Here is a 235,000-nt window from a genome sequence, read left to right on the forward strand (position 1 = left end):
TATGTGTTCAAAAGAGTGATATATTTGCAGCACAAAACCGCTGTCTATGGAGAGGTCAGACCTCGTAATGGCTTGGCACTATTTTCTTCCCCGTCATATCACTGCGCGCTGCCGCTACCTACAGCCAGCTGGGAGCCGCGCACGTGTCACTTTGTTTACAGCTCGTAAAGAGAACGATAACATGTCTGACTACAGCAGCGACGATGACAACATTGACTTCGACACACAGCCAAAAGGATATCTTTACGAACCTGAATACACAGATGACGAGTTACGCCAGATGGAGTTAGAAAGGACAGAAAGAGAGAGGATGGACAGAGAAGTTGAACAAGTTGAAGCTGGAGCTTGTACAAACTGATCGCTCTTGGTGAGTAGCTATGTTAGCTCGTTCGTGTAGCTGTTCTGAGCACGTAAACACTGCTGTAAACACTGCCGAACAACTGAAAAAGTGGTGTGCGCCTGCGCAGCTCCCAGCTGGCTGTAGGTAGCGGCAGCGCGCAGTGATATGACAGGGGAGAAAATAGTGCCAAGCCATTACGAGGTCTGACCTCTCCATAGACAACGTTTTAGTGACGCAAATATATCACTCTTTTGAACACATATTGATTTGAGAAGAAAAAAGCTTTATTGCCGTGACCCCAGCAAACTTGCCGGACTAATTTCATCTTGACCAAAACTGGACCGGAGCTCGGCTCACAGGACGCTGTCGGGGGTAAGTCATGGTCAATGCACCACACTGCTTATGGGGAAGCTATAGAGATTCATGTCTAAAATCCTGAACTATCCCTTTAACAATGAGCTGAACAAAGAGCTGCTTTACAGCAAAATTGCTCAAAGGCATCTCTCTGCAGTTCCAGAAGGACTACAGAGATATCTCAGGTGGGGATGAGGTGTGGCCTGGGAGGGTTTAGCCTCCTGGCGCCTCTCAGAAACCTCATGATCAGGTTTTGCTTTCCGAGGGACCTGCTATCCACTGCAACTTGGTTATAACTTGCTGAAAGGAAAGCACAGAGCTGAGAGCTCCAAAGGCTTTCCTAACCCTAACCCTTAACCCTAAACCCTAACCCTAAACCTAACCCTAACCCTAACCCTAACCCACACTAGAGTAGGAGGATGGAGAGTTGCGATGTCACAAAGGTCATATTCTCACAATGAGGATGTCATGAACCACGGACGCCGTCTAAGCATGCTCGTGGCCCAGCCATGTATGACAGCGATCGACAGTGATAATAAGTAATAAAAACAATATATTAAGTGAAAATGATTATATTTATTATAATCGTAATGGTTGCTGCCTTATTTGGACGTTACTTGTCCCTGTCCCTAAAGCCCTCACCTACACCATCCCCTAAGCCTACCTGATCAACACTTAATTCCCACTATTAAACACTCTGGACTTGATCCGTTGTGGAGCAACTATGCTCGAACCAGAGCTGTTCGGACCAATCCAATTGTCAGGGCGGGCTTTATACGATGATGGACAGATGATCAACAGTAACGTAATCATCCACGTCACCAAAGAGCGCTTGGGTTGAATTCAATTTGTTTGCTGTATTGTCGAGTTCTAATCCTAAACAGAGAACTTGTTCGTATAGTCATCCACCTTTACTATTTCTCTCAAAAATGATGATCGTGTTGGTAAGTACCGTAAAACTTCAAACAATAGCCCGGGCTTCTATTTACCCAAATCGCCGAACTGTACCGGCTTGTATTTGAGACAGGCGTCTATAAGAGACAGGCCTTTAATTTAGTGTTGAGATGTTCAAGCATGACAGTATGAGGTTACCACATTATATTATGTTTTATTTATAATTAATTCGAATGTGTTTAACAAATCATTTAATGTAAGAAATGTCTTTGGCTATTGGCAGCATAAAAAAATACATAAAAAACGAAACGATATGACAGCAATGGGCAGAACACAAGTTACCGCTAAAATCCATCGAGAATATGAACTTGTTGCCCGAAACACATCAACAAGAAAGAATGAAGGCTACCCTGTAAACAACTGCAATCATGTGATAGAAAATTACTCTATTCATCACTATCATCATCCCCGCGATCCTCAATTACAAGTTCATTGGCGAATTCCTCCTCCACGTCGCTCTCCTCCACTTCTCCCTCTCCAACCTCCGCTAATTCTGCCAGCCTTGCTTGCACTACAGCTCCCGCCCCGATGCACACGGCTCTCCCTCTTCAAAACAATGGATAAGGTGATCCTCGCTTCCATCAGAAGCTACTGTTGTCAGGCCACATACCTAAGGATAACATCCCGAAGTTAATGAAATATATTATCTCCTCTTTCTCCCTCTGAGTCCCTCACACACACACACACACACACGCGCGCGCGCGCGCGCGAATAGTGATGAGTCGTTCATGAACGGTTGCGTCTGTCACGTGAAATCTAATCAAAACATAGACCAGACGATCTGACGGGTATTAGAAGATCAAATACAACCCGATACTAAAAAACAGACCAGGCCTCTATTTGAGACCGGCCTTTATTTACCCAAACCTGTCGTCACACCAGGCGTTTAAAAGAGACAGGCGTCTATTTGGGACTCGGCTATTATTTGAAGTTTTACGGTACTCCGTGTATCTTTAAATTATTTTACAACACTGGCAAAGATCGTTTACACTCATCTTCTTCTTCTACTTCTTCCAGCGTGTGTGCAGTTGAGTTCTGGAGACAGCAATGCTCTGATTGGTTGTAGGTCTATCCAATTGAGTGCAGAGGCATTCTCATTCCTGGTTCGGTTGAAACACGCCCCATAATTACAGCCCAATGGAGCAGATCAGACTCACATCTGACTAGAATCTGAGTATGACGACGTCAGGCTACCTGTTAGGCACTTCATTTCTTTATTACTTTTCAAATATTTTAGTTAAAATAAACTTCTCTTCGATCTGAAATGTCATGGGAAAGAGAGAATGAGTTTAGAAAAAGGCATATTCAAACTCACATTAAAACTAACGGCACCCATCTTCCTCTCCACACCACTGATCCTGCTAACAGGTTTTCTTGTGGTTCTGTCTGCCTCGATCAGCCAGTGGTGGACGGAGTTAATGTATCAGCCAGTGGTGGACGGAGTTAATGTATCAGCCAGTGGTGGGCGGAGTTAATGTATCAGCCAGTGGTGGGCGGAGTTAATGTATCAGCCAGTGGTGGACGGAGTTAATGTATCAGCCAGTGGTGGGCGGAGTTAATGTATCAGCCAGTGGTGGGCGGAGTTAATGTATCAGCCAGTGGTGGACGGAGTTAATGTATCAGCCAGTGGTGGGCGGAGTTAATGTATCAGCCAGTGGTGGACGGAGTTAATGTATCAGCCAGTGGTGGACGGAGTTAATGTATCAGCCAGTGGTGGGCGGAGTTAATGTATCAGCCAGTGGTGGGCGGAGTTAATGTATCAGCCAGTGGTGGGCGGAGTTAATGTATCAGCCAGTGGTGGACGGAGTTAATGTATCAGCCAGTGGTGGACGGAGTTAATGTATCAGCCAGTGGTGGGCGGAGTTAATGTATCAGCCAGTGGTGGGCGGAGTTAATGTATCAGCCAGTGGTGGGCGGAGTTAATGTATCAGCCAGTGGTGGGCGGAGTTAATGTATCAGCCAGTGGTGGGCGGAGTTAATGTATCAGCCAGTGGTGGGCGGAGTTAATGTATCAGCCAGTGGTGGGCGGAGTTAATGTATCAGCCAGTGGTGGGCGGAGTTAATGTATCAGCCAGTGGTGGGCGGAGTTAATGTATCAGCCAGTGGTGGGCGGAGTTAATGTATCAGCCAGTGGTGGGCGGAGTTAATGTATCAGCCAGTGGTGGACGGAGTTAATGTATCAGCCAGTGGTGGGTGGAGTTAATGTATCAGCCAGTGGTGGGCGGAGTTAATGTATCAGCCAGTGGTGGGCGGAGTTAGCGTAAACAGCCTCTGCTAACAAGGCGGCCGATTTGCACTGGTATAAATTAAGTTTATCAGCGCATTTTGAGGGATTTGCTTTTCTATTTTTCTATGTGGAAAAATGTGTTTCTCAACATTTCTCCAGAGAAACATATCCTTCAAAGTGCAAAAGTATCTAAATTCATGTTTATTTTAGGGCATAAAGTGACCATCTTGTATTCTCTTTTTTTTTTTGTTGGATGATATCACTTTCTGGATGTTGTTTGTGCTGGTAATGTTTATCTCATGTTTTTTCTCTGTCCTTCAGATCGATGTACTTTCATGTGCATGTCATCAGTATTCTGGCTGTGATCCTCTTACCCAGCAAACCCAGGGGCTTCAAGCCTGAAAGACTTGACCGGCATTCGAACAATAATGTGAAGGAGTACTGAACCCTTCTGGTGTGTGTGTGTGTGTGTGTGTGGACTGAGAGAGCAGAGGCACTGACAGACAAAGGCTACTTTGTGTGAACAAAATTAAAAAAGAGCTGGTCTGGGTATTCATTTGCTCACACACTCACACACACACACGCACTCACACACACACACACACACACACACACACACACACACACACACACACCACACAACAGAGACGCACTCTATTCAAACTACAGCCAGCTGGAGAACGAGTAAGGGAACACAGTTTGAGTAGTGCTGTACTCACTATGAGGCAAATATGTGACACCTTTACTAAGTAAATAAATGCTGCCCATTTTAATGGTCTTTTAAAATAGTTTAACACAATTTTTCCTAATTTATTTTGGATATAACTGCATGATCACTTTATACTGATGCCGAGAGAGAACTGTTTGATTTGTTTTTCTTTTTTTATAAAAATGAAGTGAATTGATATTTTATACTAATGTATAAATAATAATGTCTTTAATAATATCTTAGTTATTATGTGGTGTTAAGATGTCCATTTTCAGTAAAATTACTGTGTAGTAAATGTATAATGGCTATGAATAATAAATAATAAATACTCCTGCAAATATGAACTGAAGAATAGTCAAATTAGAATGACATGTTGTGGAAGGTGAGGCCTAAATAAAGAGGTTTGTGAATGAAGAAATGAGCATTGAATGTGTACTCTGCCTAGATTTACTAACTAGAATTTCTGGCAACTAGAATATATTCAGCCTCTAAGCAAGGTCCCGGTTAGGCAGGTTTTCACTGCACAACACCAGGAGGATCAGGCCTGTGCAGAACCACTTCAACACCAGGAGGATCAGGCCTGTGCAGAACCACTTCAGCACCAGGAGGATAAGGCCTGTGCAGAACCACTTCAGCACCAGGAGGATAAGGCCTGTGCAGAACCACTTCAGCACCAGGAGGATCAGGCCTGTGCAGAACCACTTCAGCACCAGGAGGATCAGGCCTGTGCAGAACCACTTCAGCACCAGGAGGATCAAGCCTGTGCAGAACCACTTCAGCACCAGGAGAATCAGGCCTGTGCAGAACAGCCTCTCGTCCAGGAGGATCAGGCTTGTGCAGAATCACTTCAACACCAGGAGGATCAGGCTTGTGCAGAACCACTTCAGCACCAGGAGGATAAGGCCTGTGCAGAACCACTTCAGCACCAGGAGGATCAGGCCTGTGCAGAAACACTTCAGCACCAGGAGGATCAGGCCTGTGCAGAACCACTTCAGCACCAGGAGGATCAGGCCTGTGCAGAACCACTTCAACACCAGGAGGATCAGGCTTGTGCAGAACACCCTCTCGTCCAGGAGGATCAGGCCTGTGCAGAACCACTTCAACACCAGGAGGATCAGGCCTGTGCAGAACCACTTCAACACCAGGAGGATCAGGCCTGTGCAGAACCACTTCAGCACCAGGAGGATCAGGCTTGTGCAGAACAGCCTCTCGTCCAGGAGGATCAGGCCTGTGCAGAACCACTTCAACACCAGGAGGATCAGGCCTGTGCAGAACCACTTCAACACCAGGAGGATCAGGCCTGTGCAGAACCACTTCAGCACCAGGAGGATCAGGCCTGTGCAGAACCACTTCAGCACCAGGAGGATCAGGCTTGTGCAGAACAGCCTCTCGTCCAGGAGGATCAGGCTTGTGCAGAACCACTTCAACACCAGGAGGATCAGGCCTGTGCAGAACCACTTCAACACCAGGAGGATCAGGCCTGTGCAGAACCACTTCAGCACCAGGAGGATCAGGCCTGTGCAGAACCACTTCAGCACCAGGAGGATCAGGCCTGTGCAGAACCACTTCAACACCAGGAGGATCAGGCTTGTGCAGAACAGCCTCTCGTCCAGGAGGATCAGGCCTGTGCAGAACCACTTCAACACCAGGAGGATCAGGCCTGTGCAGAACCACTTCAACACCAGGAGGATCAGGCCTGTGCAGAACCACTTCAGCACCAGGAGGATCAGGCCTGTGCAGAACCACTTCAGCACCAGGAGGATCAGGCTTGTGCAGAACAGCCTCTCGTCCAGGAGGATCAGGCCTGTGCAGAACCACTTCAACACCAGGAGGATCAGGCCTGTGCAGAACCACTTCAGCACCAGGAGGATCAGGCCTGTGCAGAACCACTTCAGCACCAGGAGGATCAGGCTTGTGCAGAACAGCCTCTCGTCCAGGAGGATCAGGCCTGTGCAGAACCACTTCAACACCAGGAGGATCAGGCCTGTGCAGAACCACTTCAGCACCAGGAGGATCAGGCTTGTGCAGAACCACTTCAACACCAGGAGGATAAGGCCTGTGCAGAACCACTTCAGCACCAGGAGGATAAGGCCTGTGCAGAACCACTTCAGCACCAGGAGGATAAGGCCTGTGCAGAACCACTTCAGCACCAGGAGGATCAGGCTTGTGCAGAACAGCCTCTCGTCCAGGAGGATCAGGCCTGTGCAGAACCACTTCAGCACCAGGAGGATAAGGCCTGTGCAGAACCACTTCAGCACCAGGAGGATCAGGCTTGTGCAGAACAGCCTCTCGTCCAGGAGGATCAGGCCTGTGCAGAACCACTTCAGCACCAGGAGGATCAGGCTTGTGCAGAACAGCCTCTCGTCCAGGAGGATCAGGCCTGTGCAGAACCACTTCAGCACCAGGAGGATCAGGCTTGTGCAGAACCACTTCAGCACCAGGAGGATAAGGCCTGTGCAGAACCACTTCAACACCAGGAGGATCAGGCCTGTGCAGAACCACTTCAGCACCAGGAGGATCAGGCTTGTGCAGAACAGCCTCTCGTCCAGGAGGATCAGGCCTGTGCAGAACCACTTCAACACCAGGAGGATCAGGCTTGTGCAGAACAGCCTCTCGTCCAGGAGGATCAGGCCTGTGCAGAACCACTTCAACACCAGGAGGATCAGGCTTGTGCAGAACAGCCTCTCGTCCAGGAGGATCAGGCTTGTGCAGAACCACTTCAGCACCAGGAGGATCAGGCTTGTGCAGAACCACTTCAACACCAGGAGGATCAGGCCTGTGCAGAACCACTTCAGCACCAGGAGGATCAGGCTTGTGCAGAACAGCCTCTCGTCCAGGAGGATCAGGCCTGTGCAGAACCACTTCAGCACCAGGAGGATAAGGCCTGTGCAGAACCACTTCAGCACCAGGAGGATCAGGCCTGTGCAGAACCACTTCAGCACCAGGAGGATCAGGCCTGTGCAGAACCACTTCAGCACCAGGAGGATCAGGCCTGTGCAGAACAGCCTCTCGTCCAGGAGGATCAGGCCTGTGCAGAACCACTTCAGCACCAGGAGGATAAGGCCTGTGCAGAACCACTTCAGCACCAGGAGGATCAGGCCTGTGCAGAACCACTTCAGCACCAGGAGGATCAGGCCTGTGCAGAACAGCCTCTCGTCCAGGAGGATCAGGCCTGTGCAGAACCACTTCAGCACCAGGAGGATAAGGCCTGTGCAGAACCACTTCAGCACCAGGAGGATCAGGCTTGTGCAGAACCACTTCAGCACCAGGAGGATCAGGCTTGTGCAGAACCACTTCAGCACCAGGAGGATAAGGCCTGTGCAGAACCACTTCAGCACCAGGAGGATCAGGCCTGTGCAGAACCACTTCAGCACTAGGAGGATCAGGCCTGTGCAGAACAGCCTCTCGTCCAGGAGGATCAGGCCTGTGCAGAACCACTTCAGCACCAGGAGGATAAGGCCTGTGCAGAACCACTTCAGCACCAGGAGGATCAGGCTTGTGCAGAACCACTTCAGCACCAGGAGGATCAGGCCTGTGCAGAACCACTTCAGCACCAGGAGGATCAGGCTTGTGCAGAACCACTTCAGCACCAGGAGGATCAGGCCTGTGAAGAACCACTTCAGCACCAGGAGGATTAGGCCTGTGCAGAACAGCCTCTCATCCAGGAGGATCAGGCTTGTGCAGAACCACTTCAACACCAGGAGGATCAGGCCTGTGCAGAACCACTTCAGCACCAGGAGGATCAGGCCTGTGCAGAACCACTTCAGCACCAGGAGGATCAGGCCTGTGCAGAACAGCCTCTCGTCCAGGAGGATCAGACCTGTGCAGAACCACTTCAGCACCAGGAGGATCAGGCTTGTGCAGAACCACTTCAGCACCAGGAGGATCAGGCCTGTGCAGAACAGCCTCTCGTCCAGGAGGATCAGGCCTGTGCAGAACCACTTCAACACCAGGAGGATCAGGCCTGTGCAGAACAGCCTCTCGTCCAGGAGGATCAGGCTTGTGCAGAACCACTTCAACACCAGGAGGATCAGGCCTGTGCAGAACAGCCTCTCGTCCAGGAGGATCAGGCTTGTGCAGAACCACTTCAACACCAGGAGGATCAGGCCTGTGCAGAACCACTTCAGCACCAGGAGGATCAGGCTTGTGCAGAACAGCCTCTCGTCCAGGAGGATCAGGCCTGTGCAGAACCACTTCAGCACCAGGAGGATAAGGCCTGTGCAGAACCACTTCAGCACCAGGAGGATCAGGCCTGTGCAGAACCACTTCAGCACCAGGAGGATCAGGCCTGTGCAGAACAGCCTCTCGTCCAGGAGGATCAGGCCTGTGCAGAACCACTTCAGCACCAGGAGGATAAGGCCTGTGCAGAACCACTTCAGCACCAGGAGGATCAGGCTTGTGCAGAACAGCCTCTCGTCCAGGAGGATCAGGCCTGTGCAGAACCACTTCAGCACCAGGAGGATAAGGCCTGTGCAGAACCACTTCAGCACCAGGAGGATCAGGCTTGTGCAGAACCACTTCAGCACCAGGAGGATCAGGCCTGTGCAGAACCACTTCAGCACCAGGAGGATCAGGCTTGTGCAGAACCACTTCAGCACCAGGAGGATCAGGCCTGTGCAGAACAGCCTCTCATCCAGGAGGATCAGGCTTGTGCAGAACCACTTCAACACCAGGAGGATCAGGCCTGTGCAGAACCACTTCAGCACCAGGAGGATCAGGCCTGTGCAGAACCACTTCAGCACCAGGAGGATAAGGCCTGTGCAGAACCACTTCAACACCAGGAGGATCAGGCCTGTGCAGAACCACTTCAGCACCAGGAGGATCAGGCCTGTGCAGAACCACTTCAGCACCAGGAGGATCAGGCCTGTGCAGAACCACTTCAGCACCAGGAGGATAAGGCCTGTGCAGAACCACTTCAGCACCAGGAGGATCAGGCCTGTGCAGAACCACTTCAACACCAGGAGGATAAGGCCTGTGCAGAACCACTTCAGCACCAGGAGGATCAGGCCTGTGCAGAACAGCCTCTCATCCAGGAGGATCAGGCTTGTGCAGAACCACTTCAACACCAGGAGGATCAGGCCTGTGCAGAACCACTTCAGCACCAGGAGGATCAGGCCTGTGCAGAACCACTTCAGCACCAGGAGGATAAGGCCTGTGCAGAACCACTTCAACACCAGGAGGATCAGGCCTGTGCAGAACCACTTCAGCACCAGGAGGATAAGGCCTGTGCAGAACCACTTCAGCACCAGGAGGATCAGGCCTGTGCAGAACCACTTCAGCACCAGGAGGATAAGGCCTGTGCAGAACCACTTCAGCACCAGGAGGATCAGGCCTGTGCAGAACCACTTCAACACCAGGAGGATAAGGCCTGTGCAGAACCACTTCAGCACCAGGAGGATCAGGCCTGTGCAGAACAGCCTCTCGTCCAGGAGGATCAGGCTTGTGCAGAACCACTTCAGCACCAGGAGGATCAGGCTTGTGCAGAACCACTTCAGTACCAGGAGGATCAGGCCTGTGCAGAACCACTTCAGCACCAGGAGGATCAGGCCTGTGCAGAACAGCCTCTCTTCCAGGAGGATCAGGCCTGTGCAGAACCACTTCAGCACCAGGAGGATCAGGCCTGTGCAGAACAGCCTCTCGTCCAGGAGGATCAGGCTTGTGCAGAACCACTTCAGCACCAGGAGGATCAGGCTTGTGCAGAACCACTTCAGCACCAGGAGGATCAGGCCTGTGCAGAACCACTTCAGCACCAGGAGGATCAGGCCTGTGCAGAACAGCCTCTCGTCCAGGAGGATCAGGCTTGTGCAGAACCACTTCAGCACCAGGAGGATCAGGCTTGTGCAGAACCACTTCAGCACCAGGAGGATCAGGCCTGTGCAGAACCACTTCAACACCAGGAGGATCAGGCCTGTGCAGAACCACTTCAACACCAGGAGGATCAGGCCTGTGCAGAACAGCCTCTCGTCCAGGAGGATCAGGCTTGTGCAGAACCACTTCAGCACCAGGAGGATCAGGCTTGTGCAGAACCACTTCAACACCAGGAGGATCAGGCCTGTGCAGAACCACTTCAACACCAGGAGGATCAGGCCTGTGCAGAACAGCCTCTCGTCCAGGAGGATCAGGCCTGTGCAGAACCACTTCAGCACCAGGAGGATCAGGCCTGTGCAGAACCACTTCAACACCAGGAGGATCAGGCCTGTGCAGAACCACTTCAACACCAGGAGGATCAGGCCTGTGCAGAACAGCCTCTCGTCCAGGACCTGGTCATTTCTAGGCTGGACTTCCATCATGTGTGATCAGATGATCTGGTCTTCAATGAGCCCGAGAGTGTTCGAGAAACAGCTGAAACTCATCTCTTCTGTGAGCACTGAGTCCTGCTGACTCAAGTCTTCTATGTAAAGCAATTAGCTCAAAATGATATCAGCTGCTGCAACTAGCAGAATTAAAGTGATAGTTCACACAAAACCCAAAATTCTGTCATCATTTACTCAAGTTTTTCCAAACCTGTATGAGTTTCTTTCTTCTGCTGAACAGAAAAGAAGATTGACTTCCACTGTATTTTTTCTCCACTCCATACGATGGAAATCACCGGGGCTCATCAACTCTTTGGTTACCCATATTCTACGAAATATCTTCTTTTCTGTAATAAAGACATTCATACAGGTTTGGAATAACTTGAGGGAGAGTAAATGATTGGGTTAACTATCCCTTCTATCCCTTTAATATTACAATCAGCTAATCTGTCCAGCATATATTCAGTGCCCTGCTTGCCACGGTCATCTAAAGATTCTTGACTAATTACATTTTTCCAGCCACAGAAAATATCTTTCTTACAGTACTATAAACATTAGAGGATCGGCTCATCATGGGAATGTGTCTGAACACAAGATCAGCTTGAGTGAATCTACAGAACGCACAATACCTTAACACAACACACAGTCACACACACATGCGCTGGTAACCAACAGTGGGTCTCTAGCTTACATACACACTTCTGTTCAGTGCAGGTTAGGAGTCTTATTCTTGCATTGGCTTCTTCAGGGAGTCTGTGTCCCGAGACCGTTTCCCGATAGGTTTCTATCAGCGGTGTGGTGGTAAAAGTTGTCAGATTCTTCTGGAGGTAAATGAAGAAAGAAGAGCTTCAACCATATTGTGCCTGCTACAAACTGTGTGGTTTTGAAAATCCTATAAGATCATTACAGATCACACTGTACGACACGGATCTCATAAACTTGAGTTCGACATGTGTGTAGACTGTATGATGATGACACCCATGGGATCGTAGGCTACGACGCAAGTTAGTATAGAAGAATAAAACATCATTAGCATCTGCTAGTGGTGAACAAATAGAGCAAGATGAATCTGTGGTGTTTATGTGTGCTGAGAAAAAGAGGAAGAAGCGAAAGAGGAGAACATGGATGATTATGGACCAACTTGGCACGCATTTTGCAAATGGAGCTTGAGGTGAGTCTTTGAGTTTTAGTGCCATGACGCCTTTTAAAAGTAAAGGTTCCAAAAGAGGGTTTTCGCAGTGGTGCCATAGAAGAACCATGTTGAGGATTAGGCCTTGGTTCAAGCAGGACATTTAAGTAGCTTTTATAAACGGGCCTTATAAAAGATGACTGGTGTGCATCTTGATACAGAACAATGACACTGGCATGTTGTAAGATATGCTTTCAGGTAAAACAGCTCAAACATGTGTTTAGTCTGGGACTAGACTTAAACCTGTGAATCCGGGGAATATTTCTCAACATTGTCTCTTAAATCACTGCTAATTAACATGTTGAGATCACATCAGGCTCTTTGACAACTGCCTATTTGAGAATCATTTACTTTTGCTTAGAACTGGCCATTATCTTAATACATGAATTACTTGTGAACGTTTGTGAGTTTGGCTGAGCATCAGACTTATCAAACTTTTCCTGTGACAACCAATCATATCTTCAATAACCCTTTTTGAGAATCGCTTACTCTCGATCAGAACAAAACTGACCAGCATATAATTCTCTAAATAGAAGAAAACCGATGAATATTTACATCTCCTTATTGTCTTGATCACTCATTCTTGTAGCAGAGTCACTGCAGCACTGATATATATATATATATATATATATATATATATATATATATATATATATATAAAACACTATAAATACAATATATCTATAGATCTAAATCACCCATATCATTGTTATATATCATACTGTCATCCAGCCCTAATACTTGCTCTTTGGTAAAACAGTAAGGCATTATAGACATAATCGTAAGTCTTCAGTGAACTTACATCTGAGAGAACTTGTGAGCGGATCTAAACTCACCCTGCCGGTTCAGCGAGGCTTCGTGTGAATGAATAAGAAAACGCCCACATGTCTGGCTATGAACCTGAAAGTTAACACTCCTACTTGTGTACTGTATCTAAGAATACATTTAACTTAGCAACGAGTGGCTTCAGTTTGATTTAGCATGATAAAGCCGTGGTTGTACGTCACTGCACGTCAAGCCGTCACTCGAGTTCCACAGCATGTCCACAGAAGACAAACCTGATCTGATCCACTGCCGGTTTTCCCTCATTCCAGCTCCCCTTCAGCATCCGGAGGAAACACAAAACGCTTCTCACATACATCTGCATTCCTCATTTAAAAGGAATGTATTCTTTCAGAGAATCTAATAATGAAACCGGTGTCAAAAAATGTGTTTGATTACATCTGCTGTTTAAATTGCTGTTTTATTCTTTATGTAAAATTTGTTCATAAAATGAGTTTTTTATTAATAAATTTGTTTTTTTATGTTAAATTAATGTTTTTTGTTTGTTTGTTTGTTATTGTTGGTGAAAGATAAAACTGTTGTTAATACTGTTGGAACTAAAGATATACAGTAACAGTTAATTATGGTCAATAAATCTGATTTGGACCATCTTTGATCACTGGACCACAACCATCCAATCACCTCCCAGTGACAGAATCAAGCCCCGCCCACATGAGTTCTTGTTCCAGAAGCGTTTCACTCAGATATACGACACTATAGAGGAGAAAAGATGAGCACAACTTCACTCTCATGACGAGCTTAATAATGCATAAAGTGATGGGATCCCGACAAGCTATTCTGACGTAAGACGATGAATATTAGTTCCTTTATGCCATGATTTAAAATTTTAACCAACAAAATATCATTATCAGCTGTCAGCACTGCGTCATATTGAGGTTGGTGATAGACACTGTCCTGATAATGACTCTTGGTCTCCTGTGTTCAGCCATTCAGCGTCTCATGGCAGTGGTGGACTTCTTGGGTGTGGAATGGCCATACAGAAAGACAAGTACTTTTTTGCTATTTTTTATTTTGTGGACATTCATATTCATTTTAGTGACATTTTTGACACAATCCCTTGTTTTTTGATAACAAAAGAAATCAAATTAAAAATATTTGATTGATAGCAGTGGAAGCAGGAAGTTTTACACCCAATCACATTATATGTTATCAAATAAATACATTTTCGTGAAGTCCTGGTATTGTGTTCTTGAATGATCTAGAGATAAAATCCAGAGTCATCTTTGTCTGAGTCCGAGATAAGACTGAGAACAAATGTGTTCTGGAGTGTGTGTGTGTGTGTGTGTGTGTGTGTGTGTGTGCGTTTGTGTGTGTGTGTGTGTGTGTCCGGACTCCGGAGGACATGGCCGTCGCCTGGTGTGTGTGTGTGTGTGTCCGGACTCCGGCGCACATGGCCGTCGCGTGGTGTGTATGTATGTGTGTGTGTGTTTGTGCGCATGTGTGTGTGTGTGTGTCCGGACTCCGGAGCACATGGCCGTCGCCTGGTGTGTGTGTGTGTGTGTGTGTGTGTGTGTGTGCGCATGTGTGTGTGTCCGGACTCCAGAGCACATGGCCGTCGCGTGGTGTGTGTACTCAGCTGTCACATGTTACCCCGTCCCTCTTGTTACCTCATTATCTCATTATTCCTTCCTCTTCTTTATCCTGGCTCTCGTCTGAGGACGGAGTTAACCCTGATATAAGCTGTGTCCCAATGTGAAGGCTGCATCCTCTGAAGGCCGTATTCGCAGGCCGGTTGTGTCACCGCAATTCGACAAAGGCTTCCCTGATTCAAAAGCGACGCCAAATGCACCCTTCATTTCCCCGTGAAAGAAAGGAGTGGCCTATCCTACCCCATAAGTCATTGCACGGCGGTGACGACAGCATTTTTATTTAAAAAAATTGCGGCCGAGAGTGGACGGCAAATTTACATTTAAATGTAAGATTTATGTTTTCATTTACTCAAATAGCTAGCGAAACCAGAGTTAAAAGCCACAAGTTTTTCTTTCTTATAAACTTCATCATAACTCCTTCGTCACCATTGCATGGTTTCATTTATCAGGTGGTTTGAGGCAAAACTTGTGCTAATATTAGTTTAATAAATGTTTCAGGGAGCAAGGAGCAGACCGCTCAGTTTATTAAATTGCGGTCTGAAAATGACCATTTCTTTACTGGGGAGAAAAACTCCGCCAGCGTGGCTTTGAAGAAAGACAATGACCTATTTGTAATATTTGCACTAGTCTGTCTCACTTGTGTATTATAAGAAATATCACTTATATATAAATCACTTATAAGATATATAATCTCCTCCCTCCATCATCGACACCCTGGCTCCTCCCTCCATCATATCTGCTGTGGGCCTTCTTCCTGGCTGTGCTTTGGGTCACCTGGCTCCTCCCTCCATCATCTCCTCCCTCCATCATCTCCTCCCTCCATCATTGCCTCCCTGGCTCCTCCCTCCATCATCTCCACCCTGGCTCCTCCCTCCATCATCTCCACCCTGGCTCCTCCCTCCATCATCTCCTCCCTCCATCATCGCTTCACTGACTCCTCCCTCCATCATCACCACCCTGGCTCCTCCCTCCATCATCTCCTCCCTCCATCATCACCACCCTGGCTCCTCCCTCCATCATCACCACCCTGGCTCCTCCCTCCATCATCTCCTCCCTCCATCATCACCACCCTGGCTCCTCCCTCCATCATCTCCTCCCTCCATCATCGCCTCCCTGGCTCCGCCCTCCATCATCACCACCCTGGCTCCTCCCTCCATCATCTCCTCCCTCCATCATCGCCTCCCTGGCTCCTCCCTCCATCATCTCCTCCCTCCATCATCGCCTCCCTGGCTCCTCCCTCCATCATCGCCTCCCTGGCTGCTCCCTCCATCATCTCCTCCCTCCATCATCGCCTCCCTAGCTCCTCCCTCCATCATCACCACCCTGGCTCCTCCCTCCATCATCTCCTCCCTCCATCATCGCCTCCCTGGCTCCTCCCTCCATCATCACCACCCTGGCTCCTCCCTCCATCATCTCCTCCCTCCATCATCACCACCCTGGCTCCTCCCTCCATCATCTCCTCCCTCCATCATCGCCTCCCTGGCTCCTCCCTCCATCATCACCACCCTGGCTCCTCCCTCCATCATCTCCTCCCTCCATCATCGCCTCCCTGGCTCCTCCCTCCATCATCACCACCCTGGCTCCTCCCTCCATCATCTCCTCCCTCCATCATCGCCACCCTGGCTGCTCCCTCCATCATCGCCACCCTGGCTCCTCCCTCCATCATCGCCTCCCTGGCTCCTCCCTCCATCATCACCAACCTGGCTCCTCCCTCCATCATCTCCTCCCTCCATCATCGCCTCCCTCTCTCCTCCCTCCATCATCACCCCCCTGGCTGCTCCCTCCATCATCTCCACCCTGGCTCCTCCCTCCATCATCGCCACCCTGGCACCTCCCTCCATCATCTCCTCCCTCCATCATCGCCACCCTGACTCCTCCCTCCATCATCGCCTCCCTGGCTCCTCCCTCCATCATCGCCACCCTGGCTGCTCCCTCCATCATTGCCACCCTGGCTCCTCCCTCTATCATCGCCACCCTGGCTCCTCCCTCCATCATCGCCACCCTGGCTGCTCCCTCCATCATCTCCACCCTGGCTCCTCCCTCCATCATCGCCACCATGGCTCCTCCCTCCATCATCTCCTCCCTCCATCATCGCCTCCCTGGCTCCTCTCTCCATCATCACCACCCTGGCTCCTCCCTCCATCATCGCCTCCCTCCATCATTTCCTCCCTGGCTCCTCCCTCCATCATCACCTCCCTGGCTCCTCCCTCCATCTTTGCCACCCTGGCTCCTCCCTCCATCATCTCCACCCTGGCTGCTCCCTCCATCATCGCCACCCTGGCTGCTCCCTCCATCATCGCCACCCTGGCTGCTCCCTCCATCATCACCACCCTGGCTCCTCCCTCCATCATCTCCTCCCTCCATCATCACCACCCTGGCTCCTCCCTCCATCATCTCCTCCCTCCATCATCGCCTCCCTGGCTCCTCCCTCCATCATCACCACCCTGGCTCCTCCCTCCATCATCTCCTCCCTCCATCATCGCCTCCCTGGCTGCTCCCTCCATCATCTCCTACCTCCATAATCACCTCCCTGCTCCTCCCTCCATCATCACCACCCTGGCTCCTCCCTCCACCATTGCCTCCCTGGCTCCTCCCTCCATCATCACTACCCTGCTCATCCCTCCATCATCGCCTCCCTGGCTCCTCCCTCCATCATCGCCTCTCTGGCTCCTCCCTCCATCATCACCACCCTGGCTCCTCCCTCCATCATCTCCTCCCTCCATCATCACCTCCCTGGCTCCTCCCTCCATCATCACCACCCTGGCTCCTCCCTCCATCATCTCCACCCTGGCACCTCCCTCCATCATCTCCTTCCTCCATAATCGCCACCCTGGCTGCTCCCTCCATCATCACCCCCCTGGCTCCTCCCTCCATCACCTCCTCCCTCCATCATCACCACCCTGGCTCCTCCCTCCATCATCTCCTCCCTCCATCATCGCCTCCCTTGCTCCTCCCTCCATCATCACCACCCTGGCTCCTCCCTCCATCATCACCACCCTGGCTCCTCCCTCCATCATCGCCTCCCTGCTCCTTCCTCCATCATCGCCACCCTGGCTGCTCCCTCCATCATTGTCTCCCGGGCTGCTCCCTCCATCATCGCCTCCCTGGCTGCTCCCTCCATCATTGTCTCCCTGGCTGCTCCCTCCATCATCGCCTCCCTGGCTCCTCCCTCCATCATCGCCTCCCTGGCTCCTCCCTCCATCATCGCCACCCTGGCACCTCCCTCCATCATCTCCTCCCTCCATCATCGCCACCCTGGTTCCTCCCTCCATCATCGCCACCCTGCTCCTTCCTCCATCATCGCCACCCTGGCTGCTCCCTCCATCATTGTCTACCTGGCTGCTCCCTCCATCATCGCCTCCTTGGCTGCTCCCTCCATCATTGTCTCCCTGGCTGCTCCCTCCATCATCGCCTCCCTGGCTCCTCCCTCCATCATCGCCTCCCTGGCTCCACCCTCCATCATCGCCACCCTTGCTCCTCCCTCCATCATCACCACCCTGGCTCCTCCCTCCATCATCACCACCCTGGCTCCTCCCTCCATCATCGCCTCCCTGCTCCTTCCTCCATCATCGCCACCCTGGCTGCTCCCTCCATCATTGTCTCCCGGGCTGCTCCCTCCATCATCGCCTCCCTGGCTGCTCCCTCCATCATTGTCTCCTGGGCTCCTCCCTCCATCATCGCCACCCTGGCACCTCCCTCCATCATCTCCTCCCTCCATCATCGCCACCCTGGTTCCTCCCTCCATCATCGCCACCCTGCTCCTTCCTCCATCATCGCCACCCTGGCTGCTCCCTCCATCATTGTCTCCCGGGCTGCTCCCTCCATCATCGCCTCCCTGGCTGCTCCCTCCATCATCGCCTCCCTGGCTCCTCCCTCCATCATCGCCTCCCTGGCTCCTCCCTCCATCATCGCCACCCTGGCACCTCCCTCCATCATCTCCTCCCTCCATCATCGCCACCCTGGTTCCTCCCTCCATCATCGCCACCCTGCTCCTTCCTCCATCATCGCCACCCTGGCTGCTCCCTCCATCATTGTCTACCTGGCTGCTCCCTCCATCATCGCCTCCTTGGCTGCTCCCTCCATCATCGCCTCGCTGGCTCCTCCCTCCATCATCGCCTCCCTGGCTCCACCCTCCATCATCGCCACCCTGGCACCTCCCTCCATCATCTCCTCCCTCCATCATCGCCACCCTGGTTCCTCCCTCCATCATCGCCACCCTGGCTCCTCCCTCCATCATCGCCACCCTGGCTGCTCCCTCCATCATCTCCTCCCTGCTCCTTCCTCCATCATCGCCACCCTGGCTGCTCCCTCCATCATCGCCACCCTGGCTCCTCCCTCCATCATCGCCACCCTGGCTCCTCCCTCCATCATCGCCACCCTGGCTCCTCCCTCCATCATCGCCACCCTGGCTCCTCCCTCCATCATCGCCTCCCTGGCTCCTCCCTCCATCATTGTCTCCATGGCTCCTCCCTCCATCATCGCCACCCTGGCTCCTCCCTCCATCATTGTCTCCCTGGCTCCTCCCTCCATCATCACCACCCTGGCTCCTCCCTCCATCATCACCACCCTGGCTCCTCCCTCCATCATTGTCTCCCTGGCTCCTCCCTCCATCATCGCCACCCTGGCTCCTCCCTCCATCATCGTCTCCCTGGCTCCTCCCTCCATCATCACCACCCTGGCTCCTCCCTCCATCATCACCACCCTGGCTCCTCCCTCCATCATTGTCTCCCTGGCTCCTCCCTCCATCATCGCCACCCTGGCTCCTCCCTCCATCATCACCACCCTGGCTCCTCCCTCCATCATTGTCTCCCTGGCTCCTCCCTCCATCATCGCCACCCTGGCTCCTCCCTCCATCATATCCGGCGTGGGGCTTCATCCTGGCTGTCCTTTGGTATATAAAAAGAACAGTATATATTTTGAAATATTTCACCGTATGTTAGTCTGATTACTTTCATGTGTGAGATTTTTTCATTCTCATGTTGAGAATGAAAAGAGGACAGAGTATTTTTTTGTTTTTATTTATTAGAACAAAACTGTGTGGTCCAAACTAGGCATTGCAAAGATTTTTGAAATCGTGCTTTATATTTTCCCATGGCCACCCCATTTATTTAGAGACTAGTTATATTAGATTTGAATTTATTTTTGTACATTTATGTGTGACTGCATGAATGTGAATGTCTTTTCTATATTTGGTTTTTCATTGCAGTTTAGTTTTAAGATTTGTACTGCAGAAAGTTTACTCTAAAGATTCTAACTGTTTAATTGTATAAATAAAATGAATGACAACTGAATGTTATGTGTGTTTAATAAATTATCTTAGATAATTGTTTAAGTGTTTAAGATAGATAGTTTATCTATTTATGGGATTTTAAAGGCAATAGAAAATGTGTTTAAAAAAATCAACATAATTTCAGCGTAAGAAAAGTTTGCTATAAAGACCTATAGAACGGTGTATAAAACAATTCATAAGGAAGTAAAGAGGTAAGGGTGTAAAACATCGAACTGGAAACAGTGAAGGTGACTTTAGTGGAAGAAGCGAGGCTTCGAATCATTTGAACCGATTACTTTTCAAAATGATTCACTGTGCGCTGAGGACATCTGCTGGCCAGTGACGTCATTAGCATCTGCTGGTCAAAGCGTGAAAATGCAGCATTAAACCAGGCTTTAGTTTAGGGTGACCACCATCAAACAAACCAAATGTGGGACGATTATAAGTTTGTGTGGGACATGTTACTAACACTAAAACATAACCTGTAATTGGTACAACACAAAGCGGGACGGGTGGTCACTGGTCACACTATTGCAAGTGTTTCCATTAAAGTGTAATGTCGCCTTTAATCTCAGTAAATTCCATTAAAGATAAATGATCTGTATAATGCGCAGTCTTTTATTAATTTGTAGCACTTATTTTGTGTAACATCAAGTTTGTAACAACATTGTTTTAAAAACTTTAAAGAAAATTATACTCAACATTTCTTAAGTTGAACTATAAAACTGGCTCAGTGTTACCCAGCAAACACATTTACGTTGTGGCAACGTCTGTGGCACGTTGCATTTCTGCTATGGCAACGTCGCTGTCTACGTGCTCGCAACATTGTAACAGTAGAATTGTAAGATGCACAGGGCTGTAGCAACGCTGTTGCGCGACATTCAGCAACTGAGAGATGACCTTCTGACAACATTTTTATATGGTGCATTTTGTTAGATAATTATATACTTTTTATCGTTTATTGTTTATCTATAATATTATTTAATGGGGCTATCAACACCTGCAAGTGTAGCCTACACTTTGAAGAGTAAAAATGACAGAAGGTTTCGTTAATTCAACTTTATTAAAACTACATACATATAATCAAATTACACTTCCAAAAGTAATACATTTGTGAAAAAAAAAAAAAAAAAAAAAAAAAAGAAATACACGAATATACAAATTTATTTTAAGTATAATGAATAAAACATAAAAAGCAAAGGCAGATCAGAACATTTAATGAACGAAACCGGGTCTGTATGGCGGACAGTAGCCGAAAGCCGGTGTCACCGGGGAAACATCCACAAATCCAGAGGAGCAAAGAAACGAATGAGACTAAATAGCGGAAAAATCAAATGACAAACTTAACAGTGCAGACGGGGCTACATTAATCACAATAGAAATTAAAGTTGTAGGTTGTGTTTGGTAGCTGAGGTAGGCTAAACGCAATACTCACGTACCCTTGCTCGATGATGAATGAGAACGTACTCGGTTACCTAATGTAACCTCGGTTCTCTCTAGAAGAGGGAACGAGTATTGCGTAAGTTGCTTACGCATCGGAAAGTCTTCTTTCTTCGAGATCTGAAGCCAAAAATTATCCTTAATTTTGTATTCATTGTCAACGCAGTGCGGCAGCCGGCAGACCATGGCAGGCTGTATGAGCGTGCTCATTGGCTGCCCGGCAGCAACTACTTAAGCCTACCAGTGAGCCCTGCGTGACGTCACATCCAATGAGGGCTTCGCGCCCTCCACACCCTTCTAACCGTCAAGATGGGTGTGGCCAGTGTGTATATACGCAGGGCTCACAGGCTGAAAATCTGGTTTTCATAGTCTGAAGCGCAAAAGCTCGTGGCGCGTCACGGCAGGTTACGCAATACTCGTTCCCTCTTCTAGAGAGAACCGAGGTTACATTAGGTAACCGAGTACGTTCTCTTACGAGAGGTTCTCTCGTATTGCGTAAGTATAGCTTACGCTACGGGAACCCCTTGCCGTGCGCGCCGAGCATCCAGCACATGAATCCCAGGGAGACCGGGGAAAACATAACGCTGAAAACAGGTGGCCGGTCGGAGAAACGAGGCCAACACATGTACAAAGCACTTCACTTCGTAGATAGATAGAGCGGCACAGCCGGTCTATACATATCTGTGTAAACCGTGCGGCCGGCAGCGCGGGCCCACACAGTACATAAGCACATATCAGGGAAAGAAATTTACCAGTCTATTTGTGGGGAGAATAATCCCAGCGCGACAGAGTGTAAGACGGGCGGCCAGCAGCGCGGGCCAGCACCAGTACACAAGCACATAACGGGGAATAAAGGAACAGAGCGGCACAGCCGGTCTAAACACAAAATACTCCTTCCCTTGGTGCCATACCAGAAATATCACCAGTATATGAACGTAGTCTGCGCATGAGCGATTGGGCAGAGCGTACATGCCACTTATACTGATAACAGTTTAGCCTGCAAGGCAGGAACTTCCAGGTTATAAAACCTCACGAATGTCGATGGGGAGGCCCAGCCCGCCGCCATACAAATATCGTGAATAGAAATTCCGCTGGACCAGGCCCATGAAGAGGCCATGCCTCTAGTGGAGTGGGCTCTGATACCCAAAGGGCACTGCAGGTGTTTGGAGGCGTAAGCTGCTGCAATCGCGTCCACTATCCACCTGGACAGGCTCTGTTTCGAGGCGGCAAGACCTATGGTGCGTCTGCCGAAAGAAACGAAGAGCTGCTCGGAACACCTGAAAGCGGCGGAGCGCGTGATGTAAACTCTCAGCGCCCTAACAGGGCATAGGAGGTTATCACTGTCCCCATTATCGGATGCTGGCAGAGCCAAAAGGGAAATGATTTGTGCCCTAAAGGGGGTTCCAATCGCTTTGGGGATGTAACCGTGTCTCGGTCTGAGAATGACTTTTGAGTCATTTGGTCCGAACTCAAGACATGCAGTGCTAACAGATAGCGCATGCAGATCCCCCACGCGTTTTACTGAAGACAGAGCTATCAGAAAAACGGTTTTGAGCGAAAGGTACTTTGGATCCACGGATTCAAGCGGTTCAAAGGGAAAAGCCTTCAGGGCCTCCAGGACCAAGGACAGATCCCAGATAGGAACCGAGGGGGGCCGCGGGGGATTCATCCGTCTGGCTCCTCTGAGGAAACAGATAATAAGCTCGTTCCTTCCTATTGCCCGGCTGCGCGTCGTCACAGCGAACGCTGCAATAACCGCCACATACACTTTGAGCGTGGAAGGGGACCTGCCCTTATCCAACAGCTCCTGTAGGAAGGAGAGCACTCGCGGGACCCCACATGTACGTGGATCCAGGCTCTTAGTAGCGCACCATTTAGAAAACAGACCATTTAGACGCATAGAGCCTTCTCGTGGAGGGAGCTCTAGACTGTGTGATCGTGTTCACAACCCCTTCTGGCAGGTCAACGGGTATCCGTTGATTATCCATGCATGCAGAGACCATCGCTCCGGATGGGGATGCCAGATCGATCCACCGGCTTGAGAGAGGAGATCCCTTCTCACCGGGATCGGCCATGGGGGTGAGTGCGACAGCCTCACTAGCTCTGGGTACCAGACTTGGTTCTCCCAACGCGGGGCTATAAGAAGCACTGGGTGGTGCGTTTCCCTGATCCCCGCAGCTAATAGGAGATCGGAGGGAAAGCGTACGGCCGGAGGCTGGGCCAGGTTTGGGACAGCGCGTCCTCGCTTTTCGAGAAAAATATCGGGCCGTGAGCGTTGTCTTTCGACGCAAAGAGGTCGACCTCTGCTCTGCCGAATAGGCGCCAGAGGAACTGGTCTGTCTGAGGGTGCAGGGACCATTCTCCCGGGGGAATGAAGTCTCTGGACAGTCTGTCTGGGCCGACATTCAGGTGGCCCGGCACGTGTGCGGCTCTCAGCGAGCGCAACGAGCGGTGAGCCCACACGAGAAGGCGTTCTGTCAGTTTGCACAAGTTCCTGGACCTGACACCGCCCTGTCGGTTCACAGAGGACACCACGGACATGTTGTCCGAGTGGACTAGCACATGGTGATCCCGTATGAATGGGAGAAAGCGCTTGAGCACGTTCTCGACCGCTATCATCTCCAAACAGTTTATGTGGAGGTATTTCTCCTGGTCTGACCACAGGCCAAAGACCGGTTTGCCCTCGAAAAGAGCGCCCCAACCTGAGGTGAAAGCGTCCGTCGAGATAACCTTGCGGTGTGAGATGGCTCCCATTGTCACTCCCCACTGGTACCAGTCGGCCGCTAACCAGGGCTTCAGTGCTGAAACGCAGCTCTGAGTCACTCTGATTCGATTGCCGCCGGAAGCCCAGGCTCTGTGAGGCACTCGGGCATTCAGCCAGCGTTGTAGCGGGCGCATACGCAATAGACCCAGCTGAAGCACTGCTGCAGCTGAAGCCATACAACCCAGCATCCTCTGAAAAGTCTTGAGAGGTGCGGTGCTGCCCGGCTGGAAGGACGCGGCCAGGCGTCGAATGCAGCGCGCGCGCCGTGTCGACAGGCGGGCCGTCATTGCCACAGTGTCCAGATCCAAACCCAGAAAAGAGGTTGATTGACTGGGCACTAACGAGCTCTTGGTCCAGTTGACCGTGAGCTCCAGGCTTTCCAGGGGGCTGAGAAGCACTGTTCTGTGGGCGATGAGCTCGGCCTCTGACTGTGCTAGAATCAGCCAATCGTCCAAATAGTTCAAAATTCGCATTCCCCGACCTCTCAGGGGAGCGAGAGCCGTGTCCATGCACTTCATGAATGTACTAAAGTGCTAAGGTGCTAAAGACAGGCCGAATGGCAGGACGGTGTATTGATATACCTGACCGTCGAAGGCGAATCTCAAGAATGGCCTGTGACGGGGTATTATCTGGATCTGAAAGTACGCATCTTTTAGATCGAGAGAGATAAACCAGTCCCTCGGGCGAATTTGCACGAGGATCTGCCTGGTTGTGAGCATTTTGAACGGTCTTCTCATAAGAGCTTTGTTCAAATATCTCAGATCCAAAATCGGTCTGAGAGCTCCGTCCTTCTTGGGAACGAGGAAATAACGGCTGTAAAAGCCCGACTCGCTCATGGAAGGGGGAACCGGTTCTATAGCCCCTTTGCACAGAAGTGTCGCTATTTCTGCCCGAAGTAGATGTGCTACTTCTCCATTCACTCTCGTCTCGGTACGCGCCTGAAAGCGCCGGGGGCGGCGAGCGAACTGCAGAGTATAGCCCTGTTTTACTGTGCTTAGCACCCGTTCTGATGCGCCTGGAATAGCTTCCCACGCTTTTGCGTGTGCAGCCAGGGGCAGAATGGCCTCCGGGCTCCGATCGCCGCGCATCGCGGGCTCGAGAGCTCGAAACGGAGGGGCGGGCGCAGCGCGCGCGCTCTCGGTGCTTAGATACGGCGGATCGCACGCAGCGATAGCTGGCCGTTTTACACACAGTGTCCCGGTGGCTTTAGACGGGGAACATATAGTGTGAGGCGCGGTGTCGGGGGCGAAATGTTCGTTAGTATGTGTGAGCGCTCGAGGGCGGGCACAGGACTTACATTTAAAACATGACCGGTCGTGAGAGGCCGTGTGACAGAGCGGGCAGTGAGTAGGTGTGGGCACGGTGAGGTGGACACGTGACCTACTTTTAACACTCGAGCGGCTTCTGCCTGCTTCATGAGAGTGGGCTCTGTGAGAGACACGGGATTTATAGTGCTTGTGTGCAGGGGTGAACACGGAAACGTGGGCACATTCACTGCATTTGAAACACATACGGCGTGAACCATGCAACCAGACATTATGCTCATTTGAGATCTCTATGGGTCGCCGTGAGAACGGTGGTTGCGCGCAGGCGAGCGGGTAGATATACCGGTTCGTTGGCTGCGAGGTAAACATCTGCAGTAGCCGTGGCAACGGGGACTGACAGAGCGTGAAGCTTTGACGGTGCTCCAGCCGCAGCGGGACTTAACCGTCTTTCTTCCCTCGTGTATAGACGCTCATAAATAATCGAGCACCATGTGGTGCGAGAGGCGGGTTCGATTTTTGTATGTAAGAAAAGCTGGCCGCGAGCTCGGAGAAGCGAACAGTAAAAAAATTTATCTGCCGCGAGAGCTGGGCTTGAAACACAGGTCTCTGATGTTACAGCCTATGATTCTGCCACTGGGCTACAGGGGAGAACACATTAGCTTTTGGTTAGCGCGAGCATATAAGAGTACGACCTCATGTTTGTTTGCAGTCGTGCGTGTATTAAAAACAGGCTCGTTTACTGCAATAGTAATATTTCCAGCCGCCTGAACTTAAGAGGGGACTGAGAAATGTGTGAGAATTGGCGTTTGTCCGGCCACAGTGGGACTAACACACTCTCTCTTCTCTTTTCGCCGGTGAGTGAGGCGCGCGCTGAACGTTGCTCGTGACCGTCCGCTCTGTCATCCCTTGTGAACGGCACAATCTGCGCGGCCCAACAAGGGGAAGTGCGGGTTCGCTTTCTGTAACAAAAACTGGCCGCGAGCTTGGAGAAGCGAACAGCATAAATTTTTATCTGCCGCGAGAGCCGGGATCGAACCCGGGTCTCTGGCGCAAAAACCTAAGATTCTGCCACTGAGCCACAGGGGTGAATACATTAGCTTTCGGTTAGCGTCATCATGTCTTGTGACGGCGTTTGCTTGCAGGCGAGCGTGTATTTATAACAGGCTCGTATACTGCAATAGTAACAATTCCAGTCGCCTGAACTTAAGAGGGGACTGAGAAATGTGTGAAAAATTGAGGTAGGTCCGCGCGAGGACGGAGTAGCTTTCTTGTAACGTAAAGAGAGCTCCAGGACCGTCCACTTCTGCCATCCCTTGTGAGCGGCGCAGTAGCGCGGCTCGAACAGAGGGAGGGTGTCTATCTCATTCGCCTCATCCCCTGACGCGGCGGCGCGGGCGAGAGCCGGTGGTTGAGCGGCCGGGAGGGGGGGCAGAGAGGGCGAGAGAGAAGCTCGAGGGAGAGGTTCCGGCGAGCTCCTCAGTCACATCAGTCTCCGGTGGTCTCTGCGAGCGGCTTCTTCTTGCGCGGCCCGGCAGGGACAGGCGGAGCTTGGTCGAAAACTTCAAGTCGAGCCCGCAGGGTCGACATTGAAAGTTCTTCGCACTCGGGGCAGCTTTTTTGACAAAAACGGCTCGTGCTCTTTTAGAACAGTGAGAGAAAGTGTGTGTCGCAGGGCGAGCACACACAGCAGTAATAAAAGGATATGTCGCCGGATAGTGTAGCAGGCACGGATGGCTGAAGGCGGCGAAGGCGGCCGGCTTCCTCAGGCGCTGTCCTAAGCTTGCTGGTCGCTAGTTTCAACGGCGGCGGCTCTCAAGATCCAGCGATGCGAAGAGCTTCGCTGAAGACAAGAAAATCAGAATTTCAGCCTGTGAGCCCTCCTTACATACACACTGGCCACACCCATCTTGACGGTTAGAGGGGTGTGGAGGGCGCGAAGCGCCCTCATTGGGTGTGACGTCACTCAGGGCTCACTGGTAGGCTTAAGCAGTTGCCGCCGGGCAGCCAATGAGCACGCTTATACAGCTTGCCATGGTCTGCCGGCTGCCGCACTGCGTTGACAATGAATACAAAATTAAGGATAATTTTTGGCTTCAGATCTCGAAGAAAGAAGACTTTCCGATGCGTAAGCAACTTACGCAATACGAGAGAACCTCTCGTAAGAGAACACAATGAGCCCAACAGGTGGTTGGAATTTAAAAGGCTGATTTTCGCGCTTCAGGGCAGTGACGAGTACATGTGTAGTCCAGGGGTTGTCCAGACACCCTCGGCACAACCTTCAGCAATGGCCCTGATCGGTGGTTCAATGTCAACATTGTGACAACGCTGTAACAACCTTCACCATACAACGTAGTTATAGCAACCTTTTGGCCATGTTGTTAAAACGTTGTTAGAAGGTTGGGTACGTTGTGCCAGCGTTCTGTGTTTGCTGGGTAGTTACACTGGAAAACATTTCGCCTACATTTAAAACATATAGGGGGCATTCCACCGAATGGGTGACATTTGCTTGTTGTAACTCTTCAAAATTAAACTTAATTTTTATTTATTTTTCAACACTGAATCTAATACTCAAATATTTATCTATTCAAAATGTGTATTGGTCAACCTCAGGCAACTTTATTTAATTTTTTACTAGGTTTCTAAGCAGAAGATGGACGTATGTTTTCTCAGTCCTGTTACCGAAACTCATGTGACATTTAAAAAGCATGTTTAAAAGCATGTCAATTAATTCCTTTGTTTTCCCCACAAGAAAGTGTTTATTTTAAAGAAATTGTTGGTTATATGTTCAAATAACTGATATTTGTGACAAAAAAAATCACTATATATTAAGGCAAGGTGTATTTTAGTAAAAAAACACAAAGCCATTTTTTCATTTTAAAGAAGACCGAAGCCTCAAGTTTATATGTATTTTTTATAATTTAATTTATTAAACAATTGTATAAATGATGGACCAAACAAAACTGATAAAAACAGTGGTTTAACTTTATTTTTTTAGAAAATAAATAAATTAATGTAACAGGAATGAACACTTGGTAACAGGAATGAACTATTTGATAACAGGAATGAGGAACAGGAAACAGGAATGAGTGTCCATATGTGTGTGCACGAGAGAGAGTGTACATGATTGTGTGTGCATATATTTCTATGTTGAAGTGATGTACTATATGCTAGTAGTACTTCACAGCAAAGGAGGTGGAAAGAGAAATAAGGAGAGAGAGAAGAAGAGAGATGGAGGGAGAAAGAGGGAAGGTAAGACAAAAAAGGGAGAAAAGAGAGGGTTGCGGATGTGTTTTGCTCCTTCCATTGCAATATGCCATTAGTGGGTGTTTCTGGCTCCTGCAGAGTATGGGTTTTCTCCGTCTTCTACAAAATATAAGGAAGACAAAGACAAAACGTTCAAGTCACTTTGTGGTGGACTGGCTTCCTGGAAGTACGGTGTTCACATTGTAAAACTAATGCTAATGTCTACAATACAAGTAATTGCAACCTTAAAACTCAAAATTCAGGTGAATAGTATTATATCAACTAATATTTACAGTATTAAATCAACAAAACAGAGGACTCTACTCACTCCTGTTACTTTAACTCACTCCTGTTATTTTTCATATAAGTAACAGGACTGAAAGTAACAGGATTTAGTTTTTAAGCAAAAAGTTATCAAATACATGACATATGGCCACATAGCATGCATGCTAATAGCATGAGGACACTGAGCAAATTGTAGTAACTTAACAAAAGTTAATATTTTTAAAATAAACAAATAAATTCTAAGAAATCATTTAGGTAACAGGACAGTATGTTGAGATTGACCTTCTCAGTCATAGTTACAATTTCATCAAATATACAGAAATTAAAATGAGAGGACTTACTTATGGTCTTCCCATTGCCTTCAGAAGATCAAGATGATGCAACTTCCTGTTGAAAATGTGTCTTGTGGAATATTCCAAGTTTTTCAGAGAGGGGAATGTGTTAGGGTAACAGGACTGAGTGAAAACCCGGGGACATGACTAAAATGTGTATTTTATCTAAAATATTAGATACAATATTTTTTTCTCATAAAAACAAACTTCAAATTTTAAATAGATTGCATATAAAGTCACACAACAATCCCCAAAACTTAAGGTTTCTGAAGGATTTTAATCATTATATTTCATGGCAAAGTTTAGAGATAGAGAGTGGGGACATGCAGAAAATGCTATTTTTTGTGTTCTATGTAGTTTTTATTAATGTTTTTAATTATAAATTTTAAAATTTGTAGTTAGCTTAATATGCAGGACATTTTGCTTAATAATAAAATGTATTTTAGAGTTAATTTTCATGCAATTTTATCCATATGATGTTCTGGGGACAGAAATGTCACCCACTGTACTAAGACAGTGATATTAAATGACCAAACTCTGCACACATCATATTTATATACCATACTATGTTATAGTACATATTCGGTGGTATATGGCTCATAGATATTGCATACAATTGCCATTCAGGGTTACAGATTTAACATAAACTAATAAAACTTAATGTGGTGCATATTCGTCAGTAACAGTTAAAACAGGGACGATTTCTGGAAATGTATTGATAAACTAAATGTTTTAAATTCAGAATAACCAGTAGCGGTTCTGAGTTCACCACAGGTTCAATCCACCCGATTCCCAAAGCACTGATTCGAAACTAAAGATTCGGATCTTTAGGGCTGTTTCTCAGGCGCATGCGCAGTGCCGCAGCGACTCAGCGCAACATGGCGGCCGCCTATCTGACCCACCAGCAGAAGGTCCTGCGACTCTACAAGAAATCCCTGAGACACCTCGAGTCCTGGTGCATCTTCAGGTGAGGGTTAGCTTTATGAATGATAGGTACAGGTGTATATATTTGAATCCGTGTTTATCGGCCGATCTGAGAACATAAACACTGCGGTAACTCCTGTGTTTGGTTAGATATGAACTACATGACCTTTCCTGCACATTTGCATCGATGTAAAGTGACATTGAAATATGCTAGGATGCATTTACGTGATGGCGATCGCTTTGATCAAACTGTAAGTTAATCCATTTCAGTTTCTCGTGTTCAGAACAGGCGTTGGCTTGCGTCTTTTGTCGTTCTAACTTCTAGTTGTGTTGATATTGAGTCCTCTCTGTCTGGGGTCTCAGATGGTGTTTCTCACTTTGCTGACCCCGGGCTGACCTCTTCTAAAGCCGGGTCTAACCCGGGCAGAGTGTGTGAAAGGGCCTATCTATAGCATTCATTTTATTTCTCGTGCCACGTCAAAAATAGTTTTTGCGTGTAAATGATACAAGAAATATAATTCGTGCTATAGTTACGCACTTTGTGGGCGAAAACACATATTAAACGGGTAACACTTATTCTCTCTCTCTATCTATCTCTCTCTCTCTCACTCTCACACACTCTCTCACACACACACACACACACACACACACACAACACCAGTTTTGTACTAATTTCTATAGAGCTGGTAAGTCCCGCCCCTTCCGCTAACCCCACTGTATAGAGCTGGTAAGTCCCGCCCCTTCCGCTAACCCCACTGTATAGAGCTGGTAAGTCCCGCCCCTTCCGCTAACCCCACTGTATAGAGCTGGTAAGTCCCGCCCCTTCCGCTAACCCCACTGTATAGAGCTGGTAAGAGCTGGTAAGTCCCGCCCCTTCCGCGAACCCCACTGTATAGAGCTGGTAAGTCCCGCCCCTTCCGCTAACCCCACTGTATAGAGCTGGTAAGTCCCGCCCCTTCTGCTAACCCCACTGTATAGAGTTGGTAAGTCCCGCCCACACGGCAGGATAATTAGGCCGATTTTAGCCCCGATTCACCCCTTCCGACAATCTTAAGGATGCTCCGATATCGTAAAATAATCTGATCAGATATTCCTGCCGTGTGTGGTGTGTTAAGACTGCTCTCGTCTAGTGATCGACCGATGTATCGGTTTACCGATATTTTTCCCGCTATTTAAGCATTTTCCCATAATCGGGTATCGGTTTTGTAATATCGGATTCGCCGATAAACGGCGCCATCTTGTGGCCGTTTTGAGAATTCCGCCATTGCAGCCGGCGTCTGAGGAGATCAGTCAACAACAACTCTGTGCACAGGTAAAACATATGTTCTGCTTGCTTTGCTTTAATTATTCTACTTTATTTAACATAACAGACATGCAGAAATGAGATCTGAGACATGAATGCCTGATATAGTTTATGCAGCTTGGTTCTTAAAAATTGAGACGAACTCATGAGTCACGTAGCGAAATCAGTCATGTCCTGCCCCAATAAAGACGTAACTTTACATGAATTAAATAAAACAGACATGAATGAGTGCATGTTGAAAATAAAAGCGCTGAATTTAATTCTCTATCTGTTGTATTTGATCACCATTAGTCTCGGAAAAAAAGTTCGTTCATATTGCTGCGCACTCACTGGGTTGATGACCAGGAATGCTCAAGCACGGCCACTGAATGAAACTTTTGACAAGATTATCTTGTTTAAACATCCTAGATTATATTATCATTTACTACATAGCAATTATTTCGCTAATACAAAGTAAATATACTGCTTTGTGGAAATTAATTATTTATTATCTCCACGCATGATCGCGGTTGAGTAGGCTAAGTTATAGTTCTGTGTAAATGCATAGATAAACAGCTCTTTGTCAGAAAGCATTTCATTATCTAGACCGACAAAACCATTATTAATAATTATTAACATACTAGTTGGAAAATGCAAATATGCTGTTTTGTTTGTTACTTTCCTGACAATATTATATTCCAGCTAATATTATTCAGTGAATTAATATTACCCAGTGAATTATTCCTCACTCTTTAAACCTATTAAACGGCACATAAACCTTCTAAAACTGTTTAAAATAAATTACATTTCAATACAAAATACAATACAAAAAATACCTCCAACATGTGGAACCACTTAAAGATACATCACTCAACTATCTTTGAATATAGCCTATGTTAGAATAATTTTTGTGCTTTATTTTTTACCTCATCAAAGCTTTTATTTTTAAACAAAGACACTTAGTAACAGTGCACTTTATTTTTTGGACTCAGACCCCTCTATTTATTTGTGTATAAATATAAAGTTTTTTTTGTATGCAAGGAGGGAGTGATTGTTATAAATAAAATGGTTTGTTCAGTTCATTTGTGTTGTAATAATTGTGTCAAAAACAGAAGTATAACAGTAAATAAATATCGGTTCTGCATATCGGTAATCGGCACATAAACATGCAAATAATCGGTATCGGTTGTAAAAAATCAATATCGGTCGATCACTACTCTCGTCTGCTCGGAAGGACTTCGGGACCGCTCCGATCTCAAATCGGGGATATCCAACATGTTGGATTGTTTTGGCCCGATTTCTCCTCGTGTGTGGTGTCCCCGGGACAAACGAGCACGCAGCCTGCGGACTGTGGCGTGTAGATTTTTCTTTCATCCTTTGGCTGCTCTATACTATAGCATTTTATCACGCTATCATTCATTCAAGTGCTGAGAAACAATTCAAGCGTGATAAAACGCAAAAAAGAACTTAAATCTGTCCTGGCGGCGCGCTGTCTGTAAATCTCCTCTCTGTGTGATGAACACACACACACACCAGGGCTCGAAATTAACTTTTTTACTTGGTAGCACTGGTGCTCCCAACTTCAAAAATTTAGGAGCACCCACCAAAAATTTAGGAGCACCCACCAAAAATTTAGGAGCACCCACCAAAAATTAAGGCACCACAACTACAAATTATATATTAACAGATTTTATTTCATCCTGTGGCCAAGATATGAAATTTGGTCTTCTGGCTCTATATCATCTCACCCCGATGATATTGGCACATGATTTGTCATTTGACATAAATTTAGTGAAGGCAAGCTCTTCTTTGGCGATGGTGTATGTGGTGTTATATTCATAGACAGTATGGTTATATTTGACGTATCCTGCCGATTAAAAGCCTTAATAATTGAACCTTATTTGTTTGCCACACACCTGTCCCTGCATTTTTTGCTTGGCACTTGGCACTCTATTGCTATTAATATGCTGTATTAATCTTTGTTAATCTTAGTTAATAAAAATACAGCTGTTCATTTTTCATTAATGTTACTTCACAGTGCATTAACTATGTTAACAAATAAAAAATTTTTTTTTAATAATGTAGGCTATTAGTAGCCCAAATGTTGAAATTAACATTAACAATGGTTAACAAATTAACAAAGTGCAGTTTATTAATAGTACATGTTAACTGTGTTAACTAGAATTTAATAAGTGGAACATTATTGTAAAGTGTTACCGATTTGTTATACACCGATTCAGACGTCTCGTGAGTGTGTTGGACAGATCAGTTGTTTTAACCATTCATTAAAGTGAATCGGTTCAAATGAGTCATTAGTTCGCGAATCGGACGTGTCATTAGTGGACGTGTAGCATACGGGAAGCGTTGTGTGATTATCCCGGTAGTTTATTTTTTAGCACAATTCACACTCCACGGTAATTTAGGAGAAAAAAAATCTCCGAATGCTCCACGTGAAACTTCGATCTTCCGCCCTTTTTCTATCGTGTCAAATGATTTTGATTAATATGCGCGAGGGAGAGAGAGCAAGACAGCGCTCGTGTTGTTTGAAGACGTGAGAGTGCGCGCGCGGCCGGGGCTTTCTCTCGTCAAGCGCAGCAGTCACTCACGCACCGATCAAAAGGCTTTGGCGGCCGCCAAAAAAAATCAATGCAGGAAAAACCCCGAGATTGGTTATATAACGTTGGATAGAATGACGGTCCGGCCATCGCGTATCAGCGCACATACACACTGTGAAGTAATTTGCAAACGTTTTTTAGAGAAATGAAAACAGGTCGCACCACAACCATTATTTGCACTCGCACAAATGCTCCCAAATATATTTTTAGGTCGCACAGATTAAATTTCAGGAGCATATGCGACCAAAATGGTCGCAATTTCGAGCCTTGCACACACACACACACAGGACTCATGCGCTCAGAATGCCGCTTCAGACAGCGCGCTGCCGCATTGAGTTCTCTTTCACGCTTGAACGGACAAAAACACACAAAAGTATGCCAAAATGTTCACTTTGTCAAGTATCCTCGTAAGCACAGTATTAAATTACGTTTGATCTCGAGGGATTTTGCGAGATTTCCCGTCTGACCTGGGAATGCTCGGGAGTCAAATCGGTTCGTGTGTGATGTGTTGATTTTGCCGTGTGGCTGCGCACCACACACTGCACGACCAAAACTGTTAGACCCGTGATTTGTTATCGCCGTGTGTGGGGTCTCTCAGGTTTGGAAAATCGGCCGACAATTTTAAAATCGTCCCGTGTGAACCAGGCTTGACCGAGCTGCTCTGATGCTCTTATCCATAGCTCTTATCTTATACTAACTAGCATGGGAACAGGCTATGAATAAAAGACTAACACAATGATGAGCAAGTAAAAATAACAATCACAATAACGTGGTTTTACTGAATAATTAAGTAAATATAATTTAATATAAAATATAATATAAAGAAACCTCACTGCTTGACTTGCTACTCTCTGCTGACTCATCTTCGTCGGCCACCGCAGCTTCTCCTTCGAGTTTGCAATTTGAGGGATAGGCCGTGAGTGACGGACTGTTTGCAATTCGCAAATCTCACCACTAGATGCCGCTAAAAATCACACACTGCATCTTGAAACTATTCTCCTAGTATTGTTTATTTATATTTTTCATTTAATATGCCTATTATGATCAGAACTTTTGCCAGATTTCAAAGCATACTTGAAGTGAAGATAATAGGTAGACGCTCAGTCTAGGTGCTAATTCTGGGTTTATCACCAGGTTCACTCAGGAGTGTCGGCCAGAACACCACTTAAGGCCAAATATTCCAGAGTATGAAATGACGAGCTGAGAGATAGTTCTTATTATTCTGTTTATTCTTTCCTCTTTCTTGTGTAATTTTCAGTGTGTAATTTAAGTGTGGTTTCTATACAGAGAGAAATAAAATACAAATGAATAAAGGAAACATATGCATACACACAATTTCTCCTTAAGCACTAATATACATTACAATAAACAATAGTCAGAATATGACTATATATATCTTAAACTCTAAAATGTAGGCAGAGGAAGATTCAAACACTTACATAGGATTCTCAGATTTCCTATGCATTAAGTCACCAATAACGAACTTTCTGTCATCTATGATATAGCTACTCAATAGCCTAGATAGCCTATAATGGTCCAGATAATAATATTTAACACAACTTACTTCAGATTTTACTCAACCACAAAGTACTGATAAGTAGTAAAGTATAAATCAGGAGGACCGAAGCTAGAAAGTAACTTCCGAACGCGAATATAATTATAATTAACACAACACTCGCGTAGCGACCCTCAAACTCCCAACTCTCATCCATATCAAATAACAGAAATAACAGCTAACAAAGAAATGCAATATCACGAGTAATACAGCAGAAATACTTACTTTTCTCATTGACGCACACTCCGAGGAAAATGTCGCTCACAATGAGAATCCAACTGACTGACGATCTCTATCGTATTGCGTACTAACTTTGACAACCGACCGACTATCTTTCATACTGCATACCAGAGTTTCCGCTAGAAAAAAATGGTGGTATCAACATATCTCCAGGCATGCCCGTCAGTCAGCTCCTGTATCTCGGCCACGCGGGTGCCCACAAAGACCTTAAACCGGCAGGATTCAGACCTCAGCCATGTCAGCACCGTTGTGGAATCTGACCAAAGGGTTGTCCGATCAATGTGGATGGTAAGCTCCCTCTTCAACACCTGTGAGAGCTGTGCACTAGTAAGGGCAGCACAGAGCTCTAATCGGGGCATAGAGTGAAATCGCTTAGGCGCGACTCTGGAACGGGCCATCAGGAATGACAGATACACTTCACCGTGTCTGTCAGTGGTCCGGAGGTACGCCACTGAACCATAAGCCTCTTCTGAGGCATCGCAAAATACATGCACCTCTCTCTGGAGACCGGAGATGTCCACGGACTTTGACAAGTACGGTCGGGGCAGAGTGATTTGAGGTAAGACTTGAAGTTCTTCTTCCCAGTCTTTCCACTGCTGCAGAAGCTTCTCCGGTAGTAGTGGATCATCCCATCCCCTGTGTTTGTCCCAAAGGTGTCGGACAATTATCTTAGCCCTGGTGGTGTAGGGTAAGATGAAGCCCAAGGGGTCGTACTGACTCGCCAGCACCTTGTAGATATTACGCATCGTGGGGACACCGTACTCCACATGACGATGCTTGTAACCAAGTACATCAGTGTGGAAGAGCCAGCTTAGCCCTAGAGTAGATTCTGGGGTATCTGTCTTGTTCTGAGCCAGCCATAGCTCAACACTAGCCGAGCAGCTCTCTTCTGGTAGGTGACTTATTACACCTGGTTCGTTGCTGGCCCACTGACGTAGATCGAAGCCTGCAGACGCAAGAAGGGCTCGTAGTTTGTCGACTAGATGCCTCGCCTCAGCAATTGTGGGGACACTCTGGAGGCAGTTATCCACATAAAAACATTTCAGAACGGATATCCTCACATCTTCATCTGGCTGGCTATTATCCGAGACATGGCGTTGTAAGGCGAATGTGGCACAGCAAGGGCTACATGTTGTACCAAACGGTATCACTTGCCACTCATACACTGCAGGAGGTCCTTCTTGACTGATGTCACGCCAAAGAAATCTGAGCAGAGCACGATCTTCTGGGAGGAGGCGAACTTGGTGGAACATGCCTCTAATGTCGCCGCTAACTGCAACTGCATGCTCTCGGAATCTTAGCAGAACTCCCAGTAGTGATGCTCCTAAGGTCGGACCAGGTAGTAGATGATCTTTGAGGTTCTGCCCTCGATACTGATAGGAGCAGTTGAAAACCAGCCTATTCTTGCCATTATGGCTCACCATATGGTGAGGGATATACCATTCCTCACAACCTTCCTCGTCTGAAACTTTCGGTTCACACTTGATGACAGAGCCCGCCTTTATAAGTTTCTCCATCTCCACTCTGTAGGCTTCAGCCCGTGCAGGATCTCTGGCAAGTTGCCTCTCTACACTCCGTAAACGGCATGACGGCTTCTTTAGTAGCCTGAAAGAGCGGCATGTCTTTCCGGCGGAGCAGTGGGGTGGCGTAACGGAGAATGCCATCAACCTCCACCCTGATGGTTTTGGTCTCCAGGATGCTGATGGCCTCTTGGTCCTGCCTTGAACGAGTAACTAGTTTCTCGCTTCTGAATGGGACAGTGTCGACCTGCCATAATCTCTCAACATGTTTCATCAGCTCGCTCACCTGGGGTGTTACTGTTGTAAATAGACACTGCTGTGGTTGGGCGAGGTGACAGACTACACTCGCTGGGCCCTGTAGAGTCCAGCCCAGCCTTGTGCGAATGGCAACAGGCCCACCTGGAGGTCCCGATCTGACAGGTTCAATGGGAGTGACGAGATGGGGATGGTCACTCCCAATGAGAAGCAGAGGCTTGATATTTATAAGAGTCCGTATGGGAAGGCCAGTGAGGTGCTTGTAGGTTTTCCGGAGTTGATCCATGGGGTAAGTATGGGCAGCTAGTCCAATACGACCACTGGTGAAGGCACCTACAATCTTGAACTTGGTCTTTGGCTTTGACGGCGAAGAAATGGAGAACGACACTGATGCACCACGGAGGGTCTGCACTTCATCTCTAATTGTGCATAGTGGTAGATCCTCCTGAATCCCCTGCACACCTAGCTTCTCTGCAGCATCTGACAACAGCATAGTTCTCTCCGAACCGTCATCAAGTATGGCATAGTTGATTGATTGGTCACCATAGTGAATGCGGACTTTGACAACTTTCAGAAGGACCCGACTGCTTTCAGTGGGTCTGTCCAGATACAGAACCTCTGTTGGGCCTTGGCTTTCCGCTGCCGGTGTTGACACTGCCTCCTTGGGTGACCTCACATTCACCTCATGCAGAACCTGAAGGTGTTTCCCTTGGCAGAGGCTACATGTCTTCTTTAAGTTGCACTGGGCCGCCTGGTGTGGCCGTGCACATCGCCAACACCTCTTGTTGCTCCTTATCCATTCAGTCAGCTGATCCTTTGTTAGCCTGGATACCTCTGTACACTGGCTAAGGTAGTGTTCCTCATTATTGCAGAATGGACAATATGGCTTGCTCTTGTTCCCTTTAAAGGAGCGGCTTGGCACTGGAACCTCAGGTTTCTTAGCTGTATCTTTCGCACCATCAGGGCTCGCAAAATTTCAAAATCGCTGGTAGCCCTTCGGGCAGGCACTCTTCAGATTTTGGTAGCCCGAAATGAATTTTACTAGCCCATATAAAAAGACTACAATTTTTAATGTAGAATATTTATGAGTCAAAACAATGAATCAAAAACTTTTTCAAAACACAAATATCAACAAATATGCATCTGGTAATAACTGAACTGAAATTTGTGTGACCAGTATGGAACATGAATCAGTCTGTGTCTGTGGCTCAGCCCCCAATGAGGGTATGATAAAATAAAATAAAAGTAACTCTTTAGTTTAGGGTCTAATACTCACTATTAACTAGTTTCATTAACATGGAGATGGCAGGGCTTTTTCATCACTGAGGTCCTGAATGTGAGATATGCTAGTTAGGGGGGTTCGGGGGCTCCCCCGAGAAAATTTTGATTCCTCTGATCTACATATGTGCATTTTAAGATGTTTTGAAGGGCAAAAAAAATTGGATAACAATAGCTTTAAAACCATGTAAGTGGGCAGCTGATTATTTTTCTCTCCTTATTTTTCGCATCACACTCCTATTCTCTTTGTTTTTCTCTTGCTCTGTCTCTTCCCCTCCTAAAGCTGAGCTTTGACTGATATAGGCTTTTCATTTTTGTCTGTCAGTGAAGAAAGTTAACAAAGGGTCAACTGATAGATTGATTTATGAATCATTTTCTCAGACACGTTAATTTACTGAAAGCTTCTAGGAAAGCTAGGTAGCCTAACTAAGTTTATTAAATTCATTCACAATATGTACACATTCATTATTGATCTTATTCTTAATACAGGGCCGTAGACAGGCAAAGAGGTCCTACATTTAAAGTTATTAGGGGGTTCAAATTTTTTATTTCTCTGATATGTCCATTTCAAGATGTTTGAAGGCCCAAAAAGGATAAGAAATAGCTTTAAAACCATGTCAGCGGGCAGTAGATGATACCTGCTCTCACTTCTTATCCATCACTCTTTCTTTTTCTCTCAGTCTCCTCATCTTGCCCTGGTTCTTCCCCACCTAAAGCTGAACTTTTTTAATTTACTGAAGGCTACAAATTGTATATTAATTCTCAACATGTACACATTCATTATTATTCTTGTGCCTATGATGAAAATGGCTTTGTTAATGCTAATGTCCCCTCACAATGACAGTAAACTAATTATTAGTCACATTACAGGCCTATTTTCAGTTCAAAATGGCGAAATTAGACAAAAGTATATTCATTTGCCTGATTATTTTTGTCATTTGTTTCACATTTATGACCTAAAAAAGCTGTTAAATATGAAATGTTTAGTTTAGCTACTTACATCTTATCTCGCACTTGACCGTAAACTGAAGCGAGTCGCTCTGCTCAAATTCGCGCTCACCAGCTTCTTGTGAACATAAAGCCCGCCTACTTTGATTTGATTGGTCATCTCAAATATTCTGACATTGACGAGCACCACCGACCAATGAGTGACAGACCAATGAGACTCAGATGAACACACGCACACCCTGTTCTCTCTCTTTCTGACGTGCGCGCCGCTGCGGATTGAAGATGAAGAACGCGCTGAATCTGATTATAACAAGACTGAAGCGAACACTATTTCAGATAGCCCGTCGGGCAGGCCGGTTATGCATTTTGGTAGCCCGACTGGAAAACACAACGCCCCGGGACGTCGGGCAGGCGATTTTGCGAGCGCTGACCATGGAGGACAGTGGTAGGTTGCTTACCCTTCCTACCCTCATATCTGGACACCGGCTTCTCTCGAGCTCCTCTCACAGCTAACTGTCCTTCAGAATCATGGCACCAAGACTCGTATTTCAACCAATCTGAAAGATTAGTGTGGGTTTGTGTGCTCTGATGGTACATGCAGCGGCGAAACTCCGCTCTCTGCTCAGGCGGCAACTTGCTCAGCAGACGAGCAACATGTGAACCACACTGTAGTTCTACTTCACCCTCGTGGCCTAGTGTCTTCAGCATCCCCACCAGTGACTGTATCTGGAGTGCAAACTTCTCAAATGCAGCAAAGTCTCCCCGCCTTATGTCTGGTGAGTCCATCACAGCAGCAATACGCCTCAGCGCTATCTGATGTGGTTGGCCAAACTTGTCATTCAGGGCAACCATTGTGTCTGAGAAGGGTGTTGGGGAGTTAAGGTAAGCATCTGCTATTAACCTGGCTTCTTCTAGTTGTAGGTGATCAACTAACACTTGGTATTTAAACAACTCAGATGCATCATGTGGTAAGAGGTTACGAACTCACTTGGGTCCCGACTTGAGAAGTTGCGGATCGTTGGGCGTAGCCCCCGGTAATTTGGCTCTGAGACGTAGTTATGACCCTGAGGTGAGCTAAAGGGCAGGGGCTGTGTCCATGCCATGCCTGGATGTCGCTGTTGGGGCGTTAGGTTGCAGCCAAGCTCACTCCGTTGACCACCATAAGCCGTAGGGTACTTGGGCTCAGCTGGAGGTAATCTGTGTGGCTGCGGAGGAAACTGAACGGGCTTGAGCCAGGGCGATAGATGACGGACAGTGTCATCCCATGGCTTTGCAGTAGGAAGGGCCCCGAGTGCTAAGTGATTAACTTGTGGCTGACCCACATACATGTCAGGAGCTGGGGCTGGCAGTGCTTCTTCCTTAATTCTTGGAACCTCATCTATTCTCCTAATAAGAGATGGTGCCATAGGTGGATCTGGCGGAAGCTCGTCCATTACTGGGTCTGGCCGTGGTGGTGCAGGCCAATCATCCTCTTCCTCAGCTCTAGATTCACTTTCAACAGATGGCCGTGGCGACATCACCGTTAACTCTGGCTTTCTGGTATGAATAGAGGTAGGACTCTGCATGTTGCGAACAGCATCTACTAACTGTCTCATGTCTGCTCGCAATGCTCTAAGCTCGACTAAGTCTGATGCCATGTGCCGCTGTGTCTGCTGCAGGAGGTGTCTTTCATGACGAATGTCATCTAACTCATCTCGGCACTCCTCCTGTGGATGTATGGGGTGCAGCGCTGAAGGTAGGGGAGTAGAGTAATCTCGTAGCTGTTCCCTAAACTCTCTCTCTGGAAACTGCTGGGGGGCTAGCTGATTCTTCTGGCTGTGCTGTTGGTTCTCCGCCCTATAGCCCAGGTCCATCTCCTGAAGAATAGCATCCCGCCTCTGCAGGCGAAGGGGAGAGTCATAAAGGGGAGGTGAGGGGTGTCATCCTGGCATTTCCCTCCTGGTGAGTACTCTAATTCCTCTCTGTACCTCTCACCGATGTAGCCTCGATAATCGACCTCATAATCTGCATAGCGCACAGGTGGGCGAATGTGCCGCTTGGGACGTGTACCACAAGCATCATACTCTGGATGTAATTCCATCTCTGACGTAAACCCAGTGATCCGGCTCGAAGGACCATCAATGAAGTGAAGATAATAGGTAGACGCTCAGTCTAGGTGCTAATTCTGGGTTTATCACCAGGTTCACTCAGGAGTGTCGGCCAGAACACCACTTAAGGCCAAATATTCCAGAGTATGAAATGACGAGCTGAGAGATAGTTCTTATTATTCTGTTTATTCTTTCCTCTTTCTTGTGTAATTTTCAGTGTGTAATTTAAGTGTGGTTTCTATACAGAGAGAAATAAAATACAAATGAATAAAGGAAACATATGCATACACATAATTTCTCCTTAAGCACTAGTATACATTACAATAAACAATAGTCAGAATGTAGGCAGAGAAAGATTCAAACACTTACATAGGATTCTCAGATTTCCTATGCATTAAGTCACCAATAACGAACTTTCTGTCATCTATGATATAGCTACTCAATAGCCTAGATAGCCTATAATGGTCCAGATAATAATATTTAACACAACTTACTTCAAAATCAGGAGGACCGAAGCTAGAAAGTAACGTCCGAACGCGAATATAATTAACACAACACTCGCGTAGCGACCCTCAAACTCCCAACTCTCATCCATATCAAATAACAGAAATAATAGCTAACAAAGAAATGCAATATCACGAGTAATACAGCAGAAATACTTACTTTTCTCATTCACGCACACTCCGAGGAAAATGTCGCTCACAATGAGAATCCAACTGACTGACGATCTCTATCGTACTGCGTACTAACTTTGACAACCGACCGACTATCTTTCATACTGCATACCAGAGTTTCCGCTAGAAAAGGGCTAACTCTATCATACTGCATACTAACTGCGTGACGTCACATACAATATACAAACCAGCGCGCGCGTCCGCTATCCTATTACAAGCACTGAATAAACGGCAGTAAACGTCAAAACATAGCTCACAATATGGTCAACTGTATTAAATAATAGCAACACTAATATAACTTTGGGCCTTTTCTACAATAGTTATAAATACTTTATTTGCGATTTCCTCAGATATAACGTTTGATCTGTACATCGGCATCGGGGAATAGCATTATGATCTCGTTCACGGTAGAGAAATCTGCTTACATGTGCTAAACTAACTTTGACTTAAATGTAAACCCAGCTTTTGTGTCTTTATCAGCTTTTCCATATTCTAGGGGTGTCACTTTTGTGAACAAATCCTGTTAGATTTTTGAGTTAAGTGTTCATTGAATCGATTGTAAAAATTTATTTTCCATGTCTAAAGACGTTTCCATTTTAAGCGGCTAATATGGGGAAATCCACGGACGACTAACAGGCATTCGGGCGAGCGTAGAGGGCGCTGGAGACGCGCACAAGTCAGCAAATATTCCTGATGAGACAAACAGGAGTGCAACATTCTCCAAACACATAGGCCTATAAGCAGAGTGGCCTGCCATAACATCACTGACACTAGGGCTGCACGATTAATCGGAAAAAAATCACGATCTCGATTCCAACATAAATGCGATCTCATTTCTTAATGATGGCGATTCACTTCCGTGTATTTCCCTGCATTCAGATCTCTGCAGAAAAAGCAGCCAATTACAATTCCCTTGTTGTACAGCCTACCGAAGTTAATGAAAAGTGTATGATAATAATAATATTCAAGTTGTACCGGCAAAAGTGCGTGTTCAGTGCTGTTAGCGAGTGTCACGAGTCACCACAGCAATCAGCTAACCGCTTACGTTTCTGTGGTAATCTAATAGTTACAGCTCCTGCACTGGAGTCAAGCAGCTGCAGCTTGTTTAAGGTAATGGCGAAAACCATGTTAGAACAGCAGCGAAAATGTAAAAGTAGGCTATATAAACTTTAATATATCCTTTTATTGAAACGGTGCTTTGCTGTCCTTTTACTTACACTTTTGCGCAGAGACAATTTTATGTCCTATAATGTGTCGTATTTTTGATAATCCGCGCAGATTTCAGTTGATGATTCTGTTTAAAGTTATTAATAACAAATCATGGATGAAAGAGAAAGAAAAGAGCAGAATGTGCTTTATATCGAAAATAAATATTAAAAGCGCGATAAGTCACGAAAGAGAACTGAATTATACTGACAGGAAGCTGTGCGCGCTCCGAGCGCAACACGGACAAGCAGTCTTTGTCTCCGGTTGCGCGTCTAAACGGCCAAATAAACACAGAAATATTTCAAAACGCCAAGTCGAGTATTCCCGTAAACACAGTAGATGCAAGTACTATGTACATTCTGTGCCAATTGGAGCAAAAAGCACAGGGTCTATTTAGTTATTTTTATTTAGGCTATTATTGTATATGTTAATGTTCTCTTATGTTCAACAACATAAAGCTTTAAAATTATTCACTTTAAGGGGTCTAAAATAAAGAAAAGAGACTATTTTTGTTACTCCTGCACTTTATTATACTGAATGTCATTAGTTTTTTTTTGTTGTTGTTTTTTTTGTACTTGAGTGCAATAAATATTGGTTGAAAAAATGAGAATCGTGTAAGAGAATCGTGATCTCAATTCCCATGGAGAAAAATCGTGATTCACATTTTAGCAAGAATCGTGCAGCCCTAACTGACACACATCACTGCATTCTTCAACATGGCTGTGTTTACCATTAGAAATGTCAAACTAACTTCGCCTGCGTATGCGAATGTAGACCGTAGCCCTAATCGGTCTCTGTATGCCTGAGACTGTCTGACTCTGAATACCGGCAGAGTTCACAGTTTTATAGTAAAAAGAGACAGAAGTATAGTCTGCTGTTATGTGTGTGACGCAAATCTTCACATGATCAGTAATATCACGACATTCTCTTATACACCTGAAACACTGACGGCGGCCGGCGCCGCTGCTAATGCGGCGGCTCTGAACCCGTTGACTAGAGGAGGAAAGAGCCTCATATGGAAATATTTTCGATTAGGCTAATGTCACGCTGCCATCAGCGGCCATTCACAGCGTGTTTTTTGCGCGTGCAAATTCGATATTGCAAATGTAGGCGCGCGGCTAGCACACTCATAATAGAAGCGACGCGGCCGCTAGTTTTTCCAGGCGCGCCTCTGTTCATGGCTGCATAGCATCGGCAGACGCCGCGGGAGAGCTAGCGCTAGTGGAAAGGAGAAAGCGGTACGAACTGTGAAATTGGTACCGAGAACCGTGGATTTGCACTGGTATTGGTACCGAATACTGAAATTTCGGTTCCTTGACCACACTATTAGGTAGTTATAAATAGGCTAATCACAAACAGACCTTTTCTACGTTTAAGGCGTTTAACATACTGTAGGCTACATTCTCTTTCACTCAGTACACAGACGAGTTCTGATCACTTCCACAGTCTCTGACGAACGGCTTCAATAAAGTAGGTCAGCTAATATTGAGGAAGGTCTAGTTGAAATAAGGTTAGGATTAGGGCTGGGTATTGACACAAATTTCACAATTCGATTCGATTTCGATTACGATTCGATTCAATATTGATTATTTTGGATATCAGGTACAATACATTGCATATTTTCTCAAGGAAAACAAATCTCTTAACTATTAGCTATTGTAAACTATGGGAGTCAGTGGTAGCCTATAGGCTTCATTAGCCTACTGTAATATTGAAGGTAAAAATTAACTGATTTGTATACAAACACTTAAATTACACTTATGTATTTTTATAATAATAAAGTTCTATGAAATTATATAAACATTTAAATGGTGGCTGTCATAAAAAACTTTCCAAATTTATTCAAACATGCATTAAATAGCCTATTGAAGAACATTAAAAATTATAATGAATATGTAATATGGTGCATATAATAAAGGCACAATATGTACCTTTTTTGCTTTAAAAATAGCAAAAATCACTAAATCTGTTATATATATATTTTTTTTTAGTTGTGTACTTACATTATCCCGACTGTTTCCAACAACTTTCAAACCAGGAGAAATTTGTAATTTAATTCGAGAAACGTCCCGTTTCTTTATTTCCGTTTTGTCGCAGTCAGTGGCGTCATATCCACGTGTCCCTGGTTTCCGCTCGTGCTGCCATAGCAACCAGAGCCCTCTGATAGTAACCAAGGCGACAGACGCAGACAACTGTGGAGTTCGTAATGTCTATCTGCACGCTGTTGTTGCTTCGTTCAAACATTATGGACCATGGCAAGCAGACTTTGGATAAAAAATGAGAACTAAAACGAGAATCAATATCAGCGCGGTGTTTTCGAGATGCCGAGAGCTCCCATAGACAGCATATAAACGAGAGCTCCACGTCCGAGACTTCGACCGCTCCTACATGTACTTTATTAAACAGGTGAGCACATTTACATAAAACTAATCAATGTTATATAACGTTAGTTCAACAATGATAAAATGTTAGAATATGATCTGTATGTTATTCTAATGTTGATCTAGCTCACTGCTAGTCTCATACAGACAAACTAACACATACATTTCAACACATTCAGATGCAGTTTAGTGTGATAGTGTAATGTTGGACCAGGTGAAACAGCGCTTCGTTACCTTACAAGTTTAATTTGTCTAATAAACTGACCTGTGAGTTGTAATTCTGCACGTGTAGTTCGGTAGAATGAAATGTCCATATTCTTTTATATCCGCGGGACTCGCGTCGCGTGTGGAGCTGATAGCTGTCTCTTAGCAAATCCCGACCGGCTTCATATCACAGTCACGATAAAAGCATCGATGTATTCAGTCATCCATAAACATTATTAGATCGGTCGGCTTGACGTTGACGACAAGATCCATAATTCTTAGCAAATGTTGCGGCGGAAGAGAAGATCACGTGCTTCTCTAGAGCTGAGCCAGAGCGATCTCACGCCACAGCGATCCAAAACGGCATTTGTTTTTGAATTTCGTAAGAAAATGGACGTAATTTGAAATCTGAGACTTTGTTTCATATCAATAGTAACAAAGCACAAAGATTATTGCGATTTATCGGATGGGATGCGCTACAATGTTCCATTCATTCGTCAACTGAGAACAGGATGACTAATCGACTCTTGGGATTTAAGAAGCGATATCGGTTCATAAAAATGAGAATCGATTTAAATCGAGAAATCAATATTTTTTTACCCAGCCCTAGTTAGGATAGCTACGTTAATATTCTTTATCGGGTGAGTTGCGAGTGAGATGTGTGTGGTAACTGAGGGAGTGACAGAAGAATAGGTCTGTTGTTTTGGGACACCTACACTGCAAAACATGCCTTTCTTACATAGTATTTCTGTCTGGTTTCCAGTCCAAACATCTAAAAATTCTTAAATCAAGATGCATTTACTAGATAAGTAAAATTAGATAAGATATTATGTCTTGTTTTCCAGAGGAATTAATCAAAATTAAGTGAGTTTTTGCTTAAAGGAACACTTCGACTTTTTGGGACTTTAGCTTATTCACTGTATCCCCCAGAGTTAGATAAGTCCATACATACCTTTTTCATCTCCGTGCGTGCTGTAACTCTGTCTGACGCTCCCACCGCTAGCCTAGCTTAGCACAAAGACTGGATGTAAATGGCTACAGCTAGCATACTAATCCCAATAAGTGACAAAATAACGCCAACATTTTCCTATTTACATGTTGTGATTTGTATAGTCACAGTGTGTACAAATAACAAGGTCATATGAGACACAGCCATTTTTTAAACGTTTAAATACTAGGGGTGCAACGGTACAGATAGCCCACGGTACGGTCCGTACCTCGGTTTTTGGGCCACGGTCTCGGTACATGTTTTGTGCAGAAAGAGACTGCTATTTCATCCCAAAAATATGTTTTATTTTTCTTATGAGCATAAACAGAATGTCACAGTAGGAAGAACATCAATGTATGGAATAAATTAACACTCTAGTCTGTACTGAACAACACTAAGTAATACAACCTCTTCAACTATCACTTATATGAAATACAAAATGTAAACAAACACACTTCAAAATATTCAAGTGGATCCCAATTCCAAACCTTGATAACTGGTATATGAAGTGATCAATGTGAAAGAAAAAGTGCACTTTTACCTTTAACAGACATAAATTAGCTTGTGCTTTGAATAAAAAAAAGCAGAGCAAAATAATATAAAAACACTGCATTCAGGATACAAAGTGCAATGTTATTTACTCATCCACTATTGAGACATTCTTGTGCAAAAAGATGAGTCTATCAACACAGTCTGGTGCAAGGCGAGACCGGTTGGCACTAACGATGTCCCCAGCAGAAAATTCTCAACTTTTCAGAACGCCGCAAGCGCACCGTAGGTCACGTGACAAGAACCAAACAGAGCGCAGCTGATGGTTGCTTTAGCAACGACAGACGCCTCCGGAGCGCAACCGCCCTAGCGCTTTGGAAAAAGGAGAACGCGGCGCGCCTAGCGTTTTCTACGCGTTTTTAGGCGCGATATGTGAACGGCGCCTAAAGCAAAAACTAAAAGGATCAGCGCGAACTCAATGGCAAAACCGAAGTCCCGCGGGACACGAGGGTAGATTGTACCGTGCAGGGCTGACCGAACGGTCCGGGATTTTACCGTGTACCGTTGCATCCCTATTAAATACTGAGAACTATTTTCTCAGAAGGCGAAGCACTGCTACTTGGGCGGAGTGATTAGCACAGCACCCGAGAAGCGCCGTGGTGAGGAGCAGAGAGTTCGCTCAGAGTTGGAGTAATAGAGTCAGCAATTACTAGATAATAAATGTATAGTTTACAATCATGGGTGTTCGCTGCATTGTAAAGAGCTACGACAATAAACAGGGGAGACCAGGTAATACCATGATGTTTCATAGACTTCCAACCAAAAACGCTGACCTGATGAATCAATGGCTACTTGCTCTGGATATAGATCCAAACACACCTGTAGACATCATCAAGGACTATCGCGTTTGCTCAGAACATTTCACTGAGGACGACTATTTTGAAAAAATGGAATTTGCCACACGGACCATGAAACGTGTGCTGAAGGATACGGCCATCCCATCGATAGTAAAGACAGGACAAAGTGGATCACCTGCGGCTGCGGTAAGTGTTCTGTTATGTGTTTAGATGACTAGCCTACTGTTACAGTGCCATTAGCTAGATGTAATGTAACCTTAGTGACACTATTACATGAATAGGGTGCTCACTACTATTACTGTACGTTCACATCGCCGCCGACTTGAGCTGCAAAGAAGCTCTGGCCGCCCTGTCAAGGACGCTTGTCAAAAAGTACGGGGAAGCTTGTTGACGCTTTGGCCGCTCTGAAGTCTGTGTCACACCATGAAATGTAAACAGAAAAAAACAAGCAATATATTGACACTAGAAACCTTTTATAATGACAGCATTTTTATAACCGTTTTGGTCACATTTGGTCGGGAAAACAAATATTTTGATTATATGCGCGAGGGAGAGAGAGCAAGACGTGTTGTAACGGTGAAGGTAAGTGCGCGCGCGGCCGGGGCTCTCTCTCTTTTGTAACTGGTCCCTGTATGAAAATAACGTCATATCATAAATGATAGGAAACCCAGCAACAGCGATTATCAGTTTCTCCTCCATTACAGTTGTTCCCGGGCTCCATGGATCCCCTGTAATGTTAGTATTGTGTTGTCACAAACGCGCTCTATCGCTCCAGTAACAAATAAGCGGCGCTAAAGCTAACTTTCAGGACTGTAGCCTTCGACTTGCTAATGAATTGGAGGAAGGGAGGGCAGTTTTCATTTTTGAGAAACAGTGACCTTGTTTGTGAAATAGTAGGCTATTCCCGTTCTGATTCTCCCCTCGACCTCAGTCTGTTCGGCATCTTGTCTATCAGCTTCCAAAGTTTGTAACTCCTCGTCTGTGTATTCTGGCTCTAAACGATATGGTTCTGGATCTTGGTTTGATACCAAATAAAAATCCTCTTACAATTCCTCAAAGTCAGCCATGATCACGAATCACATTCGCTACTAGCTAGTTAGTCACGTTGGTTTTGTTGACGGAACGGCGCTTCTCGGGTGCTGTGCTAATCACTCTGCCCAAGTAGCAGTGCTTCGCCTTCTGAGAAAATAGTTCCCAGTATTTAAACGTTTAAAAAATGGCTGTGTCTCATATGACCTTGTTATTTGTACACACTGTGACTATACAAATCACAACATGTAAATAGGAAAATGTTGGCGTTATTTTGTCACTTATTGGGATTAGTATGCTAGCTGTAGCCATTTACATCCAGTCTTTGTGCTAAGCTAGGCTAGCGGTGGGAGCGTCAGACAGAGTTACAGCACGCACGGAGATGAAAAAGGTATGTATGGACTTATCTAACTTTGGGGATACGGTGAATAAGCTAAAGTCCCAAAAAGACGAAGTGTTCCTTTAAAACAAGCTAAATGATCTGTCCGTGGGGTGAGAAAAATAATCCTAATTCAAACAGAAACAAGATTACTTTTCTTACCCCATGGACAGATAATTATTGATATAATCATATACATTTATATAATTTAACTTTTATGGCACTTTGTATATGAACACACAAAAGAGTTGAGGGCATGATTTGAGAGGTTTAAGTGCTGGTAAAGAAGTCCCACTCATGGTCTTCACGGTCAGAGATGACCAGCACAGGAGATGAACGGGAAAATACAGAGAATGTTTTGTGTACAATCTAAACATCATCAGTTTCTGTTCTCTTCCAGGGATAAATACCGGTTCTACGCGTGTCTGCTGCGAGCGCGCTTCGACGAGAACAAGCATGAGAAGGACCTGGTGAAGGCCACGCTGATGCTGAAGGCCGGAGAAGAGGAGTTCTGGAGCAGCCAGCACCCGCAGCCCTACCTGTTCCCCGACTCGCCCGGAGGCACGTCCTACGAGCGCTACGAGTGCTACAAGGTGGGGATCGCGCAGACGCTTCGCTACGAGCACTGCAGGGTTTGCTGTGTAGAGGAATGTGTGCTGGTCTAATTACCAGTGCGAGACTAATGTCCTGCAAGTACTCGAGTTTTAGAAATCCCCGATCGCAGTGTACTTGTGTCGAGTAACCGGCAAAATACGGGAAGTGGCGCGCTCCATCGACGAGAGTCCATGAACCGCATTATTAGACTGCACAGTGTATTAAAACCATTTAATATATGTCCTGCATGTGTAATATACGTGCGCTGTTATCGTGTGTGTGTGTGTGTGTGTGTAGACCACGTGTGTCTCAGAGCGGCTGCGTTCAGTCAACGCTGATGCACATGCACTGGTACCACATCTCTGAGCATGGGTTTGGGTTGCTTACCATTTCATCAGATCTGTAAATCAACACAGGAGGATACACCAACATGTATCCCGACTTAATGTTCATCCGTTTTATATTTCATCTGCAATAACAATGTGGACTTTTATAAAGATCTGATTGGCCATTAGCTTTAAATGCATTCAGGGAACTACACTAACCTTTTCCACTGGTGGCACTTGCGCTACTAACTTTTTCAGTTACTGGCGCAAAACATGATTTGGTCGCACAAATTGTTTATAGTAAGCCGCTCTGGATAATAATGAACAATAATGAAACTGTATTGCATACAGATGTGCTTTTTATTTTACTTGCCATCTTTTAAACCACATGCCTTCTTGTTTTTGTTTTCTTTAACATTGGTTGGGATAGATTTACTGCAATAGAAAATACCATACACAATAAAGTGCAAAATGGATTTCAACATGCTATGGTTGGCACAGATGGGCAGACTCCTGAACTCTTAAGTAGTGATGCACCGATGTGAAAATTGTGGCCGATACCGATAACCGATATTAATATTGCTGTTATGGCCGATACCGATATTTACCAATGTCGATATCTCTGTATAGAAAGCAAATTTACTGATAATCAAATAAAGAGATTTTTTTTTTTTACTTTAGAAATGACTGATATTGGGCACCTTTACCTGTGTGCAAAATGTGTCACACATAGGACACACATGCATTATATTGCATTGCATTGCATATAATGTGTGCTGGTCAACTTGTCAAAAATTAAGAAACCCCTAGAAAACAGTAAAAAAAAAAAAAAAACAGGAACATTGTGTACAATTAAGATAGGCTACTTAATTTATTATTCCAATATCCAAATATGATACTAAATAGCACAGGGAAACGGGCTTCTGTTTGTGACGTGCTGTCTTTGCGTTTGAACACTGCACATTTTAAACAGGACACGCATTAGCTGAATAAATGTTAGCCAATACAAACATATTTATAGAAAACAGTTGACAATGAATAGACAGGAGTCCAATAATAGCATAACGAATCACTTATTCTAAAAATAATATCAAGTATAAGTTAGACGAATCCGACATATGAGGGCTGTGTTAACAGTAAAACGTCCGTCATTTAACGAATTTTAAAAACACGGATGGATAATACAGAATGCTTTCTGACATTTTGACAGAAAAAAAAACAAGCAAGAACAAAATTTTAACTATAGCCTGTCAATTTTCATTTTACAATTATCTTCTCTCTCTGTGTGCGCGCGCGTCCGTATTAGAGAGAGAGAGCTTGCACAGCACTGATACAATGGTACGTTTTAATCTAAGTAACGGTCGCGGGGCTGAAGCCAACTTGATGTGTAGAATGCTCAGAGCACGTTATAAAACGTATTCTTAAAATACACATTTCTGTTTTAATAAATGCTCATAGTAAATCATAGCATATTGCCTAAAACATAGGTACAAAAATAATCAGTGATACATTTGCGACCCATTAAAAATTAGGGTTGCAATGGCATTTCAAAAGGTCGCATATGCAACCATTTTGGTCGCAGTGTAGATCCCTGGCATTATTATACATTAATATGAGGAGAGTCTCTGCTTGAAAGACCCGCGACTGCAGATCAACGAGCTTCTGCATTTCTCTCCGATGATTTACATGCCAGTTTACCGTTACACATGCCAGTTTGCTGTTACACATGCCAGTTTACTGTTACACATGCCAGTTTGCTGTTACACATGCCAGTTTGCTGTTACACATGCCAGTTTACTTTTACACATGCCAGTTTACTGTTACATGCCAGTTTACTGTTACATGCCAGTTTACCGTTACATGCCAGTTTGCTGTTACATGCCAGTTTACTGTTACATGCCAGTTTGCTGTTACACATGCCAGTTTGCTGTTACACATGCCAGTACACATGCCAGTTTACTGTTACACATGCCAGTTTACTGTTACATGCCAGTTTACTGTTACATGCCAGTTTGCTGTTACACATGCCAGTTTACTGTTACACATGCCAGTTTACTGTTACACATGCCAGTTTGCTGTTACACATGCCAGTTACACATGCCAGTTTGCTGTTACACATGCCAGTTTACTGTTACACATGCCAGTACACATGCCAGTTTACTGTTACACATGCCAGTTTACTGTTACACATGCCATTTTGCTGTTACACATGCCAGTTACACATGCCAGTTTACTGTTACACATGCCAGTTTACTGTTACACATGCCAGTTTGCTGTTACACATGCCAGTTACACATGCCAGTTTACTGTTACACATGCCAGTTTACTGTTACACATGCCAGTACACATGCCAGTTTACTGTTACACATGCCAGTTTACTGTTACACATGCCAGTTTACTGTTACATGCCAGTTTACTGTTACATGCCAGTTTACTGTTACACATGCCAGTTTGCTGTTACACATGCCATTTTGCTGTTACACATGCCAGTTACACATGCCAGTTTACTGTTACACATGCCAGTTTACTGTTACACATGCCAGTTTGCTGTTACACATGCCAGTTACACATGCCAGTTTACTGTTACACATGCCAGTTTACTGTTACACATGCCAGTACACATGCCAGTTTACTGTTACACATGCCAGTTTACTGTTACACATGCCAGTTTACTGTTACATGCCAGTTTACTGTTACACATGCCAGTTTACTGTTACACATGCCAGTACACATGCCAGTTTACTGTTACACATGCCAGTTTACTGTTACACATGCCAGTACACATGCCAGTTTACTGTTACACATGCCAGTTTACTGTTACACATGCCAGTTTACTGTTACATGCCAGTTTACTGTTACATGCCAGTTTACTGTTACACATGCCAGTACACATGCCAGTTTGCTGTTACACATGCCAGTTTACTGTTACACATGCCAGTTTACTGTTGCACATGCCAGTTTACTGTTACATGCCAGTTTACTGTTACACATACTAGTACACATGCCAGTTTGCTGTTACACATGCCAGTTTACTGTTACACATGCCAGTTTACTGTTACACATGCCAGTTTACTGTTACTTGCCAGTTTGCTGTTACATGCCAGTTTGCTGTTACACATGCCAGTTTACTGTTACACATGCCAGTACACATGCCAGTTTACTGTTACACATGCCAGTTTACTGTTACATGCCAGTTTGCTGTTACACATGCCAGTTTGCTGTTACACATGCCAGTTTGCTGTTACACATGCCAGTTTACTGTTACACATGCCAGTTTACTGTTACATGCCAGTTTACTGTTACATGCCAGTTTACTGTTACATGCCAGTTTACTGTTACACATGCCAGTTTACTGTTACACATGCCAGTACACATGCCAGTTTGCTGTTACACATGCCAGTTTACTGTTACACATGCCAGTTTACTGTTACACATGCCAGTACACATGCCAGTTTGCTGTTACACATGCCAGTTTACTGTTACACATGCCAGTACACATGCCAGTTTACTGTTACACATGCCAGTTTACTGTTACACATGCCAGTTTACTGTTACATGCCAGTTTACTGTTACACATGCCAGTTTACTGTTACACATGCCAGTACACATGCCAGTTTACTGTTACATGCCAGTTTGCTGTTACACATGCCAGTTTGCTGTTACACATGCCAGTTTACTGTTACACATGCCAGTTTGCTGTTACACATGCCAGTTTACTGTTACACATGCCAGTTTGCCGTTACACATGCCAGTTTGCCGTTACACATGCCAGTTTGCCGTTACACATGCCAGTTTACTGGTTTTTTTATTTTGTTATTTATTTAACCTTTATTTAACCAGGAAAAGTCCCATTGAGTTACAGTAACTCTTCTCCCAGGGAGTCCTGGCCAAGATAGCGGCCAAGAAAGTTGCAAAGAAAAACAAAAAAGACAGGACAAAAAATTACATACTACACAACAAAGCTCTATACATAAACTATACATGTACAAATGTATATGTACAAACAAGACATTGTTTAACTTAGGTAAATACAAACATATAATTTAAAGGGTACCTAGTTAAAAACAATTACACCGTTCAGTCAGAGTTGACTTTGCATTTAATACCAACTTTAATCCTACCAGAAAGGCAGACTGTACACATGCCAGTTTACTGTTACACATGCCAGGTTGTGTGTCAGGGTGCGACAGAGAGCAACTGTTAAAGACGCAGTTGTATGATGTGATAGTGTTTCCCAAAGCTTGTCTACTCTTCTACTACACACTCAAAAGTATCTACTTTTTCTTCACAAAAAGAGTTTATACTTGTAGGGCGTAGTATAGGTAGGCAAACTGAGACACAGCGAGAGAGTAAATCATAGATGTAGAACCTTCTTAAAGGGCCCAATTATGCTCATTTACAGGTTTATGATTATGTTTACGGGGTCTACTAGAATAGATGTACATGATTTAATGTTCACTGTTTGAGACGTATTAAAGCTCTGTTCCCGGTTTGGCATCTTCAGTGTGTGGGCATGAAGTGGACCCGATCTGCTGAGCGTGGGTTGGGAGGAGCTGATGAACTGCTCAACTCGTTCTTGCTGTCATTGATTCCCTGTTCTCCTCCAGGTCCCTGAGTGGTGTCTGGATCACTGGCACCCGTCGGAGAAAGCCATGTATCCGGATTACTTTGCTAAGAGGGAGCAGTGGAAGAAGCTTCGGGCTCAGAGCTGGGATCGAGAGGTGCTTCTCCTTACACACATCATCACACCACATGCTTTACACCTTCGCCACTTCATCACTAACATCTATATGTCCTTAAAGTCAACATATCAGAATTTAAAACAAGTTTTTTTTTGTGAAATATTGCAGTTAGTATAAATGATTTATCCATTCACAACATTATTTTAAAGCAATCCCTCATAAGCAAAGACAAAACCAACACGACACGGACTTTTACATGCACATTCTTAAAGGGACAGTTCACCCACAAATGAAACATCTGTTATCATTTACATCCAGTTGCTCCAACCCTGTTTGAGTTTCTTTCTTCTGCTGAACACAGAAGATGAGATTTTGAAGAATGTTGGTAATCAAGCAGTGGATGAGCCCCATTTACTTCTTTAGTACTACTTTTCCCAACATGCACTTGTCCAAGGCTCTTTTAGTGTCTTTGGGACCGATTCGATTGATCGTCAAATAGTTTATGAAATAAAGAAACTCAAGTTATGGTGTCTGTGAACACTGTCGTCTCCCTCCACATGTGTGCACATCCTGAAACCCCCACCAGGTGGTGCTCTTTATTAAAATCAATATCTGAGACAATATATAGGAAAAATGTATTATTGATCTCTACATGCAAACCTTTAACTCAGCAACGCAAGTTAACCGGGTTAACAAGACCGTCTGAACTGTCGGCTTTAGAATAGTGGTTGACTGATGTCTTTTTTTCATTTATTTTTTATGGCAATTGCGATATTTATAATTAAAAAAAAAAGTTTTAAAACACTGTCTTTATTGATTTTTGGGGGAAAAAATTAAACAGGAGGAAAAAACGAGAAAAACAAACACTACGAACAGCTATACTGTACAGTGCTGGTCAGAATTATTGGCACCCCTGGTAAATATGATCAAAGATGGCTGTAAGAAATGCATTGCATTGTTTATCCTTTTTGAACTTTCATTAAAAAATTGAGCTTTTCATTGAAGTAAAAGAATTGAAAGAAATTATGAAATAAATGCTTTTCTCCAAAACGTGTTGGGAACAATTATTGGCTCCCTGTTATTAAATACTTTTTGCAACCTTCTTTTGCCAAGATACCAGCTCTGAGTCTTCTCCTATAATGCCTGATGAGTTTGGAGAACACCTGACCAGAGATCATTCCTCCATACAGAATCTCTCCAGATCCTGCAGATTCCCAGATCCATGTTGCGGGTGCTTCTCAGTTCAGCACACTCCTCTTCTACAGGGTTCTGGGGCCTCCTTTATAAACGTTGCGTACGCACAAAAGAAGGCGTACGCCGCTCTCTACGCAATAATTGGTATTTATAAAAAGCAAACTTGACGGGAAAATGTGCGGTCCTTCACGCAAACTCTGACCCAGGCGTACGCACAAAAACGGGTGAAATGAGAAGATGGAAGAAACACGTGAAAGTGTGTGAAACTGTAGACCGTTGTGTAAAAGAAATGGCAATACTGCCTCTCATAAATAACATGAAGACTTCACAAAGCAAGTCTTACCATTAACAGCCTACACGAACACCCGTTTGATCGATCTGCAGTGTGAAACAAACAAAATCAAACGAAGATTACAACAGAAATGCAAATTAACACATATTTGCAAAAAGAAAAGTGAAATATGTTCTACAATAATATTGGCATGTTGTGCAATTCATCCTCATAACACATCTGTAGCTTGTCAGATGCAATCAAATGATTGCTTGTCAGATTGTAATAAAATGCCATGATGCCATCACAATGTGTAATGGCGTGAGTGAAGTTACGTTTCTTGGTTTTCCTCTCTGTGTTTGCCATGATTTCGCAATCGATGAATATTAACTTGTGGGCGTTTCACGGACTATTTATGGGCAACTATGGGCGTGACATGAAGCCGCAAAAGCTGCGCTACATTTAGAATTGATTGTGATTTATTAAGGGAAGACAGCGTAGGATGTGCGTGCGCACGGTTTTATAAATCCGAATATTTCTGTGCGTACGCACGTCCTATGTTTCATCCGTACGCCACTTCTGACGCAAATCCTACGCAAAGTTTTATAAATGAGGCCCCAGGTCATGAAGCCGAGATGGTCCTGGCAGAAGCTTACTTTTGTGCTCAGTGACCCATTTGTGTGTTGATTTTGATGTTTGTTTTGGACCGTTGTCCTGATGGAAGATCCAACCACGGCCCATTATAAGATTTCTAGCAGAGGCAGACAGGTTTAGATTTTTTATCTGTTGGTATTTGCAAAAATGGCGTGCGCCAAAAAATATTCAGACTTATAAAACCGTTCGTACGCCAGAACCTGCGCAGAATTCACTTTATAAATCCCAGTCAGAGGAAGATTGTGCGCACATGCGTCTCCACCCGAAATAACCATATATGGAGCTTACAACGCCTAGTTTTACTATGCAGATCCTCATCTGCATATCATTTGCATATGATTATTCATCCAGGTGATAACGTTTAACGGTACAAGACACATTACATTAATAAAAATCATGTAGTTGTCTATCCTTGCCTTGTTTTTGAATACATAAATCAAATAGTGTATAAAATACATTTCAGAGAAAGTTTTTCTCAATCTTTTCCACTTGCCGAATTGTATTTTTAATTGGTTTATATTTTTAATGGAGATAGGACTTGGGCATTATTTGCACAAAACTATTTTCTCAGACAATATTATCATGATAAGCGATTCTCTCTGTGGTTAAAACATTAAAGCACAGCACGCCAGAGGAAAAGTGTTCAAAAACATCGCATCCACAACAAATATTTCTATTGATTGAATATAAAAAATGTTGTAACTTCTCAGTAATGATTTCATGTTCAAGTGTTTAACTCCATTAATTTGAATGGCATATTTAATCTAAATGTTTATATCAGAAGTAAAACATAGTTTAAATCATTATTTTATTTATTTAAACTGTTATTTGCGTCAGTTTCACTAAACGGCCCAACTCGCTCGCTGGCGCGGACATTTAAGAAGGGATGGATATTTGCTTCAAGTGACAGGCTTGGTGAGTGAAATTATATTTGTATTATCTTTCTGTAGATGTTTAATTTTCTTTAGATTTTCTGTCTAAAAGTGACCAAAAAGACACTTAACTCCAGCTCACCATCGGTGTCGCCAAACTGCTCCATCTCCAAAACGTTCGTACGCATGGGTCACAGTTTGCGTGCAGGTGCGCACATTTTCCCGTCAAGTTTGTTTTTATAAATCACAACTTATGCGTCGGAAGTGGCGTACGCCTCTTTCAGGGCCTGTTTTGTGCGTACGCAACGGTTATATATGAGGCCCCTGGACCTCCAGCAAAAAAATAGGCCCACAACATATAAGATCCAGCAGTGTATTTAACCGTAGGCACTGGGTACTCTTCATCCCTGTTTGCTCCAAACTCATCTGGTGGGTTTGCTGCCAAAAAGCTCTTTTTTCTTTCATCTGACCACAGAATCCGGTCCCTTTTGAAGATACAGTCGTGTCTGACAAATGAATATGCTGGATTTTAGTTTTGGAGGAGCGAGGAGGATTTTTCTTGAAACCCTCCTAAACAACATGTGGTGATGTAGGGGTTGTTTGATAGTTTTTAGGGTTTCTGACCACCAAGACTCCAGTAAACTCTGCAGTTCTCCATCTGTGATCCTTGGAGAGTCTTTGGCCACTCAAACTCTCCTCCTCGCCATGCATTAAGACAATATAGACGCGTCTATAGGTGGTAAACTCTGGAGTTAGGCGGTAAACTGTGGAATAGCTTGCCCCTCCCAATAAGAGAGTGTCCCACATTCAATACCTTCAAAACTCACTGAAAACAGTGGCTCCTAGAAAACCAGAGATGTACTCACTTTTAACTGTCACATATGTATTACCCATGCACTTTCACTGTTAAATTAAATGCAGTATAGAGGTGGATGAACAGTGTCTTTGCCTGCCTGCCTCTCCTTTGAGGCCACTGTCTGTCAGCTCTCTGGACCTACTCCCACTGTTATTGCGACTCTCTATAGACCACCAAAACCAAACAAGGATTTCATCTCTGACTTTTCTGCATTTCTGTCTCATCTGGCTACACTTTCATCTAATGTCATACTACTGGGAGATTTCAATATCCACATGGACAACTTCAATCACACTTTCACTAAAGATTTTACCTCATGTATCGATAGCCTTGGATTTCAACAGTTTGTCAACTTTCCCACACACAATAAAGGACATATTCTGGACTTAATCTGCTGCTCAGGAATAACACCTACGGACTGCAAAACTGACCACCTCCCTTATACTGATCATCTGCTTCTTTCATTTAATCTCAATCTGTCTTTCAGTAAATCCAACCCACCACGTACTATTCATTTCCGTAAAGTCAAGGACATCAACCTGGACAATCTCATAACTCATATCAATAACCTTCCCAGTGCAGATAGCCTTTCTACAACAGATGAGTTTCTCACACATTACAACACACACCTCCAAAACATTCTCAACACTCTGGCTCCACTCAAAACAGTGATGCGCGGGTCAATGTATAAACAAACCGCACCCGACCGACGTTTTCAACTAACCCGCCCGCAACTCGGACCGCAAAAAAAGCAAAAGAAAATATTGTACCCGACCCGCTTCCTGACCCGCATTTTTTAAAAGTAGTAAATGCTCATCGTAGCGTCTTAATATAACTTAAAGGGGTCATATAATGTCATTTTTATACAAGCTAATATGATTCTTTAGGGTCTAAATTAAAAGTTTGTAATATACTTTAATTAAAAATTCTCATTAGTATTGTAAGAAAACACTCATTTCACCTGGTCAAAAACAGCTCTGTTTTCAGCACGCCGTTTAAGTGCATGTGTCTTTAAATGATAATGAGCTTTGCTGGCCCCGCCCCTCTGTTCTGTGCGTACACCGTTTCTAACACAATAACACAAAAACCATTACACGTTGTTCATTATAAACGTGGGATTATGAATTATATCGCGAACGTCATACATAGAAAACATGCCGTAATGTACCCTGAGTGTAAACAGCCGCATTCATCGTGAAGCGTGCAGCAAGCGATTTGCAAAGATTAATATAAAGGTCAATAACACGTTACACTCACTTCTTCTTCTGGAGGTGCAGCAGGAACACGAATAGTTGGTACCGATCCTTTTTTCAGGAGCAGCTTCTTAGCAAAACCAGCTTTATACTGACCCTCGTTTGTAAAGCAGTCTGGTGTGTGAAATGATTCGCGCAAACATGACAGCATTGACGTTGATCGTGGGGAATATATACCCTTCGAAAACAAACTCAGCCACTGCGTCTTCAGCGGTTCGGATTTAGGAACATCAACATGATGCTGTGTTCGTTATTACACCCAAGAACAGAACACCACAATCGCTTAGACGCCATTCTACTCAGTGCTCCAGCTATCAACAATGAACGTGCCGGTCGGCGCAGGCTATGATTGACAGCTCGCTCACGAGCGAGGGCGGGGCTGTGTTGAAACGCTCCTGTCAATCAACCATCGTGGGAGGGGTGTCGATTTTGTGACGTCACAAAATCGACACCAGCTTGATTTGAGATGGGAGGAAACATATAAGAAGATTTTTTTTTTAAAAACACTGGATGGATTTTTATATATTTATTTTTATTTTTATTTTTTATTTTTTTTATAATTTTATGATGGTTGTGTACAGGCACTGCCAACACGCATTTCAGTACAATCAGCTTGTAAAAGTGCATGTACCATTATATGACCCCTTTAATATATTCTAATTTTGTCAAGAATTATAAAAAATCGTCAATAAGCTCATAATGTGTACTAAAATAGTCTAAATGTTTAGTTTTAAAAACAATTTTAAAAAGCTGGCTATGTCTATTTTGATGTTTCTGCGCAAGTTCAGCAGACAGTGGTTCGGGATTGTTCCGATCAGAGCTCGTGAGCGGAGAGCGCATTTCTGAATATTCCGCTCCGCTCACGGTCGCTCGCCCAACCCAGATGGCCTGCTGGTTCGAAAATATGTGGAATAAGGGCTGCCTCCGACCAATTTTTTTTCTAGTCGACTAGTAGTTGTTCATTTAAGCCATTTGTGGACAAATCGCCCCTTTATATTAATTTAATTACTTAAATAGGCTATAGCCTACAGGATAATAAGCGTTATGACCGCACGCATAAAGCTTGCCACAAAGAACCGGTTAAAGTAATGATTATGAATGTGTCTAAATTAGCAAGGAGACATTTAATTGTTTAGTAATAAACTGGTGTTTTCTGTGTCGCTGCAAAGATGAAGTTGACGATGCGGAGATTGGGGACTCGCCATGAACGCCAGAGAGAAATGCACATTTCATATGGATTACATAATCAGAGAGTAGCCTATTTATTTTGGTTTGAATATTTTAGTTTAAAAGTAGACACGTCAAGCTTTCTGTAATATATAGCCTATATTTCTCAAATCTGTGAGGCACAAGCTGAGTTTCGGCGCCCTCCAGTTCACGTGCAATGCAAGTGATCGTGCCGGCGCCTTATTTCATTGTCTGCTATATATTTTCTTCTTATTTATTAAATACGGGCAATTGATTGATAAAACATTGATCAAAATTATGATACAATTTATACAAAACGAAAATCTTTTAAAAAGAGTTTTCTATAAAACAAAACTTAATGAAGTCGTCAAAATCATGTTTTACCAAAAACAGCGCCGTTGCTAGGAGGGCGTCAGCGCCTCTGCCTCTCAGCGCCTCTGCCTCACGAGTGGATGATAGCCCTGAAGACGCCTAGCAATGATATACCTTTAGTGGTAGTATACCTTTAGTTAAGTTATACCTTAAGGGTCTTCGTAGCGCGCTAAGAGACAATGTTATCGGAAAATGCAGCCCAGGTATGATGCGTAATGGAGATTCCAAAGCGCTCTTCTTTGGTCAGAACCATGGAGAACGATCGCAGATTTACTATTAACAATGCAACAAAATATTTAAAGAGCATCAAGCTATTAAAATCTATATTATGTATACGCACAGATAATATAACAGTAGGCTATATTAGTCAATATTTTTTTATTAGGTGAAGCAGTGATTGGATAACGGTTTTTTTTATTTATTTTTTACGTTTTTAATTTAAAGGTGCCGTAGAATGGTTTATTTTATTATTTTATAATGTTTCCTGGGGTGCCCTTATAATGTTAGTATGTTTTTTAGATCAAAATTTGTTATAATTTAGAAATAAAAGGCATATTTCCAAGCCTGATTTCCTCCTTTGATTTGAACACTCTGTTTGAAGGGGCGTGTCTGCTGTGAGACTTCAGTGTTGTTGCCCACTGCTGTGATTGGCTGACATGCTTGCATATTAAATATCTGGCATTACATGTAGAGCTATCTGGAAAACTTTTACTATTACAGCTTTTATACGTTTTTACTATTACAGCTATCGAGATAAACGAATCGTGAGAAGTTTAAGTATTTAGATCTATTCCCATCACATAAAAGGTTGCAATGATGAGCATTGAGCAGATGACAGCCTATTGATCGCGTGAATGAAGATCTTATCACTGCAACGCGATTTACTGATGCATAAACAGTGTTGAACGACTTTGAGAGAAAGATTATCTGTCTGAACTTGAACAATTACACATCAGAAATTCACATAACCCACTGGTTCTCCAGAGGCTCGGATGAAGGAGCTAAAAAAATATTTTTGTGTTCATTTGTACATCCAAACACTGAGCAAGTGCCATGCTTCGTTCGCTCGTTTGCAAGCCACGATGTCTCTCGAGGAAAAAACAATATCGCGCTGGATCTAGATAACACAGTGTAAATTATCGTTAATAAAATCACTACTTACCGCTTGCGGGAATATAACGTTAGTTGAAATCGCCCCCTTCGTCCGTTTGAGACGCCGAGAGAAGCCTGGCTGCTTGATATTGTTCCAGGTTAGAAAAACAGTCCGTGGTGAAATGGACAGAGCAACTAACAACTTCGAATTAAACTGTAGCGGTATCAGATTATAGATAGATTATAGATAGATCTGCCATTTTCCCTATGATCCTCCTCCTGCTTGTTTCTTCAGCTGCAGAACTTCTGATGATTCGGCTGCGCAGTTTCGCCTGGCACTGAGCATGGGCTGGCATATGCAAATTTTTAGAGGCGTACATATTAATGATCCCGACTGTTGCGTCACAGTCGGTGTTATGTGGAGATTCGCCTGTTTTTCAGGGGTGTTTTTCAAAAATGAGATTTAAATAAGAAGGAGAAAACTATGGTGTTTGAGACTCACTGTATGTCATGTCCATGTACTGAACTCTTGTTATTTAACTATGCCAAGATAAATTCAATTTCACATTCTAGGGCACCTTTAAGGCCCACCCACAATTGGTCTGGCCCATCCAAAACTGGAATCCTGGCGCCATGCCTGGTTGGTCGTGCCAGTTTTGTGGTTATCAAATGTGTAAATAGCATCGCAAGAAGTAGCCTACACATGACAAAGCCAGCACTTTGGTCATCATCTTTCATTATTTCGGCAAATGTCTCCCACACTTTGCTCTTTCTATTTGTGTATTTGCGGAGCTTCCACTCCTCAGTCTTCACCTTTTCTCTTGCCGCCTCCATCTCTACCTGCAGACTGAGCTCGTGCGTCATCTTCGCGCCAGTTATTCAGCCAATAAAGTGTAGGCCTATGTATTTCATAGAAAATTGTGTCTAGTACTAAAAAAATTACAAAGGTTTAATTGGCATCTTTATTTCAAACGACCCGACCGACCGCGACCCGAATATCATTAAAAATATTTTTGGATGACTCGTAACCGCGGGTGACCACGGGTGACCGCAGGCACCTGCTCATTTTGGATCAACCCGCGCATCACTGACTCAAAACTCGATCTGTCACCTTCACTAACACAGCACCCTGGTTTACTCCCACCCTCAGAAAACAAAAAGCATTAGGCCGCCGGCTGGAAAGACTCCACAGGAAAACTGGACTCACCATACACAAAGACATGTACACAACTCACATCCTCCAATACAAAGACTCCATCTCCAAAGCCAAATCCACCTACTACTCCCGGTTAATCAGCTCCAATGAAGGCAATTCCAAGGCTCTTTTCTCCCTCATTTCTAATATCACAAAACCCCCTCATTCACTTCCATCCCATCGCTATTCTTCTTTTGACTTTTGCAATAAACTGTCATCTTTTTTCACCACAAACATCCAACACATTCACCAGCAACTTACTCCGTCAGTCATAAACCCATCCATTCCACCCTCATTCACTCCAACCCATCCATTTTCAACATTTACCCTTCCCTCTGTTAATCAAATTTCCACTCTTATCCAGAAATCAAATAACTCCTCCTGTCAACTAGACCATCTCCCCACTTCTCTTGTCAAAGCTTCCACTCCTGCTCTTTCCCCCCTCATCACTAATATTATTCATGCCTCCCTCACTTCTGGTACTGTACCCCCCTCTCTGAAAACTGCTGCTGTCACTCCCATACTTAAGAAACCCGGTTCCGATCCCACTGACCTCAATAACTTCCGCCCCATCTCAAACCTTCCATTCATCTCCAAACTTCTTGAAAAAAATGTCGCTGCTCAACTCCAAACCCACCTTTCCTCCAATAACCTTTATGAACAATTTCAATCTGGCTTTCGCTCCCTCCATAGTACTGAAACGGCCCTTCTCAAAATCACCAATGACCTCCTCCTTTCTGCTGACTCCGGTTCACTATCCATCCTCCTTCTGCTTGATCTCAGTGCATCCTTAGACACCAAGTCGCATTTCAATCCTTCTGGACAGACTCTCCTCCATCGGCATCACTGGTATTCCCCTCACCTGGTTCCGCTCCTACCTTTCCGACCGCTCCCAGTTTATCCAGCTAAAGTCCTTCACCTCTCATCCCTTCCCTGTCACTTCTGGTGTTCCTCAGGGTTCTGTCCTTGACCCCTTGCTTTTTCTGATCTATCTTCTCCCCCTTGGTCACATCTTCAGGAAACACAACATTCATTTTCATTGCTATGCGGATGACACCCAGCTCTACATCTCCAGTAAACCCAACAGCACACTCCCACCCTCCTCCCTAACCAACTGCCTTCATGAAATAAAGTCCTGGTTCACCTCAAACTTCCTCAAACTTAACAGCAGTAAAACTGAACTTCTACTCACTGGCACAAAATCCACCTTAAGTAAAATAAACAATTTCTCAATTTTCATCGACGGCTCCTCCATCTCCCCCTCCCCTCAGGTAAAGAGTCTGGGTGTCATCCTAGACAGCACCCTCAGCTTCACTGCACACATCAATAACATCACCCGCTCAGCCTACTTCCACCTTAGGAACATTCACCGCCTCCGCCCTTCTCTCACTCCTCTTTCCACTGCCGTTCTTGTCCATAGCCTTGTCACTTCCCGAATCGACTACTGCAACTCCCCCTCCTGTTTGGTCTCCCTCAAAAAACCCTCCATAAACTCCAACTTGTTCAGAATTCTGCTGCACGCATCATCACTCACACACCCTCCATCAAGCACATCACCCCAGTCCTCCAACAGCTCCACTGGCTCCCCATCACACACCGCATCCACTACAAAATCCTGCTCCTCACTTTCAAAGCCATCCATAACCTCGCCCCTCCATACCTGACTGACCTCATTCATATTGCCACACCTGCCCGCTCTCTCCGCTCCTCCTCCTCTCTCCATCTCATTGTCCCGCCAGCCCACCTCGTCACCATGGGGAGTAGGGCCTTCAGCCGCTCTGCTCCCCAGCTCTGGAACACTCTCCCCCCTGACCTCCGCAACTCTGACTCACTCCCACACTTCAAATCCACACTCAAAACTCATCTGTTTAGACAAGCCTACTTACTCTGACCACTACTGTATTATTGACCTGTACTGCTTTTAACTGATGTATTTTTACCTGTTTTTATTCTAGTTTTTACCCTAGTTAGTTTTTAGTTTGTTCTAATGCACCTTCTTGTAAGGCGACCTTGAGTGTCCAGAAAGGCACCAAATAAATAACATTTATTATTATTATTATTATTATTATTATTATTATCATGCATTTTTATTTTGTTTGTGTTGTCCATGTATATTGTCGTCCATGTATATTGTTTTGTTATAGTGAATGAATGCTGTATGATTGTTGGCTGTCTTTATGTTAGTTTTATGTTACCGGCCTAGGGACTGCAGATGAAAAGTATTTTTACTAATTCTGGCATATTTACTTGGTGTATTTTCATACATCAATGTGCATGAATATGCATTGACCCTATCAAATAAACCAATAAATAAAATAAAAAATAAACGTCCTCTTCCAGGAAGATTCGTAACATCTTTAGTTGATTGGAACTTCTTAATTATTGCCCTGATGGTCAGAATGGGGATTTTCAATTCTTTAGCTGTTTTCTTACAGCCACTTTCTATGTTGTGATGCTCAACAATCTTTTGCTGCACATCAGAACTATATTCTTTGGTTTTACTCCGTGTGATGAATTATTTAGGGAATTTGGCCTTTGTGTTTCCTTATATTTAAACTCCTGTGGAACAAGAAGTCATAGCTAGGCAATTTCATGTTCCTAGTCACCCTGGTGTGATACATTTTTTTATATACTTCAGAGATATTTTACTCATACAAAATGATTGGGGTGCCAACAATTATGGCCAATGAAAGTCTAGATTTTTGTGCAATTTTTGAATTAAAGTTCAATAGGATAAACAATGCAGATCTATATTTTACAGCCATCTTTGATCATATTTACCAGGGGTGCTGGTAAACTGTACATACACACAATGTCAAAACATTGGTACTTTAATATCAGAATTGGTCCATTATCAGCCAGGTTACACAGACAATAAAATATTTGGGATTTGGGAAATATAAGGGATTCCATGCTTTGAAAAACTTTTCAGGTTTTCCCATAATAATATATGTGAGTTTTTCCAAAGCCAAACATAAGACAATTCCTGTAACCATTGTTTAAAATTAGGGCTTTCTGTGTTTTTCCAATTGCGAGAGACTACAAGTTTTGCTTGTAATAAGCAGAAGATCAACATTTACTTAGCTAGTTAAAGTGCAAGTTACAGGGAAAATATTAAATATGCAAAGTTTAGGACATTTGGGGACATTGTTTCACCACCAGTGATGCAAAACCCTTTCCCAGAAAAGTTGAAAAGTTCTCCCCCGACTTTCCCAACAAAAATCCCGCCCCCTGACATAAGGGAAGTGACATTACTGAGCTATATGCATTTAAAAATAGCCTATTAAAATGGTACAATGGCATTGCTCAGTTCAACGTGTTGGGAAATCGGGCATTTTGTCCCGCATCAGCATTTATTCAAAAGTTAATAACGTTCGACATTCAAAAGGTAAATAAAGATTTCCCACTTCTCCAACACGTCACTCGCGAGCTATGTGAGCGCTTTTGCGCGCTCAAGTTCGTTATTTCAAATAATTGAAGCTCATTTTTTCCAGGCGCAGCGAGTCAACATGACGGATGGGGGTGCACCCGAACTACGGGTGTTTTTTTCTTCTCCGTAAATAAATCTAGTAGCAGAGCTACAGCAAGCGTTTTTCGATGGTGGAAATCCATTAGCTATTAAAACTTCTTTGTCGTTGTGGAGAGCGCAGTGCATGGTTTCATCAACGACAGACGCCACGGGAAAATCGGACCGAATTCTACTATTAATAATAAAAGATAAGCTAATGTGCATTGTAAATGTCAGTAATTTATCTTTTTTGACTCATTCTTTTTATAAAAATGATTTAAAGGCTGAAATATGCAAGGTTTATGTTTTTATAAAAACTCTTTTGTCAATTTTATTTGAACGTGTACATGTTAGTAGTAGATAACATGTTGCAAGACACTCCTTTAAAATTTGACCCGACCGTCCGCGACCCGAATATCATTAAAAATATTTTTGGATGACTCGTTACCGCGGGTAACCGCAGGCACCCGCTCATTTTGGATCAACCCGCGCATCACTGCTCAGCACAGGTCGAGTTACCATATGAAGTGTGATGTGAATCGTGAATCGGCTCAGTTTACTCCGGTTAATCGGGTCGTTTGTTACCCCAATGAACCCATAAATGATGAAATCTCGAATTGGGTTGTTTCAGTAATGCTGAATCCCCCCAGTGACCCCAGTAATGCTGAATCCCCCCAGTGACCCCACTAATGCTGAATCCCCCCAGTGACCCCAGTAATGCTGAATCCCCCCAGTGACCCCACTGATGCTGAATCCCCCCAGTGACCCCACTGATGCTGAATCCCCCCAGTGACCCCACTAATGCTGAATCCCCCCAGTGACCCCACTAATGCTGGATCCCCCCAGTGACCCCACTAATGCTGAATCCCCCAGTGAGCCCAGTAATGCTGGATCCCCCAGTGCCCCCAGTAATGCTGAATCCCCCCAGTGCCCCCACTAATGCTGTATCCCCCCAGTGACCCCAGTAATGCTGAATCCCCCCAGTGACCCCACTAATGCTGAATCCCCCCAGTGACCCCAGTAATGCTGAATCCCCCCAGTGACCCCACTAATGCTGAATCCCCCCAGTGACCCCAGTAATGCTGAATCCCCCAGTGACCCCAGTAATGCTGAATCCCCCCAGTGACCCCACTAATGCTGAATCCCCCCAGTGACCCCAGTAATGCTGAATCCCCCCAGTGACCCCACTAATGCTGAATCCCCCCAGTGACCCCAGTAATGCTGAATCCCCCAGTGACCCCAGTAATGCTGAATCCCCCCAGTGACCCCACTAATGCTGAATCCCCCCAGTGCCCCCAGTAATGCTGAATCCCCCCAGTGACCCCAGTAATGCTGAATCCTCTTGTTCTGCAGGTCCAGCAGCTCCAGGCTGAAACCCCTGCCGAGGGCCCCAAGTCTGAGGCTCTTCCTCCGGCCCGCAGGGAAGGGGATCTTCCTCCACTGTGGTGGCAGTTCGTCACTCGACCCCGAGAGCGGCCCATGTGAGGAGGACCTGTGGAAAACACCTCTATCTGCTCAATCCTTATCAATCTAATAAAGTATTATGTGAATCAGTTCCCTTGCATTCATTTGATTTCAGCTGTTTTCATCTAGAGGTCCTTTACACATCTTCACCTCATGGCACAAGCTGATTGGCCTCTGCTGATCCTACAGCCAATCAGATCGCTGGCTAGTCCTCTAGCACTTCAGTCTTTTATTAATCCAAATCACTAAACAATCTTCTGTTGACTGCATTTATCAGTTCATAAATGCAAATATATTAGGGCTGTCAACATTAAAACATTAATTTTGTGATTGTTTTTTCTCGATACTGCTAACACACTATAACTGATTCAGTTGGCCCTTTTTCCCAAACCATTAAAGTCTAAAACAAATCAGTAACCTAAAAATAGGGCACAATATCCATTTTGAGGAATTTCCCAGCTTTCAGACACATGCCAACTTTACAAAAAATACCCTCATTTTACACCGGTTTAACCATTATATCATTCAGAAAACACAAACATTTAATATAATTACCTCAAGTGTCAAACTGTGAACTCAAATAGCTCATCATCAGGATCTTCTGTGGTTTTTAACCCTTAACTGGGAAAATCGATCCTCATGAACTTAAAGCAGTGCTTTCCAGTATGAGAGAAGTTAGATTCCCAACAGGTGTGTTAAGACTTATAGCAGAACTTACAGGTGTAAACAGAGGTTTGTGTGAGGAAACATTTCGGGCCGGTTTCACAAAGCTATTTTAGACCGGTCTATAGTGTTAGACAAGTCTAAAATTGGCTCATAGACAGTCTAATGCAAGTTAGACTGTTTCACAAAAATAAAGACTGACTTAATTTAGACCAAAAAAATTAGACACCTTACCCCCAGGCTAACTTAGGTCTAAGACTCTGTTACCTTGGCAACCAGCAGTAACAATGAGTTACATTACAAACTGCCAAAAGAAAAGGGAAAATGGCTCATAATTTAAACATTTCTTCTTGTTACTACATTCCCAAGTAAAATGTCCTTGTAACTGTTAGAGCCGTTACATAGTCAACGCGAGCAACGATCGACGCGCTCCCTTTCATACGCAGTCACGGGCGATGCGTGAAATGCAATACACCGTGACTGTTCAACCGTCTATTTCGCTTCAAACGCTCGCTTTATACGCGCGTCCTATTCGCCTTGGACGCGCGAATGGATTCAAAATGTTCAAGCGTCGAACTAGACGCGATAGACGCGAATTTGACGCTCTATTCGCGTTTGGTGTGAATGCTGCATAATAACAGGCTGCGATGTCAAGATTGCAATGAAATGTGTGTGTGTATGTCAGAGAGAGAGATGGCACGGGCGCGATCGAACAGTGGAAACATAAAAACATACTCCGTCATTTATACTCCTCCAACAAACACATATTCTCCGCTGGGGTAAACTGCACTGAGCGGTTGAATGCGCTTACTCGATCCGCCATGTTTTTTGTTTTGAAAAGTGTCTTATTTTACCCAGAATGCATTGCAGTGTAGTCCTACTTAAGATAGTCAGAGTCTTAAGTGCTTTGTGCAACGGTCTGATTTAGATGTCTATCTGAAGTCTGACTATCTACTATATCTAAGCCATAGTCAAAGTCTATCTTTGTGAAACCGGCCCTTCATCTTAAAGTGCAGTAAACATACAAATGAAAGTGGATCGATTGATTTCTTATCCTAGAGCTGAGAACATTAATATTACAGCCGTCATCTATCATTCCCACTGATATAACGGCTGGTGTTTTAACACTGAAGCTCAGCAAACATCAGTCCTCAGAATGTCCTGCTGTGTACTTTTGTGAAGTTCAGAGTCGACTAGTGATGGGAGAAACTGAGCTTTATAAAGCTTTGAATCAACTGAACAAACTGATTCAGTGTTTCGAATCGTTGGAATCGCCACACGCTGGCGACTCCTGCTGGTCAGAACAGGGAATGCAATAACTCAGGCCAAACTTGCACTAAAACAGCTGTTAAAAACACATGCAAATGTTTTATTGAAAGTATAATCCATCAGATGCAGTGAACTAAACATCTAATAAGATTAAACATCAGGTGTCTGTATAATATCTGTTCTTTTATCAATTTTCAGTGCTTGTGTTTCGAAGCTTCACTAGGAATCAGAGAGTTATTAGCAAACGTAATGTTGCTTATAGCGCCACCATGTGGATGAATCTCACAAGATTTGATACACAGCCTCATTTTGACACGTATACGTTAATTATCATAAGAGTCAGACATTATGAATTGACCTTATTAGGTGCTGTGATTTGATTGGCTGCTGACGGCCATGTTTGCTGAATTGTGTGAGTGATATTTGAAGAGTGTGTTATCATGTGACCCAGAGAAGATGAACATCAGGATTCGTTGGGTTTGATCGTGACGTTCAGCAGATGCAGATCAACACATACAAATTATCATTTAATATCTTCACAGTGTTTTGATGTGTCAGGGTTTTTTTTTAGGACTTTTTGTCCTGAGTTTCGAGTGAATTGGATCAAACGGTCGAGGAGAAGTTTCTTTTATTTCCAAGCTTGAGATCTTTATGACTTACAGTCTCTGACGCCCAGACATGTTTAGAGCAGGACAATAATAACTGATAAAACACTGCAAATATAATAATGTTGCAGCGGCTTCAGTGCTTGAACACATTAAATACACCTGGATTAGAATACGTTTAACAAATCCCACTTCTGCATGATTTATAGATGATTGATGTGAATCTACTGTGAAACTAAATGAAGCTGATCTTCATCAACACAAACAGAGCTTGAGAAAAGCACAGACACACACCGTCACACACACTGATGTCTATATGAGGATTTATTACACAGTTATTCTGACATATTTCAGTGACAGAAGTTCAGCTGTTATTAATGTAATGAAGATAAAGTAAGAGACTCTGTAACATCTCACTGAACTGATTTATCATGAAGCTCAAAGCATTATGGGTAGAATCTCTCTACAGTCTATTCTCATTCATCAACAGTTTCACTGATGATCCAGTATAAACCAAAAACCCCGGATAGAGCGGTTCAGTGAATGTGGTGTTCTCTGTGTGGAGGAGGATCATTGTGTCTCTGTTGATGTTGTAGAAGGACAGAGTTCCTGCACTGGGATCCACATACACTCCTACTCTATTACTGGGCACTGCAGGGAGTTTAGTCGCCATGTTATTGTGCCAGAATGAGTATCTGGAGGAAGAGCAGAACAAACTCCAGGACTGATCATTATATCCAAACGCACTCTCTAAACCCCCTCCCTTCCTGCTGATGCTCTTATATGACACTGATACATACACACCATCACCACCACTCCACTCAATCTCCCAGTAAGCGCGTCCTCTCACACTCTCTCTACACAACACCTGAGGATACACATCAAATCTGTCTGGATGATCAGGATACGACTGAAGCTCGTAAGTGCTAGTAATCACTCTGTTCCCCTCAGACAGAAGGAGGAGTGTATTCGCTGTGTTCGGATCCAGAGTGAGCTGACGGGAATCTGATGGAGATAAAACACATCAGAATCAGGAATTATGAATCTGATCTTTTAATGTATCTGAACTCTTCATGTTCAGTATATCAGCAGTGTCTCAGTGCAGTTTAATCATCATTCACATGATCAACTCTAAAACTCTTCTGTCATGTTTTCTTTCTGCTTCTACAGGAAGAACATGAACACACTCAGTGAGTTTCTCTGCTTGTTTTCGGCCAGTTGATAATACCTAGAATATCAAAATCGACTGCTGGCGGAAGATCCTTCTCCTATTTAGCACCAAAACTTTGGAACAGCCTTCCTACCATTGTCCGGGAAGCAGACACACTCTGTCAGTTCAAAGCTAGACTAAAGACACATCTCTTTGACCTAGCATTCACATAATACATTATAGACTTCTATAATTCAATGTTAGGCTGCATAGATTAGGTCAGCTGGAACCGGGAACACTTCCCATAAATCCTGATGTACTCGTTACATCATAAGAAGAATGGCATCTATCACTCCATCACAGCATCACACACTCACAGCATCACACCCTCACTCTATCACTCCATCACATCATCACACCCTCACTCCATCACACCCTCACTCTATCACACACTCACACCATCACACCCTCACTCTATCACTCCATCACATCATCACACCCTCACTCCATCACACCCTCACTCTATCACACCCTCACTCCATCACACCCTCACTCTATCACTCCATCACAGCATCACACACTCACAGCATCACACCCTCACTCTATCACTCCATCACAACATCACACACTCACAGCATCACACCCTCACTCTATCACTCCATCACAGCATCACACACTCACAGCATCACACACTCACAGCATCACACCCTCACTCTATCACTCCATCACAGCATCACACACTCACAGCATCACACCCTCACAGCATCACACCATCACACACACAGCATCACACACTCACACCATCACACACTCACTCCATCACACCCTCACTCTATCACTCCATCACAGCATCACACACTCACACCATCACACCCTCACTCTATCACTCCATCACATCATCACACCCTCACTCCATCACACCCTCACTCTATCACACACTCACACCATCACACCCTCACTCTATCACTCCATCACATCATCACACCCTCACACCATCACACCCTCACTCTATCACACCCTCACTCCATCACACCCTCACTCTATCACACCCTCACTCCATCACACCCTCACTCTATCACTCCATCACAGCATCACACCCTCACTCTATCACTCCATCACATCATCACACCCTCACACCATCACACCCTCACTCTATCACTCCATCACAGCATCACACACTCACAGCATCACACCCTCACAGCATCACTCCATCACATCATCACACCCTCACTCCATCACACCCTCACTCTATCACACACTCACACCATCACACCCTCACTCCATCACATCATCACACCCTCACACCATCACACCCTCACTCTATCACTCCATCACAGCATCACACACTCACAGCATCACACCCTCACAGCATCACTCCATCACATCATCACACCCTCACTCCATCACACCCTCACTCTATCACACCCTCACTCCATCACACCCTCACTCTATCACTCCATCACAGCATCACACCCTCACTCTATCACTCCATCACAGCATCACACCCTCACTCTATCACTCCATCACATCATCACACCCTCACACCATCACACCCTCACTCTATCACTCCATCACAGCATCACACACTCACAGCATCACACCCTCACTCTATCACTCCATCACAGCATCACACACTCACAGCATCACACCCTCACAGCATCACACCATCACACACACAGCATCACACACTCACACCATCACACACTCACTCCATCACACCCTCACTCTATCACTCCATCACAGCATCACACACTCACACCATCACACCCTCACTCTATCACTCCATCACATCATCACACCCTCACTCCATCACACCCTCACTCTATCACACACTCACACCATCACACCCTCACTCTATCACTCCATCACATCATCACACCCTCACTCCATCACACCCTCACTCTATCACACCCTCACTCCATCACACCCTCACTCTATCACTCCATCACAGCATCACACCCTCACTCTATCACTCCATCACATCATCACACCCTCACTCCATCACACCCTCACTCTATCACTCCATCACACCATCACACCCTCACTCTATCACTCCATCACATCATCACACCATTACACCATCATACCCTCACTCTATCACTCCATCACAGCATCACACCCTCACTCTATCACTCCATCACACCATCACACCCTCACTCTATCACTCCATCACATCATCACACCCTCACTCCATCACACCCTCACTCTATCACTCCATCACAGCATCACACACTCACACCCTCACTCCATTACACCCTCACTCTATCACTCCATCACAGCATCACACACTCACTCCATCACACCCTCACTCTATCACTCCATCACAGCATCACACCATCACACCATCACACCATTACACCATCACACCCTCACTCTATCACTCCATCACAGCATCACACACTCACTCCATTACACCCTCACTCTATCACTCCATCACAGCATCACACACTCACTCCATCACACCCTCACTCTATCACTCCATCACACCATTACACCATCACACCCTCACTCTATCACTCCAGCACAGCATCACACCCTCACCCCATCACACCCTCACACCATTACACACTCACACCCTCACTCCATTACACCCTCACTCTATCACTCCATCACAGCATCACACACTCACACCATCACACACTCACACTATCACTCCATCACAGCATCACACCCTCACTCCATCACACCCTCACTCTATCACACCCTCACTCTATCACTCCCTCACCCCATCACACCCTCACTCTATCACTCCATCACAGCATCACACCATTACACCATCACACCCTCACTCTATCACTCCATCACAGCATCACACCCTCACTCTATCACTCCATCACATCATCACACCCTCACACCATCACACCCTCACTCTATCACTCCATCACATCATCACACCCTCACTCCATCACACCCTCACTCTATCACTCCATCACAGCATCACACACTCACACCCTAACTCCATTACACCCTCACTCTATCACTCCATCACAGCATCACACACTCACTCCATCACACCCTCACTCTATCACTCCATCACATCATCACACCCTCACTCCATCACACCCTCACTCTATCACTCCATCACAGCATCACACACTCACACCCTAACTCCATCACACCCTCACTCTATCACTCCATCACAACATCACAGCATCACACCATCACACCATTACACCCTCACTCTATCACTCCATCACATCATCACACCCTCACACCATCACACCCTCACTCTATCACTCCATCACATCATCACACCCTCACTCCATCACACCCTCACTCTATCACTCCATCACATCATCACACCCTCACAGCATCACACCATCACACACACAGCATCACACACTCACACCATCACACACTCACTCCATCACACCCTCACTCTATCACTCCATCACAGCATCACACACTCACACCATCACACCCTCACTCTATCACTCCATCACATCATCACACCCTCACTCTATCACACCCTCACTCTATCACACCCTCACTCTATCACTCCATCACACCATCACACCCTCACTCTATCACTCCATCACATCATCACACCCTCACTCTATCACACCCTCACTCCATCACACCCTCACTCTATCACTCCATCACAGCATCACACCCTCACTCTATCACTCCATCACATCATCACACCCTCACTCCATCACACCCTCACTCTATCACTCCATCACACCATCACACCCTCACTCTATCACTCCATCACATCATCACACCATTACACCATCACACCCTCACTCTATCACTCCATCACAGCATCACACCCTCACTCTATCACTCCATCACACCATCACACCCTCACTCTATCACTCCATCACATCATCACACCCTCACTCCATCACACCCTCACTCTATCACAGCATCACACACTCACACCCTCACTCCATTACACCCTCACTCTATCACTCCATCACAGCATCACACACTCACTCCATCACACCCTCACTCTATCACTCCATCACAGCATCACACCATCACACCATCACACCATTACACCATCACACCCTCACTCTATCACTCCATCACAGCATCACACACTCACTCCATTACACCCTCACTCTATCACTCCATCACAGCATCACACACTCACTCCATCACACCCTCACTCTATCACTCCATCACACCATTACACCATCACACCCTCACTCTATCACTCCAGCACAGCATCACACCCTCACCCCATCACACCCTCACACCATTACACACTCACACCCTCACTCCATTACACCCTCACTCTATCACTCCATCACAGCATCACACACTCACACCATCACACACTCACACTATCACTCCATCACAGCATCACACCATCACTCCATCACACCCTCACTCTATCACACCCTCACTCTATCACTCCCTCACCCCATCACACCCTCACTCTATCACTCCATCACAGCATCACACCATTACACCATCACACCCTCACTCTATCACTCCATCACAGCATCACACCCTCACTCTATCACTCCATCACATCATCACACCCTCACACCATCACACCCTCACTCTATCACTCCATCACATCATCACACCCTCACTCCATCACACCCTCACTCTATCACTCCATCACAGCATCACACACTCACACCCTAACTCCATTACACCCTCACTCTATCACTCCATCACAGCATCACACACTCACTCCATCACACCCTCACTCTATCACTCCATCACATCATCACACCCTCACTCCATCACACCCTCACTCTATCACTCCATCACAGCATCACACACTCACACCCTAACTCCATTACACCCTCACTCTATCACTCCATCACAGCATCACACACTCACTCCATCACACCCTCACTCTATCACTCCATCACATCATCACACCCTCACTCCATCACACCCTCACTCTATCACTCCATCACAGCATCACACACTCACACCCTAACTCCATCACACCCTCACTCTATCACTCCATCACAACATCACAGCATCACACCATCACACCATTACACCCTCACTCTATCACTCCATCACATCATCACACCATCACACCCTCACTCTATCACTCCATCACATCATCACACCCTCACTCCATCACACCCTCACTCTATCACTCCATCACATCATCACACCCTCACTCCATCACACCCTCACTCTATCACTACATCACATCATCACACCCTCACACCATCACACCCTCACTCTATCACTCCATCACATCATCACACCCTCACTCCATCACACCCTCACTCTATCACTCCATCACAGCATCACACACTCACGCCCTCACTCCATCACACCCTCACTCTATCACTCCATCACAGCATCACACACTCACTCCATCACACCCTCACTCTATCACTCCATCACAGCATCACACACTCACTCCATCACACCCTCACTCTATCACTCCATCACAGCATCACACCATCACACCATTACACCCTCACTCTATCACTCCATCACATCATCACACCCTCACACCATCACACCCTCACTCTATCACACCATCACACCATCACACCCTCACTCTATCACTCCATCACATCATCACACCCTCACACCATCACACCCTCACTCTATCACACCATCACACCCTCACTCTATCACTCCATCACACCATCACACCCTCACTCTATCACTCCATCACATCATCACACCCTCACTCCATCACACCCTCAATCTATCACTCCATCACAGCATCACACACTCACACCCTCACTCCATCACACCCTCACTCTATCACTCCATCACAGCATCACACACTCACTCCATCACACCCTCACTCTATCACTCCATCACAGCATCACACCATCACACCATTACACCATCACACCCTCACTCTATCACCCCATCACAGCATCACACCCTCACTCTATCACTCCATTACACTGTCACACCATCACAGAATCACACCCTCACTCTATCACACCATCACAGCATCACACCCTCACTCCATCACACCATCACACACTCACTCTATCACACCATCACACGATCACAGCATCACACCCTCACTCCATCACAGCATCACACCCTCACTCCATCACACCATCACAGCATCACACCCTCACTCTATCACACCATCACACACTCACTCCATCACACCATCACACGATCACAGCATCACACCCTCACTCCATCACAGCATCACACCATCACACGATCACAGCATCACACCCTCACTCCATCACAGCATCACACCATCACACGATCACACCATCACACCCTCACTCCATCACACCCTCACTCCATCACAGCATCACACCCTCACTCTATCACACCATCACACACTCACACCATTACACCATCACAGCATCACACACTCACACCATTACACCATCACAGCATCACACACTCACACCCTCACAGCATCACACACTCACACCCTCACAGCATCACACCCTCACTCCATCACTCCATCACACCCTCACTCCATCACAGCATCACACACTCACACCATCACACACTCACACCATTACACCATCACAGCATCACACACTCACACCCTCACAGCATCACACCCTCACTCCATCACTCCATCACACCCTCACTCCATCACTCCATCACACCCTCACTCTATCACACCATCACACACTCACACCATCACACCATCACATCATCACACACTCACACCATTACACCATCACACACTCACAACCTCACTCCATAACACCATCACACACTCACAGCATCACACCCTCACTCTATCACTCCATCACAGCATCACACACTCACTCCCTCACTCTATCACTCCATCACACTATCACACACACACAGCATCACACACTCACAGCATCACACTATCACACACACAGCATTACACCATCACAGCATCACACCCTCACTCTATCACTCCATCACAGCATCACACCATCACAGCATCACACCCACACTCACACCATTACACCATCACAGCATCACATCATCACAGCATCACACACTCACTGCATCACACCATCACACCCTCACACCATCACATCATCACAGCATCACACACTCACACCATCACAGCATCACACACTCACACCATCACACCATCACACCCTCACACCATCACTGCTTTTTAAGTCAAGTCAAGTCACCTTCATGTATATAACGCGTTTAACATAGATGTTTCACAGCAGCTTTACAGTGATAATAGGAGATTACAGTAACAGAGATTGTTTAGGCTTTACAGCAGCTCTAGAATAAAGTTATTGTCCAGATAAAGTTAGTTTTGATTGATTCACTTCCGTCGCAACGATCATTAGTTATTAACTTAGAGGCCGCTAACACGACACTGTTCTAACAGAAACTGTGTTAAACCAATTTAACACTTTATTGGTCCAAAATCTTGCTGCATCAAATATCATTTTGTTATCGGCTGTTGTTGTTTCGCTTTGAGTGTCGACAGACCAGTGACTAGTTAACTGGTTAAATGACCAATGGGTGTTTCTCCTTTAGTCGGAGTGGCCGAGAGGAAGCCAAAACCACCAAACTCACAAGTCTTCACCATATTTGTGGTTTTATTTTGGGAAAATCTATTGGTTTGTCTAAAGTTTTAATGGTTGACTATAAATTAAATCACTCAAAAATAATCATTTGAATTACTGAACATATTAAATGAATAATTATACCTCATTTATGTTGATTCTACATAAAGATACATGGACTTGAGGTGTTAATATATGTGTTAATATTTTTATTATTAAACCACAAACCTAATTTATTTATTTATTTACTTACTTTTTTGAATAACATTTTGAAGTAGTTTATTTAAGTAGTAGTTTAAACTAAGTCATTTATTTACTTGTTCACTTTTGTAGATACCGGCATCAATTTCATGACACATTTGTCTTGTTTATTTATTAAATAGTTATTTATTATTTATTCTGTGTTTACAGAATGACATGTTTTAAAGTTTATATTGCTTTCAAATGATTTTGAAGATTGGCATGTGGAAAATAAAATTTCTATAAGTAAGCATATGATCTACTTTCACTTGTCTATTATACCAGCAACACATAAACAGATTTCCACATCCACAGATCCGAATCTCTTGTTGCTTCTCGGGCTTCTCCTGGGATCGGTGGCGCTGCTTTTCGTGATGAGAGTTTCTCTGTGCACCGTATTCAGGGTGAAGCTGGCCTTGTGGGTCCGGACTGTGTTTCCGTTCTTCTACAAAACCACAGGTACTCATATGAACAGGAAATATACTTTCGCACGTTAGCAGTTACTTGGAAATAACGCAGTTACATTAACCAGAGTTCACACCTTCCCCTGCTATCACAGCATTACAGGACATGCTGAAACTGTGTTTCTGATGTTGTTTCTTCTAGATGGTGATGGTAAGCAGTATGACGCCTACATTGCCTATCAGAGAGTCCTTGATGGCTCGAGTGAAAAGGCTGAGGTGTTTGCGATGAGCACTTTGCCGCAGGTCTTGGAGGGCCGGTATGGTTATAAGCTTTTCATCCTGGGCCGGGATGGTCTACCTGGAGAAGTTAAAGAGTTTGCAATAAAACAAAGCACTGTAATCTAAACCAGCGGTTCTTCTTGTCATCATTGGAAATCAATACAAACATTAGCTGTATTATAGTAGTCTGGGTTAGGGCTGCATGATTTAGGGAAAAAATCTATTTGGGAAAAAAATCTATTTTATGATCAAAATTGTGAGGTTTGCTCTGGTTGTTAGTAGGGCTGCACAATTTGGCCCAAAATTGTGTGATTTTATATATCAACATGACTAAATAATAATACTTAAAAAAAAAAAAAAAAAAAAATTGTTAATATGAAACAAAATTTTATAATAATAAATGAGTAATCAAGAAAAATAATATAATAATTAATAAGATTGTGCATGTTATTTCATGTCCCCTCATTACTTGTGGTGAAAATCTGTGTAATAAGTCATACATTTTAGGTAGGGATGCACCGATATTAAAATATTGGCCGATACCGATAATTATTTATATATTAAAGCCGATAACCAATGTATTAGCCGATAAATCTAAATCCAAATTTTTATATAATTTCTGAGAGCCTGATACAAAAACACAAGTCTCACCATTAAAAAACACGTCCCAAACACAATTATAATAATGTTCTCATCATAATTTTTATGCAGCTGATATGACAGACTTGCGCTGCACATGTTGCACTGAACTGTATTTTCCTTTTCTGAAGTGATTTCAATCATATTTCAAGCAATTTAAAACCATCATGTTGAACAGTGCGCATCTGAAGTGTCTCAGCTGCAGGAAATAATCCATTATTTATCAGCTTTAATATATCGGGCAAATCTTTTTATTGGGCCGATAACGATAACATTCCAAATGAAGATATATCGTCCGACACCGATATGGTGGCCGATATATAGTGCGTCCCTAATGTTAGGTTTAATCCCGATGTTCTGCCTGGCTGATTGTCCTCCTCATGTTTCCAGCGGTGGTGGATGTTGTAGAGGAGGCTCTGACCCGCTGTCGTCGACTTCTTCTCCTCTACACCTCGACGTCTCTCTGCAGTCCCGAGGCGCTGGAGTGGGCCGAGCAGCAGACGGGCCTGTACCGAGGGCTCGTGGAGAACACTGTGAGCATCGTGCTCCTGGAGCTGGAGGAGATCCGAGAGCCCGACCGCCTGCCTCACTCAGTGAGACTCCTCAAGGAGAAACAGGGAGCGTTACAAGCCTGGAAGAGAAGGAAGAGGTGGATGTGCTGCGACTGGAAGATGGAGGAGCGTGTGACCTCTCTCAACCCCTCGGCACGCTTCTGGAGGGAGGTGCGCTACCATATGCCTGTCAGAGGAAAATCCAAAAACAGGAATTGGTTTAGTTTCTAGCTTGAAGTGATGCAGTCAGCAATCTGGAGGTGAAAAGAAGCTTTAACTTTGCCTTTAACTATAGAGTGCAACAGGGACCGCACATTTCCACCTGCCTTTGTTCCAGAGGGTTTTTTATTTAGTAAAGAAATAGAAACAGATAAGCCAAACATGCCAGCTCCCACATGAATCTTAATATTTCAGTCTGTTCTCTTTATTTTTGGAGGCAAACCACTCATCCCTTGATGCATTTTGAATATATATGTGTATATTTGTTTTATGGAGGTACATTTTTTTCGATTTTTACTTCTAGAGCCCAATTGTTCCTCTGATTACAACCTAAAACAATTTTCAGTCAGGATACATTTTACAAATCTCACAAAATGAGGAGGATGAAGAGGCTGCAAGTACTAATTATGTGGATAGATGCCGTAATGGAAACGGTCCAGAGAAATGTAAGGGTTCGAGAGCGTTGCCAGCTGTGGTGGGAAAAATGCGTGTTCTTTGCAGAAAATGAACGGTTCTGCAACTTTAGGGTGCGAAGGCAAACATTTCAGTATATTTGTGATGTACTTCGCACTCGACTGTATCGCAAAACCACACAGCTCTCATTTCCGGAGAGAGGAGGGGGAATAATGACAGTGGGGGGTTTGTGTGACGTCCACCTGTGAATGCAGACACGATGGCTGGATTGCATTTACATTACACTGAAATCTGATCACAATATGTCCTCGACTACCCCGAACCTGGACATGCTGATCAGAGAACATTCCAATCAAAGGCGCGTTTACACTTGTCTTTTCAATGTGTATGTGGACAATATCCGGATACAGGTCACATGTTAATGCCAAGTGTAAACACAGCCTAAGATGAAGAGAACTTGAGCTCTTGCACACCAGTCATTCTGTGGACACAAAATAGAAACTGTAAATAATATGTCAGATGTGAAATAAAAAATAATAATACAGAAATGATGTAAATAAAAATCAAAAGATTTTATGAATTTTTTCATTTTTTCACATTTGTGCTCTTGTGTTTATAATGCAACATTGGATTCACACACAATTGCTTAATATGTTTTATTTTTTATGATTTTTACTCCAAATATGTTTACATGTTTTCTGTACAATATGAATTGCGTATTTACTATAAATATTCAATTCACATTTATTTGTATAGCACTTTTCATAAAACACATAATTTCAAAGCAGCTTTACAGAAAATGCATGAATCCACATTACATTTTAGAGTGATCTGTTATCAGAGGAAACTGACTAAGTTAAGTATTTCAGAAATGTACATGTACAAAATCACAGTTAGCTAAAAATGTATTAACTTAATGTAATAATTTAAATTAGAAACAATGAGCTCATTGAAGTAATGAATACTTGTTTGTTAACAATTCATGACATTTAGAAAAATGTAGCAATGTGAAGAGACAGAGATTTTTTTTTAAGTGCCCCTATGATGCTGTAAGGACCACCCATTGACCCAACAACGGAATCCAACGGTGGGCGAAGGATTAATGCGTGTATGTCTTTTCAGCGCTCCAGTGAAGTTCACTTAATTTATTGGAATTTAGTTTCAATATTACTTTAGCTCTATGCTTAATCTGACTCCAATTTCAAATGATAATCAAATTTAGATCGTGTTTCTGATTAGAAAATAATCATAAATATTGATTATTAATTAATTTAGATCTTTGATTATTCTGAGCATCTCATAATTTCAAATATTCGTTCATTACGGACCTAGTGTCGCTTTGAGACGTCACGTCGCGACTGCGCGCTCACGATCACAAACTAGCCAGTCCTGAAATAGTCAGAGGGTGCAGTGCAACTATTTTACCCTATGCAGCCGCTCACTGCTGACCCGTAGGTGTAATTTCTTGTAATAGTTGCAGCATACAACATGCTAAGTCAGGGAATAGTCAGAAATCAGAAGGACTTCCTAAGATGTGCCCCATGCTCCATTTATAGTGCCTTCGGTTTGATCTATCCTGGACAGAGATTTGCGGAAACACCAGACTGCACTTTAATCTACTGGAAATAATGATTTCTGAAAGATGCAGAATGAATCAAGATGTAACATTTATTTGTCAGGTAAAAATGTATCATGCCAATTACACAAGTAAATGATTAAAATCCAATTCAGAAATAATAAATACATGACATCATTTACTCAAAGATGACTCTAAAAGTAAGTAATGTTTCCTGACAGAGACACACAGTGATGTGTCATGGCTTTCCAACAGGAAAACACTGAAACAGCACTGTATGGGTGATCCTGGTAAAGGGTCCCAAAGACTGCTCTGTCACCTACCCTTAAATACCTAGACCAGGGGTCCGTTCTTCGTACGTCGCTAACTCAGTTAGCTGGATTTGATTGTTGGCGATTTGGCATGATCTTGGATTGTTTGGTTCTTCAACGCTCATCCTGGACTTGCTGTCATAGCAACATGTGCGCAAACTTAAACCTGCTCGGGAGCAGCTTATTTCATGTTAACAGGATTAGATCCCGGCTTCATAAGCGGAGCTGATACGGGAAGTCCAGCGCAGCGCGATAGTGCACTTTCTTTCTGAGATATATATTTTTTCTCGTGATTCGTGAGATTGTCGTTTTTTGTCGCTTTCATGTTTAAAAAACAGTTTTAGTTTTTTTTTTTTTTTTGTGGCATTTCCAAGCCACTTAAGACCCAATGTTGTAAAGCAGTTTATTTATTTATTATTATTTATTTTTTTTAGGCTATCATAATTTTTTATGAAGATCATACAATCATGACCATGCCGATTACAGATATGTCACTCAGGCTTCACTAACGTGATTGGTACCATATAGACTATAGGCTACCATAGACTGCCATCAAGGCCTCAATGGTGAACAGAAAGGGGGTTCACAATGTAAATGTGCAGCCCAGTTACTATTGTGATTCTTAATATTCCAGATTAGTAATATTATATCAAATAAAAAAAGGCAGTTGACTAAAATCTTCCATATCACAAATGTGAAAGCAAAATGGCCAGGATCTGTGCATGACTTAAGAGTTTTCAGAGATTCACATTTATGCACATTATTTGAAAGTGGTAAGAAAAGTTCCACAATTAAATATCAAGCTCACTGTATTACATACACTTATGCTGATCCTTACAGAACTGCATTTGTTCATAGGTGATTATGACATGTTCCTGCAGACAGGTGTTTTATGACCCCATTCCCTGACTCAAACCAGTTACAGTGCAGCTCTAGCAGGACAAGGGCACACAATGAAATGAACTTTGGCTAACTAAAGGGAAGATTTCAGTGTCTGAGAAGTCTGAGGGTTGCACACCTGACAGGGCCTGTGACATTGTTGCATGTGCCATATTACACAACACTGCCAAAAAAAAAAAAAACACTTTTCATTAAATGTTTAATAAAAGACAAATATGCTTAGTTCCTTGAGTTTTATTTCAATTGTTCTTTGTAAAGAAAAGCCAGTGGTCAAGTGCCTGCAACAAGAGATATTAGACACATGCCTCATGCAACAAATAAAAAGTAAAAGTTGGCTATACACTGCCCACCTGTAGGCCTATGTCTCCTCTGTCTGTGCAGACTCTTCTGTAGGCCTTTCTGTAGATGTGGAATCCTGCAACTTATATTGCAGCCATGAAGCACACAAGTATAAATGAAGTAAAGTTCTTTATGCACTTGCAGGTAGGCTAGTTCCTCCATATGACAGTTATCTGAGAGGGTTTATTCACTGTCCAGTGCAATGGAAACAAATGGACATTACAGAGTCTTATACTTTCTTTCCTTTGGAAAGTTAGAAAATGTCCACTTACTGCACATATTTCAGCCACCACTTTCTTGGGAACAGATACAAGTGTTGGTGTATTATGTAAAAGTGCACAAAAGAGGAAAACACAATGTCATCACAATGAACTACACTCGGGAAAAATGTGATCAATAACTCATGGCAAAATATTTTTACATTAACATAAGTTTATCAGTTTTCACTTTCACAAGTAATTCATCATTACTCAAGATTTAACAGTTGAAATGACTATACGGCCTTAATTTAATGCGGCAAAAAATTATTTTACAGTGTAGGCTACTAAGATCTTTTCTATTTTTTTTCTCAGCCTTTTTCTTGGTTCCTTTTATAAACAGACAACCATTTATTTAACAGTGCCTTTTATAAAAGAGACTATAATATAACTAAACATTTTTTTTTAATAATATAACTAAAAATGAACATTATGTAGAATATTTTTGTACTTCACTTTTATTTGTTCCCATGTTCTAGTGTGGTGACTCTGATATTACAATGAACAAAGTATTTATGCAATTATTAAAATACAAAAATATAGGCTAATAAGTGATAAAAACATCTAACATGGCCACTTCTAACGGATTTAAATTGTCTGCTACTTTTTGCCAGCCCTCTCTCCTGGCTTTTGCAGACTTTGAGGTGTTCCCTGGCGTTTTGATTAAACATTAAAATTCCAAATAAACTTCGACTATTAGTTCTTGCTCTGCTGAGGAGAAAAACTGTGCGCGCTCTTTGGCCACGCTGAGCAGCCAATAACAGCGTTGCTGATCAATGTTTCTACTATCGATACATATCCCCTTTTAACCAGCGCATGAACGCGCAATTATCTCAGATAACTCAATCCAGCGATACTAATCATATCCGGCAAGTGTGTTCGAAGAACCGAGTTAGCCAGATCATGATTCGCACGATGATATCATCTTGAATGTGTCATTTGATCTCGGATGTAATAAGCAACGTACGAAGAATGGGCCCCAGAACAAAGGTTATACAAATATTGTTTAGAGTTGTTTGGGTCAATCCATTCACCCCAGGGGGGTAGCACCTGGTTCTCTTACGAGAGGTCTCTCATATTGCGTAAGGTTAGCTTACGCATCGGGAAAGTCTTCTTTCTTCGAGATCTGAAGCCAAAAAATTATCCTTAATTTTGTATACATTGTCAACGCAGTGCAGCAGCCGACAGACCTAGACAGGCTGTATAAGCGTGCTCATTGGCTGCTCGGCGGCAACTGCTTAAGCCTATCGGTGAGCGCTCTGAACGCGGCAACCTTCTAACCGTCAGAATGGGTGTGGCCAGCGTGTATATATTCAGCGCTCATAGGCTAAAATTCTGATTTTCTTGTCTTCAGCGACGCTCTTCGCATCGCTGGATCTTGAGAGCCGCCGCCGTTGAAACCAGCGACCAGCAAGCTTAGGACAGCGCCTGAGGAAGCCGGCCGCCTTCGCCACCTTCAGCCATCCGTGCCTGCTACGCTATCCGGCGACATATCCTTTACATTATTACTGTTTCTGTGTGTACTCTAAAAGAGCACGAGGCGTTTTTGTAAAAACGCCTCGTTTTTGCGGCTCGTGCCGCGCCCCACTCAGCAACGGAGACCGCCACCTCTCTGCGCTCTCCGCCTGGGCCGCGGGCACGCCGCCACCGCACTCTCCGAGTGCGAAGAGCTTTCAGTGTCGACCCTGCGGGCTCGACTTGAAGCTTTCGACCAAGCTGTCGCTCCGCCTGTCCCTGCCGGGCCGCGCAATAAGAAGCGTCGCTCGCAGCGACCACCGGAGACTGTTGTGACTGAGGAGCTCGCCGGAACCTCTCCCTCGAGCTCTCTCTCTCCCTCTCCCTCCCGGCCGCTCAACCGCCGACTCTGCCCGCGCCGCCGCCGCGTCAGGAGATGAGGTGAATGTGATAGATACCCGTACTCTCCCTCTGTTCGAGCCGTGCAACTACGCCGCTCACAAGGGATGGCAGAAGCGGACGGTCTCGGAGCGAGTTTCCTCTCCCTCTGTTCGAGCCGCGCAAACTGAGCCGCTCACGAGGGATGGCAGGAGCGGACGGTCTCGGAGCGAGTTTCCTCTCCCTCTGTTCGAGCCGCGCAAACTGAGCCGCTCACGAGGGATGGCAGGAGCGGACGGTCTCGGAGCGAGTTTCCTCTCCCTCTGTTCGAGCCGCGCAAACTGCGCCGCTCACGAGGGATGGCAGGAGCGGACGGTCTCGGAGCGAGTTTCCTCTCCCTCTGTTCGAGCCGCGCAAACTGCGCCGCTCACGAGGGATGGCAGGAGCGGACGGTCTCGGAGCGAGTTTCCTCTCCCTCTGTTCGAGCCGCGCAAACTGAGCCGCTCACGAGGGATGGCAGGAGCGGACGGTCTCGGAGCGAGTTTCCTCTCCCTCTGTTCGAGCCGCGCAAACTGCGCCGCTCACGAGGGATGGCAGAAGCGGACGGTCTCGGAGCGAGTTTCCTCTCCCTCTGTTCGAGCCGCGCAAACTGAGCCGCTCACGAGGGATGGCAGAAGCGGACGGTCTCGGAGCGAGTTTCCTCTCCCTCTGTTCGAGCCGCGCAAACTGAGCCGCTCACGAGGGACGGCAGGAGCGGACGGTCTTGGAGCTCTCTTTACGTTACAAGAAAGCTACTCCGTCCTCGCGCGTCACTCACCGGTGAAAGGGGAACAGAGTGTTTTCGTCCCGCCGTGGCCTGGACTATAACCTCCATTTCTCAGTCCCCTCTTAAGTTCAGGCGACTGGAATTGTTACTATTGCAGTATACGAGCCTGTTATAAATACACGCTCGCCTGCAAGCAAACGCCGTCACAAGACATGATGACGCTAACCGAGTACTAGTGTATTCTCCCCTGTGGCTCAGTGGCAGAATCTTAGACTGTCAAGCTAGAGACCGAAGTTCGGTCCCCGCTCTCGCGGCAGATAAAATTTATGCTGTTCGCTTCTCCGAGCTCGCGGCCAGTTTTTCTTACATACAGAAAACAAGCCCGCTCTCTCCCTCATTGGGCCGCGCAGATTGCGCCGTTCAAGGGATGACAAAGCGGACGGTCACGAGCAGAGTTCAGCGTGCGCGCCTCACTCACCGGCGAAAAGAGAAGAGAGTGTGTTAGTCTCGCTACGGCTGGACAACCGCCAATCCTCACACATTTCTCAGTCCCCTCTTAAGTTCAGGCGACTGGAAATATTACTATTGCAGTAAACGAGCCTGTTTTAAACACACGCACGCCTGCAAACAAACGCCGACGCGACACATGAGGTCGCTTTTTATATGCTCGCGCTAACTGAAAGCTTATGTGTTTTCCCCTGTGGCTCAGTGGCAGAATCATACGCTTTCATGCGAGAGATCCGCGTTCGATCCCAGCTCTCGGGGAAGATAAAAATGTATGCTGCTTGCTTCTCCGAGCTCGCGGCCAGTCTTTCTTACTTACAGAAAGCGAACCCGCCTCTCGCACCACACCTTCTCAGGGTGCTCGAGTATTTTTGAGCGTCTAAACACGAGAGAAGAAAAGACGGTTAAATCCCGCAGCCCTGCGGCTGGACCACCGTCGAAGCTTAACGCTCTGTCAGTCCCCGTTGCCACGGCTACTGCAGCTGTTTACCCCGCAGTCAACGAGCCGGTATCTACCCGCTCGCCTGCGCGCATCCGCCGTTCTCACGGCAACCCAGAAAAATTTCAAAAGAGCATAATGTCTGGTTGCACGGCTGACGCCGTATGTGTTTCTAGTACAGTGAATGTGCCCACGTTCTGTGCTCACCCCTGTACACAAGCACTATACATCCCGTGTCTCTCACAGAGCCCACTCTCATGAAGCAGGCAAAAGCCGCTTTAGTGTTAAAAGTAGGTCACGTGTCCACTTCTCCGTGCCCACACCTACTCACTGCCCGCTCTGTCACACGGCCTCGCACGACCGGTCATGTTTTAAATGTAAGTCCTGTGCCCGCCCTCGAGCGCTCACACATACTAACTAACATTTTCGCCCCGACGCCGACATCGCGCGTCGCGCCTCACACTATATGTTCCCCGTCCAAAGCCACCGGGACACTGTGTGTAAAACGGCCAGCTATCGCTACGTGCGATCCGCCGTATCTAACCACCAAGAGCGCGGGCGCCGCGCCCGCGCCGCGCCCGCCCCTGAATGTAAGTCCTGTGCCCGCCCTCGAGCGCTCACACATACTAACGAACATTTCCACCCCCGACGCCGCCATCGCGCGTCGCGCCTCACACTTTATGTTCCCCGTCTAAAGCCACCGGGACACTGTGTGTAAAACGGCCAGCTATCGCTGCGTGCGATCCGCCGTATCTAAGCACCAAGAGCGCGCGCGCCGCGCCCGCCCCTCCGTTTCGAGCTCTCGAGCCCGCGATGCGCGGCGATCGGAGCCCGGAGGCCATTCTGCCCCTGGCTGCACACGCAAAAGCGTGGGAAGCTATTCCAGGCGCATCAGAACGGGTGCTAAGCACAGTAAAACAGGGCTATACTCTGCAGTTCGCTCGCCGCCCCCCGCGCTTTCAAGCGCGTATCGAGACCAGAGTGAATGGGGAAGTAGCACATCTACTTCGAGCAGAAATAGCTACACTTCTGTGCAAAAGGGCTATAGAACCGGTTTCCCCTTCCATGAGCGAGTCGGGCTTTTACAGCCGTTATTTCCTCGTTCCCAAGAAGGACGGAGCTCTCAGACCAATTTTGGATCTGAGACGTTTGAACAAAGCTCTTATGAGAAGACCGTTCAAAATGCTCACAACCAGACAAATTCTCGCGCAAATTCGCCCGAGGGACTGGTTTATATCTCTCGATCTAAAAGACGCGTGCTTTTCAGATCCTGATAATACCCCGTCACAGGCCATTCTTGAGATTCGCCTTCGACGGTCAGGTATATCAGTACACGGCCCGCCTGTCGACACAGCGCACGCGCTGCATTCGACGCCTGGCCGCGTCCCTCCGGCCGGGCAGCACCGTACCTCTCAAAACATTTCAGAGGTTACTAGGTTGTATGGCCTCAGCCGCAGCAGTGCTTCGGCTGAGTCTTTTACAAATGCGCCCGCTACAACGCTGGCTGAATGCCCGAGTGCCTCACAGAGCATGGGCTCCCGGCGGTATTCGCATCAGAGTGACTCAGAGCTGCGTTTCAGCTCTGAAGCCCTGGTTAGCGGCCGACTGATACCAGCGGGGAGTGACAATGGGAGCTATCTCACACCGCAAAGTTATCCCGACGGACGCTTCCACCTCAGGCTGGGGCGCTCTGTTCGAGGGCAAACCGGCTTTTGGCCTGTGGTCAGACCGGGAAAAATGCCTCCACATAAACTGTTTGGAGATGATAGCGGTCGAGAACGCGCTCAGGCGCTTCCTCCCATTCATACGGGATCACCATGTGCTAGTCCGCTCCGACAACACGTCCGTGGTATCCTATGTGAACCGACAGGGCGGTGTCAGATCCAGGAATCTGTGCAGGCTGACAGAACGCCTTCTCGTGTGGGCTTACCGCTCGCTGCGCTCGCTGAGAGCCGCGCACGTGCCGGGCCACCTGAATGTCGGTCCAGACAGACTGTCCAGGGACAACATTCCCCCGGGAGAATGGTCTCTGCACCCCCAGACAGTCCAGTTTCTCTGGCGCCTATTCGGCAGAGCGGAAATCGACCTCTTTGCGTCGAAAGACAATGCTCAATGCCCGAAGTTTTATTCGAAGAGCGAGGACGCGCTGTCCCAGACATGGCCCAGCCTCCCGCTGTATGCTTTTCCTCCGATCTCCCTGTTGCCACAGGTCATTTCGAGGATCAGAGAAACGCACCACTCAGTGCTGCTTATAGCCCCGCGATGGGAAAACCAAACTTGGTACCCAGAGCTAGTGAGGCTGTCGCACTCAACCCCATGGCCGATCCCGGTGAGAAAGGATCTCCTCTCCCAAGCCGGTGGATCGATCTGGCATCCCCATCCAGAGCGCTGGTTGCTGCATGCATGGGTGATCAACGGATACCCGTTGACCTGTCAGAAGGGGTCGTGAACACGATCACACAGTCGAGAGCCCCCTCCACGAGACGGCTCTACGCGTCTAAATGGTCGGTGTTTTCTAAATGGTGCGCTACTAAAAACTTGGATCCGCGCGCATGCGGGGTCCCGCGGGTGCTCTCCTTCTTACAAGAGCTGTTGGAAAAGGGCAGATCCCCTTCCACGCTCAAAGTATATGTGGCCGCTATTGCAGCGTTCGCTGAGACGACGCGCGGCCGGGCAATGGGAAGGAACGAGCTCATTATCCGCTTCCTCAGAGGAGCTAGACGGATGAATCCCCCGCGGCCCCCCTCGGTTCCCTCGTGGGATCTGTCCTTGGTCCTAGCGGCCCTAGAGCCTTTTCCCTTTGAACCGCTTGAATCCGCGGATCTAAAGTATCTGTCGCTTAAAACCGTTTTTCTGATAGCTCTGTCTTCAGTCAAACGAGTGGGTGATTTGCACGCGCTATCTGTTAGCCCTGCATGTCTTGAGTTCGGGCCGAATGACTCGAAAGTCATTCTCAGACCGAGACACGGTTACATCCCCAAAGCGATTGGAACCCCGTTTAGGGCACAAGTTATGTCCCTCTCGGCTCTGCCAGCATCCGACAGTGGGGACAGTGATAACCTCCTATGCCCTGTCCGGGCGCTGAGAGTTTACATCACGCGCTCCGCCGCTTTCAGGCGTTCAGAGCAGCTCTTTGTTTCCTTCGGCGGACGCACCAAGGGTCTTGCCGCCTCGAAACAGAGCTTGTCCAGGTGGATAGTGGACGCGATAGCAGCAGCTTATGCCTCCAGACACCTGCAGTGCCCTCTGGGCATCAGAGCCCACTCCACTAGAGGCATGGCCTCGTCGTGGGCCTGGTCCAGCGGAATTTCTAATCACGGTATTTGTATGGCGGCGGGCTGGGCCTCCCCATCAACATTCGTGAGGTTTTATAACCTGGAAGTTCCTGCCCTACAGGCAAAAATACTGTCAGCATAAGTGACATGTATGCTCTGCCCATTTCTCGTGTGCAGACTACGTTCATATGCTGGCGCTATTCTGGTACTATACTCAGGGTGAAGTGTTTGACTCAGACCGGCTGATCCGCTCTGTTTCCTATTTCCCGTTACGCGCTGTTGTCGGTGATGGCCCGCGCTGCTGGCCGCCCGTATTATTCTCTGTCGCGCGGGAATTTTTCCCTTCATGTGAGACCGACTATGTCGTTTTTCTCCTACCCTTATGAGTGCTTATGTACTGTATGGGCTCGCTCTGCCGGCCCTACTGTTTGTACTGTTATATGTTTATAGACCGGCCGCGCCGCTCTATTTCATATGCTGCATGAAGTGCCTGTACTGCGCTGGCCCGTCTCTCCGACCGGCCACATTTCCCAGCAGAGTGTTTTCCCCGGTTTCCCTGGGATTCATGGGCTGGATGCTCGGCGCACACGGCGTTGACAAAGGGTTCCCGATGCGTAAGCTAACCTTACGCAATACGAGAGACCTCTCGTAAGAGAACGTACTCGGTTACTAATGTAACCTCGGTTCTCTCTAGAAGAGGGAACGAGTATTGCGTAACCTGCCGTGTCGCGCCACGAGCTTTTGCGCTTCAGACTGCGAAAACCAGAATTTTAGCCTATGAGCGCTGAATATATACACGCTGGCCACACCCATTCTGACGGTTAGAAGGGTGTGGAGGGCGCGAAGCGCCCTCATTGGTTGCCGCGTTCAGAGCGCTCACCGATAGGCTTAAGCAGTTGCCGCCGAGCAGCCAATGAGCACGCTCATACAGCCTGCCTAGGTCTGTCGGCTGCTGCACTGCGTTGACAATGTATACAAAATTAAGGATAATTTTTTGGCTTCAGATCTCGAAGAAAGAAGACTTTCCCTATGCGTAAGCTAACCTTACGCAATACTCGTTCCCTCTTCTAGAGAGAACCGAGGTTACATTAGTAACCGAGTACATTCTACAGGACTGTTTAGTCTCCATTAACAAATGGATGGCAAACAATTTTTTGCAACTTAATAAGGATAAAACTGAATTGATGATTTTTGCTCCTGACAATATTATACCTAAGATTAAGCAGGTTTTGGGGGTTTCAGCCACCTCAGATTGTAGTGAAATAAGAAATCTGGGTGTCTGCCTGGATAGAGACATATGTTTTAACAGTCATATAAAGTCTGTAGTTCGCTCATGTTTTTACCATCTTAGGAACATTGCTCAGATTAGATCGGTGGTCTCAAGAAAAGAGATGGAGATGCTTGTTCATGCCTTCATCTCGTCAAGATTGGACTACTGTAATGTTCTGTACTCTTGTTTGAATAAGTCTTCTATGCAGCGACTACAAGTTGTACAAAATGCTGCAGCAAGGCTTTTGACTAGTACCAGTAAGTGGTCTCATATAAGACCAGTTCTCAAGGACCTTCATTGGCTCCCAGTTGAATTCAGAGTGCAGTTTAAAATTTTAGTTATCACTTATAGAGCCCTGCACGGCCAGGCACCTCTCTATATTCAAGATCTTTTACACAAACATTCACCGGGTCGTCTCTAACGGTCTTCTGGTATGGACCTTCTAATTGTCCCTAGAACTCGTCTAAAGACTAAAGGGGACTGTGCCTTTTGTACTGTGGCACCGAGGCTTTGGAACTCACTTCCCTTAGCTCTGAGAACTATGGATTCTGTCAATTCTTTTAAAAAACATCTGAAGACGCATCTTTTTGGGCTTGCTTTTATTTGACAGCATTGGTTACTTGTTATTTTATGTTTGTGTAATTTTTGGTTTTGTGTGTTGTTTTGGTAGATCTATTGTTTGCATGTCTGATCTTTCTAATTAACAGTTTGTAAAGCACTTTGTGACTTTTTGTCTGTGAAAGGTGCTATATAAATACATTTTACTTACTTACTTACATGGACAAATATCCGATCATTGAAAAATCATAGGCCTATAGGCTACTGAATTTGTTCCAAGTGTTCAAATATGTGTTCTGTTTAACTTAAATGCTAATTTTTTGCATTGTGATTTTATTTTCTGTTTTAGATGCTCTTACTCAGCAGATGGGGACAGCTGCCATCACCCAATTCACTTTTGCACAGGCTGTGCACCAAACCGGGCAGGATATTCAGCTGGCGTCAGAGGACAATGAAGTGTAAATAAAGAGTACAAATAATTAAATAAAAAGGCTAATAAAAATGAATTTGTTTTTAGTGTGGTGTGTTCAGTGTTTTATACAAGATTTCAAATGTTCCATTACTTTTTAACATCCTGGCTGTAGATAAAGCAGGCTATTTAATTTATGGCATTACATTTAAAATTAACATTTAAAAACGATTGAAATTCCATTGAAATCACGTTGATCCTTAGTTCAGTTGAAATTTCAACGTTTCAATATTCCTGATAATTGAAATACCACTGAAATTCCGCTGATCTATGGACAGGATTTCAATGTTGTTTCAATATTAAAACAGGGTGCAAAATGATGTAGAATCAACATCAGAGTTCGATGTTGATTCAATGACTTAATGTTGAAAACGGAATGTTGATTTAACAGTTTCAATGACTGTTTGCTATCTGGGACACGCCTCATAATCAAAGCTCTATGGAGCAGTATCAGACTCACATTCTGCCTAGAATATGAGTATGACGAAGTCAGGCTAGTTAAACCGCATGTTCAGCAGAAATAGTGTTTCGTGGTCAGTGTGTGTGTGTGTGTGTGTGTGTGTGTGTGTGTGTGTGTGTGTGTGTGGCAGTCTGGAAGAGATTCCGAGAAGCGCGCTGTTTCTGAGCTCTTACTGTCTGATCAGCTGCTTGAGGTAAGACTCACTAACCCTTCACTCTCAGTAAGAAAACTGTATGTCTATACTTTTGTGTATCTGTGTTATTATAGTCTAAATATCGACTTTAAACTTTGTCCCACACACGCATATTTCTTCGGGGAAATCCCTCTTTCTTCCTGCAATCATCCCTGACACAGGAACATCACACGGAAAACCCGAGACTGAGCATAATTTTGAAGTTTTAATTCCTGTTGATCGTTTATGATAGTTAGAGTAGAATATCGCGTTAATAACTGAAATGCAGGGCTTTTGTTATGTTTCTCAGGAGAAAACGGGAAATATGACAGCTACGTGCTTTGTAATTGAGTTTCGTAATGGATGAAGTTTCTGTCAGACTGTTTTAAAGCCTGTAAAGAATATTGTGTTTGTCTCTGTTTTCTGTTGTCAATGCAGGCGCTGCTGTTAGAACCGGTCAAACCACCTTAAAAGCCACGAAAACCCGAGATGAGCTTTTTCACAGTTTATTTTCAGTGGATTTTACTATCCACCCTTTGGTTTGCAGGTAAGAGTCTCTGTTTTCAGTGAATTCAATGGTTCGATTTATGATCATGTTGCTCCATGAGAAAAGTTTGAACTTCAAGTTCGAGTTTGTTTCTGTCGCATTCGCTGTTGTTCAAACAACGGGAAATAATATCTATGCATTGATTAGATATTAGCTATTGCATCATTTACCATAGTTTGTGATGATGTTGAAGTTTCAGTTCTAGGCGTTAACTATGTAGAATTTTCCCCAATTCATACGTTCAGTGTCTTTTACATGCTGACCTTAAAACGCGTTCTGTGTTCTCCTCAGCTGAACTGAAATCAGCCTTTGCCCCTTTTACTTTCTGTTCTTTAACGTCTCAGAAGCAAAGTTCAGACTTCGCTAATAGTTGCTTAAGAATATAAATAAAAGAGACATTCAAAATAAGTACACATAAACACATTTGTTTTGCTTAACCAAATTAATAAAAAAAGAATAATTGTACAACAGCTTAAATAAGACAATGTTCAACAATGTGCAATGATATTATTTTACACAGTGGCGCTTAAAAATTAGAACCATGTAATTTTTTTATTAAATTATTATTTTTCATATATCTGAGAATTAGTATGGGCTGCTAGTGGTGCTTGAGATATAAAATGGTTGGGCATACACAAAATCCCTTTAATATACCATTTAATCTGCATATACCTTAAGCTACACTATGGGACAAACTCCGTAACAACACTGTATCATACGGAACATTGTTTCATGCAGAACACTGTTTCTTAGTGAACACTGTTTCATACAGAACACTGTTTCATATAGAGCAACACTGTTTCATATAGAGCAACACTGTTTCATATAGAGCAACACTGTTTCATACTGAACACTGTTTCATACAGAACACTGTTTCATATAGAGCAACAATGGTTCATATAGAGCAACACTGTTTCATATAGAGCAACACTGGTTCATATAGAGCAACACTGTTTCATATAGAGCAACACTGTTTCATACAGAACAACACTGTTTCATACAGAACAACACTGTTTCATATAGAGCAACACTGTTGCATACAGAACAACACTGTTTCATACAGAACACTGTTTCATATAGAGCAACACTGGTTCATATAGAGCAACACTATTTCATATAGAGCAACACTGGTTCATATAGAGCAACACTGTTTCATATAGAGCAACACTGTTTCATATAGAGCAACACTGTTTCATATAGAGCAACACTGTTTCATACTGAACACTGTTTCATACAGAACACTGTTTCGTATAGAGCAACAATGGTTCATATAGAGCAACACTGTTTCATATAGAGCAACACTGGTTCATATAGAGCAACACTGTTTCATATAGAGCAACACTGTTTCATACAGAACAACACTGTTTCATATAGAGCAACACTGTTGCATACAGAACACTGTTTCATATAGAGCAACACTGGTTCATATAGAGCAACACTGTTTCATATAGAGCAACACTGGTTCATATAGAGCAACACTGTTTCATATAGAGCAACACTGTTTCATATAGAGCAACACTGTTTCATATAGAGCAACACTGTTTCATATAGAGCAACACTGTTTCATACAGAACACTGTTTCATACAGAACAACACTGGTTCATATAGAGCAACACTGTTTCATATAGAGCAACACTGTTTCATACAGAACAACACTGTTTCATATAGAGCAACACTGTTGCATACAGAACACTGTTTCATATAGAGCAACACTGGTTCATATAGAGCAACACTGTTTCATATAGAGCAACACTGGTTCATTTAGAGCAACACTGTTTCATATAGAGCAACACTGTTTCATATAGAGCAACACTGGTTCATATAGAGCAACACTGTTTCATATAGAGCAACACTGGTTCATTTAGAGCAACACTGTTTCATATAGAGCAACACTGTTTCATATAGAGCAACACTGTTTCATACAGAACACTGTTTCATACAGAACAACACTGTTTCATATAGAGCAACACTGGTTCATATAGAGCAACACTGTTTCATATAGAGCAACACTGTTTCATATAAAGCAACACTGTTTCATATAGAGCAACACTGGTTCATATACAGCAACACTGTTTCATATAGAGCAACACTGTTTCATACAGAACACTGTTTCGTATAGAGCAACAATGGTTCATATAGAGCAACACTGTTTCATATAGAGCAACACTGGTTCATATAGAGCAACACTGTTTTATATAGAGCAACACTGTTTCATACAGAACAACACTGTTTCATATAGAGCAACACTGTTGCATACAGAACACTGTTTCATATAGAGCAACACTGGTTCATATAGAGCAACACTGTTTCATATAGAGCAACACTGGTTCATATAGAGCAACACTGTTTCATATAGAGCTACACTGTTTCATATAGAGCAACACTGTTTCATACAGAACACTGTTTCATACAGAACAACACTGGTTCATATAGAGCAACACTGTTTCATATAGAGCAACACTGTTTCATACAGAACAACACTGTTTCATATAGAGCAACACTGTTGCATACAGAACAACACTGTTGCATACAGAACACTGTTTCATATAGAGCAACACTGGTTCATATAGAGCAACACTGTTTCATATAGAGCAACACTGGTTCATACAGAGCAACACTGTTTCATATAGAGCAACACTGTTTCATATAGAGCAACACTGTTTCATATAGAGCAACACTGTTTCATACAGAACACTGTTTCATCCAGAACAACACTGTTTCATATAGAGCAACACTGGTTCATATAGAGCAACACTGTTTCATATAGAGCAACACTGTTTCATACAGAGCAACACTGTTTCATATAGAGCAACACTGTTTCATATAGAGCAACACTGTTTCATACAGAGCAACACTGTTTCAAATAAAGCAACACTGTTTCATATAGAGCAACACTGGTTCATATACAGCAACACTGTTTCATATAGAGCAACACTGTTTCATACAGAACACTGTTTCATACAGAACAACACTGTTTCATATAGAGCAACACTGTTTCATATAGAGCAACACTGTTTCATATAGAGCAACACTGTTTCATACAGAACAACGCTGTTTCATATAGAGCAACACTGTTGCATACAGAACACTGTTTCATATAGAGCAACACTGGTTCATATAGAGCAACACTGTTTCATATAGAGCAACACTGGTTCATATAGAGCAACACTGTTTCATATAAAGCAACACTGTTTCATATAGAGCAACACTGGTTCATATACAGCAACACTGTTTCATATAGAGCAACACTGTTTCATACAGAACACTGTTTCATACAGAACAACACTGTTTCATATAGAGCAACACTGTTTCATATAGAGCAACACTGTTTCATATAGAGCAACACTGTTTCATACAGAACAACGCTGTTTCATATAGAGCAACACTGTTGCATACAGAACACTGTTTCATATAGAGCAACACTGGTTCATATAGAGCAACACTGTTTCATATAGAGCAACACTGGTTCATATAGAGCAACACTGTTTCATATAGAGCAACACTGTTTCATATAGAGCAACACTGTTTCATACAGAACACTGTTTCATACAGAACAACACTGTTTCATATAGAGCAACACTGGTTCATATAGAGCAACACTGTTTCATATAGAACAACACTGTTTCATATAAAGCAACACTGTTTCATATAGAGCAACACTGGTTCATATAGAGCAACACTGTTTCATATAGAGCAACACTGTTTCATATAGAGCAACACTGGTTCATATAGAGCAACACTGTTTCATATAGAGCAACACTCTTTCATACAGAACACTGTTTCATACAGAACAACACTGTTTCATATAGAGCAACAGTTTCATATAGAGCGACTGTTTCATACAGAACAACACTGTTTCATACAGAGCAACACTGTTTCATACAGAACAACACTGTTTCATACAGAACAACACTGTTTCATACAGAACAACACTGTTTCATACAGAGCAACACTGTTTCATACAGAACAACACTGTTTCATACAGAGCAACACTGTTTCATACAGAACAACACTGTTTCATACAGAGCAACACTGTTTCATACAGAACAACACTGTTTCATATAGAGCAACACTGTTTCATACAGAACAACACTGTTTCATACTGAACAACACTGTTTCATTTAGAGCAACACTGTTTCATATAGAGCAACACTGTTTCATACAGAACACTGTTTCATATAGAGCAACACTGTTTCATACAGAACAACACTGTTTCATACTGAACAACACTGTTTCATACAGAACAACACTGGTTCATATAGAGCAACACTGTTTCATATAGAGCAACACTGGTTCGTATAGACCAACACTGTTTCATACAGAACACTGTTTCATATAGAGCAACAGTTTCATATAGAGCAACACTGGTTCATATAGAGCAACACTGTTTCATATAGAGCAACACTTTCATATAGAGCAACACTGTTTCATATAGAGCAACACTGTTTCATACAGAACACTGTTTCAAATAGAGCAACACTGTTTCATATAGAGCAACACTTTCATATAGAGCAACACTGTTTCATATAGAGCAACACTGTTTCATATAGAGCAACACTGTTTCATACAGAACACTGTTTCATACAGAACAATACTGTTTTATATAGAGCAACATTGTTTCATATAGAGTGACTGTTTCATACAGAACACTGTTTCATACAGAACACTGTTTCATACAGAACACTGTTTCATATAGAGCAACACTATTTCATACAGAGCAACACTGGTTCATGTAGAGCAACACTGGTTCATATAGAGCAACACTGTTTCATATAGAGCAACACTGGTTCATACAGAACACTGTTTCAAATAGAGCAACACTGTTTCATATAGAGCAACACTTTCATATAGAGCAACACTGTTTCATATAGAGCAACACTGTTTCATATAGAGCAACACTGTTTCATACAGAACACTGTTTCATACAGAACAATACTGTTTTATATAGAGCAACATTGTTTCATATAGAGTGACTGTTTCATACAGAACACTGTTTCATACAGAACACTGTTTCATACAGAACACTGTTTCATATAGAGCAACACTGTTTCATACAGAGCAACACTGGTTCATGTAGAGCAACACTGGTTCATATAGAGCAACACTGTTTCATATAGAGCAACACTGGTTCGTATAGAGCAACACTGTTTCATACAGAACACTGTTTCATAAAGAGCAACACTGTTTCATACAGAACACTGTTTCATACAGAGCAACACTGTTTCATACAGAACACTGTTTCATACAGAACACTGGTTCATATAGAGCAACACTGTTTCATACAGAGCAACACTGTTTCATACAGAACACTGTTTCATACAGAACACTGTTTCATATAGAGCAACACTGGTTCATATAGAGCAACACTGGTTCATATAGAGCAACACTGTTTCATATAGAGCAACACTGGTTCATATAGAGCAACACTGTTTCATACAGAGCAACACTGTTTCATATAGAGCATCATATAGAGCAACACTTTCATATAGAGCAACACTGTTTCATATAGAGCAACACTGTTTCATACAGAACAATGTTTCATACAGAACAACACGGTTTCATATAGAGCAACATTGTGTCATACAGAACACTGTTTCATATAGAGCAAAACTGTTTCATACAGAACACTGTTTCATACAGAACACTGTTTCATATAGAGCAACACTGTTTCATACAGAGCAATACTGTTTTATATAGAGCAACATTGTTTCATATAGAGCGACTGTTTCATACAGAACACTGTTTCATACAGAACACTGTTTCATACAGAACACTGTTTCATATAGAGCAACACTGTTTCATACAGAGCAACACTGGTTCATATAGAGCAACACTGGTTCATATAGAGCAACACTGTTTCATATAGAGCAACACTGGTTCGTATAGAGCAACACTGTTTCATACAGAACACTGTTTCATAAAGAGCAACACTGTTTCATACAGAACACTGTTTCATACAGAGCAACACTGTTTCATACAGAACACTGGTTCATATAGAGCAACACTGTTTCATACAGAGCAACACTGTTTCATACAGAACACTGTTTCATACAGAACACTGTTTCATATAGAGCAACACTGGTTCATATAGAGCAACACTGTTTCATATAGAGCAACACTGCTTCATATAGAGCAACACTGTTTCATACAGAGCAACACTGTTTCATATAGAGCAACACTGGTTCATATAGAGCAACACTGGTTCATATAGAGCAACACTTTCATATAGAGCAACACTGTTTCATATAGAGCAACACTGTTTCATACAGAACACTGTTTCATACAGAACAACACGGTTTATATAGAGCAACATTGTGTCATACAGAACACTGTTTCATATAGAGCAAAACTGTTTCATACAGAACACTGTTTCATACAGAACACTGTTTCATATAGAGCAAAACTGTTTCATACAGAACACTGTTTCATATAGAGCAACACTATTTCATACAAAACACTGTTTCATATAGAGCAACACTGTTTCATACAGAGCAACACTGTTTCATACAGAACACTGTTTCATATAGAGCAACACTGTTTCATATAGAGCAACACTGGTTCATATAGAGCAACACTGTTTCATACAGAGCAACACTGTTTCATACAGAACACTGGTTCATATAGAGCAACACTGTTTAATATAGAGCAACACTGTTTCATACAGAGCAACACTGTTTCATACAGAACAACACTGTTTCATACAGAACACTGTTTCATACAGAGCAACACTGTTTCATACAGAACACTGTTTCATACAGAGCAACACTGTTTCATACAGAACACTGTTTCATACAGAGCAACACTGTTTCATACAGAACACTGTTTCATACAGAACACTGGTTCATATAGAGCAACACTGTTTCATACAGAGCAACACTGTTTCATACAGAACACTGTTTCATACAGAACACTGTTTCATACAGAGCAACACTGTTTCATACAGAACACTGTTTCATACAGAACACTGTTTCATATAGAGCAACACTGGTTCATATAGAGCAACACTGTTTCATACAGAACACTGTTTCATACAGAGCAACACTCTTTCATATAGAGCAACACTGGTTCATATAGAGCAACACTTTCATATAAAGCAACACTGTTTCATATAGAGCAACACTGTTTCATATAGAGCAACACTGTTTCATACAGACCACTGTTTCATACAGAACAACACGGTTTCATATAGAGCAACATTGTGTCATACAGAACACTGTTTCATATAGAGCAACACTGTTTCATATAGAGCAAAACTGTTTCATACAGAACACTGTTTCATATAGAGCAACACTATTTCATACAAAACACTGTTTCATATAGAGCAACACTGTTTCATACAGAGCAACACTGTTTCATACAGAACACTGGTTCATATAGAGGAACACTGTTTCATACAGAGCAACACTGTTTCATACAGAACACTGGTTCATATAGAGCAACACTGTTTCATATAGAGCAACACTGTTTCATACAGAGCAACACTGTTTCATACAGAACAACACTGTTTCATACAGAACACTGGTTCATATAGAGCAACGCTGTTTCATACAGAACACTGTTTCATACAGAGCAACACTGTTTCATACAGAACACTGTTTCATACAGAACACTGGTTCATATAGAGCAACACTGTTTCATACAGAGCAACACTGTTTCATACAGAGCAACACTGTTTCATACAGAACAACACTGTTTCATACAGAACACTGGTTCATATAGAGCAACGCTGTTTCATACAGAACACTGTTTCATACAGAGCAACACTGTTTCATACAGAACACTGTTTCATACAGAACACTGGTTCATATAGAGCAACACTGTTTCATATAGAGCAACACTGTTTCATACAGAGCAACACTGTTTCATACAGAACAACACTGTTTCATACAGAACACTGGTTCATATAGAGCAACGCTGTTTCATACAGAACACTGTTTCATACAGAGCAACACTGTTTCATACAGAGCAACACTGTTTCATACAGAGCAACACTGTTTCATACAGAGCAACACTGTTTCATACAGAACAACACTGTTTCATACAGAACACTGGTTCATATAGAGCAACGCTGTTTCATACAGAACACTGTTTCATATAGAGCAACACTGTTTCATACAGAGCAACACTGTTTCATACAGAGCAACACTGTTTCATACAGAACACTGTTTCATACAGAACACTGTTTCATATAGAGCAACACTAGTTCATATAGAGCAACACTGTTTCATACAGAACACTGTTTCATACAGAACACTGTTTCATACAGAGCAACACTGTTTCATATAGAGCAACACTGGTTCATATGGAGCAACACTTTCATATAGAGCAACACTGTTTCATATAGAGCAACACTGTTTCATATAGAGCAACACTGTTTCATACAGAACACTGTTTCATACAGAACAACACGGTTTCATATAGAGCAACATTGTGTCATACAGAACACTGTTTCATATAGAGCAACGCTGTTTCATACAGAACACTGTTTCATACAGAGCAACACTGTTTCATACAGAGCAACACTGTTTCATACAGAGCAACACTGTTTCATACAGAACAACACTGTTTCATACAGAACACTGGTTCATATAGAGCAACGCTGTTTCATACAGAACACTGTTTCATATAGAGCAACACTGTTACATACAGAGCAACACTGTTTCATACAGAGCAACACTGTTTCATACAGAACACTGTTTCATACAGAACCCTGTTTCATATAGAGCAACACTAGTTCATATAGAGCAACACTGTTTCATACAGAACACTGTTTCATACAGAACACTGTTTCATACAGAGCAACACTGTTTCATATAGAGCAACACTGGTTCATATGGAGCAACACTTTCATATAGAGCAACACTGTTTCATATAGAGCAACACTGTTTCATACAGAACACTGTTTCATACAGAACAACACGGTTTCATATAGAGCAACATTGTGTCATACAGAACACTGTTTCATATAGAGCAAAACTGTTTCATACAGAACACTGTTTCATATAGAGCAAAACTGTTTCATACAGAACACTGTTTCATATAGAGCAACACTATTTCATACAAAACACTGTTTCATATAGAGAAACACTGTTTCATACAGAGCAACACTGTTTCATACAGAACACTGGTTCATATAGAGGAACACTGTTTCATGTAGAGCAACACTGTTTCATATAGAGCAACACTGTTTCATACAGAACACTGTTTCATATAGAGCAACACTTTCATATAGAGCAACACTGTTTCATATAGAGCAACACTGTTTCATACAGAACACTGTTTCATACAGAACACTGGTTCATATAGAGCAACACTGTTTCATATAGAGCAACACTGTTTCATACAGAGCAACACTGTTTCATACAGAACAACACTGTTTCATACAGAACACTGGTTCATATAGAGCAACGCTGTTTCATACAGAACACTGTTTCATACAGAGCAACACTGTTTCATACAGAGCAACACTGTTTCATACAGAGCAACACTGTTTCATACAGAGCAACACTGTTTCATACAGAACAACACTGTTTCATACAGAACACTGGTTCATATAGAGCAACGCTGTTTCATACAGAACACTGTTTCATATAGAGCAACACTGTTTCATACAGAGCAACACTGTTTCATACAGAGCAACACTGTTTCATACAGAACACTGTTTCATACAGAACACTGTTTCATATAGAGCAACACTAGTTCATATAGAGCAACACTGTTTCATACAGAACACTGTTTCATACAGAACACTGTTTCATACAGAGCAACACTGTTTCATATAGAGCAACACTGGTTCATATGGAGCAACACTTTCATATAGAGCAACACTGTTTCATATAGAGCAACACTGTTTCATATAGAGCAACACTGTTTCATACAGAACACTGTTTCATACAGAACAACACGGTTTCATATAGAGCAACATTGTGTCATACAGAACACTGTTTCATATAGAGCAACGCTGTTTCATACAGAACACTGTTTCATACAGAGCAACACTGTTTCATACAGAGCAACACTGTTTCATACAGAGCAACACTGTTTCATACAGAACAACACTGTTTCATACAGAACACTGGTTCATATAGAGCAACGCTGTTTCATACAGAACACTGTTTCATATAGAGCAACACTGTTACATACAGAGCAACACTGTTTCATACAGAGCAACACTGTTTCATACAGAACACTGTTTCATACAGAACCCTGTTTCATATAGAGCAACACTAGTTCATATAGAGCAACACTGTTTCATACAGAACACTGTTTCATACAGAACACTGTTTCATACAGAGCAACACTGTTTCATATAGAGCAACACTGGTTCATATGGAGCAACACTTTCATATAGAGCAACACTGTTTCATATAGAGCAACACTGTTTCATATAGAGCAACACTGTTTCATACAGAACACTGTTTCATACAGAACAACACGGTTTCATATAGAGCAACATTGTGTCATACAGAACACTGTTTCATATAGAGCAAAACTGTTTCATACAGAACACTGTTTCATATAGAGCAAAACTGTTTCATACAGAACACTGTTTCATATAGAGCAACACTATTTCATACAAAACACTGTTTCATATAGAGAAACACTGTTTCATACAGAGCAACACTGTTTCATACAGAACACTGGTTCATATAGAGGAACACTGTTTCATGTAGAGCAACACTGTTTCATATAGAGCAACACTGTTTCATACAGAACACTGTTTCATATAGAGCAACACTTTCATATAGAGCAACACTGTTTCATATAGAGCAACACTGTTTCATATAGAGCAACACGGTTTCATACAGAACAATACTGTTTCATATAGAGCAACATTGTTTCATATAGAGCAACACTGTTTCATATAGAGCAACTCTGTTTCATACAGAACACTGTTTCATATAGAGCAACATTGTTTCATACAGAGCAACACTGTTTCATACAGAACACTGTTTCATACAGAACACTGTTTCATATAGAGCAACACTGGTTCATATAGAGCAACACTGTTTCATATAGAGCAACACTGTTTCATACAGAACAACACTGTTTCATATAGAGCAACACTGTTTCATATAGAACAACACTGTTTCATACAGAGCAACACTGTTTCATACAGAACAACACTGTTTCATACAGAGCAACACTGTTTCATATAGAACAACACTGTTTCATACAGAGCAACACTGTTTCATATAGAGCAACACTGTTTCATATAGAGCAACACTGTTTCATACAGAACAACACTGTTTCATATAGAGCAACACTGTTTCATATAGAACAACACTGTTTCATACAGAGCAACACTGTTTCATACAGAACAACACTGTTTCATACAGAGCAACACTGTTTCATACAGAACAACACTGTTTCATACAGAGCAACACTGTTTCATATAGAACAACACTGTTTCATACAGAACAACACTGTTTCATACAGAACAACACTGTTTCATACAGAGCAACACTGTTTCATACTGAACAACACTGTTTCATACAGAGCAACACTGTTTCATACAGAGCAACACTGTTTCATATAGAGCAACACTGTTTCATATAGAGCAACACTGTTTCATACAGAACACTGTTTCATACAGAACACTGTTTCATACAGAACAATACTGTTTTATATAGAGCAACATTGTTTCATATAGAGCGACTGTTTCATACAGAACACTGTTTCATACAGAACACTGTTTCATATAGAGCAACACTGGTTCGTATAGACCAACACTGTTTCATACAGAACACTGTTTCATATAGAGCAACAGTTTCATATAGAGCAACACTGGTTCATATAGAGCAACACTGTTTCATATAGAGCAACACTTTCATATAGAGCAACACTGTTTCATATAGAGCAACACTGTTTCATACAGAACACTGTTTCAAATAGAGCAACACTGTTTCATATAGAGCAACACTTTCATATAGAGCAACACTGTTTCATATAGAGCAACACTGTTTCATATAGAGCAACACTGTTTCATACAGAACACTGTTTCATACAGAACAATACTGTTTTATATAGAGCAACATTGTTTCATATAGAGTGACTGTTTCATACAGAACACTGTTTCATACAGAACACTGTTTCATACAGAACACTGTTTCATATAGAGCAACACTGTTTCATACAGAGCAACACTGGTTCATGTAGAGCAACACTGGTTCATATAGAGCAACACTGTTTCATATAGAGCAACACTGGTTCGTATAGAGCAACACTGTTTCATACAGAACACTGTTTCATAAAGAGCAACACTGTTTCATACAGAACACTGTTTCATACAGAGCAACACTGTTTCATACAGAACACTGTTTCATACAGAACACTGGTTCATAAAGAGCAACACTGTTTCATACAGAGCAACACTGTTTCATACAGAACACTGTTTCATACAGAACACTGTTTCATATAGAGCAACACTGGTTCATATAGAGCAACACTGTTTCATATAGAGCAACACTGGTTCATATAGAGCAACACTGTTTCATATAGAGCATCATATAGAGCAACACTTTCATATAGAGCAACACTGTTTCATATAGAGCAACACTGGTTCGTATAGAGCAACACTGTTTCATACAGAACACTGTTTCATAAAGAGCAACACTGTTTCATACAGAACACTGTTTCATACAGAGCAACACTGTTTCATACAGAACACTGTTTCATACAGAACACTGGTTCATAAAGAGCAACACTGTTTCATACAGAGCAACACTGTTTCATACAGAACACTGTTTCATACAGAACACTGTTTCATATAGAGCAACACTGGTTCATATAGAGCAACACTGTTTCATACAGAACACTGTTTCATACAGAGCAACACTCTTTCATATAGAGCAACACTGGTTCATATAGAGCAACACTTTCATATAGAGCAACACTGTTTCATATAGAGCAACACTGTTTCATATAGAGCAACACTGTTTCATACAGACCACTGTTTCATACAGAACAACACGGTTTCATATAGAGCAACATTGTGTCATACAGAACACTGTTTCATATAGAGCAACACTGTTTCATATAGAGCAAAACTGTTTCATACAGAACACTGTTTCATATAGAGCAACACTATTTCATACAAAACACTGTTTCATATAGAGCAACACTGTTTCATACAGAGCAACACTGTTTCATACAGAACACTGGTTCATATAGAGGAACACTGTTTCATACAGAGCAACACTGTTTCATACAGAACACTGGTTCATATAGAGCAACACTGTTTCATATAGAGCAACACTGTTTCATACAGAGCAACACTGTTTCATACAGAACAACACTGTTTCATACAGAACACTGGTTCATATAGAGCAACGCTGTTTCATACAGAACACTGTTTCATACAGAGCAACACTGTTTCATACAGAACACTGTTTCATACAGAACACTGGTTCATATAGAGCAACACTGTTTCATACAGAGCAACACTGTTTCATACAGAGCAACACTGTTTCATACAGAACAACACTGTTTCATACAGAACACTGGTTCATATAGAGCAACGCTGTTTCATACAGAACACTGTTTCATACAGAGCAACACTGTTTCATACAGAACACTGTTTCATACAGAACACTGGTTCATATAGAGCAACACTGTTTCATATAGAGCAACACTGTTTCATACAGAGCAACACTGTTTCATACAGAACAACACTGTTTCATACAGAACACTGGTTCATATAGAGCAACGCTGTTTCATACAGAACACTGTTTCATACAGAGCAACACTGTTTCATACAGAGCAACACTGTTTCATACAGAGCAACACTGTTTCATACAGAGCAACACTGTTTCATACAGAACAACACTGTTTCATACAGAACACTGGTTCATATAGAGCAACGCTGTTTCATACAGAACACTGTTTCATATAGAGCAACACTGTTTCATACAGAGCAACACTGTTTCATACAGAGCAACACTGTTTCATACAGAACACTGTTTCATACAGAACACTGTTTCATATAGAGCAACACTAGTTCATATAGAGCAACACTGTTTCATACAGAACACTGTTTCATACAGAACACTGTTTCATACAGAGCAACACTGTTTCATATAGAGCAACACTGGTTCATATGGAGCAACACTTTCATATAGAGCAACACTGTTTCATATAGAGCAACACTGTTTCATATAGAGCAACACTGTTTCATACAGAACACTGTTTCATACAGAACAACACGGTTTCATATAGAGCAACATTGTGTCATACAGAACACTGTTTCATATAGAGCAACGCTGTTTCATACAGAACACTGTTTCATACAGAGCAACACTGTTTCATACAGAGCAACACTGTTTCATACAGAGCAACACTGTTTCATACAGAACAACACTGTTTCATACAGAACACTGGTTCATATAGAGCAACGCTGTTTCATACAGAACACTGTTTCATATAGAGCAACACTGTTACATACAGAGCAACACTGTTTCATACAGAGCAACACTGTTTCATACAGAACACTGTTTCATACAGAACCCTGTTTCATATAGAGCAACACTAGTTCATATAGAGCAACACTGTTTCATACAGAACACTGTTTCATACAGAACACTGTTTCATACAGAGCAACACTGTTTCATATAGAGCAACACTGGTTCATATGGAGCAACACTTTCATATAGAGCAACACTGTTTCATATAGAGCAACACTGTTTCATACAGAACACTGTTTCATACAGAACAACACGGTTTCATATAGAGCAACATTGTGTCATACAGAACACTGTTTCATATAGAGCAAAACTGTTTCATACAGAACACTGTTTCATATAGAGCAAAACTGTTTCATACAGAACACTGTTTCATATAGAGCAACACTATTTCATACAAAACACTGTTTCATATAGAGAAACACTGTTTCATACAGAGCAACACTGTTTCATACAGAACACTGGTTCATATAGAGGAACACTGTTTCATGTAGAGCAACACTGTTTCATATAGAGCAACACTGTTTCATACAGAACACTGTTTCATATAGAGCAACACTTTCATATAGAGCAACACTGTTTCATATAGAGCAACACTGTTTCATATAGAGCAACACGGTTTCATACAGAACAATACTGTTTCATATAGAGCAACATTGTTTCATATAGAGCAACACTGTTTCATATAGAGCAACTCTGTTTCATACAGAACACTGTTTCATATAGAGCAACATTGTTTCATACAGAGCAACACTGTTTCATACAGAACACTGTTTCATACAGAACACTGTTTCATATAGAGCAACACTGGTTCATATAGAGCAACACTGTTTCATATAGAGCAACACTGTTTCATACAGAACAACACTGTTTCATATAGAGCAACACTGTTTCATATAGAACAACACTGTTTCATACAGAGCAACACTGTTTCATACAGAACAACACTGTTTCATACAGAGCAACACTGTTTCATATAGAACAACACTGTTTCATACAGAGCAACACTGTTTCATATAGAGCAACACTGTTTCATATAGAGCAACACTGTTTCATACAGAACAACACTGTTTCATATAGAGCAACACTGTTTCATATAGAACAACACTGTTTCATACAGAGCAACACTGTTTCATACAGAACAACACTGTTTCATACAGAGCAACACTGTTTCATACAGAACAACACTGTTTCATACAGAGCAACACTGTTTCATATAGAACAACACTGTTTCATACAGAACAACACTGTTTCATACAGAACAACACTGTTTCATACAGAGCAACACTGTTTCATACTGAACAACACTGTTTCATACAGAGCAACACTGTTTCATACAGAGCAACACTGTTTCATATAGAGCAACACTGTTTCATATAGAGCAACACTGTTTCATACAGAACACTGTTTCATACAGAACACTGTTTCATACAGAACAATACTGTTTTATATAGAGCAACATTGTTTCATATAGAGCGACTGTTTCATACAGAACACTGTTTCATACAGAACACTGTTTCATATAGAGCAACACTGGTTCGTATAGACCAACACTGTTTCATACAGAACACTGTTTCATATAGAGCAACAGTTTCATATAGAGCAACACTGGTTCATATAGAGCAACACTGTTTCATATAGAGCAACACTTTCATATAGAGCAACACTGTTTCATATAGAGCAACACTGTTTCATACAGAACACTGTTTCAAATAGAGCAACACTGTTTCATATAGAGCAACACTTTCATATAGAGCAACACTGTTTCATATAGAGCAACACTGTTTCATATAGAGCAACACTGTTTCATACAGAACACTGTTTCATACAGAACAATACTGTTTTATATAGAGCAACATTGTTTCATATAGAGTGACTGTTTCATACAGAACACTGTTTCATACAGAACACTGTTTCATACAGAACACTGTTTCATATAGAGCAACACTGTTTCATACAGAGCAACACTGGTTCATGTAGAGCAACACTGGTTCATATAGAGCAACACTGTTTCATATAGAGCAACACTGGTTCGTATAGAGCAACACTGTTTCATACAGAACACTGTTTCATAAAGAGCAACACTGTTTCATACAGAACACTGTTTCATACAGAGCAACACTGTTTCATACAGAACACTGTTTCATACAGAACACTGGTTCATAAAGAGCAACACTGTTTCATACAGAGCAACACTGTTTCATACAGAACACTGTTTCATACAGAACACTGTTTCATATAGAGCAACACTGGTTCATATAGAGCAACACTGTTTCATATAGAGCAACACTGGTTCATATAGAGCAACACTGTTTCATATAGAGCATCATATAGAGCAACACTTTCATATAGAGCAACACTGTTTCATATAGAGCAACACTGGTTCGTATAGAGCAACACTGTTTCATACAGAACACTGTTTCATAAAGAGCAACACTGTTTCATACAGAACACTGTTTCATACAGAGCAACACTGTTTCATACAGAACACTGTTTCATACAGAACACTGGTTCATAAAGAGCAACACTGTTTCATACAGAGCAACACTGTTTCATACAGAACACTGTTTCATACAGAACACTGTTTCATATAGAGCAACACTGGTTCATATAGAGCAACACTGTTTCATATAGAGCAACACTGGTTCATACAGAGCAACACTGTTTCATATAGAGCATCATATAGAGCAACACTTTCATATAGAGCAACACTGTTTCATATAGAGCAACACTGTTTCATACAGAACAATGTTTCATACAGAACAACACGGTTTCATATAGAGCAACATTGTGTCATACAGAACACTGTTTCATATAGAGCAAAACTGTTTCATACAGAACACTGTTTCATACAGAACACTGTTTCATATAGAGCAACACTGTTTCATACAGAGCAATACTGTTTTATATAGAGCAACATTGTTTCATATAGAGCGACTGTTTCATACAGAACACTGTTTCATACAGAACACTGTTTCATATAGAGCAACACTGTTTCATACAGAGCAACACTGGTTCATATAGAGCAACACTGGTTCATATAGAGCAACACTGTTTCATATAGAGCAACACTGGTTCGTATAGAGCAACACTGTTTCATACAGAACACTGTTTCATAAAGAGCAACACTGTTTCATACAGAACACTGTTTCATACAGAGCAACACTGTTTCATACAGAACACTGGTTCATATAGAACAACACTGTTTCATACAGAGCAACACTGTTTCATACAGAACACTGTTTCATACAGAACACTGTTTCATATAGAGCAACACTGGTTCATATAGAGCAACACTGTTTCATATAGTGCAACACTGCTTCATATAGAGCAACACTGTTTCATACAGAGCAACACTGTTTCATATAGAGCAACACTGGTTCATATAGAGCAACACTGGTTCATATAGAGCAACACTTTCATATAGAGCAACACTGTTTCATATAGAGCAACACTGTTTCATACAGAACACTGTTTCATACAGAACAACACGGTTTCATATAGAGCAACATTGTGTCATACAGAACAACACTGTTTCATACAGAACACTGGTTCATATAGAGCAACGCTGTTTCATACAGAACACTGTTTCATACAGAGCAACACTGTTTCATACAGAACACTGTTTCATACAGAGCAACACTGTTTCATACAGAACACTGTTTCATACAGAACACTGGTTCATAAAGAGCAACACTGTTTCATACAGAGCAACACTGTTTCATACAGAACACTGTTTCATACAGAACACTGTTTCATATAGAGCAACACTGGTTCATATAGAGCAACACTGTTTCATATAGAGCAACACTGGTTCATATAGAGCAACACTGTTTCATATAGAGCATCATATAGAGCAACACTTTCATATAGAGCAACACTGTTTCATATAGAGCAACACTGGTTCGTATAGAGCAACACTGTTTCATACAGAACACTGTTTCATAAAGAGCAACACTGTTTCATACAGAACACTGTTTCATACAGAGCAACACTGTTTCATACAGAACACTGTTTCATACAGAACACTGGTTCATAAAGAGCAACACTGTTTCATACAGAGCAACACTGTTTCATACAGAACACTGTTTCATACAGAACACTGTTTCATATAGAGCAACACTGGTTCATATAGAGCAACACTGTTTCATATAGAGCAACACTGGTTCATACAGAGCAACACTGTTTCATATAGAGCATCATATAGAGCAACACTTTCATATAGAGCAACACTGTTTCATATAGAGCAACACTGTTTCATACAGAACAATGTTTCATACAGAACAACACGGTTTCATATAGAGCAACATTGTGTCATACAGAACACTGTTTCATATAGAGCAAAACTGTTTCATACAGAACACTGTTTCATACAGAACACTGTTTCATATAGAGCAACACTGTTTCATACAGAGCAATACTGTTTTATATAGAGCAACATTGTTTCATATAGAGCGACTGTTTCATACAGAACACTGTTTCATACAGAACACTGTTTCATACAGAACACTGTTTCATATAGAGCAACACTGTTTCATACAGAGCAACACTGGTTCATATAGAGCAACACTGGTTCATATAGAGCAACACTGTTTCATATAGAGCAACACTGGTTCGTATAGAGCAACACTGTTTCATACAGAACACTGTTTCATAAAGAGCAACACTGTTTCATACAGAACACTGTTTCATACAGAGCAACACTGTTTCATACAGAACACTGGTTCACATAGAGCAACACTGTTTCATACAGAGCAACACTGTTTCATACAGAACACTGTTTCATACAGAACACTGTTTCATATAGAGCAACACTGGTTCATATAGAGCAACACTGTTTCATATAGTGCAACACTGCTTCATATAGAGCAACACTGTTTCATACAGAGCAACACTGTTTCATATAGAGCAACACTGGTTCATATAGAGCAACACTGGTTCATATAGAGCAACACTTTCATATAGAGCAACACTGTTTCATATAGAGCAACACTGTTTCATACAGAACACTGTTTCATACAGAACAACACGGTTTCATATAGAGCAACATTGTGTCATACAGAACAACACTGTTTCATACAGAACACTGGTTCATATAGAGCAACGCTGTTTCATACAGAACACTGTTTCATACAGAGCAACACTGTTTCATACAGAACACTGTTTCATACAGAACACTGGTTCATATAGAGCAACACTGTTTCATACAGAACAACACTGTTTCATACAGAACACTGGTTCATATAGAGCAACGCTGTTTCATACAGAACACTGTTTCATACAGAGCAACACTGTTTCATACAGAACACTGTTTCATACAAAACACTGGTTCATATAGAGCAACACTGTTTCATACAGAGCAACACTGTTTCATACAGAGCAACACTGTTTCATACAGAACAACACTGTTTCATACAGAACACTGGTTCATATAGAGCAACGCTGTTTCATACAGAACACTGTTTCATACAGAGCAACACTGTTTCATACAGAACACTGTTTCATACAGAACACTGGTTCATATAGAGCAACACTGTTTCATATAGAGCAACACTGTTTCATACAGAGCAACACTGTTTCATACAGAACAACACTGTTTCATACAGAACACTGGTTCATATAGAGCAACGCTGTTTCATACAGAACACTGTTTCATACAGAGCAACACTGTTTCATACAGAGCAACACTGTTTCATACAGAGCAACACTGTTTCATACAGAACAACACTGTTTCATACAGAACACTGGTTCATATAGAGCAACGCTGTTTCATACAGAACACTGTTTCATATAGAGCAACACTGTTTCATACAGAGCAACACTGTTTCATACAGAGCAACACTGTTTCATACAGAACACTGTTTCATACAGAACACTGTTTCATATAGAGCAACACTAGTTCATATAGAGCAACACTGTTTCATACAGAACACTGTTTCATACAGAACACTGTTTCATACAGAGCAACACTGTTTCATATAGAGCAACACTGGTTCATATGGAGCAACACTTTCATATAGAGCAACACTGTTTCATATAGAGCAACACTGTTTCATATAGAGCAACACTGTTTCATACAGAACACTGTTTCATACAGAACAACACGGTTTCATATAGAGCAACATTGTGTCATACAGAACACTGTTTCATATAGAGCAACGCTGTTTCATACAGAACACTGTTTCATACAGAGCAACACTGTTTCATACAGAGCAACACTGTTTCATACAGAGCAACACTGTTTCATACAGAACAACACTGTTTCATACAGAGCAACACTGTTTCATATAGAGCAACGCTGTTTCATACAGAACACTGTTTCATATAGAGCAACACTGTTACATACAGAGCAACACTGTTTCATACAGAGCAACACTGTTTCATACAGAACACTGTTTCATACAGAACCCTGTTTCATATAGAGCAACACTAGTTCATATAGAGCAACACTGTTTCATACAGAACACTGTTTCATACAGAACACTGTTTCATACAGAGCAACACTGTTTCATATAGAGCAACACTGGTTCATATGGAGCAACACTTTCATATAGAGCAACACTGTTTCATATAGAGCAACACTGTTTCATATAGAGCAACACTGTTTCATACAGAACACTGTTTCATACAGAACAACACGGTTTCATATAGAGCAACATTGTGTCATACAGAACACTGTTTCATATAGAGCAAAACTGTTTCATACAGAACACTGTTTCATATAGAGCAAAACTGTTTCATACAGAACACTGTTTCATATAGAGCAACACTATTTCATACAAAACACTGTTTCATATAGAGAAACACTGTTTCATACAGAGCAACACTGTTTCATACAGAACACTGGTTCATATAGAGGAACACTGTTTCATGTAGAGCAACACTGTTTCATATAGAGCAACACTGTTTCATACAGAACACTGTTTCATATAGAGCAACACTTTCATATAGAGCAACACTGTTTCATATAGAGCAACACTGTTTCATATAGAGCAACACGGTTTCATACAGAACAATACTGTTTCATATAGAGCAACATTGTTTCATATAGAGCAACACTGTTTCATATAGAGCAACTCTGTTTCATACAGAACACTGTTTCATACAGAACACTGTTTCATATAGAGCAACATTGTTTCATACAGAGCAACACTGTTTCATACAGAACACTGTTTCATACAGAACACTGTTTCATATAGAGCAGGGGTTTTCAAATTGGGTGAATGTGAGCCTCCCCTTTTAGTAGGTAAGGACAGCCGAGCCCCCCCTTCCCCAAAATCCTGTCCGTCCTGCCCTAACCCACACGTCTCTGCAGTAAATGACTTCATCATCTTTTGTGTGTTCATGACAATGATGAGTTTCAATAACAACTGATAAAATGTAAATATTATTATATTTCCACAACTTTCTTAAAAGTGCATTCATAAATGATTATTTGCAACAGAAAATAATTTCCAACTTCATGCAGGCCTAATTGAGGCTACTTTTAAAATCACTGAACATCAGTAGGCCTAACCACAAGTCAACAAAACATGCGTAACATGTGCAATCGGTGCCAAAGCTACCGCCGATAACACCTGACGGCTGAAATCGGCACGGTGTATCTGGGCTTTAAGCTCACATTTGAGGGAGATGCACATCATCTTGAACAAAATCAGCAGTGGTGGAAAGTGTACTGAAAAAAACATACTCAAGTAAAAGTACCATTACATTCCAAAAAATGTAGTGTGAGTAAAAAGTACTTCCAAAAAACTACTTGAGTAAGAGTAAAAAAGTAGCTTATTTAAAAGTACTCATGAGTAGTGAGTAGTGAGTACTGAGCTGTGGATTCTACCCCCTTATAATAAACACTGTGCACTACTATTAATAAATTAAAAAAATTGCACTTACTGTAATTCACATTATATTTTGTTCTTTGTCAGAAAGATTGAAGAATATCTATCATCCATCTTTTTAAAATGCATCAAATCAGTACACATCACCATTTAAATCATATTACAGTATTAAAAAAACGATTCAAAATTAGGCGAAAGGCCACTGAGCCTGAGCATGCTATTGTTGCACATAAAATATCAATATTCATAACTGTGCAAAGAATTAAAAAACCTTTAGAAACTCATATGATAGTTCAGCATCACACACCATGAGATGGGTTAAATAGAGAGATTAAAAAATACCCAATTTCTCTCTAAAATGGTACCAATTTTAGTGTTTTGATAAATGAGAATCACTAATATTATATAATAGGCTAATATTATCAGTTTACCTCAGCTAATGCACTGAAAAAGGCTAAGATATGAGCTAACACTAATTCCATGCTATTAAATATGTTACAATTTAAATGTAAATGCACATTGTTCCATAAGGGTGGCATCATTCCCTTACATTTTACACGGCTACATTTACTCACATTGTAATGCTGATAATATAATTTGTAAGGAAAATTGTGCATTAAATAGGGAAGTTATAACCGGGAAACTTTTACAAAAAAAGAAACAAAGAAACACACACACACACACACACACACACAAATGCATGTCTCTTTGTAATATCTGCGAAGCTGTTTTATCAGCAGCATCCACACACAAAAAAACAGTTGAACATGAAAAACGTTTTTGCGCAAGTGCACTTGCCAAATGAAGACGGATTGTATGAAATGGATCAATTAAAAAAACGAGCTATTGTTTATTAACGAGCTGTAGTCACGCACTGACAGAAATGCAGTTCAAGTTAACGCCAAGTTAAGGTGCACTGATACTGAATCTGGTGGCATTGCGAGCGCGAGACGCGGCAGTGCACAGATCATGACGCGCGTCTCTCTGTAATGAGATTGTGAAGTAAATGGGAGCGGGAATTCACCGCATTATTAACTCGTCACGCAATACTACGTGGGAACGGATTGCGAAAGCGTGGGCACGGTTTATGAATTTGTGGGTAGAGATTTCAAAAACTGAAGGCACGGTTAACAAGTCTGAGAGCGTGGATTAGGAAGTCGTGGGTACGGTTTAATAATCCGTGGGCACGATTTGTTAAACCGAGGGAACAGTTTGAGAATTCGTGAGTACTATTTATAAACTGAGCGGATGGTTGCAAAACCGTCGCCACGGATTGTTTTTTTACTCACACAGGTGACTTCCTGGGCTCCGTATTCTCCCTTAATGCTGACTTCTGTTGACTTGGGACAATGAAACGACGCATTTTAAAGCTAATACTCGCACACACAATTACAGTTATTTTTTCTTCTCGTGTCGCGCCTCCCCTGTGGCTCTTTGGCGCCCCCCAAGGGAGGCGCGCCTCACCTATTGAAAACCGCTGATATAGAGCAACACTGGTTCATATAGAGCAACACTGTTTCATATAGAGCAACACTGTTTCATACAGAACAACACTGTTTCATATAGAGCAACACTGTTTCATATAGAACAACACTGTTTCATACAGAGCAACACTGTTTCATACAGAACAACACTGTTTCATACAGAGCAACACTGTTTCATATAGAACAACACTGTTTCATACAGAGCAACACTGTTTCATATAGAGCAACACTGTTTCATATAGAGCAACACTGTTTCATACAGAACAACACTGTTTCATATAGAGCAACACTGTTTCATATAGAACAACACTGTTTCATACAGAGCAACACTGTTTCATACAGAACAACACTGTTTCATACAGAGCAACACTGTTTCATACAGAACAACACTGTTTCATACAGAGCAACACTGTTTCATATAGAACAACACTGTTTCATACAGAACAACACTGTTTCATACAGAACAACACTGTTTCATACAGAGCAACACTGTTTCATACTGAACAACACTGTTTCATATAGAGCAACACTGTTTCATATAGAACAACACTGTTTCATACAGAACAACACTGTTTCATACTGAACAACACTGTTTCATATAGAGCAACACTGTTTCATACAGAACAACACTGTTTCATACAGAGCAACACTGTTTATACAGAGCAACACTGTTTCATATAGAGCAACACTGTTTCATATAGAGCAACATTGTTTCATATAGAGCAACACTGTTTCATACAGAACACTGTTTCATATAGAGCAACACTGTTTCATATAGAGTGACACTGTTTCATATAGAGCAACACTGTTTCATACTGAACAACACTGTTTCATATAGAGCAACACTGTTTCATATAGAACAACACTGTTTCATACAGAACAACACTGTTTCATACTGAACAACACTGTTTCATATAGAGCAACACTGTTTCATACAGAACAACACTGTTTCATACAGAGCAACACTGTTTCATACAGAGCAACACTGTTTCATATAGAGCAACACTGTTTCATATAGAGCAACATTGTTTCATATAGAGCAACACTGTTTCATACAGAACACTGTTTCATATAGAGCAACACTGTTTCATATAGAGTGACACTGTTTCATATAGAGCAACATTGTTTCATACAGAACACTGTTTCATACAGAACAATACTGTTTCTTATAGAGCAACATTGTTTCATATAGAGCGACTGTTTCATACAGAACACTGTTTTATACAGAACACTGTTTCATATAGAGCAACACTATTTCATATAGAGCAACACTGTTTCATACAGAACACTGTTTCATATAGAGCAACACTGTTTCATACAGAACAACACTGTTTCATACAGAACACTGTTTTATACAGAACACTGTTTCATATAGAGCAACACTATTTCATATAGAGCAACACTGTTTCATACAGAACACTGTTTCATATAGAACAACACTGTTTCATATAGAGCAACACTGTTTCATACAGAGCAACACTGTTTCATATAGAGCAACACTGTTTCATATAGAGCAACACTGTTTCATACAGAGCAACAGTGTTTCATACAGAACACTGTTTCATATAGAGCAACACTGTTTCATACAGAGCAACACTGTTTCATACAGAACACTGTTTCATATAGAGCAACAATGTTTCATATAGAGCAACGCTGTTTCATATAGAGCAACACTGTTTCATACAGAACACTGTTTCATATAGAGCAACACTGTTTCATATAGAGCGACACTATTTCATATAGAGCAACACTATTTCATATAGAGCAACACTGTTTCATATAGAGCAACACTGTTTCATATAGAGCAACACTGTTTCATATAGAACAACACTGTTTCATACAGAACAACACTGTTTCATACAGAGCAACACTGTTTCATATAGAACAACACTGTTTCATACAGAACAACACTGTTTCATACAGAGCAACACTGTTTCATACAGAACAACACTGTTTCATATAGAGCAACACTGTTTCATACAGAACAACACTGTTTCATACTGAACAACACTGTTTCATACAGAGCAACACTGTTTCATACAGAGCAACACTGTTTCATATAGAGCAACACTGTTTCATATAGAGCAACACTGTTTCATACAGAACACTGTTTCATACAGAACACTGTTTCATACAGAACAATACTGTTTTATATAGAGCAACATTGTTTCATATAGAGCGACTGTTTCATACAGAACACTGTTTCATACAGAACACTGTTTCATACAGAACACTGTTTCATATAGAGCAACACTGGTTCGTATAGACCAACACTGTTTCATACAGAACACTGTTTCATATAGAGCAACAGTTTCATATAGAGCAACACTGGTTCATATAGAGCAACACTGTTTCATATAGAGCAACACTTTCATATAGAGCAACACTGTTTCATATAGAGCAACACTGTTTCATACAGAACACTGTTTCAAATAGAGCAACACTGTTTCATATAGAGCAACACTTTCATATAGAGCAACACTGTTTCATATAGAGCAACACTGTTTCATATAGAGCAACACTGTTTCATACAGAACACTGTTTCATACAGAACAATACTGTTTTATATAGAGCAACATTGTTTCATATAGAGTGACTGTTTCATACAGAACACTGTTTCATACAGAACACTGTTTCATACAGAACACTGTTTCATATAGAGCAACACTGTTTCATACAGAGCAACACTGGTTCATGTAGAGCAACACTGGTTCATATAGAGCAACACTGTTTCATATAGAGCAACACTGGTTCGTATAGAGCAACACTGTTTCATACAGAACACTGTTTCATAAAGAGCAACACTGTTTCATACAGAACACTGTTTCATACAGAGCAACACTGTTTCATACAGAACACTGTTTCATACAGAACACTGGTTCATAAAGAGCAACACTGTTTCATACAGAGCAACACTGTTTCATACAGAACACTGTTTCATACAGAACACTGTTTCATATAGAGCAACACTGGTTCATATAGAGCAACACTGTTTCATATAGAGCAACACTGGTTCATATAGAGCAACACTGTTTCATATAGAGCATCATATAGAGCAACACTTTCATATAGAGCAACACTGTTTCATATAGAGCAACACTGGTTCGTATAGAGCAACACTGTTTCATACAGAACACTGTTTCATAAAGAGCAACACTGTTTCATACAGAACACTGTTTCATACAGAGCAACACTGTTTCATACAGAACACTGTTTCATACAGAACACTGGTTCATAAAGAGCAACACTGTTTCATACAGAGCAACACTGTTTCATACAGAACACTGTTTCATACAGAACACTGTTTCATATAGAGCAACACTGGTTCATATAGAGCAACACTGTTTCATATAGAGCAACACTGGTTCATACAGAGCAACACTGTTTCATATAGAGCATCATATAGAGCAACACTTTCATATAGAGCAACACTGTTTCATATAGAGCAACACTGTTTCATACAGAACAATGTTTCATACAGAACAACACGGTTTCATATAGAGCAACATTGTGTCATACAGAACACTGTTTCATATAGAGCAAAACTGTTTCATACAGAACACTGTTTCATACAGAACACTGTTTCATATAGAGCAACACTGTTTCATACAGAGCAATACTGTTTTATATAGAGCAACATTGTTTCATATAGAGCGACTGTTTCATACAGAACACTGTTTCATACAGAACACTGTTTCATACAGAACACTGTTTCATATAGAGCAACACTGTTTCATACAGAGCAACACTGGTTCATATAGAGCAACACTGGTTCATATAGAGCAACACTGTTTCATATAGAGCAACACTGGTTCGTATAGAGCAACACTGTTTCATACAGAACACTGTTTCATAAAGAGCAACACTGTTTCATACAGAACACTGTTTCATACAGAGCAACACTGTTTCATACAGAACACTGGTTCATATAGAGCAACACTGTTTCATACAGAGCAACACTGTTTCATACAGAACACTGTTTCATACAGAACACTGTTTCATATAGAGCAACACTGTTTCATACAGAACACTGGTTCATATAGAGCAACACTGTTTCATACAGAGCAACACTGTTTCATACAGAACACTGTTTCATACAGAACACTGTTTCATATAGAGCAACACTGGTTCATATAGAGCAACACTGTTTCATATAGTGCAACACTGCTTCATATAGAGCAACACTGTTTCATACAGAGCAACACTGTTTCATATAGAGCAACACTGGTTCATATAGAGCAACACTGGTTCATATAGAGCAACACTTTCATATAGAGCAACACTGTTTCATATAGAGCAACACTGTTTCATACAGAACACTGTTTCATACAGAACAACACGGTTTCATATAGAGCAACATTGTGTCATACAGAACAACACTGTTTCATACAGAACACTGGTTCATATAGAGCAACGCTGTTTCATACAGAACACTGTTTCATACAGAGCAACACTGTTTCATACAGAACACTGTTTCATACAGAACACTGGTTCATATAGAGCAACACTGTTTCATACAGAACAACACTGTTTCATACAGAACACTGGTTCATATAGAGCAACGCTGTTTCATACAGAACACTGTTTCATACAGAGCAACACTGTTTCATACAGAACACTGTTTCATACAGAACACTGGTTCATATAGAGCAACACTGTTTCATACAGAGCAACACTGTTTCATACAGAACACTGTTTCATACAGAACACTGTTTCATACAGAACACTGTTTCATATAGAGCAACACTGGTTCATATAGAGCAACACTGTTTCATACAGAACACTGTTTCATACAGAACACTGTTTCATACAGAACACTGTTTCATACAGAGCAACACTGTTTCATATAGAGCAACACTGGTTCATATAGAGCAACACTTTCATATAGAGCAACACTGTTTCATATAGAGCAACACTGGTTCATATAGAGCAACACTGTTTCATACAGAACACTGTTTCATACAGAACAACACGGTTTCATATAGAGCAACATTGTGTCATACAGAACACTGTTTCATATAGAGCAAAACTGTTTCATACAGAACACTGTTTCATATAGAGCAAAACTGTTTCATACAGAACACTGTTTCATATAGAGCAACACTATTTCATACAAAACACTGTTTCATATAGAGAAACACTGTTTCATACAGAGCAACACTGTTTCATACAGAACACTGGTTCATATAGAGGAACACTGTTTCATGTAGAGCAACACTGTTTCATATAGAGCAACACTGTTTCATACAGAACACTGTTTCATATAGAGCAACACTTTCATATAGAGCAACACTGTTTCATATAGAGCAACACGGTTTCATACAGAACAATACTGTTTCATATAGAGCAACATTGTTTCATATAGAACGACTGTTTCATACAGAACACTGTTTCATACAGAACACTGTTTCATACAGAACACTGTTTCATATAGAGCAACATTGTTTCATACAGAGCAACACTGTTTCATACAGAACACTGTTTCATACAGAACACTGTTTCATATAGAGCAACACTGGTTCATATAGAGCAACACTGTTTCATATAGAGCAACACTGTTTCATACAGAACAACACTGTTTCATATAGAGCAACACTGTTTCATATAGAACAACACTGTTTCATACAGAACAACACTGTTTCATACAGAACAACACTGTTTCATACAGAGCAACACTGTTTCATACAGAACAACACTGTTTCATATAGAGCAACACTGTTTCATATAGAACAACACTGTTTCATACAGAACAACACTGTTTCATACTGAACAACACTGTTTCATATAGAGCAACACTGTTTCATACAGAACAACACTGTTTCATACAGAGCAACACTGTTTCATACAGAGCAACACTGTTTCATATAGAGCAACACTGTTTCATATAGAGCAACACTGTTTCATACAGAACACTGTTTCATATAGAGCAACACTGTTTCATATAGAGTGACACTGTTTCATATAGAGCAACATTGTTTCATACAGAACACTGTTTCATACAGAACAATACTGTTTCTTATAGAGCAACATTGTTTCATATAGAGCGACTGTTTCATACAGAACACTGTTTTATACAGAACACTGTTTCATATAGAGCAACACTATTTCATATAGAGCAACACTGTTTCATACAGAACACTGTTTCATATAGAACAACACTGTTTCATATAGAGCAACACTGTTTCATACAGAACAACACTGTTTCATACAGAACACTGTTTTATACAGAACACTGTTTCATATAGAGCAACACTATTTCATATAGAGCAACACTGTTTCATACAGAACACTGTTTCATATAGAACAACACTGTTTCATATAGAGCAACACTGTTTCATACAGAACAACACTGTTTCATACAGAGCAACACTGTTTCATATAGAGCAACACTGTTTCATATAGAGCAACACTGTTTCATACAGAGCAACACTGTTTCATACAGAACACTGTTTCATATAGAGCAACACTGTTTCATACAGAACACTGTTTCATATAGAGCAACAATGTTTCATATAGAGCAACGCTGTTTCATATAGAGCAACACTGTTTCATACAGAACACTGTTTCATATAGAGCAACACTGTTTCATATAGAGCGACACTATTTCATATAGAGCAACACTATTTCATATAGAGCAACACTGTTTCATACAGAACACTGTTTCATATAGAGCAACACTGTTTCATACAGAGCAACACTGGTTCATATAGAGCAACACTGTTTCATATAGAGCAACACTGTTTCATACAGAACACTGTTTCATTTAGAGCAACACTGTTTCATATAGAGCAACACTGGTTCATATAGAGCAACACTGTTTCATATAGAGCAACACTTTTATATAGAGCAACATTGTTTCATATAGAGCAACACTGTTTCATACAGAACACTGTTTCATATAGAGCAACACTGTTTCATATAGAGCAACACTGGTTCATATAGAGCAACACTGTTTCATATAGAGCAACACTTTCATATAGAGCAACACTGTTTCATATAGAGCAACACTGTTTCATACAGAACACTGTTTCATATAGAGCAACACTCTTTCATATAGAGCAACACTGTTTCATATAGAGCAACACTGTTTCACATAGAGCAACACTCTTTCATATAGAGCAACACTGTTTCATATAGAGCAACACTGTTTCATACAGAACAATACTGTTTCATATAGAGCAACATTGTTTCATATAGAGCAACACTGTTTCATACAGAACACTGTTTCATATAGAGCAACACTGTTTCATACAGAACACTGTTTCATATAGAGCAACACTGTTTCATACAGAACAACACTGTTTCATATAGAGCAACACTGGTTCATATAGAGCAACACTGGTTCATATAGAGCAACACTTTCATATAGAGCAACACTGTTTCATATAGAGCAACACTGTTTCATACAGAACACTGTTTCATACAGAACAACACGGTTTCATATAGAGCAACATTGTGTCATACAGAACAACACTGTTTCATACAGAACACTGGTTCATATAGAGCAACGCTGTTTCATACAGAACACTGTTTCATACAGAGCAACACTGTTTCATACAGAACACTGTTTCATACAGAACACTGGTTCATATAGAGCAACACTGTTTCATACAGAACAACACTGTTTCATACAGAACACTGGTTCATATAGAGCAACGCTGTTTCATACAGAACACTGTTTCATACAGAGCAACACTGTTTCATACAGAACACTGTTTCATACAGAACACTGGTTCATATAGAGCAACACTGTTTCATACAGAGCAACACTGTTTCATACAGAACACTGTTTCATACAGAACACTGTTTCATACAGAACACTATTTCATATAGAGCAACACTGGTTCATATAGAGCAACACTGTTTCATACAGAACACTGTTTCATACAGAACACTGTTTCATACAGAGCAACACTGTTTCATATAGAGCAACACTGGTTCATATAGAGCAACACTTTCATATAGAGCAACACTGTTTCATATAGAGCAACACTGGTTCATATAGAGCAACACTGTTTCATACAGAACACTGTTTCATACAGAACAACACGGTTTCATATAGAGCAACATTGTGTCATACAGAACACTGTTTCATATAGAGCAAAACTGTTTCATACAGAACACTGTTTCATATAGAGCAAAACTGTTTCATACAGAACACTGTTTCATATAGAGCAACACTATTTCATACAAAACACTGTTTCATATAGAGAAACACTGTTTCATACAGAGCAACACTGTTTCATACAGAACACTGGTTCATATAGAGGAACACTGTTTCATGTAGAGCAACACTGTTTCATATAGAGCAACACTGTTTCATACAGAACACTGTTTCATATAGAGCAACACTTTCATATAGAGCAACACTGTTTCATATAGAGCAACACTGTTTCATATAGAGCAACACGGTTTCATACAGAACAATACTGTTTCATATAGAGCAACATTGTTTCATATAGAACGACTGTTTCATACAGAACACTGTTTCATATAGAGCAACTCTGTTTCATACAGAACACTGTTTCATACAGAACACTGTTTCATATAGAGCAACATTGTTTCATACAGAGCAACACTGTTTCATACAGAACACTGTTTCATACAGAACACTGTTTCATATAGAGCAACACTGGTTCATATAGAGCAACACTGTTTCATATAGAGCAACACTGTTTCATACAGAACAACACTGTTTCATATAGAGCAACACTGTTTCATATAGAACAACACTGTTTCATACAGAACAACACTGTTTCATACAGAACAACACTGTTTCATACAGAGCAACACTGTTTCATACAGAACAACACTGTTTCATATAGAGCAACACTGTTTCATATAGAACAACACTGTTTCATACAGAACAACACTGTTTCATACTGAACAACACTGTTTCATATAGAGCAACACTGTTTCATACAGAACAACACTGTTTCATACAGAGCAACACTGTTTCATACAGAGCAACACTGTTTCATATAGAGCAACACTGTTTCATATAGAGCAACACTGTTTCATACAGAACACTGTTTCATATAGAGCAACACTGTTTCATATAGAGTGACACTGTTTCATATAGAGCAACATTGATTCATACAGAACACTGTTTCATACAGAACAATACTGTTTCTTATAGAGCAACATTGTTTCATATAGAGCGACTGTTTCATACAGAACACTGTTTTATACAGAACACTGTTTCATATAGAGCAACACTATTTCATATAGAGCAACACTGTTTCATACAGAACACTGTTTCATATAGAACAACACTGTTTCATATAGAGCAACACTGTTTCATACAGAACAACACTGTTTCATACAGAACACTGTTTTATACAGAACACTGTTTCATATAGAGCAACACTATTTCATATAGAGCAACACTGTTTCATACAGAACACTGTTTCATATAGAACAACACTGTTTCATATAGAGCAACACTGTTTCATACAGAACAACACTGTTTCATACAGAGCAACACTGTTTCATATAGAGCAACACTGTTTCATATAGAGCAACACTGTTTCATACAGAGCAACACTGTTTCATACAGAACACTGTTTCATATAGAGCAACACTGTTTCATACAGAGCAACACTGTTTCATACAGAACACTGTTTCATATAGAGCAACAATGTTTCATATAGAGCAACGCTGTTTCATATAGAGCAACACTGTTTCATATAGAGCAACGCTGTTTCATATAGAGCAACACTGTTTCATACAGAACACTGTTTCATATAGAGCAACACTGTTTCATATAGAGCGACACTATTTCATATAGAGCAACACTATTTCATATAGAGCAACACTGTTTCATACAGAACACTGTTTCATATAGAGCAACACTGTTTCATACAGAGCAACACTGGTTCATATAGAGCAACACTGTTTCATATAGAGCAACACTGTTTCATACAGAACACTGTTTCATATAGAGCAACACTGTTTCATATAGAGCAACACTGGTTCATATAGAGCAACACTGTTTCATATAGAGCAACACTTTTATATAGAGCAACATTGTTTCATATAGAGCAACACTGTTTCATACAGAACACTGTTTCATATAGAGCAACACTGTTTCATATAGAGCAACACTGGTTCATATAGAGCAACACTGTTTCATATAGAGCAACACTTTCATATAGAGCAACACTGTTTCATATAGAGCAACACTGTTTCATACAGAACACTGTTTCATATAGAGCAACACTCTTTCATATAGAGCAACACTGTTTCATATAGAGCAACACTGTTTCACATAGAGCAACACTCTTTCATATAGAGCAACACTGTTTCATATAGAGCAACACTGTTTCATACAGAACAATACTGTTTCATATAGAGCAACATTGTTTCATATAGAGCAACACTGTTTCATACAGAACACTGTTTCATATAGAGCAACACTGTTTCATACAGAACACTGTTTCATATAGAGCAACACTGTTTCATACAGAACAACACTGTTTCATATAGAGCAACACTGTTTCATACAGAACAACACTGTTTCATACAGAGCAACACTCTTTCATATAGAGCAACACTGTTTCATATAGAGCAACACTGTTTCATACAGAACACTGTTTCATATAGAGCAACACTGTTTCATATAGAGCAACACTGTTTCATACAGAACACTGTTTCATATAGAGCAACACTGTTTCATACAGAGCAACACTGGTTCATATAGAGCAACACTGTTTCATACAGAACACTGGTTCATATAGAGCAACACTGTTTCATACAGAGCAACACTGTTTCATACAGAATACTGGTTCATATAGAGCAACACTGTTTCATATAGAGCAACACTGTTTCATACAGAGCAACACTGTTTCATACAGAACAACACTGTTTCATACAGAACAACACTGTTTCATACAGAACACTGGTTCATATAGAGCAACGCTGTTTCATACAGAACACTGTTTCATACAGAGCTACACTGTTTCATACAGAACACTGTTTCATATAGAGCAACACTGTTTCATACAGAACACTGTTTCATACAGAACACTGTTTCATACAGAGCAACACTGTTTCATACAAAACACTGTTTCATACAGAACACTGGTTCATATAGAGCAACACTGGTTCATATAGAGCAACACTGTTTCATATAGAGCAACACTGGTTCATATAGAGCAACACTGTTTCATACAGAGCAACACTGTTTCATATAGAGCAAGACTGGTTCATATAGAGCAACACTGGTTCATATAGAGCAACACTTTCTTATAGAGAAACACTGTTTCATATAGAGCAACACTGTTTCATATAGAGCAACATTGTTTCATACAGAACACTGTTTCATATAGAGCAACACTGTTTCATACAGAACACTGTTTCATGCAGAACACTGTTTCATACAGAACAACACTGTTTCATATAGAGCGACTGTTTCATACAGAACACTGTTTCATATAGAGCAACACTGTTTCATACAGAACACTGTTTCATACAGAACACTGTTTCATATAGAGCAACACTATTTCATACAGAACACTGTTTCATATAGAGCAACACTGTTTCATACAGAGCAACACTGTTTCATACAGAACACTGGTTCATATAGAGGAACACTGTTTCATGTAGAGCAACACTGTTTCATATAGAGCAACACTTTCATATAGAGCAACACTTTCATATTTCATATAGAGCAACACTTTCATATAGAGCAACACTTTCATATAGAGCAACACTGTTTCATATAGAGCAACACTGTTTCATATAGAGCAACACTGTTTCATACAGAACAATACTGTTTCATATAGAGCAACATTGTTTCATATAGAGCGACTGTTTCATACAGAACACTGTAACGATATTAGCTCTAAGTGGAAATATTAATAATAATCCATAATTACCAATTATGATTAATTATTAATATTTGGGTCAGTTAATTATATTAACTTTGAGGTAAGCCAAATTAATATTACAATCAATTAATCAGTTCCAAAGAACTCTTTGATTATTCATTTATTCTAAGGAAAATGTATTGTTCATGGTCGCTGAAAAATAATTATTCCTTATGTACAGCAATTAGCATGTAGCAAGATCAAAATCGTAAAAGGGACTTTGTATGCAAACAGAGGATCAGAAACCAAATTCATAATCGTGCACAAATTTTATTAACTAAATCACAAACATAACTAACACTAAACAAACATAAATACATTCATACATCCATACATACATGCATAGGTAAAGGGATGAGTGGTGTGGAACAGGAAATAGAACTATGGAATAAGATCTCAGTATGAGAAGAAGAACGATCAGTTTATTTCATAGCAATCTCATCAAAGAATACTTGCATGGCAGTTGCAATCGTGGTCAATTCTTGGAGTGGTTGAAGATTGAATTTGTTGATGAGTCTGTGGCCTTGAAGAAGAGCATGGTGGCTTCGAACATATGGCTGTTGTGAGTCGAAGCCTGCTGAGGGCACGCTGGACGGCGCGGCGCCCCCAAGTGCCGAGAAGACCAGGAGTGGATCGTTGTCAAGTCAAGTCAAGTCATCTTCATTTATATAGCGCTTTTAACAACGTAGATTGTTTCAAAGCAGCTTCACAGAGATAAGCGTATAATTTAAGGTAACAGATATTGTTTTGGCTTTATAGCAGAGTTAAGTTATTTTCCATCTAAAGTTAGTTTTGATTGATTTGCTTCCGTCGCAGCGATAATTTGTTATTAAATTAGGGGCCGCTAAGACGACACCATTCCCTCTACACAGACTTTAAACGCGAACCTGTGAGAAACGCTGATGGCGTTCACATGCGCATTTAGAATGGGTTCTATAGTTATGTGCGTTTGAAAAACGCAGGTTTGGAATTCCCTACAAGCCAAGCCTAAACAAGTACTTGTCTTTCCTTATAAATTTTGATAAAGAATTTTATTTTATTTTGTTGCTTTGGGGTAGGAACACAAAACGAAATTTTCCCGACAACGCCTTATCTGTATAGTGGTAGTGGGATCCTCCATAGGGAGAGACTAGTTGGCACTTCAGCACTGCGTTGGCATCGGTCCAGGCGAAGGTCCTTCGTCAGATCTGGATACGGCCTGGATCCGGCAGGCTGCAGGAAAACCTCGGGATAAACACAGACACTAAAATTAGCGTAGATGCCATTCTTCTCATGATGTAACGAGTACATCAGGATTTATGGGAAGTGTTCCCGGTTCCGGCTGACCTAATCTATGCAGCCTAACATTAAATTATAGAAGTCTATCATGTATTATGTGAATGCTAGGTCAAAGAGATGTGTCTTTAATCTGGCTTTGAACTGACAGAGTGTGTCTGCTTCCCGGACAATGGTAGGAAGACTGTTCCAGAGTTTTGGTGCTAAATAGGAGAAGGATCTACCGCCAGCAGTCAATTTAGATATTCTAGGTATTATCAACTGGCCGGAATTTTGAGATCGCAATAGACGTGACGGACTATAATGCGTTAAGAGCTCGCTCAAGTACTGCGGAGCTAAACCATTTAGTGCTTTGTAAGTAATCAGCAATATTTTACAATTTATGCGATGTTTAATAGGGAGCCAATGCAGTTTTGACAGAACTGGGCTAATATGGTCATACTTCCTGGTTCTGGTAAGAACTCGAGCTGCTGCGTTTTGGACCAGCTGTAGTTTGTTTATTAAGCGTGCAGGGCAACCACCCAGTAGAGCATTACAATAATCTAGCCTTGAGGTCATGAACGCATGAACTAATTGTTCCGCATTTGTCAATGAGAGCATATGGCGTAATTTAGATATATTTTTAAGATGGAAAAATGCAGTTTTACAGATACTGGACACGTGACTTTCAAATGAAAGATTGGTATCAAAGAGCACACCCAGGTTCCTAACCGACGACGAAGACTTAACAGAGCAGCCATCAAGTGTTAGACAGTATTCTAGGTTATTACGTGAGGAAGTTTTTTGTCCAATAATTAGAAACTCTGTTTTTTCAGAATTTAGAAGTAGGAAATTACGAGTCATCCAATTTTTTATATCCGCTATGCATTCCGTTAATTTAGTGAATTGATAAGTTTCGTTAGGTTTTGAAGAAATATAGAGCTGAGTATCGTCGGCATAACAGTGGAAGCTAATTCCATGTTTCCTAATGATATCTCCTAATGGTAGCATGTACAGAGTGAACAGCAGCGGTCCTAGTACTGAGCCTTGTGGTACGCCATACTGAACTTGTGATCGATGAGACATCTCTTCATTTACTGCTACAAACTGATAACGGTCAGATAAGTATGATTTAAACCATGCTAGTGCATTTCCCGTAATGCCAACATAATGTTCTAATCTATTTAAAAGAACGTTGTGGTCAATGGTGTCAAATGCAGCACTAAGATCGAGTAACACTAATAGCGAGATACAACCACGATCGGATGATAAGAGCAAATCATTTGTGACTGAGAGCTGTCTCGGTACTATGGTACGGTCTAAATCCGGACTGGAAATCCTCGCAGATATCATTTCTCTCAAGAAAGGAACACAGTTGTGAGGATACTGCCTTTTCTAATATCTTTGACAGAAAAGGTAGATTCGAGATCGGCCTGTAATTGACTAATTCTGAAGGATCAAGTTGCGTTTTTTTAACAAGCGGTTTTAATCAAAGCCAGCTTAAAGTTTTTTGGTACGTATCCTAGAGACAAAGATGAATTAATGATATTAAGAAGAGGATCTATGACCTCTGGAAGCATCTCTTTCAGTAGCTTAGTTGGTATAGGGTCTAACATACATGTTGTAGATTTAAATGATTTAACGAGTTTAGTAAATTCTTCCTCTCCTATAGCAACGAATGAATCAAATTTTTCCTCAGGGAGACTACAGTGCACTGCCTGATGCGATACTGTAGTAGACGGTTGCATAGTTATAATTTTATCCCTGATAGTATCAATCTTATAAGTGAAGAAGTTCATAAAATCATTACTGCTGTGTTGCTTGGAAACTTCTGGGCTTGAAGCTTTATTTTTCGTTAGTTTAGCCACTGTTTCAAATAAATACCTAGGATTATGTTTATTTTCTTCTAATAGGGTTGAAAAATAAGCAGATCTAGCAGCTTTTAAAGCCTCTCTGTAAGCAGTCGAGCTCTCTTTCCATGAAATGTGAAATACCTCTAGTTTTGTTTTCTTCCAGTTGCGCTCCATTTTTCTGGCTGCTCTCTTAAGGGCCCGAGTGTGCTCGTTGTACCACGGCGTTGGACTATTTTCTTTAATCTTCTTTAAGCGCAATGGAGCAACTGTGTCTAAAGTGCTGGAAAAGAGAGAGTTAAACGTTTCTGTTGTAATATCGAGTTCTTCTAAGCTATCTGGGATGCTGAGATGATGAAACTGATCAGGAAGATTATTAATAAAGCAATCTTTAGTAGCAGAAGTGATAGGTCTCACATATTTGTAACACGGAGTCGGCTTTGCAGCCTTGGCTAAATGCAAATTACACGAGACTAGATAATGATCTGAGATGTCATCGCTCTGCTGCAGAATTTCAATGGCATCAACATCTATTCCGTGTGATAATATTAGATCTAGAGTATGATTACGACGATGAGTAGGTCCTGACACGTGTTGTCTAACTCCAATTGAATTTACAATGTCTTTAAATGCCAATCCCAATGCATCTTTTTCATTATCGATGTGTATATTAAAATCACCAACAATTAGTACTTTATCTGCAGTCAATATTAATTCTGATAGAAAGTCCGCAAATTCTTTGATAAAGTCTGTATGGTGCCCTGGTGGCCTGTATACAGTAGCCAGCACAAATCTCAAACGTGATTTATCGTTTACACTATATTTTACATTAAGCACCAATGCTTCAAAAGAATTATATTTAAAACTTGCTACTATAAATTACAGCAACACCTCCCCCTTTGCCCTTCAGACGAGGCTCATGTTTATAACAGTAATCTTGCGGGGTGGACTCATTTAAAGTAATGTAATCGTTTGGTTTTAGCCAGGTTTCTGTCAAACACAGCACATCTAGGTTATTATCTGAAATCATATCATTAACAATGAGTGCGAATATTCAGCAACCCAAGCTTTAGCATTTGCTCGTCTGTATTATAGCTGTTTTTTATTTGTTGAACATCAATTACATTTTTAACCTTAGATGGGTTTAAACGTTTTTTGGATTTCCAAATTCAGGGAACAGACACAGTCTCTATATGATGATAGCTAGGTGAAAGAGGCTCTATGTGATGGGATTTATCTGACCTGGGTGACGCGAGGCCGCTAGCAGACGGTCGGTTTAGCCAGTCTGTCTGCTTCCTGAACTGAGCCCCAGATTGTCATGTTGTGTCAGTGATGGTAAAGTTGCCATTGTTCTCGGAAGAAATTGAAGAGATTGAAGAAATGTCTGACTCCCTTTTGGGAGTATGAAAGCATGCCAGGCATTGCTCAGGCCTGTTTGGGCCCAGGGAGCTGGGCCCCAGTGGGGGGGGGGGGGGGGGGGGGGGGGGGGGTTGCACTGTTTCATACAGAGCAACACTGTTTCATACAGAGCAACACTGGTTCATATAGAGCAACACTGTTTCATATAGAGCAACACTGGTTCATATAGATCAACACTGTTTCATATAGAGCAACACTGTTTCATATAGAGCAACACTGTTTCATATAGAGCAACACTGGTTCATATAGAGCAACACTGTTTCATATAGAGCAACACTGTTTCATATAGAGCGACTGTTTCATACAGAACACTGTTTCATATAGAGCAACACTGTTTCATATAGAGCAACACTATTTCATACAGAACACTGTTTCATATAGAGCAACACTATTTCATACAGAACACTGTTTCATACAGAGCACTGTTTCATATAGAGCAACACTGTTTCATATAGAGCGACTGTTTCATACAGAACACTGTTTCATACAGAACACTGTTTCATACAGAACACTGTTTCATATAGAGCAACACTATTTCATACAGAACACTGTTTCATATAGAGCAACACTGTTTCATACAGAGCAACACTGGTTCATATAGAGCAACACTGTTTCATATAGAGCAACACTGGTTCATATAGAGCAACACTGTTTCATACAGAACACTGTTTCATATAGAGCAACACTATTTCATACAGAACACTGTTTCATACAGAGCAACACTGTTTCATACAGAGCAACACTGGTTCATATAGAGCAACACTGGTTCATATAGAGCAACACTGGTTCATATAGATCAACACTGTTTCATATAGAGCAACACTGTTTCATATAGAGCAACACTGTTTCATATAGAGCAACACTGTTTCATATAGAGCAACACTGTTTCATACAGAACACTGTTTCATACAGAACAATACTGTTTCATATAGAGCAACACTATTTCATACAGAACACTGTTTCATATAGAGCAACACTATTTCATACAGAACACTGTTTCATACAGAGCACTGTTTCATATAGAGCAACACTGTTTCATATAGAGCAACACTGTTTCATACAGAACACTGTTTCATACAGAACAATACTGTTTTATATAGAGCAACATTGTTTCATATAGAGCGACTGTTTCATACAGAACACTGTTTCATATAGAACACTGTTTCATATAGAGCAACACTGTTTCATACAGAGCAACACTGGTTCATATAGAGCAACACTGTTTCATATAGAGCAACACTGGTTCGTATAGACCAACACTGTTTCATACAGAACACTGTTTCATATAGAGCAACACTGTTTCATATAGAGCAACACTGGTTCATATAGAGCAACACTGTTTCATATAGAGCAACACTTTCATATGGAGCAACACTGTTTCATATAGAGCAACACTGTTTCATACAGAACACTGTTTCATATAGAGCAACACTGTTTCATATAGAGCAACACTTTCATATGGAGCAACACGGTTTCATATAGAGCAACACTGTTTCATATAGAGCAACACTGTTTCATATAGAGCAACACTGTTTCATATAGAGCAACACTATTTCATACAGAACACTGTTTCATATAGAGCAACACTGTTTCATATAGAGCAACACTTTTTCATACAGAACACTGTTTCATACAGAACAATACTGTTTTATATAGAGCAACATTGTTTCATATAGAGCGACTGTTTCATACAGAGCACTGTTTCATACAGAACACTGTTTCATACAGAACACTGTTTCATATAGAGCAACACTGTTTCATACAGAGCAACACTGGTTCATATAGAGCAACACTTTCATATAGAGCAACACTGGTTCGTATAGAGCAACACTGTTTCATACAGAACACTGTTTCATATAGAGCAACACTGTTTCATACAGAATACTGGTTCATATAGAGCAACACTGTTTCATATAGAGCAACACTGTTTCATACAGAGCAACACTGTTTCATACAGAACAACACTGTTTCATACAGAACAACACTGTTTCATACAGAACACTGGTTCATATAGAGCAACGCTGTTTCATACAGAACACTGTTTCATACAGAGCTACACTGTTTCATACAGAACACTGTTTCATATAGAGCAACACTGTTTCATACAGAACACTGTTTCATACAGAACACTGTTTCATACAGAGCAACACTGTTTCATACAAAACACTGTTTCATACAGAACACTGGTTCATATAGAGCAACACTGGTTCATATAGAGCAACACTGTTTCATATAGAGCAACACTGGTTCATATAGAGCAACACTGTTTCATACAGAGCAACACTGTTTCATATAGAGCAAGACTGGTTCATATAGAGCAACACTGGTTCATATAGAGCAACACTTTCTTATAGAGAAACACTGTTTCATATAGAGCAACACTGTTTCATATAGAGCAACATTGTTTCATACAGAACACTGTTTCATATAGAGCAACACTGTTTCATACAGAACACTGTTTCATGCAGAACACTGTTTCATACAGAACAACACTGTTTCATATAGAGCGACTGTTTCATACAGAACACTGTTTCATATAGAGCAACACTGTTTCATACAGAACACTGTTTCATACAGAACACTGTTTCATATAGAGCAACACTATTTCATACAGAACACTGTTTCATATAGAGCAACACTGTTTCATACAGAGCAACACTGTTTCATACAGAACACTGGTTCATATAGAGGAACACTGTTTCATGTAGAGCAACACTGTTTCATATAGAGCAACACTTTCATATAGAGCAACACTTTCATATTTCATATAGAGCAACACTTTCATATAGAGCAACACTTTCATATAGAGCAACACTGTTTCATATAGAGCAACACTGTTTCATATAGAGCAACACTGTTTCATACAGAACAATACTGTTTCATATAGAGCAACATTGTTTCATATAGAGCGACTGTTTCATACAGAACACTGTAACGATATTAGCTCTAAGTGGAAATATTAATAATAATCCATAATTACCAATTATGATTAATTATTAATATTTGGGTCAGTTAATTATATTAACTTTGAGGTAAGCCAAATTAATATTACAATCAATTAATCAGTTCCAAAGAACTCTTTGATTATTCATTTATTCTAAGGAAAATGTATTGTTCATGGTCGCTGAAAAATAATTATTCCTTATGTACAGCAATTAGCATGTAGCAAGATCAAAATCGTAAAAGGGACTTTGTATGCAAACAGAGGATCAGAAACCAAATTCATAATCGTGCACAAATTTTATTAACTAAATCACAAACATAACTAACACTAAACAAACATAAATACATTCATACATCCATACATACATGCATAGGTAAAGGGATGAGTGGTGTGGAACAGGAAATAGAACTATGGAATAAGATCTCAGTATGAGAAGAAGAACGATCAGTTTATTTCATAGCAATCTCATCAAAGAATACTTGCATGGCAGTTGCAATCGTGGTCAATTCTTGGAGTGGTTGAAGATTGAATTTGTTGATGAGTCTGTGGCCTTGAAGAAGAGCATGGTGGCTTCGAACATATGGCTGTTGTGAGTCGAAGCCTGCTGAGGGCACGCTGGACGGCGCGGCGCCCCCAAGTGCCGAGAAGACCAGGAGTGGATCGTTGTCAAGTCAAGTCAAGTCATCTTCATTTATATAGCGCTTTTAACAACGTAGATTGTTTCAAAGCAGCTTCACAGAGATAAGCGTATAATTTAAGGTAACAGATATTGTTTTGGCTTTATAGCAGAGTTAAGTTATTTTCCATCTAAAGTTAGTTTTGATTGATTTGCTTCCGTCGCAGCGATAATTTGTTATTAAATTAGGGGCCGCTAAGACGACACCATTCCCTCTACACAGACTTTAAACGCGAACCTGTGAGAAACGCTGATGGCGTTCACATGCGCATTTAGAATGGGTTCTATAGTTATGTGCGTTTGAAAAACGCAGGTTTGGAATTCCCTACAAGCCAAGCCTAAACAAGTACTTGTCTTTCCTTATAAATTTTGATAAAGAATTTTATTTTATTTTGTTGCTTTGGGGTAGGAACACAAAACGAAATTTTCCCGACAACGCCTTATCTGTATAGTGGTAGTGGGATCCTCCATAGGGAGAGACTAGTTGGCACTTCAGCACTGCGTTGGCATCGGTCCAGGCGAAGGTCCTTCGTCAGATCTGGATACGGCCTGGATCCGGCAGGCTGCAGGAAAACCTCGGGATAAACACAGACACTAAAATTAGCGTAGATGCCATTCTTCTCATGATGTAACGAGTACATCAGGATTTATGGGAAGTGTTCCCGGTTCCGGCTGACCTAATCTATGCAGCCTAACATTAAATTATAGAAGTCTATCATGTATTATGTGAATGCTAGGTCAAAGAGATGTGTCTTTAATCTGGCTTTGAACTGACAGAGTGTGTCTGCTTCCCGGACAATGGTAGGAAGACTGTTCCAGAGTTTTGGTGCTAAATAGGAGAAGGATCTACCGCCAGCAGTCAATTTAGATATTCTAGGTATTATCAACTGGCCGGAATTTTGAGATCGCAATAGACGTGACGGACTATAATGCGTTAAGAGCTCGCTCAAGTACTGCGGAGCTAAACCATTTAGTGCTTTGTAAGTAATCAGCAATATTTTACAATTTATGCGATGTTTAATAGGGAGCCAATGCAGTTTTGACAGAACTGGGCTAATATGGTCATACTTCCTGGTTCTGGTAAGAACTCGAGCTGCTGCGTTTTGGACCAGCTGTAGTTTGTTTATTAAGCGTGCAGGGCAACCACCCAGTAGAGCATTACAATAATCTAGCCTTGAGGTCATGAACGCATGAACTAATTGTTCCGCATTTGTCAATGAGAGCATATGGCGTAATTTAGATATATTTTTAAGATGGAAAAATGCAGTTTTACAGATACTGGACACGTGACTTTCAAATGAAAGATTGGTATCAAAGAGCACACCCAGGTTCCTAACCGACGACGAAGACTTAACAGAGCAGCCATCAAGTGTTAGACAGTATTCTAGGTTATTACGTGAGGAAGTTTTTTGTCCAATAATTAGAAACTCTGTTTTTTCAGAATTTAGAAGTAGGAAATTACGAGTCATCCAATTTTTTATATCCGCTATGCATTCCGTTAATTTAGTGAATTGATAAGTTTCGTTAGGTTTTGAAGAAATATAGAGCTGAGTATCGTCGGCATAACAGTGGAAGCTAATTCCATGTTTCCTAATGATATCTCCTAATGGTAGCATGTACAGAGTGAACAGCAGCGGTCCTAGTACTGAGCCTTGTGGTACGCCATACTGAACTTGTGATCGATGAGACATCTCTTCATTTACTGCTACAAACTGATAACGGTCAGATAAGTATGATTTAAACCATGCTAGTGCATTTCCCGTAATGCCAACATAATGTTCTAATCTATTTAAAAGAACGTTGTGGTCAATGGTGTCAAATGCAGCACTAAGATCGAGTAACACTAATAGCGAGATACAACCACGATCGGATGATAAGAGCAAATCATTTGTGACTGAGAGCTGTCTCGGTACTATGGTACGGTCTAAATCCGGACTGGAAATCCTCGCAGATATCATTTCTCTCAAGAAAGGAACACAGTTGTGAGGATACTGCCTTTTCTAATATCTTTGACAGAAAAGGTAGATTCGAGATCGGCCTGTAATTGACTAATTCTGAAGGATCAAGTTGCGTTTTTTTAACAAGCGGTTTTAATCAAAGCCAGCTTAAAGTTTTTTGGTACGTATCCTAGAGACAAAGATGAATTAATGATATTAAGAAGAGGATCTATGACCTCTGGAAGCATCTCTTTCAGTAGCTTAGTTGGTATAGGGTCTAACATACATGTTGTAGATTTAAATGATTTAACGAGTTTAGTAAATTCTTCCTCTCCTATAGCAACGAATGAATCAAATTTTTCCTCAGGGAGACTACAGTGCACTGCCTGATGCGATACTGTAGTAGACGGTTGCATAGTTATAATTTTATCCCTGATAGTATCAATCTTATAAGTGAAGAAGTTCATAAAATCATTACTGCTGTGTTGCTTGGAAACTTCTGGGCTTGAAGCTTTATTTTTCGTTAGTTTAGCCACTGTTTCAAATAAATACCTAGGATTATGTTTATTTTCTTCTAATAGGGTTGAAAAATAAGCAGATCTAGCAGCTTTTAAAGCCTCTCTGTAAGCAGTCGAGCTCTCTTTCCATGAAATGTGAAATACCTCTAGTTTTGTTTTCTTCCAGTTGCGCTCCATTTTTCTGGCTGCTCTCTTAAGGGCCCGAGTGTGCTCGTTGTACCACGGCGTTGGACTATTTTCTTTAATCTTCTTTAAGCGCAATGGAGCAACTGTGTCTAAAGTGCTGGAAAAGAGAGAGTTAAACGTTTCTGTTGTAATATCGAGTTCTTCTAAGCTATCTGGGATGCTGAGATGATGAAACTGATCAGGAAGATTATTAATAAAGCAATCTTTAGTAGCAGAAGTGATAGGTCTCACATATTTGTAACACGGAGTCGGCTTTGCAGCCTTGGCTAAATGCAAATTACACGAGACTAGATAATGATCTGAGATGTCATCGCTCTGCTGCAGAATTTCAATGGCATCAACATCTATTCCGTGTGATAATATTAGATCTAGAGTATGATTACGACGATGAGTAGGTCCTGACACGTGTTGTCTAACTCCAATTGAATTTACAATGTCTTTAAATGCCAATCCCAATGCATCTTTTTCATTATCGATGTGTATATTAAAATCACCAACAATTAGTACTTTATCTGCAGTCAATATTAATTCTGATAGAAAGTCCGCAAATTCTTTGATAAAGTCTGTATGGTGCCCTGGTGGCCTGTATACAGTAGCCAGCACAAATCTCAAACGTGATTTATCGTTTACACTATATTTTACATTAAGCACCAATGCTTCAAAAGAATTATATTTAAAACTTGCTACTATAAATTACAGCAACACCTCCCCCTTTGCCCTTCAGACGAGGCTCATGTTTATAACAGTAATCTTGCGGGGTGGACTCATTTAAAGTAATGTAATCGTTTGGTTTTAGCCAGGTTTCTGTCAAACACAGCACATCTAGGTTATTATCTGAAATCATATCATTAACAATGAGTGCGAATATTCAGCAACCCAAGCTTTAGCATTTGCTCGTCTGTATTATAGCTGTTTTTTATTTGTTGAACATCAATTACATTTTTAACCTTAGATGGGTTTAAACGTTTTTTGGATTTCCAAATTCAGGGAACAGACACAGTCTCTATATGATGATAGCTAGGTGAAAGAGGCTCTATGTGATGGGATTTATCTGACCTGGGTGACGCGAGGCCGCTAGCAGACGGTCGGTTTAGCCAGTCTGTCTGCTTCCTGAACTGAGCCCCAGATTGTCATGTTGTGTCAGTGATGGTAAAGTTGCCATTGTTCTCGGAAGAAATTGAAGAGATTGAAGAAATGTCTGACTCCCTTTTGGGAGTATGAAAGCATGCCAGGCATTGCTCAGGCCTGTTTGGGCCCAGGGAGCTGGGCCCCAGTGGGGGGGGGGGGGGGGGGGGGGGGGGGGGGGTTGCACTGTTTCATACAGAGCAACACTGTTTCATACAGAGCAACACTGGTTCATATAGAGCAACACTGTTTCATATAGAGCAACACTGGTTCATATAGATCAACACTGTTTCATATAGAGCAACACTGTTTCATATAGAGCAACACTGTTTCATATAGAGCAACACTGGTTCATATAGAGCAACACTGTTTCATATAGAGCAACACTGTTTCATATAGAGCGACTGTTTCATACAGAACACTGTTTCATATAGAGCAACACTGTTTCATATAGAGCAACACTATTTCATACAGAACACTGTTTCATATAGAGCAACACTATTTCATACAGAACACTGTTTCATACAGAGCACTGTTTCATATAGAGCAACACTGTTTCATATAGAGCGACTGTTTCATACAGAACACTGTTTCATACAGAACACTGTTTCATACAGAACACTGTTTCATATAGAGCAACACTATTTCATACAGAACACTGTTTCATATAGAGCAACACTGTTTCATACAGAGCAACACTGGTTCATATAGAGCAACACTGTTTCATATAGAGCAACACTGGTTCATATAGAGCAACACTGTTTCATACAGAACACTGTTTCATATAGAGCAACACTATTTCATACAGAACACTGTTTCATACAGAGCAACACTGTTTCATACAGAGCAACACTGGTTCATATAGAGCAACACTGGTTCATATAGAGCAACACTGGTTCATATAGATCAACACTGTTTCATATAGAGCAACACTGTTTCATATAGAGCAACACTGTTTCATATAGAGCAACACTGTTTCATATAGAGCAACACTGTTTCATACAGAACACTGTTTCATACAGAACAATACTGTTTCATATAGAGCAACACTATTTCATACAGAACACTGTTTCATATAGAGCAACACTATTTCATACAGAACACTGTTTCATACAGAGCACTGTTTCATATAGAGCAACACTGTTTCATATAGAGCAACACTGTTTCATACAGAACACTGTTTCATACAGAACAATACTGTTTTATATAGAGCAACATTGTTTCATATAGAGCGACTGTTTCATACAGAACACTGTTTCATATAGAACACTGTTTCATATAGAGCAACACTGTTTCATACAGAGCAACACTGGTTCATATAGAGCAACACTGTTTCATATAGAGCAACACTGGTTCGTATAGACCAACACTGTTTCATACAGAACACTGTTTCATATAGAGCAACACTGTTTCATATAGAGCAACACTGGTTCATATAGAGCAACACTGTTTCATATAGAGCAACACTTTCATATGGAGCAACACTGTTTCATATAGAGCAACACTGTTTCATACAGAACACTGTTTCATATAGAGCAACACTGTTTCATATAGAGCAACACTTTCATATGGAGCAACACGGTTTCATATAGAGCAACACTGTTTCATATAGAGCAACACTGTTTCATATAGAGCAACACTGTTTCATATAGAGCAACACTATTTCATACAGAACACTGTTTCATATAGAGCAACACTGTTTCATATAGAGCAACACTTTTTCATACAGAACACTGTTTCATACAGAACAATACTGTTTTATATAGAGCAACATTGTTTCATATAGAGCGACTGTTTCATACAGAGCACTGTTTCATACAGAACACTGTTTCATACAGAACACTGTTTCATATAGAGCAACACTGTTTCATACAGAGCAACACTGGTTCATATAGAGCAACACTTTCATATAGAGCAACACTGGTTCGTATAGAGCAACACTGTTTCATACAGAACACTGTTTCATATAGAGCAACACTGGTTCATATAGAGCAACACTGGTTCATATAGAGCAACACTGTTTCATATAGAGCAACAATTTCATATAGAGCAACACTGTTTCATATAGAGCAACACTGTTTCATACAGAACACTGTTTCATATAGAGCAACACTCTTTCATATAGAGCAACACTGTTTCATATAGAGCAACACTGTTTCATACAGAACAATACTGTTTCATATAGAGCAACATTGTTTCATATAGAGCAACACTGTTTCATACAGAGCAACACTGTTTCATACAGAACAACGCTGTTTCATACAGAGCAACACTGTTTCATATAGTGTTTCACTGTTTCACTGTTTCATCCAGTGTTCCTGTATCATCTGTTCATTCACATGTTAGAAAGTCTAAGGCCTTTAAAAGCCGTACAGCAAACCCATCTAATCTGGTGCCTATCACACGACAAACTAAGATTGTGGACACAAAAAGCAAGACTGTTAAGTTAGCACTTTTAAACATCCGCTCACTTAAAAATAAATCACTTCTAGTCAATGACTTTATAAGCACACACAACCTGGACTTTATATTTCTAAATGAAACTTGGCTAGAAGACAGCTGCAGTGCAACAATCCTCAATGAAACATCTCCTCCGAACTTTACCTTTATGAGTGTCTCCAGAGCTGGAAGGAGAGGTGGGGGTGTAGCTGCTCTTTTTAAAGATGTCTATCAATGTAAGCAAATATCATTTGGTAATTACCCGTCTTTCGAATATCTGGGTATTGTGTTAAAAGGTGCTCCACGGATTTTACTTATCACTATTTACAGGCCTCCAAAATACTCTTCAGCCTTTGCTGAAGACTTTACAGAACTGTTATCAATAATTTCCTCAGAGTTTGACAGTTTCACTATTGCTGGAGATTTTAACATTCACATAGATAATGCAGAAAATAATATGGCAAAAGAAATCATTACTGTTTTAAAAACTTTTGATCTGATTCAACATGTACATGGGCCCACACACAATCGTGGACACACTCTAGATTTACTTATCAGTAAGGGTCTAAACATTTCATTGAATGATATTAAGGATGTCGCACTCTCTGATCATTACTGTATTTTCTTTGATTTATTGATCTCTCCTGCCATTGAAGTTAGATCTGTGTCTGTCAAGAAGAGATGCCTAATGAGAACACTAGTGTACTATTTATGAAGGCCATATCCCTAAGACCGAGCATATCTGCTGACTCGGTTGATTCTCTCCTTGATTCTTTTAACTCGAAGGTTAAAAATGTAATTGATGATATTGCTCCTGTGAAAGTCAGGAAGAATGGTAAACAAAAAGCACCTTGGAGAAACTCAACAGCAGTGCAAATTATGAAAAGACAATGCAGAAAATCAGAGCGCATGTGGCGAAAGACAAAACTTGTAATCCACTATAACATCTATAGAGACACCATTCGTGCTTTCAATATGGAACTAGGCAAAGCTAGACAGACTTTCTTCTCCAATATCATAAACAGAAACCTAAATAATACTCGAAATCTCTTCGCTACTGTCGACAGACTAACAAATCCCCCAAGCCAGATTCCCAGTGAAATGCTCTCCGACAGCAAGTGTAGTGAGTTTGCTACCTTTTTCTCTGAGAAAATCAATAATATTAGAAAGGTGATCAGCACATCCTTGAGTTGCGCTGGGGTCAGTCAGATCAGACTACAACCTGAGAAAGTAGTTACTATGTCTGATTTTGAAGAAATTGATGGCAAAATTCTGAAAGAAACCGTTCAGCACCTTAAAACATCAACCTGCGCCCTTGACACACTTCCCACATCTTTTTTTAAAAGTGTGTTAGACTGTTTAGAAGCAGATCTCCTAGAAGTGGTAAATGCCTCACTTTTCTACGGAAGTTTTCCAAACTCCCTTAAAACTGCTGTTGTCAAACCCCTCCTGAAAAAGAGCAATCTGGATAAGACTATATTAAGCAACTATAGACCGATCTCAAATCTTCCTTTCACAGGCAAAATCATTGAAAAAGTTGTCTTCAACCAGCTGAACAAATTCTTAAACTCAAATGGATACTTTGATAATTTTCAATCTGGCTTCCGATCGCATCACAGCACAGAGACAGCGCTCATTAAGATAATAAACGATATTCGCTTAAATACCGATTCAGGCAAATTATCAGTGCTGGTTCTACTCGACCTCAGTGCTGCTTTTGACACTGTCGATCACAAAATACTTCTAGACAAGCTGGAAAACTGGGTGGGGTTTTCTGGGACAGTTCTAAAATGGTTCAGGTCATACTTAGATGGGAGAGGTTATTATGTGAGTATAGGTGACCATAAGTCTGAGTGGACGCCCATGACATGCGGAGTCCCTCAAGGCTCAATTCTTGCGCCACTCCTGTTCAACCTGTACATGCTCCCAATGAGCCAAATAATGAGAAAGAACCAAATCTCTTACCACAGCTATGCAGACGACACACAGATCTACTTAGCCCTATCACCTAATGATTACAGCCCCATTGACTCTCTGCTTCAATGCATTGATGAAGTCAACAGCTGGATGTGCCAAAACTTTCTACAGTTAAACAAAGACAAAACTGAAATCATTGTGTTTGGAAACAAAGATGAAGTTCTCAAGGTGAACGCATACCTTCACTCTAAAGGTCAAACAACTAAAAATCAGGTCAAGAATCTTGGTGTGTCTTTGGAGTCAGACCTTAGTTTCAATAGTCATGTCAAAGCAATAACTAAATCAGCATACTATCATCTGAAAAATATTGCAAGAATTAGATGCTTTGTTTCCAGTCAAGACTTAGAGAGACTTGTGCATGCTTTCATCACCAGCAGGGTGGATTACTGTAATGGACTCCTCACTGGCCTTCCCAAAAAGACCATAAGACATTTGCAGCTCATACAGAACGCTGCAGCCAGGATTCTGAGCAGAACCAGAAAATATGATCATATCACACCAGTACTCAGGTCATTACACTGGCTGCCAGTTACTTATAGGATTGATTTTAAAGTATTATTACTAGTATATAAATCATTTAATGGCCTAGGACCTCAATACATTGCAGATATGCTCACGGAATACAAACCCAACAGATTACTCAGATCATTAGGATCACATCAGCTAGAAGTTCCAAGAGTTCACTCTAAGCAAGGAGAGTCTGCTTTTAGCTATTATGCCAGCCGCAGCTGGAACCAGCTTCCAGAGGAGATCAGATGTGCTCCTACAGTAGTCACATTCAAATCCAGACTCAAAACACATCTGTTTAACTTTGCATTTAATGAATGAGCACTGTGTCACTGTTTGTCCGACTGTTTATCCTGTGTCTTATTTTAGTCTTTATTCTAAACTGTTTTAATTATTTTTAGTTCTTTCTTGTTTCTTTATTTTAAACTGTTTTGTATATTCTTATTTCTTCTGATTATTTTTAATAGTATGTAAAGCACTTTGAATTACCATTGTGTATGAAATGTGCTATATAAATAAACTTGCCTTGCCTTGCCTATAGAGCAACACTGTTTCATATAGAGCAACACTGTTTCATATAGAGCAACACTGTTTCATATAGAGCAACACTGTTTCATACAGAGCAACACTGTTTCATACAGAGCAACACTGTTTCATATAGAGCAACACTGTTTCATATAGAGCAACACTGTTTCATATAGAGCAACACTGTTTCATACAGAGCAACACTGTTTCATACAGAGCAACACTGTTTCATATAGAGCAACACTGTTTCATATAGAGCAACACTGTTTCATACAGAACAACACTGTTTCATACAGTACAACACTGTTTCATACAGAACAACAGTTTCATACAGATCAACACTGTTTCATACAGAACAACACTGTTTCATACTGAACAGCACTGTTTCATATAGAGCAACACTGTTTCATATAGAGCAACACTGTTTCATATAGAGCGACTGTTTCATACAGAACACTGTTTCATATAGAGCAACACTGTTTCATACAGAACACTGTTTCATATAGAGCAACACTGTTTCATACAGAACAACACTGTTTCATATAGAGCAACACTGTTTCATACAGAACAACACTGTTTCATATAGAGCAACACTGTTTCATACAGAGCAACACTGTTTCATACAGAACAACACTGTTTCATACAGAGCAACACTGTTTCATATAGAGCAACACTGTTTCATATAGAGCAACACTGTTTCATACAGAACAACACTGTTTCATATAGAGCAACACTGTTTCATACAGAGCAACACTGTTTCATACAGAACAACACTGTTTCATACAGAGCAACACTGTTTCATATAGAGCAACACTGTTTCATATAGAGCAACACTGTTTCATATAGAGCAACACTGTTTCATACAGAGCAACACTGTTTCATATAGAGCTACACTGTTTCATACAGAACAACACTGTTTCATACAGAGCAACACTGTTTCATACAGAACAACACTGTTTCATACAGAGCAACACTGTTTCATATAGAGCAACACTGTTTCATATAGAGCAACACTGTTTCATATAGAGCAACACTGTTTCATATAGAGCAACACTGTTTCATACAGAGCAACACTGTTTCATATAGAGCTACACTGTTTCATACAGAACAACACTGTTTCATACAGAGCAACACTGTTTCATACAGAACAACACTGTTTCATACAGAGCAACACTGTTTCATATAGAGCAACACTGTTTCATATAGAGCAACACTGTTTCATATAGAGCAACACTGTTTCATACAGAACAACACTGTTTCATACAGAGCAACACTGTTTCATATAGAGCAACACTGTTTCATATAGAGCTACACTGTTTCATACAGAACAACACTGTTTCATATAGAGCAACACTGTTTCATACAGAGCAACACTGTTTCATACAGAACAACACTGTTTCATACAGAGCAACACTGTTTCATATAGAGCAACACTGTTTCATATAGAGCAACACTGTTTCATACAGAACAACACTGTTTCATACAGTACAACACTGTTTCATACAGAGCAACACTGTTTCATACAGAACAACAGTTTCATACAGATCAACACTGTTTCATACAGAACAACACTGTTTCATACTGAACAGCACTGTTTCATATAGAGCAACACTGTTTCATATAGAGCAACACTGTTTCATATAGAGCGACTGTTTCATACAGAACACTGTTTCATATAGAGCAACACTGTTTCATACAGAACACTGTTTCATATAGAGCAACACTGTTTCATACAGAACAACACTGTTTCATATAGAGCAACACTGTTTCATACAGAACAACACTGTTTCATATAGAGCTACACTGTTTCATATAGAACAACACTTTTTCATACAGAACAACACTGTTTCATATAGAGCAACACTGTTTCATATAGAGCAACACTGTTTCATACAGAGCAACACTGTTTCATATAGAGCAACACTGTTTCATACAGAACAACACTGTTTCATACAGAGCAACACTGTTTCATACAGAACAACACTGTTTCATACAGAGCAACACTGTTTCATACAGAACAACACTGTTTCATACAGAACAACACTGTTTCATACAGAGCAACACTGTTTCATATAGAGCAACACTGTTTCATATAGAGCAACACTGTTTCATACAGAACAACACTGTTTCATATAGAGCAACACTGTTTCATACAGAACAACACTGTTTCATATAGAGCTACACTGTTTCATATAGAACAACACTGTTTCATATAGAGCAACACTGTTTCATACAGAGCAACACTGTTTCATACAGAACAACACTGTTTCATACAGAGCAACACTGTTTCATATAGAGCAACACTGTTTCATATAGAGCAACACTGTTTCATACAGAACAACACTGTTTCATATAGAGCAACACTGTTTCATACAGAGCAACACTGTTTCATACAGAACAACACTGTTTCATACAGAGCAACACTGTTTCATATAGAGCAACACTGTTTCATATAGAGCAACACTGTTTCATACAGAACAACACTGTTTCATACAGAGCAACACTGTTTCATATAGAGCTACACTGTTTCATACAGAACAACACTGTTTCATACAGAGCAACACTGTTTCATACAGAACAACACTGTTTCATACAGAGCAACACTGTTTCATATAGAGCAACACTGTTTCATATAGAGCAACACTGTTTCATACAGAACAACACTGTTTCATACAGAGCAACACTGTTTCATATAGAGCTACACTGTTTCATACAGAACAACACTGTTTCATACAGAGCAACACTGTTTCATACAGAACAACACTGTTTCATACAGAGCAACACTGTTTCATATAGAGCAACACTGTTTCATATAGAGCGACTGTTTCATACAGAACACTGTTTCATATAGAGCAACACTGTTTCATATAGAGTAACACTGTTTCATATAGAGCAACACTGTTTCATATAGAGCAACACTATTTCATACAGAACACTGTTTCATATAGAGCAACACTGTTTCATATAGAGCAACACTGTTTCATACAGAACAATACTGTTTTATATAGAGCAACATTGTTTCATATAGAGTGACTGTTTCATACAGAACACTGTTTCATATAGAACACTGTTTCATATAGAGCAACACTGTTTCATACAGAGCAACACTGGTTCATATAGAGCAACACTGTTTCATATAGAGCAACACTGGTTCGTATAGACCAACACTGTTTCATACAGAACACTGTTTCATATAGAGCAACACTGTTTCATATAGAGCAACACTGGTTCATATAGATCAACACTGTTTCATATAGAGCAACACTGTTTCATATAGAGCAACACTGTTTCATATAGAGCAACACTGTTTCATATAGAGCGACTGTTTCATACAGAACACTGTTTCATATAGAGCAACACTGTTTCATATAGAGTAACACTGTTTCATATAGAGCAACACTGTTTCATATAGAGCAACACTATTTCATACAGAACACTGTTTCATATAGAGCAACACTGTTTCATATAGAGCAACACTGTTTCATACAGAACACTGTTTCATACAGAACAATACTGTTTTATATAGAGCAACATTGTTTCATATAGAGTGACTGTTTCATACAGAACACTGTTTCATATAGAACACTGTTTCATATAGAGCAACACTGTTTCATACAGAGCAACACTGGTTCATATAGAGCAACACTGTTTCATATAGAGCAACACTGGTTCGTATAGACCAACACTGTTTCATACAGAACACTGTTTCATATAGAGCAACACTGTTTCATATAGAGCAACACTGGTTCATATAGAGCAACACTGTTTCATATAGAGCAACACTTTCATATGGAGCAACACTGTTTCATATAGAGCAACACTGTTTCATACAGAACACTGTTTCATATAGAGCAACACTGTTTCATATAGAGCAACACTGTTTCATATAGAGCAACACTTTCATATAGAGCAACACTGTTTCATATAGAGCAACACTGTTTCATATAGAGCAACACTATTTCATACAGAACACTGTTTCATATAGAGCAACACTGTTTCATATAGAGCAACACTTTTTCATACAGAACACTGTTTCATACAGAACAATACTGTTTTATATAGAGCAACATTGTTTCATATAGAGCGACTGTTTCATATAGAGCACTGTTTCATACAGAACACTGTTTCATACAGAACACTGTTTCATATAGAGCAACACTGTTTCATACAGAGCAACACTGGTTCATATAGAGCAACACTTTCATATAGAGCAACACTGGTTCGTATAGAGCAACACTGTTTCATACAGAACACTGTTTCATATAGAGCAACACTGGTTCATATAGAGCAACACTGGTTCATATAGAGCAACACTGTTTCATATAGAGCAACAATTTCATATAGAGCAACACTGTTTCATATAGAGCAACACTGTTTCATACAGAACACTGTTTCATATAGAGCAACACTCTTTCATATAGAGCAACACTGTTTCATATAGAGCAACACTGTTTCATATAGAGCAACACTGTTTCATACAGAACAATACTGTTTCATATAGAGCAACATTGTTTCATATAGAGCAACACTGTTTCATACAGAACACTGTTTCATATAGAGCAACACTGTTTCATACAGAGCAACACTGTTTCATACAGAACAACGCTGTTTCATACAGAGCAACACTGTTTCATATAGAGCAACACTGTTTCATATAGAGCAACACTGTTTCATATAGAGCAACACTGTTTCATATAGAGCAACACTACACTGTTTCATACAGAGCAACACTGTTTCATACAGAACAACACTGTTTCATACAGAGCAACACTGTTTCATATAGAGCAACACTGTTTCATACAGAACAACACTGTTTCATACAGTACAACACTGTTTCATACAGAGCAACACTGTTTCATACAGAACAACAGTTTCATACAGATCAACACTGTTTTATACAGAACAACACTGTTTCATACTGAACAGCACTGTTTCATATAGAGCAACACTGTTTCATATAGAGCAACTCTGTTTCATATAGAGCGACTGTTTCATACAGAACACTGTTTCATATAGAGCAACACTGTTTCATACAGAACACTGTTTCATATAGAGCAACACTTTTTCATACAGAACAACACTGTTTCATATAGAGCAACACTGTTTCATACAGAACAACACTGTTTCATATAGAGCTACACTGTTTCATATAGAACAACACTTTTTCATACAGAACAACACTGTTTCATACAGAGCAACACTGTTTCATATAGAGCAACACTGTTTCATATAGAGCAACACTGTTTCATACAGAACAACGCTGTTTCATACAGAGCAACACTGTTTCATATAGAGCAACACTGTTTCATATAGAGCAACACTGTTTCATATAGAGCAACACTGTTTCATATAGAGCAACACTGTTTCATATAGAGCAACACTGTTTCATACAGAACAACACTGTTTCATACAGAGCAACACTGTTTCATATAGAGCAACACTGTTTCATATAGAGCAACACTGTTTCATACAGAACAACACTGTTTCATACAGTACAACACTGTTTCATACAGAGCAACACTGTTTCATACAGAACAACAGTTTCATACAGATCAACACTGTTTCATACAGAACAACACTGTTTCATACAGAGCAAAACTGTTTCATACAGAACACTGTTTCATATAGAGCAACACTGTTTCATATAGAGCGACTGTTTCATACAGAACACTGTTTCATATAGAGCAACACTGTTTCATACAGAACACTGTTTCATATAGAGCAACACTTTTTCATACAGAACAACACTGTTTCATATAGAGCAACACTGTTTCATACAGAACAACACTGTTTCATATAGAGCTACACTGTTTCATATAGAACAACACTTTTTCATACAGAACAACACTGTTTCATACAGAGCAACACTGTTTCATATAGAGCAACACTGTTTCATACAGAGCAACACTGTTTCATATAGAGCAACACTGTTTCATACAGAACAACACTGTTTCATACAGAGCAACACTGTTTCATACAGAACAACACTGTTTCATACAGAGCAACACTGTTTCATACAGAACAACACTGTTTCATACAGAACAACACTGTTTCATACAGAGCAACACTGTTTCATATAGAGCAACACTGTTTCATACAGAACAACACTGTTTCATATAGAGCAACACTGTTTCATATAGAGCAACACTACACTGTTTCATACAGAGCAACACTGTTTCATACAGAACAACACTGTTTCATACAGAGCAACACTGTTTCATACAGAACAACACTGTTTCATACAGAGCAACACTGTTTCATATAGAGCAACACTGTTTCATATAGAGCAACACTGTTTCATACAGAACAACACTGTTTCATACAGTACAACACTGTTTCATACAGAGCAACACTGTTTCATACAGAACAACAGTTTCATACAGATCAACACTGTTTCATACAGAACAACACTGTTTCATACTGAACAGCACTGTTTCATATAGAGCAACACTGTTTCATATAGAACAACACTGTTTCATACAGAGCAACACTGTTTCATACAGAGCAACACTTTCATATAGAGCAACACTGTTTCATATAGAGCAACACTGTTTCATATAGAGCAACACTGTTTCATACAGTACAACACTGTTTCATACAGTACAACACTGTTTCATACAGAACAACACTGTTTCATACTGAACAGCACTGTTTCATATAGAGCAACACTGTTTCATATAGAACAACACTGTTTCATACAGAGCAACACTGTTTCATACAGAGCAACACTGTTTCATATAGAGCAACACTGTTTCATATAGAGCAACACTGTTTCATACAGAGCAACACTGTTTCATACAGAACAACACTGTTTCATACAGTACAACACTGTTTCATACAGAGCAACACTGTTTCATATAGAGCAACACTGTTTCATATAGAGCGACTGTTTCATACAGAACACTGTTTCATATAGAGCAACACTGTTTCATACAGAACACTGTTTCATATAGAGCAACACTGTTTCATACAGAACAACACTGTTTCATATAGAGCAACACTGTTTCATACAGAACAACACTGTTTCATATAGAGCTACACTGTTTCATACAGAGCAACACTGTTTCATACAGAACAACACTGTTTCATACAGAGCAACACTGTTTCATACAGAACAACACTGTTTCATACAGAACAACACTGTTTCATACAGAGCAACACTGTTTCATATAGAGCAACACTGTTTCATACAGAACAACACTGTTTCATACAGAGCAACACTGTTTCATACAGAACAACACTGTTTCATATAGAGCAACACTGTTTCATATAGAGCAACACTGTTTCATACAGAACACTGTTTCATATAGAACAACACTGTTTCATACAGAAATGTCAGCAACCCTACATTTGTCCTGACCCTGATGTTCTTTGACCTGTTGGGCTAACCATAAGTGCAAACATAATTCAGGGTTAAATGACATGGAATAACTAGTACTTTTGTCATTTGAAAACTGTCCTCTACACTTGTATTACAGTATTTCACAATTGCTAAGACACATTTCTTGAAACCTTCACCCATATTCTCAAAACTTTAAACACAAAACCCAGTCTTTAAACTACATTCACAAAACCCCTGACTCTTCTGGCAAAATCAAACACTTGCCTCAAAACCATATGATCTGTGCTCAAAATCAAACAATGCTTTCAAAACATAAACACAGCCAGTCAATATATAAACACTCATCAGCATTCATTAGACAATACATAAAAAAAATTGAGAACAGAGCGTCCAGGGCATGTAGTTACAGAGAAAAAAATGATTATTGCATATAGAAAATAATTTTGCCATAAATAAAAGTAAATAATTCACAACTCAGTACAGCAAATATATTGCATACTGTACAAGTAATACAGTATTGAATGTTTGTATTTTCAGTATAAAAATAAAGTAAGCCCAAAAAAGAAAGACAACTCTAAATGAAAAACGTATTACACAAAATATTGTGCAATTGCAAAATCAAAGTCAATGAGAGCCTCTTGCTAATGGGAGAACAGTCCTTCCACCCTCATTTGGTAGTCTTGCAAATCTACAAAAGGGAAAATGCTCTTACAAATGTATACATAGTAACAATAGTAATGGACATCACATTCATATGTAAATGTAATGTAAATCTTTTTTTCTTTTTTCCCCAGTCCCCTGACAAACTGATGTACTGTATCAAATGTATACAGTAAACTTTCAGTCGCACAAATTAGAAAAACAATACATTTACCTGTTCTCTTCTCTGAATGTCCTGATTATGGTGGCCACAGAGAATCTGCTCAAATTGGGTTGTACTCTTTGTCCTGCTTCCCTCATTGTCATTCCATGAACAAGAACATGATCCTATCACAGTTGCCCGAATTTGATCTGAAATTACTATTCTTGGTCTTGCTCTTCATTGTCCTTGTACTCTTCATCCTTGTCCACCACCTCTTACACGAACTCGTCCTCCTCTGTCTCTCACATTGTTTCCATCCATTGTTGGAATCAACATTCACCGTACCTGGGCCCCCTGTGTACTCTGAACTGGCTTATATTCTAGACAACTGATTTGATCACATCATTAGAAACAAGTGTGAACAATTTTGAGTTGTTGTGTGTAAATGATGACAGCGGTGTTGTAGTTGTGTTTAACTTTTGCCACATGTATTTACCATTTTGCAACACAGTGCAAAATGTGTTTTAGTGAGTGAGAATGTGTTTAGAGTTTTGCAAAAAGAGTGGATGAGATTTGCAAACAGTGTCTTAACTACCTGAACTTGTTTAAGGTTTTGCCTACAGAGTGACTGATTCGACAAATGGGTTTAGGCCACTGAGCATTGGGTTCAGAGAATGGGGTTTAGTGTTTTAGCAATTGTGAAATACTGTAAAACAGTAATTAGTCCCTCACTGACAAATTTCTTTTCATGTTTTCCTCTTGTAGAGATGGAGATGCACATAACGCAACGCAGATCAGAGAACTTTGTTGCTGGTCTTGTATTTAATCTTCAGTGCAATAGAAACGGTCAGAATGTGAGTGTGAGCTGGAGTCGTGTTCCCAGTCAGAGCTTGGGAAATATCACTGGAATAACCATTAAGGACAACACGCTGTGGTTCCTTCCAGCCGAGCTCGTCCACAGCGGAGAGTACTCCTGTTTCAGCAGGTATTGCTTCAGTTCACTACGTTTCTATTGAGTTGGGTTTGACACGTGCATACTGAATACTGAAGCCCACTTGTTTATCCACATGTTGTTTTTTCCTGCTAAGGTCCATTTACAATGTTAGTATAGTTGAAAATGTTCATACACTTTTGGTCATTCAAAATGTAACTGAGTCATTTTAACATTCTCTTGGCATTAACGAGTCTTTTTTTATTTTAATTATTATAGCTCATTATTGTCTATTTAGGGTATTTTAGTCATTTAAATAATTTTAATATGTGATTAATTACATTTTATTATAATATTACACCCCCCAAATATGTATTTATTTCCTTCTAATTCTCGTTGTCATTGCAGGCTGGGTTAGCCTATATTCACCATTAAGAAAAGTGATTAGCCTGCTTAAAATAGTCTTGAACATAAAACAACAGGACAAAAACATAGTTGATGACTAAAAGCAATAATTTCATGACTCTAGACTTTACTTTGTAAAGACAGTGGCATAATGAGTTTTTTTTAGCCATATCAAAACAGTAGTCATGTGTATGGGTACATTTTACCCACTGGTGGTTTTATGCATACAACGTCCCTGGTGGTTCTAGTGCTAAACCAAATATTGAGAACTGAGAATTATCAAATAAAAACCAAGGTGTCGAAAGATGCAAACATAAAATAAAAACAGCTTTGCACTGGCACTGTATGTTTTGTGTTCAGAATTCTATATCGGCCATTCTTTCATCCCAACGGTTGTTCTTCTTGTGTTCTATGTGGCAGAAATGGCAATGAAACAGAGGAAATTATATTTGAGGTCTCCGTTCAGAATGAAACATGCCCCCCAATGAACAGAATAGACGACGTAAAGAGCACAGAGGAACTCATATGTTTCCTTCCTCATGTCTTTGAGTTAGACCCTGGAGCTCAAGTGACCTGGCGAAAGGTAAGCAAAAAACCATAAGTGAAACACATATTCACACTACAGGTTAATATGGTTGTTTTCTGACCCAACACTCCGCAACATGCAATTTCTATTTTAGAAACGGTTTCTATTTCTGCAACGTCATGGGTGGAACAACGACATACAAATTATGACAATTTAAAAAAAACATTTTTTTTTTATTTGTAAAAATTTATTGATGTTTATTACAAACTCTCGTGGAGACAACAGCAAAAAAACAGGCAAGGCATCAACAAAATGCAGATTTGACAATGAAAAAATAAATAAATAAATAAAAATAAATAAATAAAATAAGGCATTGCTCTCAAATAAATGTGTTACAGGATCAAAAACATTTCAGCAACATAACAAATATCTTCTACAATTTGTTTAGAATTTTTTACAAGGTTTAAGGAGGATAATAACATACGAAATTCATTTTTAAAACAGTTTACATTTGGCAATTGTTTTTTCCATTTATTTTTGTGAAATGTGGTATTTACCCATAATGATGATCAGGTTAATCAAAAGTGAAATGTCCCTCGTCAGTTTAGAATTATAAATAAGAATATCTTCGATTGTAAATTGTTCAAGTTCACTAATTGTATTATTTAACCAGCTATGGACATCTTGCCAGAACTTCCTACTAACTGAGCAAAGGAAGAATAAATGTTCTGTTCGTTCTGAGTTTTCATGACAAAAGTCACAAGGATCAACTTCAAAACCAAATCTACCCCTCAGTGTCTCCGCAGATGGATAGTAGTTGTTAAGAATTTTAAATTGCATTTCTTTTACTTTGGGTGCAATTGGCCATTTTATAAATTTCCAATGTTTTTCTGCAATTGTAGGATTATCTAATATTTTAAGTTTTATCTTCCTATCATAATCATGATATATATATATCCTTTGAAAGCTTTATTTAAATATTTGTTGTCACATTTTTTGTCCGTAATATTTAATTCTACTATTGTTAAGTTTGGAAGTTTGATTTGGACATTAGAAAAACTAATTGTGTTTTTTATCAGCTGTATCAAATTCACTGGGATAGATTTACAGATTTTCTTATATTCTTTAAGAGAACATTGAATATTATTAAATTTGTTTTTTAAATCTTGTAACTGTAAGATTTCACCGTTTATATCTAAAATGTCATGTACAAAGATAATGCCTTGGTCAAACCAAAGCTGGTTGAACAAAGACTTTTTGTTTGATACAATTACTCTATTATTCCACAAGGTGGCACAATGAGGGGTAAAGTTATGGGTAAATACCATCTTCCAATGATGCAAAACTTGTTTATGAAACTCAGATAATTTAAAAGGTATTTTAGAAATTTCAAAGTCACATTTCAAAAGAAAGTTTAACCCACCGAACATCTTGAAAATACTTTTTGGAATGTGAAACCATATTGAATCCGGCTTCAATAGAAACTCTTTCAACCACTTTATTTTAAATTTTCCTACCATTGCCTCAAAATCCACTGTTTTGACTATGCTAACCATAGATTTATCCCTAAGGAAGAAGACAGTGTTGTCTGCAAACTGACTGAGGCGAAATTCGTAATCAAAAAAATGTAGACCCTGAAAATTTGGATGATTTAATATCAGATATGCTAGTAGCTGTGTACATAAAATGAACAACTTGGGACTAATTGGACATCCTTGTCTTATTCCGCAAGTTATATTTATTCTAGGTGTTAGTCCTGGGTTTAAGGAGACATAACTGTAAATATCAGTATAGAACATTTTGATCACTGAACAAAAATTTTTGTCGAATCCAAAATTTTCTAAAGTAGAAAATAAAAAATCTTTTTTTATTGAATTGTGTTCTATAGAATCGAAAGCTTTGAAATAGTCTATAAATAAAATCATGCTTTCCGATTCCAGAACAGACCGATAGTCCAGCATGTCCAATATTAATCTCACATTATTATGTATACTTCTACCTTTTATAAACGCAGACTGAGTTTCATCTACTATTTTATCAATTACTGTTTTTAATCTCTCTGCACATATTAACGCTAATAACTTATAGTCGTTGCAGAGCAATGTAATAGGCCTCCAATTGTCTAAATTTGTTATATCTTTTTTTGTTTTGGGGAGTATGGTTATTATACCAGTTTTCATTGTTGGAGTAAGACATCATTCTTGTATACATTCGATAAATGCATTCAATAACAATTCTTTGATATCTTCCCAAAAAAACGTACAAAATTCCGAGGTCAACCCATCAATTCCAGGTGACTTCCCATTTTTCATTTTTTTCAGGGCATTTTCTATTTCTTGCAGATTTATTTTGCCTTCTAACCTTTTTTTGTCATTCTCCCCAATCCTTTTAATATTGCTCTTAATCAGAGTAAAAAAGGATTCACAGTCCTCTTTGTGGAAATTTGAGCTATAAGTCAGAGTAAAAGAGTTGAACTTCCTCCTGTATTTGGCTAGAGTCTTTTATGACTGTGTCATTTTTTGTTAATTTGCAGATTCTTTTTTTAGGCTGCCTAGATTATTCTAAGCCATAGAAATATGTTGTGTTCTTCTCACCTTCTTCGATCCATCTAGCCCTGGATCGTACAAAGGCTCCACTTGCTTTTTCTAAATAAATTTCATCAAGCTGTTTTTGGAGGGAGTTCAACTCAGTTAGTTCTTCCTCCGAAGCATTAGTTTTACAACAGAGTATGTTAATCCTTTTCAGTATTTCTTTCTGTTTAAGTTTACTTGTTTTTGACATGCTTTTTCCCGTTTCAATTGCCAACCTCTTTGTTTCAAATTTAAACCATTCCCACTTACCTTTATTTGACATATCCATTCCTTTTACTTTTAAACAGAGGGATTTTATTTGTTTGCAAAAACCATCATTTGATAAAAGTCTATTGTTTAGTTTCCATATATTACCCGAAGAGCGTGGTTGTTTGGTTACTAACAAGAATAAGCTTATTAAACAGTGGTCGGTGAGCGGAGATGTAATAATCTCACATTTCTGAACATTATTACTTATTGAATGTGAGATTAGCCAGCAATCTAGCCTTGACCGTTGGTTCCCGTTTGAAGCACTAATCCATGTATATTCCAAATTTGTAGGGTTATTCAATCGCCAATAGTCAAAAGTATTAGTTTCAATACAAAAATTGTGTAGTACTTTGTTGTTTTCAGGTTGTTGGCCTCTAGGAGGTAGCCTATCCAACCAAGAATTTGGAGCAATGTTAAAATCACCTCCCATAACAACTTTATCTGTCATATGAACAGCTTTCCACTCTGTCACTAGCCTACCCAGTTTCTCTAACATACTTCTGTTGTTCACTTTGCTATTATATCCATAAATTGAAAGCACAATAATTTTTTTGGTCACATATTTCAATAGCTGCAATCAGCCAGTGGCCATCTTTATCTCCTACGTGACTAATTACTTTTCCTGTTAACCTGTTACAAAGTATCATAACACCTGCCGAATAATTGGTACCATGAGAATATAAAACATTATCCCCCCACTGCTGTTTCCAAAATTTTTCATCTGCTGTACCCGAACGTGTTTCCTTAAATTTAAAAAATTAAATTTGCCTTCAGTTCTTTACAAAATAAAAAAGTGCCTTGCGCTTTGTAAGATTTTTCAAACCTCTAACATTTAAAGAAGTAAACAAAACCGACATTGAACACTAAAAAACAAATAAGGATAGTGCCTAATGAAAACGCTCTTGAATTAACAAAAGAGCAGGAATGAGCAATTCTGTCCAAAGTATATTAGGGCTCAACCAAAACCTCCAAATGTTTCAGTCAAAAACTTGGGCTATTTAATCATATCAATGAGTCTTTTTCCCCAGTCTATTCAACAGCCCATAATAACAGAAGAACAACAACTTGGAAAACGAGTGATTAGTTTTTCAATCAAAGATGTGGAACGTACCATATATGCATCAAGGATAAACCTTTTTCCCATCGATGATCGCGTATCCTTCCTTCAGAAAAGCCTTCTTTCTGCGGCGCCTGGCTTCGTCCACCCGTGGCCACAGCTTCTCCCTCGCAAGATGATCTTCTTCTCTTTGCACACTCTGGCCTCCCTCGACATCTTCCACACTTCGTCCTTCACCGTTCGCGAAACAAACTGCATAATGATGGGTCTTGGCATGTTGTTGTTCATTGCACCTTTTATCCCCAAACGGTGAACGGTGTCAACATTTCGGTGGAGCTCGTCAACAGACATGGGGACCACTCTCGTAAAGATACCTATGACTTCATCTCTGGTCTTCTCATCTTCCTTCTCAGGTAACCCCAATCTCCTCTTGTATCTCGCAGCTTCCAAAACCTTATCCTTCAGGGATTTGTTTTCTGCAGCCAGGAACTCAACTTGTCTTTGTAGCTTCTCGATGTTTTCTTTATTTTCATCCGTGGCTCGTTTAATGGCGTCGGTGCGTTCTTCGATGTTCTGTAGTTTGACTTCTAGGGCATCAAATTTTTTCAGCGCTTCTTGAAGATTATTCATCCTTGCTTCAATGTTTTCCAGCTTCCCATCTAGACTGTCAAATCTTTTCATCACAGACTCAATAGCTAGCGTAAAGCTATTAGCATTCTCCTCCCTTGCCTTCGCGCCTCTCTTCCTCAACTTTTTGGGTAGCAGACTATTTACAGGAGTTTGGACGTCCTCGAGAATCCATTTCTTGGATTTCGTTTTCACTCGTTTCACTCATGTCACTGAGCGCAGTGGCGCCGTAGTCATGGTCGACGATGTTAGCTTCACCAAGTTTTTCCATCTTTCCGGTAGTTAGTAATTACGGTGCAATTAAATCTTCAAAAGTTCAGTAGTTTGTCAAAAACGAATAAAAGTCACTTCTGTCACAATATGGTTTGGTTGATTTTTCCTTTAAGTAAAGTTTGGACTGAAAAACGAATTTTCCTTCGGAGCCTGCTTGAGACTAAACCGCTCACTCCGCCATCTTGATTTGTCTCCCCCAAATTATGACAATGGTTATTTCAGGTTCAGATTATGTGCTTTATTTAATGTTAAAGGGCACCTATTATGCAAAATTCACTTTTACATGGTGTTTGAACATAAATGTGTGTTGGCAGTGTGTGTACACAACCATCCTATAATGATAAAAATCCACCCAGTGTTTTTTTTAAATCCCCATAAATCATAAGCAGTGTCTCAGAGCGAGCTGTAGAATTGCACAAGCCCCTCCCACGACTGTTGATTGACACTGCCGTTTGAGCATAGACCCGCCCTGAGTGAGCTGGACACAGTCCGCCATTGTTTCGATGCTGGAGCAGGTGTAGAATGTCTCCTAAAGCGATTGAGGTGTTTTGTTTTTTGGATGTTAGAATAATCATAGCAGTCTTCATTTACTCCTGTTGTTACTCGAGGATGGATCTGTACAACTGCTCTCGTGATCCAGCTTACAGTCTCCGGAGCGACAGGACTAACGTTACTGATCATGGCAGAAATGAAAGTGAGTGCGCACTTTATGACAGCTCATCCAGCCATTTTACCATGGGCGTCGGAACCATTGTATATGGGTGGGACAAGACCCACCCACTTTTTAAGACCAATGATATTATATCCACTCACTTTTACCGTCTCTAATTTTACCGTCCGCGCATTTGTCTGTTCGCTTTTCAGAGCGCCGTGAGTCAAATCCATTCCGCTTGAGGAATTAAAATTAATATTTTTTTTAATTAAAATGAATAAATTAAACTCCATTTCCGCTGAATCGCTACATTATATTTCTCAACGAGCCGCAACTGACGAAAGTAATATTAGGGGGATAATCCACGGATAGCTGTGCATTTAATGCACGACGTGGAGGCAATGAACCGCCCGACGTGAAGTGGAGTTTAGTTTACTTGTTTAATTAAAAGGCACCAGAATACATGAAATGGTATTTATTCCAGTAACATTTTTCTGGGGGAGGACCCACCCACTTTTTTTTTTCTTCCAACGCCCATGCGTTTTACAGATATAAAGTTTACCAGTTTATTAAGCACCCTCTGAAAAGGTGTGTATAAATTTGTTTACTGTTAGTTGTAACGAGTGTTTTGTGTACCTCGCTGTGTAACGTTATGTTCCATGATAATGAAAGGGAAAGAGAGAGAGTTTATGGATACGACTTTAATGCGCACTTGTTATACTGTGTTTATTCTTACAGTGATTTTCTGGAGTAAAACTAACGCTTAATCTTTTGTGTGATGTACAATAAACTTAATTGATCTCATCAGTATATTTTGGTCATCATTCAGACGGGATCTAAGTTACTACAGCAGGCTTGTATTAATAGTGGAGCAGATGGCATATAAGTTATAAACGTAATTAAAATAAACATACCTGTTGTATCTCTATTCAGCATATATTCTCTAGCTCTGTGGGCATTATTGTCCGACTCAAACACCGTTACTGTGAGTTTCTGTTTTGATATTATCATCTTTCTGTGAGATGAGATTAGGCTTGTTTGAGATGAGCAAAATCTGCGCAGAACCGATCACCGGTGATCAGCGCGAGATGCATGCCGGTTAGAAATGTGTCCGAGAGCGGTCCGCCTTGCTCTGATGTCATGCTGACGTGTGTCAAAAATCTCTCGCGAGCGCAAGGCGGACGTGTCGGATTCTGCAGTCGAGCACAGTTGCTCTCCACTGACTGCGCTGATCAAAAGCATGATGGGAAACGACTTGCTGACGACACAGCTTAATGTTCATTGGTTTAAACAACTGTGATGTATTGTTCTCTTTTAAAAAAGGCTTGTTTGAGATGTGCCTTGTCTCGCCTGAAATGTAGTCGAGAGTAGGCGGCTGCAGTGAGGGGAGGAGTGAAAAAAGCGCAGGCAAGCCGGACAGATCTCTCTTCTCGCAGTGGATCTGACACCTGTGAGATCAATGATGGATATCGCGTGATTCACGCTCGTGCACAGTGTTGCTAATAAACTGGATGGAATTCAAGTTCTGTTGCTTAATATGAAAATAAATAAATTGAACAAGACACCCAAGTACTTGTTATTTAATTCCAGAACAGGTTGTTTAACCATCCAGATGATTTCTAGACAGTTTTATTAAGTTAAAAAAGTTACCAAGTTCTGCTTTAAAAGTGTCTAATGTGAGTCTGAATATCATTTATAGCCGTACTTAAAGCAACAATGGATAATTCACCTCAGATCTTGAAAATAAATGAAAGAACATTCAAACTGACGAAACAAGTGTATTCTATGACATGCTGTTTCAGTCACTCAGTATCTATTTTTAATCATATAAAAATGGTGTAATAATAAAATAAATATGATTATGTGCTTATCCATTTTGTTGTGAGTGCAGTGCGCTTGCAGAGAGACTCCGCCCACATCTCGAGTTTATTTATTTACAGAAGTGGTGACCACATTTACACAAGATCTGTGTAGCATAAACAGAAGAGTGTGCATTGCTGAAAAGACCAGCTTAGACCAGCATGCTAAAAGTGACTAAAAATCATTTGACTTTAATACATCTGGTGGTTAATATTACTTTCATCAAAAATAGCAAATGTCAAACAAGTTTTGTAAATGGCAAAACATTGCGTTAGTCATCAATATGTTGAGCTTATGTACAGTACATGGTCTTCTCATTTAAAGGATTCACTTTCACTTTTAAACGTTACCTGTGCATGTGTGTACATGCTCATTATAATCTCTCTGTTCTCCTTCTGTAGAACTGCCATCCACTCAAAGGGGAAAACAGGAGGGTTTTCCCGGTGAACAGATCAGATGAGATGGTTGGACTCTTTACTTGCTTTGTGAACTTTACTTTTGAAGGACTGAACTACTCTGCTGCCCAGACTACAAATCTCTACAGCCTGCCTTCAGATTTTGGTAAATGACAATTCAATTCAATTTAAAGTCAAATTACAGCACTCAAAATACAAAAAAATTAAGCTCAAAAAATTAAGGGAACACTTAAAACACACATTTGATTTTAATTAATGAAATATTCAATTTGAAAATATTTATACATTCTATAATTTGTTAAGAACAAAACAGTCATCAACGTACTGAGGGCTGGATTCAAAATCATACCAAAAATCAATGTAAAAAACAGAAGTTACAGGCTGATCCAACTTGCATGAAGTTCATCACAACAACTCATAATGTAAGTCAGGGGTGTGAATGGCTACGAGCCTGTATCCGCTCACGACAACATTTGGGATGAAACATCCTGATGAGATAGTGTCCTATGGGGTCTCCTCCCAGACCTGGATCAGGGCATCAGTGAGCTCCTGGACACTCTTGGCGGCTTCGGATGCTCCGATACATAATGTCCCAGAGGTTCTCAATTGGATTTAGGTCTGGAGAATGTGAGGGCCAGTCAATGGCATCAATGCCTTCGTCATCTAAAAACTGCCTACACACTCTATCCACATGAGGCTGGGCATTATCATGCTCCAGGACCAGCATAAGGTCTCACAATGGCTCTGAGGATTTCATCCAGGTACTAACAGCAGTAAGGGAACCATTGGCTAGGTCTAGGATATTCCTCCGCAGACCATTACTGAGATCTAGAAGAAAATAGCGTCATAGTCTAATTATGGCCAGCGTGTTTAGGAGAAAAGCATTTATTTCATAATGTGAGTGATGGAAATCCGCCTGTTGAGCGATTTGTGCTTGTACATTACTTGTATGCACTCTCGACATTTGTGATTAAAATAACGCCATAGAAATGCCTCAAATAAATATAAAAAGTGGAAGAAGCTGCAATAGATTTTTTATTGGTTAAAATCAATGGAGAATATCTGGTATTTTTCCGTGGGTGCTCGAGCCCCGAGCGCTTATGCGGTGTCGTGATTGGCTGAAGCGACAAACTGGCCACAGGGCAGAAACGTCCCGAGCAATCCAAGAAGAAAGTAATAAACTACAGGCACTTCTAGTGATGATTGAGAGGCATTATTTTTGTATGAGTCTGTCCTTTTTTTTATTTTTATTTTTATCCTGCATAGTTTCAAAATCCTTTAATTTGATATAGTAAAATGATTAAGAACCTGAAATGAGAAGTGCATGCCTGTGATATCGTCCATATAAATCACTACCACATGAATTGAGTTGAAGTTAATACTTTACTTTCTGTTTGCAGCAGTTACAGCAACAGACATCAAACACTCTGGCTGCATCCGAAACTGCAAACTTTCCCTACTATTTAGTATGGGAAAAAGAGTAGGCGAGCGTAAAAGTATGTACGAATCCAAAAGAGTAGGCGAGAATTACCTGGATGACGTACTAATTATCGCGAGATTCGGACTTAAGTGCGTTCGAATATGCCTACTTTCCTACTATATAGTAGGCGAAAACAGTACGTGAAGGAAGCAGTACGTTAGAAACATCAGTATTCACAAAAGAGTAGGCGAGAAGTTCCCGGATGGCTTACTGCTTCAGCCCAGATTTTCGAGTGCTCGACCGATGGATACTCTTCTATCCCAGGAGGCCACGCGAGAGGATACGTCATTATCAAACATCGCAGAGATCGGCGACACGGGTGCTTTCAAATGTGAGTAAACACGGTTCCTTGTGTTAAAATTGCATTGATCTACTTTAAACTGCTGAATTGTTGGAGGTGTAAAGACGTTACACAGTATAATATAGTTGTGATTTTGCTGTAAAAACACGTTTTATTATGTATAACGTTAGCTAACAGGGGAGCTCCAGTAAGGACACGTAAGTTACTGTACGTCTCTAACGTGGATTTACATAATCCATATACATCTTAAAGACGCTTATTTTAAATGTCTATTTACATCTGACAGGAAAATCTTCAGTAAGTATTGCAGAAGAGCACATCACAACATGAAATAGACATATGAGTGATGAATGTGTGCTATTATGTAGAACAAATCTATAAAGTAATAAACATAAGTTATATATTTTATTTGTCCATTACTGTTGATAAATTATGGAACATTTATGTTGGATAAAAAGTTAAAACAACCTCAGCATGTAAATGTAGTGTTGAGCTCATAAATCACAGAGGTGATGTGAATCTTGTCTGGATGTTACAGGGACAGATGAACAGATGAACAGAAGTGTGTTTATCCAGTGGAGAGTGGCTCGTGAAGCTGAATGCTGCCATCAAAGGCTTTGAGTGAGTATACTACAGAAATGAATAACAACAACTATTTAAATCTTAAGTTGTAGTTTATTTTAATTATCGTAATTTCAAACAGAGCTATTACAGCACTTTTCTGATTCTTGATTTCTGTGCATTTGCCGCACAGCTTTTGTGGTGGAGCAGGACCTGCAAGGAAAGATGATGTGGCGGCATTTGTGGAAAAAAAGCGTTTTTGTCTTCTGAATAATACTGAAATCAAATGACATTGTGCGGTTAAAATGACTGCTTTTGTGTTATGTTTGTGCATGTTTGTAGGATCTGAAATGTCAGCAGGCTGGTGTGAGCACTGAGGATGAGGAGCCCAGAGCTGAATCCTGGAGATGGTGCCATGGATGAGACCCTCCATCACTCCACCTGCCCTTCACTCCACCTGCCCTTATTGCCTCAGATTGTGAAGCACAACACATCACGCAACAACCTCAGGCACAAAGGAACGGCTCACCTCTGGCGGTCAGCTGATTCATCAGAATAAAGCCGCAGAATGGGAACCGCTGAGATGGCAGAAGGATGTGGGGTTCAGCGCCTGTAGCCTACATACATGATTGTAGTTTGAATAAAGCTTTGTTTCATGTGTTGACTTGCATTTGTTTATTGTGTGATGGTGACTTTCATTCATTCTTTTACTAATTTATTAATATTTCTCATTGTTGTCAGTAAATAAAATATAATTATTTAATTATAGTGACGTGTTATTATCTAATTATAGTGAATTAGAGTTACGTGTTTCCGGGTCGAGTACGCTGTGCGCGTTTGTGCTGCCGTTTCGTATCCTGCATTGTTTGTACTGTTTGTACGGTTTGTCTGGTTCGGATATTTATTTCGGATATTTATTTCTTTTTCATCGGATCTCTGTATTGATTACTCCGTTTAGTCATAACTGACTACCTCTGCTGTCTGCAAGAAGTTGAGAACTCTGTGCAGCTGTTTCGCGCCTGGTTGGAATACTCCATTTTTTCACTGTTTGAACTCTGAGCTGAACTGTTGATAAGTTTGCCATAGTGCTGCTGCGAGCTCTCTTCCCTGTTACATCTCTACCACACTCGGCTCCTCGGATGGGTGAGTTACCGCTCTCTCTGTCGGTTGCGCTGTTTGCAAAAACACTTTTTTCTTTTTTCCTCTGCCTCATTTTTTGTCTTACATCTGTGATGGATATTGAATATTCTCCATCTCAACTGAGGGCCTTTAACTACCGCCCGCATCTTGATCTGGTGACGTATGAATACTGTCAGAGACTAGGGATTCTCCGTCGCCCAAGATACATACACCGTTTGCGGCGCACACTCATGAGTTCCTTTTTGTTCAAAGCCTGATGCTCCTCCATGCATCTGGACCAACAATAGACTATCGTCCATGCATAGACAACTGCCTACCGGTCCCACCATTCAGCGCTCTCTGATCTATCTCACTGAAAGGGATCAGCAACATACATCTGATTTGAATCTCTTGCATTATCACTTTGCACTTCTGAACTGTCGATCAATTTCGGACAAAGACCCTTATCTCAATGAAATGATCACTGACAATAACCTTGACATTTTTCTTCTCACTGAAACTTGGTAAGTTCCTGAAGATTTTCTACAGATAAATCTACTTACGCCTGATGGATATAAGTATCTGTCTAGACCGTGACTCCATGGTAAAGGGGGTGGTCTCGCTATCATCCATCGTGATAACTTCCGAATCAAGCAACTTGACTTTCATGACACCAATACATTTGAGTACATGGTTTTGAAGGCTGACTCTCATAATTATTTTGCTCTATCGACCTCCTAAGGTCCTGTCCAACTTCTTTTCTGAACTCAGTGAACTGTTGACCCTTGCCTGCTCATTGTCATTTCCCATTCTACTGCTCGGTGACTTTAATATTCATGTTGATGCTGTTTGCTCTAACACCAACCAGTTACTTTCTATCTTTGAATGTTTTAATCTGACTCAGCATGTTCATTTTCCTACTCATTCCCGTGGTCATACCCTTGATTTGATCTGTACGTCAAGGGCCAATATCTCTTCCATCACTTCTACTGACACTGGTATTTCTGATCATAAACTTCTTGATTTTAGCTTTAGCCTGCCTATGCGTAAGAAATGTTCAACAACTGTTATATCCTACCGCAATCTCAAAGCTGTTGATACTGCATTATTTTGTACCTCCATTTCCCCTTCTAATCTCTCTGATGTCTTTGATATCTCTTCTCCCTCCCTGATATTATCTAACTATCACTCCATAATCTCAGATATCTTAGATAAGCATGCTCCTGTTAAGACTAGAATTGTCCCTTCCACACATTCGTCTCCTTGGTACACTCCTGAGCTCCGTACCTTAAAGGCCACTGGTAGACGGCTTGAGCGTTACTACAGGAAAACTGGCCTGACTGTTCACCATTTGGCTTTTACTGAACATGTCAAAAAGTACAAATCGGCCCTGAACCTGGCACGTTCCAGTTTTGTTAATAAATCAACAATTACAAAATCTGCTACAATTAATAAATCAAGTAACAGGTCAAAAGCATTATTTAACACAATAAATAAACTTACCAAACCTCCATCTCATGTCGCTCTAGCTTCTGATGAACTTTGCACTTCATTCTTGACTTACTTGCTAGAAAAGACAGATGCCGTAAACCAGTGCCTCTCTAATGATGCTACTAATATTAGATATCTGCCGAATCAACCTGGTCAATCCCTGCCTCTCTTTTCTCTGACTACTCCTTCTTCTGTCTCTGAGTTGATCTTGAAATCCAACTCTTCATCTTGTCATCTTGACCCTGCTCCTACTACTCTTCTGAAAGTTTGCCATTCAGTTATTTCTGCACCTATCTCTCACTTCATCAATGCATCTCTTGCGTCGCGTCTGAACGCGTTGTTGTCTTTGGAGCTCCATCGATTTGATTTATAATTCTTGATTTTACTCTTTAAACTTACTAATAACAAACATTTTCTACTTTTCCTAACTGAGAAACACTACTGCTCAAACCTCATAGTTACAACGCGGACTGTTGAGCAAACGCGTCTCAAGCCTGTTAGTGATCCAACGCTGGATACTCTTATAGGTTACGTCCATGGATCACGGCTGAACGCGTCTTCTCAACACTCACTTACAAACATTTTTCGCCTATCGTGCGTCTACTCTACACCCGTACCACTAAAAAGACGGATTATATCTAAGACTTCAGCCATAAGTTAGTATTAATATTGTTAGCATCACTGGTAGCGTAGTTGCTAACTTACTGTCCATCTGTTAAAATGGCGAATATATCAGATGTAAGTAGTCTACCTTTTGGTGCAGGTGAAGACACATTTGAGCTGCACGCGGTGCAGTCTGAGCTGGAAGCTGTTGAGAAACAGATCCACGACCTTTTAGTGAGACAAGCCGAACTGATAGACCGGCGGATAGCTCTTGAAACATCACGCGCCGATGCACACAAATCAGAGATTAACGTTACAAACCCGCTGATTCCGACCTCGTCTACTCCGTGCGTTAATCAGCATCAGTCCCGAGCGCCGAGGTCGCGATCAGCCATGGTCTCGTTCACTCCGGCTCCAACACGCCACCACGAAGCGTGGATATTTCCGAAAATTGGAAAATTTGCCACTCACGTTCCCGAGATTCTGAACGAGCGCATCGGAACTGTGGTCCTGCACGCGGGAGTGAACGACATCAGGCTGCGCCAGACGGAAGCTCTGAAGAAAGACTTCAGGAATCTGATCGATACGGTACGCAGCACATCGCCTGATATAACGATCATTGTGTCAGGACCGCTTCCCACGTACCGTCTAGGACATGAAAAGTTTAGTAGATTATTCGCGCTAAATGAATGGTTAACGTCATGGTGCAATGAGCAGAAACTGCTCTTTGTAAATAATTGGAATCTGTTTTGGGAGCGTCCTAGGCTTTACCGTGCTGATGGCTTACACCCAAGCAGATTCGGAGCGGATCTTCTGTCGGATAACATCTCCAAAATGTTAAATACCTTTTGACTAGTAACCAAAAGTCCAAATCATAGTCTCTGCTGCACCAAATTAACTGATATAAATACTAGTGTAGAACATTGCATAGAAATTGTGTCTATTCCTCGTTTAGTGCGATCAAATCATAAATCTACTGCAGGATCTAGAAAAAATCTAATTGTTATTAAAACAGAAAATGTTGCTATTAGTAAACAAAAACAATTTCTAAAGCTAGGTCTTCTAAACATTAGATCACTCACACCTAAGGCAGTTATTGTAAATGAAATAGTCACAGATAATAGCATCGATGTACTTTGCCTTACTGAAACCTGGCTTAAACCAAATGATTATTTCGGTCTAAATGAGTCTACTCCATCAGGATACTCCTATAAACATGAGCCCCGTCTGATTGGTCGTGGCGGCGGTGTTGCAACAATCTATAGAGATTTTCTTAGTGTTACTCAGAAAACGGGTTATAAGTTTATTTCATTTGAAGTACTTGTACTAAATGTTACGCTCTTAGATGCTAAAAAAACATCCCTATTATCTTTAGCCTTGGCTACCGTATATAGACCGCCTGGGCCTTACGCTGATTTCCTAAAAGAATTTGCAGATTTTCTCTCAGACCTATTGGTCAATGTCGATAAAGCATTAATTGTTGGAGATTTTAACATACACGTAGATAATCAAAATGATGCGTTAGGGGCTGCGTTTATAGATTTATTAAACTCCTTTGGGGTTAAGCAAAACGTTACCGGACCAACTCATCGTTTTAATCATACACTCGACTTAATTATATCACATGGAACCGATCCAACCGATATAGATATCATTCCACAAAGTGATGATGTCACTGACCAGTACATGGTAACTTGCATATTACGTACTCCTGTAATATATCATGCTGCGCCGCGTTATCGATTAGGCAGAACAATCCTTCCATCCACCATAGATAATTTTTCAAATTGCTTATCGGATCTGTCTCAGATGCTCAGTGAACCCAAACAAACAGATGAACTAGAGGAACTAACCAGCACTATGAGCACCATTCTCTCTGGAACACTGGATATTGTTGCACCTATTAGACTAAAAAAGGTCAGAGAGAAAATTAAAGCACCCTGGTACAACAATACTACGCATGTTCTAAAGAGAGAAACCCGTAATTTAGAGCGAAAATGGAAACAAACTAATCTAGAGGTTTTTAGAATCGCTTGGAAAGACAGTATGTCACGTTATAAAAAGGCCCTAAAAGTAGCCAGGGCTCAATCTAATAGAAAATAACCAAAATAATCCAAGGTTTTTATTTAACACCGTGGCTAGACTAACAAATAAACAAGCGTCACCTGAACAAAATATTCCGTTACAGTTTAGTAGTAATGATTTCATGAATTTTTTCACTGAGAAAATAGAAAACATCAGAATCACAATTGTAAACGTTCAATCCTCAATCGCGCCTTATAACTCAGCCTCGATTATCACCCCGCAAGAACAATTACAGTGCTTTACAACTGTAGAACAAATAGAGTTAAATAAACTTATCACTTCATCTAAAACAACAACATGTTTATTAGATCCCATACCAGCTAAACTACTGAAAGAAGTGTTACCTATAGTGGAAGAGCCTCTCCTCAATATTATTAACTCGTCTTTAACTTTAGGTCATGTTCCAAGAACATTTAAACTGGCAGTTATAAAACCTCTCATTAAGAAACCACAATTAGACCCAAATAACCTAGCAAATTATAGACCAATTTCAAATCTTCCTTTTATGTCTAAAATACTAGAAAAAGTGGTGTCTGCCCAACTAGGCTCTTTCTTACAAGAAAATGACATCTATGAAAAGTTTCAGTCTGGATTCAGGCCGCACCATAGCACTGAAACTGCGCTCGTTAAAATCACAAATGATTTACTCTTAGCTTCTGACCAAGGCTGTATCTCAATACTAGTTTTACTTGATCTTAGTGCTGCGTTCGATACTATAGATCACACAATACTCTTAGATCGACTACAAAATTATACTGGTGTTCAAGGACAAGCATTAAGCTGGTTCAGATCATACCTATCTAACCGATACCATTTTGTCTATTTAAATGGAGAAAAATCTATCATAACTCCAGTAAACTATGGAGTGCCGCAGGGATCTGTGTTAGGCCCTCTGTTATTCTCAATATATATGCTGCCACTTGGAAATATTATAAGGAAACATGGAATTAGTTTCCATTGTTATGCTGATGACACTCAAATATATATTTCATCACGGCCGGATGAAAACGCTAAATTATCCAAATTGACAGAGTGTGTTAAAGATATAAAAGATTGGATGACGCGCAATTTTCTTTTATTAAATCCTGACAAGACAGAGGTAATACTTACTGGTTCAAAAAACCGCCCACAAAACCTCTCACAATACAACTTTAACATAGTAGGATGTCCTGTTACTTTATCCTCTACAGTAAAAGACCTGGGTGTTATACTTGACTGCAACCTGTCTTTTGAAAATCATATTTCATATGTTACAAAAACAGCCTTTTTCCACCTTAGAAACATTGCTAAGCTACGTAATATGCTATCTGTTTCTGATGCAGAAAAGTTAGTTCATGCGTTCATGACCTCGAGACTAGATTACTGTAATGCTTTATTAGCTGGTTGTCCTGCATCCTCAATAAACAAGCTACAGTTAGTCCAAAATGCCGCCGCTAGAGTTCTTACTAGATCAAGAAAATTTGACCATATAACACCAATTCTATCATCACTACATTGGTTACCTATAAAGTTCCGTATTAATTACAAGGTATTGCTACTGACTTATAAAGCCCTAAACGGCTTAGCTCCAGTCTATTTAACGGATCTTCTATCGCCCTATAATCCATCGCGCTCTTTAAGATCACTAAATTCGAGGCTTTTGGTCATACCTAGGATATCCAGATCAACCAAAGGAGGGAGAGCATTTTCACATTTAGCTCCAAAACTCTGGAATAGCCTTCCTGATACTGTTCGTTGCTCAGACTCGCTCTCCCAGTTTAAAACTAGATTAAAGACGCATCTCTTCAGCCAGGCATTTATATAATATTTTTAATCTTACAGTTAAATCCGGTCTCTAGTTCATAAACGCCAGAGGAGAACTGGCCCCCGACTGAGCCTGGGTTCTCCCAAGGTTTTTTTTTCTCCATTAGGTCACCTGATGGAGTTTTTCGGTTCCTTGCCACTGTTGCCTTTGGCTTGCTCAGTTGGGGATACTTAATTTAATCGATCAATCAACAATACTATTGATCAGCATTACCAAACGTGGACGTTTTACACTAGAAACAAACACTGATGTACTATTTTATTTAATACTGTGAAGCTGCTTTGATACAATCTGCATTGTGAAAAGCGCTATATAAATAAAGTTGACTTGACTTGACTTGACTCTTACCTCTGCTTCATTTCCTCTGTCACTCAAAACTGCAGCTGTTACCCCTGTTCTCAAGAAACCCAACCTTGATCCCTCAGTTTTATCTAATTATCGTCCCATTTCAAATCTCCCCTTCATAGCTAAATTACTATAAAGTACTGTTGCCTCCCAGCTTCAGTCTTTTCTAGTCGAAAATAATCTTTTTGATCCTTTTCAATCTGGTTTTCGCCCTTTACATAGTACTGAAACTGCACTAGTTAAGGTACTGAATGATCTGCTTCTCTCTGGTGACTCTGGTTCTCTGTCTATGCTCCTACTGCTTGACCTCAGCTCTGCCTTCGATACGGTCTCCCATCAACTACTCATTTCGCGCCTTTCGGATGTGGGTATTTCTGGCGCCGCTCTTTCCTGATTTTCTTCCTATCTCTCCGACAGACTGTTCTACATTTCACTTCAGGATTTTCACTCACCCACTGTCCCCCTGAAGCAAGGTGTCCCTCAGGGATCCGTTCTTGGGCCATTATTATTTATAATATATATAATACCCCTTGGTCAGATCCTCCGCCGTCATGGTTTTAATTATCATTTCTACGCTGACGACATTCAATTATATACTACCTGTACATCGATTTTATCTATCACAACTGACAAAATCTCTGCTTGTGTACATGAAATAAAAGATTGGCTTCATTCAAATTTTCTAAAACTTAACATGGACAAAACTGAGATTATTTTCACTGGACCTCCGTCACTCACTAATAAAATTCCTACCAATTTCACCTGTGAGATCGCTGGCTCTCATTTCAAACCATCTAGTACTGTTAAAAATCTTGGTGTAATTTTTGACTCCTCTCTATCTTTCCACTCTCACATTAATTCTATCACTAAATCAGCATTCTTTCATCTACGTCGTATCGCTCAGCTCTGTCCCTTTATCAGTATCTCAGATGCTGAAACTGTCATCCATGCGTTTGTCACATCACGTCTTGATTACTGCAATGCACTTTTCATTGGCCTATCTGCTAGCTCCATTTCCAAATTACAATACATTCAAAACTCTGCTGCCAGAATACTCACCCACACCAAGTGCTCTGCACATATTTCCCCAATTCTGCATGATCTTCACTGGCTTCCTGTGGCTTACCGTATCAAATTCAAAATTCTCCTTCTCACTTTTAAGTCTCTGTACGGCCTGGCTCCCCCCTATCTCTGTAACCTGCTTCTCCCCTACACCCCGACTCGCTCTTTACGATCCGCTGATTCCAGCCTTCTCGTCGTCCCTCGGCATCGCCTTGCTTCAATGGGGGGCAGATCATTCAGTGTTGTTGCGCCCAAAATGTGGAACTCTCTCCCCCGATCACTCTGGTCTGTTAACACTATCTCTGAATTCAAATCCATGCTCAAAACTCACCTATTTTCTGAATGTCATAATTCGTACGTTTTTTTTTTTTTTTTTTCAAAGTTATATCTGTTTGTATTCTGCTGGTTGCCGCCCCATCTACCCATTTTTCATTTACTGTACTTACATTCTCACCTACCTACTGTTGTTTTGTGTGCTGTCTTTGTCAATTGCCTTTATTGTTGTTTGTTTATTGTAAAGCGTCCTTGAGCCCTGGAAAGGCGCTATATAAATAAAACTTATTATTATTATTTATTAATGCTTTAATTGTTTGAATGAAAATGTAGTTCACTATATACACATCTAGAGTGTATTCAATCATGCATAGCTATGTCATATGACATACATTACAATTTGTTTGTTTTATTGAATTATATCATTTCCAGTAAAAAGTAATATAATTAAGTATTGGTCAGCATTTATCATTGTTATTATTGTATGTTTTGGGGTGGGATAGCAATGCAATTCATTCTGGGGTAATATTCATTTTTAATATTAATGATACTTAAATTTTTCGAGTATAAAAACAACAGTTTTCTCCAAAGCCGAATCTTCACACAGCTGCCCTTTGTGCAGACATTACAAACATAATATGAGATTTTTTACACAGGAAAAAACCTACGAGGTTGAATATCTTAATATATATTTTGTTAAATAATTCATTATAATACATTTAAAAAATGCATTTTTTGTTATTTATAGGCCCTGAGGGATGAAACGAGAGTTAAATTCAACAAGAAAAAGAGGAAAACATAAAGCAGTTAGCCACTTTTGCTTGTGGATGAAAATGTTTGGATATAAAATAAAGAAATTAACAACATATTCAAGAGATGACAATTTTGGGATTTCATAATAAAAATAGGCTAAATAATATTGTTAAGGATAAAACAGTGGGTCACATTAGTAGGGTTAAATATAAGAACTTAAATCAACCCTAAATGTAATCACAAAATAAATGGGCAGCAGTTTCTTCAAAAAGACCACAAAATGAGCAAGTTTAATCAATATCAAGATATTTACAGATAGATTAATTAAACGTGTCGTTCAAATCTTTTAAGTTGTTGCATGTGTGATAACGTGTCGTACAGATGGTGGACAACCAGAATGCCTATTACCGCCGCGCCAGCTGCCGCGGCGAAATCACCGCGGCGAAAATAAACCAGCCGCATTTCAAAGTCGTTCCCGAAATGACCGCCAGGTGGCGCAAAGGGACATTGTGCAAAACAGCAGCAACTGCCGTATTTTAAAATGTAAGTGGGTTAAATATAAAACCCTAAGCCTAATAGGCATATTTTTTATATATATATAAATAGGCCTATTAGGCTACAACAGAATAGAACCAAAGATAGAATAAATTTTAGAACTGAAAAAATAGAATCAAAAGTTAAAAATAGAGACGTTATTAGGAGCAATGACGCTGAATATTTTTACTATTCTATTGAGGAATTAGATAAATGAAGAGCTCTCGTGAGCGATACAATTGCATAGTAATTTATAGTGATTTCAAAAGCAGTCCTTAAAAAAAATATATACATGGAGTAGTGTGGCATAATTTTTGAGAGATTACGCGGAACGCGTTTTAGTTAAGATCCTGGTTTCAATGCCCTTAATGTATATAGGCTACTGCTTTAAAAAAATGTCACAACGCGTTTTGAGATTGTTTTGAATTAAACATTGAAGTTTAAAATGTAGTGTTTTGGCACACCAGTCCGAGTGGCGTTATGCATTGTTCAAAAGTCAGGTTTTATTCTGGCATGTTGAATTGGCGTTAGAATTTTTTTTTAGATGTATTAGATTTAGATTTTAGATTTCGTTAGATTTATTTTTCTCATAACAGCTAAAATAACTTAATATATGCCTTGTCTTAATATGACCTACTTAATATAGGCAATAGGCATATAATAGCCTATATAATAAATTAGCAAAACTTGGCCACTAAATATTTAATTTTCAATTATTTTAATTATCACAATTAAAGTTTTAATTTTTATTAAATTAAACAAGCGCAACAATCAGCATTTAATCAAATATTCTAAAAGATGTATTATTAATAATAATGTTATTTCAACATAATATTTCGTTTTTTCGACATAATATGTGTGCGTGCAACAAGCAAGATGTGTATTTGTAAATCCGGTGACGCGTGCATTGATTTTTATCAATAAACTAGTGTTTTCTGACAGTGTCGACTGCAAAGATGAAGTTGACGATCGCCATATTTGTAGTGAACGCACCTAGAGAGAAATGCACATAAAGACATAATCAGAGAGTAGCCTAGCCTTTTTCTTTTCGTTTTGAATTATTTCGTTTGAAGACATTTCAAGCTTTGTGTATTTGATGTATTTATCATGTCTGTGTGAGGCATACGCTGAATTTCGTTAAGTTAGGAGGATGAGATGCGCTCCAGCTGACGTGCAATGCAAGTGACCGCGCGGGCGCCTCCATGATTAGTGTCTGTTATAACTACTGAAATTGCATCCCTACAAATTTATTTGGCCCTACTGAAAATAAATGTATCGAATTTAAGCAAAGTAGCCTAAATGTTAAGACTGTAAGCCCTTTGCTTTGCGTAGCCTATAAAGGACTCTTATAGCCGACTTTGTGTTAATTTAATTTGTAGAGGATTTTTTTTAACTCAAACAGTAACACTGAAATAAATTAAACTAAATTATTGTAAATTTTTTGGCACACCACGACGAGTGGCGCTATGCATTGTTCTAAAGCCAGGTTTTATTCTGGCATGTTGAATTAGTGTTCGACAAACGCGGCGGCGCGTTCATTTGAATGAAGAGCGCTTCTCGCTCGTGTGAGCGAACACACACTGGAACATTAGGCCATGTCGCAACGAGTGAATCGTGGCCGAGTGGTTGAACTTACGTTGCGATCATTTAGATGACACGGGTTCGAATCCCGAACTAACTTGGACTACTGATATTTTTATATTAGCCTATTAATGCATTTTATAGTCTATTGTTGATGCAGAGAGATTTGTCTAGTTCTAAAACATAGTTTTTTGCTTATAGCCTATTTACAAAATAAAATCACCATTTATTTCCATTTTACACTAAGGAACAAATATTATTGCAATGACTTTACTTCTGTAGCATATAATAATTCCAATCGTAATTTCAAAAGCAGTTCTGTTAAAAAAATGTGTGTATATATATATATATATATATATATATATATATATATATATATATATATATATATATATATATATATATATACATATATGACGTTTAAACGACAAACAATAAAATCAGAACCAGTATTCTGTTGCGTTCATGGTTCCAGTGGCAGTAATGCATCCACGGCTTTTCAAAATGTCACAAAGCGTTTTGAGATTGTTTTGAATGAAATATTGAAGTTTATAATTAAGTGTTTTGGCACACCACGACGAGTGGCAAACTCTTTGTTTTGTTTTGCAAACTCAGCTAGCCTGTGGGGGGTTTGGAGAAGGCAATAGTTGCTTTATCGTGGGGGTGCAGGACAGAGGTGTTAATGTTCCGTCTTTCTTATGGAGAGTGTCGGAGCCAGCCTGATGAGCAGGCAAAGGCAAAATTCTTTTAAGGATTAATCTCAAAATCTCCAAAAGTCCATAGCCTATGTACAGTAGGCCCAATATCTTATTAAATTATATATTGTAGTTTTATTGATTGTATTTAAAGGTTTTCCACACACAATTTCAATTTAGCAGATACAGAGCTCTTTAATTCGCGACCCACCTCGTTTTATTGTAAGGTGAATTCAGCAAGGCATGTTGTATCTTTGAAGGAACAAAAGCTATTTGTTACAGTTTTTTCTTTCGTGATTTGTGTGGATGACACAGCGACATATAGGCTACAGTATTATCAGCTGTATGGTGGTTTTTTTTACGCTGAAATCATAGACTGTAAAAAAAGAATTTCGAGAAAGACCCGCCGCGCGCAGTGAGGGAGACCAAACTTACTAAAAAAAATATCCAGCGCGAGAAAAGGCAAAGAAAAACGCCTGTTCTTAATTTATGTTGCTTTGAACTTTTTTCGTTTTATACCGTTTTAATTTTTTAATTTAGCTGCAATTTCTTTGACAATAGAAATTTAAAATGTTGCAAGAATAAGATTCTGTGTTTCTTATTTTGCATCACAAAGGGAATAAACTCTATCGATGCAACCCTGTTTAAATAAATAAACTGTCCCGACACTTTATTCATACCTTGAAATGTGCGATGGGTTTTCAAACTTAATTAATTTTCTTTTACATTTTCATTGTTTGTTTTTTAATTGAAAGCAATACTGTATTGAAAGTATTTTTCTGATTTGTTCGATCTGTTTTGAAAAATGTCTTCCGTTGCTATGGCCGGGTATTGTCAGTCATCTCAATCTCGTGAATGATTCACACACACAAAAAATAATTTAGCAGATTAAAGACGAGCTTCATCATCTTCATTTTCTGGTGCGATCGACTTCATCAGATGTGTCGTCGCGCCAGCGGCTCAACTGGAATGTAGCAAATTTATGTTGTAATGCATATTTAAGCATCAAGAACGGAAAAACATAAACACTGTCGTCGGCTACACTGAGATTCGATCTCAGATTGTTTGAAGCTCCGAGAGGCTATTTTTAATGCATTGACCACAGAGCTATCGTCTGATTAGCCTACTATTTTCTCTGTTTTAAAAGTTTGTTATATTCTTTTTTATTTTTTTAACATTGGCAATTTACTGTCTCGAAATTATGTGTCGAAAAAAAAAAGTGTTTTTACAAGACCTTGTGCTGTTTATTTATTTATTTATTTATTTATTTATTTATTTATTTATTATTATTATTATTATTATTATTATTATTATTATTATGCAGATGTTAATTCAGCCATTCTGTTGGATAAAAATTGTCCCTAATGTAAAATGGAAATGAATGGTAATTTTATTTTATAAATATAAAATATTTAATATAGGCTATAGGAGAAAAAAACAATATGGTGTAGCAATATTTTAGAACTATCAAATCTCTCTGCATTAATAATAAAAAAGTAGCCCATGTTTGTTCGGGATTTGAACCTGTGTCATCTGAATTATTGAAACGTAAGTTATAGCCTACCACTCGGCCACGAATTTGTTTTGTTTTATTTTGTTTGAAATGTATTTTTACATATTTTGCTTTTTTAATGTTAACCAATTATGTTGTAGCATAATAGGCCTATATTTGTTCCCTACAACTTTGTTTTATTCTCTGCTTTGTTTGTTTATATTTTTACATATTCAATCAGTCTCATTTTTGTTCAAATAATGAAAAAAGTTTTTTTTTTTTTTTTTTTTTTTTTTTTTTAAATAAACAGATAGGAAACTTACCTTTTAAAATGCCGCAGTTGCTGCTGTTTTGCCCTGTCACTTGCGCCACCCGGTATAGCCTAGTCATTTCACGAACGACTTTGAAATTCGACTGGTTTATTTTTGCTGCGGCAGTAATAGGCATTGTGGTTGATTATTTATAAAAGAATTCAATTGATAATCATAACAACATGTAAGCCTATTTAATTCTGAATATAACAAAGAATGCTTAAACCGACTAACATCGGTTAACTGCAAGTCCTGAAAATGTTTTAATTTTACGGTAAATTATTTTAATTTATTTCACTGTTATGTTTCAGTTAATAAATCTACAAACACATTAAAATAACACGAAGTAAATGACAAGTAACCTATTGACATAGCCTTTCTAAATTATAGAAAAACTGGGCACACAATGTTAACGTGTGTCTACTTTGTTTAAATTTAATGAATTTGAATTCGTTTAACCACAATATTTATCTTGAATTTATCTGTGACCTCAGCTCAGATTACTGCCGCGGCAGATTACGTCATAAAGAGAATAAACTGACACTTTTCAAAGTCTGTGATTACAGCGCCACTCAGCGGTAAAAGGCAGCAAATACACATCCCAATTTTGCCGCCGCGGGAACGGCGGCGGTAAAAGTCTCATTCTGGTTGTCCACCATCTGTAGGTCACATGATAACGTCAACATGGCAGATGTCCGGTTCGCATTCATACTCAACGAGATCTGGCTATAAAGTACCTACTCTTTTAGCGCTCGTTAAGTAAGTACTTATTGAAATTAAGTACCTACTCATTGAGTATGCGGTTTCGGACGCAGCCCCTATGCCTCCCGCATGGCACATCTTCTTCAACCAACTTTTTACCAAGATAGAACCCAACAACTTAGATATACAGATGACACCTAGTGGTTACTCCAGGATACTACATCCCCTCCTCCTTAAGCTATCAATTGGTTAACTTTTATTTTTTAATTATTAATACTATTACCACCAATATCACCGACTAAATACTAATAACATTATTTACAAAATATAACACTGTATAACAATCACATTTTTAGAGAAACACGTCAACAACTATCAGTTAGATTGCATTGATTGTCTTTTACTGACTTGACTTATGTAACATAGTCTTTCAAGTGATCTGGAGAACAACGTCTCTCTCTTGCAGACCTTCTCAGATTTGTAGGTTGGTTAGTCTCTTTTTCTACAACAGTCAATTCTAGTGATTGTTCTTTCTCAAGGACAGACATCTCCTTGTCTGCAGGTGCATTGACAACATCCGCACTAGGCAATGCAGAAGTGTCACCATCCTGTTCACTCTCTGTGGGTAGTACAATCTCAAGCATCTCATCTGTCCTGCGATTTCTTATTTGGTCCACATGTCTTTTCACAGTTTGTCCATGCCCCAGAGCAGTCTTGTATGAAAGAGGTCCTGTACAACATTCCACTACTGCAGGAATCCATTTGGGTCCACCAGCATAGTACCTCACGTGCACTGAATCTCCAACTTCAAAACTTCTGAGTTTGCAACTTTTGTCATGGCCTTCTTTTTGTTTCTGCTGTTTTTTCAGAACTTTGGACTTCACATCAGGAATGAGTAAGTCAAATGTGGATCTCAACTTCCGTGACATTAGAATTTGAGCAGGTGATAACCCAGTTGTTGCATGAGGAGTGATTCTATAATTAAATAAGAATCTTGCTACTCTTGTCTCCACGGTGTCACCTTTCATCTTTTTCATCCCCTCCTTGAAAGTTTGAACAGCACGTTCAGCTAGGCCATTCGAAGAAAGATGATAAGGAGCTGAGGTTACATGTTGAATGCCATTTCTCTCCATGAATGTTTCGTTACTGGTAAAACATGTTCCGTTGTCTGACACTAACATTTTAGGTAATCCATGTGTACTGAAACACATTCTCAGTTTCTCAATTGTAATTTGGGAAGTGGCCTGCGTGACAGGATAAACTTCCATCCACTTGGAATGAGAATCTACCAGAATTAGGAACATTCTTCCTAAGAAGGGCCCTGAGTAGTCTACATGAAGTCTTTCCCAGGGTGAGCCTGGCCACTCCCACGGGTGCAAAGGAGCTTGAGCAGGTGCCTTTCTGAAACTTTGACACACCTCACATTTCTGAACCACTCTCTCTACATCCTGATCCATACCAGGCCACCACATGTATGATCGGGCCAATCCTTTCATTTTGGACATGCCGGAATGAGTCTGATGTCACTGTTTCAATACAGCCGCTCGACCTTGCGATGGTATGACGATTCTCGCTCCCCAAGTCACACATCCTTCTTTGACACTCAGAGCATCTCTCCTGTGATGGTACGGTAACACATGTGGCTCTACTTTCTCAGGCCAACCCTTTAAGATGTACTCATGTACCATGGAGAGTGTTATGTCGTGTGATGTCCACTTCCGAATTTGTGCTGCACTTACAGGCGAATCGTCCATTAAGTCCATCATCAACACTTGATCATTAGTGTCATCAGGTTCTCCCTCACCTGGCACAGGAAATATATTCAGCGCATCAGCATTTTGGTGGTACTTTCCTGGCTTGTAAACAATGTTGTACTAATATGCTATGTAACATCACAGCCCACCTTTGCACTCTGGGTGATCCCATTTGAGGAACTGCTTTTGTTTCATTAAACAAATGGATCAAGGGCTTATGATCAGTGCAAATTGTGAATGCACGACCATACAAATACTTGTGAAATCTATGGATGGCAAAAATCACAGCCAAGCCTTCTTTGTCCAGTTCTGAATAACGTTTCTCCACAGGCGTTAATGTCCTAGACATGAACCCAAGGGGTTTCTCCACACTCTCTCCTTTTATACGCTGCGAGAGCACTGCACCAACCCCGTAGGGTGAGGCGTCACAAGCCAAAATCAGTTCTGAATCTGATGAGTAATGCGCTAGCACCTCTGCCAATTTTAGTAGAGCTTTAGATTTTTTAAAAGCTTCTTGCTGTGGCTTTTTCCACATCCACTGAACATCTTTTCTCAGCAGCAGATGTAGGGGGGCCAACAGCGTTGCCAGGTTTGGAAGGAACTTGTTATAATAGTTAAGCAGTCCCAGGTATGCTTTAAGCTCTGTGACATTCCTTGGTTCTGGTGCTTCTTCAATGGCTTTCACTTTAATTCCCAGAGGATGTAGACCCTGTGCATCTACTCTGTGGCCTAAATATTCCACCTCATCTGCCAGGAACACGCATTTTACTCGTTTCAGTCGCAAACCAGCTTCTTTCAGTCTCGACAGCACTTCATCCAGTGTCTTCAAGTGACTTTCTTGGTTTACGCCAGTCACCTGGCGATATGTCCGATTTTCCCGCACACATAACATTTATCCTTCTTAAATCTACATTCGTTGGCTTTGTGGTTTTTCCCACTGCTTCTGTGACATTCTCTGATTTATTTTTGTTCACCAGATTCTCCTCTTTTCCAGTGATCCGGTTTCCTCGCTTTAAACATGATGCTGTTACATGCCTGTACACCGGATTTATTTTGTAAATCGAGCACATTTTTGCTTGCGGCTTCAGTGGCTACTGCAATTTTAAAAGCACTCTCAAATGTCAGATTTGCTTCTGAAAGCAATCGTCTCTGAATCCGATCATCATCTATGCAACAAACAAGCCAATCCCTCAACATTTGGTCTAAAGTTGCTCCATAATTACAATCTTGTGCTAAACGACGCAACTCAGCTACATACTCTGTCACAGTCTCTGTCGGCTTCTTCGTTCTCGAATCAAATTTAAATCTCTGTACAATCTCACTTGGCTTGGGATTGAAATGATTTTTTAACATCGTTATCAGTTGCTGATAAGTCTTTTCACTTGGTTTTGTAGGGCTAAGAAGATTTCGCATCACACTGTAAGTTTGTGGTCCCACAACACTTATGAGAATAGCTCTTTGCTTACCCTCATCTTCGATTCCATTAGCCATGAAAAATTGCTCCAGTATTTCCGAATACTCTTCCCATGTTTGAGCTTTTGCATCAAATGCTGCTAGTGAGCCAATAGTTCCTGTAGCCATGGTTAATCTTCTTCTCTTTATCCTTTAGAATCTTCTGTTTCCCCCACAACCAGTAATCAGCACTCTGATCCTTTTCACAATTTCAATCTGTTGTCAACACAGGCTTTCCACTTCATCCTCATCGCCAAAAATGTGATATCGTGAATTGAGGTGAAGTTAATACTTTACTTTCTGTTTGCAGCAGTTACAGCAACAGACATCAAACACTCTATAGCTGTGTCCCAATGTGAAGGCTGCATCCTTCGAAGGACTGAAGACTTCAAGGATGCAGCCTATTCGTCCTCCGAAGGACGCACCATGTAGCCTCCGTAGGATTTCCTAATTGCGCAGCCAGGTGTTCCCGATTACCGCTCCAGGCGCCAAGCAACGGTGCGAGAGTATGCTGCCATCCTGACAATTCATTTGATATGCTATGGAGCCAGAACTGGCTATTGTCATTTTTATGTTTTATATTTTACTGGAGGACATGGTATTAAGGATGTTTCAGGTCATACTTTCGGCTTAGCCGAAGATTCAAATGTTTATTTATATCTTACCTTGATGCGATTTTGTAGGCTAGTGTATTCTTTTTATTATGCACATAAATGGACCATGGTAAATATATTTACACATATTTTTAACCCCATTTGAATATAAAACCCATTTGAATATAAACAGTCGAGTGCGGATGTTACTCCCGCTCGTCCTCGGCAGCTGTCAGTCACTGTTGCTAGGCGACAAGAACAATCCTCCGTAGGCTAGACCGGTCCGAGCGCTTCAGGTGCGCCCTTTGAAATGGGACGGAGCTGTAGTTAGCAACAATTTGTTAATATTGTGACAATAGGCCTACATTTTGTTACTTTAATTTTCAAAATAACCAGTGGTGGTATGTAAGGAACTACATCCTTCGTTAATACTCGAAGTAATTTTCCCACACGGGACAGCAACACTATAAAACTGTTATTTTACAATATGAAGCATTGTTTTACATTAAACTACACAAAAGCATATAGTTTAAATGTATCAACCTTGAAAATATTCTGAAGTAAAATGCAACATGCAGTAATAGAAATGCAGAATTCCTTTACTTTTACTCTTGATGCCTTAAGTACATTAGAGTATGCAAGATAATGAAAAAATATTGCTTAACTAAGGTTTAAAATATATGACTAGTAGTTTTTCGCCAATTTGGTATTAGTGGTTATTAAAAGTACTTTAGTGTAATAAAGTATCTCAATATTTATTCCATGAGTCAGCCCAGCAAACCTGTTGGTAGACAACTTAGTGGATAGTGAAAATATGCAGTCAAACACTCTGGAGACCATCCCAGATGATGTCCCACCAGCAGGAGGCCTTACCAGGGTCTCTATTGTGGAGCCTATCCCGATCCAGCAGCACACCAGGGTCTCCCACTCAGCTGAATAAAAGTCTACATCATTTTTCTTATTTTATGTACTGTGAATTTAAATGTTTATGTTGAATTTGATGTGTTTAACGTATGTTGTAAATAGTTGGGGGAAAAAAGGTATAGAAGAATTTGTTTCATGTAGAAATTATGACTATCATTACAAAAATAAACAATGTCCAGAGCAATGAATTCTCTTTTATTTACACATTTAAAGTTGCATAAAAATAAATGTACAGATTTTTTTTTCCTTTTAAAAAATATAGGTGAAAAAAAAGTTAAACAAGAATATATATATATATATATATATATATATATATATATATATATATATATATATATATATATATATATATATATTTCTCAATCATTCTTTCAAGAAGAGAAAACAGCCTGTCCATCCTCTCCCTACTCTCCTGTGCTCTCCTCGCCTCTGCAGTCCCATGTCTTCTCTAATCAAGTCCAAAAACTCGTCCTCTCCATCTCGCCTTCTTCGTGGTGCTGGTGCTGGTGCTGGTGCTGCTGGTGCTGCCCCTGGCTCCTCCTCTTCTTGGTCACACACTACTGAACTCGGCCTTGGTGTGTCCTCAGGGATTGAGGCCATGAGGACAGCGGGGTTGGTGCAATGCCTCTGTCCCAGCACCTCATCCATGAGGACAAACCAGGGCCAAGTTTCAGCAGTGGGTTTCCCACTCACACCCTCTCCTGTTCCAGGACACGTGCAATCTAAGGCAGAGCAAATTAACCACGGCTTGTTAACAACAACAGCACAATACATTTCAGCAAAGATGTGTGTATTAATTTTCTTATATATATAAAACTATATACCCATATAAAAATGGGTCTGGGGAATGTAACTCCCATACAGGCACAAAATAATATATATATATTATTTTGTGCCTGTATGGGAGTCCCCAGACCCATTTTTCACTGAACTGTTCTAAAAAAGCAGAAAAGGGTACTTAACACAGGGGTGCAATCTTAAGTGCATTGTTAACACTGCAAAATATGACACATCAATACCAATTTAGACCAACAGTAAAAACCAAATTTGGGGGTTGGTTGTTTTAGGCTTTATAGGGTGAGTGATATTTCTTATAATACACAAGTGAGATAGACTAGTGCAAATATTACAAATAGGTCGTTAACTTTATTACCACAAGTTTTGCCTAACCCTACCTGACAAATGAAGCCATGCAATGATGACGAAGGAGTTAAGATGAAGTTTACAATAAACTTTAACTGTGGTTTCGCTAGCTATTTGAGTAAATGAAAACATAATACTTACATTTAAATGTGAATTTGCTGTCCACCACCGATCTCTAGTCTCGGCCGCCGGCCTGTCGTCAGCGGCGCGCAATGACTTATGGGGTAGAATAGGCCGCTAAGTGTCCATTTATGTATCCTTCTTTTCACGGGGAAACGAAGGGCGCATTTGGCGTCGCTTTTGAATCAGGGTAGCCTTCGTCGCGGCGCGATGACGCAACCGTCCTTCGAATACGGCCTTCGCAGGAATTGGGACAGCCTTCATCGAGCCGCGGTGACGCAATCGGCCTTCAAATGCGACCTTCCAAGGATGCAGCCTTTGAATTGGGACGTCCTTCGTCACGCCGCTGTGACGTTTTGTCTCGCCGCGGTGACGCAATCGGCCTTCAAATACGGCCATCCGGCCTTCAAATACGGCCTTCGAAGGACGCAGCCTTGGGTGCTTCTCAATTCTTATTTGTGTATCCTCGTTTCCTCTCCTCGCTTCCTTTCCTCGCGTCTCAGCTCCGCCCCCTGTAGGATGCGAGGGAAGGCTGCAAGGAAAAGACGCGAGGACGGAGGGATCGAATGAAAGCTTTTTTTATACATCGGGATCCTTGATCACTCGAGACTCACTTCATCGCGTCATCAGCAGCGCTCAGAGGATCTGCCCTCATGTTGTTGAAATTTGTTTATTTAAGAAATTCATAATAAATAATAATAAAGAAAGATACCCTGTTGAAATATGTGAGATGTGTGGTTTATATAAACTGCAAAAGTAAAGTATAAATCAAAATGATTGTGACCGATGTGAAGGGGGAGGAGAATTTATACGTGCGTCACGTTTTAGTCGATAAAACTCTTCCGCATAGGATCCACCTGTGTATCCTCGCTCATGACTCCTCAGGAAGCCTCCTCACTCCTCGATCCTCGACTCCTCGCGGTGCAATTAGAGAATTGAGATGTCCTTCAAGATGGCTGTGCTCGATCGGTTTCCGGGTCATAGGATGGAGGACGGAGGAGAGAGGAGACGAGGAGGGATATTGAGAAGCACCCCTTCACTTTGGGACACAGCTAGCTACTGCCTCCCGCATGGCACATCTTCTTCAACCAACTTTTTACCAAGATAGAACCCAACAACTTAGATATACAGATGACACCTAGTGGTTACTCCAGGATACTACAATGCCCTAATAACATCCACACACACAGTTGAGGGCAGTTCAGTGTTGATGGAGAGACTCTGATGGATGATGTGATGAATGTTTCTCTGTGTATAACAGTGGTGACGAAGCCTAAAATCATCTTCCCAAAGCAAGGAACACACACCGTAACACTAGGTGAGTGACGGCGATGACACGTTTAACTCTTCTGTTGCTGCACGTGTCAAATCGAGTTAGTACTTGCACTGTTTTAACTCGAGGCCATTTATGCGTTTTTGTGATCTGCAAACAAACAAATGCTAATATTTTTGCATTTGTTTGTTTGCAGATCACAAAAACGCATAAATGGCCTCAAGTTAAAACAGTGCAAGTAAAAAAACAGCATATTAAATTGAATTTGAATTAGAATGACATGAAGACGAGTTTATTGAATTGCAATATAAAGAAAAGTCATGAAACCGAAACATTTTGAAAAGCGCAATAATATTCATGTGACCGTAGGTGAAAGTTTCGAGCTGAGCTGCAAAGCTCTTATTGGGAAGAACGACATGGACGAAACTGTGATATACTGGATGAGTGACTCTGATTCTCTCGATCTGAGCTACAAGAGCTTCACGTAAGGACAAAAGATATGTTTGCTCTTTATATAATGAGAGAGTGTTTTGTTTATGATGTGACTAACCCATTTTGTTTCTGCATGTCTTATTTTTCCAGCATGAAGGAGAGCGAGCAGCTGTACAAACTTTCTGATTTATCCATCTCAGAAGTCACAGCTGAATATCTGAACACTGATCTCATATGTGTCGTTCAACACCCGGCCGGGTCAGATTCTGTAATAGTCCGGCTTATCCCAGGTCAGGTCTAGGTTGCATTGGACAATACTTTTGATTATGTCCCCTTTTCCAACTTGCTCTTTCTCTTTTTCTCTCAGCTAGTCAGTCAGTGTTTCTGTCTCTCAGAGTTTCTGTCTCTCAGAGTTTCTGTCTCTCAGTGTCTCTGTCTCTCAGTGTCTCTCAGAGTCTCTGTCTCTCAGAGTTTCTGTCTCTCAGTGTTTCTGTCTCTCAGAGTTTCTGTCTCTCAGTGTCTCTGTCTCTCAGTGTTTCTGTCTCTCAGAGTTTCTGTCTCTCAGTGTCTCTGTCTCTCAGTGTCTCTCAGTGTCTCTCAGTGTCTCTGTCTCTCAGAGTTTCTGTCTCTCAGTGTTTCTGTCTCTCAGTGTCTCTGTCTCTCAGTGTCTCTCAGTGTCTCTGTCTCTCAGTGTCTCTCAGTGTCTCTGTCTCTCAGTGTCTCTCAGTGTCTCTGTCTCTCAGTGTTTCTGTCTCTCAGTGTTTCTGTCTCTCAGTGTCTCTCAGTGTCTCTGTCTCTCAGAGTTTCTGTCTCTCAGTGTCTCTGTCTCTCAGTGTCTCTCAGTGTTTCTGTCTCTCAGAGTTTCTGTCTCTCAGTGTCTCTGTCTCTCAGTGTCTCTCAGTGTCTCTCAGTGTCTCTGTCTCTCAGAGTTTCTGTCTCTCAGTGTTTCTGTCTCTCAGTGTTTCTGTCTCTCATTGTCTCTGTCTCTCAGTGTCTCTGTCTCTCAGTGTTTCTGTCTCTCAGTGTCTCTCAGTGTCTCTCAGTGTCTCTCAGTGTCTCTCAGTGTCTCTGTCTCTCAGTGTCTCTGTCTCTCAGTGTCTCTGTCTCTCAGTGTTTCTGTCTCTCAGTGTCTCTCAGTGTCTCTCAGTGTCTCTGTCTCTCAGTGTTTCTGTCTCTCAGTGTCTCTGTCTCTCAGTGTCTCTCAGTGTCTCTGTCTCTCAGTGTCTCTGTCTCTCAGTGTCTCTCAGTGTCTCTGTCTCTCAGTGTCTCTGTCTCTCAGTGTCTCTCAGTGTCTCTGTCTCTCAGTGTCTCTCAGTGTCTCTGTCTCTCAGTGTCTCTGTCTCTCAGTGTCTCTCAGTGTCTCTGTCTCTCAGTGTCTCTCAGTGTCTCTGTCTCTCAGTGTCTCTGTCTCTCAGTGTCTCTGTCTCTCAGTGTTTCTGTCTCTCAGTGTCTCTCAGTGTCTCTCAGTGTCTCTGTCTCTCAGTGTTTCTGTCTCTCAGTGTCTCTCAGTGTCTCTCAGTGTCTCTCAGTGTCTCTGTCTCTCAGTGTCTCTGTCTCTCAGTGTTTCTGTCTCTCAGTGTCTCTCAGTGTCTCTCAGTGTCTCTCAGTGTCTCTCAGTGTCTCTGTCTCTCAGTGTTTCTGTCTCTCAGTGTTTCTGTCTCTCAGTGTCTCTGTCTCTCAGTGTCTCTGTCTCTCAGTGTCTCTCAGTGTCTCTCAGTGTCTCTGTCTCTCAGTGTCTCTGTCTCTCAGTGTCTCTGTCTCTGTGTTTCTGTCTCTCAGTGTCTCTCAGTGTCTCTGTCTCTCAGTGTCTCTCAGTGTCTCTGTCTCTCAGTGTTTCTGTCTCTCAGTGTCTCTGTCTCTCAGTGTCTCTGTCTCTCAGTGTCTCTCAGTGTCTCTGTCTCTCAGTGTTTCTGTCTCTCAGTGTCTCTGTCTCTCAGTGTCTCTGTCTCTCAGTGTCTCTCAGTGTCTCTGTCTCTCAGTGTCTCTCAGTGTCTCTGTCTCTCAGTGTCTCTGTCTCTCAGTGTCTCTGTCTCTCAGTGTCTCTGTCTCTCAGTGTCTCTCAGTGTCTCTCAGTGTCTCTCAGTGTCTCTGTCTCTCAGTGTCTCTGTCTCTCAGTGTCTCTGTCTCTCAGTGTTTCTGTCTCTCAGTGTCTCTCAGTGTCTCTGTCTCTCAGTGTCAATTCAATTCAATTCAATTCAATTCAAATGAGCTTTATTGGCATGACTGTGTAAAATAGCACAATATTGCCAAAGCAATAGACATATACAAACATACGTACATGTTGATACATAAAAGTGAACAATAATAATAATAAAAAAAAAAAAAAAAAAAAAAAAAAATACATTTCAATATTATGCATAAATATATCACAATGAGAAAAAAAAAAAATAAGTACAGAGAGCAGTTTAATGTAAAAGAGGGTTCAGCCCTTGTCCCTCGTATGATGGCAGGAAGACACATACTGCGCTGCCAGGAGAACACACTCTTCTTTCTCTCCCAGAATATAAGACAGTTTGTCTATGAGGCTCGCTTGTTGGAACTGGGGTAAAATCTGAGCTATTCGTGTGAAATAAGAGTCTCTGATGTGTTTATACTTGCTGCACTGGGTGAGGAAGTGCAGCTCGTCCTCTACGACTCCATCAGTGCAGTGTGAACACAGTCTGAGCTCTCTGGCTCTCCAGCTCGGCTTGTGCCGGCCCGTCTCCACACACAGACTGTGGTCACTAATGCGATACCTCGTCAGGAGCTTTCTCTGACCATAGTTACTGATATCGGTCAGGTATGGGGCCAATTTATAATCAGACTTTATTTTGTGGAAGTATTTTAATTTATTTACTTGTGTGACCTTTATCTGCCAGTCTTGTATGTATTCTTCTTTGGTTATGTTCCCTATTTCTTTTACTTTTGCGTGTCTGAACTGAATTGTTGGATTAAGTTGGTGTTTTTCCACTAAATGTGTCATGGGGTCGCTCTCAGGGTGTCCTGCCCTGTGTCTGAGAGCGCAGTGATGGTAACTCTCTGTCTGCGCATCTGATAGATGGAACCAGAACTTTGCGGCTCTCTTCTGGATCTCAGATAGGAGAGGGAATCTGCCTAATTCTGCCCGGCAACCCAGACTCGGAGCGTTTCTGTGAGTTCCCAGGATGTTCTTGCAGAACTCGAGGTGGAAAGTTTCAACAGGGGTTTTGTCCCAGGAATCGTAATTTAGTTTAAATTTGGGGCCCCAGATTTCACAGCCGTATAGGAGGATGGGTTTGATGATGCTCTCGAAGATTTTCAGCCACAGTTTAATGGGTGGGTTAAATTTGAACAGGGGTTTTCTTATACTATAATAAGCCCTACGTGCTTTATCAGTCAGGTCTTTCATTGCAGTGTCAAACTTTCCAGAAGCTGAGATTGTCAGACCCAAATAATTATAACAGGTGACATGATTAAGAATGGTTCCCCCAAGTGTAAATATGTATTTGTTGTCAGTAAGGCGAGGTTTCTTCTGGAAGATCATGATTTTGGACTTCTCCATGTTTATGGGTAATAAACATAGTAGTCTACTATGTACTACATAGTAGTCATTTATAGTGTCTCTGTCTCTCAGTGTCTCTGTCTCTCAGAGTCTCTGTCTCTCAGTGTCTCTGTCTCTCAGAGTCTCTGTCTCTCAGTGTCTCTCAGTGTCTCTCAGTGTCTCTGTCTCTCAGTGTCTCTGTCTCTCAATTCAATTCAATTCAATTCAAATGAGCTTTATTGGCATGACTGTGTAAAATAGCACAATATTGCCAAAGCAATAGACATATACAAACATACGTACATGTTGATACATAAAAGTGAACAATAATAATAATAAAAAAATAAAAAAAATAAAAAAATAAATAAAAAAAATACATTTCAATATTTATATCGGCCGGCTCAATTTTTTGATACAGATTTTTTTGTCTCTGTCTCTCAGTGTTTCTGTCTCTCAGTGTCTCTGTCTCTCAGTGTCTCTCAGAGTCTCTGTCTCTCAGTGTTTCTGTCTCTCAGAGTTTCTGTCTCTCAGAGTTTCTGTCTCTCAGTGTTTCTGTCTCTCAGTGTTTCTGTCTCTCAGTGTCTCTCAGTGTCTCTGTCTCTCAGTGTCTCTCAGTGTCTCTCAGTGTTTCTGTCTCTCAGTGTTTCTGTCTCTCAGAGTTTCTGTCTCTCAGTGTTTCTGTCTCTCAGTGTTTCTGTCTCTCAGTGTCTCTGTCTCTCAGTGTCTCTCAGTGTCTCTGTTTCTCAGTGTCTCTGTCTCTCAGTGTTTCTGTCAATTCAATTTCAATTCAAAATGAGCTTTATTAGCATGACTGTGTAACACAATGTTGCCAAAGCATCAACATATTATATATAAATAATAAAACAAATAAAACATATATGTATAGATCATGTCATATGTAGCATAGTAAATATAAATAAATAGATAAATAAACACAATCTATCCTAATAAATGAATAAATACAGTGGGTCTCTCTAGAGAATTAGCTGACTCTGGCGTTGTGAATAGCTAACACATATTTAGCCGCGAGTGCAGCTGTGCTATCATCTTCTCCCAGTAAGAAGAACATTTTCTCAGTGTCACTCAGTTCAAAGAATGATGGAATCAAGATTTCAAATCTGGGCAGAAAGGTTTCTCTTATACTGGAGTATTTAGAGCAGAAGAGCAGAAAGTGTTCCTCATCCTCGATGTGCTGTAGATCACAGTGTCTACAGATCCTCTGCTCTCTCTCTGTCCATGTTTGTCTACGTCTTCCTCTCTCTATCTCTAGATCGTGGTCACTTAATCTGTATTTGGAGAGGATTTGTCTTTCTTTAAAATGTTTAATAAATAGATAACTGGCCAATTTAGTGGTTCTATTGAGGGTCGAGTAACATTGGAGTTTATTCTGGAGGGCAAAATGTGCTTTTAGTGCTTCATCATGAGTGACTTTTAGATGTTTGTGGATTTGGTTAATGATAGGTTTGGGGTTGATGGGGAGTATAGTCTGATGGACGAGTTGGAGAGCGAGTGTGTTCAGAGGATGAGGTTCTGCTGAGGTTTCATTGGCGAGGAGGGCTTTATATTGCACTGACTCTGGATCAGACTGATGGAGGTGATGCCAGAACTGAACACATCTCTTCTGGATCTCGATGTTCAGCGGGTACAGGCCCAGCTCAGCCCTGCAGGCGGCAGTGGACGTGTTTCTGTGAACCCCGAGAATATTTTTGCCAATTTCCAATTGTAATTTTTCTACTGATGTTTTATCCCAATTTTTACAATTTAGTACTGGTCCCCAAATTTCACATCCATATAAAATTATTGGTTTTATTATATAATTTTATCCAGGTTTTAATGGGTAATTTTAAGTGTCCACATCGTGACTTTATAGCATAGAAAGCCCTCCGAGCCTTTTCACCGAGTGTTTTCACAGCCAGACCGAAGCGTCCCGAAGCGCTGATGTCGATGCCCAGATATCTGTAGCTAGTGCTGTGCTGCAGGACCTGGCCTTTATACAGGAACTGGTGTTTGTGTCCCTGAGATCGGGCTTTCTTCTGGAACACCATGACTCTGGTTTTGTCCAGATTGGCTGTCAGGGCCCAGTCGTGACAGTATTGTTCCAGCAGGGACAGGCTCTGCTGAAGGCCCTCAGGTGTGCGGGACAGCAGGACCAGGTCATCCGCGTACAGCAGACATCTGACCTCTGACCCCTGTAGAGTGAGGCCGGGCGCAGTAGAGCTCTCCAGCGCTGATGCCAGATCATTGATGTAGATGTTGAATAGAGTCGGGCTCAGACTGCAGCCCTGCCTCACTCCACGTCCCTGCTGGAAGCACACACACACACACACTCACACACACTCCACGTCCCTGCTGGAAGAACACACACACACACACACACACACACACACACACACACTCCACGGCCCTGCTGGAAGAACGCGGTTCTGTGGTTACCGATCTTCACCGCACTTTTGCTGTTGGTGTACAGAGATTTTATAATGTCAAATGTTTTTCCGCCGATGCCAATTTGTAGGATTTTGTACAATAGACCATCATGCCAAATTGAGTCGAATGCTTTTTTAAAGTCTACAAAACATGCGAATATTTTCCTTTGTTTGTCGTTGATGTTCTTGTTGATTAGAGTGTGGAGGGAATAGATGTGGTCGGATGTGCGATGTTTTGGTAAAAAGCCAATCTGTGCTTTATTTAAGATGTTGTGTGCTGAGATGTGTGAGACGATGCGTGTGTTGATGACACTGCAGAACAGTTTTCCCAACACACTGCCCACACTTATCCCGCGGTAGTTATTGGGGTCGAATCGATCACCGCTCTTAAATATGGGGGTGATGAGTCCCTCAGACCAGATCTCAGGGAAGTGTCCAGACCAGAACACCAGATTAAATAATTTGGCTATTGTTTGAATCATGCTGGGACTGCTGAGTTTAAGCATTTCGTTATTAATGTGATCTTGTCCACATGCTTTCTTTAATTTAAGATTTTTAATATGTTCTAATATTTCAGATATTGTTATTGATTTATCTAATGGATTTTGATAATTCTTAATAGTTTTTTCCATATCTTCTAAAGTTTTCTTTATTCTACTCTGAGGCTGGTTGAGGTCGGCCGGCTCAATTTTTTGATACAGATTTTTTTGTCTCTGTCTCTCAGTGTTTCTGTCTCTCAGTGTCTCTGTCTCTCAGTGTCTCTCAGTGTCTCTGTCTCTCAGTGTTTCTGTCTCTCAGAGTTTCTGTCTCTCAGAGTTTCTGTCTCTCAGTGTTTCTGTCTCTCAGTGTCTCTCAGTGTCTCTGTCTCTCAGTGTTTCTGTCTCTCAGTGTCTCTCAGTGTCTCTGTCTCTCAGTGTCTCTCAGTGTCTCTGTCTCTCAGTGTCTCTCAGTGTCTCTCAGTGTTTCTGTCTCTCAGTGTTTCTGTCTCTCAGAGTTTCTGTCTCTCAGTGTTTCTGTCTCTCAGTGTCTCTGTCTCTCAGTGTCTCTGTCTCTCAGTGTTTCTGTCTCTCAGTGTCTCTGTCTCTCAGTGTCTCTGTCTCTCAGTGTTTCTGTCTCTCAGAGTTTCTGTCTCTCAGAGTTTCTGTCTCTCAGTGTCTCTGTCTCTCAGTGTCTCTGTCTCTCAGTGTCTCTGTCTCTCAGTGTCTCTGTCTCTCAGTGTTTCTGTCTCTCAGTGTTTCTGTCTCTCAGTGTCTCTGTCTCTCAGTGTCTCTGTCTCTGTGTCTCTCAGTGTCTCTCAGTGTCTCTCAGTGTCTCTCAGTGTCTCTGTCTCTCAGTGTCTCTGTCTCTGTGTCTCTCAGTGTCTCTGTCTCTCAGTGTCTCTGTCTCTCAGTGTTTCTGTCTCTCAGTGTCTCTCAGTGTCTCTCAGTGTCTCTGTCTCTGTGTCTCTCAGTGTCTCTGTCTCTCAGTGTCTCTGTCTCTCAGTGTCTCTGTCTCTCAGTGTCTCTGTCTCTCAGTGTCTCTGTCTCTCAGTGTCTCTCAGTGTCTCTGTCTCTCAGTGTCTCTGTCTCTCAGTGTCTCTCAGTGTCTCTCAGTGTCTCTCAGTGTTTCTGTCTCTCAGTGTTTCTGTCTCTCAGTGTTTCTGTCTCTCAGAGTTTCTGTCTCTCAGTGTTTCTGTCTCTCAGTGTTTCTGTCTCTCAGTGTCTCTGTCTCTCAGTGTCTCTGTCTCTCAGTGTCTCTGTCTCTGTGTCTCTCAGTGTCTCTGTCTCTCAGTGTCTCTGTCTCTCAGTGTCTCTCAGTGTCTCTCAGTGTCTCTCAGTGTCTCTCAGTGTTTCTGTCTCTCAGAGTTTCTGTCTCTCAGAGTTTCTGTCTCTCAGTGTCTCTGTCTCTCAGTGTCTCTGTCTCTCAGTGTCTCTCAGTGTCTCTCAGTGTTTCTGTCTCTCAGTGTCTCTGTCTCTCAGTGTCTCTGTCTCTGTGTCTCTCAGTGTCTCTGTCTCTCAGTGTCTCTCAGTGTCTCTCAGTGTCTCTCAGTGTTTCTGTCTCTCAGTGTCTCTGTCTCTCAGTGTCTCTGTCTCTGTGTCTCTCAGTGTCTCTGTCTCTCAGTGTCTCTGTCTCTGTGTCTCTCAGTGTCTCTGTCTCTCAGTGTTTCTGTCTCTCAGTGTTTCTGTCTCTCAGTGTCTCTGTCTCTCAGTGTCTCTGTCTCTCAGTGTCTCTGTCTCTCAGTGTCTCTCAGTGTTTCTGTCTCTCAGTGTCTCTCAGTGTCTCTGTCTCTCAGTGTCTCTGTCTCTCAGTGTCTCTGTCTCTCAGTGTCTCTGTCTCTCAGTGTCTCTCAGTGTTTCTGTCTCTCAGTGTCTCTCAGTGTCTCTCAGTGTCTCTGTCTCTCAGTGTCTCTCAGTGTCTCTCAGTGTCTCTGTCTCTCAGTGTTTCTGTCTCTCAGAGTTTCTGTCTCTCAGTGTCTCTGTCTCTCAGTGTCTCTGTCTCTCAGTGTCTCTGTCTCTCAGTGTCTCTCAGTGTTTCTGTCTCTCAGTGTTTCTGTCTCTCAGTGTCTCTGTCTCTCAGTGTCTCTCAGTGTCTCTGTCTCTCAGTGTCTCTCAGTGTCTCTCAGTGTCTCTGTCTCTCAGTGTCTCTGTCTCTCAGTGTTTCTGTCTCTCAGTGTCTCTGTCTCTCAGTGTCTCTGTCTCTCAGTGTCTCTCAGTGTCTCTGTCTCTCAGTGTCTCTCAGTGTCTCTCAGTGTCTCTGTCTCTCAGTGTCTCTGTCTCTCAGTGTCTCTGTCTCTCAGTGTCTCTGTCTCTCAGTGTCTCTCAGTGTCTCTCAGTGTTTCTGTCTCTCAGTGTCTCTGTCTCTCAGAGTTTCTGTCTCTCAGTGTCTCTCAGTGTCTCTCAGTGTCTCTGTCTCTCAGTGTCTCTGTCTCTCAGTGTTTCTGTCTCTCAGTGTCTCTGTCTCTCAGTGTCTCTCAGTGTCTCTGTCTCTCAGTGTTTCTGTCTCTCAGTGTCTCTGTCTCTCAGAGTTTCTGTCTCTCAGTGTCTCTGTCTCTCAGTGTCTCTCAGAGTCTCTGTCTCTCAGTGTTTCTGTCTCTCAGTGTCTCTCAGTGTCTCTGTCTCTCAGTGTCTCTCAGTGTCTCTGTCTCTCAGTGTTTCTGTCTCTCAGAGTTTCTGTCTCTCAGAGTTTCTGTCTCTCAGTGTCTCTCAGTGTCTCTCAGTGTCTCTCAGTGTCTCTCAGTGTCTCTGTCTCTCAGTGTTTCTGTCTCTCAGAGTTTGTCTCTCAGTGTTTCTGTCTCTCAGTGTCTCTGTCTCTCAGTGTCTCTGTCTCTCAGTGTCTCTGTCTCTCAGTGTCTCTGTCTCTCAGTGTTTCTGTCTCTCAGTGTCTCTCAGTGTTTCTGTCTCTCAGTGTCTCTCAGTGTCTCTGTCTCTCAGTGTCTCTCAGTGTCTCTCAGTGTCTCTGTCTCTCAGTGTTTCTGTCTCTCAGAGTTTCTGTCTTTCAGTGTTTCTGTCTCTCAGTGTTTCTGTCTCTCAGTGTCTCTCAGTGTCTCTGTCTCTCAGTGTCAATTTTTTCAATTCAATTCAATTCAAAATGAGCTTTATTAGCATGACTGTGTAACACAATGTTGCCAAAGCATCAACATATTATATATAAATAATAAAACAAATAAAACATATATGTATAGATCATGTCATATGTAGCATAGTAAATATAAATAAATAGATAAATAAACACAATCTATCCTAATAAATGAATAAATACAGTGGGTCTCTCTAGAGAATTAGCTGACTCTGGCGTTGTGAATAGCTAACACATATTTAGCCGCGAGTGCAGCTGTACTATCATCTTCTCCCAGTAGGAAGAACATTTTCTCAGTGTCACTCAGTTCAGAGAATGATGGAATCAAGATTTCAAATCTGGGCAGAAAGGTTTCTCTTATACTGGAGTATTTAGAGCAGAAGAGCAGAAAGTGTTCCTCATCCTCGATGTGCTGTAGGTCACAGTGTCTACAGATCCTCTGCTCTCTCTCTGTCCATGTTTGTCTACGTCTTCCTCTCTCTATCTCTAGATCGTGGTCACTTAATCTGTATTTGGAGAGGATTTGTCTTTCTTTAAAATGTTTAATAAATAGATAACTGGCCAATTTAGTGGTTCTATTGAGGGTCGAGTAACATTGGAGTTTATTCTGGAGGGCAAAATGTGCTTTTAGTGATTCATCATGGGTGTCTTTTAGATGTTTGTGGATTTCTTTAATGATATGTTTGGGGTTGATGGGGAGTATAGTCTGATGGACGAGTTGGAGAGCGAGTGTGTTCAGAGGATGAGGTTCTGCTGAGGTTTCATTGGCGAGGAGGGCTTTATATTGCACTGACTCTGGGTCAGACTGATGGAGATGATGCCAGAACTGAACACATCTCCTCTGGATCTGGATGTTCAGCGGGTACAGGCCCAGCTCAGCCCTGCAGGCGGCAGTGGACGTGTTTCTGTGAACCCCGAGAATATTTTTGCCAATTTCCAATTGTAATTTTTCTACTGATGTTTTATCCCAATTTTTACAATTTAGTACTGGTCCCCAAATTTCACATCCATATAAAATTATTGGTTTTATTATTGAATTATATAATTTTATCCAGGTTTTAATGGGTAATTTTAAGTGTCCACATCGTGACTTTATAGCATAGAAAGCCCTCCGAGCCTTTTCACCGAGTGTTTTCACAGCCAGACCGAAGCGTCCCGAAGCGCTGATGTCGATGCCCAGATATCTGTAGCTAGAGCTGTGCTGCAGAACATGGCCTTTATACAGGAACTGGTGTTTGTGTGCCTGAGATCGGGCTTTCTTCTGGAACACCATGACTCTGGTTTTGTCCAGATTGACTGTCAGGGCCCAGTCGTGACAGTATTGTTCCAGCAGGGCCAGGCTCTGCTGAAGGCCCTCAGGTGTGCGGGACAGCAGGACCAGGTCATCCGCGTACAGCAGACATCTGACCTCTGACCCCTGTAGAGTGAGGCCGGGCGCAGTAGAGCTCTCCAGCGCTGATGCCAGATCATTGATGTAGATGTTGAATAGAGTCGGGCTCAGACTGCAGCCCTGCCTCACTCCACGGCCCTGCTGGAAGAACGCGGTTCTGTGGTTACCGATCTTCACCGCACTTTTGCTGTTGGTGTACAGAGATTTTATAATGTCAAATGTTTTTCCGCCGATGCCAATTTGTAGGATTTTGTACAATAGACCATCATGCCAAATTGAATCAAATGCTTTTTTAAAGTCTACAAAACATGCAAATATTTTCCTTTGTTTGTCGTTGATGTTCTTGTTGATTAGAGTGTGGAGGGAATAGATGTGGTCGGATGTGCGGTGTTTTGGTAAGAAGCCAATCTGAGCTTTATTTAAGATGTTGTGTGCTGAGATGTGTGAGACGATGCGTGTGTTGATGACACTGCAGAACAGTTTTCCCAACACACTGCCCACACTTATCCCGCGGTAGTTACTGGGGTCGAATCGATCACCGCTCTTAAATATGGGGGTGATGAGTCCCTCAGACCAGATCTCAGGGAAGTGTCCAGACCAGAACACCAGATTAAATAATTTGGCTATTGTTTGAATCATGCTGGGACTGCTGAGTTTAAGCATTTCGTTATTAATGCGATCTTGTCCACATGCTTTCTTTAATTTAAGATTTTTAATATGTTCTAATATTTCAGATATTGTAATTGATTTATCTAATGGATTTTGATAACTCTTAATAGTTTTTTCCATGTCTTCTAGAGTTTTCTTTATTTTACTCTGAGGCTGGTTGAGGTCGGCCGGCTCAATTTTTTGATACAGATTTTCGAAGTAAGATTTCCAGATTGTGCCATTCTGGAGTGATATCTCTAATTTGGGTTTTTCGAGTTTTTTATATAAGGTCCAGAAAGTGTTTTGATCTATTGAATCGTCAATTTCTTCAATTTTAGTTTGAAAATATTTTTCTCTTTTTTTCCACAGAAGTGTTTTGTACTTTTGCAGACAGTCTGAGTAAGAAAGCCGTAATGTCTGGCTGGACGGATCTTTGTGCTTTTTGTTAGAAAGTCTCCTGAGTTCTTTTCTGAGACCGGCACATTCATCATCAAACCAGACATCCTTTCTCTTTCTCTGTTGATTGGTTCTATGTTTTGTCTCTCAGTGTCTCTGTCTCTCAGTGTCTCTCAGTGTCTCTCAGTGTCTCTGTCTCTCAGTGTCTCTGTCTCTCAGTGTCTCTGTCTCTCAGTGTCTCTGTCTCTCAGTGTCTCTCAGTGTCTCTGTCTCTCAGTGTCTCTCAGTGTCTCTGTCTCTCAGTGTTTCTGTCTCTCAGTGTCTCTGTCTCTCAGTGTTTCTGTCTCTCAGTGTCTCTCAGTGTCTCTCAGTGTTTCTGTCTCTCAGTGTTTCTGTCTCTCAGTGTCTCTGTCTCTCAGTGTCTCTGTCTCTCAGTGTCTCTGTCTCTCAGTGTCTCTGTCTCTCAGTGTCTCTCAGTGTTTATGTCTCTCAGTGTCTCTCAGTGTCTCTGTCTCTCAGTGTCTCTGTCTCTCAGTGTCTCTGTCTCTCAGTGTTTCTGTCTCTCAGTGTCTCTGTCTCTCAGTGTCTCTGTCTCTCAGTGTCTCTGTCTCTCAGTGTCTCTGTCTCTCAGTGTTTCTGTCTCTCAGTGTTTCTGTCTCTCAGTGTCTCTCAGTGTCTCTCAGTGTCTCTCAGTGTTTCTGTCTCTCAGTGTTTCTGTCTCTCAGTGTTTCTGTCTCTCAGTGTCTCTGTCTCTCAGTGTCTCTGTCTCTCAGTGTCTCTGTCTCTCAGTGTCTCTGTCTCTCAGTGTCTCTCAGTGTTTATGTCTCTCAGTGTCTCTCAGTGTCTCTGTCTCTCAGTGTCTCTGTCTCTCAGTGTCTCTGTCTCTCAGTGTCTCTGTCTCTCAGTGTTTCTGTCTCTCAGTGTCTCTGTCTCTCAGTGTCTCTGTCTCTCAGTGTCTCTGTCTCTCAGTGTCTCTGTCTCTCAGTGTTTCTGTCTCTCAGTGTTTCTGTCTCTCAGTGTCTCTCAGTGTCTCTCAGTGTCTCTCAGTGTTTCTGTCTCTCAGTGTTTCTGTCTCTCAGTGTCTCTGTCTCTCAGTGTCTCTGTCTCTCAGTGTCTCTGTCTCTCAGTGTCTCTGTCTCTCAGTGTCTCTCAGTGTTTCTGTCTCTCAGTGTCTCTGTCTCTCAGTGTCTCTCAGTGTCTCTGTCTCTCAGTGTTTCTGTCTCTCAGAGTTTCTGTCTTTCAGTGTTTCTGTCTCTGTGTTTCTGTCTCTCAGTGTTTCTGTCTCTCAGTGTCTCTGTCTCTCAGTGTCTCTGTCTCTCAGTGTCTCTCAGTGTCTCTGTCTCTCAGTGTCTCTCAGTGTCTCTGTCTCTCAGTGTCTCTCAGTGTCTCTGTCTCTCAGTGTCTCTGTCTCTCAGTGTCTCTGTCTCTCAGTGTCTCTGTCTCTCAGTGTCTCTCAGAGTCTCTGTCTCTCAGTGTTTCTGTCTCTCAGAGTTTCTGTCTCTCAGTTTCTGTCTCTCAGTGTCTCTGTCTCTCAGTGTCTCTCAGTGTCTCTGTCTCTCAGAGTTTGTCTCTCAGTGTTTCTGTCTCTCAGTGTTTCTGTCTCTCAGTGTCTCTGTCTCTCAGTGTCTCTGTCTCTCAGTGTTTCTGTCTCTCAGTTTTTCTGTCTCTCAGTGTCTCTGTCTCTCAGTGTCTCTGTCTCTCAGTGTTTCTGTCTCTCAGTGTCTCTGTCTCTCAGTGTCTCTGTCTCTCAGTGTCTCTCAGTGTCTCTGTCTCTCAGTGTCTCTCAGTGTTTCTGTCTCTCAGTGTTTCTGTCTCTCAGTGTCTCTGTCTCTCAGTGTCTCTGTCTCTCAGTGTCTCTCAGTGTTTCTGTCTCTCAGTGTTTCTGTCTCTCAGTGTCTCTGTCTCTCAGTGTCTCTGTCTCTCAGTGTCTCTGTCTCTCAGTGTCTCTCAGTGTTTCTGTCTCTCAGTGTCTCTGTCTCTCAGTGTCTCTCAGTGTCTCTCAGTGTTTCTGTCTCTCAGTGTCTCTCAGTGTCTCTCAGTGTTTCTGTCTCTCAGTGTCTCTGTCTCTCAGTGTTTCTCAGTGTCTCTGTCTCTCAGTGTCTCTCAGTGTCTCTGTCTCTCAGTGTCTCTGTCTCTCAGTGTCTCTGTCTCTCAGTGTCTCTGTCTCTCAGTGTCTCTCAGTGTTTCTGTCTCTCAGTGTTTCTGCCTCTAGTTCCTCTAGTAGTTCTGATGTGCATCAATTGATTGTTGAGCATCACAAAATAGAAAGTGGCTGTAAGAAAATAGTTAAAGAATTGAAAATACCCGTTTTGACCATCAGGGCAATAATTAAGAAGTTCCAATCAACTAAAGATGTTAAGAATCTGCCAGGAAGAGGATGTGTGTCTATATTGTCTTAATGCACGGCGAGGAGGAAAGTTTGAGTGGCCAAAGACTCTCCAAGGATCATAGATGGAGAATTGCAGAGATTACTTGAGTCTTGGGGGTCAGAAAGCTTAAAAAAAAAAAAAAAAAAATCAAACAACCCCTACACAACCACATGTTGTTTGGGAGGGTTTCAAGAAAAATCCTCCTCGCTCCTCCAAAAACAAACTCCAGCATATTCAGTTGTCAGACATGACTGGACCAAAATGAACTCTGAATGAAGGAATGGTCTCTGATCTCTTGTCAGTTGTTCTCCATTATAGAAGAAAACTCTGAGCTGTTATCTTGGCAAAAGGATGTTGCAAAAAAGTATTTAATAACAGGGAGCCAATAATTATGGCCAGCGTGTTTAGGAGAAAAGCATTTATTTCATAATGTGAGTGATGGAAATCCGCCTGTTGAGCGATTTGTGCTTGTACATTACTTGTATGCACTCTCGACATTTGTGATTAAAATAACGTCATAGAAACGGCCTCAAATAAATATAAAAAGTGGAAGAAGCTGCAATAGATTTTTTATTGGTTAAAATCAATGGAGAATATCTGGTATTTTTCCGTGGGTGCTCGAGCCCCGAGCGCTTATGCGGTGTCGTGATTGGCTGAAGCGACAAACTGGCCACAGGGCAGAAACGTCCCGAGCAATCCAAGAAGAAAGTAATAAACTACAGGCACTTCTAGTGATGATTGAGAGGCATTATTTTTGTATGAGTCTGTCCTTTTTATTTAAAAAAAAAAAAAATCCTGCATAGTTTCAAAATCCTTTAATTTGATATAGTAAAATGATTAAGAACCTGAAATGAGAAGTGCATGCCCTAATAACATTACATCCACACACAGTTCCAGTGGGGCAGTTCAGCGCTGATGGAGAGACTCTGATGGATGATGTGATGAATGTTTCTCTGTGTATAACAGTGGTGACGAAGCCTAAAATCATCTTCCCAAAGCAAGGAACACACACCGTAACACTAGGTGAGTGACGGCGATGACACGTTTAACTCTTCTGTTGCTGCACGTGTCAAATCGAGTTAGTACTTGCACTGTTTTAACTCGAGGCCATTTATGCGTTTTTGTGATCTGCAAACAAACAAATGCTAATATTTTTGCATTTGTTTGTTTGCAGATCACAAAAACGCATAAATGGCCTCAAGTTAAAACAGTGCAAGTAAAAAAACAGCATATTAAATTGAATTTGAATTAGAATGACATGAAGACGAGTTTATTGAATTGCAATATAAAGAAAAGTCATGAAACCGAAACATTTTGAAAAGCGCAATAATATTCATGTGACCGTAGGTGAAAGTTTCGAGCTGAGCTGCAAAGCTCTTATTGGGAAGAACGACATGGACGAAACTTTGATATACTGGATGAGTGACTCTGATTCTCTCGATCTGAGCTACAAGAGCTTCACGTAAGGACAAAAGATATGTTTGCTCTTTATATAATGAGAGAGTGTTTTGTTTATGATGTGACTAACCCATTTTGTTTCTGCATGTCTTATTTTTCCAGCATGAAGGAGAGCGAGCAGCTGTACAAACTTTCTGATTTATCCATCTCAGAAGTCACAGCTGAATATCTGAACACTGATCTCATATGTGTCGTTCAACACCCGGCCGGGTCAGATTCTGTAATAGTCCGGCTTATCCCAGGTCAGGTCTAGGTTGCATTGGACAATACTTTTGATTATGTCCCCTTTTCCAACTTGCTCTTTCTCTTTTTCTCTCAGCTAGTCAGAAGGCGCGTCATTATTGGATCGGCTTCGGTCTGGTGGCTCTGGTCACGTTACTGGGCGCTGTGGCGTTCTTCTTCAGAGTTGATCTGGTTCTGGTTTACAGGGATGTTTGCTCGTCTTCTGCCGTATGCAGCGGTACGTCTTTACCTCAGATTTTTATTGACTTTTATGTAGAGATGCTTTCAATTACATGTCAATGGTTTTGTTTAAAAATCAAACTGATTCGATCATAAATGGCATTAAATATTTATTATGAAATAAAAGTGGGTGAATTTCACAGCAACATCAAAATTAACTGAAAAAATAGAAATTATATTTTGCATAATTTTGTTGTTGTTGAAAAAAACATTATTTTCATGACAATTAAGCACATTTTAAAATTCTCATTATCATAATGCATTTGAATGTTTTTTATTTTAACTCCTGTTATTTTTATAGTCTCGTAAGAATATCATTACTGTAATACAGCATTTTTAATCAGCCTAAATTTAAGTCGTCAAATTTATTTATATAGCGCTTTTTACAATACAGATTGTTTTAAAGCAGCTTTACAGAGGTAACAGGAAAATAATGCAACAAAGTTTGTTTCCAGAAGAAAATAGCATCACATTCCAGCTTAAGTAAGTTCAGTGATGGTTCATTTTTGTTGTAAACAAGTTATTAATTTAGTTCATTTATATATATAGCCGCTCTGGAGAAAACGTCTCAGGTTACGTATTTAACCCTGGTTCCCTGATAGGGAACGAGATGCTGCGTTTGAGACGCGGTGGGAACGCCCTACGTGATTGCGTCGTGAAGCACGTGTATAATCAGTCCAATGGAAAGACGAGACGTCATAGGCGGGTGACGTCATCGACCAGGAAACTATAAAGCAGCCCCGCTGACACAGATCGCGTTAGCTTCTGAAAAGCCTGAAGCAAGTCGGTCAGGGCATGCAGGAAGTATGGCAGGTGAACGCAGCGTCTCGTTCCCTATCAGGGAACCAGGGTTACATACGTAACCTGAGACGTTCCCTTTCAAGGGAACTCGAGCTGCGTTTGAGACGCGGTGGGAACCCCATACCCACTACGCCATAATGCCAAATGCTCGTTCTGTGTGAAGTCCTTGCGCACACTAAGAAGCAAGCAACGTGGCCCCAGGAGTGGAGAGGTCTAGATCATAAAATCTGACAAATGTATGTGGTGAGGACCAGCCCGCCGCATTACAAACATCTTGAAGAGAAACTCCTGAAATTAAAGCATTAGAGGCAGCCATACTCTTCGTGGAATGAGCCCGAACAGCCCGAAAGGTGAAGGCTGTCTGGCCGCTTCATAAGCCAGTGAAATAGCCTCAACTACCCACTTGCTCATCACCTGTTTAGATGCAGGGCAACCTTTCCTAGTTGACCCAAAGCAGACAAACAATTGTTCGGATTTACGCCACAGGGCAGCTCTGTGGACGTAAGCATCCAAAGCCCGCACAGGGCATAACAGATTAAGATTTTCCTGATCTGGGGTATTAAATGGTGGAGTATAAAAGGCCTGCAGCACTGTTGGCCCCGCAACATTAGTAGGGTCCTTAGGGATGTAACCCGGTCTAGGGTGAAGAAATTTTAGAGTGAGGAACTTTTCTGAAACCTCTTCAATGGGCTCAAAGGGAGCCAAGGCCAGACCCTCAAGTACAATGGCCAAATTCCAAGCCGGTGCTCTAGAGTGCAATGCAGGTCTCAACCTCAATGTACCATGGAGAAAACAAATAATTAGAGGATCTCTCCCAAGAGAAGTGCCCCCCAGAGGGGTGTGGTAGGCCGATATAGCCGCCACATATACTTTCAAGGTAGAAGGTGATAATCCAGCAGAGAAACGGTCTTGCAAAAAATCAAGAACTGAACCAACAGGGCAGTTAACAGGATCTAGGTGACGTACACCACACCAGGTAGAGAATAATTTCCATTTCAGTGCATAAAGTTTCCTCGTGGAAGGTGCTCTGGAATGGAGAATGGTCTCAACGACCTCAGTCGAGAGATCGGATTCTATAAGCCGGGCCCCCTCAGAGGCCAGGCCCACAGTTTCCACAACTCCGGATTGGGGTGAAATATTGTGCCCCCTGCTTGGGACAGCAGGGGAGAGCCGTCCAGAAGAGACACTAAGTCCGAGAACCACACTCGAGACGGCCAGTGAGGAGCTACCAGTAACAGACGGACCCCTTCCCGGCGAACCCTCTCCAGAACACCCGGAAGCATTGATATCGGGGGAAATGCATACAGGTGTAACCTCGGCCACACCTGCACCATCGCATCCAGTCCGAGAGGAGCTGGGTGCGTTAGGGAGAACCACATGGGACAATGTGACGTCTCTGATGATGCAAACAGATCGACTTGAGCTTGACCAAATTTCTCCCAAAGGAGCTCCACCACCTCGGGGTGAAGTCTCCACTCTCTGGGCCTCAGCCCCTGCCTCGACAGGATATCTGCTCCCAGATTCTGACGCCCCGAAATATATACCGCCCTCAGTGACAGCAATTTCCCCTGTTCCCATAGGAGGATCTGATGGGCCTGCCTGCATAAATGACGTGACCTCAGACCCCCTTGATGGTTGATATAAGAGACCACCGATGTGTTGTCCGTGCGGACAAGCACATGGCGACCTCTCAGGTCTGGCAGGAAGTATTTGAGAGCTCGGAATACCGCCATCATTTCTAGCCAATTTATGTGCCAAGAACGTTGATGGTCCTGCCAAAGACCTTTCACCGAGCGGCCACTCATGACCGCCCCCCATCCCGTGAGGGAAGCATCCGGCGAAAGCGTTATGCGTCGACAAGAAGCCCCCAGCACTGGGCCCTGGGCGAGGAACCAAGGTTTCTTCCACATGACCAAGGCACGAAGGCATCGCCGCGTGACCTTGATCGTGCGAAATGGATTTCCCCTCGGAGAAAACCCCTTGGTCCTGAGCCACCACTGCAGAGGTCTCATGTACAGAAGGCCAAAAGTGATTACGTTGGACGCAGCTGCCATGAGCCCCAACAGTCTCTGAAACTGTTTCACAGTGAGTGACTGGCCTAGTTTTACCCCCTTTACGGCTGTGAGAATCGCAGAAATACGTGCAGGAGACAGACGTGCTTGCATTGTTGTCGAAATCCCAAATTACACCTAAAAAAGGGGTCCTCTGAGCTGGGAGGAGCACACTCTTCTTGGCGTTGAGCCGCAACCCCAACCTCTTTATGTTAGACAGAACGACATCTCGATGCCGAACTGCCATCTGCTCTGACTGAGCTAGAATCAACCAATCGTCTAGATAGTTTAATATGCGAATGCCCTGGAGTCTAATTTTGCACTAGTATTATTAATCTTATAAGTGAAGAAGTTCATAAAGTCATTACTGCTGTGCTGCTTGGAAATGTCTGGGCTTGAAGCTTTTTTTTTTTTTTCGTTAATTTAGCCACTGTTTCAAATAAATACCTAGGGTTTTGTTATTATTTTTCTTCTAATAGGGTTGAAAAATAAGCAGATGTAGCAGCTTTTAAGGCCTCTCTGTATGCAATCGAACTCTCTTTCCATGAAATGTGAAAAAAACTAGTTTTGTTTTCTTCCAGTTGCGCTCCATTTTTCTGTCTGCTCTCTTAAGGGCCTGAGTGTGCTCGTTGTACCACGGTGTTGGACTATTTTCTTTAATCTTCTTTAAGTGCAAAGGAGCAACTGTGTCTAAAGTGCTGGAAAAGAGAGAGTTAAACTTTTCTGTCGCAATATTGAGTTCTTCTAAGCTATCTGGGATGCTGAGATGGTGAAACTGATCAGGAAGATTATTAATAAAGCAATCTTTAGTGGCAGAAGTGATAGGTCTCACATATTTGAAACACGGAGTCGGCTTTGCAGCCTTGGCTAAATGAAGTTTACACGAGACTAGATAATGATCTGAGATGTCATCGCTCTGCTGCAGAAATTCAACAGCATCAACATTAATTCCGTGTGATAATATTATAATAATAATAATAATAATAATTTGTTACATTTATATAGCGCTTTTTCTGAGACCTCAAAGCGCTTTACATAGATGGGGGAATCTCCTCAACCACCACCATATTAGATCTAAAGTATGATTACGACAATGAGTAGGTCCTGACACGTGTTGTCTAATTCAGATTCAGAATGTATTTAAATCCCAATCCCAATGCATCTTTTTCACACCTACATGTATATTAAAATCACCAACAATTAGTACTTTATCTGCAGCCAGTACTAACTCTGATAGAAAATCAGCAAATTCTTCAAAATCAGCAAAATCAGCAAATTCAATTCTGATAAAGTCTGTATGGTGTCCTGGTGGCCTGTATACAGTAGCCAGCACAAATCTCAAACGTGATTTATCATTTACACTAGATAGTGTTACATTAAGCACCAACACTTCAAAAGTATTATATTTGAAACAAGACTTCTTAGTAATTCTGAAGATATTACTATAAATTACAGCAAACCAGTTAAATAATAGTATCATAATGCACGACAACACAGTCCTGAAGTGTCAACTAGGTTCTTCCCTGTGAAGGCCTCCCTCCCCTCCCTTTACCTATCTACAGATAAAGCGTTGTCCGGATAATTCCGGTTTGCGTGGCTACGAGGAAGCGATAAAAATTCTGTATTATAAATTTTAAGGCCAGACAAGTAGTTTGTTGAGGGTTGATTTGTAGGGAAGGACTACACGCCTGCGCACATATATTGAACTCGTAATACGCATGTGCACGCCATCAGCGTTCTCACAGGTTCGCGTTTTTAAAGTTTGCGTAGAGAGAACTTAAAAGAGTTTTCTGTTAAAACGGTGTCGTCTTAGCGGCCCCTAAGTTAATAACTAATGATCGTTGCGACGGAAGTGAATCAATCAAAACTAACTTTAGCAGGACAATAACTTTATTCAGGAGCTGCAGTAAAGCAAAAACAATCTCTGTTACTTTAATTTCCTATTATCACTGTAAAGCTGCTTTGGAACAATCTACATTGTTTAAAGCGTTATATAAATGAAGATGACTTGACTTGACTATGTTAGAATATACTTTTTTTTTTTTTTCAAATCATTGTTTTTTATTGTCATTACAGTAATGTGAATAAAATTAACTGAAAATAATAGTCCTGATATTAGTTTAAAATTTAAAACTGGGTTGTGGACAAAATCTCCATAATAAACAATAGAATATTGACTGAAAATCTGCCTCAAAGATGAACAGCTCATTGATTGTTCAATTAAAGCATGTATCAGATATGACAGAAAGGGACCTGATTATCAGACCTGAATCACAATCAGCAATCAGTGACAAAAACTGCATAGCACTGCTTGTTCATCAATATTAATCATCAAATTATAATTATATTGTAATTTTATTGTGTAATGATATTCTTATGCTTAATTTAAGATGGAAAGTCGTATGATGCGTATGTGAGTTATCTCCATGGTGACCAACTCATCTCATCTTCCGCAATGACCTTTGCCCTGCATTTCCTTCCTGAGATGCTTGAAGATCTTTATGGTTATAAACTGTTCATCAGTGGTCGTGATGAACTTCCTGGGGAAGGTAAACATCTTGTCACATGAACACAGCAGCTGGGTCTCCTCGGTCTATAGCTAAAAATATGTATCTCAACTAGGGGTGGGCGGTATGACCAAAATTCTGTTTCACGGTATGACTAATTTTATTTCACGGTAACGATATATTTCACAATATAGTTATTTATATCTGTAGTTATTCTCGAAAAATCGACAGAAAGGGCTTTGTATAATAAATAAACCCAAATACTTTAGAAATGAAAAGTACTTCACTTTGTTTGAATTTTCTTTTTCTTTTATTTGGTAAATTATTTATTTGGTAAACTATTTTTAATAGCTAAATATAGTAAACAAAACACTCTCATCAACTTTTAGATGAACTGCCCCCAACTGATTGATACTAAATACAACTCATAGGTGCAATTCAACTTTAAATAAAGTGTTGCTGAATAATTTTTCAATCTCATGTTATTGCTTTACTTCATCAGTCAGTTTATAATATCTGAATATTTTATATTGAACTGTTCTATTCATAATAAATTAGTTACTTCCTTTTAATTTGGTAGGATATTAGTAGATACTAGTTATGTTAAATGTTTTCCCGGGACATGATATCTGGCAACCCGTCATCTAAAGCTTTAATCAAGAGAGGTTCAGAAGTGTCAAGTTCATAAGTGACTAGGAGAACAGCAGTATGAAAACCGAACAGCAGCTACTGTTAGTGTTGACTAAGTAGTGTAAATTATACACATCTTGTAACTGCACCATTATTTTACATAGCTTGGTGAACACACCAACACGCCGCGCTCCCTCTCAGTGCGTGTGCACGCTCGCGTCTTTTGCATCAGTAAAATGCGATCGGTTAATTTGAATGACAAGTTGTAATCACGCATTGAATCGAAGCAAGATTTGAAATATATAACTCGCGCTGCATATTTAGTAATTTTGCCTCAGATACAGGATTATAAATTTGCTTAAACAAGCAGGTTGTTCATTACCACGGCAACCACTCGCGTGTCATACTGAATGCGAGTTTCGTGTTTAAAAAGTAACTATACATAAGAGACAGAAAGATGCAGATAATTATACATTATTTAAGGTTATTTCTATTCGTTACGATATTGATATATGAGCTGTTGTTGTCAAGTAAGCTTCATGCTTTCCTCGTTGCGATCGTGCACTCCTCCTGCCGCACTGCTCTAGTTGACTGCTGCGCCTTTCCCCCCGAAAATATCACGTTAACAACAACCCTTTAGAAAACGTAATTCCTTTGTGGATCCTCTTGATCTGCTTTCTCCATGTTTCTTTGACAAATATCAGTGTCTCAGTCTCTCGCACGCTGCATGTGAGTTAACCACGCCCACTTATTTACATGTCGCGATATACACGGAATGAAAAAATCTGTTACGGTTGATATTTTCTACCGCGGTAACGATATATACCGTCATACCGCCCAGCCCTAATCTCAACCATTTTCAGCCTTTAGACAGTATGAATGTCTATTTATGTATTTGCTCTGAAATAACTTGATCCACCCCCCCCCCCCATGATTCCCTCAATCATTTCATCAAATTAGTCATTCAAATTGTTTAATGTAAGAAGTAAAATAAAATAACATCCTGTTCAAATTATGAATGAATGTTTTCACACCATTTTTCACTAAATGGAAAATATAATTTTTTAAATAAATGAAATAGATGCAAATAGTTCATCTTGGTATGGTATGGTATGGTATCTTTATTTCATACCCGCAGGTAAATTTGTTTTACAGATAAAAGAAGAATTCGGTCATCCAAAAAAAGAAACATAGAAGACGAAAACATAAAAAAAAAACATTCCACATACAGATTTACAGGTTTATAAAACATCATGACAAGCTGCACCATGACACACACATATCCTCTATCCAAATTAACTATTAAATGCTAAAACCTCTGTCTTACTCATATTATTTAAAATTTCAATTGCCGCTGGAACAAAAGTATTCCTGTACCGTCTAGTCTTCCATCTCGAAGCCACAAACCGGCGACCAGAAGGAAGTAACCAGGCCCGGCAGGTGCACTTCTGCCGCTCTAGGCGAAAAACAATTGTGCCGCCCCTAGGGCTGGTTTGAATACCATTTTTAGCGCAATTTTCCACCGGACAAAATTGCGCTTGTTAACTCATGATTTCTGTTCTGTGCGTCTGTGCGCACCAATCTTGCACTTCTATCTACTCCTCAACCAGACCACCTAGAGACTTCGGGTTTTCGGCATTATGTTAAGGAAGGTCTAATCTCGGGAACGCACAAAAAAAAAATCCAGGAAAAGATTTACTATCTCTTAGTGTTGTGATCCCATGAGGTGAGAAAATTGCGCTAAAACACTCACCGAGTTTTATTACTTGTTTGAGCTTCGAAGCTTTGGTAGTAATGAACATCGAATATTCGAGGGAGAGAGGGGGCTGAACATATTTTTCTCTCTAATAAAGTCAGTATTCTCTATGTGTCTGTCTGTCTGTTTGCATTTTGATTATTTCGAGAACCGTTCATCCAATCGACTTCACAAGGGAGTGCAGTGTCGCATTTGGTGCAAGATGGACACGCGAGACGCCACACATTCAGAATTAATAAACTTTTAGTAAACTACAGAACAGCGCGAGCGGGAAGCGGCCGACGCGCCTCACGCGGGCAGATTAACAACACTGATTGACTGACTAACAAATTACTGACACAGTAAAGGGTAGATTTAAATAAAGAAAAAAAATTAAATAAAGATAAACCAAAATTTAAATAAAGAAAAACAAAATTTAAATAAAGAAAAAAAATTAAATAAAGAAAAAAACAAAATTTAAATAAAGAAAAACGAAATTTAAACAAAGAAAATACGAAATTTAAATAAAGAAAAAACGAAATTCAAATAAAGAAAAAACGAAATTTAAATAAAGAAAAACTAAATTAAGTTAAATTAAAAACGAGATTAATTTAGATTGATAATAAGGGGTAAAAAGGCTACATTTTATTTCTATTATTCTATTAGAATAGCCTATGCCATACATATAACGCAAAACCAGCAACAACACACAAAGACCAATAAGCCAACGCAAATAGTGCGCAACGTGAGTGTGCCCAAAATGTCAGCAATATTAAAGTTTATGCAGGAGGCAATGCCTGTTGGCATTTTTCTTTAAGCAGTCATGACAGCACTTTTCCAAATAATCACATTTCATCTCCTCAGATTACCGTTGCAAATCTCTTTACACCACTTTCTTATGTGCGTAAAACACTCACAAATGAAATGTCCGCAAGCAGATTAGCCTATATCATCAGCAGCAGGTCCGCATCTTAAACAACGACTAAAGACCAAATAAAGCTTAACTTACCTTTCAGGAAAAGTAATTATTTGTTCCCTGTAAATTATTTTTGACTGCATTATAATGATTTCTTAATTCAGAATATGATCAACATTGCGTAGGTGGATGTGATCGGGGAATTTGGCTGTTAAAACTAAAAATATAACATTTAAAGCCACTTAAATTAACGAAATGACTCAAATAAAGATTCGTTCATTTTGATGTCAGTAAAATGCTCCGAACTTCCCATCATTCCCGTGACTCATGAGTCATGACTCGTGAGAGCAGGGGGCGGGGCGGGGCAGCGGCGGCTCAGCAAATCATATATAGCATTTTTTTTGTATTTTTCATTCCCGGTTGGCACACATTTTGCCGCCCTTACAAAAGTGCCGCTCTAGGCAATTGCCTAGTTCGCCTATATGGACGCGCCGGCCCTGGAAGTAACTTGAAATCATTCCTTAAGGGATGTGACCGATCATTCAAGACAGCACTTGCTTTCCGGTACAGCTGATTTGTATATATATTTCCTAAGTTCCGTTGATTTACTCCTATTATCCTACTCGCCCATTTTACAACTTGGTTTAAGGAGTTCTTATTCTTCACGGACAGGCTTCCATACCACACCACAATGGAAAATGACGTAATAGATTCAATAAAAGCAAAATAAAACAAAGTCAGCATGTGTCTGTCAATATCAAATTTAGCAAGTTTCCTAAGGCAACTCAAACGTTGATGACCCTTTTTACAGACCATTTCACAATTCAACTCAAATGACAGTTTTGAATCTATGACTGTATCAAGATATTTATAACTCTCCACACGATCCACAACCTGTCCTTTGATAGTCGTAGTGACGTGATCAACTGCTTGTGTTCTAAAATCAATGATCATGTCTTTCGTTTTGATAATATTTAACTCTAGATAAGAATCATCGCACCAGGTCACAAAATCATCCACAACTGGACCGTGACCACACTCTTCCCCCTGTAGCAAGCTCACTATCACTGTATCATCAACAAACTTAATAAATATCCTGTTTTCATGCAAGCTTTGACACATATTGGTGTACAAAATGTATAGTAATGGTGAAAGAACACAGCCTTGAGGCGATCCAGTGGATAAACATAATACATCTGAAAAACTACCATTCACTTTTACCCTCTGCATTCTGTTAGTTAAAAAGTCCAGTAACCATCCCACTAAATTGTGGTTCAACTTGTAATACTCTAGCAGTCTTCTGGCTAGGATGTGGGGTTGTATAGTATTAAAAGCAGAAGAGAAGTCAATGAACAACAGTCTTGCATGGGTATTTTTCCCCTCCAGATGCTTAGTCAGTAAGTTTAACAACATAAGTGAAGCATCCTCAACACTTCTATTCGCTCTATATGCAAATTGCATAGGATCGAGGGCTTGTCCAGTCTTACTCAATATCTCAGACTTCACCAATTTCTCAAATGATTTCATTACTAAGGAGGTGAGGGCAACTGGTCTCAGATCATTTAATACTTTAGGATTATTGCATTTTGGAACAGGAGTAATAATAGACTTTTTCCACAGGCTAGGTACCTGTTGTGCCCGTAGTGACCAATTAAAAATATCAGAAAATATTGAAGTTAATTCAATAAAACTATGCCATGATTTTTTTGTCATAATTATGACCCGTTTTATTATGTATGACTGACAAATATGAATTTCGTTAAGTTTATTTGTTTTTGTTATAATTTTATATGCAAAAAAATACTCAAATCTTATATTCAGACCTAAATATTTTTGAGTGTATTTTGTAGTGCAATCCTGCTAAAAAACAAAAGTTTGACACTAATCAAGTCTCTTTTTCAGCGGTGCATGAAGTCATTGCTGACAGAATGAGCCGAAGTCGAAGGCTGATCATTGTTCTTACATCACAGTCTCAAACCGATGCCACCAAGAAATCACTGATATCAGACGATGCTGTGCAACTGGAAGAATCGTCCTCTGCCCAGATGTGTGCGGCGTATGAGCAGCGAGTGGGTCTGTATGACGCTCTGGTGAAGCAGGGTCTGAAGGTCCTCCTGGTGCAGGTGGAGGACGGTGTTGAAGAAGATCTGCTGCCCGAGTCTCTGCGCTTCATCCGTCGCACCAAAGGCATCCTCAGGTGGAGGCAGAACGCCAGTGATCGTGCAAACAGAAGGTTCTGGAAATACGTGCGTTACCACATGCCTCCGGTTCAGAGGCGGTAAATACAGCATGTTGAACTAGTGCAGCTGCACATTTGGGCCCGGTTTCACAGACAGGATTAGATTAGATTTAGATTAAGCCAGGATTAGGCCTTATTTCTATTAGGGCATTTAAGTTGATTTTGTAAATGTGCCCTAGAAAAAAAACATTACTGGTGTGAATCTAGAGACAAAACAATGGCACTGACATCTTTAAGATATGCTTTTAGTTAAAACAGCTCAAACATGCATTTTAGTCTGGGACAGTGTTTAGTTTAGTCTGGGACACAGTCAAAACCTCAACACTGTTTACAGTTGTTTGAGCAACAGCCATTCCTTTCTATTCGTTTTATTTGTTTGTTTGTTTTTATTTTTCCTTTATTTTTTAGTTGATTATGATTATTTTTTGTTTTTCCTTCAATTTTTTTTAGAATAAATAGTCAGCTTTTACAGCTTCTACAGTTCATGTCAGACAAGTTTCTGTAAATTCTTCTCTTTTTTTGGAGAAAAACAAAACAAAACAATGCAACAAAAACAATCACTGATTTTTTTCGTCTGAATTCATGTCATATCTGCTTGCCAACTGAATTTTTTTGAATTATTTGGTGACATAAGTGTATATTGTAATTTTTATTATTATTAATAAAAAAGTAACTATTGGATATTTGAATGCAGTAAGTATTTTAGTGATTTCCATCAGAGTTCAGGGTGTTTTTCCACTAAACGTCGTGTCTAAGAGCAGCCATACCTGTAGGAAATTAACACTGTCACTGTGTGTTTTGCACTTTTCTAGTAACTGAGATTACCTTTCTTTGCCCCCAAGAGAAAACAGGAATTTCTTGCTCTTCTTGCTTTTTGTCGTTCCATGGCCATGGTTATTTTATAACGAATATGTAATATGGTGCATATATTTAGCAAAATGCTCCTCTTTAGAGTTAATTTTTCTAGCTGACTTAACAAGTTTATGGTCACTGGATATGGTTTTTCTGAGGTAAATGTGACGATACATGACATTGTTTACAAGCTGATTTACTGTTGTCTTTCCATGGTTGAAACACTGATTGAGCGATTCCATGTCACATGATACGGATTTCGATAAGTTGTACTCTACCTTTTAACACACTTTCAGATGCTCATTCATGTTTATTTCACGCTGTAACTGGTATTATTAAGGCGGAAGAGAAGATCATGTGCGCGCTGCTGCTTCTCTAGAGCTGAGCTGTGCCAGAGCAATCTCTTGCCACAGCGCCAAAATGGTAGGCTATATGTTTTTGAATTTCATCAGAAAATGGACGTAATTTGAAATCTGAGACTTTGTTTCATATCAATAGTAACAAAGCACAAAGATTATTGCAATTTATTGGATGGGATGCGCGCTACATGTTACATTCATTCATCAACTGAAAACAGGATGACTAATCGATTCTTGGGATTTAAGAATCAATATCGGTTCGTAAAAATGAGAATCGATTAAAATCGAGAAATCAATATTTTTTACCCAGCCCTAGTATTCATCCCTCCTGGGATGGTGCTGCTCTTCTCTCTAGTAATATGGCACTTCGTCTTAGAGCTCAAACATGACAATCTGAGGCTCAGGGGCCGTATTCACAAAGCATTTTATCTTACCACTAGGAGTACTCCTAAATCGCATTAAAAGATTTTAGCTAGGAGTTTTCTCTTAAAAGTTATTCACAACGCCTTTCAGACCTACTCTTAGTAAAGAAAAATGACAACTCCTAAACTAAGAGTGAGTCTTCGTTGCTATGGATGACGTCATTACTCATGCACGAGCTTGACTGAAGTGACCACCTTGATTGGCTGATGATTGTAACGCGGGAATGATTCCTAACCCCTCCCCTACGATGATGAGTGACAGGTGACAGGTCTGAGAATGCGTGCGCTACACAAGTAGTGGAAGGACGGAAGATGATTAATAACTGAATAAATAGAAATGAATAAAGAGTAAGGCAAAACAAATAGCCTATAGCCTAATGAAACATATGGATTGATGCAATATCTTTGCAACATTATTGAATTAATCTGTCACTATATGCCTCTGCCTACGTTTGCAAAGAGAAGAACATTTTAATTTGATTCACAATGAAACGTTACAAATAGTTTACATGCAATGAGTAGCCTAGTTTTGGTTGTTGTTGGTGGCGTTATTGCATCCCTAGTTGTGCCTACAATGCAGAATTGTTCCCTCGCGATTGGAAGCTCCTGTAGCCGCCGCATACGCATTTCAAAACATTGCAACGTGAAATGCCACAAAAGCGGTTTGTGAAGGTCTTAGTGAGTTAGGAGTCCTCTCGACTTCTTTTAAGCTGTCCCAGGCTTAGGTGCTACTTTTAGGGCTAAAATGCTTAGTGAATTACACTTAGTCAAAAAAATTAGGAGTCCTAAAGTTACGAGTGACACGCCCATTATTTTTAGGAGTTGCTCCTAAATTCGCCAGTTAGGAGCTACTTTTAGCCTTAAAATTCTTTGTGAATACGGCCCCTGGTCAGAAAGCAGACAGACTGGCTTAACCGACCGTCTGCTAGCGGCCTCGTGTCACCAAGGTCAGATAAATCCCATCACATAGAGCCTCTTTCACCTAGCTATCATCATTGTAACGTGGCAGGCTGGAACATAGAAGGAAGCAGGATCCAAATGCAGCAGTAGTACTTTTATTAAATAAACTAAAGACTAGACAGACTCAAAAACTCAGACATAGGGAACGGCACAACCAACATCTAACAACATCATGAACCTACAAACACTGAAACAAGACACAGGGTTTAAATACAGAGACTAACCATAGACTGTAAAAAATATGGACAAAGCGTCTGTGACGTCACCCATAGACTTTCTGAAGAACGGGTTTGAAGCCGTTTATGGGGGGTATGGGCGGCGCCATCTTGGAAAATCTTGGGAAATCCTAACCCCGCCCACCTTCTGACGCAGCGCGCGTCACTCAGCTCGCTCTGCTACTCCGGTTATCTCTGTGTATATTTTAGGCAACGAAATATGTTATAAAACACCATACTAACTCTTTTCGTTTTCATTTAAAGAAATCTTAAACATTATAGCCACACAAATGTGGTTCAGGCAACGCGTATTGATTATTCACTGCATATAACGTTTGCCTATTTATAACAAAACAAAATATAAAACACAAACCTGCCTCTTTTCGTTTTAAATATAATATAAAAATATTAAACATTTTAATATGGTCCAGGCAATATGTGCATTTGTAATAAACAACAGATTTTGCAGTAAACAACATTACAGATCATCTTCGTTGTATTAAAATTTAAAATGACAAAACTCAACCCAGTCTCTTTTTGTTACATTTCACTTTTATCAATATTAGCCATTATAAAAGTATAAGTAAAAGGTACAAGAAGCTATACAAATAAAGCAACAGTTCAGTCAAACATACAAAGTCAGCGCTCTAGTCTAACCATACAACGGTAAAGTTGAATAGCTTATAAAGTTATGAAACTTCCCCACAGCCAAAACGATTGCCCAGGGACCAAATTATAGATTCACAAGACCAAAAATCGCCCATTAGATATAGACAAGACGAATTATATCTCATGTTTAACCACTACAGAGACGCCAGAGTCCGCGGCAAACGCCAGAGTCCGCGCAAACGCCAGAACGACTGCCGAGGAAAAGCTGTTCCAGGCGGGGTACATGCGCCGAGCGCCCGGTCATCGCTGGATCTCACAACTGGATCAAATTTTCATAAATCTTTAAATAAACCACAGATTTGAGCTTTAAACAACTACATTCTCGCCTGAAAAACTCTTAAAACTACATTTCATGATACAGAAACAGTAGTATTATATTTCAACTGTGTTAAAAAATGGCGCTTCTTATGTTGTCATTCTCCTTGGCGCAGCCTAAGCTGTCAATCAAGCTGTCAATCAAAGTTAACCACGCCCTTATTTGTCATTAATTTTATATCTAAATATGATCTAAACTAACGAGTCAGAAAAAAATTCACCCCCCTCACAGTTGTCAGGCACTCGGAAGCTATCGAAAAATACAATAAAAGTCCATGGGACCAACCTGTAAAAACATGAATTTATGCTGTGGAAACGGACATTTTAACATGGGGTCTATGGACATTTGCTCCCTTTTGGGACCTCCCTCTAGCGAATTTTCGATGTATTGCAGTTTTTCGCACTTCCGGGTAGGCTTCATTTTGCAGATCAGAATGTTGCCGCTTGAGACTAACAAGCTAAACAAGATAACAAGGGGGCGTGGTTAATCAGAAACACCTGGGGATACTAATAAACTAGAAAAACTACAAAGGACTACAAAACATGACACAGAACAGGAATGAGACTGTGTCTGTTCCCCGAATTAGGACATACAAAAAAATTACAAACCCATCTAAGGGTAAAAATTTAATTGATGTTCAACAAATAAAAAACAAATATAATACAGATGAACAAATGATAAAGCTCCGGTTGCTGAATATTTGTTCCCTTACTTCAAAAGCACTTATTGTGAATGATATTATTACAGATTATAACCTAGATGTGCTATGTTTGACAGAAACCTGGCTAAAACCAAATGATTACATTATTTTAAATGAGTTCACCCCGCAAGATTACTGTTATAAACATGAACCTCGTCTGAAAGGCAAAGGGGGAGGTGTTGCTGTAGTTTATAGTAATATCTTCAGAATTACTAAGAAGTCTAGTTTAAAATATAATTATTTTGAAGTGTTGGTGCTTAAAGAAAATAGTCCAACGGCGTGGTACAACGAGCACACTCGGGCCCTTAAGAGAGCAGCCAGAAAAATGGAGTGCAATTGGAAGAAAACAAAACGTCTCGGGTTACTGGATGTAACCCTGGTTCCCCGAGAGAGGGGAACGAGACGCTGCGTCGAATACAACGCTACGGGGAATGCCTTCGGCATGCGTTATCTGAAGCCACTATACAACTATTCCAATCTGGATTGGTGCGCGTCATGACGTTGCATGTGACGGTGACCCGGGCGCTATATAAGGGTCACAGGAACAAGGAAATGACAGCTTCGAAAAAGGTTCAAAGCAGCTGTTCTCAGGGCGTCCCGAAGGTGGGGAGAGGGGACGCAGCGTCTCGTTCCCCTCTCTCGGGGAACCAGGGTTACATCCAGTAACCCGAGACGTTCCCCTTCGTTACGGGGAACTCCCGCTGCGTCGAATACAACGCTACGGGGAACGAGTACCAGCTAGCCCCCACAGAGAACAAACGCCCTGGGTGTGAAGCATCTGGCACACTCAAGAGCACTAAAGCAAGGGAGAGTGAAAGATCCAACTGTGCTAAGAATTTTATTCTTTCTTGTTTGGTGTACAAAGGGAAGGTCGCATCAGCAACCTCGATATTAAGGTCCAAGTAGATAGGCCTGATTAATGACAGGCAGAACACTTAACTCCTAACACCTTTTTAGTGGATAATCTCTGGAAGCCTAAGAGGCTCTCTTGCTTACACCGTACATGCAACGAAGGATGAAGAGCCTGAGGAATTTTTAGAATAGCCTCCGGTACCTTGGTCACCGGGGAGAAATATCTCAAAGAAAGCTAACAAACTCCCATTTAATATCATATATAGATATACTCTGCGGAGCCGAATAGAGGCTCTAAGCAATTTAATATGATAGCCTGCAGAGACAGAGTTCATCCAGATTTTGATCACCTAATTGAAGATCATTGCTAAGGACAGGGTAAAATTTATAGATCCCACTATACTAAGAATTTTATTCCTGTCTTTTTGGTGTAAGAAAAAGGCTGAGTTAACAGCCTCAGAAGTGAGGTCCAATATATACATATGCCTAAAAAGGCAGGACACTGACTTCAAGGCACCATTAGTGGATAACTCTAAAAGCCTAGAAGGCTCTCCTGTCACACTTATAGCAACGAAGGATGAAGAGCCAGAGGAAATCATAAGATAGCCTCCGGTACCCTTATTGGTGACCGGGGAAATTTCATACTAGAAAGCTAACAGATTTCCAAATATGTAGATTTTCTTTTAATCTAAACATATTTACACTGACCTGTCAGCCTGCAAGGATAGCAGGATTCATCCTAGAAGGCTACAGGGAAATATGGAGGTCATGGGACGACCCGGGTGGACCACCCTGAGAGCATACAGAGGCCGTAGGCGCTATAGCGGCTCTGAGCGTGGACGAGAGGTCCCGATTAGAGTATAGAAGAATCCCAGTACTGAAGCCATAGGGCAGTAAAAGGCTGGGTCCAGCTAACTCAATTAAAACTTCCTGAGCCGGGGAGTTCTGGAGGTAGATGATCTGATGACCTCAGCCACCAGATAAAAATTTTAAAGGGTTCTGGGCCTCTCAGGGGCCAAACCCAAGATTCCAGGACTGGGGAGACGGATGAAATAGAGTTCCCTCTGCCCGAGTAAGAAGGTCTCCCCTAGGCAGTAACTGCCATGGGGGGTCTGCCAGGAGACTGACAAGATCCGAAAACCCTATTCGAGAAGGCCAGAGTGGAGCCACGAGAATAAATCTACTCAAAATCTTCTGACCCTCTCCAGAACTCCAGGGAGCAGAGCGACCGGGGGAAAAGGCGTACAGTCGTCGCCTCGACCACGTCTGTACCATGGCATCCAGACCCAACAGGGCTGGATGCGAGAGAGAGAACCAGAGCGGGCAATGAGAATTCTCATGAGAAGCGAATAAATCTACCTCCGCCTGGCCGAACTTCTCCCATATAAGCTCCACCACCTCGGGGTGGAGCCTCCATTCCCCTGGCCTGGGCCCCTGCCTCGACAGGGTGTCTGCTCCCACATTATCAACCCCAGGTATATACATGGCCCTCACAGAGAGAAATTTGTCCTTAGACCATAATAGAATATGATGGGCCAATTTGCACAGAGGACGAGACCTCAAGCCCCCCTGATGGTTGATGTAGAAGACCACCGATATATTATCAGACCTAACAAGGACCTGATGGCCTCTGAGGTCTGGAAGGAAATGCCTAAGGGCAAAGAATACTGCCAGCATCTCCAGGCAACTGATGTGCCATGCGAGGTGATGGTCCTTCCAGACCCCGCGGCTGTACCGGCCCTCCATGACCGCACCCCAGCCCATGCGGGAAGCATCCGTGGTCAGAATTTTCTGGGACACGAAGCTCCAAGCACCTGGGTTAGGGTTAGGGTTTACAAACAGTAAAGTCTTTGTTACAAATAGAATTGCCCTGATCACATAATGATGCATTATTTATACTGAAAGCAGTAAAATAAATAGTTTGCAGTGGTCAGCTGTGTAATTATAATAGGTAACAGTTTAAAAGTTTGGGAAATCAGTACAACTGTCAGTTTGACACAAATCTTACACCGCACACAACAGCTAATGTGCTAACATCAGTCAATAAATGGTCAGTTACCCGATGAATGCCAGTGATATCAATATCTGTAAAAGTTCAGAACTACAAATACAAATAAAATAACTATAAACATGGTGCAAGACCTAAAACTACCCCACTGTTGTTGTAAGGTCGAGGACTACAGAACATTGATGAGCTCATATTCAAACCCCCTTCTATATCCTGATCTTTTGCTGATTAATAATCAAAATCTCAGCTGCTCAACAAGATAAATTAAAGTGCTTTCTGTGTTATAGTTAATCCAAAACACATTATGGACTTTGACTGATACATTATCAAACATCCATTCACTAAAATTGAATTAAAAGAAAGTTCCAACCTACCTTTCATATGAATCCTGGCAGAGAAAGCACATTGCAGACGAGCAAATCTGGAGACTCAGGTAAACTTCTGCGTCATCACATCAGCCTGACTGAATGAAAAAGATAAAAATAGTAGATATAAATATCCCAACCTTTTTTCATTAATCAGGTTATGGATCTTTCCAAATTTCCACTTGAACACAACAGTATATCTTTGTACAGCCAGATGAGCTTATACTGCTTGTTTTACTTAGCAGAATTTAATTAAAACAGCCCAAATGAACAGAAAACCGCACAATATGACAGCTTGCTAGAACCAGTTCAAAAACCAGAACAGCTTTTGGAATTAACTTTACTATATATATTATATCTATGTTGTTGTGCATGCTGGAAGTTGGGAGAAACCAAGTGTAGAAGATGAAGGGGAATTTTTTTTTTTTTTTTTTTTAATGTAATTGTTTTTCATTGATGGAATACAGTATGTATTCATGGCTGTTAAATAATAATTTGTGGATTAGGGCATGTACAGAATGTTTATTATATTAAGATTTGGTTATTTTTTATTATTTTATTCCTGGTTGTTTGTATTCCTGTCAATAGTTGTGCCCATAAGTATAAATGCCCACAGGCTGATCCTGCACAGGATTGTCAGTCTGTGATGTAGGTTGGAGAGTGAGGAACCAACTGAAGTGAGGGTAAGAAATGTATTTTAATGTTGTTTATTTTTCACTTGTACTTAATTCGTCTTGTAGGTCTCTAACCTTTCTGTATATTTGTATTTTCATAGAAAGTTTAGTAAGTTCATATTGAGCTAAAATGTTATGACCCAATCAAGAGTTTGATTGTGACATGGAAGTGAGGAGCTGTGTCAAGAGACTGAAGACAAACTGTCAGGAATAGGAACTGATAGGAACTGTCCAGGTTTTGCATATATTGTGTTTGTGTATTTTCTGTTCTTGCGTTTCTATAGTCTTCACTGGTTTATTTTGTTATTTTCCCCGTTAGTCTAATTGTGGCTTGTTTTATAAACCAACGATGTGTGAATATGAGGAATTAGTTAATTGCTTTTTCATTGTCACTGGAAGAGGGTGAGTAACATTCAGCTACATCTCACACAAAGCTTGTTTGGTGTTTATCCCACAGCTCTTCAGATTTAGGGATTTGAATCTGAACCATTTCTAATAAGGACTGTCTTTGTGTACCTAACAGGTCTAAAGGGACTTGTTTTATTTTAATCCAAAACATTTGAGTCCTTTGGATTTTTGCAATTTATGTAAGTAATTGAATATTGAATTAAGAACTTATTTATTCTTAATATTGAATCATTTAATAGTTTGCCCAGTAGGCATTTACGAGCACATCATTTATTGACTGTCATAAATTTAATTTCTGTATTTTTTTTTAATGTTTTCATTTAAATACATAAAGTTAGTTTTATACAGTGTTGAATCAGAATGGGTTAAATTGTAATATAGACTGAATGCAGTGTTTTAAGGGCATTGCTGTATGTACGGTTAATCCGACTAAAGAGCCATTTTGCCCTCGATGTTAGGAATCCTGGCTAATGTTGTCCCTAGAAATTTTCACTGATTTCAGTTTGCACAAACTTAGTTAATGTTTTGATGCAAGTTATGCTATGTACAGCAAGTAAAAGTGGCACATTTAAAAATTGTCAACCAGTTTAAGTCTTTGGTGTCACAGTTGTATTTCTGTCTGAGTCTTGTTTTCCTTAGTCACTTGTCGTCTTTGTTCGGTTTTCCCGCCACTCCTTTGTCCCCATGGTAACCCTCATTAGTTCATCTGTCACACCTGTTACCTCGTTAGTCTTGTCAGCTGAGTCTCGTTTCCCTGATCTGTTTCACCATGTAATTTATGCCCTGTGTGTTACCTTGTTGATTGTTTGATTGCCGTCTTAAGTGTGTGTGAACCTTCTGCCTGTCTGTACCTGTGTGAATTATATTGTTAGTAAAAGTTTGCATTGGAACTTTTGATTCTCCTTCGTCGTCTTCTGCACCACACTGTGACACTTTGAACCTTATCAAAGGAAAAAAGTCTTTAAAACTAGAGAAATCTGTTTGTTATTATGGCACCTTTGATCCTCTGATCCTCTGATCATAGTAATGTGGTGCTTGTATTGTGATTCTTTTTATCCCATTTGTTAAAATCCTTTTGTGTACTGCTCTTATAAGCATTCCAAATAGGTTATGCAGATTGAGATTTAATGTATAATGTGTATTTTACAGTTTTAGCAGCTGCCCTATGCCAGTGTTTTACCATAGCTGGACTTTGCCAGAGTTAAAAATTGTAAGAGTTTTTGTATCTTTTGCTTTCTCCACTTTCACATAGTTGTTGTCGTCGTCGTCGTCGCGTTAACTGTTCTGTTTTCTCTGTAGGTCTGAGATCTAAATGGCTCTGATGTGATCTCTATCACTGAGATCGAATTGGTCGAATTGGTCACTGAGTCCTTTTACATCCAACAATCCATTTACAATGTGACCTGTGAAATTTAAACGCATATGTTCTAAATATGCCCTATGTTTAAAGTGCCTTAATGAATTTACTTAAAGGTTGTATCAGCGATTTCAGGCCCAAAAAAGGCCCAAACATAAATGATCACATTCATCTAATCTTTCCTAACTATCCGCTAGCTGCCCGCCCCATAAGCAGGCCATCAAAAAAACGCGTCTCTGTAGGCAGCCTAGGCTCTGAGATCTGCACACAAAAACAATTGGTTTCACCAAGCACTCAAAACCAAAATAAATAGGGGGTGGGTGTTGTGATGTTTTGCGCAAAACTTCACAACACCCACCCCCTGTCGGTGATTGTTTGGAACACTATTTATTTTGGTTTTGAGTGGTTGGTGAAACCAATTGTTTTTGTGTGCAGATCTCAGAGCCTAGGCTGCCTACAGAGATGCTGTTTTTTGACGGCTTGCTTATGGGGCGGGCAGCTAGCGGATCGTTAGGAAAGATTAGATGAATGTGATCATTTATTTTTGGGGCTTGAAATCACTGATACAACCTTTAATTTGATAATTTTGTTCCGATGAGATCCTGACACAACCTTGATTGGAATGGGTACTGCATGTGTTTGGTCTGTCTTATAATTTGTGTATGATATGTTCTCCAATGACCGCTTGTTAACTTTCTAAAACAGTTGTATTTTGTATTAAAATGTACTTGATAAAAAAAGTGTCTTTATTGTTTGTGTATTTTGTATATTTAGGCACTTGTTTTCATTTCCTGACTGCCTTCTGTGAGTTAGCATTAGTGGCTGTCTTACTATGCCCTTTTTCTACTTTGTGATTAATATATATATATATATATATTTTTTTTTTTTTTCCTCTCTATGCCCTTGTGCCCATTTATATTTGTGCCTGATGCTGCTATTTCATTTAGCCTGCGTGAAATTTTTTTTTTCTCCCCATTGGAGGAATAGCTACTCGTGTTTACTGGGTACTTCATTCATTTTCATGAACTTCTGGAAATGTGGAGAACTTTCTTTTTAAGTGTTCAACTGTTGGGCTTGGGTGGGTGGCAGGGCTGGACTGGTAATCTGGCATACCGGGCAAATGCCCGGTGGGCCGACGTGCTTTTTGGGCCGATAGGCCTACATCTCATACTTTTTTTTTTTTTTTTTTTTTTTTTAAACGGCCCATAAAACTCGTACATCGGCGGCCCATTCGTTTTGTTTTGTTTAATTGACGGCACTGGGTTAGTGCCGGTGTAATGCATTGGTAAAAAAAAAGTAAGCGTTAGTTTTTTTTTTCCACTGACAGACCGGCCCATGAAACGCGTAGATCAGCGGCCCATTGGTTGTTTTCTTGATTGACACTGTGCTGGCCCAATCACAGCTTTAAAAACCTCCCCCTTTGGGCTTTGAGTGAGCGTGCAGTGTCAAGTGTGTATCTGTCAAAATAGTCTGAGAGATGGAGAAGTGACGCAAGGAATGTGCAGAGAAATAGCGTGTAATAGAAATAGCAGACGCTGTAAAATGTGTCACAATATATATGTTTTCTGCAGCAGCAGGACCTTCATCAGCTCTAGTGGCTGATGAGGAGGATAGTATTAGTGAGTGAGGAGGATCAGGAGAGAGATGAGAAAGTGTAATGTTAGAGTCCGCGCGCGGTAAGCAGAACTACTTTCAAAAACACTTTGACTATGAGTGTAGGAACCCATTACCCAGTTACGCATTATTTCCACATCTGCATAGTTGACGAGTTGACTGCATAGTTTTACAGAAATTTACTAGAAGTTTAATGAGACGCGTTTTTATCCATGTTTTCCGCCAAAATAAAAGCTTGATGCAGTTTCCGTCAAAATAAAAGATCATGTGCTGATCTCTTTCAAGTTTAGAAATTAGTACAAAACTAATTATGAAAGTTTTCTTTATTTTTCAGTGCATTTGTTTTACAATATATGGCTATTAGGCTACTGTCATGAGATTAATATTATAACTATTATTATGTAGTACATTTACATTTATTCATTTAGTTGACGCTTTTATCCAAAGCGACTTACAATTGCTATATATATGTCAGAGGTCGCACGCCTCTGGAGCAACTAGGGGTTAAGTGTCTTGCTCGGGGACACATTGGTGTCTCACAGTGGATTCGAACCCGGGTCTCTCACACCAAAGGCATGTGTCTTATCCACCACGCCACACCACCCCTTGACCCCACCCATTAGTAGTGTAATATAGACAGATTTTTTCTTTGTTATATTTGCACACTGAATATGGGTTGGAGCTTTTAATTTTGAACCCTCAAACCGCACCAGATTGATGAATTTAACATTAAAATGCACAAAATTTTCTTAGGGGGAGCATGCCCCCAAACCCCCATAGAAAGCCACCACACCCACCACAGTTTTAACAAAATTCCTGTGAAAGACACTGGTATTGCTATGCCAATGCAGCTTATAGCTTGTTTTTTGGATGCATCGCTGTGTATTAATAAATGACAATTTTGTACTTTTTTCATCTGTTAACTCTCACTCGTTTATACTCATTACACATTACATGGCATTAGTGGGTTTAATGAATAGGAGTTGAACAAAAACATATTTAAGGGCGTGGAAAGATGGGTGGTGTTTATGATCATATATAGTGGGCCAGTCTGGGCCAAAATGCCAGGGCCGATTTTCTGTCCCTGTCCAGCCCTGGTGGGTGGGACTTGTGTTTGACTTATGTGGGACTTGTGTTTGACTTGGGTGGTTGGGACTTGTCCAGGGTTGACTTTCAACCCTGCACCCCAACAGTCCATCAACTGTGTAGATGCAAAGTCACTTAAGCTCAAATATATAGGAGTGCCTCACACTCACAAAGGGTTAGGCCATTTTTTTCTTAAGTGTTTTTATTTATGTATATTGTATTAATTTGCTTTTTGTATTTATGGCTTCACCTCTTGTTCCATTAAAGATCAAGTTTGTATTTGTCCTTTTTTTAATTTCTCCTTTGTATTTCTATTTGATTACCCTTTTTGTCTGTGTCTTTGCATTTATGCTATATTTAGGTCTTTATTTTATTTATGCGTTTAATGTTTTTTTTAAATATACCTTTCACTTGTTTCTTGCATTGTCTGTCTGCTTTTTCTGCCATTGTTTGCCACTTCTTTTATTTTAAAGCTTTGTATGGCAGTTGTAAACTTACTTGTCTTGTATTTTGTTACACTTTGTTTTTGTTTATGCTTTCATTTTAAAGCCTTTTTGTACTTGGGTTATAGTCCATGTTTCCATGTTCTTTTTTTTAATGCCTTTGTTAATCTTCTTTTTGTCAGTACTCTTTTATTTTTGTACCTTTTATGATTGTACTACCCTTTGTGTAATTTGTAATACCCTATTTGTAAACTGAAACCCTTTTATTTAAATTTTCAAAATGACTTTAAAGCACTTTTTAGGTTTATGTTCTCTTTTGGTTTATTTTGTGTTCCCAATTGCCTGTGTTGTCCGGTCCCCTCCAGCTGTTTAGATAGTCTTGTCTTATGTCCTTCCCAGCCAGTTTTTGTATTACAGCTTGGCCACTTATACTATAAGTCTTGTTTCTTTGTCTCCTCCCCCTCCCCTCCCCTCAATACTCATTTGTATTTTGTCCCTTTGCACTGATGGTATTATGCCTTTAATATTCTTATGCTTTTGTTTTGTCCTTTTTACCATCTGGTGAGGTGGAGGACGGCATCAGCACACAGCTGCAGCCCTCACAGGCCTCCCAGCCCACTCCCTTTTTGAGGTGATCTCATCTAACCAGAGTCGGAGCCATTGCCCACTACAGTCCCAGAACCACACCTACTAGAGGCATTGTCTGCCCTGGAGTCTGCTGCCACGTCTGACCAGGTGTGTGAGCCAGTCCCTATTTTCATCCCAAAAGGAGTTTTTGTGGAAGTGTTTGATTATCTAGAGTGACACAGAGCCAGTTCCTGTCCTTGTTTCTGCTCTTGAGGAGCCTCCTTCCGTGCTGGTCCCCTCCAGCTGTTTAGACAGTCCAGTCTGATATCCTTCCCACTCAGCATGAAGCCTGTCGTTGATGCTCCTTCTCCCACCTCCTCTACCCATGTCATCTAGTTAATCGGTACTGTGTCTGCTTCTGTTTTAGTTATTGTGGATGTGTACTTTGTAATATGCTGTTAAACCTGTCTGCATTATTTATATTTGTGCCCCTTTTAATTTAAGTCTGTGTCTCTTATTTGTATTTATGCTCCCCTTTTTAATTTGTGCCATCTAAGTTATGGTTTGTATTATGCTTTGAGTTAATGTATGCTTTTGGCAACATATTTTGGCCACCTGCCCCTTGTTGACTCGTTAATTTAGTCTATGTATTTATACTTTTATTTCTTTGTCCATTTTTATAATTTAAATATGGATGTAGCAGCAGTTTTTCTTTGACCAGAAATGTTTGTTCTATTCTTTTATTTTTTATTTATAAGATGGTCGGTAAATTGAGTACATGCTGGAGTTTTTGGAATATTCCAACCCAGTATAAAGACTGTCATTGTGGCTCCCTCTCCCACCTCCTCTACCCGTGTCATGTAGTAATTTGGCCCTGTGTCTGCTTGCTCCTTTCAGGCCTCTGACTCATCCTTCATTAGCCACCCTTTGCAAATTGGATCAAACTTTGGTTTTTCAGTTTCGCCAGCTCTGTCTAGATGTTGATCCTGACTTCTGTGTCACAGACTTCCAATCCTATTGCTAAGCCTTGTCCCTCCAACCCTTTGGCTCCACTGGGCTCTTCCTTCTGTCCGGCTCATCTCTTCTACGGTTCTGCCTCTGCCCTCCAGTGCAATGGTCTCTCCTTGGGTCTTGTGCTCTGAGTTGGTTGTCCAACTGGTTCTGCCTGTCCCATTTACCAAAGCTCCACCTATCCTTCTATCGACTCGCCAACCCCCCCACCCCCCCCCACCCCCCCCCCCCCCCACCCCCCCCCCCCCCACCCCCACCCCCCCCACCCCACACACACACCTTGATCATCCCTCTGTAAAGCAGCTTTGTCCATTTGTCCTTCATGTTTTTTCTGTATTAATACTTTCTATT

General features: G+C 41.2%; 5 protein-coding genes across 6 annotated transcripts in view; all 5 read left to right on the forward strand.

Annotated features, from left to right (window-relative positions):
- Window positions 1-4,996, forward strand: part of mboat1 (membrane bound O-acyltransferase domain containing 1) — a 35,225-nt gene extending 30,229 nt beyond the window's left edge. For both annotated transcript variants that reach the window (XM_079894112.1, XM_079894113.1), the window contains one exon: window positions 4,197-4,996. In XM_079894112.1, coding sequence (XP_079750238.1) covers window positions 4,197-4,320 — 124 coding nt within the window. In that variant the 3' untranslated portion in view covers window positions 4,321-4,996. The remainder of the gene's footprint in view (window positions 1-4,196) is intronic.
- A 24,937-nt stretch (window positions 4,997-29,933) lies between these two features.
- ndufb9 (NADH:ubiquinone oxidoreductase subunit B9) lies at window positions 29,934-69,617 on the forward strand. The gene is made up of 4 exons (XM_079894860.1): window positions 29,934-30,063; window positions 50,408-50,600; window positions 55,535-55,648; window positions 69,418-69,617. The coding sequence occupies exons 1-4, from the start codon at window positions 29,945-29,947 to the stop codon at window positions 69,547-69,549; spliced, it is 558 nt and encodes a 185-aa protein (XP_079750986.1). The 5' UTR covers window positions 29,934-29,944; the 3' UTR covers window positions 69,550-69,617.
- Window positions 69,618-81,145: 11,528 nt separating this feature from the next.
- Window positions 81,146-83,068, forward strand: LOC307173074 (interleukin-1 receptor type 1-like; the record flags this gene model as incomplete). The annotated part of the gene is made up of 3 exons (XM_079895875.1): window positions 81,146-81,350; window positions 81,498-81,662; window positions 82,604-83,068. The coding sequence occupies 3 exons, from the start codon at window positions 81,146-81,148 to the stop codon at window positions 82,993-82,995; spliced, it is 762 nt and encodes a 253-aa protein (XP_079752001.1). The 3' UTR covers window positions 82,996-83,068.
- Window positions 83,069-96,981: 13,913 nt separating this feature from the next.
- On the forward strand, window positions 96,982-193,063 carry LOC307173075 (interleukin-1 receptor type 2-like; the record flags this gene model as incomplete). The annotated part of the gene is made up of 8 exons (XM_079895876.1): window positions 96,982-97,073; window positions 158,988-159,207; window positions 159,979-160,141; window positions 167,795-167,954; window positions 192,249-192,305; window positions 192,630-192,744; window positions 192,843-192,950; window positions 193,060-193,063. Exons 1-8 carry the CDS (start codon window positions 97,016-97,018, stop codon window positions 193,061-193,063), a joined length of 885 nt encoding a protein of 294 aa, XP_079752002.1. The 5' UTR covers window positions 96,982-97,015.
- A 15,262-nt stretch (window positions 193,064-208,325) lies between these two features.
- LOC307171814 (interleukin-1 receptor type 1-like) lies at window positions 208,326-220,462 on the forward strand. Its single transcript, XM_079893675.1, has 5 exons — window positions 208,326-208,434; window positions 208,533-208,672; window positions 208,750-208,890; window positions 214,135-214,293; window positions 219,435-220,462. Exons 1-5 carry the CDS (start codon window positions 208,367-208,369, stop codon window positions 219,812-219,814), a joined length of 888 nt encoding a protein of 295 aa, XP_079749801.1. The 5' UTR covers window positions 208,326-208,366; the 3' UTR covers window positions 219,815-220,462.
- The last annotated feature ends 14,538 nt before the right edge of the window (window positions 220,463-235,000 follow it).

This window comes from Squalius cephalus (assembly GCF_949319135.1).
Source record: "Squalius cephalus genome assembly, chromosome: 15".
In the NCBI taxonomy this organism is placed as follows: Eukaryota; Metazoa; Chordata; class Actinopteri; order Cypriniformes; family Leuciscidae; genus Squalius; species Squalius cephalus.

Bases quoted from the DNA above. Each gene is read 5' to 3' on its own strand.
- ndufb9 (XM_079894860.1), top strand. From the start codon at position 29,945: ATGCGCAGTGCCGCAGCGACTCAGCGCAACATGGCGGCCGCCTATCTG. The intron at 30,064-50,407 runs GTGAGGGTTAGC...GTTCTCTTCCAG, and splicing joins GAGTCCTGGTGCATCTTCAG to GGATAAATACCGGTTCTACG. The intron at 50,601-55,534 runs GTGGGGATCGCG...GTTCTCCTCCAG, and splicing joins AGCGCTACGAGTGCTACAAG to GTCCCTGAGTGGTGTCTGGA.
- LOC307171814 (XM_079893675.1), top strand. From the start codon at position 208,367: ATGGACGAAACTTTGATATACTGGATGAGTGACTCTGATTCTCTCGAT. The intron at 208,435-208,532 runs GTAAGGACAAAA...TTATTTTTCCAG, and splicing joins CTGAGCTACAAGAGCTTCAC to CATGAAGGAGAGCGAGCAGC. The intron at 208,891-214,134 runs GTACGTCTTTAC...GCTTAATTTAAG, and splicing joins GTCTTCTGCCGTATGCAGCG to ATGGAAAGTCGTATGATGCG.